The following is a 288,358-nucleotide window of genomic DNA, read 5'->3' as shown; positions in this document are numbered from 1 at the left end:
AGTTGAGGCTCAGAAGTGCAGGCTGCACAGTGAAAACATATGACCCAGTGTTATTGGGTTTCAGTAACGTCAGCTGATCCCCAGCTGTGTAGCTGGCAATGTGTCCTGCGACCGCCACGCTGACACAACAACTGAAATTGAAGGGAACCTGTCCCTTCCCCCCCCAGGCGTTTGTTACTGAAAGAGCCATCTTGTGCAGCAGTAATGCTGCACAAGGAAAAGGTAGCTATTTTAGTTAAGCTCCTTGCACATGCAGAACTTAACACTTATAAAATGTGTCCACTGATACCGTAAAACCGTCCCGGAGGTGGGACTTTCCTTCGTAATGTGACGCAGCACAGCCATCATTCCTACCCCCTTGGTGCCGTGCGCCGCCTCCTCAGCTTTGTTTGATTCTGTCCCGGAGCCTGCGCTGTTATGTTATCCCTTGGCCAGGCACACTTAGCGCTGCCCGTCTTCTGACATCATTTGGTGTCAGGCTGAATGCGCCTGTGCGGCCTCGCTGGCCGAGATCCCGCCTCGCAGTGTCTTCTGATTTAATCACACTGCAGGCCTGGGATCCATGGCCATGCGCAGTGCATATCTTCACCTCAGGCTCTGACTCATCTCCCTCCGCCTTCTTCAGACTGTGCGCCGTCAACTGATCCCTAATAGCATGCCTGTTGTGAATTTGGATTCTGGGCTCCCCCGGTGGCCGCTTGTGGAATTGGACTTGTCATCCTCTTTCCTGTTTCACCTGGTTTCATCAGTAGTGGGTGTCGCTATTTAAGCTCATTTCTCTGGTGGTTTCTTGCCGGTCAACAATGTTATCTGATGCCTCTCAGTGCTTGTTCCTGCTTCTAGACAACTACTAGATAAGTTGGACTTTTGTCCATGTTTTGTTTTGCCTATTTGTTCCAGTTCACAGCTGAAGTTTTGTTACTGTGTCTGGAAAGCTCTCGTTGATCAGGGATTGCTACTCTGGCGTTATGAGTTAATGCCAGAGTTTAAGGTAATCTCTGGATGGTGTTTTGTTAGTGTTTTTCTGCTGACCATGAAAGTATACTATCTGTCTTCTGCTATCTAGTAAGCGGACCTCAAATTTGCTAAGACTATTTTCCTGCTGCGTTTGTTGTTTCATCTGAACTCACCGTCATTATATGTGGGGGGCTACTGTCTTCTTTGGAATATTTCTCTAGAGGTGAGCCAGGTCTTATATTTCCTTCTGCTAGCTATTTAGGTCTTAGGCCAGAGCTGGGCATCTAGCGATAAATAGGAAATGCTACCTGGCTATTTCTAGTTGCGCGACAGGCTTAGTTCATGGTCAGTATAGTTCCATCTTCCGAGAGCTTGTCCCTCTATAGGCTTGCTATGATCTCTGCCTGCAGAGATCATGACAGTTTGACCGGCCCATAAAGTGTTAAAGACCCAGGTTGAGAAAGGAGAGTTATAAGAAGTCTGCTGGAATTTTTTTTTTTTTTTTTTTCCTCCAGTCTGCCTTGCTGCAGTCTTTTTTCTCTCTCTCCTCCTAATCTCTGTATGCTCTGTGTGCACCTGACAATAATGGATCTCCAGAGTGTAACTGCGGGTTTGAATAATCTCATCACGAAAGTACAAAATTTACAAGATTTTGTGGTACATGCTCCGGTATCTGAGCCGAGAATTCCTTTGCCGGAGTTCTTCACAGGGAATAGAGCTAGCTTCCAGAATTTCCAAAATAATTGTAAGCTTTATTTGTCCCTGAAGTCTCGTTCAGCTGGAGACCCTGCTCAGCAGGTTAGGATTGTGATTTCCTTGCTCAGGGGTGACCCTCAAGATTGGGCCTTCTCATTGCCAGCAGGGGATCCTGCGTTACGCGATGTGGATGCGTTTTTTCTGGCCTTGGGCTTGCTTTATGAGGAACCTCATTTGGAACTTCAGGCAGAAAAAACTTTGATGGCACTATCTCAGGGGCAAGACGAAGCTGAAGTTTTCTGCCAAAAATTCCGTAAATGGTCTGTGCTTACTCAGTGGAATGAGTGCGCCTTGGCGGCAACTTTCAGAGAAGGTCTCTCTGATGCCGTTAAGGATGTTATGGTGGGGTTCCCTTTGCCTGCAGGTCTGAATGAGTCCATGACAATGGCTATTCAGATTGATAGGCGTCTGCGGGAGCGCAAACCGGTGCACCATCTGGCGGTGTCTATGGAAAAGACGCCAGAAAGTATGCAGTGTGATAGAATTCTGTCCAGGAGCGAGCGACAGAATTTTAGACGGAAGAATGGATTGTGTTTCTATTGTGGGGATTCTACTCATGTTATATCAGCATGCTCTAGGCGTACAAAGAAGCTTGATAAGTCTGTTTCCATTGGCACCATTCAGTCTAAGTTTATTTTGTCTGTAACCCTGATTTGTTCTTTGTCATCCATTGCCACGGACGCCTATGTTGACTCTGGCGCCGCTCTGAGTCTTATGGATTGGTCCTTTGCCAATCGTTGTGGTTTTGATTTAGAGCCTTTGGAGACTCTTATTCCTCTGAAGGGGATTGACTCCACCCCATTGGCTAATAATAAACCACAATACTGGACACAAGTAACCATGCGTATCAATCCGGATCACCAGGAGATTATTCGTTTCCTGGTGCTGTATAATTTACATGACGATTTGGTACTGGGATTGCCATGGTTGCAGTCTCACAACCCAGTCTTGGACTGGAGAGCAATGTCTGTGTTGAGCTGGGGATGTAAGGGTATTCATGGGGACGTACCTTTGGTTTCTATTTCGTCGTCCATTCCCTCTGAAGTCCCTGAGTTCCTCTCTGATTATCAAGACGTCTTTGACGAACCCAAGCTTGGGTCGTTACCTCCGCACCGTGAGTGCGATTGTGCTATAGATTTGATACCGGGTTGTAAATATCCAAAGGGTCGTTTGTTTAATTTGTCTGTGCCGGAACATGCTGCTATGCGGGAATATATAAAGGAGTCTTTGGAAAAGGGACATATTCGTCCATCTTCTTCTCCCTTGGGAGCTGGGTTTTTCTTTGTCTCAAAAAAAGACGGCTCTTTGAGACCATGTATTGATTATCGGCTTCTGAATAAGATCACTGTTAAGTATCAATACCCATTGCCATTGCTTACTGATTTGTTTGCTCGTATAGAGGGTGCTAAGTGGTTCTCTAAAATTGATCTTCGTGGGGCGTATAATTTGGTGCGGATCAGGCAGGGGGATGAGTGGAAGACCGCATTTAATACGCCCGAGGGCCACTTTGAGTATTTGGTCATGCCTTTTGGTCTTTCTAATGCCCCTTCAGTTTTCCAGTCTTTTATGCATGATATTTTCCGCGATTTTCTGGATAAATTTATGATAATATATTTGGATGATATTCTGATTTTTTCTGATGACTGGGACTCTCATGTCCAGCAGGTCAGGAGAGTTTTTCAGGTTCTGCGGTCTAATTCTTTATGTGTGAAGGGGTCTAAGTGCGTTTTTGGGGTCCAGAAAATTTCCTTTTTGGGGTATATTTTTTCTCCCTCTTCCATTGAGATGGATCCCGTCAAGGTGCAAGCTATTTGTGACTGGACTCAGCCCTCCTCTCTTAAGGGTCTTCAGAGATTTTTGGGCTTTGCCAACTTTTACCGCCGATTTATTGCTGGTTTTTCGGATGTCGTTAAACCACTGACTGATTTGACCAGACAAGGCGCTGATGTTGCTAATTGGTCCCCTCATGCTGTAGAGGCCTTTCAGGAGCTTAAGCGCCGTTTTGCCTCTGCCCCTGTGTTGCGTCAGCCTGATGTGAATCTGCCTTTTCAGGTTGAGGTTGACGCTTCGGAGATCGGAGCTGGGGCAGTGTTGTCGCAGAAAGGTTCCGACTGCTCCGTCATTAGGCCTTGTGCCTTCTTTTCTCGCAAATTTTCGCCCGCAGAGCGGAATTATGATGTTGGGAATCGGGAGCTTTTGGCCATGAAGTGGGCGTTTGAGGAGTGGCGCCATTGGCTCGAGGGGGCTAGGCATCAGGTGGTGGTATTGACTGACCACAAAAATTTGATTTATCTTGAGACTGCCAGACGCCTGAATCCTAGACAGGCGCGCTGGTCTTTATTTTTTTCTCGCTTTAATTTTGTGGTGTCATACCTACCGGGTTCTAAGAATGTTAAGGCAGATGCCCTTTCTAGGAGTTTTGACCCGGACTCTCCTGGTAATTCTGAACCCACAGGTATCCTTAGGGAGGGAGTAATTTTGTCGGCCGTTTCTCCTGATCTGCGGCGGTCCTTGCAAGAGTTTCAGGCGGATAGACCGGATCGTTGTCCGCCTGATAGACTGTTTGTTCCGGATGATTGGACCAGCAGAGTCATCTCTGAGGTACATTCTTCTGCATTGGCAGGTCATCCCGGAATTTTTGGTACCAGGGATTTGGTGGCAAGATCCTTCTGGTGGCCTTCCCTGTCACGAGATGTGCGAGTCTTTGTGCAGTCATGTGACGTTTGTGCTCGGGCCAAGTCTTGTAGTTCTCGGGCTAGCGGACTGCTGTTGCCCTTGCCTATTCCTAAGAGGCCTTGGACACACATCTCGATGGATTTTATTTCAGATCTGCCTGTTTCCCAGAAGATGTCTGTCATCTGGGTGGTCTGTGACCGTTTCTCTAAAATGGTCCATTTGGTTCCTCTGCCCAAGTTGCCTTCTTCTTCTGAGTTGGTTCCTCTGTTTTTTCAGAATGTTGTCCGATTGCACGGTATTCCTGAGAATATTGTTTCTGACAGAGGTACCCAATTTGTGTCTAGATTTTGGCGGGCATTCTGTGCTAGGATGGGCATAGATTTGTCTTTTTCATCTGCTTTTCACCCTCAGACTAATGGCCAGACCGAGCGGACTAATCAGACCCTTGAGACATATCTGAGGTGTTTTGTCTCTGCTGACCAGGATGATTGGGTTGCTTTTTTGCCATTGGCAGAGTTCGCCCTCAATAATCGGGCCAGTTCTTCCACCTTGGTGTCCCCGTTTTTCTGTAATTCGGGGTTTCACCCTCGATTTTCCTCCGGTCAGGTGGAATCCTCGGATTGTCCTGGAGTGGATGCGGTGGTGGAGAGATTGCATCACATCTGGGGGCAGGTTATGGACAATTTGAAGTTGTCCCAGGAGAAGACTCAGCGTTTTGCCAACCGTCATCGTCGTGTTGGTTCTCGGCTTTGTGTTGGAGATTTAGTGTGGTTGTCTTCTCGTTTTGTCCCTATGAGGGTCTCTTCTCCTAAGTTTAAACCTCGGTTCATCGGCCCTTATAGAATATTGGAGATTCTTAATCCTGTTTCTTTCCGTTTGGACCTCCCTGCGTCCTTTTCCATTCATAACGTTTTTCATCGGTCGTTATTGCGCAGGTATGAGGTACCTGTTGTACCTTCAGTTGAGCCTCCTGCTCCGGTGTTGGTTGAGGGTGAGTTGGAGTACGTTGTGGAGAAAATTTTGGACTCTCGTGTTTCCAGACGGAAACTCCAGTATCTGGTCAACTGGAAGGGTTACGGCCAGGAGGATAATTCTTGGGTCAATGCATCTGATGTTCATGCTTCTGATCTTGTTCGTGCCTTCCATAGGGCTCATCCTGGTCGCCCTGGTGGATCTGGTGAGGGTTCGGTGCCCCCTCCTTGAGGGGGGGGTACTGTTGTGAATTTGGATTCTGGGCTCCCCCGGTGGCCGCTTGTGGAATTGGACTTGTCATCCTCTTTCCTGTTTCACCTGGTTTCATCAGTAGTGGGTGTCGCTATTTAAGCTCATTTCTCTGGTGGTTTCTTGCCGGTCAACAATGTTATCTGATGCCTCTCAGTGCTTGTTCCTGCTTCTAGACAACTACTAGATAAGTTGGACTTTTGTCCATGTTTTGTTTTGCCTATTTGTTCCAGTTCACAGCTGAAGTTTTGTTACTGTGTCTGGAAAGCTCTCGTTGATCAGGGATTGCTACTCTGGCGTTATGAGTTAATGCCAGAGTTTAAGGTAATCTCTGGATGGTGTTTTGTTAGTGTTTTTCTGCTGACCATGAAAGTATACTATCTGTCTTCTGCTATCTAGTAAGCGGACCTCAAATTTGCTAAGACTATTTTCCTGCTGCGTTTGTTGTTTCATCTGAACTCACCGTCATTATATGTGGGGGGCTACTGTCTTCTTTGGAATATTTCTCTAGAGGTGAGCCAGGTCTTATATTTCCTTCTGCTAGCTATTTAGGTCTTAGGCCAGAGCTGGGCATCTAGCGATAAATAGGAAATGCTACCTGGCTATTTCTAGTTGCGCGACAGGCTTAGTTCATGGTCAGTATAGTTCCATCTTCCGAGAGCTTGTCCCTCTATAGGCTTGCTATGATCTCTGCCTGCAGAGATCATGACACATGCCACGGCCGGGACGCCGCACAGTCTGAAGAAGCCGGAGGGAGGGGAGTGTGAGGCGAGGATATGCACTGCACATGCCCATGGATCCCAGGCCCGCATTGGGATTACATTAGACGACACTGCGAGGCGGGATCTCGGGCAGCGCGGCCGAGATCCCGGGACGGTCTTACGGTATCAGGGGAGACATTTTATAAGTGTTTAGTTCTGTGTTTGCAAGGAGCATAATTAAAAGAGCCACCTTTTCCTTTTGCATCCTTAGTGCTGCACAAGATGGCTCTTTCAGCTACAAACACCTTGGGGGGGTTAAAGGTTCCCTTTCGACTTGCTCCAATCAGGCTTCGGCCTACACTGTGTTCCTCTGCTCCTCCTGCTGTCCCTGGGCTCTAACACCGCCAGTTGGTGCCTGGAAGTGCTGTCCGCACAGTCAACAGTCGCTTCTCTGTTATTGGGGTTCAGTAACGTCAGCTGTTCCCCAGCTGTGTGTGCGGCAATACCTCCAATCTGCTCCTGCTGCTGACCCTGGGCTTTAACACCACCAGTTGGTGCCTGGAAGTGCTGTCCGCACAGTCTACAGTCGCTCCTCTGTTATTGGGGTTCAGTAACGTCATCTGCTCCCCAGCTGTTTGTGCGGCAATACCTCCAATCTGCTCCTCCTGCTGTCCCTGGGCTCTAACACCGCCAGTTGGTGCCTGGAAGTGCGGTCCGCATAGTCTACAGTCGCTCCTCTGTTACTGGGGTTCAGTAACGTCAGCTGTTCCCCAGCTGTGTGTGTGGCAATACCTCCAATCTGCTCCTCCTGCTGTCCCTGGGCTCTAACACCGCCAGTTGGTGCTTGGAAGTGCTGTCCGCACAGTCAACAGTCGCTCCTCTGTTATTGGGGTTCAGTAACGTCAGCTGCTCCCCTGCTGTGTGTGCGGCAATACCTCCAATCTGCTCCTCCTGCTGTCCCTGGGCTCTAACACCGCCAGTTGGTGCTTGGAAGTGCTGTCCGCACAGTCAACAGTCGCTCCTCTGTTATTGGGGTTCAGTAACGTCAGCTGTTCCCCAGCTGTGTGTGCGGCAATACCTCCAATCTGCTCCTCCTGCTGTCCCTGGGCTCTAACACCGCCAGTTGGTGCTTGGAAGTGCTGTCCACACAGTTAACACTTGCTGCCGTGTTATTGGGGTTCAGTAACGTCAGCTGTTCCCCAGCTGTGTGTGCGGCAATACCTCCAATCTGCTCCTCCTGCTGCCGCTGGGCTCTAACACCGCCAGTTGGTGCCTGGAAGTGCTGTCCGCACAGTCAACAGTCGCTCCTCTGTTATTGGGGTTCAGTAACATCAGCTGTTCCCCAGCTGTGTGTGCAACAATACCTCCAATCTGCTCCTCCTGCTGTCCCTGGGCTCTAACACCACCAGTTGGTGCCCGGAAGTGCTGTCCGCACAGTCAACAGTCGCTCCTCTGTTATTGGGGTTCAGTAACGTCAGCTGCTCCCCTGCTGTGTGTGCGGCATTACCTCCAGTCTGCTCCTCCTGCTGTCCCTGGGCTCTAACCCCGCCAGTTGGTGCTTGGAAGTGCTGTCCGCACAGTTAACACTTGCTGCCGTGTTATTGGGGTTCAGTAACGTCAGCTGTTCCCCAGCTGTGTGTGCGGCAATACCTCCAATCTGCTCCTCCTGCTGACCCTGGGCTCTAACACCGCCAGTTGGTGCCTGGAAGTGCTGTCCGCACAGTCAACAGTCACTCCTCTGTTATTGGGGTTCAGTAACGTCAGCTGCTCCCCTGCTGTTTATCCGGCAACGTGTCATGCTACTGCCACGCTGGCACACTAACAGACATTTACATGCCTCCAGTGCAGGCTTCAGCCTACACTCTGCTCCTCCTGCTGTCCCTGGGCTCCAACGCTGCTGGTTGCTGCCTGGAAGTGCTGTTTGCACAGAGCCAAACACCTCGCCAATGTGTTAGTGGGGTTCAGTAACGCCTGCTGCTCCCCTGCTGTGTATCCGGCAAGGTGTCATGCGCCTGCCACGCTGGCACAACTATAATTTAAGGGAACCTGTCCCCCCCTGCCCCAGGTGTTTGTTACTGAAAGAGCCACATTGTGCAGCAGTAATGCTGCACAAGGAAAAGGTGCCTGTTTTTGTAGTGCTCCTTGCACACGCTGAACCTAACACTTATGAAATGTGTCTCCTCACACCGTTAAACCGTCCCGGAGGTGGGACTTTCCTTTGTAATGTGACGCAGCACAGCCGTCATTCCTATCTCCTTGGCGCCGTGCGCCGCCTCCTCAGCGTTGTTTGATTCTGTCCCGGAGCCTGCGCTGTTATGTTATCCCTTGGCCAGGCACACTTAGCGCTGCCCGTCTTCTGACGGCATTTGGTGTCAGGATGGCTGCGCCTGTGTGGCCGCGCTGGCCAAGATCCCGCCTCGCAGTGTCTTCTGATTTAATCACACTGCGGGCCTGTGATCCATGGCCATGCGCAGTGCATATCTTCACCTCAGGCTCTCACTCATCTCCCTCCGCCCTCTTCAGACTGTGCGCCGTCAGCTGATCCCTAATAGCATGCCACGGCCGGGACGCCGCACAGTCTGAGGAAACCGGAGGGAGGGGAGTGAGAGGCGAGGATATGCACTGCGCATGCCCATGGATCCCAGGCCCGCAGTGATGACACTGCGAGGCGGGATCTCGGGCAGCGCGGCAGCACAGGCGCAGCCAGCCTGACACCAAATGATGTCAGAAGACGGGCAGCGCTAAGTGCGCCTGGCCAAGGGATAACATAACAGTGCAGGCTCCGGGACAGAATCAAACAACGCTGAGGAGGCGGCACACGGCACCAAGGGGGTAGGAATGACGGCTGTGCTGCGTCACATTACGAAGGAAAGTCCCACCTCTGGGACGGTTTTACGGTGTGAGGGGACACATTTCATAAGTGTCTAGTTCAGCATTTGCTGAAGAAGCATAATTAAAAGAGCCACCTTTTCCTTTTGCAGCATTAGTGCTGTACAAGATGGCTCTTTCAGCAACAAACGCCTGGGGGAGTAAAGTTTCCCTTCACCTTGCTCCAGTGCAGGCTTCGGCCTACACTCTGCTCCTCCTGCTGTCCCTGGGCTCTAACACCGCCAGTTGGTGCCCGGAAGTGCTGGCTGCACAGAGAAAAACACCCGCCAATGTGTCAGTGGGGTTCAGCAATGCCAGCTGTTCCCCCGCTGTGTAGCCGGCAACGTGTCCTGCAAACGCCACGCAGACACAACAGACCTAAAACTGCCTCCAGTGCAAGCTTCGGCCTACACTCTGCTCCCTCTCCTCCTGCTGTCCCTGGGCTCTAACACCGCCAGTTGGTGCCCGGAAGTGCTGGCTGCACAGAGAAAAACACCCGCCAATGTGTCAGTGCGGTTCAGCAACGCCAGCTGTTCCCCCGCTGTGTAGCCGGCAACGTGTCCTGCAAACGCCACGCAGACACAACAACTGAAATTGAAGGGAACCTGCCCCCCCCAGGCGTTTGTATGTATAACAGCCACCTTGTACAGCAGTAATGCTGCATTTGTACAAGGTGGCTCATTCAGTTATTGTCCTTGCACACGTCGAACTCAACACATATAAAATGTGTCCCCTGAGACCATTAAACCATCCCTGAGGTGTGACTTTCCTTTGTAATGACACGCAGCAGCTCCCTTGGTAGCGCTGCCCATCTTCTGACATCATTGGTTGGCTGGCTGCGCCTCTGCGGCCGCCCTGCCCGACACAACGCCCCTCGGTGTCTTATTTATTTTGACTGCGAGGGTGTGATTGATGGGCATGAGCAGTGCATATGTTCGCCTGTCACTCATCTCGTTCCACCTTCTTCAGACTGTGTGGCTTCATGGCCATTGCATGCGATAAGGGATCAGCTGACGCCGCACAGTCTGAAGCAGGTGTAAGGACACGAGTGAGAGGCGAACATATTTACTGCGCAAGGCCATTATTCCCAGCCCCGCAGTGTGAATTAATGAAAAGACACTGCAGGGCTGGGATTCATGGGCATCGCGAACCGCACCGGCCGACATGAAATGATGTCAGAAGACGGGCAGCGCTAACAGCGCAGGGCCAAGGGATAACACAACAGTGCAGACTCCTGTACAGCAAAATGCGACGCTCAGAAGGCCGCGACAAGCACCAAGGTGGTAGTTTTGACAGCTGTGCTGCGTCTCATTAAGAAGGGAACTCACGCCTCCAAGACAGTTTTGACTGTATAAGGGCTACATTTTATACGTGTTTCATTCAGCGTGTGCAAGGAACAAAACTACAAGAGCAACCTTTTACTTGTGCAGCATTACTGCTGCACAAGGTGGCTCTTCTAGTTTGTAACACCTGAGGGGGGGGTTAAAGGTTACCTTTAAAATTGGTTCAATTATGCTTCGGCCTACACTCTGCTCCTCCTGCAGACCCTGGGCTCTAACACCGCCAGTTGGTAGTGCTGGCTGCACAGAGAAAAACACCCGCCAATGTGTCAGTGGGGTTCAGCAATGCCAGCTGTTCCCCCGCTGTGTAGCCGGCAACATGTCCTGCAAACGCCACGCAGACACAATAGACCTAAACCTGCCTCCAGTGCAGGCTTCGGCCTACACTCTGCTCCCTCTCCTCCTGCTGTCCCTGGGCTCTAACACCGCCAGTTGGTGCCCGGAAGTGCTGGCTGCACAGAGAAAAACACCCGCCAATGTGTCAGTGGGGTTCAGCAACGCCAGCTGTTCCCCTGCTGTGTAGCCGGCAATGTGTCCTGCTAACGCCATGCAGACACAAAGCTGCCACCAGTGCAGGCTTCGGCCTACACCAGGGGTGTCAAACTGCATTCCTCAAGGGCTGCAAACAGGTCATGTTTTCAGGATTTCCTTGTATTGCACAGGTGATCATTTAATCACCTGCACAGAATGATTCCAGCACCTTGTGCAATGAGAAGGAAATATTGAAAACACGCATGGTTTGAGGCCCTCGAGGAATGCAGTTTGACACCCCTGGCCTACACTCTGCTCCTCTGCTCCTCCTGCTGACCCTGGGCTCTAACACCACCAGTTGGTGCCCGGAAGTGCTAGCTGCACAGAGAAAAACACCTGCCAATGTGTCAGAGGGGTTCAGCAACGCCAGCTGTTTCCCTACTGTGTAGCCGGCATTGTGTCCTGCAAACGCCACGCAGACACAAAGCTGCCTCCAGTGCAGGCTTCGGCCTACACTCTGCTCCCCCTGCTGACCATTTGCTCCAACACCGCTAGTTGGGGCTCTAGGAAGACAATCTTGAATAGGTCCCCATCCAGGTTCCAGTACCGTCAGCTGGTTCCAGGTAGAGCCTTTGGCTTAGGTGCCTCCTTCTGGGTATCCGAGTTCCACCAATGTCAGGTGGTCCTTGGTAGTGCTTTCAGGCACGGGTACCTCCTGCTTAGTAACCGTGTTCCAGTAATGTCAGCTGGTCCTCGGTAGTTTCATTGGCTCTTGGACCTTCGGCTACCCATCCGGGTTCCAGTACCGTCAGCTGGGTCTCGGCAGTGTCTTTTGCTCTTGTACCTACTGCTCCCCATCCTGGTTCCAGTACCATCAGCTGGTTCCGGGCAGAGCCTTTGGCTTAGGTGCCTCCTTCTGGGTATCCGAGTTCCACCAACGTCAGGTGGTCCTTGGTAGTGCTTTCTGGCATGGGTACCTCCTGCTTAGTAACCGGGTTCCAGTACCGTCAGCTGGTCCTCAGTAGTTCCATTGGCTCTTGGACCTTCGGCTACCCATCCGGGTTCCAGTACCATCAGCTGGTTCTCGGCAGTGTCTTTTGCTCTTGTACCTTCTGCTCCCCATCCTGGTTCCAGTACCGTCAGCTGGTTCCGGGCAGAGCCTTTGGCTTAGGTGCCTCCTTCTGGGTATCCGAGTTCCACCAACATCAGGTGGTCCTTGGTAGTGCTTTCTGGCATGGGTACCTCCTGCTTAGTTACCGGGTTCCAGTAACGTCAGCTGGTCCTCGGTAGTTCCATTGGCTCTTGGACCTTCGGGTAGCCATCCGAGTTCCAGTTCCATCAGCTGGGTCTCGGCAGTGTCTTTTGCTCTTGTACCTACTGCTCTCCATCCTGGTTCCAGTACCGTCAGCTGGTTCCGGGCAGAGCCTTTGGCTTAGGTGCCTCCTTCTGGGTATCCGAGTTCCACCAACGTCAGGTGGTCCTTGGTAGTGCTTTCTGGCATGGGTACCTCCTGCTTAGTAACCGGGTTCCAGTACCGTCAGCTGGTCCTCAGTAGTTCCATTGGCTCTTGGACCTTCGGCTACCCATCCGGGTTCCAGTACCATCAGCTGGTTCTCGGCAGTGTCTTTTGCTCTTGTACCTTCTGCTCCCCATCCTGGTTCCAGTACCGTCAGCTGGTTCCGGGCAGAGCCTTTGGCTTAGGTGCCTCCTTCTGGGTATCCGAGTTCCACCAACATCAGGTGGTCCTTGGTAGTGCTTTCTGGCATGGGTACCTCCTGCTTAGTTACCGGGTTCCAGTAACGTCAGCTGGTCCTCGGTAGTTCCATTGGCTCTTAGACCTTCGGGTAGCCATCCGAGTTCCAGTTCCATCAGCTGGTTCTCGGCATTTTCTCAGCCTTCTTGTACCTTCTGCTACATTTCCAAGTTCAAGACCCTAAAGACGACGACCCGGAAGACCACCCCTAAGATGACAACGACACCAGAGACGACAACCACTGAGATGACGACGACCCTGGAGACGATGACCCTGAAGACCACCCCGATGACGACGACAACGACGACGACGACCCCGGAGACGACGACCCTGGAGACGATAACATGGAAGACTGAGAAGCAGAAGAACAAGAGGCTGCAGAACAAAGAGCAGAAGAACATTAAGCATAACACTAAATATCAGAGCAAAAGATATTATCTAAATTATAAGCAGAAGAAGACTAAGCAGTGTATGGGGGTGAGACCGTTCCCCCTCGTGGTGCTCCTGGAAAATATCTGCTGCTGCAGGCCAAACTGAACGTGGACAAATGTAACTCTTTTGTGACAGGCAGAACGGAAGGTGTAATCTTCAAACTTTTATAGATAACAACTACAGGAATGCCTGTCACAAATAAGAATATGATGAAGAAGTAGAATATGAAGAAGAATAATAGTTGAATAAAAAGAATATGAAGAATGTAACAAAAAAAAATAATAGGTAGAAGATGAAGAAGATGAATAAGGTGAAGAAGAAGTTGATGTCAAAGATGCTGATGATGATGAAGAAGAAAGTGTGGGAGAAGTTAAAAAAAAGGTGAAGGACGTGGAAGTAGTGAAACATCAATATCTGACAAAATAAAAAAAATTCTTAACATAGTCAATATCTTTGTAACTCCGACCATCTTAAAAAAAAAAAAAAAAAATTCCTGCTATTGTATTTGATTGGGCTAAACCTCTATGCCTTTAATGTCTCTGCCACCTCCCCCAATACATCCTACATTATTCTTAGTTGTTTTCCTTCACGTAGAATGAACCTACAAGGAAAGAAAGGGTTTATTTTAATTCCGATATTTTCGTCCCATTGACTTGCATTGGTATCGGGTATCGGTATCGGCGAGATCCGATATTTTGCCGGTATCGGCCGATACTTTCCAATACCGATACTTTCCGATATCGGAAGGTATCGCTCAACACTACATGTCTAGTATTGACAGTAAATACATACCAATCAGTAAATTAAATGTGATTACATAATCGGTGTCATGGCCACTTTCGGATTCTTCAGTGGAGGACATGTTGGAAGAGCAGGCAGCAGACAAGTGATACACTAGGGAGAAAAAAATGTAACTTGGTAAAAGCAAAACAAAATGTAGAAAAAAAACATAAAAATTTGGACAACAATACTTACATTACATTCAGTAGTCCAAGCACACAGCAGGCAGGCACCAGACAACAGGAACCGCAGCACAGCACCAGGACAGCAGCACCTGGACCAAGACATCAGCACTGGAACCAAGAGAGCAGCACCACAACCAAGACAGCAGCACCTAATCTACAAGGAATGGGGGAAAAAATCTGTACAGGGTACAGAGTGCAAAGACAGAAAGACATTTTCAAAGCTTCTATACTTACAGAAATGACAGCACTGGGACTAAAGGTACCTTCACACTAAACGACTTTGCAACGATAACGATAGTGATCCGTGACGTTGCAGCGTCCTGGATAGCGATATCGTTGTGTTTGACACGCAGCAGCGATCTGGATCCTGCTGTGATATCGCTGGTCGTTGCTGAAAGTCCAGAACTTTATTTGGTCGTCAGATCGGCGTGTATCGTCATGTTTGACAGCAAAAGCAACGATGCCAGCAATATTTTACAATGGTAACCAGGGTAAATATCGGGTAACTAAGCGCAGGGCCGTGCTTAGTAACCCGATATTTACCCTGGTTACCATTGTAAATGTAAAAAAAACCCAGTACATACTCACCTTCTGATGTCCGTCAGGTCCCTGGCCTTCTGCTTCCCGCACTGACTGTGAGCGCCGGCCGGCCGTAAAGCACAGCACAGCGGTGACGTCACCGTTGTGCTCTGCTTTTACTTTACGGCCGTCCGGAGCTCACAGTCAGTGCAGGAAGCAGACGGCCAGGGACCTGACGGACATCAGAAGGTGAGTATGTACTGTTTTTTTTTTACATTTACAATGGTAACCAGGGTAAACATCGGGTTACTAAGCGTGGCCCTGCGCTTAGTAACCCGATGTTTACCCTGGTTACCCGGGGACTTCGGAATCGTTGGTCGCTGGAGAGCTGTCTGTGTGACAGCTCTCCAGCGACCACACAGTGATGCTGCAGCGATCGGCATCGTTGTCGATATCGCTGCAGCGTCGCTTAATGTGACGGTACCTTTAGACAGCAGCACCAGGAACAGGACGGCAGCACCAGGACCAGGACGGGGGGAACTGGGACCAAGATGGAGGCACTGGGACCAAGATGGAGGCACTGGGATCAAGAGAGAGGCACTGGGACCAAGACGGAGGCACTGGGACCAAGAAAGTTGTACTGCGACCAAGACAGCTGTACTGGGACCAAGAAGGCGGTACTGGGACCAAGACGGCAGAACTGGGTCCAAGACAGCAGTACCTAATCTACAAGGAATGGAAAAAAATCTGTATGGAGTACAGAGTGCAAAGACAGAAAGACATTTTCACATCTTCTATACTTACATATAGACGGTGTTAGGGTTGGCAGAACGCACCCAATATATATTTACTAGAAATAGTAGGTGCGTTCGCAACCCAGGATCCACCGTGCAGGAAGGAACCTGCTGCTAGATATGGCGGTACAAAATAGTAGTATGAACAAACTCTGTTACTTCACAGAGCCTGTTAGCAAAGAGAAAGCTGTGCCCAGTTTAGCTCACAGAGGAACACAGGTACTTAGTAGAGCAGGTAGTGGGCATGCAGTCAAATGCAAACACGCAGCTCCTCTCCGGTGGAGCCGGAATTCTATGGCTATGCGCCAGCCCTGAATCCACTCACATGAAACTCCTTGCCGGAGGTGCCAGCATTCTAGGGGCTTATTTCAGCCGGGTCCCTGAATACACACACACGAAACTCCTCACCGGAGGTGCCAGCATTCTAGGGGCTTACTTCAGCCGGGTCCCTGACTGCATACAAACACGACCACACTGGCGCTGAGCTCATACATAAATTGATACTAGCGCATGGCCGTGCGGTCATGAGAACCTTTTATAGCTGCAGCAACTTCAGGACCTTCCCAGAAGGACCAATGGAAGACTGCCACAGAACTTGATCAGGTACAGGGCCTTCCTGGAGGACCAATGGGAGTTGCTGCAGTACCTGAGCATGTGACCCTTGATCTCTATTGAGAGATCTTACCCTGAGCATGCTCAGTGTGTACAAAGCAGGACTTAGTCCCAGAAAAGCCTGCTCGCCGCAGACCAGTGCAGGTTGCAATAGCAGAGCCTGGAGAGGCAGCAGTAACCCTTTGCACAGTATCAGATTCAGTGAGACGCTGGGACCGATGTCTCCGCTGAGCAGGCTCCACTGCGGCTGATGCAGAATGGGAGACTGCAGCAGACATGGTTTGAGATTCCCCCTGTGCAGTGGTGGGAACTCAACTCCTAACAGACGGCGGCACTGGGACCAAGACGGCTGTACTGGGATGGCAGCAACAAACAGTCTAGGAGCAACAGAAAAAAAGTAAGTACAGAATGCAGTGAGAGACAGACTGACCTTTTCAAAGCTTCTATACCTACATCCAGAGTCTTCTGCCTTCATCTAATGTCCTGTGCCCACATCCAGAGTCTTCTGCCTTCTTCCAATGTTCTGTGGCCGCATCAAGAGTCTTGAGAGTAATGGACTTCCTGTATCCAGGCCCCCTTTTATACAGCTGGCAATTTTCAGGTGGTTACATCATTTCCAAGGCAAAATTAGAAGTACGCATGCGTATCGAACGCAAGTGTATGCATTTCCTTGCATAACAATCCGTTCTCATAGGCAGTAATGCATTTTTTGACGCAATCATCCGCAATCGTATGCATGCGCATGATTGAGCAATATTTGGCGCCTCAAAAAATTCAAAATGTGGCGTTCGCCGAATCCCGCCGCACACATCCAAACGATGCATGCGTACATGTCACTGCGTACACAATGTTAAAGATATGTACGCGTGATGCATGCGGATCGATGCCGATCATATGCTGCGCACACAGATGCACATGTGAACCCGGCCTTAATGAGGAGTTGGACTGTCACCCAGAACGGTTTAATCAGTGGATAGTCCCAAAAAATGTGAAATATAGACACTCTAGACAGGACGCAATGCCAGAAAAGGGAAGGAATAGATGGGTCAATTTTATGTAAAAATTCAGGCGTATGGTACCAGAGATGAAGGATTTTGTACTGATTTTCTTTCTATGAAATACAAGATGGAGTCTTGGCTTCTCTGATCCAAACATTTCTCCATTCTACCACGGTCAGTGTTTTACCCAGATATCCCTCCCATTTGAGCATATAAGAGTGTCTAGTTAGGAAATCTGTGTCTGGAGCCTGTAAAATATTGTAAATACTAGCTATTAAACCTATTGTTGTTGAAATATTCTTGCACAGTCTCTCAGTGGAGGTAGGAATGGAGGTCTAAAGACCGTGGAATAATGATGAGGCAAAATGCAAGAAAACGAAGGGAGAAATTTGTTTTCAGCTCATCACAGGAATGTAGAATTTGCGTTTTTTATAGTTAATTATGTCAGCAAAGTTAAACAGGCCAGATTGAGTCCATACCCCTGTAAATGAGTGAGTTAAACTTTCAGGGAAATTCAGATGGAAAAGGAATGAAGTAATGGCAGAATTTGTTGATGTCAGATTGAACTTTTTAGAGCAGACCCTCCATATATTTCTGGTATGCATCATTGGACCCAATAGGTCTATGGGGGATTGTCCCCATTCCATTTCAGGGATTTGGGGTTAGCTAGGGCTAACCATAATTTTTCAATCTCCATCCATTTCGTATAAGCAGGTTAAGGAGACCACGACGGGATCGTGAAGAGGTGCAATGCCCAATAATAATGAACCAAGTTAGTTGCTGCTAGATCGCCCATCTTTTTGTCAGCCAACATTACCGACTTTGGAATTCTATGACATCTTCCTGCCCATAACAAATTTAACCCCTTAGTGACAGAGAAAATTTGGTACTTAATGACCGAGCCAATTTTTACAATTCTGACCACAGTCACTTTATGAGGTTATAACTCTGGAAAGCTTTAACGGATCCCGCTGATTCTGAGATTGTTTTTTTCGTGACATATTGTACTTCATGTAAGTGGTAACATTTCTTCGATATTACTTGCGATTATTTATGAAAAATATGGAAATATGGTGAAAATTTTTTAAATTTAGCAATTTCAAACTCTGTATTTTTATGCCCTTAAATCAGAGAGATATGTCACACAAGATAGTTAATAAATAACATTTCCCACATGTCTACTTTACATCAGCACAATTTTGGAAACAAAATTTTTTTTTGTTAGGGAGTTATAAGGGTTTAAAGTTGACCAGCAATTTCTCATTTTTACAACACCATTTTTTTTAGGGACCACATCACATTTGAAGTCATTTTGAGGGGTCTATATGATAGAAAATAACCAAGTGTCACACCATTCTAAAAACTGCACCCCTCAAGGTGCTCAAAACCACATTCAAGAAGTTTATTAACCCTTTACGTGCTTCACAGGAACTGAAACAATGTGGAAGGAAAAAATGAACATTTAACTTTTTTTTGCAAACATTTTAATTCAGAACCATTTTTTTTATTTTCACAAGTGTAAAAACAGAAATTTAACCATAAATTGTGTTATGCAATTTCTCCTGAATACGCCAATACCCCATATGTGGGGGTAAACCACTGTTTGGGCGCACCGCAGAGCTTGGAAGAGAAGAAGCGCCGTTTGACTTTTTCAATGCAGAATTGGCTGGAATTGAGATCGGATGCCATGTCATGTTTAGAGAGCCCCTGATGTGCCTAAACAGTGGAAACCCCCCACAAGTGACACCATTTTTGAAACTAGACCCCTTAAGGAACTTAACTAGATGTGTGGTGAGCACTTTGAGCTCCCAAGTGCTTCAAAGAAGTTTATAAAGTAGAGCCGTGAAAATAAAAAATCGCATTTGTTTACACAAAAATGATCTTTTCGCCCACAAATTCTTTTTTTTTCACAAGGGTAACAGGAGAAATTAGACCACAAAAGTTGTTGTGCAATTTCCCCTGAGTACGTCAATACCCCATATTTGGGGGTAAACCACTGTTTGGGAGCACTGCAGAGCTTGGAAGAGAAGGAGTGCCGTTTTACTTTTTCAATGTAGAATTGGCTGGAATTGAGATCGGACGCCATGTCGCGTTTGGAGAGCCCCTGATGTCCCTAAACAGTGGAAACACTCCACAAGTGACACCATTTTCGAAACTAGACCCCTTAAGGAACTTATCTAGATGTGTGGTGAGCACTTTAGACCCCCAGGTGCTTCACGGAAGTTTATAACGTAGAGCCGTGAAAATAAAAAAATCGCATTTTTTCTACAAAAATGTTTTTTTTGCCCCAAAATTTTTATTTTGACAAGGGTAACAGGAGAAATTAGACCACAAAAGTTGTTGGGCAATTTCTCCTGAGTACTTCTATACCCAATATGTGGGGGTAAATCACTGTTTGGGCGCACTGCAGAGCTTGGAAGAGAAGGCCCCCTGATGTGCCTAAACAGTAGAAACCCCCCACAAGTGACCCCATTTTGGAAACTTAGGAACTTATCTAGATGTGTGGTGAGCACTTTAAACCCCCAAGTGCTTCACAGAAATTTATAACATAGAGCCGTGAAAATACAAAATCCTTTTTTTACCTCAAAAAAGATTTATTAGCCTGCAATTTTTTATTTTCTCAAGGGTAACAGGAGACATTGGACCCCAAAATCTGTTGACCAGTTCGTCCTGAGTACGCTGATACCCCATATGTGGAGGCACTGTTTGGGCACCCATCAGGGCTCGGAAGGGAAGGAGCGCCGCTTGGAATGCAGACTTTGATGGGATGGTCTGCGGGCGTCATGTTGCATTTGCAGAGCTCCTGATGTACCTAAACAGTAGAAACCCCCCACAAGTGACCCCATTTTGGAAACTAACCCCCCAAAGAGCTTATCTAGATGTGTGGTGAGCACTATGAACCGCCAACTGCTTCACAGAAGTTTATAATGTACAGCCATGAAAATAAAAAAAATCATATTTTTTCCACAAAAATGATCTTTTCACCCCCAAATATTTACTTTCTCAAGGGTAACAGGAGAAATTGGACCCCAAAATGTATTGTGCAATTTATAGATAGAATGGTCTGCGGGCGTTATGTTGCGTTTGCAGAGCCCCCAATGTACCTAAACAGTAGAAACCCCCCACAAGTGATCCCATTTTGGAAACTAGACCCCCCAAGGAACTTATCCAGATGTGTTGTGAGAACTTTGAATGCCCAAGTGCTTCACAGAAGTTTATAATGCAGAGTCGCGAAAATAAAAATAAAACAATTTCCACAAAAAAGATTTTTTTAGCCCCAAAATTTTTATTTTTACAAGGGTAACAAGAGAAATTGGACCCCAAAAGTTGTTGTCCAATTTGTCCTGAGTACACTGATATTGACATAAAACGCTGTGCCCATGCTGCGGAAAAAAACACGCGGAAACGCAGCGGTTTACATTCCGCAGCATGTCAATTCTTTCTGCGGATTCCGCAGCGGTTTTACACCTGCTCCATAATAGAAAACCGCAGGTGTAAAACCGCAGGGGAATCCGCGCAAAAACCGCGGTACATCCGCGATAAATCCGCAGGAAAAACGCAGCGTTTTGGCCCTGCGGATTTATCAAATCCGCTGCAGAACAATCCGCAGAGAACCATTCTACGTGTGCACATATCCTAACCCTACCCCTAACCCTACCCCTACCCCTAATCCTAACCCTACCCCTAACCCTAGCCCTACCCCTAACCCTAACCCTAATTGGAAAATAGAAATACATACATTTTTTTTCATTCTATTATTTTTTCCTTACTAAGGGGGTGATAAAGGGGGGGTTATTTACTATTTTTTTATTTTGATCACTGTGATAGGATCTCACAGTGACCAAAATAAAAGAAGAGGAAGAATCCGGCCGGCAGATCATGGCTGGCGCACTGCACATGCGCCCGCCATTTTCTTACCGGAGCAAGAAGCCGACGGCCAGGAGAGGACACAGGAGGATCCAGGGACACCGGTAAGTATAACAGGGTCTCAGAATCCCCCTATTTCTTTGTCCTCTGATGTGCGATCACATCAGAGGACAGAGAATTACACATCGCTTTTTTTTTGCGGTCGCCGGTAAACAGTTAATTACCGGCAATCGCAAAACAGGGGTCGGTAAAAACCGACCCCGATCATATTCTTTGGGGTCTCGGCTACCCCCGGCAGCCGAGACCCCAAAGATCTTCCGGGTGCCAGGCGGCGGGCGCACTGCGCATGCGCCTGACATTTTTTTCCCGGAAAAAGATGGCGGCGCCCATCGGGAGCCACGAGGAGCACCGGGGGAGATAGGTAAGTATCGGGGGGCTATCAGGGACCCCATTTCTCTGTCCTCCGATGTGCAATCACATCGGAGGACAGAGAAATTAAATGGCAAATCGCGTTTTTTTTTGTTGCAACCGCCGGTAAACGGTTAATTACCAGCGATCGCAACCGGGGGGTCGGTAAAAACCCCCCGGATCATGTTCTCTGGGGTCTCGGCTACCCCCGGCAACCGAGACCCCAGAGAAAATTCAACTCTGGGGGGCGCTATTCACTTTTTCCACAGCGCCGTTAATTAACGGCGCTGTGGTTTAAGTACCCTTAACTGCCGCCGTTAAAAGGCGTATCGGCGGTCGTTAAGGGGTTAAAGTGACTTCTTGAAAAGCATGTAAATCTCTGAGTCCGATGTGGGTAAAGTTTAAAAAAAATAGAACATTTTTGGAAGGATAGTCATTTTTATTTCTGAGATGCATCCAAATATTGAGAGAGGGAGTTATTTCCATTTCATCAATAAGGATCGCATTTCTGTATATAATGGAGGGAAATTGTTCTCGTATAAAGTAGGATACGAGGTTGTGAGATTAATTCCTAGATATTTGAGAGAGCTGGTGCGCCAGTGGTATTTAAAGTTACCCTGGAGGTGATCTAAATGGGAGTCATTTATGTTAAGTGGAAGGGCTTCAGTTTTACTTGTATTTGTTTTATACCCTGATAATTGGCCAAATTTTAATAGGAATGAATTGGCGCTAGGGAGCGATGTATGAGGCTACGTGAGTGTAAGGAGGATATCATCAGCAAAAAGGGATAATTTAAATTCTTCACCTTTAAACTAAGCTATTCTAATGTCTGATGATGCTCTAATGGCAGCAGCCAAAGGCTCAATGCAAAGGACAAAAAGTAGAGGGGAAGGCGAGCAACCCTGTCTGGTGCCATTTATTATCTTAATTGCCTTAGAGAAGCTATGAGGAAGACATATTGTAGCTGTGGGACTAGAGAATAATCCTTTTACAGCTTTTAAAAAAGGGCCTTCTATGCCATGTGTTCCAAGGGCCTTAGGCATTAAAGGCCAACTGAGGCGATAAAGCGCCTTCTCAGCATCTAAACTCAGGAGAACACTAGGTTCCCCAGATTTTTTTAACCATTTCTATAAGATCAACTGCCCTCCTGGTGTTGTCACCACCTTGTCTATAAGGGACAAATCCCACTTGATCTTTGTGGATCATATAAGGCAACCACTGATTCACACATTGCTAAATTTTTTGGGGAGAATCCCTTAACATCTGAATTAAGAAGGGTATAATTTGTACAGTCTAGTTTATCCTTGCCTGGTTTGAGAATCAATGTTATAACAGTGTAGCATAGAGTTAGGGATCGGGGCTCCCTTTAGAAAAGAATTGAAAAGGGAAATTAATATAGGGAGAAGTTCATCCTGAAAGATCTTGTACTATAAGGTGGAAAGACCATTAGGTCCCGGGGTATTCCCATTTGGAAGGTTATGGATTACATCCTTAATTTCCTCTTTAGTAATTACTAAATTTAATGATGCTATTGCTTCTGAGGAAAGAAAAGGTAATTGACAAGAGTCCAAGAAAGAACCAACAAGATTACTTCTGGTTAGTGGGTTAGATGAGAAAGTAGAAGTAAAGTTGTGAGAAATAGTAATGAAAAATGTCTGCAATTTCTTTAGGGTTATGTGTAATTTGATTATTTTTATTACATAAGGCATTAGGGGTAGTTTGTTTTGTATGATCTCTAAGTTGTTTAGCTAATAAAGTGTGAGGTTTATTGGTTTTCTCATAATATTTTTGTCGAGCATAGAGAAGAAGCATGTCCACTCGCTTCACAGCTAAGTTTTTTAACTAAGCCCCAATGTCTATAAGTCATGTAAGGGTTGTTCTGGAAGGGTTAGAGAGCATATTTGCTTCGAGAAGCTTTAATTCTGAGGTCAAAGCCTCATGTTTCAATTTATAGTCTTTCTTAAGTTTAGAGCTCATGGCTATACCTTGTCCGCTAAAGACTGCTTTGTGAGTTTCCCATAACGTTGCTTCTGATGAGACTGAACCTACATTAAGTTCAAAGTATTCTTTTAAATGAGGGTGAAGCTCCTCTCTGAGATGAGACTTTTCAATAATGTCTCATAAAGTCTCCAGTGGCATGATCGTGTATACAGTGTGGAGCTCTGCAGTGAAATTTCTATTGGGGCATGGTCTGACCATGTTATGAGACCCATTCCTGCACCTGCCAGTATGCAAAGCATAGGGGTGTTCCTGAAAAAGTAATCTATACATGTATGGGTACTATGACGTGGTGAATAAAAGGATAAAGACCTGGATGATTAATTCTCCATATGTCATATAAAAAGTATTTCCTAATGAGCTTACGAAATTCCTTAAAAATATAAATTTGGGATGGAGATGGTGGTTTACCAGACAAGGCAGATCTATCCATAGTTTCGGAGAACAATATTAGGGTTGAACAATTAATATAAATGTTCAATTCTCTAGTTGCCTACTCCTGGCCTAATGGATATTGATCATGTGCACTAAAGAAATACACCAGACACAGTCAGCTGTAACTCTCCTTGATCAATGTATGGCTCAGCTCCAAGAAGGGCTTTTATTAGTGAAAACACAATGTTATATATCTCCTGTAAGGGGGCTCGGTTAGCTCTAAAATGGGAGTGATCGGATGTATTCCATTGGTTAGTGGGTTGGGCATGAGCAAGTCCATGGGCGGATCCATGAGGTCATCAAGGTGGGTTGGTCCGTGAGGTCATCAGAGTGGGCGTCGCTGTGGGTGGATCCATGAGGTCATCAGTGTGGGCGTCGTCTTGGATACCAGACCGCATGGTCTGCTAAAACAGGAAATGGCAGCCATCTTCAGTGTCTTCATTGTTCATATACCAGAGCACACGGCTCTGGTAGAGGAGATGGCAGCCATCTTAAGTGTCTTACTTTGTCTGAGGAAAACTTATGTAAGGTTAAACAATACATGTTATAGGTTGCTTTCCTCAATTACCTTATGTGTTGAGGTTAATTAAGTATTTGATCTTATGGCTCTCCTCAACAGTCCCCCCTAAATACTTTATTAACCTTTTCTTTTATCTTGATCCCACCGTGGTTCCCTAACCCATCAATGTTAAGTGTTATTATGACATCAGAGGCTTCATGACAATATGGATGCTATAGACACCAGAGAATGTGTGACCGATTATGGGTATACTGAGGAGGTATATCGGAGCGTGTTACCAGTGTCCTCGGGACTTCCCAACCTGCTGGATCTATTACTCTCCAATCTCCCATCTCCCATCTCCATGGTTACTTGGAGTAAAATACACATGCGACTAACCCTGTTGTACACATCCTAGATCTGACCGTCTTGCCCGGGAGGGGGAATTGGAGTTTTCACCAGTTTGAGACAAGTTTTCCCTTGTGGAAAACCTCCCTTTGTAGCTGGACTTTGACAAGCAGGTCAGATCCTACTCTGTCCCTAACTGTCTAACAAGTTTACAATGTGAGAGATGGATCCAGGAGGCGCTCAGCAACCCTGACTGAAGTAGGAGTAGTCAGGAGCACTTGGTAGGGACCCTCAAATCTCGACTCCAGGAATGTCTTTCTGATGAACGTCTTTACCAGCATGTAGTCACCAGGTTAGAAAGTATGGGTACCGTCACTGGAATCTGGACCTGGAATGGATGATAAAACTTGTACATGTGTTATTGACAGTTCTTTAGTAACAACAATTACATATTTTACAAGAGTATCACTTCCTAAGGCTAGCTGTTGTGGAAAATATTGACCCAATCTTGGAGGCCCCCCAAAAAGAATCTCGTATGGTGTGAGTTTAGTGGGACCCCTTGGAGTGTTTCTGACTGAGTATAAGGCAATGGGCAAAATGTCTGTCCAAGGAAGTCTGACCTCCTGACTGGCTTTCAGTATTTTATTTTTCAAGGTGCCATTCAATCTTTCTACTTTCCCACTGCTCTGAGGGTGATATGGAGTATGTAAACCCAAATCCGCTCCCACCAGTGTCCATAGTTCCTTAGTCAGTGCTGCAGTGAACGCAGGTCCTTGGTCACTCTCAATTACCTCTGGGACCCCATATCTGCAGACTACTTCAGTCATCAGTCTCTTAACAGTCACTCTGGCAGTCATGTTGGTTACTGGATAGGCTTCGGGCCATCCTGAGAACATGTCAGTCACTTCCAGTACATACTCGTACTTCCCTACTTTTGGCATTTGAATGTGGTCAATCTGAATTTTCTGAAAGGGATAAAGTGGTTTAGCCAAATGTTTCTGAGTAACTTTCTGAGGTGGTGCTGGATTGCATGCTGCACACACAAGGCAGGACTTGAAATAATTTTGGGTGACAGTAGAGATCCCAGGTGCCATATAAATCTTCCAAATTAGGTCATTCATCTGATTCTTGCCTCTGTGGGTGATAACGTGTGCCCATTCTATTACTGAGGGGTACAGATTACGGGGTAGACCTTTGTGTTCACCCTCCAGACTCCATCTTCATCCTTTTTAGCTCCTCCTTCTTGCCATGACTTCTTTTCATCATCTGATGTCTTGTCTTGATGTAGATGGATGATCCTCATAAGAGAGCCTTTAGTCCCTTCTTCAGTGTCTTGTGACACGTACACCGCTGCTTTCTCTTTCCCGAATGGATGCACAGCATAGGTTTTTGCTGTTTTGTCAGCAAAGAAGTTCCCCCTTGCTTCTGGAGAATCCAATCTCCCGTGAGCTTTGATCTTGATTACTGCAACCTCCAAAGGTAGATCTAGAGCGACCACAAGTTCTTGCATGGTAGCAGCATGTTTTACAGGAGTTCCACTGGACGTTAGGTATCCTCTGGCTGCCCAGATACTGCCGAAGTCATGAGCCACTCCAAAAGCGTATCTTGAATCCGTGTAGATGTTGACCACCTTCTCCGTCGCTTCCTGACAAGCCAGTGTCAAAGCTTTAAGTTCCGCTTCTTGTGCAGACATGTGCGGTGGTAGCGATCCAGCTGAGATGATCTGGTCATGTGTAACCACGGCATATCCCGTATGGAATCTTCCTGTTTCATCTGCAAATCTGGAACCATCAGTGAAGAACGTCAGGTCAGCATGTGGGAGTGGGTCTTCAGACACGCTTTTCTGGGAGACTACTTCTTCATGCATTTGTTCAAGACAGTCATGATCCTCTGAGTGTGTAGAGGCATCTTCTCCGAGAGCATCAGTATCATCCACATCCCCCCTGGAAAGAGGAAGCAGCGTGGACAGTTTGAAGATGCTGCAGCGGACAAGAGTGACATTATCCGGAACCAAGAGCCAACATAGGAGTCTCATATGATGCTGTACCAACAGATGTTTAGGTTCCAACAATAGCAATTATGTCGTGTGGAGCCATTAAGAGAACTGGATGTCCTCAGATGATATCAGAAGTTTTGTCCAGAAGCATATGTGCAGCATGAACAGCTCCGAGGCAAGTCGGGGAAGCTTGAGACACAGAGTCCAGGCGGGCAGAGTAGTAGCCGATTGGTCTTGTTCTTCCCCCATGTTTTTGTGCTAGGACTCCGGAAGCATGTCCTGCTACTTCACTGACAAACAAGTAAAAAGGTAGTTGATAATTTGGGATTCCAAGAGCTGGTGCAGACTGTATGGCCTGTTTAAGAGCGTAGAAAGCTTCCACGGATTTAGTACATAGTGGAAACGCTGACGTCTTGAGGTCATCGTACAATGGCTGCATCAGCTTTGAGGCATCTGGAAACCTTTGGCAACAATAATAATTGATAGGTCAGCCAACTCATCCAAGGCCCTTGTCTTAGGTTCTTGGCAGAACTCAACACCAGAGTCCCATGTCTCGTCATGCTCCTGTAGAAAGGCATCGGCTGTTTTTCTGGATCTAGAACTTGGTTCAACAGAGTAGCAGCTTGCTGGGGTGTAAACTTGACATAGATGGTGGGCTCCTCAGACATGAGCATTGGCACTGTTGGCGGTGGCACCTGAAGCGGGAGTAGAGATGGCACCGGGAGTGCAGATGTAGTCCCTTGTGTATGAGGAGCCGGAGGAGGTAACAGTCCTGGAATGAAGGGCTCTATTTGGGCAGCTCCAGTATCATGGTGTGGGGTCCAGGTGATGCAGACAGTCTTAAAAGCTTTAACAGTCCTGTCCTCATTACTAATTAACCTGATTTCAGAGAGGCAGCAAATGCTTGGGGGGCTACACTTGTTTATTATAATTTCAACAATTTCCCTTGTACATGCATGAACAGGGAAACCGAAAATGCCAACACCAATGGCGGGAATTGTCAAGGTCTCAATGTGCTCACTAATATTTGCATACTCTAAAATGCGAGTTATTGCTGCACGAAGTTGTTGAGCACTAACGTCTGGATGAATAGGGTCATAAGTAGGGGTCACAGCATGTATGATCATTCTACATGGAAGATTATTTAAATAGTCTAGTGCCACCAATCAGTTCAAAAATGAAAAATAGCAAGGTAGGGCTGTAGTTAAGTAATTAATAAAATATAACCTTTAATCTTATCTATTTAAAATGAGCTATAATGTCTCATAAAATCCACGTAATACATAACAAACAACATATAGATACTCCTTAGTGCTTCATGGAAGATTACCAGCTTTAGTCACCGCTATGTCCCCAACAGCTATCTGACCACGTGACTCAACAATGATTCGACTGTCAGCTTGAATAGTCGCCCCTCCTGCTTCCACTATAGCTCTAGCTACACCTCCATTGTGCTCTAACCGAGAATTGGCAGCATTAACAATAGCGTCTGTCTCCATTGTTATGTCACCCTTTCCCACCACTAACAAGGGTCCCTCAGGAAGTTCTTTTTCAAAAATAGGTTGCCAACATTCCCTCCCCTTTGTGCTTCCTGTGCTATTGGTATCCCCCTCCCACATTGAGCCCCCCTTGTTACAGTCGCCAATGTCCCATACAGGTGTGCGCTTGGCTGCGAGACAGCCTGTGAGGTACTGGGCATAGGGTTATGTAGACTGCATGAGAGTGCTGTTGTGGAAGCATTGGGAGGAGAGGCCGCTGCTTGGAGCATCTCATGTGGGTGTGCGGCTAAATTGGCAGTGGAAGTGACAGTAGAAAGGGTAGGTGCTGGGGACGATCCAGGTGGGAGGACTGCTGGATTCACAACAGGAGTGATAGAGGAAAGGGTTGGTGCCCCATTGGAAACAACAGAGATAGGAAACATGGGTAAAGCCTTTTATTTCCTGAAGGAATATAGTATTGGCCATCAGTGGTCATTACTGGGTAACAAGGATTTAGCGAAGTGGTGTGTAGCCTTAGTCTGAGATATTCACCACCAGAACCAGCACATTCGCCATCCACAACATGGCTGCCGTCAGAATTGTATTTACCACCAACAAGATGGCTGCCGTCAGAATTGTATTTACCACCAACAAAATGGCTGCCGTCAGAATTGTATTTACCACCAACAAAATGGCTGCCGTCAGAATTATATTTACCACCAACAAGATGGCTGCCGTCAGAACTATATTTACCACCAACAAAATGGCTGCCGTCAGAATTGTATTTACCACCAACAAAATGGCTGCCGTCAGAATTGTATTTACCACCAACAAAATGGCTGCCATCAGAATTATATTTACCACCAACAAAATGGCTGCCATCAGAATTATATTTACCACCAACAAAATGGCTGCCGTCAGAATTGTATTTACCACCACTAACAAAATGGCTGCCGTTATTACATTTACCACATGGCTCTGGGCCACCATTTTGGCTGCTATCACATTTAACACATTCGCCATTAACAAAATGGCCGCCATTACATTTACCACATGGCTCTGGGCCACCATTTTGGCTGCTATCACATTTAACACATTCGCCATTAACAAAATGGTTTTGTAATACACAACTCAAAACTCTATTCTTTCTATTCCTTTTCTCTTCTACCCAATTTCCAATTTTTCTTTTTTTTTTTTTTTATTTACAGACTTTCAGAGACTCTTTCTCCTGCCCTAGCAATAGACAACAATCCATTATCTTCTAGGATACCTTTTCTTTCTTTCAAGACAAGCTTCCAGTCCAGGGGCTGCAACCTTCCCCCTTCTGGCATTCCACACAACTTCATAAGCTTTTTACATTGCTTAATATGACTCTTCCCTTCACGAGTCGCTACTAATGTGCATGAATCTAACTTGCCATCTGAATTTGGCTTAGTGCCTATACGGCAGAACTGCATTAATTTCTCCATCTTTCTATAGATATACAGTATATATATATCTATCTATCAAGATAACAAACACCAAACAAACAAGACAGGGGAGATGACTCAAACCTGAGATTCTAAAGGGAACTGAGTCTGCAGTACCCAGTTCCTATTGCTTCTTGTCACGTGGTCCCTGTCTGACTTCCGTGCTCCGTACTTTACAAACCAATTATTCCCTACTTTGTCAAATTGCTCCCTAACTTACCGGTCCCCGTGCAGAGTCAATTACTCGATGTCACGGGGCAAAAAAAGAAAAACTATAAATTTAATTGGCCCAAACTGAGCCAATTGCTCCAAGTTTCAATGAGCCGCTACACAATTTATTATGCCCGAACTGAGCCAATTGCTCCAAGATTTACCGGGCCCCCCTTAGGCCGAGTCAATCACTCAAGGTCCTAGTCTTACTTGTACAGAACTGAAAATCTTATCACAGGCGACAACCGTATACCACAGACAAAAATTATTTTATTTTTTTTCTACACTTGCTTTCTTTCCTTCTTTAAAAACAAAACCTGTTTTTCTCGTCCTACCACATGCTTTTCTTTCTCATCCTGTTCCAAACACAATGACTACCAGTCATATCCTTCTGTACAAACCTGTTTTTCACTTGCCTCTAGCCCTCTGTAAACACTTGCTTTGACTTTCTTTCTTTCCTAGTAACCTACTTTTGTCTGTCCTTACACAATACTTCTCTTCTTTTCTATTTGTCATCTCCCCTCTTCACAACATGTAACAGGCAGTAGGCAACTAAAACGTGACGGTTCTTGCAATTAAATGACCAGCAGCGGAGATACCCTTTCTGCCGTCTTACAGATACCAAGAAAACCGGACACGGTCAGGCAATCTGCACAGGATACCCCGAAGGACACAGGTAAAGACTACAGATTATAAAAAAATCAGCAGACTTACCGTGCTCTGTTAAGGAGGTGATCAGTCTCCATTGTTCGGGGTACTCAGTGCATCCAGCCGTTCCAGTCGCCGGTTTCCAGGGTTCAGGGCTCTCCTCTGCTGGCCCCAGGTTGGGCGGCCAAATATTAGGGTTGAACAATTAATATAAATGTTCAATTCTCTAGTTGCCTACTCCTGGCCTAATGGATATTGATCATGTGCACTAAAGAAATACACCAGACACAGTCAGCTGTAACTCTCCTTGATCAATGTATGGCTCAGCTCCAAGAAGGGCTTTTATTAGTGAAAACACAATGTTATATATCTCCTGTAAGGGGGCTCGGTTAGCTCTAAAATGGGAGTGATCGGATGTATTCCATTGGTTAGTGGGTTGGGCATGAGCAAGTCCATGGGCGGATCCATGAGGTCATCAAGGTGGGTTGGTCCGTGAGGTCATCAGAGTGGGCGTCGCTGTGGGTGGATCCATGAGGTCATCAGTGTGGGCGTCGTCTTGGATACCAGACCGCATGGTCTGCTAAAACAGGAAATGGCAGCCATCTTCAGTGTCTTCATTGTTCATATACCAGAGCACACGGCTCTGGTAGAGGAGATGGCAGCCATCTTAAGTGTCTTACTTTGTCTGAGGAAAACTTATGTAAGGTTAAACAATACATGTTATAGGTTGCTTTCCTCAATTACCTTATGTGTTGAGGTTAATTAAGTATTTGATCTTATGGCTCTCCTCAACAACATCATGTTAAAATCCCCTCCTAAGATTATGGCTGCAGGTGGGAGATGTGAAATCTTAAGCATAACTCGTTTAAGAAATTGGATTTGGGCTGTAGGAGCATATATGTTGCACAGTATAAGTGGAATTCCCCTCAGGGTGCCTTCCAATATTATGTATCTTCCATCTGGATCCAAATACGATACGATACGATACACTTTATTGATCCCGTGGGAAATTATGGTATCACAGCAGCACAACTTACATCATAAGAATCATAAAATGAATTACTTAATTGACATGACAGTTTGTTGACAGAAGGACATTATACATTAGAATAGGACATACACAACGAATAAACTGAAATGTAGAGAAATAAAGTAGACATTCACCTTGATGATTTAACCCTAATGTTATTGTTGTACATCCCCATAGCAGTTGGCACAAACGATTTCCTAAATTTTTCCTTCTTACACCTCAGAAGTATTAGCCGGTTACTGAAGGTGCTCTTCTGTCTCATGAATAGCTCATATAGTGGATGTGCATTATTGTTCAAATAAGAGGAGGTCACCTTTATTGGGCACGTTCTTGAAAAAAGAATGGCTGCACCAGCTTTTTTCCTATCTTGTGTGGCAGAGAAAATTGTGGGGAAATGATTGTGAGCAAAGATAAAGGAACCTAATTTATTAAAGAGAGTTTCCTGAAGGAACACTACATCTGCTTTTAAGGATCTAATTTCAGGTAACGTTAAACATTGCTTAACATTTGAGTTAATCCCTTTGCCGTTGATTGAGATGCATTTAACCCCTTCATGACCTTGGGATTTTTCGTTTTTCCGTGTTCGTATTTCAGTCCCCTCTTTCCCAGAGCCATAACTTTTTTACTTTTCCGTCAATTTGGCCGTGTGAGGGCTTATTTTTTGCGGGACGAGTTGTACTTTTGAACGACATCATTGGTTTTACCATGTCGTGTACTAGAAAACGGGAAAAAAATTCCAAGTGCGGTGAAATTGCAAAAAAAGTGCAATCCCACACTTGTTTTTTGCTTGGCTTTTTTGCTATGTTCACTAAATGCTAAAACTGACCAGCTATTATGATTCTCCAGGTCACTACGAGTTCATAGACACCTAACATGTCTAGGTTATTTTTTACCTAAGTGGTGAAAAAAAATTCCAAACTTTGCTAAGAAAAAAAAAATTGCGCCATTTTCCGATACTCGTAGCGTCTCTATTTTTCATGATCTGGGGTCGGTTGAGGGCTTATTTTTTGCGTGCCAAGCTGGCATTGATTCCAATTCGGTGCAGATACGTTCTTTTGATCGCCCGTTATTGCATTTTAATGCAATGTCGCGGCGACCAAAAAAACGTAATTCTGGCATTTTGATTTTTTTTCTCGTTATGCCGTTTAGCGATCAGGTTAATGCTTTTTTTTTATTGATAGATCGGGCGATTCTGAACGTGGCGATACCAAATATGTGTAGGTTTGATTTTTTTTTAATTGATTTATTTTGATTGGGGCGAAAGGGGGGTGATTTAAACTTTTATATCTTTTTTATTTTTTTCACATTTTTTTTAACTTTTTTTTAAAACTTTTGCCATGCTTCAATAGCCTCCATGGGAGGCTAGAAGCAGGCACAGCACAATCGGCTATGCTACATAGCAGCGATCTGCTGTTCGCTGCTATGTAGCAGAAAATCAGGTGTGCTGTGAGTGCCGACCACAGGGTGGTCTCAAGGACCTCTATGGTTACAATGGAGAAGCATCGCCGACGTCCGATCATGTGACGGGGGTCGGCGATGCGCTCATTTCCGGCCCCCCGGCCGGATGCGGTAGTTAAATGCCGCTGTCTGCGTTTGACAGCGGCATTTAACTAGTTAATAGCGGCGGGTGACTCGCTATTTCACCCACCACTATTGCGGGCACATGTCAGCTGTTCAAAACAGCTGACATGTCCCGGCTTTGATGCGGGCTCACCGCGGAGCCCTGCATCAAAGCAGGGGAGCTGACCTCGGACGTACTATCCCGTCCGAGGCCAGTAAGGGGTTAATCATGGTGGATATAAAAGGAGTAAGTATGCCAATGTAGACTCACCAATGTAGACCTCTACGCTCATCAGGAGGTAAGATAAGTTGATACTGCATGTAGATAGATAAGCACCCCCTCTGGCTGTTTCTGTGTTATTGTATCTGCCAAGCAGACATTTTTTCTTAAAAAGACAGGGTTTGACCCACACTGCACCATTGCGTGGATTGAGCTGGCATAGAGCCACTTTCTGCTTCCACTCATCATTATTGGCCCCTGGGATTGGTGTTAATCAGGGTTTCCCAGGGACAGTCTTCGTGGAGTGGGGGCGCCATATCCGCTGACAAGTAGAGTGTCAACCTCTGCTGTGCAGGCAGGATTTCAGCTCACGTACAGTTCAGAGGGGTCACTTATCACATTCTTTATTGTATATACAGCTTTGGAAAAAATTAAGAGACTACCACATCAAAATCCTGTCATGGGCAGCCAAATCTCCAGACCTGAACCACATTGAAAACCTCTGGAATATAATCAGGGCCGTATTTAGAGTTTCTGCTGCCCTAGGCACTTTTAGTGCTGCCTCCCCCATTGGTGAGTATGACACTATTGGCAGTGACTTTGGCAAGAATCGCTGTTGTGAAAATAGCCTTTTGCAGCAGATCGGGCAGTTTTTTCGCATCTGCTGCGTAACAGATCACTTACGGCAACACTGTGTTTGGCTTCATTCATTCAATATGGGATTTGTGGCACTTGCCATGATCTGGCAAATGCGGTACCATACCTCCCAACTCTTGAAGGGAAAGAGGTATAAATCGTAGTGCGCCGCGGCAAATTTTAGGCCACGCCTCTGACCACACCCATTTCACAACTAGTCACACCCATATCCAAGTCCCAACCACACCCATTTAGCACTGCTGATCACACTGTTTCATATACAATAATTATAACCAAAAAAATATGGCCACACAATGCTCCATACTGTATAATGGCCACACATGATGCTCCATACTGTATAATGACCCCACATGATGTTCAATACTGTATAATGGCCCCACATGATGCTCAATACTATAATGACCGCACATGATGCTCCATACTGTATAATGACCACACAGTGCTCCATACTGTATAATGACCACACATGATGCTCCATACTGTATAATGGCCACACATGATGCTCCATACTGTATAATGGCCACACAGTGCTCCATACTATATAATGACCCCACATGATGTTCAATACTGTATAATGGCCCCACATGATGCTCCATACTGTATAATGGCCACACATGATGCTCCATACTGTATAAAGGCCACACATGATGCTCCATACTGTATAATGACCCCACATGATGTTCAATACTGTATAATGACCCCATATGATGCTCAATAGTGTATAATGCCCCCCTCCCATCTTGTATGCATGGCTCATCTTCCTCCCATCCCATATGCATGGCTCATAATTCCCACCCCCCCTGTATGCATGGCTCATATCCCCCTATGCATGGCTCATAATTCCCCCCCACCTCCTGTATGCATGGCTCATAATTCCCCCCCCCTGTATGCATGGCTCATATCCACCCCCCCAGCCCTCCTGTATACATGGCTCATATCCCCCCCACCTCTTGTATGCATGACTCATATTCCCCCCTATGCATGGCTCATCTCTCCACACCCCCCTGTATGCATGGCTCATATCCCCCTATGCATGGCTCATAATTCCCCCCACCTCCTGTATGCATGGCTCATAATTCCCCCCCTGTATGCATGGCTCATATCCACCCCCCCCCCCGCTCCCCTGTATGCATGGCTCATATCCCCCTATGCATGGCTCATAATTCCCCCCCACCTCCTGTATGCATGGCTCATAATTCCCCCCCTGTATGCATGGCTCATATCCACCCCCCCTGTATGCATGGCTCATATGCATGACTCATATTCCCCCTATGCATGGCTCATCTCTCCACCCCCCCGTATGCATGGCTCATCACTCCACCACCCCCCTCCGCTCTCCGCTCCTTTTCCCATGGCACGGGCGGCTTACCATCCTCCTTCATCCCCCCTGTCCCTCATACTCACCTGTCAGCTGTCTCACACCGAGCGGGCGCGCCGACATCCCTCCGGCTCTGTCCCAACTCCCGGCGCACAGGCGCAGGCTCGCAGCACCTTCTTCCTGCGTGAGCGTTCACGTGATACCGCTCATTAAGGCTCATGAATATGCGCATATTCATGAGCCTTAATGAGCGGTACCACGTGACCGCTCACTCAGGACGCGCTACAGAAGCTGAGACCAGGCATCGCTGGAGCAGGGTGAGTATCGTCTTCAAGGAGGGTGGGGGGAGGCGGGGGGGCGGTGGACGGAGGGTGGGTGGGAGGCTGGGCCCGGGGGGGGGGGGGCAGGCGGGGGTTGGGGCGGTCGGGAGGTGAAAAAAAAAAAACAAAACAAAAAAACCTTGCTCACTTGCTCAGATGCCGCCCCCCGCATCGTCCCCGCCCTGGGCACGTGCCCTCGAGTGCCTAGTGGCAAATACGGCCCTGAATGTAATCAAGAGGATGATGGATAGTCACAAGCTATCAAAAAAGAACTGCTAACATTTTTGCACCAGAAGCTGTGTGCAAGACCGGAGGAAAGCATGCAAAGACGCATGAAAGCTGTGATTAAAAATCACAGTTATTCCGCAAAATATTGATTTCTGAACTCTTCCTGGGTTACAACATTAGTATAGTTGTTTCTAAATGATTATGAACTTGTTTTCTTTGTATTATTTGAGGTCTGAAAGCACTGTTTGTTTGTTTTTACTTTTGACCATTTCTCCTTTTCAGAAAAAAAATACTAAATTTATTGCTTGGGAATTCGGAGACATGTTGTCAGAAGTTTATAGACTAAAAGAACAATTTACATTTCACTCAAAAACTATACCTATGAAGACAAAAATCAGACAAACTGAACATTTTGCAGTGGTCTCTTATTTTTTGCCAGAGGTGTAGACTATCATGGTGAATCATCTTCCCATTGACTTTCTAAAAACAACTGCTTTCCCATTTATAGTTGGATCGCCCCCAGGCGCAGGGCAGCAGGGTACTCGGTACCGGGTCCCTCTGTCTTGGTTCTAGGGATGTCACGGTGGCCCAACCCGGTCCATGGCCCTGCTAAGGGGCGCCCAATTAAAGGTAGTAGTTTGTCAAGTGTTCGTGACGCCACCTGTGGTGTTCGGTCAGGTTGACCGACACTGCTTAGGGGTCCGCTGGGGTGATGTTATGGCAGCCTGATGGAATACCTTCCCACAGGTGAAGTATGTCCCCAGGGCTTCCCAGTAAGGTAGATGATGATGGTGTAGGTCGCAGTAAATAACGAGGACACAAAGGTTGCAATCTCTTTACCTTTTACTGTAGACTTCAGCATCCACAATCCAGAGCACTGCTAACAGGGCTGGCTGAGACCGGCCGGTCCGAAGGCACATCCAGAGTTCCCTTTGCAGGTGGAAATCAGTAGCCTTCCTACTAGCGCCTGTGTGTTGTAGTACTTAACAACCAAAGAGGACAAAAATATGCCCCTAAAATATAACTTTTATTTAATCAGGTAAAAATGACCTGTTAGGGTCAGGAGACAGTAATTAATTAACCATATAACTAAAAAGGATAGAGGTAATAGGTGAGGGGGTGCTCTCTCCCTGACTCACCCTACCTTACCGCGGAGGTTGGCACCCTAAGTTCGACATGGCGCCCCCACTCAACGACGGCTCTCCCTTAAGACCCTAGCGGGGACTTACCAAAGAAAACCACCACCAACACCAATAATAATAATACTCAATTAAAGTGCTAATGTGCTAACAAAGTGTTTAAATAACACCTGCGAGGTATATATTGATTTTGTCATATACCAGACGTTTTTGTTTCAGGATTCATTAATAAGAGTCCTGGTACTTAATAACTCGGGTGCAATTTGTGAGCGGGGATCGATAGTTTTTGTGCCTGGTATTTAAGATAGGTAATTAAAGTTGATACATCCTATCTAAAGCCAGTCTTAGGCTAATAATCTTATCAAATATACAGGTCCTTCTCAAAAAATTAGCATATAGTGTAAAATTTCATTATTTACCATAATGTAATGATTACAATTAAACTTTCATATATTATAGATTCATTATCCACCAACTGAAATTTGTCAGGTCTTTTATTGTTTTAATACTGATGATTTTGGCATACAACTCCTGATAACCCAAAAAACCTGTCTCAATAAATTAGCATATTTCACCCGTCCAATCAAATAAAAGTGTTTTTTAATAACAAACAAAAAAACCATCAAATAATAATGTTCAGTTATGCACTCAATACTTGGTCGGGAATCCTTTGGCAGAAATGACTGCTTCAATGCGGCGTGGCATGGAGGCAATCAGCCTGTGACACTGCTGAGATGTTATGGAGGCCCAGGATGCTTCAATAGCGGCCTTAAGCTCATCCAGAGTGTTGGGTCTTGCGTCTCTCAACTTTCTCTTCACAATATCCCACAGATTCTCTATGGGGTTCAGGTCAGGAGAGTTGGCAGGCCAATTGAGCACAGTAATACCATGGTCAGTAAACCATTTACCAGTGGTTTTGGCACTGTGAGCAGGTGCCAGGTCGTGCTGAAAAATGAAATCTTCATCTCCATAAAGCATTTCAGCATTTCCCCAGGTCAAGCCACTTTTGAACCATAAACAGCGGCAGAAGCGCCTGACCTGGGCTACAGAGAAGCAGCACTGGACTGTTGCTAAGTGGTCCCAAGTACTTTTTTCTGATGAAAGCAAATTTTGCATGTCATTCGGAAATCAAGGTGCCAGAGTCTGGAGGAAGACTGGGGAGAAGGAAATGCCAAAATGCCTGAAGTCCAGTGTCAAGTACCCACAGTCAGTGATGGTGTGGGGTGCCATGTCAGCTGCTGGTGTTGGTCAACTGTGTTTCATCAAGGGCAGGGTCAATGCAGCTAGCTATCAGGAGATTTTGGAGCACTTCATGCTTCCATCGGCTGAAATGCTTTATGGAGATGAAGATTTCATTTTTCAGCACGACCTGGCACCTGCTCACAGTGCCAAAACCACTGGTAAATGGTTTACTGACCATGGTATTACTGTGCTCAATTGGCCTGCCAACTCTCCTGACCTGAACCCCATAGAGAATCTGTGGGATATTGTGAAGAGAAAGTTGAGAGACGCAAGACCCAACACTCTGGATGAGCTTAAGGCCGCTATTGAAGCATCCTGGGCCTCCATAACATCTCAGCAGTGTCACAGGCTGATTGCCTCCATGCCACGCCGCACTGAAGCAGTCATTTCTGCCAAAGGATTCCCGACCAAGTATTGAGTGCATAACTGAACATTATTATTTGATGGTTTTTTTGTTTGTTATTAAAAAACACTTTTATTTGATTGGACGGGTGAAATATGCTAATTTATTGAGACAGATTTTTTGGGTTATCAGGAGTTGTATGCCAAAATCATCAGTATTAAAACAATAAAAGACCTGACAAATTTCAGTTGGTGGATAATGAATCTATAATATATGAAAGTTTAATTGTAATCATTACATTATGGTAAATAATGAAATTTTACACTATATGCTAATTTTTTGAGAAGGACCTGTAGATGTTAGACGATATGCAAGGAAAAATATTGCCAATATAGGGTAGTGGCACTTAAAATCTCAAAAGATAGATAGAGATATAGTCATAAATGTCAGAACACCATCTTATTCAGAAATGCTCGTGAATTACTTTTTATACATCACAATAGTTTGTATACCATAACGTGAGTATATAATAGCCAGCCAGTGATTCAATACATAATCACACTGCCCCATATAATAAGTCAAAATGTAGTCATAGCTGTAAAAGGCACACAAACTGCTCACAAGGACTCAATTAGAGATAACAATAAAAACCCAGTTATATGACACACTGCAGGGATTTTGGTGATCCATAGTTAGATCATGGTCATAGAAAAATAGTACAGATAGTACTTATCGGTTTGTTGCCCATCCCGACGCGTTTCCCCCCGGGGTATAGACCAGGGTTCATCAGGGGACCAGAAAAAGGGCTTGTTTCCCGAACCGGGGGCTGCTACAATGCGCTGCACCTCGTCCTGACCGCTTACTATGAAGGGTTACCTGATCCTCGCTATCCCGTTTAAATAACATCCGCCGCCATATTCAGCGTGTCCTCCTGCCGGAAATGACGTATCGCTAGTACAAGCAGTGAGGCGATCCTACGGTGGGAGGCGCTTGTCACGAGGGAAGCTTTTCCAGTAGCGTTCGGCATTGGAACGCTATGCGTACCACCTCGCGCAGGCGCATTGGATATATGATGTATCGTAAGTGTACAATCTTGCAGAGAAGGAAGCATAAGTATTCCTGCTTAAGAAAGTATTACAAGTTCTTTCTTAAAGACTCTACTGCATTGCGCAGTAGGGGGGAAGGTGCCCGTGACTGATTTTAAAACAGATTAATTATATTGAAGAATTAATTCGGATACCTTCCAAAAAACTTAGAGGAAACATTTAATAAGTCATATATACATTTTATACGGGATTTAATAAGGAGGATTGGCAACCCTTCATAAACGATCATATCAAAAAATATATATTTCTCTAACCACTAAAACAGTGGGGTCAACTCTGGAAGACCAATATGATAATGCTTCACTAATCAAGTGAAAGCTAATTACGTGGCCATTAGACCTATACGTTCTCAGTTTACTGTCACTATAGACCTTGTGAACACAACCAAAAATACTTCAAATAAAGCTGGTAAAATTGAGCTGCTCATTCAGACCTGAAGGAGACATGGAATCCAAAAGGTAAATCCACCTTGTCTCTCGTTGGAGTATTTTTCTATCCCAGTCACCCATCCTGACAGGTATAGGGATGGTCTCTATGACCTGGAACGAGAACGAATCAAGATCCCCCCCATGTTTTTCCACCATATGTCGTGCTAGCAGGGTCTCGCGTTTATGTTTAATGTCACCCACATGCTCGCCTATCCTCAGCTGTCTTTTTGTCTTCCCAACATAATTTAACGGGCAGCTGCATGTACAGAGATAGACTACTCCCATTGTTCTACAACTGGCAAAGTCTCTATTTTTAAAGGTACGTCCTGTGGCTACACTGTAAAAAGTATTTGAGTGATCAATTTACAGGTTTTGCAACCTCTGCATTTAAATGTACCTACATTTCTGCGCTCTAACCATGTGCCACCCATTTTTTGGGGGGCCAAGTGACTGGACCACATGTTCACGTATAGACTTCCCTCTTCTATAAGTGACCGAGGGAAACTTGGGGATAAACCCTACCAAATCCGGATCGGCTCTCAAAATTCCCCAATAACGTCTCAGGATCCCCATCACCTTCTGATTTTGATCATCAAAAGTTCCAATTAGTCTAGTTAAATTATCATTTTGCTCTTTTGATTTAACATTTAATAGGTGATTCCTGTTTGCTCCTCGTGCCGTCTCATATCCGGCGTTGATGACATGTTCTGGGTATCCCCTTTCTCTGAAACGTTGTTTTAGTTTACCTGCTTGATGTTCAAAGTCTAACAAAGAAGAGCAGTTTCTACGCATTCTAAAAAACTGCGCTTTAGGTATGCCTCTCTTTAGATTGGTGGGGTGATAGCTTTCCCATCTCAAGAGGCTATTAGTAGCTGTCTCTTTTCGATAGATAGAGCTACTCAATGTCCCCTCTCTGTTCTTCCAGAGTAGGACATCCAGAAAGGAGATCTTATCCCCTCCCACCTCACAGGTAAATCTTAAATTCAGATTATTTTCATTCAAATGGTCCACAAACCTTCTAAATGAAGCGGCCCCTCCTGACCACAGAACAAGGACGTCATCAATATAGCGCCCCCAGAAAATGATCTGGGGGCACCATGTGACATCCTCGTCTCTAAAGACCAATGTCTCCTCCCACCAGCCCAGGAGCAAATTTGCGTAAGTAGGGGCACAAGGGGTCCCCATCGCAGTGCCCCTGAGCTGGTGGAAGAACTCCCCATTAAACAGGAAGAAATTATGAGTCAGTACATATCGAAGTAATTCAACCAAAAAACTGTTATGTGGGAAGCAATGATTCCCTCGTGCCTTCAGATAATATTCTACCGCCTCCACGCCCTTGTCGTGTGGTATACTGCTATAAAGGGTTTCAACATCTATTGATGCCAAGATAGCATCTGACTCAAGTTGAATCCCCTCGATTTTAGTAAGCAGATCTGAGGTGTCTCTGATATACGAGGGTAAGGAATATACAAATGGGCGCAGAATTTGATCTAGGTAAACACTTGAATTTTGGCAGAGTGCATCGATGCCGGCCACAATTGGGCGTCCATTTACCTATTACCTCTATCCTTTTTAGTTATATGGTTAATTAATTACTGTCTCCTGACCCTAACAGGTCATTTTTACCTGATTAAATAAAAGTTATATTTTAGGGGCATATTTTTGTCCTCTTTGGCTGTTAAATAATTATATGCTCCGAATTTACTTTGGTTTGGTTTTTCTCGTGTTGTAGTACTTCCCTCATACCTCCCAACTTTTGAAGATGGGAAAGAGGGACAAAGTTTGTGGCGCGCTTCGCGCCTCTGACCACACCCATTCATAATCAGTCACACCCATATCCACGTCCCAACCACACCCATTTAGCACTGCTGATCACACTGTTTCATATACAATAATTATAAACAAAAAAATATGGCCACACAGTGCGCCATACTGTATAATGGCCACACATGATGCTCCATACTGTATGATGACCACACATGACGCTCCATACTGTATAATGAACACACATGACGCTCCATACTGTATAATGACCGCACGCACGTGATGCTGCATACTGTATAATGGCCACACAGTGCTCCATACTGTATAATGGCCACACAGTGCTCCATACTGTATAATGACCACACATGATGCTCCATACTGTATCGGCTCATCCTTAAAGGGCTTGTCGGATCTTATGCTACATGTCTACAGTCACTATGTTTGAATCCTCATATCGTGCGCACTGTGCACTGTGAAGATTCTCTGGTGCCGGCAACAGGTGATCTTGTGACCACAAGCATGCAATATATATATATATTCCCAGCCACATTTCAACTAGACTGTTTTGGGCCTTGTTCAATACAGTTGCATTCGCCATGCAAGTCTAGTCGGCATGTGACTGCATGTATGCAAATCACAAACTTGCAGCCAGACACCCGCCAAATAACCACAGCTCTGCGAGCAATGTGAGATGCACAAGTCTGCAGTCACATAGAATGACACAGAGTGAATGCACCAATGACACACACACACACACATGCACAGCCCCACTGTATAATGACAGACACACGCACAGCCCCACTGCATAATTACACACACACGCACAGCCCCACTGTATAATGACAGGCACACACGCACAGCCCCACTGTATAATGACAGGCACACAAGCACAGCCCCACTGTAAAGGAAAACCGGGAAGGCAGGACCGAACCTCAGGACCAGGAAGACGGACGTCAGACCGGAGAGGCTGGGGAGCCGAGACAGGTGAAGGCTGCAGGGAAAAAGAAATAAAGAAGAACAAAATAAGTACGGCGGGGTAACTGAAAAAAAGCAACAAACACAGGGGCGAAGCAGGCAGGACAAGGACAATAGGCTCAGACTACGCAGTACACAAAAGACAGAGCACAGGTAGAGCGAACTGACCAGATGCACAAGCGGAGGCTATATGACAATCAGGCATCGCAAAGCAGAAAGGTCAGCCTCTCATAGGAGAAGTATTACCCGGATTGGCTGTCACTGGAGAGCTCTGGGGGAGAAGGAATAGCAGAGGAACGCATGCGTCCTTTGATGATTCCAGAGCGCCTGCGCAAACACCGGATGCCCCTGACAGAGCGAGATATCGGAAGTGAAGAGACAATCTGAGGATGAGCGCACTGTGACCTGGAAGAGGAGTGGCGGGGATGCGCAGTGGCAGGAGGATGGGACATTGCACCGGAAGAGAAGCTGGTGCGCTGGAACCTGGAGGAGGAGCGGCGGCACGCAGTGACAGGAGCGGTAACAGCCCCACTGTATAATGACACTGTTATGGTTCTCAATGGCAAGAGAACATAGCCCAGCAAACATAAGAACTAGCTCTTGGAAGGATGGAAACTAAACTGACCATGAACTAAACCTGCCGCACAACTAACAGTAGCCGGGTAGCGTAGCCTGCGTTTTATCCCTAGACGCCCAGCGCCGGCCGGAGGACTAACTAATCCTGGCAGAGGAAAATATAGTCCTGGCTCACCTCTAGAGAAATTTCCCCGAAAGGCAGACAGAGGCCCCCACAAATATTGGCGGTGATTTTAGATGAAATGACAAACGTAGTATGAAAATAGGTTTAGCAAAATTGAGGTCCGCTTACTAGATAGCAGGAAGACAGAAAGGACACTTTCATGGTCAGCTGAAAACCCTATCAAAACACCATCCTGAAATTACTTTAAGACTCTAGTATTAACTCATAACATCAGAGTGGCAATTTCAGATCACAAGAGCTTTCCAGACACAGAAACGAAACTACAGCTGTGAACTGGAACAAAATGCAAAAACAAACAAGGACTAAAGTCCAACTTAGCTGGGAGTTGTCTAGCAGCAGGAACATGCACAGAAAAGCTTCTGATTACAATGTTGACCGGCATGGAAGTGACAGAGAAGCAAGGCTAAATAGCGACTCCCACATCCTGATGGAAACAGGTGAACAGAGAGGATGATGCACACCAGTTCAATTCCACCAGTGGCCACCGGGGGAGCCCAAAATCCAATTTCACAACAGTACCCCCCCCTCAAGGAGGGGGCACCGAACCCTCACCAGAACCACCAGGGCGATCAGGATGAGCCCTATGAAAGGCACGGACCAAATCGGAGGCATGAACATCAGAGGCAGTCACCCAAGAATTATCCTCCTGACCGTATCCCTTCCATTTGACCAGATACTGGAGTTTCCGTCTGGAAACACGGGAGTCCAAGATTTTTTCCACAACGTACTCCAACTCGCCCTCAACCAACACCGGAGCAGGAGGCTCAACGGAAGGCACAACCGGTACCTCATACCTGTGCAATAATGACCGATGAAAAACATTATGAATAGAAAAAGATGCAGGGAGGTCCAAACGGAAGGACACAGGGTTAAGAATCTCCAATACCTTGTACGGGCCGATGAACCGAGGCTTAAACTTGGGAGAAGAAACCCTCATAGGGACAAAACGAGAAGACAACCACACCAAGTCCCCAACACAAAGCCGAGGACCAACCCGACGCCGGCGGTTGGCAAAAAGCTGAGTCTTCTCCTGGGACAACTTCAAATTGTCCACTACCTGCCCCCAAATCTGATGCAACCTCTCCACCACAGCATCCACTCCAGGACAATCCGAAGACTCCACCTGACCAGAAGAAAATCGAGGATGAAACCCCGAATTACAGAAAAAGGGAGACACCAAGGTGGCAGAGCTGGCCCGATTATTGAGGGCAAACTCCGCTAAAGGCAAAAAAGCAACCCAATCATCCTGATCTGCAGACACAAAACACCTCAAATATGTCTCCAAGGTCTGATTCGTCCGCTCGGTCTGGCCATTAGTCTGAGGATGGAAAGCAGACGAGAAAGACAAATCTATGCCCATCCTAGCACAGAATGCCCGCCAAAATCTAGACACGAACTGGGTACCTCTGTCAGAAACGATATTCTCCGGAATACCATGCAAACGGACCACATTTTGAAAAAACAGAGGAACCAACTCGGAAGAAGAAGGCAACTTAGACAGGGGAACCAAATGGACCATCTTAGAGAAACGATCACACACCACCCAGATGACAGACATCTTCTGAGAAACAGGAAGATCCGAAATAAAATCCATCGAGATGTGCGTCCAGGGCCTCTTCGGGATAGGCAAGGGCAACAACAATCCACTAGCCCGAGAACAACAAGGCTTGGCCCGAGCACAAACGTCACAAGACTGCACGAAGCCTCGCACATCTCGAGACAGGGAAGGCCACCAGAAGGACCTTGCCACCAAATCCCTGGTACCAAAGATTCCAGGATGACCTGCCAACGCAGAAGAATGAACCTCAGAAATGACTTTACTGGTCCAATCATCAGGAACAAACAGTCTACCAGGTGGGCAACGATCAGGTCTATCCGCCTGAAACTCCTGCAAGGCCCGCCGCAGGTCTGGAGAAACGGCAGACAATATCACTCCATCCTTAAGGATACCTGTAGGTTCAGAATTACCAGGGGAGTCAGGCTCAAAACTCCTAAAAAGGGCATCCGCCTTAACATTCTTAGAACCCGGCAGGTAGGACACCACAAAATTAAACCGAGAGAAAAACAACGACCAGCGCGCCTGTCTAGGATTCAGGCGTCTGGCGGACTCAAGATAAATTAGATTTTTGTGGTCAGTCAATACCACCACCTGATGTCTAGCCCCCTCAAGCCAATGACGCCACTCCTCAAAAGCCCACTTCATGGCCAAAAGCTCCCGATTCCCAACATCATAATTCCGCTCGGCGGGCGAAAATTTACGCGAGAAAAAAGCACAAGGTCTCATCACGGAGCAATCGGAACTTCTCTGCGACAAAACCGCCCCAGCTCCGATTTCAGAAGCGTCGACCTCAACCTGAAAAGGAAGAGCAACATCAGGCTGACGCAACACAGGGGCGGAAGAAAAGCGGCGCTTAAGCTCCCGAAAGGCCTCCACAGCAGCAGGGGACCAATCAGCAACATCAGCACCCTTCTTAGTCAAATCAGTCAATGGTTTAACAACATCAGAAAAACCAGCAATAAATCGACGATAAAAGTTAGCAAAGCCCAAAAATTTCTGAAGACTCTTAAGAGAAGAGGGTTGCGTCCAATCACAAATAGCCTGAACCTTGACAGGATCCATCTCGATGGAAGAGGGGGAAAAAATATATCCCAAAAAGGAAATCTTTTGAACCCCAAAAACGCACTTAGAACCCTTCACACACAAGGAATTAGACCGCAAAACCTGAAAAACCCTCCTGACCTGCTGGACATGAGAGTCCCAGTCATCCGAAAAAATCAAAATATCATCCAGATACACAATCATAAATTTATCCAAATAATCACGGAAAATGTCATGCATAAAGGACTGAAAGACTGAAGGGGCATTTGAAAGACCAAAAGGCATCACCAAATACTCAAAGTGGCCCTCGGGCGTATTAAATGCGGTCTTCCACTCATCCCCCTGCTTAATTCGCACCAAATTATACGCCCCACGGAGATCTATCTTAGAGAACCACTTGGCCCCCTTTATGCGAGCAAACAAATCAGTCAGTAGTGGCAACGGATATTGATATTTAACCGTGATTTTATTCAAAAGCCGATAATCAATGCACGGCCTCAAAGAGCCATCTTTCTTAGCCACAAAGAAAAAACCGGCTCCTAAGGGAGATGACGAAGGACGAATATGTCCCTTTTCCAAGGACTCCTTTATATATTCTCGCATAGCCGCATGTTCAGGCACAGACAGATTAAATAAACGACCCTTAGGGTATTTACTACCCGGAATCAAATCTATGGCACAATCACACTCCCGGTGCGGAGGTAATGAACCAAGCTTAGGTTCTTCAAAAACGTCACGATATTCAGTCAAGAATTCAGGAATCTCAGAGGGAATAGATGATGAAATGGAAACCACAGGTACGTCCCCATGCGTCCCCTTACATCCCCAGCTTAACACAGACATAGCTTTCCAGTCAAGGACTGGGTTATGAGATTGCAGCCATGGCAATCCAAGCACCAACACATCATGTAGGTTATACAGCACAAGAAAGCGAATAATCTCCTGGTGATCCGGATTAATCCGCATAGTTACTTGTGTCCAGTATTGTGGTTTATTGCTAGCCAATGGGGTGGAGTCAATCCCCTTCAGGGGTATAGGAGTTTCAAGAGGCTCCAAATCATACCCACAGCGTTTGGCAAAGGACCAATCCATAAGACTCAAAGCGGCGCCAGAGTCGACATAGGCATCCGCGGTAATAGATGATAAAGAACAAATCAGGGTCACAGATAGAATAAACTTAGACTGTAAAGTGCCAATTGAAACAGACTTATCAAGCTTCTTAGTACGCTTAGAGCATGCTGATATAACATGAGTTGAATCACCGCAATAGAAGCACAACCCATTTTTTCGTCTAAAATTCTGCCGTTCACTTCTGGACAGAATTCTATCACATTGCATATTCTCCGGCGTCTTCTCAGTAGACACCGCCAAATGGTGCACAGGTTTGCGCTCCCGCAGACGCCTATCGATCTGGATAGCCATTGTCATGGACTCATTCAGACCCGCAGGCACAGGGAACCCCACCATAACATCCTTAATGGCATCAGAGAGACCCTCTCTGAAATTCGCCGCCAGGGCGCACTCATTCCACTGAGTAAGCACAGCCCATTTACGGAATTTCTGGCAGTATATTTCAGCTTTGTCTTGCCCCTGAGATAGGGACATCAAGGCCTTTTCCGCCTGAAGTTCTAACTGAGGTTCCTCATAAAGCAACCCCAAGGCCAGAAAAAACGCATCCACATTGAGCAACGCAGGATCCCCTGGAGCCAATGCAAAAGCCCAATCCTGAGGGTCGCCCCGGAGCAAGGAAATCACAATCCTGACCTGCTGAGCAGGATCTCCAGCAGAGCGAGATTTCAGGGACAAAAACAACTTGCAATTATTTTTGAAATTTTGAAAGCAAGATCTATTCCCCGAGAAAAATTCAGGCAAAGGAATTCTAGGTTCAGATATAGGAACATGAACAACAAAATCTTGTAAATTTTGAACTTTCGTGGTGAGATTATTCAAACCTGCAGCTAAACTCTGAATATCCATTTTAAACAGGTGAACACAGAGCCATTCCAGGATTAGAAGGAGAGAGAGAGAGAAAGGCTGCAATATAGGCAGACTTGCAAGAGATTCAATCACAAGCACACTCAGAACTGAAGGAAAAAAGAAAAAAAAAAAAAAAAAAAAAAAAAACTTCAGCAGACTTCTCTTTTCTCTCCTTTCTCTGTCAATTAATTTAACCCTTTTTTGGGCCGGTCAAACTGTTATGGTTCTCAATGGCAAGAGAACATAGCCCAGCAAACATAAGAACTAGCTCTTGGAAGGATGGAAACTAAACTGACCATGAACTAAACCTGCCGCACAACTAACAGTAGCCGGGTAGCGTAGCCTGCGTTTTATCCCTAGACGCCCAGCGCCGGCCGGAGGACTAACTAATCCTGGCAGAGGAAAATATAGTCCTGGCTCACCTCTAGAGAAATTTCCCCGAAAGGCAGACAGAGGCCCCCACAAATATTGGCGGTGATTTTAGATGAAATGACAAACGTAGTATGAAAATAGGTTTAGCAAAATTGAGGTCCGCTTACTAGATAGCAGGAAGACAGAAAGGACACTTTCATGGTCAGCTGAAAACCCTATCAAAACACCATCCTGAAATTACTTTAAGACTCTAGTATTAACTCATAACATCAGAGTGGCAATTTCAGATCACAAGAGCTTTCCAGACACAGAAACGAAACTACAGCTGTGAACTGGAACAAAATGCAAAAACAAACAAGGACTAAAGTCCAACTTAGCTGGGAGTTGTCTAGCAGCAGGAACATGCACAGAAAGGCTTCTGATTACAACGTTGACCTGCATGGAAGTGACAGAGAAGCAAGGCTAAATAGCGACTCCCACATCCTGATGGAAACAGGTGAACAGAGAGGATGATGCACACCAGTTCAATTCCACCAGTGGCCACCGGGGGAGCCCAAAATCCAATTTCACAACATGACACACACGCACAGCCCCACTGTATAATGACACACACGCACAGCCCCGCTGTATAATGACACACACGCACAGCCTTGCTGCATAATGACACACACGCACAGCCCCGCTACATAATGACACATACGCACAGCCCCGCTGCATAATGACACACACGCACAGCCCCGCTGTATAATGACATTTACACACGCACAGCCCCACTGTATAATACACACACAGCCACACTGTATAATGACAGGCACACGCTCAGCCCCACTGTATAATGACACATACACACAGCCCTACTGTATGACACACACACGCACAGCGCCACTGTAAAATGACACACACGTACAGCCCCACTGTATAATGACACACACACACACACAACCCCACTGTATAATGACATACAGGCACGCAGCTCACACACAGCTCACGCACACGCACACAGCCTACACACACGCAGCACACACACACAGCACACACACACACGCAGCTCACACACATGCAGCATCACACACACATGCAGCATCACACACACACACAGCATCACAAACGCAGCTCACAAACACATGCAGCTTTGACACAAATGCATCACACACGCAGCCATCACACACAGCATCACACACACACAGCTCTGACACAAATGCATCACACACGCAGCCATCACACAAACGCAGCCATCACAGACACACACGCAGCCATCACACACACGCAGCCATCACACACACACGCAGCCATCACACACACACGCAGCCATCAAACACACACGCAGCCATCACAGACACACGCAGCCATCACACACACACGCAGCCATCACACACACACGCAGCCATCACAGACACACACGCAGCCATCACACACACATGCAGCCATCACAGACACACGCAGCCATCACACCCACATGCAGCCATCACACACGCAGCCATCACACACACATGCAGCCATCACACACATATGCAGCCATCACACACACACGCAGCCATCACACACACACGCAGCCATCACACATACGCAGCCATCACACACACGCAGCCATCACATACACACCAGATACCTCATACACACACACACATGCAGCATCACACAGCTCACACACACACATCACACAATCTCCTCTGTGGTGCAGGGGCGGCTGATGTCCATGTGCAGCTCTTCAGTTTCTCCTGCTCACAGCTCTGCACTGTCCCAGCACCTCCCCCGTCTCTCCTTCTCTGCCGGGATAGCAGATAAGAGCAGGAGAAGCCAGAGCTCCGTGCACACACAGGAGGTATGCTGAGTCGCTGACCTTTCATCTTGATTGCTGCTGGCTCTCTCCCTCAGAGTGGCAGCGCCGCACAGGGGGCGGGGGGGGCGGGGTCGGTCGGAGGTGACCCAGCTTTTATAAAAAAAAAAAACAGCCACAAACCTTACTCAGGTGCCGCCCCCTGCATTGTCCCCGCCCTAGGCACGTAGTGCGGGACAACTAATGTCCCGCCCGGGATCCCGGGGCTGACTGTCAAAATCAGGACAGTCCCGCGGGATCCGGGACGGTTGGGAGGTATGCTTCATGTGTTATTATCACACATTACAGTAAAACCCCTTAAGGACCGGGCAATGTTTTGTTTTTGCGCTTCTGTTTTTTCCTTCCCAGGAGCCACAACATTTTACATTTTCAGGAATAGGGCTGTGTAACGCCGGGTTCACATTAGCGTTCTGGGGCTTTGCGGAGGGCTGCGTATGCCCTCCTCTAAGCCCTGCCTACTTCTTCATACTTCTGCATGCGTCCTGCGTACCTATCTTTAACATTGGGTACGCAGGACATGCGGATGTATGTGGATGTATGCAGATACGTTGTTTTGACAGGCTCGCCGTCCGCACAAAATGCAACTTCTTGCGTTCCCGTGCTGTCTGAGGGTGCATCAAAACAACGCATCCGCACACATCCGCATGTCCTGCATACCCAATGTTAAAGATAGGTACGCAGGACACATGCAGAAGTATGCAAAAGTAGGCGGGGCTTAGCGGAGGGCATACGCAGCACTCCGCAAAGCCCCAGAACGCTATTGTGAACTTAGCCTTAGATTTTTGCTTTTGCACCTGAAACGATGTTTATATTGAAGGCATTTTGGGATATATAAACGATGTTTTAATCACCTGTGAATACATTTTTTCTCTTGCTGTAATGGCGAAAGACTGTAGTTCTGACATTTTATTTTGCTTTCTAGTTAGGCCATTTACCGATCGGACTAATTTATTTTATACTTTGATAGATCTGACTTACACAAAAGCAGCAATATCACATATGTGTATTTTTTTATATTTCTGCATTTTTAATAAGGGAAAACAGGTGATTTTAACTTTTATTTTTGTCACTTTTCTTAAACTTTATTTTTAATTTTAACTGTATTTGTTAGTCCCCTTAGGGACTTGAACCTGCGATCATCTGATTGCTTGTGCTACATACAGCATTGCTATATATAGCCGAAATCACAATCTGCTATAAACAGCAGCCATAATCTGACTTTCACTGGAGTGCAGTAGTGACAGTCACAGGGATCCTCAGCGATCACGTCACAGGTGCACCGATGAGAAGATAGAACGGTGTGCCCCCTGCCGGCGAGCATTAAATGCAACTGCCACAGATTGACTGCGGCATTTATCAGGTTAACAGCAATGGGTGGATCTTCGCTCCACCCACCGCTGTTATAGGCATATGATGGCTGAACACAGCCATCATCTGCCAATAATGATGGGGTTCGGCGTGCGAGCCTGCATGAAAGGTGGGGAGCCGACTTATGACAGACATAGCAGCATAAGATGTTAGGGGTTGAGAATCATTTCTTAGATAAAGCGTGACTGTCGCTAACTGTGTTTTCTAGACTATATGACACACTTTTTAACAACAAAAATCTTGTAAATATTGTGTGCGTCTTGTAGACCAGAGGTAGAGGCCGATCATGTATGCTTATCATGTATCTGCAACTGCTGTAGCAGATTTCAGCTGATCGTGGGGGGTGCCAGGTGTTGGACCCCTCCGATCTCATACTGATGATCTATCTTATAGATAGGTCATCAATCCAAGTCCCAAATAACCCCTTTAAGGGAACTGGGAACGAAGTCACCACCAAGGTGGTGGGAGATTAGCGGGCTGAAATGAAGTGACAGGTTACCTTTAATACATACATGAACACTCACACACATACGGTATACACACAAACACACACACATACACAGTCACCTCAACACACAACATACATACACACACTCACCTCAATACACAACATATATACATACACTTAGAACAAAAGTAAAAATATGCACATAATAATACCAAGGCCGAGGGAGGCAAGGGCCTCGCTCCCCTAAATATATGCATAAATGCAAAAAGATTCATCAATTAGTGTACTACTCCCAAAATTATGACAACACAGAGCACCATGGAGTACAATAGAAACCAAGAGGTAGCGTAAAATCAAATAACCATTTCTTAGACAAAATTCCATACACACGCGCTGGGATTTGTACGCCGCTCATCTTTACCGGTGGCTATCAATTGAGGCAGTGTGCGCATGTTTGTTGACGTCATTGGGCGTACTTTCTGCCCGTATGCGCGCACCGCTTTTGACGGCCACGGCGAATTGAGTTTATTTCCGGCGTGTAACTTCCAGTGCGCGTGCGCCGCATGTACCGGTTTTTTGAGGCATTACTATTTAAACCCCACGGGATACTGCACTGTACATTCCCCTTCTTGAAGAAGCATACACACGAAACGCGAGTCAAGGGGTTTCAGCAAGAGGACCTATACTCTATTTAGGAATTATGGGTGAGTTATAAACAGCCTTAGGGGTACGTGTGATTTTCTTTCTGGGGGGGGGGTTTGCCCTGTGGGACTTACCTTTTGATATGCATTAGCAGCTCCCTTCACCTGTACCCATTATTAATGTGATGGTTATATATACTGATATTATTCAGGCTTTATGTTTATACACCCTTAGCGTTTTGATTATTTTGTATTATTTGGTCCACCTGCTGTACCAGCAGGTCTCTACACTTGTCCCTCTTTCTTTGTTCTATTATTTGGTTAGACTTTATATGTATGGAATTTTGTCTAATGAATGGTTATTTGATTTTACGCTACTGCAGCGCCCCAGAGTCCTGGTCGTTGCAGTATTGTCGCTCTTCCACAAGGGGGAGTGATGGTTTTTCTGATGGCACTAAAGCTGTTCACCTGACCAGGTATCACAGTCACACACTACACTTCACACTCCGGCCACCAGGGAGAGCAAAAGGTTCTATGTATTAGGCCACTCCTCACACTCTGGTAAAACTGGGAGTTGGATAGGAAGTTAGGGAGAAGCTGACTGGGTTTTGCCCAGGTAACATCTAGTGAGAGGAGACCGTTGATTGGGAAGACTCAGGGAGGTCCCTGTCAGGGGTGGGATCCTGACAGTGGCCTAGCACGAGACAGATCGTTACAGAGCCGCGCCTGCACCTCATTGCGGCGGCATCCTAAGAAAGGACACGAAGCAAAGTATATTGTGGAGAAGTGAGAAACGAGATCACAGCACAAAGGAGATAGAACCAGAAGGAGTCGTGCCCCAAGATCGGCAACATCCTTCTGAGGCGCGTAGCCGGCGGCCGGAACGCCGAGGAAGTAATAGGCTCTACGCATTACTTTGAACTACGGCAGGGCAGTTAACTCTAGGTTGGCTGTCTCACCTTTACACCTAATGAAGACAACGGAGGCAATTGTGGGAGAGGGGCGTCTCTAGGGTCCCTATAAAATAACTCCAGGCCTATCCATACGGGTGCATCCTATCCAAACCATCTGGGGGACGGAGAGAGAGAACAGAAACATACACGACAGTTGTGAGAACTATCCCGTGGTGCTCAGCAGTGAGGTACTACAACACACAGGCGCTAGTAGGAAGGCTACTGATTTCCACCTGCAAAGGGAACTCTGGATGTGCCTTCGGACTGGCCGGTCTCAGCCAGCCGTTAGCAGTGCTCTGGATTGCGGATGCCGAAGCCTTCAGTAAAAAGGTAAAGAGACTGCAATCCTGTGTCCTCGTCATTTACTGCGACCTACACCATCACCATCTACTCATCAAGGGAAGCCCTGGGGACATACGGACATACTTCACCTGTGGGAAGTTACACCATCTAGCTGCCATTCCATCACCCCAGCGGACCCCTAGCAGCGTCGGTCACCCTGACCGAATACCACAGGTGACGTCACGAACACTTGACAAACTCTCACCTACACCTTTAATTGGGCGCCCCTTAGCAGGGCCACGGACCGGGTCGGGCCACCGTGACACCCCCAGAACCGAGACCGAGGGACCCGGTACCGAGTACCCCGCTGCCCTGCGTTTGGGGGCCGCTCCACTACCTCTTGGTGTCTATTGTACTCCATGGTGCTCTGTGTTGTCATACATACATAAACACACAACATACATACATACACACACAACATACATAGACACACAACATCATCACAGCAAATTTTAGGCCACTACCACGACCACACCCATTTCACAACTAGTCACACCCATGTCCATGCCCCAACCGCACCCATTTAGCACTGCTGATCACACTGACTGGTAATGATGGCACAGTGGCTGGCATTATGGGCACAGTGGCTGGCAGTATGGGCACAGTGGCTGGTACTGTGGGCACACTGACTGGTACTGAGGAAAAGAAAGAATAGAGAATGAGAAAGAAAGAAAGAAAGAAAGAAAGAAAGAAAGAAAGAAAGAAAGAAAGAAAGAAAGAAAGAGGAGAGAGAAAGAAAGAACAGAGAAAGAAAGAACAGAGAAAGAAAGAACAGAGAGAGAAAGAAAGAAAGAAAGAAAAAGAAAGAGAGAGAAAGAAAGAAAGAAAGAAAGAAAGAAAGAAAGAAAGAAAGAAAGAAAGAAAGAAAGAAAGAAAGAACAGAGAGAGAAAGAAAGAGGGGAAAGAAAGAACAGAGAAAGAAAGAAAGAAAGAAAGAAAGAAAGAAAGAAAGAAAGAAAGAAAGAAAGAAAGAAAGAAAGAAAACAGAGAGAGAAAGAAACAGGGGAAAGAAAGAAAGAACAGAGAGAAAGAAAGAAAGAAAGAAAGAAAGAAAGAAAGAAAGAACAGAGAGAGAAAGAACGAACGAACAGAGCAAGAAAGAAAGAACAGAGAGAAAGGAAGAACAGAGAGAAAGAAAGAGGGGAAAGAAAGAGAACAGAGAAAGAGAGAAAGAAAGAACAGAGAGACAGAAAGAAAGAACAGAGAGAGAGAGAAAGAACAGAAAGAAGGAAAGAACAGAGAGAGAGAAAGAAAAAAAGAAAGAGAGAAAGAAAGAACAGAGAGAGAAAGAAACAGAGAAAGAAAGATTAGAGAAAGAAAGAACAGAGAAAGAAATAAAAAGAACAGAGAAAGAAATAAAAAGAAAGAGAAAGATTCTATTAAGATACTATAGCAGCCCGGCTCCCATTGTAATGCCCACCTGAGCCTCCCGATGCAGGACATATCATGATCAGCTCACATGGTCAGCATCCCTGATTCCAAGGCGATCCCGCTGTCGGAGGAGGACACGGTGATGAATCTGAAGCATTCCCTGAAGTGCCTCCGTGGTTCCGTCACAATCTCCTCCCGAAATTACCTAATTTCGAGTCAGCTTCCAGCACATCACTTCCAGTGGAACATAATGTGTGAGTTTTAAAGTGCTCCTCGGGGCTCCGCTGTGTACTCCTGTGTCCGCGGGAAAAGTAATCTCTCAAAATCGGGACTGTCACGCTGGATCCAGGACGGTTGGGAGGTATGAATGCTCCCCACCATACACCTTGTACACGCACGGCTCCACACATCTCATACACACACGGCTCCGCTCCATACACCTCGCACCAGGGCCGGACTGGCCATCGGGCAGTTCTGGCAAATGCCAGAAGGGCCGGTGGCAGTAGTGGGCCGCTCGAGTGTGCCGCTGTCGGCACACTCTCCCCGCTGTCGGCGCACTCCCGGCCCCGCATTCAACTATACCGGCGTCATAGACGCCGGTACAGTTGAATGCAATGATGGAGGAGAGAGCGTCTACAGACGCTCCCTCTCCCATCATTCCCCGCTCTGCCTGCCGCTGACACTGCGGGTGCGCGATGACGTCATATCATCGCGCACCTGCTGTGTGCCCGGGCGGGCAGACTGCGACTGCTGAGACCAGAGCCAGAGCAGCGCGGGGCAGGAGGAAAGGTGAGTAGACTGTTTTTTTTGTTTTTTTTTATCAATGAGTGATGACTGGATTGTGGAGCTTTTTTTTTGGGGGGGGGCTGTGCTGCATTATATTTTATGGGGCTGTGCTGCATTATATTCTATGGGCCTGTGCTGCATTCCATTCTATGGGCCTGTGCTGCATTCCATTCTATGGGCCTGTGCTGCATTCCATTCTATGGGCCTGTGCTGCATTATATTCTATGGGCCTCTGCTGCATTGTATTCTATGGGCCTGTGCTGCATTCCATTCTATGGGCCTGTGCTGCATTCCATTCTATGGGCCTGTGCTGCATTATATTCTATGGGCCTGTGCTGCATTATAATCTATGGGGCTGTGCTGCATTCCATTCTATGGGCCTGTGCTGCATTATATTCTATGGGCCTGTGCTGCATTATATTCTATGGGGCTGTGCTGCATTATATTCTATGGGGCTGTGCTGCATTCCATTCTATGGGCCTGTGCTGCATTCCATTCTATGGGCCTGTGCTGCATTATATTCTATGGGCCTGTGCTGCATTATATTCTATGGGGCTGTGCTGCATTCCATTCTATGGGCCTGTGCTGCATTATATTCTATGGGCCTGTTCTGCATTATATTCTATGGGGCTGTGCTGCATTATATTCTATGGGGCTGTGCTGCATTCCATTCTATGGGGCTGGCTGCATTCCATTCTATGGGCCTCTGCTGCATTATATTCTATGGGGCTGGCTGCATTCCATTCTATGGGCCTCTGCTGCATTATATTCTATGGGGCTGTGCTGCATTCCATTCTATGGGCCTGTGCTGCATTATATTCTATGGGCCTGTGCTGCATTATATTCTATGGGCCTGTGCTGCATTATATTCTATGGGGCTGTGCTGCATTCCATTCTATGGGCCTGTGCTGCATTATATTGTATGGGGGCTGTGCTGCATTACATTCTATGGGGCTGTGCTGCATTATATTGTATGGGGGCTGTGCTGCATTACATTCTATGGGGCTGTGCTGCATTATATTGTATGGTGGCTGGCTGCATTACATTCTATGGTGGCTGGCTGCATTACATTCTATGGGGGCTGTGCTGCATTACATTCTATGGGGGGCTGTGCTGCATTACATTCTATGGGGGCTGGCTGTATTACATTCTATGGGGGCTGGCTGTATTACATTCTATGGGCTGTGCTGCATTACATTCTATGGGGGCTGTGCAGCATTACATTCTATGGGGCTGTGCTGTATTATAGTCTATGGGGCTGGCTGTATTACATTCTATGGGGGCTGTGCTGTATTACATTCTATGGGGGCTGTGCAGCATTACATTCTATGGGGCTGTGCTGTATTATAGTCTATGGGGGCTGGCTGTATTACATTCTATGGGGGCTGGCTGCATTACATTCTAAGGGGGCTGTGCTGCATTACATTCTATGGGGGCTGGCTGTATTACATTCTATGGGGGCTGGCTGTATTACATTCTATGGGGCTGTGCTGCATTACATTCTATGGGGGCTGTGCTACATTACATTCTATGGGGGCTGTGCTGTATTATAGTCTATGGGGGCTGGCTGTATTACATTCTATGGGGGCTGTGCTGTATTACATTCTATGGGGGCTGAGCTGTAATGCTGGATACAGCTGTAATTATATGTTATATAGTCGTGTTACACTCCCCTCACTTCTTGTAGCCTACAAGTGTACAAAGATATTATACAGTCACCATGTAACAAGTGGGCCTGTGTGACTTCAAATGCCAGGGCTGAATTTTAGTCCCAGTCCGGCCCTGCCTCGCACACACATGGCTCCACTCAGTACACACATGGCTCCACTCCGTAAACCTCATACACACACGGTTCTGCTCCGCTCCGTACACATACGGCTCATTTCAGTACACTTCATACACACAGGGCTCTATTTCGTACGCTCCATACACACGCTGCTCCGCTCCTTACACCCCGTTCACACACATGGCTCCATACACTTCATACACACAGAGCTCCATTCCGTACACCTCGTACACACACAGCTCCGCTCCTTGCACCTTGTACACACACGGCTCCGCTCTGTACACTTTGTACACACGCGTCTCCGCTCTGCACACCCCATACACACGCGGCTCCGCTCCGTACCTCGTACACACACTGCTCCCCTCCGTACACCTAGTACACAGACGGCTCCACTCTGTACACCTCGTACACACGGCTCTGCTACATCCAGCCTGTAAACCCCTCCTGACCCCACACATAAACTTCCCCTCATCCAGCACCATGACAACCAGCACATCTCCTGCATACACTGAGGCCCCTGATCATGTGACTCCTGACTCCTCCCCTCCTGTGATTTCATCACAGGTCCTGTGCACACAAAACAGCCTAGCAACGTCATTGCTGGGATTTATTAGTTGTGAGGGGCTGCGGTGGGTCTCTCTGGGAGGGTGAGGAATGGATGGGGTCGGTGCATGGGGGGCATGGCGGCTTATCAGTGCAGTGCAGGAAAAGTAAACTCCCGGCCGGGACAGTGGGGCAGACTGTCAAAATCGGGACTGGCCCGCAGGATCCAGGACGGTTGGGAGGTGTGGAACATACACACACAAAATACATACTGTAGTGCAGCGGTGTCCACGCTGTGCAGTGATGAGGCAGTGACCCAATCAAGTTCAAAACAGAATGTGTTTAATGTCCTAAACTCTCACAGTGCACAGCGCGCTGTATCCTCCGGATCGCAGCCAGGAAAACAAAAGACAGTCTGGGACCAGTTGTTGTGAGCGTCCACACTGCCATGTACGCAGGGGTGCCAGACCCTTTGGCTCCTCTTGACCCTGTGTTGCCTCACACAGGGAGTGCTCTGCAGACAACTTCTCTGTCTGCTTGCAAGACCAAAAACTGACACACCCAACACCTTCTTCACCTTCTTGCAGGATTTCTTTTCCTTCACTCCACTCTGTGTCCATGGGCCACTTATAAGATCTGGGATGGGGGAAACAGACCAGACCCCACTACCTTCCTGCAGTCCGTTTCAAAAATAAAAGCCCGTACCGGTTTTCCTGAACAAACTCCTTGGTCAAAAATAACTTGACCAGGTTCAAACTTACTTTTAGTCTGCCTTGTGACTCACAGGCACACTGCTGTGACCACAAGACACTTCAGCGGATCTAATATGTTTCTTAGCGCATCCTGGGGGACACATAGCGACCCTCACATATGACTCTGGTCACTGCCTCACAATACATACACACACAACACATACACACACAACATACATACACAAACACAAAATACATACACGCACACACTCACCTCAACACACATACATACAAACACACACAACAGACATACATACACACACACACAAAATACATTATACACACACATTCACCTTAACACATTGTCTTCACGCTGCGGCTCCGGCACAGGCGTACTTTGTCTGCCCTGTTGAGGGCAGAGCAAAGTACTGCAGTGCGCAGGCGCCGGGAAAGGTCAGAGAGGCCCAGCGCTTGCGCACTGCAGTACTTTGCTCTGCTCTCAACTTGGCAGACAAAGTATGCCTGCGCCGGAGCCGCAGCATGAATACAAGAAGAGGACGTCATCGTAAGAAGATGGGAGGCCCCGGACCGAACCACGACGCCCATCGGACCAGTACCTGACCTGGACCGCCCCTGAGTGAGTATAATCTAACCTCTTTTTCTTATCTTTAAGGATACATCGGGGGCTTATCTACAGCATTACTCCCTGATTTTGGGAGTGACAGGTTCCCTTTAAATGAACCTTTATGTTAGTCCATATCACCTACTACTCTATGAGTAAAAGGAAAACACGAGGTTTCAATCGACCATGGACTCATTTATTCATGGATTTCATTACGGATCTCCCTTCGTCCTCTGGTTAAAATAAAAGGTTATCTAAGTTGTGGTGGATTTAGTAAAATGGCGCACTTTATTGAATTACCTGCTCTCCCTAATGCCAAGACACTGGCTTAGGTGTTTGTCACTGAGATTGTGAAGCTTCATGGGGTTCCCATTTTGTGTTAAATAACCAGGAGGACTGGTCTTATTTTTTTTACCACTGGCTGAGTTTGCTCTAAACAATCATTGTAACAAGCCCACTGGTAAGTCACCATATTTGGCATATATGGCTTTCATCCACAATTCTGAACCTTTAGTAAAGATGAATCTTTGGGGTTTCTTTTGGATGAACAATTCTCGTCTTCGCTCTCATCTGTGTGGGAAGGGGTTCAAAATAATTTAAAGATCATGGGGGACAAATGCAACCATATGCCTAATAAAAAACAATTGTCAGGTCCAGATCTGGGGGTGAATGAGGTGGTATGGCTGTCCACCAGAAAAATCATACCTAAAGTTCCTTCTTGGAAACTAGGTACTAGGTTTATTGGTCTTTATGAGGCGGTCGCCATAATTAACCCGGTAACTTTTCGTCTCAAGGTTCACCTGACTCTCAAGATCAATAATGTTTTCCACAGATCATTGCCCAAAAAATATGTTGCGCTTGTGGTACCTGACCGCCACCGTTTTTTTTTTTTTTGAAACATCATTTTTATTGATTTTTTTTAACATAACATAGGATAGGATAACGTAGCATAGGATATAGCATCAGCAATGACACTGTAAATTACCAAAAGTACATATACAAATCTTACTTGTCAGACAACAGGTCTGCATAACTTTTTAAAATAGTATATAGATACATAGATAGATGTCAGTCAATGCCTTGTAACACAAATTTTGGGGAAACAGTAAGGCTATGTGCACACGTAGGAAAAGAGGTGCACACGTAGGAAAAGAGGTGCAGAATTTTCTGCACAAAATCAGCATCTCCTGGCAGAATCCGCAGCTGTGGATTTGCCGCAGTTTTTATGCGGATTTTGTGCGGGTTTTATGCAGAATCGATGCGGATTTTCTGCGGTTTTTGCCACTGCGGATTTTTAACATGGAGGGGTGCAGAAACGCTGCAGATGCGCACAAAAGACGTGACATGCACTTCTTTGAAATCCGCAGCAATTCCGCACTGATTTTTCCGCACCATCTGCACAGCTTTTTTTTCCCCCATTGAATAACATTGTACTGTACATCACAGTGCAGATCTGCAGCGTTTCTGCGCGGAAAAACCCGCTGCGGATCCGCAGCAAATCCGCACCGTGTGCACATAGCCTTAGATAAAGAAAGGACAGACTGACTAAATAGAAGGGTATAAAAGGGAAGGAAGAAAATCTCTTTTACTGTATTTTGCATTGTCAAGAGTGTCGTATGTTTTATCTTTAAACCCTTCATGACCTTGGGATTTTCCGTTTTTCCGTGCTCCCCTCCTTCCCAGAGCCATAACTTTTTTATCTTTACGTCAATATGGCCATGTCAGGGCTTATTTTTTTTGCGGGACGAGTTTTACTTTGACATCATTGGTTTTACCATGTCGTGTACTAGAAAACTGGAAAAAAATTCCAAGTGCGGTGAAATAGCAAAAAAAAGTGCAATCCCACACTTGATTTTTGTTTGGCTATTTTACTAGGTTCACTAAATGGTAAAACTGACATGCTATTTTGATTCTCCAGGTTATTACGAGTTCATAGACACCAAACATGTCTAGGTTCTTTTTTATCTAGGTGGTGAAAAAGAATTCCAAACTTTGCTAAAAAAAAACAATAATTGCGCTATTTTCCGATACCCGTAGCGTCTCCATTTTTCGTTATCTGGGGTCGGGTGAGGGCTTATTTTTTGCGGGCCAAACTGACATTTTAATGATACCATTTTGGTGCAGATACGTTCTTTTTATTGTCTGTTATTGCATTTTAATGCAATATCGCGGTGACCAAAAAAACGTAATTCGGGCATTTCAAATTTTTTTCTTGCTACGCAATTTAGCAATCAGGTTAATCCTTTTCTGTTAATGAGAGATCGGGAGATTCTGAATGCGGCGATACCAAATATGTGTATATTTGATATATTTTTTTGTTTTATTTTAAATGGGGCGAATTGGGGGTAATTTAAACTTTTATATTTTTTTATTTTCTTCATATTTTTTTAAACATTTTATTTTTACTTTTCCCATGCTTCAATAGCCTCTATGGGAGGCTAGAAGCTGGCACAACTAGATCGGCTCAGCTACATAGGAGCGATCATCAGATCGCTCTTATGTAGCTGAATTACAGGCTTGCTATGTGCGCCGACCACAGGGTGGCGCTTACAGCAAGCCGGCATCAACAACCATAGAGGTCTCAATGAGACCTCAGGTTGTCATGCCAATGCATCGCTGACCCCCGATCATTTGACGGGGGCCGACGATGCGCTCATTTCCAGCCGGATGGCCGGAAGCGGTAGTTAAATGCTGCTGTCAGCGTTTGACAGCGGCATTTAACTAGTTAATAGCGGCTGGGGGATCGCGATTCTACCTGTCGCTATTGCGTGCACAAGTCATCAATTCAAAACAGCTGACATGTCCCGGCTTTGATGCGGGCTCACCGCCGGAGCCCGCATGAAAGCAGGGGATCTGACCTCGGACGTACTATCCATAGGTCAGAAAGGGGTTAATAGACATTATACATCTGGAATGGTTTCCAAGACCCCTAACATCCCACTCAGATCCTCCAGACAGTACCATTCCGTGTGCCGGAAGGGACTAAACATTCTCGATATTTTATGAGAGCTATAGTGGAAACCAATGAACGTTTTCCACCGCGGAAATACTTTCCCTGCAGATTTTTCGTTACTCCTTTCTGCCTCTATTAATTAAATTCCCAGTAAGTGTTTCATCTGGGCTATTATCATCACCATCGATGGGGTGTTTCGTTTAAGCCATTCGCCAAATAAACCACATAAGGCTACAACTGAGAACGTGTGGATGTTTTTAGGGATCTTTGCTTTAACTCCTGTGGGTTGTGTCTCTGGGGGTCTTTACTGGTGAAATAGCATAGTTAGTGGCGTTTGTGGGAGATGGATTCCCCAGCACAATCGAACCTGCTCCCCTACCTAATCCCAGTACTCTTTAAGTGCCCTGCATTCCCACCCCCCATGCCAGAGATTCGTTGAAGGCGTTCCGCACTTAGGGCACGCTGTAATCCTGTCGGGGAATCTAGGAGAGGATGGGATATTGAAACCATATAATGCTGTATGCATGAGCTTAAAATAGGTTTCCCTCCATCTTTTACATAAAATGGATTTTTTTTACCTGTTCCCACCCCTGTAGAATTGTCTATGCGATATCCTTATCCCCGGTCCATTTCTCCCAGGTCTTAAACAGCTTGTTCTGCTTTAGCTTCAGGAATTTATGTCTTAGGCTACTTTCACACTAGCGTCGTGCACTGCACGTCGCTATGCGTCGTTTTGCAGAAAAAACGCATCCTGCAAAAGTGCTTGCAGGATGCGTTTTTTCTCCATAGACTTTTATTAGCGACGCAGTGTGGCGCATTGCCACACGTCACAAGCGTCGTGCGACGGTTGCGTCGGACCGTCGCCACCAAAAAACGTTGCTTGTAACGTTTTTTGGTGCGTCGTCTGCAGCATTTCCGACCACGCATGCGCGGCCTGAACTCCGCCCCCGCCTTCCTGCACCTCACAATGGGGCAGCGGATGCGTTGGAAAACTGCAGTGCACGACGCTAGTGTGAAAGTAGCCTGAGGGTATATTTCCACATGCCAGATTACATCTGGATTAGCTGCGGATTGAACGCTGCGGATTGAACGCTGCATACAACCGCAGCGTTCGACCCGCAGCGTCCAGATGTTACAGCATAGTGGAGATTTTATGAAATCCCATCTCCACTATGCGTGCGAACACGCACCCAGCGGCCCTGCGTTTACGGACATGTGGCGCGTCTTTTTAGAATGAAGCATGTCTGTTTAACTTGCAGCGACCCTCCGTCTCCACAAGGTAAATCACAGGGCCCTATGCATAGGGTGCGGAGATTCCGGATGTTTGCAATGAACACATCATGAATCACCGTGCGATCAGAAGGGGGCGGCGCTTTGGGTGGAGCTGTATTTTCGCTCTGTCCAAAGTGCCATAAATCGGGACAGTGGACACGCACCCTCACAGTGTTGTATATTGAGGATATGCTCGCATTCTGAGTGTTCATACCCACTCTATTATCTAGAATATGTAGTTCCATTTCATTAAACAGCCTACGAAGTCTAGATAAGCAAAAAGAATGGACCTGCGTGACCTGTAGGAAGTGTCTGCTTTCTATATGGAATTTGTCCATGATTTCTTGTGGGCTCAACCATCATTTAACTTCTGTATGCATAATAGCCCCTGCTTTCTTCATGTGATCGCCTGTGTTCCTATCACTCTTTTGATTTCTGTTCTCTGGGGAATTTCCGGGTGACCAAATGGTGGCATACGTTTCGAGATCTGGAAGGGAAGGCTGAATGCCTTCCTTACTATCTTCCAGCATACGATCGTATCCCGAAGTAATGGGGAGGATGTTACATTTTGCGGGAGTTTGGCCTGTTTTGTATGTAAGAGGGCATTTAAATCCCACGGCACCGCCATCTGTCTTTCCAATTGGGTATTAGAGTACCAGTTAGTCTCCAGTAGTCAATCTATCACATGTCTAAAAAGACTTGCTATGTTGTAGGCTCTGACATTCGGAAAATTGATCCCACCTTCACTCCTAGTTAGAAACAGTTTTCCCAATGCGATTCTGGGCCTTTTACCCGCCCATATAAAGTGGGTAAAAGCTCTATTTATTTTGTTTATATCTAGGTGTTTGAGTATCAGTGGTAACATCTGTAGTGGGTATAGTAGTCTGGAAAAGCTGATCATTTTAATTAAATGGCATCTTCCCAGAAGAGATAGCGGTAAATATCTGCCCTCTCCGAAGTTCTTCTAGCATTTTTTCGATGAGAGGTGCGTAATTTTGTGAATATAGTTGTGCTGTGAGCCTGCCTATCTTAATTCCCAGGTAGGTGATATGTGTCTTTGCAATATGTAGTTCTAAACCTAGTTTCTTCCATTGTTCTGCAGGTGTTTTGTCCCCCACCGGTTATTATTGATGGCAATTTAGAATTTCAGGTAGCGAAAATTGTTGATTCCCATAAGGTTCGCTGTTCTGTTCAGTACCTGGTACATTGGAAGGGGTATGGTCCTGAGGAGAGGATATGGGTGGTGGCATCTGAGGTTAATGCCTTTAGGTTGATACGGTCCTTTCATTTTGCCCTTCCAGGTAAAACCGGCCCCAAGGTCCTGTGGCCCCTTGTAGAAGGGGGAGTACTGTCACAAGTGTGGCACATCCTCTGGAGTTAGATGCTCTTTATGTACTGTGGTCTTCCATTTAGCAAGTGTTACAGGTTCTACAGGATAATAAACTGTATGCCAAGTTGGAGAAGTGTGTATTCGCCATACAGGAGGTTCAGTTCTTAGGTTTCCTAGTGTCAGCTGCAGGTTTCTGCATAGATCCTGATAAGGTCCGAGCAGTCCTGGAATGGAACGTCCCAGAAAATCTAAAAGCATTACAACGCTTTTTGGGGTTTGCAAACTATTATCTGAAATTTATACAAAACTTCTCATGTATTGTAAAACCCCTTACTGACATGACTAAAAAATTTTTAAAAGTTATGACTCTGAGTAGAGGGGAGCAAAAAAAGAAAATGCGAAATCCAAAGGTCATGAAGGGGTTAAAACAAATACTCACTTCTGACCATTCCCCTGCTGCTCCATTCTTTTCATGGTGTCTTAAGATCCTCTGCACATCTCAGTACAGTGGGCGTCTTGTAATGACGTCATTGCACCTCCCGCACTGAGACATCAGAGCAGAAGGGGAATGATTGGACAGTGAGAATCAGCTGACATTCCCTCCTTCATCATTGCTTTCAACTGTATCGGCATCTAGGAAGCAGATATAATTGAAAGTGCGATGCCTGGAGGGGGACCCACCTGGCATTGAGGGCCAAATATTCTGAGAGAACCCGCCTGGTGTTGCGGGCCATATATACTCACCCTGCAGGCTAGATTTGGCCCGTGGGGCAGAGTTTGATATATGTGCATTAGAGGGGGCTTTATGATGAGCTACTGAACCACAAAGGGTCTATGTAATGTTCTTGCATCAGGGCCATCTTCTGTGTCCACCTCTGGTGAGGACGTAGGAGCCAATGCAGGCTGGAAGGAACAACACTTTTTACATGCACTTTTTAGTAAAGGATCTATACCAGTGCTCCTGCGTGGCCTTGCAGGGGGTGACCTGAGGTCTCTGGTGAAATCAGGACCATGGGCTGTCCATCAGGTTGGCTGAGCCGCTTTATAACCCTCCATCACTTCAGTTTGTATCAGCCGTAAAGACGTTGTAGCTCCTACAAGAATACTCTCCCATAAAGAAATGAAAGTGTGAAATGATGGGCGCACCCGATGTGTCCCGCAGCGTATGTCCAAATCTGGTGGCGACAATCGATTGTGGTGTGAGAACGCAAGCATGGCAGCCATGAGGAACGTGAGGCACTTTGCGCCAAGTTCAACATCTTATTTGTGCTTTGGTTACAGTCTCTGTTACTTTTTTTTTACATTTAAATCTGAACAGAAATATGGGCTTCAGTCGCCATTAAGTTCTGCTTTACTCAGGGCTCAGTCCATTCAGACTTGGTACAAAGTTTCTGCCATGTACCTGAGGCAATGTCTTCGTGCGTTCTCAGTGCATAGTCTCCTCACACAGTGCAGCAGTGACATGTCACGTAGTGTGGGGTTCCCACTGCCTGACGTGCCCGCAGCCCGTGAGGTAACTGCCCGAGGTGAGGTAACTGCCCGAGGTGAGGCAACTGCCCGAGGTGAGGCAACTGCCCGAGGTGAGGCAACTGCCCGAGGTGAGGCAACTGCCCGAGGTGAGGCAACTGCCCGAGGTGAGGCAACTGCCCGAGGTGAGGCAACTGCCCGAGGTGAGGCAACTGCCCGAGGTGAGGCAACTGCCCGAGGTGAGGCAACTGCCCGAGGTGAGGCAACTGCCCGAGGTGAGGCAACTGCCCGAGGTGAGGCAACTGCCCGAGGTGAGGTACCTGCCCGAGGTGAGGCAACTGCCCGAGGTGAGGCAACTGCCCGAGGTGAGGTAACTGCCCGAGGTGAGGTAAATGCCCGAGGTGAGGTAACTGCCCGAGGTGAGGTAACTGCCCGAGGTGAGGTAACTGCCCGAGGTGAGGTACCTGCCCGAGGTGAGGCAACTGCCCGAGGTGAGGTAACTGCCCGAGGTGAGGTAAATGCCCGAGGTGAGGCACGTCCCCAGTGTCCAGCGCTCTCCGCGGGGAGGAGTGTTCTCCGCTGTCGAGCGCAGCATCAGTCTCCGCTAAGCCTGGCAGCTCGCCTATTAATGGAAGTGGCGGCCACCGGCACGGCACATCAGTGCAGGACATGCCAGGCGACACACCAGGCTGCTGTCATGCTACACTGGAATGAGGAAGTGGAGTGGAGAGGGGTGGGACTGAGACCCGAGCTTCATCCTGCGGCGCCGCTCCGAGCAGCACATGGAGCAGCTGCAGGGGACTGGGAGAGCTGTCTACAGCCAACCCACGGCAGAGCAGGTAATGCGGCGTCCGCGCCAGGTGCCACGGTGCCCGCGCCAGGTGCCACAGTGCCCGCGCCTTGTCCACTGCGCAGCCGGGAGTCAGGTGTGTGTAGTGCACGGGCATACACCTGCCCTGGACCGTGCGGAAAGTGCACAACTCACTGCCAAGTTCATGGCAGTGCGGAGGCGAGAAGTGCAGGGACGTGGTCCCGGGTGCAGACACCATATATACACATATATATAATACATGTACACTCAGCACTTCATCATGAACTACAATGTTTGCTGTACAGCATCTTTACTGCTCTGTAGCTGCCTGCCTATTGATGCAATCTATCCCTCCTTCCATACTCACACACAATGACACAATATACATATACTCTATATATAGTGTGTAAATTAAAAATATATTACCACATATATTAAAATATTGACGCAAAGAATTTTTTCCAATACAGTTTTACTCTTCTATTCAACAAGTAGGATGAGCAAGTGTGCACTGTGTACAGCGGAACGGAGTCAGACAGCCTGGGAGTTTGGTACAAGTATAAGTAACCACACAGACAACATAGAGACTATACCACACAAATATATATATGTATATATTATATACATGGCTCAGTATATATATATATATATATATATATATATATATATATATATATATAATAGTCTCTTTATACACCAACATATTCCGCAGCGCTTTACAGACACTATCATCGCCGTCCCTGATGGGGCTCACAATCTAACTTCCCTATCAGTATGTCTTTGGAATGCGGGAGGAAACCCACACAAACATGGGGAGAACATATATACATATATATATATAGTTTTTACAGAATATATTACATTAGTGAGATTACAGTGTAACTTAGTACACTAACTTACATATGGGACACTGTATACTGATACTGTATAGGATATATACTGTGTGTATTATTTAAAGAAAGTTAAGTTTTATACTTCTCTTTTTTTCACTTTATCCTATTATTCGGCCCAATTTGTCAGTCAATTTAGTCTCATATTAGTTCAGCTCATGAGCATAGTGTACACAAATGCTAACATTTTACGTTTACAGTAAAATCAAACAAAATCCCGAATAAAACATTCATTGTCACACAGATCAGTTCTGGTATTTTGCACATAGGCACCTGGCATGTCATTTGCTTCTATACATATTAGGTAAATTAACCTTAGAGTGATTATTTCATACACTTCATGTACACGTTATTTTACCTACCAAACAAGCAACACATTATTACAAGCTGACATTACAGAAGGATGGGGTAGTAAATGTGTCTTAAAACTTTGTATTTAGACTTAGAATTCTGAATTTAATTGAATGAATGTTCAGTTCACGTGAATGAAGTTTCTGCGTAGATGGAAATAATGAGATGAGTCCTAGGGTTATATTGTAATTTTGATTTGCATATTGTTTCTCTCGCCATAAATTATTACATTACACTGTAAGTAAATGTAGTTAGTGTTTTTTTTTCCCAGTAAAACCTAACAATAATCTAATTATTTCAAGCATTGATCTATCGAGCGATGCCGATAAAAGTTTCTCTTGTTTTTACTAATCTTCCGATAAATGTGTGAACAGGAGAATATGCACAATGGGAACTTTTCTCCAATAAAGCTTTTTCCAAGATAGGCAATTGTTGATATATTTTAGGAGTAATGTTAGTTACAATTATTTTCAACCACATAAATATAATATAAAATAACATTTATAATCTCACAACATTTATTTGCTTACTATGCAGCTAAAACTTGTGGGCAGTTCTAACCCATAACAAGCGGTTTAGCATTTTGTATAAGAATCGATAGATGATCATAACCCTGAATTCCTTTTCATGTAATTTGTTATAATCCAGTTTATATTATCTATATTACTGTACTGTGTTCTTAATGCAAAACACATTAATATGATTACTAATGGAGAAATGGGGAACAAAATGCACAGGGTAGTTTAAGGAAGTTGTGAAACGACACAGGACAGATAAGAAAGTGGAATGAAATGAACTACAGAGAAACAAAGTACGGTACTCCTGTGGAAATACATAAGATGATTGCTATATTTACTGCTAAACCTAGGAATAAGGAATGTTGTGGATCAGTTCTCATAGAATATTATTTTGGAAGTCGTTAGTCTTGTTTGGGACATCAGTAAGGAAACCTGCTTGTAAAGAGAGTGCCTAAAGTGCTGGATAATTTCAGAAAGAGGAATACAGTCATGTTCGGGTGTTTGCAGCTGGCAGTCGTTCAGTAGGTCACTGGAGGGTATATTCAAGCTTTGACATATTTTGGGGTCAGCATCGTAACCTCTCATTATTTTCTTATTTTGTTTGTTTTTTGCCTGTTGAAGTGTAGTTTATAAAATGAAATGTGTTTTTTTTGTAGTTTTATGCATTTTCTAGGTATAAAGTTACTGACCATAAATTTCAATACTATCACACTAAACAAGCTACAAAACCATGTTGTGTATTGTAAAATAAGCTACCACTCCTTTATGATTGAAATAAACAGAAATAAAGCAATTTATTAACATTGGTATGCTGTTAAAAAAAGATCAAAAACAATGTATGTCAGAGGGTGTGGTGCCCCATCGGAATATTAAATCCCATATCTACTACCGGACTATCTTGTCTTGATTGCAAAGATAGTAAAGTCGTCCAAAAGTGTTTTATTTCAGTAAATTTTAATTTGAATCTAGTACGGAATTGAGTATAGATTTGTTTATATTAATTATGCTCTCATAAAATATATAAGAATCTATGGTAATAAAAATTAGAGTATATTTTGATGTTGTTTTCAGTACTATTATGTTAGAGCAGTGTTTCCCAAACTCCAGTCCTCACAGCCCCCAACACATCATGTTTTCAGGATTTCCGTAGTATTGCACAGGTGATGGAATTCTTATCAAGTCATCAGAAATTGCCTCATGTTCTCTCACCTGGGCAATACTAAGGAAATCCTGAAGACGTGATCTGTTGGGGGGCTGTGAGGACGAAGTTTGGGAAATACTGTGTTAGAGACTAAAGTTACAGTATGATGGTAATTGGTAGTATGGAGCTCTGCTAAAATAAAGACATGATGTATAATTGATGCCTGCTTAAAGAGAATTTTAAATAAAGCAGGTAGCTATATTTTATATTTTAAACTATGAATCATAGCCAGAGATTAAGTAGATGAAATGTACCAAAATTACAATGGCAATATGCTAAAATGTTAACGTTTCATGCAATTTTACACTTGCCCCAACAGTTTTTTTTTAAAAAAAGGAAAACAGGTGTATGACTGAAAGGAAATAAGAGAGGTTATTGGTATAAAATATTGACATTAGGTGCCATAAGCCAAAACATATATAAAATGTCTAATGAGTTATGCCAAATTTATTATGCCATGTACCGAATTCATGCTGTAAGTTTGGAGGTATTTATCGCCATTTTTACTAAGTTGAAAATCTATACATCATGCAATACTATTGTAAATCTCTCCAACAGAGTCACAAACATGATTTTTGTGTAGCATTGTAAGATGTACAGGTATGCAGAAGACGATTCAAAGATGTAGTAGTGTCTCAACAATAATATCACTAGTAGTAAGTCGAATGTATCTATACAGAAGTAGACTTTAACAGAAGACAGTCATTTTAAACACTTACCGTAAATCTCCCTATACATTTGTGTCGTGATATTAAAAAGAAATTTCAAAGCATTGTGAGATCATTTGCATGATGGATACCCCTAGCACCCGATGAACCCTGTAGAATTACTGTGGAATTAGTATGGACTTCTATAGTACTTCCCTTTGTTTTGGCAGGAAGAATAATGCTGCATGCTACATTATTACTCCTGCCATATCTTCTAGGACTGTCAATAAAGGCTTCAAACAGAATCTCCGATTCCAGTGTGAACATAGCCTTAACGAGTTATTTAAAAAAAAGTTATGCACTATCCACAGGATGACCGCCGGGACTAAAACCACGATTTTGGGATCTCTGATGGTCCCAGCAGTAGTACACTAAAAGACCAACAGGCTATCCTCCATTCTTTGGGTAGGTGATAACATATGTTTGTAATCAATCACCCATTAATATGACTTCAGTAAATCATACAGAGGATAGCTAATTAGATGAGAAAAAAAGCAACATGTGAGATCCTGAAATCATCCAGGAATATGTCCATATGAACGAAGATACATCTGTCCTGAATGATGGTATTTTACTGGAAACATTTTATATGCAGGCTATGCACACAGCTATGTACCATTTCATACTGTCCAAATACTTCACATTATCATATTTTCTTGTATATAATACAACTATGTATACATTCATGGAGTAATGAGTACAAGAAGAGTCCTTCTCTTTGTATGTTTCATCATTGTTAATATGGCTGTGCTCCTGTGGGTTGAGTTACATTATGTTACAGGGAAGGTGGGACAAAGTGTTGTACTAAAGCTCTGTAAGATTTGCCTACCAAACGATGAACACCAACAGTGTCCAACATACCCTACTAAATTGTATCGGGATCTCTTGGTTTCCTAGTGGTTTTCCATCATTTTAACGGGAGGCTGCATTAGTTTTTCTGCCAAATATTACAGAGCCAGTAATACAGACCTCTAAAGGTACTTCCGATTCTGATGTGAACAAGGTAAAACATGCTTAAAGGGAATCTGTCACCCCATTTTTCGCCTATAAGCTGCTGCGGCCACCATCATCAGGGGCTTATCTACAGCATTCTGTTATGCTGTAGATAAGCCCACAATGTAACCTGAAAGATAAGAAAAACAAGTAAGATTATACTCACCCAGGGGCGGTCCTGTGCGGTCCGGTCCGATGGGTGTTGCGGTCCGAGTCCAGCGCCTCACTTCTTCATGCGATGACGTCCTCTTCTTTGCTTCCTGTCGCGGCTCCTGCGCAGACTTACTTTATCTGCCCTATTGAGGGCAGAGCAAAGTACTGCAGTGCGCAGGCATCGGGCCTCTCTGACCTTTCCCGGCGCCTGCGCACTGCAGTACTTTGCTCTGCCGTCAACAGGGCAGATAAAATATGCCTGCGCGGGAGCCGCGACAGGAAGAAAAGAAGAGGACGTCATCACATAAAGATGGGAGGCGCTGGACCCGGACCGCGACGCTCAGCAGACCGGACCGCACCGGGACCGCCCCTGGGTGAGTATAATCTAACCTCTTTTTCTTGTCTTTTAGGAAGCATTGGGGCTTACTTATAGGCGAAAAATGGGGTCACAGATTCCCTTTAACAGCGCTTCATGATATCCATTGACTATATTGTTTTAAATGAATGTTTCAAAATGGCAGATTTGTTACAGAAATTCCTGCGAGTGTTCTGTATAACTTTATGGGGTTTGTAAAAATCCATACTCATAGTATAGAAACAGTCTCATTAGATAAGAGAACAGATTTCAGTTGCAGAGTGTTCTGTAACAGATATGCCGTGTGTGAACCCTCATAACATCATAAGGTACCTGTAGAAGACCGACACATTATATAAAAAAAATGACAGTTGCCACAACTCGGTTTTGCTGTTTCCTAATATGTAGGAATATATAATTTAGGGAAATAGTATGGGAAATGAATATTGACTATACATCTATTCGTAACTTTTACGATTGTATTAAAAAGCACATACCTTTATAATGCTGATTCCACATACCGGTCAACGCATTTTGAACTAATAATTCTTATTCCTGGCTTGTTAAACGATGAACAAGAACAGTTAGCTCATAATGCATTGGCCAATATGTTAAGTCTGTATTTTAGGGCTCGTTCAGTATTGTATGGACATGTGCTGTCAGCTTTAAAGTCGGATAGTACGCTTAACAACACTGACCAATATTATTCTATCAGGCTTTTCAGATAACAGTTTTTTTTGCATGGAACGAGTGTCCGTGTGAAAAGAAAACACAGCATTCACTATTCGTTTCTGTATTTAAGGTGGGACTCGCTTATTTAAGTTTATAGGAGCACAAATAATATCGGATCTTATAAACAATCATGATGGTTTACCCCTGCATCTATTTGTCATTATCAAATTTATCCTTCTATATTATTTCAAAACACTCTTTTTCAGTGATTACTTTGTATCTCTGTTCATACTGCACCCACACACACAAATGATACACAATTTGAAAGGTAAACTTGTCCCCTTCTGCATGAAAATAGCCAAACAAACCACACATCCAAGATGTTATCACAAAATACATTTTAAACATTCATTTTCATAAAATTGCAGTAAGGAAAAATGACCTGCAGGTGGCACCACACTACCCCAATGCATACTAATACAAAGCTGAAACAAATCCTAACATTTGCCTTGGGGGCTTTCCAGCTCGCCGAACTCCTTGCCCAGCCAATTTCAGGCAGGTACATATAAAATATTTGCTACATACAGTGGGGCAAAAAAGTATTTAGTCAGTCAGCAATAGTGCAAGTTCCACCACTTAAAAAGATGAGAGGCGTCTGTAATTTACATCATAGGTAGACCTCAACTATGGGAGACAAACTGAGAAAAAAAAATCCAGAAAATCACATTGTCTGTTTTTTTATCATTTTATTTGCATATTCTGGTGGAAAATAAGTATTTGGTCAGAAACAAACAATCAAGATTTCTGGCTCTCACAGACCTGTAACTTCTTCTTTAAGAGTCTCCTCTTTCCTCCACTCATTACCTGTAGTAATGGCTCCTGTTTAAACTTGTTATCAGTATAAAAAGACACCTGTGCACACCCTCAAACAGTCTGACTCCAAACTCCACTATGGTGAAGACCAAAGAGCTGTCAAAGGACACCAGAAACAAAATTGTAGCCCTGCACCAGGCTGGGAATACTGAATCTGCAATAGCCAACCAGCTTGGAGTGAAGAAATCAACAGTGGGAGCAATAATTAGAAAATGGAAGACATTCAAGACCACTGATAATCTCCCTCGATCTGGGGCTCCACGCAAAATCCCACCCCGTGGGGTCAGAATCATCACAAGAACGGTGAGCAAAAATCCCAGAACCACGCGGGGGGACCTAGTGAATGAACTGCAGAGAGCTGGGACCAATGTAACAAGGCCTACCATAAGTAACACACTACGCCACCATGGACTCAGATCATGCAGTGCCAGACGTGTCCCACTGCTTAAGCCAGTACATGTCCGGGCCCGTCTGAAGTTTGCTAGAGAGCATTTGGATGATCCAGAGGAGTTTTGGGAGAATGTCCTATGGTCTGATGAAACCAAACTGGAACTGTTTGGTAGAAACACAACTTGTCGTGTTTGGAGGAAAAAGAATACTGAGTTGCATCCATCAAACACCATACCTACTGTAAAGCATGGTGGTGGAAACATCATGCTTTGGGGCTGTTTCTCTGCAAAGGGGCCAGGACGACTGATCCGGGTACATGAAAGAATGAATGGGGCCATGTATCGTGAGATTTTGAGTGCAAACCTCCTTCCATCAGCAAGGGCATTGAAGATGAAATGTGGCTGGGTCTTTCAACATGACAATGATCCAAAGCACACCACCAGGGCAACGAAGGAGTGGCTTCGTAAGAAGCATTTCAAGGTCCTGGAGAGGCCTAGCCAGTCTCCAGATCTCAACCCTATAGAAAACCTTTGGAGGGAGTTGAAAGTCCGTGTTGCCAAGCGAAAAGCCAAAAACATCACTGCTCTAGAGGAGATCTGCATGGAGGAATGGGCCAACATACCAACAACAGTGTGTGGCAACCTTGTGAAGACTTACAGAAAACGTTTGACCTCTGTCATTGCCAACAAAGGATATATTACAAAGTATTGAGATGAAATTTTGTTTCTGACCAAATACTTATTTTCCACCATAATACGCAAATAAAATGATAAAAAAACAGACAATGTGATTTTCTGGATTTTTTTTTCTCAGATTGTCTCCCATAGTTGAGGTCTACCTATGATGTAAATTACAGACGCCTCTCATCTTTTTAAGTGGTGGAACTTGCACTATTGCTGACTGACTAAATACTTTTTTGCCCCACTGTATGTGGACGAAGAATAAAAGTAAAACTTAACCTGTTTAAGACTTCAGCTTTAAAGCTGAAGATATAAATGAATGCAGCCTAAAAGGTATCGGACAGGCCCAGAACCATCAGATTTTCCGTATTATTGGACAGTCATTGAAAAGTCTCTCTTCCTTCTAAGGTTGCAGCTTATTGGTGACCTGGAGTCACCTCTGGTTCCAAGTAAAAAAAACTGCAGCGTTGACATAACTCAGACTGTACATTGTTTCCCGATGGGAGAGATTGGTGGAAACAACATTGCAAAAATTGAAAAAAGAAAATCCAACCGTAGGGCAAAAAAATGGTAAAATAATCTGCAGATATTAGGTTTTTTTTTTTAAAGGGATATTCCCAATTATTATACAATGGTGTAAATACGCTCAGTTATGGGGTCAATTCTCCTTCATCATTTTTACTGTCAAAGTGGCACTGCTGTACAGGGAGCTGCTCCGTTCACATACATAAGGCTGTGTTGCACTTCCCTACACTGCAGATAGATGGCAGTGCTGCTGTGGAGGGGAAAAAAATGTTGCTGCCCTGTTCTTTTGCAAGATCCTGACAATCAGACCCCTTCTGATCAGTAAGTAAAATACCATTATGTTTAATGGTGGGGGATCTCCTTTAGGCTGGAGACACACACAGCGTATAAAAAATTGGTCCGTTTTACATGGACGAGAATCGCAGAAATGTTCCCTGAACAGTGATCCATATGTCATCCGTGTGCGAGGTGCGATTTTCTCGCATGTAAGCATCTGTGTGACATCCGTATGACACCCATATGGCGAGATTTTCTCGCCGGCTTGCAAAATGGACATATAATGGATCGATGGGCTCAAATATTTGTGAAAACATATATACAGTCTATATATATATATATATATATATATATATATATATATATATATATATGTCAGTGAGACACATACCTCTCCGTGTTCATCGTCTCATTAAATACATTTACATTTGACCAGCTTGATTTTCCTGAAATTGCCTGCGCCCCCGACACCCAATGTACGAAAATTTTGCACGGGCCAACTAGTTTTATAGAAGTAATATGCAAATGCTATTCCACAAATAGTATTAGTTTCTGGAGCTGTTAAAGAAAATCTATCAGAAGGTTTATGCTATGTAATCAGAAGACAGCATGAGGTGGGTGTTAAAACACGGAATTCAGCGATGTGTCAATTATCAGGCTGTGTGCTGTTAACTTACAGTGAAGTTTTATCACCAGGATATTATCACAGCCAGGTCTGATGCTCAAGCTACTGCTAGACTGACACCGCCCCCTCCTCTGATAAGCATCTCACTTCGAATAGACCTTGTACATGGAGAGCCTGGTGTGGGCAGGACTAGCTTTCTCAGCTCTGCTACACGCCAAGTCTAAAACCTCTGACTTTATTACAACTGCTGTACCCAGTAAGTTAAGTGATACATTGTTGGATTCAGCATCTCTTTCTCTACTTTATACTGTTCTCAGATAAGGCAGCAAAAACCTGATTCTCATTAATATCTTTGATAATGTACTGTATGTCAGGATTTCTTCTTTATAGAGAATAAAGTAAGTTATACCATAATTTTCCTTTATACTTTTATTTTTCTTCCTTTGTGCCTTTTTTTTTAAAGGCATTTATATAGTGTTCAGTGTTCACCAAATGTCTCTTTTTAGACCTATGTTCACAGTTTTGACAAGTAAGTCTAGAGTCATAAAATGCACCTTCTTTTGGTGCAGAATGTTGGTTTTAAATCTGTACCAGTCATGGGGCGGCACTTAGAAAAGTTCCTATTCTGTAGTTGCCACAAATATATGATGCCATATGTGACATTGTGCAAGATTTGGAGAAATTTACCATATGTTGGTTGGGCTACTAAATGCATTTAACGCTAGTGAAAAATGTCTTCATTATATTGAAATACAGAGAGGTACTGTAGTTTCTGTTCTTCAGGCTATATTAAGAGTAATAAATAAGTTTTCTGCTTTGTTGGTATTGATCTAGTGCATTTTGGGAGCTATTTGAAAGACAGGTTTAGCAATTCCTTTTACATGGCCATTGCATTCCTCCATTACTGAGAAATCAGCATTTGAATTGATATGTAAATGAGTCTGGAGATATTAAGTTTCTGTCACTTCAGTTCTTTTCCCGCCCAACACCGCTTCTTTGCTTGAAGTTACCTGGCATAGAAGCTGTCCATCAAGCAGGTGGCAGTAGTGGTTGGGGAATAGAGCTGTAGTGACAGAGTCTTCAGATCTACAGCCTCCTTTGCATAACAATGCAAATGTTGATTTCTCAACAATTGCGTACTAGACTGTTTAGGTAAAGGTATTGCTGGACTTGTCTTTGAAAGAACTATACACAAATACAGTGGGGAAAATAAGTATTTCATACACTGCCGATTTTGCAAGTTTTCCCACGTAGGATGCAGAGGTCTGTAATTTTTATCATAGATACACTTCAACTGTGAAAGACAGAATCTAAAAATAAAAAACAGAAAATCACATTGTATGATTTTTTTAAATAATTAAGTTGCATTTTGTTGCATGAAATAAGTATTTGATCAACTACCAACCAGCAAGAATTCTGGCTCCCACTGATCTGTTCGTTTTTCTTTAAGAAGCTCTCCAACTCTTAATTGCACCTGTTTGAACTCGTTACCTATATAAAAGACACTTGTCCACACACTCTATCAATTACACTCCAACTCAAAGAGCTGTCTAAGAACACGAGCAACAAAATTGTAGACCTGCACAAGGCTGGGATCTGCTACAGGAAAATAAACAAGCAGCTTGGTGAGAAGGCAACAACTGTTGGCACAATTATTAGAAAATGGAAGAAACACAAGATGATTGTCAGTCTTCCTCGGTCTCTGGCTCCATGCAAGATCTCGCCTTGTGGGGTAATAATGATTCTGAGAAAGGTCAGGAATCAGCCCAGAACTACATTACCGTTAGTAACACACTACGCTGTCAAGGATTGAAATCCTGCAGGGTACGCAAGGTCTCCCTGCTCACACCAGCACATGTCCATGCCCATCTAAAGGTCACCAGTGGCCATCTGGATGATCCAAAGAGGCATGAGAGAAGGTCATGTGATCAGATGAGACCAAAATAGTACTTTTGGTATCAAAGCCACTCTCCGTGTTTGGAGAAAGAAGAAGGATGAGTACAACCCCAAGAACACCATCCCAACTGTGAAGCATGGTGGGGGAAACCACATACTTTGGGGGTGCTTTGCTTTTCTGCAAAGGGGATAGGACGGCTGCACTATATTGAATATTGAATGGAGGATGAATGGGGTCATGTATCGTGAGATGTTGTCCAAGATCCAAGCTCACTGAAGATGGGTTGTGACTGGGTCTTTTCAGCATGATAATGCCCCAAAACACACAGGCAGAGCGACTGAGGAGTGGCTCTGTAAGAAGCATTTCAATGTCCTGGAATGGCCTAGCGAGTCTCCATACCTCAACGCAATAGAAAATCTTTAGAGTGAGCTGAAACTCAATGTTGCCCAGCGACAGCCCTGAAACCTGAAAGATCTAGAGAAGATCTGTATGGAGGAGTGGGCCTAAATCCCTGCTGCAATGTAAGTAAACTTGGTCAAGAACTACAGGAAACGTCTGACCTCTGTAATTGCAAATAAAGGTTTTTGCACCAAATGTTAAGTTCTGTTGTTCTACAGTATCAAATACTTATTTCATGCAATAAAATGCAAATTTATTATGTAAAAATCATACAGTGTGATTTTCTGGAAGATTCTGTCTTCCACAAAGCACTCCATGGCCCAGCACCATCCTACATCTCCTCCCTCGTATCAGTCTATCACCCTACCCATGCCCTCCATTCTGCTAATGACCTGAGGTTAACATCCTCAATAATCAGAACCTCCCACTCCCGTCTCCAAGACTTTTCACGTGCTGCGCCAATTCTTTGGAATCACTACCCAGGTTAACACGTTTAATCCCCAATCCCCACAGTTTTAAGCGTGCCCTAAAAACGCATTTCTTCAGACTGGCCTACCGCCTCAATGCATTAACCTAACTATCCTTGTGTTGCCCATTCAAAATTTTTACCATAACCAGGTTCCTCGTATCATGTTCTCACATGCTTTAGGCATTTAATAGCCCTCTGTGTCTGTACTGTTACATACTTAGGCTGATAACCGGTTCATGCTGCTTTACATGAACACCAGATTCTTACACTATGGCTGGTCCGAACAACGAAAGCAATTGTTGCCATCAACCTTTCATGTCTCCCCTTTTTCCTCATAGGCTGTAAGCTTGCAAGCAGGGCCCTCATTCCTCTTGGTATCTGTTTTGATCTATGAGTTTATTGTTATGCTGCAATGTCTATTGTCTGTACAAGTCCCCTTTAAAATGTAAAGTGCTGCAGAATATGTTGGCGCTTTAAAAATAAAATTATTATTATTATTATTATTATTATTATTATTAAATGTACCTACGATTAAAATTACAGGCCTCTCCATTCTTCGTAGGTGGGAAAACTTGCAAAATCATCATTGTATCAAATACTTATTTTCCCCAATGTATGAATAGTTTGGCAAGTGAAATCTTGCTGCCAGATTCCCTTTAAAGGGAACCTGTAACCCCCAAAATCTATGGTGAGGTAAGCTCACAGTCATCAGGGGCTTATCTACAGCATTCTGTAATGCTGTAGATAAGCCCCCAATGTTACATGAAAGAGGAGCAAAAGAGGTTATATTATACTCACCCAGGGGTGGTCCCGCTGCGGTCCGGTCCGATGGGTGTCTCAGGTCCGCTCTGGCGTCTCCTATCTTCATTCCATGACGTCCTCTTTTGGTCTTCACGCCGCGGCTCCGACGCAGGCATACTTTGTCTGCCCTGTTGAAGGCAGAGCAAAGTACTGCAGTGTGCAGGCGCCGGGCCTCTCTGACCTTTCCGGCGCAGTACTCAACAGGGCAGACAAAGTACGCCTGCGCTTTAGCCGCGGCGTGAAGACCAGAAGTGGACGTCATGGAATGAAGATGGGAGGCGCTGTACCGGACCTGAGACGCAAATCAGAGTGGGACCGCCCCTGGGTGAGTATAATCTAACGTCTTTTTCTCCTCTTTCGGGTAACATCGGCGGCTTATCTACAGCATTACAGAATGCTGTAGATAAGCCCCTGATGACGGTGAGCTTACCTCACCATCGATTTTGGGGGTGACAGGTTCCCTTTAATCCCTTAATGCAATACCATGTACGTGTGCATGATTTTGGGGGTGATTGCATATTAAGTGGGCTCAGGAGCCGAGCTGTCACCATATATTAAACAGTCAGTATATGTCTCTAACAACCATCGCTGGAGCTTAGTTCTGGTTGTTAAGTAAATAGTGTTCAGCATTAAAAAAATGTAATATATATATGTATACTGTATATATAAAAACGAGTGTATGTGTGTGTGTGTATCGACAATGATGTCAATGGTTGCCATGGTGACGATGATATCACAAAGGTTGCCATGGCGAAGATGATGTCATAATGGTTCCCATGGCGATGATGATGTCATAATAGGTTGCAATGGTGACGGTTGTGTCATAATGGATGCCATGGTGACGATGATGTCATAATAAGTTGCCATGGCGACGATTATGTCAGAATGGTTGCCATGGCGAAGATGTCAATAGGTATATGGGCACGGAACTAAAGGATAGAGGATGTGTGATGGGTATATGGGCACGGGACTATGGGATGGAGTATATGTATGATGGGTATATGGGCACGGGACTATGGGATGGAGGATGTGTGGTGGGTATATGGGCATGGGACTATGGGATGTAGGATATGTATGATGGGTATATGGGCATGGGACTATGTGATGGAGGATATGTATGATGGGTATATGGGCATTGGACTATGGGATAGAGGATGTGTATGATGGGTATATGGGCACGAGACTATGGGATGGAGGATATGTATGATGGGTATATGGGCATGGGACTATGGGATGGAGGATGTGTATGATGGGTATATGGGCATGGGACTGACTGTGGGATAGAGGATGTGTATGATGGGTATTTGGGCTCGAGACTATGGGATGGAGGATGTGTATGATGGGTATATAGGGACGGGACTATGGAATGGAGGTTATGTATGATGGGTATATGGGCATTGGACTATGGGATAGAGGATGTGTATGATGGGTATATGGGCACGAGACTATGGGATGGAGGATATGTATGATGGGTATATGGGCATGGGACTATGGGATGGAGGATGTGTATGATGGGTATATGGGCATGGGACTGACTGTGGGATAGAGGATGTGTATGATGGGTATTTGGGCTCGAGACTATGGGATGGAGGATGTGTATGATGGGTATATGGGCACGAGACTATGGGATGGAGGATATGTATGATGGGTATATGGGCATGGGACTATGGGATGGAGGATGTGTATGATGGGTATATGGGCATGGGACTGACTGTGGGATAGAGGATGTGTATGATGGGTATTTGGGCTCGAGACTATGGGATGGAGGATGTGTATGATGGGTATATAGGGACGGGACTATGGAATGGAGGTTATGTATGATGGGTATATGGGCACGGAACTATGGGATGGAGGATATGTATGTCGGGTATATGGGCACGGGACTATGGGATGGAGGATAATCATTATAATTTGTTATAACTAACCACAGTTAGTCACTATACCTGGGCAACGCCGCACTCTTCAGCTAATATCTATAATATAACGCTGGGAGCGTCACTCTGTCCGAAGCCTTTATAGACTGCGCAAGCGCCAGCGCAGTCTGGACCCCACAGAGTGACGCTTCCAGGAGATCACGGTATGTGTAAGCGCTCAACACACACCGCGATCTCCAACGGAGAAGCAGGGACGAGCCAGGAGGGTGAGTATGCAATACTTACCTGTCCCGTTCCACCGACGCGATTCCGGGCCATGAATGTCCCCCTGCTCCCGGAATCGGTGCCTGCGCAGTCCACGCTTTCCGGCGTGTCTGCATGTCTTCAAGAAAATGGCGCTGGAAAGCGCAGACGCCTGTGACGTTCAGTTCAGAGGGCGCGATGACGCGCTTAATGCGCGCCGCCCTCTGACTGAACAGTCACAGCCAGAGGACCCGGAAGACAGAGCGGTGGAACGGGGGACAGGTAAATATAGCAAGTGCCTATATTTAGGCACCTGACCCCCACAGCGCGCCGGTGTCCCCCCTGCTCAGACCCCCAGCACAGCCGCCCGCACTCTCAGCACCACCACACACAGCCGCCCGCACTCACCACCGCCACATACAGCCGCCCGCACTCACCACCGCCATGCACAGCCGCCCGCACTCACCACCGCCACGCACAGCCGCCCGCACTCACCACCGCCACGCACCGCCGCCCGCACTCACCACCGCCACGCACAGCCGCCCGCACTCACCACCGCCACGCACAGCCGCCCACACTCACCACCGCCACGCACAGCCGCCCACACTCACCACCGCCACGCACAGCCGCCCGCACTCACTACCGCCTCGCACAGCCGCCCGCACTCACCACAGCCACGCACAGCCGCCCGCACTCACCACCGCCACGCACAGCCGCCCGCACTCAGCACCGCCACGCACAGCCGCCCGCACTCAGCACAGCCTCCCGCACTCAGCACAGCCACCCACACTCAGCACAGCCGCCCGCACTCAGCACAGCCGCCCGCACTCACCACCGCCACGCACAGCCGCCCGCACTCACCACCGCCACGCACAGCCACCCGCACTCACCATCGCCACGCACAGCCGCCCGCACTCACCACAGCCACGCACAGCCGCCCGCACTGAGCACAGCCGCCCGCACTCAGCACAGCCGCCCGCACTCAGCACAGCCGCCCACACTCAGCACAGCCGCCCGCACTCACCACCGCCGCGCACAGCCGCCCGCACTCACCACCGCCACGCACAGCCGCCCGTACTCACCACCGCCACGCACAGCAGCCCGCACTCACCACCGCCACGCACAGCCGCCCGCACTCACCACCACCACGCACAGCCGCCCACCACCGCCACGCACAGCCGCCCGCACTCACAGCCACGCACAGCCGCCCGCACTCACCACAGCCACCCGCACTCAGCACAGCTGCCCACACTCAGCACAGCCGCCCGCACTCAGCACAGCCGCCCGCACTCAGCACAGCCGCACTCGGGCAGTAGAGCCGGAGAGAGAAAGATGGGAGCAACATATGGCAGAATGGAAACAGGAACAGGCAGAATGGGTGCAGCACATTACAACAGAATGGGGGCACAGGATGGGAGCAGCACATGACAGAATGGGGGCACAGGATGCGAGCAGCACATGACAGAATGATTGCGCACTATGGGAGCAGCACATGACAGGATGGGGCGCAGGATGGGATCAGCACATGACAGGATGGGGCACACACATGACAGGATGGGGGTGTAGGATGGAGCAGCATATGACAGGATGGGGGCGCAGGATGGGAGCACATGACAGGATGGGGATGCAGGATGGAGCAGCACATGACAGGATGGGGGCGCAGGATGGAGCAGCACATGACAGGATGGGGATGCAGGATGGAGCAGCACATGACAGGATGGGGATGCAGGATGGAGCAGCACATGACAGGATGGGGGCGCAGGATGGAGCAGCACATGACAGGATGGGAGAGCAAGATGAGAGCAGCACATACCAGGATGGAGGCCATATACCAATATAAATGCTCACCACCCGGGCGTAGAACGGGTTCAATAGCTAGTATACATATATATATGTATATATATATATATATATATACAGTACAGACCAAAAGTTTGGACACACCTTCTCATTTAAAGATGAAAATTGTACATTCACACTGAAGGCATCAAAACTACGAATTAACACACGTGGAATTATATACTTAACAAAAAAGTGTGAAACAACTGAAATTATGTCTTATAGTCTAGGTTCTTCAAAGTAGCCACCTTTTGCTTTGATGACTGCTTTGCACACTCTTGGCATTATCTTGATGAGCTTCAAGAGGTAGTCACGGGGAATGGTCTTCCAACAATCTTGAAGGAGTTCCCAGGCCCTTTTGCCTTCACTCTGCGGTCCAGCTCACCCCAAACCATCTAGATTGGGTTCAGGTCTGGTGACTGTGGAGGCCAGGTCATCTGGCGTAGCACTCCATCACTCTCCTTCTTGGTCAAATAGCCCTTACACAGCCTGGAGGTGTGTTTGAGGTCATTGTCAAATTCAAATTAGCCCTCACCTCCGCTAAACAGACCTATTTCACTAACCTTGTATCTTCACTATCCTACAACCCAAAACAACTGTTCAGCACATTCAACTCCCTCCTCCGCCCACCACTGCCACCCCCAACTCCCCTCATCTCCTCCGAGGACTTTGCCACCTACTTCAAAAACAAGATCGACCAAACAAGGCAAACCCTAACTGTTACACCACCCCAACCACTCCATATACCAGACCTCTGCCCTCCCCTAATAACCTCCCTCTTCAACATCACTGAAGGAGAGCTTACTCACCTCTTCTCCAAATCACACCTCACCACCTGTGCACTTGACCCCATCCCCTCCCACTTGCTCCCCAACCTCACTAACATGCTCATTCCAGCCCTAACACATCTCTTCAACCTATCGCTATCTTCTGGTACCTTCCCCTCTGCCTTCAAACATGCCACCATCACACCCATCCTCAATAAAACTAACCTTGACCCAACTGCTATACAAAGCTACCACCCCATATCACCGCTCCCGTTTGCTTCAAAACTCCTTGAGCAGCATGTCCATGCTCAAATTTCCTCCCACCTCTCATCTAACTCTATCCTTGACAACCTTCAATTTGGCTTCCGCCCCCACCACTCCACCGAAACTGCCCTGACAAAAATTACTAATGACTTACTCACAGCCAAAGCTAACAGACAGTTCTCCATCCTCCTCCTTCTTGACCTGTCCTCTGCTTTCGACACAGTCGATCACTGCCTACTGCTACAGATTCTTTCTTCCCTTGGCATCAAAGGCCTTGCCCTGTCCTGGATTGCCTCATACCTTTCCGACCGCACATTTAGCGTTTCCTACTCCCACACTACCTCCTCATCCCGCCCTCTCTCTGTTGGAGTCCCTCAAGGCTCTGTCCTAGGACCCCTACTTTTTTCCATCTATACTCTTGGCCTAGGGCAACTCATAAAGTCCCATGGCTTCCAGTACCACCTGTATGCGGACGACACTCAGATCTACCTCTCTGGCTCAGATGTCGCCTCTCTTCTGTCCAGAATCCCAGAGTTTCTGTCAGCCATATCCTCCTTCACCTCTCGCTTCCTAAAACTCAATGTAGACAAAACCGAACTCATCATCTTTCCCCCATCTCACGTATCCCCCCCACCTGATCTATCTATTATGGTAAACGGCATCACGTTCTCTCCCGCACCTGAAATCCGTTGCCTCGGAGTAACTCTCGACTCTGCCTTGTCCTTCAAACCGCACGTTCAAACTCTTGCCACCTCCTGTCGCCTCCAACTCAAAAATATTGCCAGAGAATCCGTCCCTTCCTCACCCCACAATCTACTAAGACTCTTGTGCATGCCCTCATCATCTCCCGCCTCGACTACTGCAACACCCTCCTCTGTGGCCTCCCCGCTAACTCTCTTGCACCACTCCAGTCTGTCCTCAACTCTGCTGCCCGGCTAATCCACCTCTCTCCTCGCTACTCCCCTGCTTCCCCCCTTTGCAAATCCCTCCACTGGCTCCCAATTCCCCAACGAATCCAGTTCAAACTACTAACACTGATCTACAAAGCCATCCACAACCTGTCCCCTCCCTATATCTCTGAACTAATCTCCCAATACCTTCCCTCACGTAACCTCCGATCCTCCCAAGACCACCTACTCTCCACCACACTTATTTGGTCCTCACACAACCGCCTCCAAGATTTCTCCCGAATATCCCCCATCCTCTGGAATTCCATGCCTCAACACATCCGACTATCCACCACCCTCGGATCCTTCAGACGGAACCTGAAAACCCATCTCTTCAAGAAAGCCTACAGCCTGCAATAACCATTCTGCCGCCTCGCCATCGCCAGAGCAGCCGCCTCTCCATTGCCAGAGCTGCTGCACCTCTGACCTTCTGTCTCTTCCCCACTATCCCATAGAATGTAAGTCCGCAAGGACAGGGTCCTCTCCCCTTTGTACCAGTCTGTCACTGTAAACTTGTTTACTGTAAATGATATTTATAACCCTGTATGTAACCCCTTTCTCATGTACAGCACCATGGAATTAATGGTGCTATATAAATAAATAATAATAATAATAATAATTGTCCCGATGAAAAATAAATGATGGTCCAACTAAACGCAAACCGGATGGAATAGCATGCTGCTGCAAGATGCTGTGGTAGCCATGCTGGTTCAGTATGCCTTCAATTTTGAATAAATCCCCAACAGTGTCACCAGTAAAGCAGCCCCACACCATCACACCTCCTCCTCCATGCTTCACGGTGGGAACCAGGCATTAGAGTCCATCCGTTCACCTTTTCTGCGTCGCACAAAGACACGGTGGTTGGAACCAAAGATCTCAAATTTGGACTTATCAGACCAAAGCACAGATTTCCACTGATCTAATGTCCATTCCTTGTGTTCTTTAGCCCAAACAAGTCTCTTCTGCTTGTACCCTGTCCTTAGCAGTGGTTTCCTAGCAGCTGTTTTACCATGAAGGCCTGCTGCACAAAGTCTCCTCTTAACAGTTGTAGAGATGTGTCTGCTGCTAGAACTCTATGTGGCATTGACCTGGTCTCTAATCTGAGCTGCTGTTAACCTGCGATTTCTGAGGCTGGTGACTCGGATAAACTTATCCTCAGAAGCAGAGGTGACTCTTGGTCTTCCTTTCCTGGGGCGGTCCTCATGTGAGCCAGTTTCTTTGTAGCGCTTGATGGTTTTTGCCACTGCACTTGGGGACACTTTCAAAGTTTTCCCAATTTTTTGGACTGACTGACCTTCATTTCTTGAAGTAATGATGGCCACTCCTTTTTCTTTACTTAGCTGCTTTTTTCTTGCCATAATACAAATTCTAACAGTCTATTCAGTAGGACTATCAGCTGTGTATCCACCAGACTTCTGCTCAACACAACTGATGGTCCCAACCCCATTTATAAGGCAAGAAATCCCACTTATTAAACCTGACAGGCACCAAGTGAAAACCATTTCCGGTAACTACCTCTTGAAGCTCATCAAGAGAATGCCAAGAGTGTGCAAAGCAGTCATTAAAGCAAAAGGTGGCTACTTTGAAGAACCTAGAATATAAGACATAATTTCAGTTGTTTCACACTTTTTTGTTAAGTATATACAGTGGGGCAAAAAAGTATTTAGTCAGTCAGCAATAGTGCAAGTTCCACCACTTAAAAAGATGAGAGGCGTCTGTAATTTACATCATAGGTAGACCTCAACTATGGGAGACAAACTGAGAAAAAAAAAATCCAGAAAATCACATTTTCTGTTTTTTTATCATTTTATTTGCATATTATGGTGGAAAATAAGTATTTGGTCAGAAAAAAACAATCAAGATTTCTGGCTCTCACAGACCTGTAACTTCTTTAAGAGTCTCCTCTTTCCTCCACTCATTACCTGTAGTAAGGGCACCTGTTTAAACTTGTTATCAGTATAAAAAGACACCTGTGCACACCCTCAAACAGTCTGACTCCAAACTCCACTATGGTGAAGACCAAAGAGCTGTCAAAGGACACCAGAAACAAAATTGTAGCCCTGCACCAGGCTGGGAAGACTGAATCTGCAATAGCCAACCAGCTTGGAGTGAAGAAATCCACAGTGGGAGCAATAATTAGAAAATGGAAGACATTCAAGACCACTGATAATCTCCCTCGATCTGGGGCTCCACGCAAAATCCCACCCCGTGGGGTCAGAATGATCACAAGAACGGTGAGCAAAAATCCCAGAACCACGCGGGGGGACCTAGTGAATGAACTGCAGAGAGCTGGGACCAATGTAACAAGGCCTACCATAAGTAACACACTACGCCACCATGGACTCAGATCCTGCAGTGCCAGACGTGTCCCACTGCTTAAGCCAGTACATGTCCGGGCCCGTCTGAAGTTTGCTAGAGAGCATTTGGATGATCCAGAGGAGTTTTGGGAGAATGTCCTATGGTCTGATGAAACCAAACTGGAACTGTTTGGTAGAAACACAACTTGTCGTGTTTGGAGGAAAAAGAATACTGAGTTGCATCCATCCAACACCATACCTACTGTAAAGCATGGTGGTGGAAACATCATGCTTTGGGGCTGTTTCTCTGCAAAGGGGCCAGGACGACTGATCCGGGTACATGAAAGAATGAATGGGGCCATGTATCGTGAGATTTTGAGTGCAAACCTCCTTCCATCAGCAAGGGCATTGAAGATGAAACGTGGCTGGGTCTTTCAACATGACAATGATCCAAAGCACACCGCCAGGGCAACGAAGGAGTGGCTTCGTAAGAAGCATTTCAAGGTCCTGGAGTGGCCTAGCCAGTCTCCAGATCTCAACCCTATAGAAAACCTTTGGAGGGAGTTGAAAGTCCGTGTTGCCAAGCGAAAAGCCAAAAACATCACTGCTCTAGAGGAGATCTGCATGGAGGAATGGGCCAACATACCAACAACAGTGTGTGGCAACCTTGTGAAGACTTACAGAAAACGTTTGACCTCTGTCATTGCCAACAAAGGATATATTACAAAGTATTGAGATGAAATTTTGTTTCTGACCAAATACTTATTTTCCACCATAATATGCAAATAAAATGATTAAAAAAAACAGAAAATGTGATTTTCTGGATTTTTTTCTCTCAGTTTGTCTCCCATAGTTGAGGTCTACCTATGATGTAAATTACAGACGCCTCTCATCTTTTTAAGTGGTGGAACTTGCACTATTGCTGACTGACTAAATACTTTTTTGCCCCACTGTAATTCCACATGTGTTAATTCATAGTTTTGATGCCTTCAGTGTGAATGTACAATTTTCATAGTCATGAAAATACAGAAAAATCTTTAAATGAGAAGGTGTGTCCAAACTTTTGGTCTGTACTGTATATATATATATAAATATTTGGTATATAAAAAAAATCCTAAGTACAAATCCACATTGAAGTAACTCGGATCACACTCCAAGACATAAAATGAAAATCACAAATCTGGGTGATAACTTAAGCAATAGAGAGTGAAAAAATGATACCTATATGAGTAAACACATATTTTATTGAAAATTAAATAAAATCCAGAGGAGTGTATATCAAAGTACAAGGTAACTCAAGGAAGGGATGAATATTAATGCAGAAATAGTACAATAGCAGCTTTAAGCAGTGGCTATGTATGTTTAATGCTAGTACAATAAGAAGCCGTTCTATATTAACAATATACCATGCAGTAATCACATAGTGCATGAAATAAAAAAAGATTAAAGTTTAGCTGCTTCCAAGTGATAGTACAGTTACGTTTATATATGACAGACAGACCACTGTAAATACAGTATCAAGTTACATACTACTACTGAGAGAGTTATTTGGGCCACTCCAGGGCTGGGTTTTATGAGCGGTCATAAGAGATGGGTGGGAATGACTTCTCACATATCCCATCCCCAGGGGCGATGTTTGGCAGATAAAATGGAGGCCAAACGTCTCATTCAGTGTCTGTGGCTGAAAATGGGGAGACCTTCAGCGGGTGTGTGTGTTAGGCCGGCGTCACACTCGGCGTAAGACAATACGGTCCGTATTTTACGGCCGTAATACGGCCGAAATACGGTGAAATGTTCCCAAAATAGTGATCCGTAGGCAGGGTGTGTCAGCGTATTTTGCGCATGGCATCCTCCGTATGTAATCCGTATGGCATCCGTACTGCGATATTTTCGCGCAGGCTTGCAAAACCGACATCTAATGGATTTATGTGCTCAAATGTTCATTAAAACATATATACAGTATATATATATATATATGTCATTGAGACACATATATATATATTCTGTATTTAGATTTCATTCAGCGCGATATCTGTGAACAGCCGGTAATTCAATTGCCGGCTTTTCATTTCTCCTGCACAAACCCGACAGGATATGAGACATGGTTTACATACAGTAAACCATCTCATATCCCCTTTTTTTTTGCATATTCCACACTACTAATGTTAGTAGTGTGTATGTGCAAAATTTCAGCGCTGTAGCTGCTAAAATAAAGGGTTAAATGGCGGAAAAAATTGGCGTGGGCTCCCGCGCAATTTTCTCCGCCAGAGCGGTAAAGCCAGTGACTGAGGGCAGATATTAATAGCCAGGAGAGGGTCCATGGTTATTGGCCCCCCCGTGGCTAAAAACATCTGCCCCCAGCCACCCCAGAAAAGGCACATCTGGAAGATGCGCCTATTCTGGCACTTGGCCACTCTCTTCCCACTCCCGTGTAGCGGTGGGATATGGGGTAATGAAGGGTTAATGCCACCTTGCTATTGTAAGGTGACATTAAGCCAGATTAATAATGGAGAGGCGTCAATTATGACACCTATCCATTATTAATCCAATTGTTGGAAAGGGTTAAAAAACACACACACACATGATTAAAAAGGATTTTAATGAAATAAACACAGCGGTTGTTGTAATAATTTATTGTTCTCTCAAATCCATTTGCAGTCCCTCGCTTGGCAACATAATAAACGCACAAGATACATACCTTCTGATGTACTGTCAGGTCCCACGAGGTAATCCATCTGAAGGGGTTAACTAATATTACAAGCAGGAGCCCTGCTATAATGCAGCTGTGCTCCGTGCTTGTAATTCCCCTGCGAATGAATGAAATGTAGGTCATTGACCTACATTTCATTCATTCGCGGTGATGCGCCCCCTGGTGGATGTCCTCATATGACCTGGAGCGTGGGAAAAAGTTCCCAGGCTGCAGTTCATGAGAACATCCACCAGAGGGCGCCTCACCGCGAATGAATGAAATGTAGGTCAATGACCTACATTTCATTCATTCGCAGGGGAATTACAAGCACTGAGCACACCGCTGCATTATAGCAGGGCTCCTGCTTGTAATATTAGTTAACCCCTTCAGATGGATTACATCGTTGGACCTGACAGTACATCAGAAGGTATGTATCTTGTGCGTTTATTATGTTGCCAAGCGAGGGACTGCAAATGGATTTGAGAGAGCAATAAATTATTACAACAACCGCTGTGTTTATTTCATTAAAATCCTTTTTAATCATGTGTGTGTGTGTTTTTTAACCCTTTCCAACAATTGGATTAATAATGGATAGGTGTCATAATTGACGCCTCTCCATTATTAATCTGGCTTAATGTCACCTTCCAATAGCAAGGTGGCATTAACCCTTCATTACCCCATATCCCACCGCTACAGGGAGTGGGAAGAGAGTGGCCAAGTGCCAGAATAGGCACATCTTCCAGATGTGCCTTTTCTGGGGTGGCTGGGGGCAGATGTTTGTAGCCACGGGGGGGCCAATAACCATGGACCCTCTCCTGGCTATTAATATCTGCCCTCAGTCACTGGCTTTACCGCTCTGGCGGAGAAAATTGCGCGGGAGCCCACGCCAATTTTTTCCGCCATTTAACCCTTTAGTTTAGCAGCTACAGCGCTGAAATTTTGCACATACACACTACTAACATTAGTAGTGTGGAATATGCAAAAAAAAGGGGGATATGAGATGGTTTACTGTATGTAAACCATGTCTCATATCCTGTCGGGTTTGTGCAGGAGAAATGAAAAGCCGGCAATTGAATTACCGACTTTTCACTAACAGTGCTGCGTATTTCTCGCAAGTCACACTGCTGGTCCGTGTGGAATCCGTATTTTTCTCGCCCCCATAGACTTTCATTGGCGATTTTTTTGCGCAGTACGCTGACAAACGCAGCATGCTGCGATTTTGTACGGCCGTAGAAAGCCGTATAATACTGAACCGTAATATACGGCTAATAGGAGCAGCCCCATTGAGAATAATTGTGCCGTATGTTATGCGAGTTTTACGGACGTAGTTTCTGCGCTCTTACGTCCGTAAAACTTGCCAGTGTGACGCCGGCCTTAAAGACACTGACTTGAGCAGGTGGACCCGCAGTACTATATGGAGGGAATATTTTTGGTTTGCTTTTCACCTTGTGCCGGAAAAGGCTGTTCGTTTGTTCTGGCTACACAGAGAGGTTTATGCAGTTTTAATAATCTTGCCTGGACATTTCAATAATACTGCTCCCTGTGCCTACCTCAACCGCAGCCAAGCGAGTGTAGACTCCTACAATATATATATATATATATATATATATATATATATATATATATCTCAATCACCTCTTTCTCCATTCAAAAGAAAGAAATGTAGAATTATGAAAAAAAAGCATTTGGTATCATCACGTTCATAAAGGTGCGATCTATCAAAATATAAAATTAATTAACCTCATTGGTAAACTTTGTAACAAAAAAAAAATTAAATCTCCGGAAAAGGAATTTTTTATGGTCACCACTCCAACCAAAAATGCATTAAAACAGATCAAAATGTCGTTTACAACCAAAAGTGGTATCAGTAAAGCTGTCGGTTTGTTACAAAAAAAATCCAGCCTTCACCCAGGTCAGTAGACAAAATTAAATATTAGGGGTATTGGAATATGGCAACACTAACTCCTCCAATTTTTTTTTTCAAGCTTTCAGAATCTGAAAAATCTGTACAAGTTTGTTGTTGCTATACTCATACTGACCTGGAGAACCATAATGCATAGTACTGTAACTTTTACCACAGAATGTATGCCATAGAAACAGAGCCTTATAAAACATGACAGAATTGCATTTTTTTTTTCAAAATTTCACATTTTTTCAGAACATTGAATAGTCAAATGAATGCTGTCATTCAAAACTATAACTTGTCTTACAAAAAAAACAACAAGTCGTCATACAGCTATATGGACGAATTAATAAAAAAGTTATGGTTCTTGAAAGAAGGAGAGAACAAAATACAAAATTTAAAAAATTGGCTAAGGGGATAAAAGGTAATGCATGCTAAAATGAAATTGTGCATCCATTTTTGTTAGAATGGTAATAGTTAATGGATTCGTATTGAAAACTTCTAAATGGTCTCTGTTACATTAAAAAACAAAAGGTAATATTTTGGCTCAACAAAATCACTAACTTATAGAACAAATAGAAGGCCTAGAAAGTGATCTTATCTTTTAGCTTCAGTGTGTGTACTACTTTCCTGTATTCTTGTCAAAGTATATGTACTTAAATGGGCTCTCCCATGTTTACCACCTTAACGACCACAGATACGTATAAAACCTATCGGCCGCTAAGGGGCCTTATTAGTTTTAAAACAGCAATTGGGAATAATAGTATAGCGCCCCCCTTCCCCCTTCCAGAGTCCAAAAATCTCCGGGGGTTCAGCTATTAGGGTAGCTGAGACTCTGGAGAACACGATTAGGGCTGGTTTTTCCAGTCCCTGATCACGTAAAAAAAAAGTATGCCATCTATTAAAATCATTCATCTCTCTTCTGACATGATATACATATCAGAGGAGAGAAAAATTACGTGCCCAGGGGCTTCCTGCTCCGTCCCCTGGCCCTCCGCATCCCTCCAAAGAGATGGCGAGCGCATGCGTAATGCTTCCGCCGAGATCTACCGGCCGGCACCCGGCAACAGCAGGGAATTTTCCTATCGGTTTCTGACTTGATCACTCTGATAGACCCTTTCACAGTGATCAAAAGTCAATAATTAATAAATCATCTCCCCTTGTGTCATTCCTTTAGTCAGATTATTTTTTTTTTATTTTAGAATTCTTCTTTCTTTCATTATTTGCTATTTTATGCGAGGACTGCCTGCCAAACACTAGCTATCCCCACATGTTTTTTTGGCTAACAGCCGCGAAACATGAATGGCGGGGATTCGAGCATGTGACACGAGCACCTACGATACTCGGTGCATAGTGCGCGCCCTTTGCCTTTACGTCAGTGCAGAAGACGCTGAAGATAGAGCGGCACCGGAACGAAGTCAGGTGAATATTGAAAGTGCCGGGGGCCTGAGCGACGGAGAGGTGAGTATGTGATTTTTTTTTTTATCGTAGCAGCAGCAAATGGGGCAAGTGTCTGTATGGAGCATCTTATGGGGCCATAACGTTTGTGCAACACTATATGGCGCAAGTGTCTGTATGGGGCCATAATCAGCATTTGTGCAGCATTATGTGGGGCAAGTGTCTGTATGGGGCCATAATCAACGTTTGTGCAGCACTATATGAGGCAAGTGTCTGTATGGGGCCATAATCAGCATTTGTGCAGCATTATATGGGGAAAGTGTCTGTATGGAGCATCTTATGGGGCCATAATCAACGTTTGTACAGTACTATATGGGGCAAGTGTCTGTATGGAGCATCTTATGGGGCCATAATCAACGTTTGTTCTGCACTATATGGGGGGCAAATATCTTTATGGAGCATCTTATGGGGCCATAATTAACGTTTGTGCAGCATTGTATGGGGCAAATGTCTGCATGGAGTATCTTATGGGGCCATAACGTTTGTGCAGCACTATATGGGGCAAATATCTTTATGGAGCATCTTATGGGGCCATAATCAACGTTTGTGGAGCATTATATGAGGCAAATATCTTTATGGAGCATCTTATGGTGCCATAATCAACATTTGTGCAGCATTATATTGGCAAATGTGTCTATGGAGCATCTTATGGGGCCATTATTAACCTTTATGCAGGATTATATGGGGCATATTTTAATATGGAGCATCTTATGGGGCCATCATAAACTTTATGGAGCATTGTATGGGGCTCCTGATTCAATATGGATATTCAAAAACACTTAACCTTCTGATGCATTAATTAATTTGACTTTTATTGGTATCTATTTTTACTTTTGACATTTACCGGTATCTGCTGCATTTCCCACCCTAGGCTTATACTTGAGTCATTAAGTTTTTCCAGTTTTTTAAGCAAAATTAGGGGGGTCGGCTTATACTCGGGTCGGCTTATACTCGAGTATATATGGTACATATGGGAAATGTTTATTAATTTTTTTTTGTACAGCATGACTAACTGGTGTAAGGATATAAAGATTGAAAGTTTGAAAATTATGAATTTTGTTTTTCAAAACATTTGCCAAAATTGCAATATTTTCACAAATTGTCATATCAAACAAATTTACCACTGTATTGAAGAACAATATGTCATGAAAAAAACAATCTTATACCGTAATCACTGGAATCTGTTGAAGCGTTCCAGAGTTATTACCTCATAAATTGTCACTGGTCAGATTTCTAAAATTAGGCCTGGTCATCAAGGTCAAAATTAGCTAACTAAGGGTTTAAATATTTTTTCCCTGTTGAGCAACATTTTTAATTGAATCATACTCCTGTGTTCTGACAAGTACAGGGCTCCCCGGTGTTCTTTTTATTTCTTTTTTAGAATGTCTTACCTAATGATGGTGAGAAAATGACTCTTGGATTGGGCTGATTCAGATTGGCAGGCCTGCGCAATAGAAGGAATTGCTACACTGCCCATACAAGAGGAAAGAAACAGTCTGACTAAGCTCCTGATTTTATGTACTTCTGACATAGTACAGATGAGGCTGGTTTCACACGTTCTGATATTTCCGGTACCAGAAAAACACGTACCGGAGATATCCGTGTCAGTGTGTCCATTTGTCAAATCCGTGTGTCCATGTGTACCATCCGTGTGGCATCCGTGTGCTGTCTGTGTGTCCGTGTCTAGAAATAATTTGTTTAAATTTTAACCCTATGACTTTAAATACGCACACGGACAGCACACGGTCGCCATCCGTGCGCAGTACGTGTTTACATGGACCCATTGACGACTTGACTTTCTCATTGTACAACTGACCACTTTAATTTAAATTGAAAAATTGTTATGTTTTGTGCAATCTGTCAAACTAAAATGTTTTTTTTTCCATGGGATTTCACCTTAATTTGCTTGTAAAGTATTGTTAAAAATTCTCCACTAAGGCTTTTTATGCTAATGCCAGTGGGCTTGTGTTGTTACTTTCTCTATTGATGGATATAGCTCGTTATCTGAAATCATTGTGAATTCCACTATGTAACCTCTTTTAATTTATCAAAATTCACATGACAACATGATGCTAAAATATTCATCTGTCAGGGTCGTACATAGAAATCATGGGCTCCATAAAAGAAGTTCTGTTTCCCCCCAAAAAAATGAAAAACAAAAGAAGAAAACCTTAATATTCAGTGGGGTCACAGAAGAGCATATCTCACAACTTTGCAGCCTTAACAAAGTCAATTTCCTCCTATATACAGTACAGACCAAAAGTTTGAACACACCTTCTCATTTAAAGATTTTTCTTTATTTTCATGACTATGAAAATTGTACATTCACACTGAAGGCATCAAAACTATGAATTAACACATGTGGAATTATATACTTAACAAAAAAGTGTGAAACAACTGAAATTATGTCTTACATTCTAGGTTCTTCAAAGTAGCCACCTTTTGCTTTGATGACTGCTTTGCATACTCTTGGCATTCTCTTGATGAGCTTCAAGAGGTAGTCACCGGGAATGGTCTTCCAACAATCTTGAAGGAGTTCCCAGGCCCTTTTGCCTTCACTCTGCGGTCCAGCTCACCCCAAACCATCTAGATTGGGTTCAGGTCTGGTGACTGTGGAGGCCAGGTCATCTGGCGTAGCACTGCATCACTCTCCTTCTTGGTCAAATAGCCCTTACACAGCCTGAAGGTGTGTTTGGGGTCATAATCCTGTTGAAAAATAAATGATGGTCCAACTAAACGCAAACCGGATGGAATAGCATGCCGCTGCAAGATGCTGTGGTAGCCATGCTGGTTCAGTATGCCTTCTATTTTGAATAAATCCCCAGCATTGTCACCAGCAAAGCACCCCCACACCATCACACCTCCTCCTCCATGCTTCACGGTGGGAACCAGGCATGTAGAGTCCATCCGTTCACCTTTTCTGCGTCACACAAAGACACGGTGGACTCATCAGACCAAAGCACAGATTTCCACTGGTCTAATGTCCATTCCTTGTGTTTTTTAGCCCAAACAAGTCTCTTCTGCTTATTGCCTGTCCTTAGCAGGTGGTTTCCTAGCAGCTATTTTACCATGAAGGCCTGCTGCACAAAGTCTCCTCTTAACAGTTGTTGTAGAGATGTGTCTGCTGCTAGAACTCTGTGTGGCATTGACCTGGTCTCTAATCTGAGCTGCTGTTAACCTGCGATTTCTGAGGCTGGTGACTCGGATAAACTTATCCTCAGAAGCAGAGGTGACTCTTGGTCTTCCTTTCCTGGGGCGGTCCTCATGTGAGCCAGTTTATTTGTAGCGCTTAATGGTTTTTGTCACTGCACTTGGGGACACTTTCAAAGTTTTCCCAATTTTTCGGACTGACTGACCTTCATTTCTTAAAGTAATGATGGCCACTCGTTTTTCTTTACTTAGCTGCTTTTTTCTTGCCATAATACAAATTCTATTCAGTAGGACTATCAGCTGTGTATCCATGAGACTTCTGCACAACACAACTGATGGTCCCATTTATAAGGCAAGAAATCCCACTTATTAAACCTGAGAGGGCACACCTGTGAAGTGAAAACCATTCCCGGTGACTACCTCTTGAAGCTCATCAAGAGAATGCCAAGAATATCCAAAGGAGTCATCAAAGCAAAAGGTGGCTACTTTGAAGAACCTAGGATATAAGACATAAGTTCAGTTGTTTCAAACTTTTTTGTTAAGTATATAATTCCACATGTGTTAATTCATAGTTTTGATGCCTTCAGTGTGAATGTACCATTTTCATAGTCATGAAAATACAGAAAAATCTTTAAATGAGAAGGTGTGTCCAAACTTTTGGTCTGTACTGTAGTTTCCATATAGTATTTTTTGCACCACATAGTCCTCCATACAGTGTAATTGCCAAATATAGCGCTTCATACAGCATAATGTAATGTAATGCTCTATACAGTATAATGGACCTACTTAGTATAATTAGCCCCACATAGTGCTCCATAGAGTAAAATGGGCCCCCACATATTCAGTGTAAAGGGCCCAACATAAAGCCCATTACAGTATAATGGGCCTCATATAATGATCCATACATAAAAAAAAAAATCCACTGCTCACCACTGCTCGGACTTCCTCATCGTTTTCTGACACATTGCACTGCTCGCCACAGAGGGAGCGCTGTAGTATTGTCATTGCGCCCTCTGCACTGAGATGATAGAGCTCAGACGCAGAGGGGGAACGATGGGAGAGGGAGCGCCAGCTGACAGCTCCCTCTCCCATCTTTGTTATCAACTGTTTTGGCATCCAGGATGCTGAAACAGTTGTACATACAATGCCGCCGCGTGGTGTACCTCCATTGTCGGTGCCCCACTGCTGTCTGGCTATCTATCTACCTATCTATCTATCTATCTATCTACCTATCTCTCTATCTATCTAGATCCAAATTGAAATTTGAAGCAGCACAAAAGTTAATAACCGTAGAAGGACTTCAAGACATCCACTCTCCAAGTTTTGAATATAATAATAAAAAAAAGGCAGCACTCAATCAAAATAATTATGCAAAAACAGTGGACTTATATTAGCCCATGTGGCAACATTTCGGTCCTAATGGAACATTTTAAATCCTATCTATCTATCTATCTATCTATCTATCTATCTATCTATCTATCTATCTACCTGTCTATCTATCTATCTATATTCAAAAATATACAGTAGCTACAGTACTAGTAGAGGCAAAAAAATATAAGTGGGTGCAAAGCCTCCCAGGCAAAACCAAACGTCAATTTGTGTCAAAAAGATGAAGGCAGCATGCCAAAGTCCAATATTGAGTGGTTTATTGACCCATGATAAAAAGGGGACGTTTCGTTCCAAATGCTTGGAACGAAACATCGAAATGTTATCATGGGTCAATAAACCACTGAATATTGGATTTTAGAGTGCTGCCTTCATCTTTTGAACATATCTATCTATCTATCTATCTATCTATCTATCTATAATCATAAGTAATCATGTATTACTTCAAAAAATATATAAATAACATTTAGCACAAGAAACATTTTTAATCTTTCAAGTACTGGTAAAGATCATTTTGCAACACCACACACAGGATAAAAAGCAGAGGAGGCAAATGAGCACAGGAAATGGTGTTTTCCTGTTTATTTTAAATACAGCTAGGTGTGAAACTTAGCGTCAAAGAAAGAATTAAAGAAAGTTAACAGAGGAATAGAATTGTCATTATACTCATTCCTTCTACCCCTTCCATGTATATGTTTTTAATTAATCTTAGGATCCCAACATCTTCATCTACTCCTTGACAGCTGTTGCTAAAGGTCCTGAAAAGGTTTGGTCTGACTAACAAACAGTGAAATAACTGTAGTAGAGAATTTTAAGGGATTCTGTCAGCTCATAATGACTGTTCAAACTATGTCCCTGCGCTCAGTGCTTCATGGCGGAGCTAGTTATATATATATACACCTTTCCACTTGCTTGTTTTTCCTCAATTTCCATACCCCCGTCATCTTCTTTGATTGACATCTCTTGTTTCACAAAGCCAGAGAAGATAAGAGATAAAAGGAAACCAAGCAGGTGGGAAGATGTATATAAATGATAGGCCACCATAAAGCACCGAGCGGCGGGACTTGGTTTGAACAGTCATCTTGTGCTGACAGTCTCTTTAAAGGGAATGCACATGTGAACAGTTTTGAGAGCCCTCCGGTAGACATGGTCCATCTATGCATTATGTGGATAGCCATCAAATAATGCTGTTTTCCTTGCAGTTACTGGATAACTTAGTAGTCACCTTAGTGTAATTATTACCGTACTTACAGATGATCTGTTTGCTGATTTCACAATACAGACATTTTTAAATAAGGTGTACTTACTTTGAATATGTATGTCAGAATAGCTGTATAATCATTTTGGGAGTTTTAACCGTAATTAGCAGGATTTCCCCACCAAACTATTTATATTCACATGTAACTATTTCTAAGACAAGTCCAGCTATACCTTTTGCTCAGACAGTTTGTACCTCTGTTGCCAATAAATCAGCATTTGAATTGAAGTGTAAATAAGAATGAGGTGCTTTTGGCAAGTGAAATCTCTTCCCAAGCCTCTGTCACACCATCCATTTTCCCCTCCCAGTGCTGCCTCCGCTTGTTTGACTGGCAGGTGCTTTGCTTGAAGTCAAACAGCAAAGGAGCTGTCAATCAAGCACAGGAAGGCAGCACTGGGAGAGGAATAGGGCCATGAACACATCTATTGTAGCCATGATGGATTCTAAGTGAAAGAGAAGACTGCAGCACTGCAGGTTAATCGAGGTTGAAATTGTGCATGTCTGGTGAATAGACCCCTTGGTGAAGCTGCAGTCCTGCATTTTTTCTTTTACTTGGAATTTTGTTGTTTCCCTGGATCGGGATACTTTCCTGCCTGCATCCAAACTGGATATGTAAGCTGGATCATAAGCATCTGCTTCACTCCATGTTTCTGCAAATGAATCTTCTGATATAGCAATATACTGATATAACTCACAGGGTTCTTGTTTTCAGCCAGAATTTCCTGGGCAATGTTAACACTAAGGCCGGGATCACACATGCGAGAAATACGGCGGAGTCTCGCATGTTAATACCTGGCATTGCCGCCGTCACTCAGGAGCGGAGCGTGCGGCCGCATAGCAATACGTGCAGCCGCACACTCCGCTCCTGAGTGACGGCAGCAATGCTGGGTATTAACATGCGAGACTCCGCCGTATTTCTCGCATGTGTGATCCCGGCCATAGACCAACATCCCCAAACTACTGGATAAAATGTTTTGTCAAAAATGATAATACATGTTTTTTTACAGCAATCATTGTCAGAGCTCCATTTATTGTCACAGTTTCTATGGAAAACTGAATTCATGATGTCACTGTTTGTGCGTTGAACATGTGGTGCAATTAGCACAGTTTACATCAAAACCGCAACTAATAGTACATGATATTTGTTTTTTTTAAAAGCACTAACTGCTACGTAGATGAGAACATTTATGCTGTGTAATATATCAAAGGATACTTTCTATATTTAGTAAGTGATCCAAATTGAATTGGTTATATCAGCTGCTAATTAATCGCTTCCTTGGTCACAGGTGATTTACTTCTGAGACTAGTGATTGGCTGCTGCAGTCACATGTGGTATATTGGCTCCATTGTTTGAAGCCAGTGTAACCGTATATCAGCAGGGAGCATCAGGGACCCAATCCTGAAATGGAGGATGAGGGTTTAGTTTTTAATTGGCACCATTGTTGAATACTCAGAACTACTTGATGCTTAGGTGTCAGTTGTATGTTATACAATAGAAAGGAAAGGAACCGCCTCACCTTCCTGCAGCTTCAATCTATCCAGCAGTATGTGATCAGCGCTACTGTGAGCGCACAGCAATGCAAAAGTGAAGGTTGATCCAGCTCACAGGATGCCAAATTTCAGTAAAACACCAATTTTCTTTATTCATAGTTGCTTTAAAAACAGGTAAGTGTCCAAAAATGTTAGACTCGGTATGTTTAAGATTGTGTGTGACGTTCAAAAAGTGTCTGGTTATAATATCCAATTTCCCCGTGTTCCTCCCACATTTCCATTATGGACACAGTTCCATTATCACATTTGTGGACACTTAACTGTTTTTAAAGCAACCCTGATTAAAGAAACTTGAAGTTTTATCAAAACTTGGCGTCATGTGAGCTGAATCAACCTTCACTCTGTCAGTTGCATGTTACCAGATATTTGTCTCTAAGGGTGTGTACTTTTTCCCCTGATGGGGTTGACCAATCATAAGCAGTAAACGTGATGTAGAGGAAAAAAAACATGCCTCTACATAAGCTTAAAGCAGGCTCTCTCTTTTGTGTGGCATATAGTGACAGACAGCTCTCATTTAGCAAAGCTGAGTGTAATTACAAACCTCCATCTTCTCATGGCGGTCAGTGTGGGGGGAAGTGGATCTGACTGCCATTCGATTAAACTTGAAAGTGTTTATAATCAGAATCCGCTCTATTGTATCTCCCTAGCCCCACACTGACTGCTGTGAGATGAAAGATGGAACGGTTTGTTCCATCTCCTATTGAAATGCATTAACAGCACCTTGCAATCACGTCACAGTTGCACCCACCTCCATGTGTTCAGCTGCATTTATGCTCTGGACATTAGGTCACTGCAGCATCTAAGGGAGTTAATGACTAGGATTGGAGTCATGCAATGTACAGAAAACACCCGCTTTACCAGTGCATGCTCAACTTTCAGCCTTTGCCATCCCAAAATATCTATGACTCTCACTACACAGCTATAGTACCATAAATACATGGCCCATGTCATGAATGGGTGAGACCACCAATCCCAGCAATTTAATGATTTAGATGTCGGGTCTTAGTTGACATAGGAGAACCTTGTTAAAAGGCATGTTCACTGCAGTTTAAAGCAGTAGGGAAAAATTTATAGCCAGCTAGAAAGTCTTCTCTCAGGCTTTCTTGACCTGTAACATAATGCTAATAGGGTGGTTTTAGTACAAAAAAAGGATTGTCATGATAAGGCAACCATTTTGATATAAACCTTTTATTCAGGGAACCTGGGGCAGTGAGAAAGTAGTACTGGATTGCAAACATTTTTTCTTATTATTTAAAAATTGCTACCACTGAGTGTATCTGTAACATATGTTAAAGATATGCTAACACTTACAGTTACCTGTCCAAATGTGCAGTGGTGTTGAATTGAGACAGCATTTTACTAGAAGTGCTCATTATTATTATGTCTATGTAGCAAAACATGTAAAGGTGCAAAAATGTGTAAAAAGTAGAAAAAAAATGTAGAAACTATTACAAAAAAGCAACAGAGATGAAACTTGCTATTTTGTTCAAAAATGTTTTAAATGTTTGAATAAGTTGTTTGGGGATCTGGCTCCAGACACTTGACTGTGTAGCCACCAGATGTGCACTCGAGACACATGAGAATAGCACCACCAAGGTCCTCAGCGCAAACCAAACTTTTTGCTTGCTTTATACCTAGCTACCCTCAAGTCTGTATTTCCCTCGTGTTTCCTTGTACTTGCAACTCAGTCTTCAGAACATTACGTGTTGCAACAGAGGGGCAAGTGTTTCCTACTATTTGTTCCAAAGCTGTGGAGCCATCTGTTAAGTTAAACAGGAAGGTCTGGTTTGTCTCTCTCTCCCGGGCTTTATTTGCTATTTTGGGAGATTCACTTCTCCCTAAGTAGAAGAAGGACAGTATGGTCTGATTATGGGACTCCTTATATGTTTAAGACAAGAGCTTCTGTTTTACCCATCTGCTACTGTTTGAGGTGTATTCATTATTAATAGAGCCAGCGACAGTTCCTGCTCAGATATGCAGCCTTGCTTGGGCAAATGAGACATTCTTCAGCAAATTGCTTTCGTTTTTGATTGCTGATTGTACGCGTGTCACCAAGCTGACTCAAGGTTCATCGATGCATGCTCAGTAAATTAAAAGGAACATAAGTATGGATCAGCCGAGAGAATGAATTCTGTGCCTACAATGACCCAAGGCCATTTAATTTTCTGCTTAATTTTGTTGCAGTCAGTTTGCATTTTGGGTTATTATGCAGTAGGAAATTAACAATAAATAACAAATTTGGTCCTCCTGTGCTACTAATGATATTTCTTCATACATCTTAGTAATTCTGTTTTTTTGATAAAAAAAAAAGGCTGAAGGACTGTTCCTGTCTGATTCCCGGGCAGGTACAGAAGGAAACAAGAGTAAAGGAAGAATAGTTTAATAATTATAGATTTTAGTTTACAATCCATTTAAATAAATATTAACAGTCTTTAAAATTTAATTTACAGATAATCAGAGAAACATGGAAACAGATGAGGCACAGGATATGACCCAAATGTCAGGTGAGGTCAATTTAAAATTATGAGGATACGTTCAAGCTAATCAACTTAATAGTATAAGATTTTTGTTGGTGCAATCATAATTGGCTGAGTTTATCAAACAAAGCAACTGTCCCTTATTAATCCATCGGTTGACCAATATAGAATTGTAACCTTGTAATCCACAGTAATCTTGGCAATATGTATTTTAGCTTTTCACTCCATGAAAAGGCTTTTAGTGTTTACATAGACTTTTCAATTAAAGAGGTTGTCCGTTACTTTTTCATTGATGACCTACTTTTTCAGATAGGGCACTCACTGTCTGATAGTTCAGGGCCCGACACCCCTGCTGATCAGCCGTTCTCATTGTTGGCGGTGGTCACTGGCCAGGAATTCTCGATTGCGTAGCTGCTCCATCTTTTGGCCGCGGCAAGGTACTACACATCCGCCTCCTATTGATTTCAGATTCAGCAGTTTCAGCTGACTCCAAGAACAACTGATCGGCAGGGGTGTCAGATTCGGACTGATCAAACATTGATGACCTATCCTAATGACACGTCATCAATGCAAACGTAGTGGACAACCTCTTTAATACACACACTTGAACTTCTTTCAAATCCTATATGAGGGTAAATGCGATGTAACTAAACAACATTGCAATAATTTATTGAGAACTTTGTCGGGTTTTTTTTGGCTTTAGAAGCCAAAACCAGAAGTGGGCTAAAAAATTGTAAGAACCAAAAGTTGATCTTTATACTTTCTCTGAATTTATGACCCACAAAAAGCTTCAAAAACAACATCAAAGTCCCTTGTTGAAACCTGTATGTGCAGGATTGGACTGGCCCACCTCACTTGCAGAGGTGTCAGTGGATTCACCTTTTCTCCAGAGGTGTAAGTCTCACTCCAATACCTAGCACCAGCACAGCAGGGGAAGGATTGAAAGTGTCACTATGGCTTCTGATTAGCTGACCAGTGCATAGCTGCGGTAGGCTATACCTCTCCTACAGAAGATTGAGCACTATAGATATTCCACACCTTTGACCCATTCCTTGATGACAGTGAGAATTCGGTGAAACATGTTGAAGAGACTTGCTGCATGTCTAAGTTTTATGTAATTAATATTTGCCACTCTATCTTTAGATGACACCTTGGGATGCCATCTATAATACTCTTGATAAGCAATGGCTAAATAATATAGTTGAAACTAAAACAATTTATCTGTAGGGCAAAAATTATTTTATTTATACCCCATCTAATGCATATATTTTATAAAAATACATAAAATTAATAATAAAGATTAAGTTTATGACCTGTTAGTGAGGGGGTCATATTTATTGGGGTTCTGCCCCTGTAGACAACTAAATTCTCATACAGGGTGTTAATCTGACCAATTCCCATTGTCCCTCGGTAAAGCATTTCATATCAGCATTGGGTCTGATGATGACTCCCTAATCAACATAAAACTTAGCACTCAACTTAAGATGCTGGAACAGAAGAATTTATTTTGCAATATACTCAAAACGTTTCGGTTCAACATGAACCTTCTTCAGTTACATATACAGAATTCATGTGATGAATGGGACCGGAAGTCAGTGGGCCACAAAAATTCTATGCTGGGGAACCACAGCCGAGGTATGCAGAGAGAAGTGCTTTAGGAGAGCGAGGTGTAGGCGTGCATGCCGCCAGGCGCGAGTAGCGGTAAACTCCATGTTGAACCGAAACGTTTAGAGTATACTGCAAAATAAATTCTTCTGTTCCAGCATCTTAAGTTGAGTGCTAAGTTTTATGTTGATTAAGTATATGGCGTGGGAGCCTAACTATAGCACCACTTCGTAGCTGTGCTCACAGTGTTGTTTCACATGATGATGACCCCCTGTCACTGCCATGTTAGTCTTCCTGTGGAGCTCAGCCACACGCTGGCTTCCATAGGAGAGCTGAGATTTACCTATGTACAGCAATACTGTGCTATAGCAGTGTATAGTATAACTGATCCAACTATTGTATGATCAAGCCTCTTAAGAGATAGAAAAATAACTAAAATAAAAAAATATGTTTATAAAAAGAAAAAATAAATATAATACTTTATATTATCTGCTATCTATTTATTATCCTGCAAAAAAACAAATGCTGATACTACATTGTTAACAGAAAAATTAAAAAGTTATGAGCCTCGGAATATGGCAAACCCAAAAAAATAGTAAAGCATAAAAAAAATACATAAATTGGGTATTGTCATTATCATATCGACCTGCAGTATAAAATAATTATGTTAAGCTGATTAGAATTGAGAATTGTTTAAGAAAAAAAATCCAGAATTACCATTTATTTTGGACATTCCATCTTTCAAGAAGTGTAATAAAAAATGATCAAAAGAGTTGTATGTTTCTGAAAATGATACTACTGAAAACTGCATCTTATGACGTCAAAAAATAAGCCCTATTACCGCTCATAGACAGAAAATTATAAATGTATGGCCCTCAGAATAAGGCAACACAAAAATAAATGTATTGTGTGTTTTTTATACAAAAGTAATAATAAAACTGCATTCATCTGGTGCTGACCCACAGAATAAAGCTAAAATTTAAAATGTCATAAAGCAATGGAAGAACTGCTGATTTTTTTTTTCTCTTCTTCCTATATCTTTATTTCAGATTTTTTTTTTCTTAAAATACCAGCTCAGGTTTAAATGTTTACAATATTGTTATTGAATTGTGTGATATCGCCATGCATATATCCAGTGGCGTAACTACAAAGTCATGGGCCCCGGTGCGAACTTTCAAATGTTTCAAATGTGCCAGAATATTTTCCACCCAAATTCACATTTTCCCTATTCATTTTCCACAATATAGCTTTGTTGCAATATTGTATAGTCTGACCTCAGTGGCCTAACTATCCGGTGCCCCATCCAGGTATATATTTGTCTCCTGTACTTCCGTTGTTCTGTAATGTATTAAAGAAATTAAACCATTATACTCATCAGGGGCTTACATAGTAGTCATGGCGATCCATATAAGAAGTATAATGCACCCCCATAGTCCTCCATATAATATTATGAGTGTTGTGGGCCGATGCGGCCCACCGCCAGACCACCTATCTGGCATTTGCTAGTATTTCCAGATGACCAGTCCGTTGATTGGAATGGAACTGTGGTCATTGAATGGAGCGGTGGTCTCTTGTGCGCTACCGCTGTACCAATGTCTATGAGACTGAAGGAGGTAACCAATCATTCTTCTCCATGGGCTGCCCTGTGTATGAGGACCCCTAGTCTAGAGATCAGTGGGAACATTGCGATCCCACATATGTCACTGTGTGGAGGGGAGATACAGGTTACCATGGGCCCACCTTATTGAAACATCCAAAAGAGAATGAGTTACAATAAGGGTATGTTTCCATGTTCAGGAAACTCAGCTCTTTGGACGCAGTGGATACCCCGCTCCACCCAAAGCGCCGCCCACTGTTGTATGCGCGGTGATTTCAGATGTGTTCATTGAACACATGCGGAACCACCGCATCGAATTCATAGACTGTGTTATTTATCTTGCGGAGATGAATAGACATGCTGCGGTCTGGAAAGACGCAACGCATGTCCGGTTACGCATGGCCGCCGGATGTGGCCCCGCACGCATAGTGGAGACGAGATTTAATAAAATCCCCTCCACTATGCTGTAACATGTGGACGCTGTGGATTGGATGGTGCGGTTGTACGCAGCGTCCAATCCGCAGCAAATCCTGATGTAATCCGGCATGTGTAAACATACTCTAAGTCATCCCCAGCCCAAGTGAGAAAGGTGGTGACGGTGGAAAAAGGAATCTAGAACTCATCACCTACCACAAGACATAGAGCAATAGGGTCAGCATGCGCCAGGACCACCAGAGTGTGGCACACAGGGGCTTCATAAACATGGCATGAGGGAACCAGGCACTGGACCTAGGGGCTGCACTGCACTGTGTGAGCATCAGATGGCGCCTTATCCGCTCTGTTCTCACCTGCCGAGTATGTGAGCATTACACATCCTGTGTGCTCATTACTGAGCCGCCTCACTTTACTTCCTGGTGGCACAGCTTTGTCGTCAGCTCAGCCCTGTCCCCTCTTACTCTGCCGTAACGACAGCTGCGGCGGCAACTTGTGAAACTTTCCTAAAGGTGTCCGGGGCAGGGGGAGGAGAGGCCGTCACTCACTCCCGGCCAGGTGCACGGTCTTCCGGCTCCAAGTGTTTGCTATGTCCGCTGGACAGGAACAGAAACCTTATAAGAGAAGTTGCTGTAAGCCTGGACTCTTCATGTGTTGGAGGGCAGGTCTGTTTGTTGCCGTGCGGGAGGAATCTCCTGCACGGCAACAGATTTTAACTTTTGCTGGTGTCGGCGTGCATCTGACCCACCGGGCCTCTGATTCCCCGGGCCCGGTCGCAGTGGCAACCGCTGTAACCGTGGTAGTTACCCCCCTGTCTATATCTAAAGAGCTGTCATAAAGGAAACCTGTCAAATCCTTTGTAGCATGTAAACTGTCCCCAGTGCGTTGTTAGATGCAATGTGCATCATTAACACGTTTTTTTCATTAAAAACGATGGTGTAATCATGTGGAAAAAGCACTTTATATAACTATATCGTACCTTCTCATTTAGTCATAGGGGTGTGCTGCATTGGATTCAGTCATGGTTGTTGCTGCCCACTGACATTTGATATGTCAGCCTTAATGATCAGCATGCAGGAGTAAGATGTGTCTTATTCATTAAGTCAAGTTCTGGAGTATATTCATGGCGTAACCTTTAAAGAAACTATTGGGCAGACTTCTACACTTGACCGGCCAATGCTCCATCCACTTTGTGAGGTCTTTTAATTGTATAAAAATGTTCCTACTCTGTTTTACTTCATAAATCTAGCAAACGATTATTGGTACCATAGTGTTATTTATCCACAGTCAAGATGGTATTTCACCAGAAAAACTTAAAACCCACTGTAATGTAAGAAAAATAGAAAATGTTCTGGGTTGCACTACTTTGCAGCATTTGCACCATGGCAGCTCAACACTCTGCAATCTACTCTTCTCTGTACTAGTGGGTAAATGAGGATAATGTGAGACCATCTGTCAGAAAATTAAAAAATTAAAAGGGTTATCTAGGAATACTAAAAAAAAATAGATAAAGGGCATGTCATTATAAATTCCTAAATGCTTTTAATTAGCAAATCGGTTTGTTACCTAAGGAGGTAATCACAATAGCGTTAAAATGGCTGCTGTCTTTTTACTCTTGACAGACGCCTGTCCTAGAATATTAATAGGACTGGTACCTGTGAGCATGTGCAATAGGGAGCTCCACTCTGTCTCTTTATGTGTAGGAAGATTCGCGTCCAGTGGATATTCAGATACAATACAGTACAGTGCCTTGCGAAAGTATTCGGCCCCCTGGAACTTTTCAGCCTTTTCCCACATATCATGCTTCAAACATAAAGATACCAAATGTAAATTTTTGGTGAAGAATCAATAACAGGTGGAACACAATTGTGAAGTTGAATGAAATGTATTGCTTATTTTAAATTTTTTGTGGAAATTCAAAAACTGAAAAGTGGGGCGTGCAATATTATTCATCCCCTTTACTTTCAGTGCAGCAAACTCACTCCAGAAGTTCACTGTGGATCTCTGAATGATCCAATGTTGTCCTAAATGCCTAATGATGATAAATATAATCCACCTGTGTGCAATCAAGTCTCCGTATAAATGCACCTGCTCTGTGATAGTCTCGGGTTTTGTTTGAGGCACAGAAAGCATCATGAAGATCAAGGAACACAACAGGCAGGTCTGTGATACTGTTGTGGAGAAGTTTAAAGCCGGATTTGGATACAAAATGATTTCCAAAACTTTAAACATCCCACGGAGCACTGTGCAAGCAATCATATTGAAATGGAAGGAGTATCATGCCCCTGCAAATCTACCAAGACCCGGCCATCCCTCTAAACTTTCATCTCAGACAAGGAGAAGACTGATCAGAGATGCAGCCAAGAGACCCATGTTCACTCTAGATGAACTGCAGAGATCTACAGCTGAGGTGGGAAAGTCTGTCCATAGGACAACAATCAGTCGTACATTGCACAGATGTGGCCTTTATGGAAGAGTGGCAAGAAGAAAGCCATTTCTCAAAGATATCCATTAAAAAGTGTTGTTTAAAGTTTGCAACAAGCCACCTGGGAGACACATCAAACATGTGGAAAAAGGTGCTCTGGTCAGATGAAACCAAAATCGACCTTTTTGCAAGAATGCCAAACGATATGTTTGGCATAAAATCAACACAGCTCATCACCCTGAAACCATCCCCATTGTCAAACATGGTGGTGGCAGCATCATGGTTTGGGCCTGCTTTTCTCTAGCAGGGACAGGGAAGATGGTTAAAATTTATGGGAAGATGGATGGAGCCAAAGACAGGACCATTCTTGAAGAAAACCTGTTGGAGTCTGCAAAAGACCTGAGACTGGGACAGAGATTTGTCTTCCAGCAAGACAATGATCCCAAACATAAAGCAAAATCTACAATGGATTGGTTGACAAATAAACGTATCCAGGTGTTAGAATGACCAAGTCAAAGTCCAGACTTCAATCCAATCTAGAATCTGTGGAAAGGGCTGAAAACTGCTGTTCACAAACGATCTTCATCAAACCTCACTGAGCTCGAGCTGTTTGCCAACGAAGAATGGGCAAGAATTTCAGTCTCTTGATGTACAAAACTGATAAGAGACATACCCCAAGTGACTTGCAGCTGTAATCGCAGCAAAAGGTGGCGCAACAAAGTATTAAGTTAAAGGGGCCGAATAATATTGCACGCCCCACTTTTCAGTTTTGGAATTTCCACAAAAATGTAAAATAAGCAATAACAACTTCTATCAACTTCACAATTGTGTTCCACTTGTTGATTCTTCACCAAAAATTTAAATTTGGTATCTTTTTGTTTGAAGCATGATGATATGTGGGAAAAGGCTGAAAAGTTCCAGGGGGCCGAATACTTTCACAAGGCGCTGTAGATACCAGTGGAGCTGAGGTAAGAAGAGTCTGCTCACACTGCTGTCCACTCTGACTTTCTGAATGACAATGAGTGGCATAGGAGTTCTCCAGGTCACAGCAGTACAATTTCCTACTGCATATAATCCCAGGCATTGGTCCTAACTGCAAGGACAGGTTTTTGTCAGTATAACAGGATGGCAGCTAGTTTAATTCTATAGTGATTAACCCCCTTGACTAAACTATTGTGATTTGCTAATTAAATGTAAAGCGATTATTTTATAATGACAATTTCCTTCAGTTATATTGTTTTCTTTCTATTCCCATAGAACACCTTTTAAACCCCTTCTCGACATTTGAAGTATATATACATCATGACTAAGTGCACGGTTTGTCAAAGCAGGGAACTTGGTGCCTTCGTCCCGGGGGATGGTGACACCCCTCCCGCAACTACAGTCGCTGTGATTGGCTCTTCATTTCTGAACAGCTAATCGCAGCTTTTCTCAGTGTTTCAGGCAATAAGATTGCCTAAAACACTGATGTCCAGCCTATGAATGGAGCTGTAAGATCCTCAATCATAGACTGGAACCAAGCAATTTTGGCAACACCAGGGCCAGCTCTGATTGATGCGATCGATGATGAGATGAATTGCAACAATCAGAGCACACAGAAACAGTGTGACCTGACAGTGACTGCCCTGTACTTCCTCATTATAGCTGCGGATTTGTTCTTGTTGGTCACTGTGTCACTAGGCCCTGTGGTGCCACAGAAGCCTGTGCATCGCTACTTCTGCTACTCCATCAGATCCTGCTGATCCTGTTGAAGAAGAAAGAAGACTTCCTGATACCTCCCTGATCCTTGCTTGATCTTTCCTAATTCACCTCAATCCCCCTCTCCCCTCTTTCCACTCCCCCCTTTTCACCTTCTCCCTCCTCACCCCCCCCCCCCCCCCCCCCCCATTTGCTGCCGATCACTGATCAGTACTTTATCGCTCAATTTTTGTCGGGACTTTTTTTTTCTTGATTTTTTTTTTTTTACCCACTTTTTGCACCACATCCATGTATGCGTCCTACAGCTGTTGAGCGCGTGTTGATGACTAATATCACCGACAGGCTTTTTGGTAAAAATAGAATGAAGTAAAAAATCATTTAGATTAGTTGATGGGATTAGATTAGGAACAGTAAACTATAACATAGTAAATCATCATCTACTAGAGTGTTTTTTACTGAATTAAGTTAGTGTCAGATAGTGAAGTGTAAAAAAAAAAAGTAATTTAGTTGATAGAAATAGATTAGGGTCAGTAAAAATATGTTGAAATAATTTTCGTCTACTACAGTACTATTGAATTGGGTTAGGGATTGTGTCAGAGAAAAAAAAAGAATCAGATCCATACGTCCCACAGCAGTCGAGCGCTAATTACTGACGCAAATCAGCGTGATCAGCCTTAGGTTGTTCAGTTGTTGGGGTTTTTTTTGTGAAAAGAGAATAAAAAAAAATTAGCTTAGGGACAGTAAAACATACTATAATAAACAATATTTTTTACTGAATTGAGTTAGTGTCAGCGTGGAAAAAAAGATTAATCCGTGCGTCCTACAGCTGTCGAGCGCTGACGCACATCAGTGATGGTCCTCCAGTTGTTGCTTCTTTTTCTAGCTTCAAAAAGAATAAAAGAAAAATTATCTTAGGGACAGTAAAAATATACTGTAGTAATCGGCAATTACTACAGTATTTTTTACTCAATTGAGTCAGGTTTAGTGTCGTTGCGGGCGCCCAGTAATTTGTTTTTTATTGACGTCCGTTTAGTAAGTTTGTTTTTTATTTTGCTAATTTTTATACTTTTCTTTCTATATTCTGTTCTTTTCTAAATCAAAAAAGAAGTTTACACCAAGCACTTACACACATACCTGAATAACATTTGGTACACAAACAACACATACGTTCCGAACCCTATATTCAGCAGAGGAGGCATATGCTTTTCTTGCCTCCGACACTGACCTTCCTTTATTTTTCCTCCACCTCTTCCTCCTCTTCCTCTAGTTATACCGAACTGCCATGCAGATGCCCCAGGACAGAAACTGAACCAGTGCCTGCCATTACTGACCCTGGTATGGACCTTAGCTCCCAAATATTGTGAGCCACAGATTCCTAATTTTGTACCACAAAATCAGAAATCCAATTTCACACAACCAGCCTCACTTTTTCAAAGTCTTTTTCTCTGAGGAATTTGGAAATCTCATGGTGTCGCAGACAAATTTGTACGTACCACAATTTTTATCCCAAAATCCGACTTCATCATTTGCCAGCTAGACTCCTGTAGACACAGTAGAAATTATGACGTTTTGGGACTTGGGTTATTTACATGGGATTAGTGAAGAAGCCAAAAATTCAGCAATATTGGAGTGTTGATGTTTTGTATTACACTTCAGTGTTCCACATCGCTATGGCACAGACACACCTTGAGGCCATCCACAAATGCTTTCATTACAGTGATAATGCATGGCGTCGTCCCTGAGATGACCCCAACTTTGCCCAACTTTTCAAAGTTTGGCCGGTCATTGAGCAGTTCAGCATCAATTTCCGGCCAGATACGGAATTAAACTCTACAAGCTGTGTGAGAGTACCTCTGTGTACACCGATAGGTTTAGAGCTTATGAAGGGAAGGAAACCGGTATTCAACCCCCTGAGTGCCCCCCCCCCAAGTGGAAAAATTGTGTGGGATTTAGTGCACCCACTGCTGGATTAAGGTTATCACCTCTATGTAGATAACTTTTATACCAGTCCCCACTCTTCAAGTCCCTCTCTGCGCGAACTGCCGCAGCCTGCGGTACTGTCCATAAAAATCAAAGAGGCCTCCCTAGGACACTAATTGTGCCTCTGATCAGTTTTTGCAACAACATGCTTGTTCTCAAGGACAAGAGGGATGTCCATTTCTTGTCCACAATACATGTAGAGGTACAAGGTACCTCTACACAGGTCTCCAAACCAGACTGTGTACTGGGGCACAATAAGAACATTGGGGGAGCTGATCTCTCTGATCAAGTCCTCCTGCAATAGACGTACATCGTACAGATGACAGTGTAAAACGCTTTCGTGCTATCACAATGTGCAGGTCAGATAGAGACTTTCCTTCAGTTCCAAAAAGTAGTGATCAAGGCCCTAATATTTGGCAGTCAGTGAGGAGTGGGCTCCAGTACTTCCAGAACTGAAAGAGTCCATGTTGTACCATGGCAACATTTCCCCAGTGAGGACCCTCAAACTGGAAAGAGAGGAAGGTGCAAAGTCTGTTACATAAGGGGGATACAAAAGGACACCATTTATCAGTGTGTCACCTGCTCTGACAAACCTGGCCTGTGTACGACAGGTGATTTTAGAGTCTACTACTCATCCATGGACTAATAAATTTATTTTTGACTTGCACAACTCACATATGCCAACTTTATGCACTCTACACTACTCACGTGTGCCAACCTCACGTACACTACATAAATCAAGTATGCCACATTAAAAAAAATCACATGTCAAGAAAACACTAGATCAATTTCAATATAGGGTCACTAGAGGGGGTTTCCACTGTTTAGGCACATCAGGGGCTCTCCAAATGTGACACGACGCTCACAGCCCATTCCAGCCATGTCTGCATTCCAAAAGTCACTCCTTCCCTTCCAAGCACTGCCGTGCACCCAGACAGCTTTTTTCCTCCACATATCGGGTATTGGTGTACTTAGGAGAACTTCCACAATAACTTATGGGGTCCAATTTCTCCTGTTACTTTTGTGAAAATAAATAAATTGGGGCTAAAAGATCATTTTTGTGGCAAAACGTCTGTGAAGCACGTGGAGTTTTAAAGTGCTCACCAGACGACTAGCTAAGTTCTTTGAGGGGTCTATATCAAAATGGGGTAGCTTGTGGGGATTTCCACTGTTTACGCACATCAGGGGCTCTCCAAACGCAACATGGCATCCGCTACCGATTCCAGAAAATTTTGCACTGAAAAAGTCAAATGGCCCTCCTTCCCTCTCGAGTCCGAGAACCGGACTGGGACCGCCCCTGGGTGAGTATAATATAACCTCTTTTTCTCATCTTTCGGGATACATCGGGGGCTTATCTACAGCATTACAGAATGCTGTAGATAAGCCCCTGATGCTGGTGGGCATAGCTCACCTTCGATTTTGGGGGTGACAGGTTCCCTTTAATTTTCATTTTGTATTGCATTTTATTCTTTTGGTAAAATGGTGTTGACACATAGAAACATATTCCTCTTCCTTGATTTTTAGGTTTAAAACAGTATTACGGTTCCTTTACCCAAAGTATAAGAAAGTCACAAGGGTAGAAGGAATGTTTTCATGGTTTTATTAAAAATAAATTAGCAAAGTGAGCAATTATTTCCCTATGTGAAAACTGTAAAATTCATAAAAGGAGAATTGAAAGTAGATTTTTTTGGCTAACAGCAGACTGCAATCAAGATACATTCTACACACCCCTGCTAAATTGCTAGGTTTTTGTCATGTAAAACAAATCATACAAAGATATCAGTTCATAATTTTTTGCACCTTTAATGTCACCAATGATATGCACAATTCAATTGAAAAATAAACTTAAATATTAGCGGAAAAGAAAAAAAAGAACTAAAATAATATGTCTGCATAATTATGCACACCACTAATTCACCACCACACATTAATACTTTTCACGTACCCTTTTGAATTTATAACAGCATTCAGTCTTATTGTCACCATGGCACATTTAGAATTGACAATCTTAGCCCACTCTTCCTCGCAGTAGCAATGCAAATCTGATTGCGAGGGCATTTCCTGTGTATAGTCCTCTTCAAGTCAGCCTACAGATTTCAATTGGATTAGGGTCTAGCTGTGGCCATTCCAAACATTTTACCTTGTTCTGAGAAGCCATTCTTTTGTTTATTTGGAAATATGCATAAAGTCAGTGTCATGCTGAAAGGTGAAATTCATCTACAGCTTTTTAACAGCCTGAAGGTTGTGTTGCAAAATTGATTGAAATTTGGAACTGTTCATAATTCTCTGCACCTGGACTAAATCCTCAGTTCCAGTTGCTGAAATACAGCCATAAATGTTAATGGTGCCTCCATTACTGTGTGCATAGCGTTCTATTTGTGATGTGCAGTATTAGCTTTGCAGGAGATTGTTGTCACATGCAGTACTTGCCAGAAATTCCTACATCTCCTGTACTGTTGCTGTAGGCCTCTTGGCTGTCTCCTGGATCAATTTTCTTCTTGTCTTTTCATCAATTTTTGAGGAACGTCCAGTTCCAGGCAATATCACTGTCTTGTCAAATTTAAGCCACTTCTTGATGACAATTTTCAAAAAGTCCCATGGTATGCATTGGATATTTTATTTGTACCCTTCTCCTGACTAATAACTTTCAGTAATGAGATTAATTTGCTGTGTTGTAAGTTGTATATAGACCATGGCTTTTGGTGTACTGTATTTTTCAGACTATAAGACACTCATTTTTCTCCTCCAAAATGTGGAGGAAGATGGGGGTGCATTTTATAGTCCGAATGTACCTGCTCTGGCTGAGGTTGGGGAGTTGCAGCGGTAGAGCAGCGGGTCACAGGAGCCGGCGGCTGCAGCTGACTCCTGTGTCCGCTGCTAAAAGAAATGAATATTCACTGCATTCCACGCCCATGGGCATGGAGCCCAGTGAATTTTAATTTCTCTTTAATAGCAGACACGCTGTTAGCTGCAGAAGCTGGCTTCCTGCAGCTGCTGGGCATTTGCGTGTGCGTGCTACTTAAGGGAATTAATATTCACTGCTCTCCACTCTCATTGGCTTGGAATGCAGTGAATATTCATTACTTTTAGTAGCGGGCACACGTGAATGCCCGGCAGCTGCAGGAAGCTGGCACCTGCGACTAACACTGTGTCCGCTATTAAAGAGCAATGAATATTCACTGCTCTCCAGGCAGATAGTGCTGGTGTGGAGAGCAGTGAGTATTCTGACTTCTGTCCTTGGCTTGTAATCAGCGCATGATGTCCCTGCCATGTGCTGCTTACAAGCACAGATCAGCTGCTGGCATCGGAACAAGAGGCTGCGAGGGAGCGCAGGGAAGGTAAGTATAATGGTTTATGTTTTTTTAAGTTTTTCTGATGGGGTCCATGCATACCAGGATAAGGATGGGGCCATGCATACCTGCACCGAGATGGGGGCCCTGCATACCAGGATAGGGATAAGGGTGCCCTGCTTACCAGGATAGGGATGAGTGTGCCATGCATATCAGAACAGGGATGAAGAGAACCATGCCTGCCATGATGGGGATTAGGGGGCCAAGCATACCAGGATAGGGATGAGGGGGCCATGCTTACCAGGATGGGTATTAAGGGGCCATTCATACCAGGATGGAGATTAGGGGGCCATGCATACCAGGGTAGGGATGAGGGGGCCATGCTTACCAGGCTGGGTATCGTGGCCATGCAAACCAGTATAGAGATGAGGAGGACATGCATACCAGGGTAGGAATGAGGGGGCCATGCATACCAGGGTAGGGATGAGGGGGCCATGCATGCCAGGATCGGGATGAGGGAGCCATGCATACCAGGATAGGGATGAGGGGGCCATGCTTACCAGGATGGGGATTGTGGCCATGCAAACCAGGATAGGCATGAGGAGGACATGCATACCAGGGTAGGGATGAGGGGCCCATGCATACCAGGGTAGGGATGAGGGGATCATGCATACCAGCATAGAGATGAGGGGGCCATGCTTACCAGGATGGGGATTGTGGCCATGCAAACCAAGATAGGGTTGAGGAGGCCATGCATACCAGGGTAGGGACGAGGGGGCCATGCATACAAGGATAGGGATGAGTAGGCCATGCATAAAAGGATAAGGATGAGGGGGTCATGCATGCCAGGATGGGGATTAAGGGGCCATTCATACCAGGATGGGGATTAGGGGGCCATGGATACCAGGGTAGGGATGAGGGGGCCATGCTTACCAGGATGGAGATCGTGGACATGCAAACCAGGATAGAGATGAGGAGGACATGTATACCAGGGTAGGGATGAGGGGGCCATGCATACCAGGATAGGGATGAGGGGGCCATGCATACCAGGATAGGGATGAGGGGGCCATGCTTACCAGGATGGGGATCGTGGCCATGCAAACCAGGATAGGGATGAGGAGGACATGCATACCAGGGTAGGGATGAGGGTGCCATGCATACCAGGGCAGGGATGAGGGGGTCATGCATGCCAGGATGGGGATGAGGGGACCATGTATACCAGGATAGGGGATATTAATACAGAATTGACCAAATTTTTTGCTTCAATTTTTTTTTATTTCCTTTAAAACCTAGGTGCGTCTTATAGTCCAAAAAATACGGTAAATTGCAACTAATACCAATAAGTGTTTTACTGGAAACACTCTAAATTATTGCAGCTGTGTAGTGACTACTATTAAGCATGAATTTAAACATGATTGGCTAATTCTGGACACAACTATATCTCCAATTATAATGATGCAGCCACATTATTTTATTTTATTTTTTTTTTACTTTTCCCATTAAAATTATTTAACCCCTTGGTGACGGAGCAAATTTTGACCTTAAGGAAGAGGCCAAATTTTTAAAATCTGACCAGTGTCACTTCATGTGGTAATAACTCTGGAATGCGTCAATGTATTCAAGCGATATGTTTTGCATTTATTTGTGAAAATTTCAGAAATATGGCGAACATTTTGTAAAATTAGAAATTTTAAAACTTTCAATTTGAATATCCTTAAGTCAGTTAGTCATACTGTACAAAATAATTAATAAATAATATTTCCCACATGTCTACTTTGCATCTGCATCATTTTTCAAACGTCATTTTATTCTGTTAGGATGTTGGAAGGGTTAGAAGTTGATTAACCCCTTAGTGACCACCAATGCGTCTTTTTACTGATCTGCAATATAAGAGACTAGCATCTCCCAACGGGTGACAATGACAATCCAGTAGCTGTCGGCTGTACACCATAGCTGACAGTTTGCTGCATCAGCCACTGTCAGTGTTGGTGCCAACAATAGTTGCTTAACCCCTTAAATGCTGCTGTCAATAAGGACTACAGCATCTAAAAGGTTAACAGGGTGTGGGGGCTCCCTTATTAACTGCCATCGGCGCCCTGAGATCTTGATCATGTGGTCCCAATTTTTGTGATGGAAATTCATGGCTAAATAATGGTCTTAGAGTCTGCCAGCTCTAGCAGCCTGTTCAAAAGTTATCAACATTCATATGGTAAAAATGCACTTCTTCATTCCTGTTATGCCACATTGCATTAATTCCTGAAAAGCACCTGAAGGATTAATAAACTACCTGAAAGCAATTTTGAATATGTTGAGGGGTGCTGTTTTTAAAATGGTATCACTTTTGGGGGATTCCATTATATAGCACCCCCAAAGTCACTTCAAAACTTAATAGGTCCCTAAAAAAAATTGGTTTTGTAAAATTTCTTGAAAAAATGAAAAATTACTCCTATATTATTAAACCTACTGAACGTGGCAGTACCCCATATGTGGATGTACACAAGTGTTTGAGAACACAAAAGGGGTCGGAATGGGAAGGAGCGCTACTAATTGTATTTGTCAAAGACATCTGTACATTTACCTATTCTATTTGTATTTACTGTGTGTAATCCATCTCTTCTGTGATTTTACAGCACGTGGCTGCTGAATTGCTGGCTTTTCTTCTATCTATCTATGTAATATATATACATATACCGCTCTGGCAAAAATTAAGAGACCACCACATCAAAACCCTGTCATGGGCAGCCCAATCTCCAGACCTGAACCCCATTGAAAACCTCTGGAATGTAATCAAGAGGATGATGTATAGTCACAAGCCATCAAACAAAAAAAACTGCTTACATTTTTGCACCAGAAGCAGTGTGAAAGACTGGTGAAAAGCATGCCAAGCTGTGATTAAGGGTATGTGCACACATTGTGGATTTTGTTGCGGTTTCGACGCTGCGGATCTGCAGCTGTTTTCCATGAGTTTACAGAACCATGTAAACCTACGGAAAGCAAAATCAGCAGTGCACATGCTGCGGAAAAAAGCATGCGGAAACGTAGCGTTGTTTATTCTGCAGCATGTCAATTTTTTGTGCGGATTCCGCAGCGGTTTACACCTGCTCCATAATAGGAATCCGCAGGTGTAAAACCACATGTGGAATCCGTACAAAATCCACCAAAAAATCGTGGTGAATCCATGGTAATTCCACAGGAAATCTGCAGTGCGGTTTGCCTGTGGATTTACTCAGTCTGGAAAAATCCGCAGAGTAATTCCTCAGCGTATGCACATACCCTAAAAATCATTGTTATTCCTCAAAATATTGATTTCTGAACTCTTCCTGAGTTAAACATCAGTATTGTTGTTTCTAAATGATTATGAACTTGTTTTCTTTGCATTATTTGAGGTCTGAAAGCACTGTTTTGTTTTGTTTTTTAATTTTGACCATTTCTCCTTTTCAGAAAAAAAATACAAAATTTATTGCTTGGAAATTCAGAGACATGTTGTCAGAATTTTATAGAATAAATTAACAATTTACATGTTACTAAAAAATATACCTATAAAGAGAAAAATCAGACAAACTGAACATTTTGCAGTGGTCTCTTAATTTTTGCCAGAGCTGTATATATATGTGTGTTACTGGCATTTATATATCTATGTATTCTATGTGTATATATCTATTCTATCTATTCTTTTCTAACCTGTCACTGTGACTTTATTGTACGCATCAATTGATTGTTTTTATTCTATCTATCTATCTATCTATCTATCTATCTATCTATCTATCTATCTATCTATCTATCTATCTACAGTTGTGCTCAAAAGTTTACATATCCTGGCAGAATTTTTGCTTTCTTGTCCTTTTTTTCACAGAATATGACTGATAACACCAAAACTTTTTCTCCACTCATGGTTAGTGGTTGGGTGAAGCCATTTATTGTCAAACTACTGTGTTTTCTCTTTTTAAATCATAATGACAACCCAAAACATCCAAATGACCCTGATCAAAAGATCACATACCCCATTTTTTAATACAGTATATTGCCCCCTCTAATATCAATGACAGCTTGAAGTCTTTTGTGCTAATTGTGGATGAGGTTCTTTATTTTCTCAGCTGGTAAAGCTGCCCACTCTTCTTGACAAAAAGCCTCCAGTCCCAGTAATTTCCTGGGCTGTCTAGCATGAACTGCACACTTGAGATCTCCCCAGACTGGCTCAATGATACGCAGGTCAGGAGACTGAGATAACCACTCCAGAACCTTCACTTTGTTCTGCTGTAGCCAATGACAGGTTGACTTGGCCTTGTCTCTTGGATCGTTGTCATGTTGGAATGTCCAAGTATGTCCCATGCGCAGCTGCCGAGCTGATGAGTGCAAATTTGCCTCCAGTATTTGCTGACAACGTGCTGCATTCACCTTTCATTCAACATTGACCAAATTTCCTGTGCCTTTATAGCTCACACATCCCCAAAACATTAGCAATCCACCTTTGTGCTTTACAGTAGGAATGGTGTTCCTTTCATCGTAGGTCTTGTTGACCTCTCTCCAAATGTAACATTTATGGTTGTGGCCAAATAGTTATATTTTGGTCTCATCACTCCAAATTACCTTGTTCCAGAAGTTTTGAGGCTTGTCTCTGTGCTGTTTTGCATATTGTAGGGGAGGTACTTTGTGGCATTTGCGCAGTAATTGCTTTCTTCTAGCGACTCGACCATGCAGCCCATTTTTCTTTAAGTGCCTCCTTATTGTGCATCCTGAAACAGCCACACTGCTAGTTTTCAGAGAGTCCTGTATTTCAGCTGATGCTATTTGTGGGTTTTTCTTTGCATCCCAATCAATTTTTCTGGCAGTTGTGGATGACATTGTATTTATTTATCTATCTACAGCTCTATCAAACATTAAGAGACCACCACATTAAAACCTTGTCATGCGCAGCCCAATCTCCAGACCTGAACCCCATTGAAAACCTCTGGAATGTAATCAAGGGGATGGTGGATAGTCACAAGCCATCAAACACAGATGAACTGCTTACATTTTTGCACCAGAAGTAGTGTGAAAGACTGGTGGAAAGCATGCCAAGACGCATGAAAGCTGTGATTAAAATGGTTATTCCACAAAATATTGATATACCGTATATACTCGAGTATAAGCCGAGATTTTCAGCCCACTTTTTTGGGCTCAAAGTCCCCCTCTCGGCTTATACTTGAGTCATACCCAGGGGTCGGCAGGGGACGGGGAGCGGGGGCTGTCTAATAATACTCACCTGCTCCTGGCACGGTCCCTGCAGGTCCCTGGCTTCCCGGCGCTGCAGTTTCTTCCTGTAGTGAGCGGTCACATGGTACCGCTCATTACAGTAATGAATATGCGGCTCCACCTCTCATAGGGGTAGTGCCGCATATTCATTACTGTAATGAGCGGTAACGGTGACCGATCACTACAGGAAGAAAATGCGGCGCCGGGAAGCCAGTCTCCTCTTAACAGTTGTTGTAAAGATGTGTCTGCTGCTAGAACTCTGTGTGGCAATGACAATCTGAGCTGCTGTTAACCTGCGATTTCTGAGGCTGGTGAGGATAAACTTATCCTCAGAAGCAGAGGTGACTCTTGATCTTCCTTTCCTGGGGCGGTCCTCATGTGAGCCAGTTTCTTTGAAGTGCTTGATGGTTTTTGCAACTGCACTTGGGGACATTTTCAAAGTTTTCCCAATTTTTCGGACTGACTGACCTTCATTTCTTAAAGTAACGATGGCCACTCATTTTTCTTTACTTAGCTGCTTTTTTATTGCCATAATACAAATTCTAACAGTCTATTCAGTAGGACTATCAGCTGTGTATCCACCAGGCGTCTGCTCAACACAACTAATGGTCCCAACCCCATTTATAAGGCAAGAAATCCCACTTATTAAACCTGACAGGGCACACCTGTGAAGTGAAAACCATTTACGGTCACTACCTCTTGAAGCTCATCAAGAGAATGCCATAATGTGCAAAGCACAAAAAAACAAAACAGGCTGACAGCACTCACTGTTGACTGGGGCGCTCGTTCCACATCCAGGGAACCGTCCTGGATATCGTCAGACCAAAATGTATATATTGAACAGCGCTCCATCCAGGTGTAAAAGTCTTCAATACAAACTTTATTTAAGCCATAGTAAAACAGCGACGTTTCGACCACAACATGGTCTTTATCAAGCATACACCAAGATACACAGGGCTGTCTTAAGTAGTGTAGGTGCCACATGGTGCACCAATCACCAGAGTGTGCAAAGCAGTCATCAAAGCAAAAGGTGGCTACTTTGGAAACCTAGAATATAAGACATAATTTCAGTCGTTTCACATTTTTTTGTTAAGTATATAATTCCACATGTGTTAATTCATAGTTTTGATGCGTTCAGTGTGAATTTACAATTTTCATAGTCATGAAAATACAGAAAAATCTACAATGTAGAACCTACAATGTAGAACCTACAATGTAGAATCTACAATGTAGAATGTACATTCTAGGTTTTTCAAGATTTGGGGCGCAGTTTACTGTTTCAGAGGCCGAAATAAAAAAAATCTTTTTTGAGTTTGACCTTTGCGTACTTCTCCAGAAGTTCCCAAACTATGTATAAATATCAATTAGAAGAAGGTGTGTCCAAACTTTTGGTCAGTACTGTATATTTTTGAATAAAATGTAAATTGTTCTTTTATTCTATAAACTTCTGACAACATGTCTCCGAATTTCCAAGCAATAAATTTTGTATGTTTTTCTGACAAATAAAAATGGTCAAAATAAAAAAAACAGTGCTTTCAGACCTCAAATAATGCAAAGAAAACAAGTTCATAATCATTTAGAAACAACAATACTAATGTTTATCTCAGGAAGAGTACCGTATATATTCGAGTATAAAGCGACCCGAGTATAAGCCGACCCCCCTAATTTTGCCACAAAAAACTGGGAAAACTTAATGACTCGAGTATAAGCCTAGGGTGGAAAATGCAGCAGCTACCGGTAAATTTCCCCCTAATAATACCACACTACATGCAGAACTCGTCAAGATGCAACCTTCCATACTCCTCCGCCTAAAGCTGGGGGCTGGGCACATTCTGCAAACCAACACTGTACCCTTGACAAAGGCTTCCACATTCCCTGGATGGTGAACTCTATAGTAGCCCTCACTGACCCTTTCCACCCCTTCATAGGGTCCATGCCACTTAGTGATGAACTTACTCTCCACTCTGGGTACCAACTCTCGCACCTGATTCCCAGGTTCAAACTGGTTCACTTGAGTGAACCAACTATGGCCCCTGAATTATGCCTCTTGTGCACGTAGAAGGCGCTCTTCCCAGCCCCTCACCTTTATACCCCGACACAGCCAACCCTTATGCCTACCATGATTATCAGCACCCAGCTGGAATTATATCCAATTTGGCTTTAGGACAATTCTTTTTGTGTTTTTTCATTTAAGACAAATTAAATGAAGATAATAATACGAAAGAATTTGTGATTGCAATCATTTTCAGGAAGAAACTGAGTATTATCTGACAGAATTGCAGGGGTGTCAATACTTTTGGCCACAACTGTATATATATATATATATATATATATATATATATATATATATATATATAATAGATAGATAGATAGAAAAAAAGCCGGTTATTCGTGTGCGCATACAGTAAAATCACTCTGACAGTTTAGAATAGAAAATGTAGAAAACATATACACATACAATATATATAACCCTATATACCTATATACTCGAGTCTAAGCCGAGATTTTCAGCCCATTTTTTTAGGCTCCAGTCATTGTCCCTGGGGGGTTGGTGGGGGAGGGGGAGCGGCGGCTGTGACATACTCACCTGCTCCTGGCGAGGTCCCTGCATCTCCAGTGGTCTCCGGGCGCGGCAGCTCTTCCAGCATTGAGTGGTCACATGGTACCGCTCATTACAGTAATGAATATGGACGTGACTCCACTCCCATAGGGGTGGAGCCGCATATTCATTACTGTAATGAGCGGAACTGGTGACCGCTCAATGCTGGAAGAGCTGCCGTGCCCGGAGAGTCCATCAGAGAAGCTTGCAGGGACTGCGCCGGGAGCAGGTGAGTATAATGGGGAGGGGAAGCATGGAGATATTCACCTCTCCTCGTTCCACCGCCGGGCATCGTCTTCCGTGTCATCTGTCTGTGACGCTCAGGTCAGAGGGTGCGATGACGTGGTTAGTGCCCGCCCTCTGCCTGAGCATCAGTGCGGAGGACGGGGAAGACACAGTGGCGCCTGGCGGTGGAACTGGGAAAGGTGACTATAGCAAGTGTCGGGGGCCTGAGCGACGAGAGGTGAGTATGTCATTTTTTTTTTTAATCACAGCATATGGGGCATAATAGTCTATGGAGCATCTTATGGGGCCATAATCAGCATTTGTGCAGCATTATATGGGGTAAATGTCTGTATGGAGCATCTTATGGGGCCATAATCAACATTTGTGGAGCATTATACGGGGCAAATTTGTCTATGGAGCATCTTATGGGGCCATAATCAGCATTTGTGCAGCATTATATGGGGCAAATGTGTCTATGGAGCATCTTATGGGGCCATAATCAGCATTTGTGCAGCATTATATGGGGAAAATGTCTGTATGGAGCATCTTATGGGGCCATAATCAGCATTTGTGCAGCATTATATGGGGCAAATGTCTGTATGGAGCATCTTATGGGGTCATAATCAACCATAATAATCCCAGTTTTTTGTGGCAAAATTAGGGGTCTCTGCTTATACTCGGGTCGGCTTATACTCGAGTATATACGGTATATATATATATATATATATATATATATATATATATTTTATTTCAAAAAATAAAGGGAACACTAAAATCCTACATCTTAGACATCACTGAATGAAATATTCCAGTTGTAAATCTTTATTCATTACATAGTGGAATGTGTTGTTGAGAACAATAAAAAATAAAGATGATCAACGTAAATCACTGCTAATATCCCACGGAGGTCTGGAGTTGGAATGAAGCTCAAAATCAAAGTGTAAAATGAAGTTACAGGCTCATCCAACGTCAGTGGAAATGCCTCAAGACAAGGAAATGATGCTCAGTAGTGTGTGTGGCCTCCACGTGCCTGTATGTCCTCCCTACAACGCCTGGGCATGCTCCTGATGAGGCGGAAGATGGTCTCCTGAGGGATCTCCTTCCAGATCTGGACTAAAGCATCCGCCAACTCCTGGACAGTCTATGGTGCAACGTGACGGTGGAGGGTCAAGACATGATGTCCCAGATATGTTCAATTAGATCCAGGTCTGGAGATCGGGCGGGCCAGTCCATAGCTTCAGTGCCTTCATCTTGCAGGAACTGCTGACACACTCCAGCCACATAAGGTCTGGCATTAGGAGGAACCCAGAGCCAACCGCTCCAGCATATGGTCTCACAAGGGGTCTGAGGATCTCATCTCGGTACCTAATGGCAGTCAGGCTACCTCTGGCGAGCACATGGAGGGCTGTGCAGCCCTCCAAGGAAATGCCATCCCACACCATGTCTGTCACATGTGCTCAGTGTGAACCTGCTTTCATCTGTGAAGAGCACTGGGTGCCAGTGGTGAATTTGCCAATCTTGGTGTTCTGTGGCAAATGCCAAACGTCCTACACGTTGTTGAGCTGTGAGCACAACCCCCATCTGTGGACGTCAGGCACTCAGACCATCCTCATGGAGTCAGTTATTAACCGTTTGTGCAGACACATGCACATTTGTGGCCTGCTGGAGGTCATTTTACAGGGCCCTGACAGTGCTCCTCCTGTTCCTCCTTGCACAAAGGCTGAAGTAGCGGTCCTGCTGCTGGGTTGTTGCCCTCCTACGGCCCCCTCCATGTCTCCTGTTGTACTGTCCTGTCTCCTGGTAGCGCCTCCAGTCTCTGGACACTACGCTGACAGACACAGCAAACCTTCTTGCCACAGCTCGCATTGATGTGCCATCCCAGATGAGCTGCACTACCTGAACCACTTGTGTGGGTTCTAGAGTCTGAGACATGCTACCACGAGTGTGAAAGCACAACCAACATTCAAAAGTGACCAAAACATCAGCCAGAAATCATTGACACTGAGATGTGATCTATGGTCCCCACCTGCAGAACCACTCCTTTATTGAGTGTGTCTTGATAATTGCCAATAATTTCCATCTGATGTCTATTCCATTTGCACAACAGCATTTGAAATTGATTGTCAAACAGTGTTGCTTTCTAAGTGGACAGTTTGATTTCACAGAAGTTTGATTTAGTTGGAGTTATATTCTGTTGTTTAAGTGTTCCCTTTATTTTTTTTTATGTGTGTGTGTATATATATATATATATATATATATATATATATATATATATGTATTTATATTGCAGAGCTAGATAGAAGATTAGCCGGTAATTCATTTGTCAGCTTCTGAAAAAGCAATGCAGGAGCTGACAGTATAGAAGAGATGGTTTACATACGGTAAATAGATGAAGAATAGGGAGCTGTATATCTGTCATTGACAAATGCAATTAGTATAGTGTGTGCAAATTAGGGGACATGTATGTAATTAATAATAGATATTTTATGGGAAAAAATGGTTTGGGGTCCCCCTATAATTTATATCTAGCAATAGCTATGCAGACAGCTGAGAGCTGATATTTGTAGCCTAGGAAAGGGCCATCAGCCGCCCAGAAAAGGCGCATCTGTAAGATGCCATGTAGCGGTGGCAAATGGGGTAATAGTTGGGGTGTTGATGTCATTTTTGTGACATCAAGCCCCGAGGTTAGTAATGAAGATGCGTCAATTAGACACCCCCATTACTAGCCTCATATAGTGAAATAGTTAATAAAGCACAGACACCCATTAAAAAAATCCTTTATTTGAAATAAACACACAGACTCATTTATTGTTCTTAACCCCTTCCCGACCTGTGACACAGCGTATGCATCATGAAAGTCGGTGCCAATCCGACCTGTGACGCATATGGTGTGTTACAGAATGATCGCGTCCCTGCACATCGGGTGAAAGGGTTAACTCCAATTTCACCCAACCTACAGGGACAGGGGGAGTGGTACTTCAGCCCAGGGGGGGTGGCTTCGCCCCCCGTGGCTACGATCGCTCTGATTGGCTGTTGAAAGTGAAACAGCCAATCAGAGCAATTTGTAATATTTCACCTTTGAAAAGTGGTGAAATATTACAATCCAGCCTTGGCCGATGCTGCAATATCATGGGCCATGGCTGGAAACCCTGATCTGCCCCCGGCCACCGCCACCGATCTCCTCCCCAGTCCTCCGTCCTGTGCTCCCCTCCGTCCTCCTGTCCGCTCTCCCCGTGCTCCGGTTTCCCCCCCCGTGCTCCGATTCCTCCCCTCCTCATACTTACCGAGCCTCCCGGTGTCCGTCCGTCTTCTCCATGGGCGCAGCCATCTTCCAAAATGGCGGGCGCATGCACAGTGCGCCCGCCGAATCTGCCGGCCGGCAGATTCATTCCAGTTACAGTTTCATCGCTGTGATAAAACCTATCACAGTGATCAAAATTAAAAAAAAGTAAATGAACCCCCCCCTTTATCACCCCCATAGGTAGGGACAATAATAAAATAAAGAAAATATTTTTTTTTCTCCACTAGGGTTAGGGTTAGGGCTAGGGTTAGGGCTAGGGTTACAATTAGGGTTAGGGCTAGGGTTAGGGCTAGGGTTAGAATTAGGGTTAGAACTAGGGTTAGAATCAGGCTATGTGCACACGGTGCGGATTTGGCTGCGGATCTGCAGCGGATTGGCCACTGCGGATTCGTAGCCGTTTTCCATCAGGTTTACAGTACCATGTAAACCTATGGAAAACCAAATCTGCTGTGCCCATGGTGCAGAAAATACCGCGTGGAAACGCTGTGTTGTATTTTCTGCAGCATGTCAATTCTTTGTGCAGATTCCGCAGCGTTTTACACCTGTTCTTCAATAGGAATCCGCATCTGAAATCCGCACAAAAAACACTGGAAATCCGCGGTAAATCTGAAGGTAAAATGCAGTGCCTTTTATCTGCGGATTTTTCAAAAATGGTGCGGAAAAATCTTACACGAATCTGCAACGTGAGCACATAGCCTTAGGGTTAGGGTTGGAATTAGAGTTAGAGTTGGAATTAGGGCTAGGGTTGGAAATAGGGTTAAGATTAGGCTTGTGGTTAGGGTTATCGTTAGGGTTAGGGGTGTGTTGGGGTTAGGGTTGTGGTTAGGGTTGGGATTAGGGTTAAGATTAGGGTTGGGATTAGGGTTAGGGGTGTGTTGGGGTTAGGGTTGTGGTTAAGGGTGTGTTGGGCTTAGGGTTGTGATTACGGTTATGGCTAGAGTTGGGATTAGGGTTAGGGGTGTGTTGGGGTTAGTGTTGGAGTTAGAATTGAGGGGTTTCCACTTTTTAGGCACATCAGGGGTCTCCAAACGCAACATGGCGCCACCATTGATTCCAGCCAATCTTGCGTTCAAAAAGTCAAATGGTGCTCCCTCCCTTCCGAGCCCCGACGTGCGCCCAAACAGTGGTTTGCCCCCACCTATGGGGTAACCGCATACTCAGGACAAACTGGGCAACAATTATTGGGGTCCAATTTCTCCTGTTACCCTTGTGAAAATAAAAAATTGCTTGCTAAAACATCATTTTTGAGGAAAGAAAAATGATTTTTTATTTTCACGGCTCTGCGTTGTAAACTTCTGTGAAGCACTTGGGGGTTCAAAGTGCTCACCACATATCTAGATAAGTTCCGTGGGGGGTCTAGTTTCCAAAGTGGGGTCACTTGTGCGGGGTTTCTACTGTTTAGGCACATCAAGGGCTCTGCAAACGCAACGGGACGCCCGCAGACCATTCCATCAAAGTCTGCATTTCAAAAGTCACTACTTCCCTTCCGAGCCCTGACGTGTGCCCAAACAGTGGTTTACCCCCACATATGGGGTATCAGCGTACTCAGGACAAACTGGGCAACAACTATTGGGGTCCAATTTCTCCTGTTACCCTTGTGAAAATAAAAAATTGCTTGCTAAAACATCATTTTTGAGGAAAGAAAAATGATTTTTTTTATTTTCACGGCTCTGCGTTGTAAACTTCTGTGAAGCACTTGGGGGTTCAAAGTGCTCACCACATATCTAGATAAGTTCCGTGGGGGGGTCTAGTTTCCAAAATGGGGTCACTTGTGCGGGGTTTCTACTGTTTAGGCACATCAAGGGCTCTGCAAACGCAACGGGACGCCCGCAGACCATTCCATCAAAGTCTGCATTTCAAAAGTCACTACTTCCCTTCCGAGCCCTGACGTGTGCCCAAACAGTGGTTTACCCACACATATGGGGTATCAGCGTACTCAGGACAAACTGGGCAACAACTATTGGGGTCCAATTTCTCCTGTTACCCTTGTGAAAATAAAAAATTGCTTGCTAAAACATCATTTTTGAGGAAAGAAAAATGATTTTTTTTATTTTCACGGCTCTGCGTTGTAAACTTCTGTGAAGCACTTGGAGGTTCAAAGTGCTCACCACATATCTAGATAAGTTCCGTGGGGGTTCTAGTTTCCAAAATGGGGTCACTTGTGAGGGGTTTCTACTGTTTAGGCACATCAGGGGCTCTGCAAAGGCAAAGTAACGCCCTCAGGCCATTCCATCAAATTCTGCATTTCAAAAGTCACTACTTCCCTTCCGAGCCCCGACATGTGCCCAAACAGTGGTTTACCCCCACATATGGGGTATGAGTGTACTCAGGATAAACTGGACAACAACTTTTAGGGTCCAATTTCTCCTGTTACTCTTGTGAAAATAAAAAATTGCGGGCTAAAAAATACTTTTTGAGGAAAGAAAAATGATTTTTTTTTTCACAGCTCTGCGTTATAAACTGCTGTGAAGCAGTTGGGGGTTTAAAGTGGTCACCGCACATCTAGATTAGTTCCATGGGAGGTCTGGTTTCTAAAATGGGGTCACATGTGGGGGAGCTCCAATGTTTAGGCACACAGGGGCTCTACATGGTGTCCGCTAACGATTGGAGCTGTTATGACCCCAATGGCGAGGGTCTCAGAGGAACGTGGAAGTCTGCAGAATACAAAAATCCAGCTCATAGGGCAGTGGTACTGGGTTGACCATATATCTACTCCTAACGCCAACACTAGAAGTAGCCGGGGATCATTCCTACGTTGATTCTAGATGACACGCGCCAGCCGGAGAATCTAGCTACCCCTAGTAGAGGAAAACAAAGACCTTTCTTGCCTCCAGAGAAGGGGACCCCAAAGCTGGATAGAAGCCCCCCACAAATAATGACGGTGAGGTAAGAGGAAATGACAAACACAGAAATGAACCAGGTTTAGCACAGAGAGGCCCGCTTACTGATAGCAGAATAAAGAAAGGTAACTTATATGGTCAACAAAAACCCTATCAAAATCCACACTGGAAATTCAAGAACCCCCGAACCGTCTAACGGTCCGGGGGGAGAACACCAGCCCCCTAGAGCTTCCAGCAAAGGTCAGGATATAGATTTGGAACAAGCTGGACAAAAATACAAAACCAAAACAAATAGCAAAAAGCAAAAGGCAGACTTAGCTGATATAACTGGAACCAGGATCAGTAGACAAGAGCACAGCAAACTAGCTCTGATAACTACGTTGCCAGGCATAGAACTGAAGGTCCAGGGAGCTTAAATAGCAACACCCCTAACTAACGACCCAGGTGCGGATAAAAGGAATGACAGAAAAACCAGAGTCAAAAAACTAGTAACCACTAGAGGGAGCAAAAAGCAAATTCACAACAGTACCCCCCCCTTAGTGAGGGGTCACCGAACCCTCACCACGACCACCAGGGCGATCAGGATGAGCGGCATGAAAGGCACGAACTAAATCGGCCGCATGAACATCAGAGGCGACCACCCAGGAATTATCCTCCTGACCATAGCCCTTCCACTTGACCAGGTACTGAAGCCTCCGCCTGGAGAGGCGAGAATCCAAGATCTTCTCCACCACGTACTCCAACTCGCCCTCAACCAACACCGGAGCAGGAGGCTCAGCAGAAGGAACTACAGGCACAATGTACCGCCGCAACAAGGACCTATGAAATACATTGTGAATAGCAAACGACACAGGAAGATCCAGACGAAAAGATACAGGATTAAGGATTTCCAATATCTTGTAAGGCCCAATAAAACGAGGTTTAAATTTGGGAGAGGAGACCTTCATAGGAACAAAGCGGGAAGAAAGCCACACCAAATCCCCAACGCGTAGTCGGGGACCCACACCGTGGCGGCGGTTGGCAAAGCGCTGAGCCTTCTCCTGTGACAACTTCAAGTTGTCCACCACATGATTCCAGATCTGCTGCAACCTATCCACCACAGAATCCACCCCAGGACAGTCAGAAGGCTCCACATGACCCGAAGAAAAGCGAGGATGGAAACCAGAGTTGCAGAAAAAAGGCGAAACCAAGGTGGCGGAACCTTCTGTACACCAAAGAGACACTTTGAGCCCTTGACAAACAAAGAATTTTCACGCAAAATTTTAAAGACCAACCTGACCTGCTCCACATGCGAATCCCAATTATCAGAAAAAACCAAAATATCATCCAGATAAACAATCAAAAATTTATCCAGATACTTCCGGAAAATGTCATGCATAAAGGACTGAAAAACTGAAGGCGCATTGGAGAGCCCAAAAGGCATCACCAAGTACTCAAAATGACCTTCGGGCGTATTGAATGCGGTTTTCCATTCATCACCTTGCTTAATGCGCACAAGGTTGTACGCACCACGAAGGTCTATCTTGGTGAACCACTTGGCACCCTTAATCCGGGCAAACAAGTCAGACAACAGCGGTAAAGGATACTGAAATTTGACAGTGATCTTATTCAAAAGCCGATAATCAATACAAGGTCTCAAAGATCCGTCCTTTTTTGCCACAAAAAAGAATCCCGCACCAAGAGGGGAAGAAGACGGACGAATATGTCCTTTTTCCAGAGACTCCTTGATATATGAACGCATAGCGGTATGTTCAGGTACCGACAGATTAAACAGTCTTCCTTTAGGAAATTTACTGCCTGGGATCAAATCTATAGCACAGTCACAGTCCCTATGAGGAGGCAGTGCACTGGACTCAGACTCACTGAAGACATCCTGATAATCAGACAAATACTCCGGAACTTCCGAAGGCGTAGAAGAAGCAATAGACACAGGCAGGGAATCCTCGTGAATACCACGACAGCCCCAACTTGAGACTGACATTGCCTTCCAGTCCAGGACTGGATTATGGGTCTGTAACCATGGCAGCCCTAAAACAACCAAATCATGCATCTTATGTAAAACCAGGAAACGTATCACCTCGCGGTGTTCAGGAGTCATGCACATGGTAACCTGAGTCCAATACTGCGGTTTATTTGCTGCCAATGGTGTAGCATCAATACCCCTAAGAGGAATAGGATTTTCTAATGGTTCAAGAATAAATCCACAGCGCTTAGCAAATGAGAGATCCATGAGACTCAGGGCAGCACCTGAATCTACAAACGCCATGACAGGATAAGATGACAGTGAGCAAATCAAAGTTACAGACAGAATAAATTTAGGTTGCAAATTACCAACGGTGACAGGACTAACAACCTTAGCTATACGTTTAGAGCATGCTGAGATAACATGTGTAGAATCACCACAGTAGTAGCACAAGCCATTCCGGCGTCTATGAATTTTCCGCTCATTTCTAGTCAGGATTCTATCACATTGCATTAAATCAGGTGTCTGTTCAGACAACACCATGAGGGAATTTGCGGTTTTGCGCTCCCGCAACCGCCGGTCAATTTGAATAGCCAGTGCCATAGTATCATTCAGACCTGTGGGAATGGGAAAACCCACCATAACATTCTTAATGGCTTCAGAAAGGCCATTTCTAAAATTAGCGGCCAGTGCACACTCGTTCCAATGTGTCAGCACGGACCATTTCCGAAATTTTTGGCAATACACTTCAGCCTCGTCCTGCCCCTGAGACATAGCCAGCAAGGCCTTTTCAGCCTGAATCTCAAGATTGGGTTCCTCATAAAGTAAACCGAGCGCCAGAAAAAACGCATCAAGATCAGCCAATGCCGGATCTCCTGGCGCCAGCGAAAAAGCCCAATCCTGAGGGTCGCCCCGTAAGAACGAAATAACAATTTTTACTTGCTGAGCAGAATCTCCAGATGAACAGGGTCTCAGGGACAAAAACAATTTACAATTATTCACGAAATTCCTAAACTTAAACCTGTCTCCGGAAAACAGTTCAGGAATCGGTATTTTAGGTTCTGACCTAGGATTTCTGATAACATAGTCTTGTATGCCCTGCACACGAGTAGCCAGCTGGTCCACACTTGTAATCAAGGTCTGGACATTCATGTCTGCAGCAAGCATAGCCACTCTGAGGTAAAGGGGAAGGAGAAAGAAAAAAAAAAAAAAAACTCAGAATCTTCTTTCTTATAATCCCTCTTCTGCAATGCATTAAACATTTAATACTGGCCTGGCAAACTGTTATGACCCCAATGGCGAGGGTCTCAGAGGAACGTGGAAGTCTGCAGAATACAAAAATCCAGCTCATAGGGCAGTGGTACTGGGTTGACCATATATCTACTCCTAACGCCAACACTAGAAGTAGCCGGGGATCATTCCTACGTTGATTCTAGATGACACGCGCCAGCCGGAGAATCTAGCTACCCCTAGTAGAGGAAAACAAAGACCTTTCTTGCCTCCAGAGAAGGGGACCCCAAAGCTGGATAGAAGCCCCCCACAAATAATGACGGTGAGGTAAGAGGAAATGACAAACACAGAAATGAACCAGGTTTAGCACAGAGAGGCCCGCTTACTGATAGCAGAATAAAGAAAGGTAACTTATATGGTCAACAAAAACCCTATCAAAATCCACACTGGAAATTCAAGAACCCCCGAACCGTCTAACGGTCCGGGGGGAGAACACCAGCCCCCTAGAGCTTCCAGCAAAGGTCAGGATATAGATTTGGAACAAGCTGGACAAAAATACAAAACCAAAACAAATAGCAAAAAGCAAAAGGCAGACTTAGCTGATATAACTGGAACCAGGATCAGTAGACAAGAGCACAGCAAACTAGCTCTGATAACTACGTTGCCAGGCATAGAACTGAAGGTCCAGGGAGCTTAAATAGCAACACCCCTAACTAACGACCCAGGTGCGGATAAAAGGAATGACAGAAAAACCAGAGTCAAAAAACTAGTAACCACTAGAGGGAGCAAAAAGCAAATTCACAACATGGAGCTAATTTTTCATTCAAAAAGTCAAATGGCCCTCCTTCCCTTCCGAGCCCTGCCGTGTGCCCAAACAGTGGTTTACCCCCACATGTGAGGATCAATGTACTCAGGAGAAATTGCCCAATAAATTTTAGGATCCATTTTATCCTGTTGCCCATGTGGAAATGAACAAATTGAGGCTAAAAAAATTTTTTTGTGAAAAAAAAGTACTTTTTCATTTTTATGGATCAATTTGTGAAGCACCTGGGGGTTCAAAGTTCTCACTATGCATCTAGATAAGTTCCTTGGGGGGTCTAGTTTCCAAAATGGGGTCACATGTGGGGGAGCTCCAATGTTTAGGCACACAGGGGCTCTCCAAACGCGACATGGTGTCCGCTAGCGATTGGAGCTAATTTTTCATTCAAAAGTCAAATGGCGCTCCTTCCCTTCCGAGCCTTGCCGTGTGCACAAACAGTGGTTTGTTACCACATATGAGGTATCGGTGTACTCAAGAGCAATTGCCCAACACATTTTAGGATCCATTTTATCCTGTTGCCCATGTGAAAATGAAAAAATTGAGGATAAAAGAATTTTTTTGTGAAAAAAAGTACTTTTTCATTTTGACGGATCAATTTGTGAAGCACCTGGGGGTTCTAAGTGCTCACTATGCATCTAGATAAGTTCCTTGGGGGGGGTCTAGTTTCCAAAATGGGGTCACTTGTGGGGGAGCTCCAATATTTAGGCACACAGGGGCTCTCCAAACGCAACATGGTGTCCGCTAAAGATTGGAGCCAATTTTTCATTGAAAAAGTCAAATGGCGCTCCTTCCCTTCCGAGCCCTGTCGTGCGCCCAAACAGTGGTTCCCCCCACATATGGGTTATCAGCGTACTCAGGACAAATTGTACAATAACTTTGGGGTCCAGTTTCTCTTTTTACCCTTGGGAAAATAAAAAAATTGTTGCTAAAAGATCATTTTTGTGACTAAAAAGTTAAATGTTCATTTTTTCCTTCCATGTTGCTTCTGCTGCTGTGAAGCACCTGAAGTGTTAATAAACTTCTGGAATGTGGTTTTGAGTACCTTGAGTGGTGCAGTTTTTAGAATGATGTCACTTTGGGGTATTTTCAGCCATATAGACCCCTCAAACTGACTTCAAATGTGAGGTGGTCCCTAAAAAAATGGTTTTGTAAATTTTGTTGTAAAAATGAGAAATCGCTGGTCAAATTTTAACCCTTATAACTTCCTAGCAAAAAAAAAAAATTGTTTCCAAAATTGTGCTGATGTAAAGTAGACATGTGGGTAATGTTATTTATTAACTATTTTGTTTCACATAACTCTCTTGTTTAACAGAATAAAAATTCAAAATTTGAAAATTGCGAAATTTTCAAAATTTTAGCCAAATTTCCATTTTTTTTCACAAATAAACGCAAAAATTATCGACCTAAATATACCACTAACATGAAGCCCAATATGTCACGAAAAAACAGTCTCAGAACCGCTAGGATCCGTTGAAGCGTTCCTGAGTTATTACCTCATAAAGGGACACTGGTCAGAATTGCAAAAAATGGCCAGGTCATTAAGGTCAAAATAGGCTGGGTCATGAAGGGGTTAATTAAACCATATTAACAACATCTGCTAATTTCCCGAAGCCCTCGATCTCCTGAAATAAATAAAAAATAATAAGCCAACAATATACCCATATCTGTCCGTCGATGTGTCCCACGCCATAATCCATATATGGGGGATATACAGTTTGCAACCAGGACGGTGGTAATGCGACCTTCCCGGCTGCAATCTACTGGTGAATGAATGAAATGCGGCTAGCGCAGACTCAGTGACTAGCAGTGCTGTCACAGAGTCTGCGCTCCCTCACAGCCTAAATTCAGATGAACTCTTGAGCATGGGAAAATGCCAGCTGATTTTCCCACGCTCAAGAGTTCAGAGTGGGTCAGGCTGTGAGGGAGTGCAGCATCAGTGACATCGCCTCTATTCACTGAAGCTGTTCTCGCAGCCGGCATGAACTGCTTTGATCTCATCCCTGGCATTTTCCCACGGTCCTGAAGTCACAACAGTTCTTGCTGGCTGTGAGAACAGTTTCAGTGAATAGAGGTGATGTCACTGATGCTGCTTTCCCTCACAGCCTGACCCGCACTGAACTTTTGAGCATTGGAAAATCAGCTGGCATTTTCCCACACTCAAGAGTTCTTCCGAGTTCAGGCTGTGATGGAGCGCAGACTCATTGACGTCAGCGTTTGTCTCTGAAGCAAGCACCGGCATCATCTTATTCATTCCCCAGTAGTTTTTAGCTGGGGCGGTCGCATTAGCACTGCTCCCGGTTGTAAACTGTATATACCCCAGATATGGATTATGGTGTGGGACTGAACGCTGGACAGGTATGAGTATATTGTTGGTTTGTTATTTTTTATTTCTTACAGGAGATCAAGGGCGACGCATGGATTAGCAGAACAATAAAGATGGCAAAACTGTGTGGTGTATGATTTCATTAAAGGGAATCTGTCACCTCATTTTGCCGCTATAAACTGCGGCCACCGCTCTTAGGGCTTATCTATAGCATTCTGTAATGCTGTAAGATAAGCCCCCGATGTAACCTAAAAGATAAGAAAAACAAGTTAGATTATACTCACACAGGAGCGGTCAGATGCGGTCCGAGTCCGATGGGTGTCGCAGGTCCGGGTCCGGTGCCTCCCATCTTTATGCGATGACGTCCTCTTCCTTGCTTCTTTTGCGGCTCCTGCGCAGGCGTACTGATTTTCCCTGTTGAGGGCAGGGTAAAGTACTGCAGTGCACAGGCGCCGGACCTTGCTGACCTTTCCCAGCGTCTGCGCACTGCAGTACTTTGCTCTGCCCTCAACAGGGCAATTAATTACGCCTGTGCTGGAGCCGCAACAGAAGCAAGGAAGAGGATGTCATTGCATGAAGATGGGAAGAGCCAGACGCGGACCTGCAACGCCCAATGGACCCGGACCACCCCTGGGTGAGTATAATCTAACTTATTTTTCTTATCTTTCAGGTTTCATCGGGGGCTTATCTACAGCCTTTAAGAATGCTATAGATAAGCCCCTAATGGCGGTGGCCGCAGTTTATAGGGGCAAAATGAGGTGACAGATTCCCTTTAAAAGACTTTATTCTTACGGTATGGTGTTTATTTAACCCTCTACCAACTATAGGATTAGTAATGGATAGGTATCTTATTGACACCTCTATTACTATGCAGCTTGATGTCACCTTACAATACAAAGGTGGCATCAACCCCCAACTATTACCCCATATGCCACCGCTACAGGGCAGTGGGAAGAGAGAGGCTAAGTGCCGGAATTGGCCTATCTTAGATATGCACCATCTCAGGGGTGGCTGGGGGCAGATGTCTGTAGCCAGGGGGGCCAATAACCAGGGTCCCTTCCTAGGCTTTGAATATCTGCCCCCAGTCGCTGTCTTTCCCGCTCAGTCGTAGAAAATTGCGCCGGAGCCCACGCCATTTTTTCCCCGAAAAGATTATTTTATGAAATACACACATGTCCCATAATTTGCACACACACTATACTATTTATATTGGTCACTCACCTCTTTATATCTAACTATTCTGTGTGGATTTACTGTATGTAATCCATGTCTTCTGTCCGCTTCTCCATTGATTTTACAGAAGCCGACAAATAAATTACCGGCTTTTCTTCTATCTATACCTCTATGTAGTATAAACACATATATATAAATATATATATATATTTGTGTCACTGATATATATATATATATATATATATATATATATATATATATATATATATATATATATATATATATATATATATATAAATATATATATATATATATATATATATATATATATATATATATATATACACTCACCGGCCACTTTATTAGGTACACCATGCTAGTAACGGGTTGGACCCCCTTTTGCCTTCAGAACTGCCTCAATTCTTCGTGGCATAGATTCAACAAGGTGCTGGAAGCATTCCTCAGAGATTTTGGTCCATATTGACATGATGGCATCACACAGTTGCCGCAGATTTGTCGGCTGCACATCCCAAAGATGCTCCATACAAGGCAGGATGGATCCATGCTTTCATGTTGTTTACGCCAAATTCTGACCCTACCATCCGAATGTCGCAGCAGAAATCGAGACTCATCAGACCAAGCAACGTTTTTCCAATCTTCTACTGTCCAATTTCAATGAGCTTGTACAAATTGTAGCCTCAGTTTCCTGTTCTTAGCTGAAAGGAGTGGTACCCGGTGTGGTCTTCTGCTGCTGTAGCCCATCTGCCTCAAAGTTCGACGCACTGTGCGTTCAGAGATGCTCTTAGGCCTACCTTGGTTGTAACGGGTGGCGATTTGAGTCACTGTTGCCTTTCTATCAGCTCGAACCAGCCTGCCCATTCTCCTCTGACCTCTGGCATCAACAAGGCATTTCCGCCCACAGAACTGCCGCTCACTGGATTTTTTTTCTTTTTCGGACCATTCTCTGTAAACCCTAGAGATGGTTGTGCGTGAAAATCCCAGTAGATCAGCAGTTTCTGAAATACTCAGACCAGCCCTTCTGGCACCAACAACCATGCCACGTTCAAAGGCACTCAAATCACCTTTCTTCCCCATACTGATGCTCGGTTTGAACTGCAGGAGATTGTCTTGACCATGTCTACATGCCTAAATGCACTGAGTTGCCGCCATGTGATTGGCTGATTAGAAATTAAGTGTTAACAAGAAGTTGGACAGGTGTACCTAATAAAGTGGCCAGTGAGTGTATATATATATATATATATATACACCCAGCATCGGACTGGAGCACCTTGGGCCCACCAGAGAAAATCATTCCTGGGGCCCACTATGTAGCTACATAGAAATACATACAAGACCACCAATTGTGCGGTAAAAAGCACTAATATCAGGGTATAATATAAGGTAGTTCACGTCTTAATTAAGTAGCAAGGGTTGGGGTAGCCCCCTCATAAAATATAACGCAGTCCGCTCTCATAGAATATAATGCAGCACCCCACAAAAGATAATGCAACCCCCTCAGGTATAACGCAGTCCCCACCATAGAATATAATGTAGCACCCTCATAGGGTATAATGCAGCCCCCTCATATAGTATAATGCAGCCACCACAGAATATAATGTAGTCAACTGAGAGAATGCAGCCCCACCACAGAATATAATGCAGCCCCCCATAGAGTATACTGTAGCCCCCTCACATAGTATGATGTAGCCCCCCATAATATAATGCAGTCCCCCCACAGAATATAATGTAGCCCCCTCATAAAGTATAATGCAGCCCCTCTCCACCTCCATCATTCTCTCCCACCACCTCCATCACTGCCCATTCCACCACCTGCATCATTGCCTCCTCCCTCACCATCATTGTCCAATTCATCACCTCCATCATCGCCTCCCCCCACCACCATCATTGCCCATCACCTCCATCATTGCCTCCCCCACCACCATCATTGCCCATCACCTCCATCATTGCCTCCCCCACCATCATTGCCCATTTCATCATCTCCATCACTGCCTCCCACCACCACCATTGCCCATCACCTCCATAATTGCCTCTCCCCCACCACCATGATTGCCCATCACCTCCAACATTGCCTCCCCCCACCACCATTGCCCATTTCATCACCTCCATCATTGCCTCCCCCACCACCATTGCCCATTTCATCACCTCCATCATTGCCTCCCCCACCATCATTGCCCATTTCATCACCTCCATCACTGCCTCCCACCACCACCATTGCCCATCACCTCCATAATTGCCTCTCCCCCACCACCATCATTGCCTCCCCCCACCACCATTGCCCATTTCATCACCTCCATCATTGCCTCCCCCACCACCATCATTGCCCATCACCTCCATCATTGCCTCCCCACCTCCATCATTGCCTCCCATACCATCATTACCTATCACCTCGATCATTGCCTCCCCTCACCCTCATTGCCCATCACCTCCATCATTCCCTCCCTCATCATTCTATTCTATTCTACATATGTAGTCTATCTTTTCTATTGTAACCTGTCAGTGTGTTTTTACATGAGCCGCATATGAATTGCTGGCTTTTCAAAGGACACTGGTGCGTAAAAATCGCACAGCACTCGCATGATGCGAGTGCTGTGCGATTTTTTTTTTTTTCTCGCACCCATTGACTTCAATTGCAGGATGCGATCCATCTTCTGATTACAATTGCAGCATGCTGCAATTTTTTTTCCAGCCTGATCGTGATCCGATCCGAGCTGGGAAAAAAGCACGCAGATGAGCACACAATCATAGATTAACATTGGTATGAATTCAATCCGATTTTTTATCGGATTGAGTTCGTCTGATTTCATCACAAGTGGGCATGAGCCCTAAATCTGATTCTACAGGTGGAAAATCGGATTGTACTCGCATGACACTCGTGCGACTCTCGGCAGGGAGACTCGGACTAATTTTTCATACGTTTCGTGTGACTCCAGCCTTAGGCAGAGGCTGAATATGTTTAGACGATTTAAAATTACCTTAGCTGAAGTAGGAATAGAATAGAATAGCATCACTTTATGCACTAAACACTAGATAGATCCAGTGCATAAGGAAAATGATTACTGGTCCACAGCAACATGGCTGTATTATTTAACTTTTTTTCTGGGAATACTGTGCAAAAATCGGACTGTCATTTAAATTCGGGAAACTTTTATCAATTAGAATATTTAGTGTATTTTAAAGGTCTAATTCAGTGCTGTAAAAATATTTGCCCTCTATCAGGTGTCTGTTTTTCTAAAAATTGTATCACACAGAATGCTTTCTGACTTTCAATATAATCATTATTATTTGTTAGTAAGGCTACTTTCACACTAGCGTTAACTGCAAACCGTCTCAAAACGTCTTTTTTCAGAAAAAACGCATCCTGCAAAAGTGTTTGCAGGATGCGTTTTTTCCCCATAGACTTGTATTGGCGACGTATTGCGACGGATTGGCATACGTCGTGTACGTCGTACGACGGATGCGTTGAAATTTGGTGACACGTCGTCGGCAAAAAACGTTGATTGTAACGTTTTTTGTCTCCGCCTAAAAAACGTGTCGCGACGCATCCTGCGGCATGCGTCGTTGGCTACAATGGAAGCCTATGAGCGACGGATGCGTCGGGACACGTCGTACGACGCAATGCAGCGCTGCAATACGTTTTTTTACACTGAGCATGCTCAGAAGCTGGATTTTGTTGCCAATTGGCCAGACACCCCCAAATCTATATAAACCTGGCCTGGGCTATGATATCCTATGCTATAGGATCCTATCCTATCCTAGGATCCTATCCTATCCTATCATATCCTATCCTATCACTATGATATCCAGGCGATTCGTCTCAAATATTACGTCATACCAAACTCGCAATCCTCACAAGAACACCTTCCATCGCTGCCACAAAACTAAAACCCACAAAGATGGGCTGTAAAAACAGTAACTATATAGTTTTCCATATTTTCCAGTAGCCAATCAAATTTGGGAGCCTCCCATTTTAAAAACGGATCCGTCGGAAAAACGGATGGTAAAAACGGATACAACGTATGCAACGCATCCAGTATTTTCGACGGAAACGTTTAGCGGATTTGCGACGGATCTGTCGAAATGCTGTATGCGTTGCACACATTTTTCACTTTTTTGACGCATCCGTTTTTTCGGCAAAAAAGACGTTTTGAGACGGTTTGCAGTTAACACTAGTGTGAAAGTAGCCTAATACATAAATTTTTTAGATATATATGTTATTAGTTGACAGTGGCTTCTTGCCATTAGACGCTTATTGTTTCCCTTTCCCAGATTGCAAACTTTCAGAAAATATTTAGAGACCATCGGAAGAACCATGTAGGATGAAATGTCTCACTTTCTCACGGCAGGAAGGGGAGCAGAAAAGGCAGGCAGTTGATACTATTAATCCCATTTTTACATCACATGAGGAAAGAGATTGCCTACTCAACAAGTATTTAGAATCAGAACATTTTATGCTACATCCAATGTACGGCTACTGCATCTTTATTGTGATCTTTGGCAATGACTAGGAATCCTTTAATCTCTTTAGAACAACCATAGCTGCATTTGGGTCTTGTGCTTACCACTTACCAAAGAGATCAGGCGGTAAAGTTCAATAAAAAAAGTTTGAGGGTTTGTTGTGGGGTCCGGACACTCCTCGAAACTTTTGATTGATCGGTCACGGCACTCATACTGCATTATTTGACAAGCATAGTTTTGTACCTTTTTGTGCCTGCAACTCGTCACAGCTCAGTCCAATTGACATGAATGAGACTAAGCTGCAATACCAGACACAGCCACTACCTAAAAGCCCCATTTGGCCAAACAAATTGAGGTCAGAATATCTCAGCTTTATAAGATCTTCTGTTTGGCTTTTTAACAATCCTTGGACTCGAGATATATATTAGTCTAACTAGTTTTTGTACATTTCATTGCGCACAGAGATCTTATCTGCTGCTTTAAGTAACTTGTCATAGCCAAAGGCTTATGCATATAGTGTTACCACTTAGAGAGGACTCTTACAAGTGACAATAATCCAGCACAGCCCACATTAACCTCATTTAGCTCTCATATCTCATCTTCTTATGAAACTAATATCTCACGGTAACTGTTGAAGTTGTGAAATGAAAAGAACAAAGTGAGATATATTTAACGGAACAATATCCGGCACTTCCAGGGAACCAGTGGCAGAGATGTTATCTGCAGTAGCTGGTAGACTGTGTTGTCACCAGGCATTTGTATCTCAGGAACATACATACAGTGGGGCAAAAAAGTATTTAGTCAGTCAGCAATAGTGCAAGTTCCACCACTTAAAAAGATGAGAGGCGTCTGTAATTTACATCATAGGTAGACCTCAACTATGGGAGACAAACTGAGAAATAAAAATCCAGAAAATCACATTGTCTGTTTTTTTATCATTTTATTTGCATATTATGGTGGAAAATAAGTATTTGGTCAGAAACAAACAATCAAGATTTCTGGCTCTCACAGACCTGTAACTTCTTCTTTAAGAGTCTCCTCTTTCCTCCACTCATTACCTGTAGTAATGGCACCTGTTTAAACTTGTTATCAGTATAAAAAGACACCTGTGCACACCCTCAAACAGTCTGACTCCAAACTCCACTATGGTGAAGACCAAAGAGCTGTCAAAGGACACCAGAAACAAAATTGTAGCCCTGCACCAGGCTGGGAAGACTGAATCTGCAATAGCCAACCAGCTTGGAGTGAAGAAATCAACAGTGGGAGCAATAATTAGAAAATAGAAGACATTCAAGACCACTGATAATCTCCCTCGATCTGGGGTTCCACGCAAAATCCCACCCCGTGGGGTCAGAATGATCACAAGAACGGTGAGCAAAAATCCCAGAACCACGCGGGGGGACCTAGTGAATGAATTGCAGAGAGCTGGGACCAATGTAACAAGGCCTACCATAAGTAACACACTACGCCACCATGGACTCAGATCCTGCAGTGCCAGACGTGTCCCACTGCTTAAGCCAGTACATGTCCGGGCCCGTCTGAAGTTTGCTAGAGAGCATTTGGATGATCCAGAGGAGTTTTGGGAGAATGTCCTATGGTCTGATGAAACCAAACTGGAACTGTTTGGAAGAAACACAACTTGTCGTGTTTGGAGGAAAAAGAATACTGAGTTGCATCCATCAAACACCATACCTACTGTAAAGCATGGTGGTGGAAACATCATGCTTTGGGGCTGTTTCTCTGCAAAGGGGCCAGGACGACTGATCCGGGTACATGAAAGAATGAATGGGGCCATGTATCGTGAGATTTTGAGTGCAAACCTCCTTCCATCAGCAAGGGCATTGAAGATGAAACGTGGCTGGGTCTTTCAACATGACAATGATCCAAAGCACACCGCCAGGGCAACGAAGGAGTGGCTTCGTAAGAAGCATTTCAAGGTCCTGGAGTGGCCTAGCCAGTCTCCAGATCTCAACCCTATAGAAAACCTTTGGAGGGAGTTGAAAGTCTGTGTTGCCAAGCGAATAGCCAAAAACATCACTGCTCTAGAGGAGATCTGCATGGAGGAATGGGCCAACATACCAACAACAGTGTGTGGCAACCTTGTGAAGACTTACAGAAAACGTTTGACCTCTGTCATTGCCAACAAAGGATATATTACAAAGTATTGAGATGAAATTTTGTTTCTGACCAAATACTTATTTTCCACCATAATATGCAAATAAAATGATAAAAAAACAGACAATGTGATTTTCTGGATTTTTTTTTCTCAGTTTGTCTCCCATAGTTGAGGTCTACCTATGATGTAAATTACAGACGCCTCTCATCTTTTTAAGTGGTGGAACTTGCACTATTGCTGACTGACTAAATACTTTTTTGCCCCACTGTATATGTGTAGGCTATGTGCACATGTTGCGGATTTACTGTGGATCCGCAGCATTTTTTTCCGTGCAGAAACGCTGCAGATCCACAAAGTGATTTACAGTACAATGGAAATCAATAGGCAAAAAAATGCTGTGCTAATGGTGTGGAAAATTCCGCATGGAAAACGCTGCGGATTGAAAGAAGGAGCATGTCCCTTCTTTTGTGCAGATCTGCAGCGTTTCTGTACCCTTCCATTACAGAAATCCGCAGAGGTAAAAAACACATAAAATCTGCAGCAAATCCGCAACAAAAATGCACAAAATCCTGCGTTTTCTGCTAGGAAATGCAGATTTTGTGCAGAAAATTCTGCACCCAAATCTGCAACGTGTGCACATAGCCGTAAAGTCATCAATGCCAAGAAGTAAATGTATCTTTGATTCTGTGTCTATGAATATACTACTATAGCTTTTTGTCCATGTTTGTGTTTTGTGCATTGTTAGTTTGTATTTCTGTGGTAAGTACGATAGTATTAAATCAGTGATTAGCTTTTATTTTTATAGGGAGTTTGTGAGCCTGTTTTTCATGCTTTATCTGTGAGCATAATTAAGTAGTAACAGAGACGCTTGTTCTTGCGCTATATTGTTTTATTTCTTGTAGCAGTTTTGTACAACTACGGTATCTGCTGTAGCCCCCACCAAACTGAGCAACCCTCATATGTGGGGGAAAACTACAGTCTGAGCGCATGGCAGGGCTTGACTTTATAAGCACAAACATGGATGTAATCAGGAGCAGATACCGTGTCGAGTTTGGAGAGATTCTGATGTGCCTAAACATTTGAAGCCCCCACAACTTTCCCCATTTTGGAAACTAGACTCTTGAATGAATTTTTCTACATGTGTGGTGAGCACCTTGATCTCCCAAGAACCTTCACAGAAATTTATAACGTAGACCCGTGAAAATAAAATAATCACATTTTTCCCACAAAAAATGTTTTATAGCCCCTCATTTTTAACAAGGGTAACAGGAGAAAATGGACCCCAAAACTTATTGTGCAATTTTTCCTGAATAGGCTGATACCCCATACAGTGGCATGTAAAAGTTTGGGCACCCCTGGTCAAAGTCATTGTTATGGTGAACAGTTAAGCAAGTTAAAAGAAGATAACATGATCTCTAAAAGGCCTAAAATTAAAGATGACACATTTCCTTTGTAAATTAAGCAAAAACCATATATATTTTCATCTTTTACAAAAAAGGAAAATGGAACAATACAAATGTTTTGGCACCCTGCATGGTTAGTAACTAAGGGCATCCCCTTTTGAAGGTATCACAGCTTGTAAACACTTTTTGTAGGCAGATTAGCGTCCTTCAATTCTTGTTTCAGCCATTCTTCCTTCAAAAATTCTTCCAGTTCTGTGAGATTCCTGAGTCATCTTGCATGCACTGCTATTTTGAGGTCTAGCCACAGATTTTCAATGATATTCAGGTCAGAGGACTGTGAGGGCCATTGTAAAACCGTCATCTTATGCCTTTTTAGGTAGTCTTTTGTGGATTTTGACGTGCTTAGGATCATTATCCATTTGTAGAAACTATCCTTTTTTCAACTTCAGCTTTGTTACAGATGGTGTTATGTTTGCATCAATTTGTTGAACTTTCATTAAATCCATTCTTTACCTGTGAAACGTTCCCTCTGCCATTGGCTGCAACACAATCCTAAAGCATGATTGATCCACCACCATGCTTAATTGTTGGCAAGATACTCCTTTCCTGAAATGCTGTGCCCTTTTCTCTCCACACATACCTTTGATTATTGTGGCCAAAGAGTTCTATTTAAACCTCATCTGTCTGGACTTGTTTCCAAAATGCATCAGGCTTGTTTAGGTGTTCTCTTCCATACTTCTGATGCTGAATTTTATGGTGAAGACGCAGTAGAGGTTTTTTCTGATGACTCTTCCATAAAGGCCATATTTGTGCAAGTGTCTATGAGCGGTAGAATAATTTACCACAACTCCAGAGTCTGCTAAATCTTTCTGAAGGTTTTTTGCAGTCAAACGTGGGTTCTGATTTGCCTCTCTTGCAATCCAACGAGCATCTCTCACTGAAGTTTTGCTTGGCCTTCCAGACCTTATCTTGACCTCCACTGTTCCTGTTAAATGCTATTTCTTCATTACATTTCGAATCGAGGAAAGGGGAACTTGAAAACACTATGCTATCTTATAGACTCCTTTTGCGTTGTGGCCCTCCCCCATTTTCATTTTCAGAGTTCTTGGCAGCTGATTAGATGAACCCATGGCTGCTGTTTTTTGGCACAAGATTAGAGGAGGCTGGGTTTTTTATAAGCTGGGAAATTTGCATCACCTGGCCTTTCCTAATAATGACAGTGTACAAGCCATAACCCTAGCAGGCTTATTAAGTGCCCAAACTTTTCCATTAGCCCATCTTCCTTATGTAATTTTTAAGATGTAAAAAATGCAAAGTAAATGTGTCATCTTTAACTTTAGGCCTTTTAGAGATCAGTTAATCTTCAACTTGCTTAACTTTTCACAATAACAGTAATTTTGACCAGGTGAGCCCAAACTTTTGCATGCCACTGTATGTAGGGAAAAACTATTGATTGAGCGCTTGGCAGGGCTCAGGAAGGAAAGGAGCACCATTTGACTTTTTGAACGCAAAAATGTCTGGAATCGAGAGCGTACAAAAGAAAGAGAAGAGAGACAGCACTACCGTAATGCTTGCACACTACACCACACAAATGTAATATGAAAAAATAGCAAACTTTATTTGGTACACCATAACAAAAACATAAAACATAAGTAAAATAATACAGGAGCCCCACTCATCAGCCCCCCATCATATACAATATACAAACAGGATGCCACAGAAGAGATAGATTACATACATGCAAATAAATAATTGTAATGTACATGAAAGCATACGTAATATGCAAAATATCCAATGTACCCAAGACAATATGGAGATATAGTAATAATAAGGTAAGGTGGGCAACCCCAAGATATGAATAAGCCACGATAGTAGTGTGGATAAGAAGGAGAAATATACCCAGATATTGAAAGTAGATTTCTCCAGGGTAAACCAGAGAGTCCAACCGAGTGGGGGACCAAGAAGATGGAAACCAGAGCGGGACGCCGCTAGAACGACCCAACGCGTATCGCCGTAACCTGTACGGCTTCGTCAAGGGAAGTGTGAGAGACAGCAAAATATACAAACAGGATGCCACAGGAGAGATAGATTACATACATGCCAAATAAATAATTGTAATGTACATGAAAGCATATGTAATATGCAAAATATCCAATGCACCCAAGACAATATGGAGATATAGTAATAATAAGAATCGAGAGCGGACGTCATATCCCATTTGGAGAGCCCCTGATGCGCCTGAACAGTGGAAACAGTTTTTCATTTTCACGAGGATAGCAGGAGAAAATGGAACCCAAAATGTGTTGTGCAATTTATATTGGGTACACCAATACTCCATATGTGGTCGCAAACTTTTGAGGCACAGTGCAAAGCTCTAAAGGAAAGAAGTGTCATTTGGAGTTCAAATTTTGCTGGGATGGTTTGAGATTGCCATGTCACATTGCAGAGCCCTTAAGTTGTCAGAATAGCAGAAATCCCCATAAGTGACCCCATTTTACAAACTACACTTCTCAATGAATTCATCCCACTTTTTTGGGCTGAAAGTCCCCCTCTCGACTTATACTCGAGTCATACCCAGGGGTCGGCAAGGGAGGGGGAGCGGGGGCTGTCTAATAATACTCTCCTGCTCCTGGCGCGGTCCCTGCAGGTCCCTGGCTTCCCGGCGCTGCAGTTTCTTCCTGTAGTGAGCGGTCACATGGTACCGCTCATTACAGTAATGAATATGCGGCTCCACCTCCCATAGGGTTGGTGCCGCATATTCATTACTGTAATGAGCGGTAACAGTGACTGCTCACTACAGGAAGAAAATGCTGCGCCGGGGAACAGAAGTGCAGTGACGGCGCCAGGAGCAGGTAAGTATGACGGGGGCAGTGTGCGATAGTCACCAGCTCCTCGTTCCACCGTCGGCGCCGCTGTGTCTTCCGCAGTGACGCTCAGGTCAGAGGGCGCGGTGACGCAATTAGTGCGCTCCGCCCTCTTCCTGAACGTCGGTGCAGAAGATGGGAAGACACAGCGGCGGTCAGCGGTGGAACGGGGAGCAGGTGACTATAGCAAGTGCCGGGGCCGGAGAGGCGAGTATGTAATTTTTTTATTTTTATAATCGCAGCAACAGCATATGGGGCAAATGTCTGTATGGAGCATCTTATGTGGCCATGTGCAGCATGATATGGGGTCATATATCTGTATAAGGCATCTTATGTGGCCATGTGCAGCATGGTATGAGGGCATATATCTGTATGAGGTATCTTATGTGGCCATGTGCAGCATGATATGGGGGCATATATCTGTATGGGGCATCTTATGTGGCCATGTGCACCATTATATGGGGCAAATATCTGTATGGGGCATCTGTATGGGGCCATGTGCAGCATTATATGGGGCCATGTGCAGCATGATATGGGGGCAAATATCTGTATGGGGCATCTTATGTGGCCATGTGTAGCATGATATGGGGCAAATATCTGTATGGGGCATCTTATGTCGCCATGTGCAGCATGATATGGGGGCATATATCTGTATGGGGCATCTTATGTGGCCATGTGCAGCATGATATGGGGGCAAATATCTGTATGGGGCATCTTATGTGGCCATGTGCAGCATGATATGGGGCAAATATCTGTATGGGGCATCTGTATGGGGCCATGTGCAGCATTATATGTGGCCATGTGCAGCATGATATGGGGGCAAATATCTGTATGGGGCATTTGTATGGGGCCATGTGCAGCATTATATGGGGGCAAATATCTGTATGGAGCATCTAATGAGGCCATTATTAACCTTTATGCAGGATTATATGGGGCATATTTTAATATGGAGAATCTTATGGAGCCCATCATAAACTGTATGGAGCATTATATGGGACTCCTGATTTAATATGGATATTCAAAAACACTTAACCTACTGATGTCTCAATTAATTTTACTTTTATTGGTATCTATTTTTATTTTTGAAATTTACCGGTGGCTGCTGCATTTCCCACCCTAGGCTTATACTCGAGTCATTAAGTTTTCCCAGTTTTTTTGTGGCAAAATTAGGGGGGTCGGCTTATACTCGGGTCAGCTTATACTCGAGTATATACGGTAAATTGTCACACAATTTCTGCTGAATGTAAAAATACTCCATTTGTGGTTGTACAGTACTGCTTAGCCACTTGGCAAGACTCAGGAGGGACGAGAATGAATTGTAGACTCCCTATACAGAGTATTTAAGTGCTAGAAGAGCAGAATACTACCTCAAGTGACTACATGTAGGAAATTATACCCCTTTGAGAATCTATCTACAGGTGTAGTGATGATTTGTAGATTGCAAGCTCGTACGGGCAGGGTCATCTTTATCTTTTCTTTAATTATTGTATTAACTTTAACGTTGTTACTTATGACTTGTATATGAACTGTTGAATAGTAATGTGCTGTGGAATATGTTGGCGGCAGAAGCAAGCAGCAGTAAGTGTTACTGAATGAAAATTGCAAATCTGCTATTGTTGTGCCCAGTATGTTGTAGTGCCATGTACTTTATAGTACGTTGTTGTTGTTCTTCTGGAGACATGCACCCTTAAATTAGGCAATCTCTCATCATTATAGAAATGCCAAAAATGTAGTTTAAGCACACTGTGGGGCTCAGAAGGGAGAGGGCATTTAGATTTGGGAGTGCAGAATTTGCTAAATTTCTTTTGGAGGAAGAGGAGCCATAGCGCTTTTTCAGAGCCTTTGTGCTACCAGTAACATGAAAGTTAGTCCCCACTCAGGTCCATCATCTGTTAACTGAAATTTAGGGAGATTTCTCTGTTAACAAATGATGGGGGTTTTTTTTGTATTGAGCTTTTATTGGGAGCATTTGACAAAACATTTTGAATCAAATGTATTCTGCGTTCTATGCTGAGCACTTACATAGCAGTTTCCATCTAAATCTCCAGATGACACGCCTGACCAGTACATTCACTGTAATGAGGCAGCAGAGTTACTCTGTACTTCATCTGGCCGCTTTTCAGGAGTGTCCTTTTCAGAATGGCACAAAACTGTGGCAGACTGTGCTTTATGCATGCCTAAAAAAGACAGACACCACCAGATCATAGGACAGACGGCGTCCACAGTGCCTCCATCTTCTCATTATAGGTAATCTTCCATCTGAATCGTGTATTTGAGAGATTTTTGCTGAACATCCAGTGTAAACACTCAGCATACAGCATAGGACAAATGAGAGCCGAGCCTTACTGCCATCTTTGGGAGGCAGAATGAACAAATCAACAGCAGGTGAAAAATTAATTTTATTTATTACGCTGTTCCTTGTGTGGTATAAGTAACGACTTTATTCTTTGGGTCGGTGCGATTACAGCGATACCATATTAATAGCATTGTTTTATGTTTGGCTGCTGTCACACACTAAAAGACGCTTTTTTTTGCAAATACAAGATTTTGCATTGCCGTATTCGAGAGCTATAATTTTTCCATATTTCCGTCTGCAGGGCGAGTTTATGTTTTTATTGATACCCTTTTTGGTTACATTTTTGATCGCTTTCTTTTCCGATTTTGTGAGGCAGAATGAACAAAACCAGCAATTCAGGAATTTTTTTTATGCTGTTCTGCCCACCATTAAATTGATAATTATTATTATTCTTTGGCTCATGATTACAGCGATATTACATTTATATCATTTTTGGAGGTTTTGGTGCTTTTACACAATAAAACTATTTTATAGAAAAAGTAATTATTTTTTGCATTGCTTAATTCTGAGAGCTATAACTTCTTTATTTTTCTGCGGATGAAGCTTGCTTTTTGCGGGACAAGATGTCGTTTTCAGGGCTACAATTTTTATTTACATTCACCTTTTTTATCACGATTTATTCAATTTTTTTTTGTTCAGCGGTATTAGGAAAAGGCATTGTTATTTTGACAACTTTATAGGCCGGGTCTTTACAGATGTGGTGATGCCAAATATGTGTACTTTTTTATTTCTTTTTTGCATAAAAATACTTATTGACTAGTTGGCCCGTGCCAAATTTTCGCACGTTGGTTGTCGGGGCTCAGGCAATTTCAGGAAAATCAAGCTGGTCAAATGTAAATGTATTTAATGAGATGATGAGCACAGAGAGGTATGTGTCTCACTGATATATATATATATATATATATATATATATATATATATATATATATATATATATACACTGTGTATATGTTTTCACGAATATTTGAGCACATGGATCCATTATATGTCCATTTTGCAAGCCGGTGAGAAAATCTCACCATACGGATGTCACACGGATGCTTACATGCGAGAAAATCGCATCTTCGCACTGCACACGGATGCCATACGGATCACTGTTCAGGGAACATTTCTGTGACTGTCGTCCGTGTAAAACGGACCGATTTTTTTTTTTTTTTAATACGTTTGTGTGTGACTCCAGCCTAAAGGAGATCCCCCAACATTAAACATAATGGTATTTTACTTACTGATCAGAAGGGGTCTTTTTGTCAGGACCTTGCAAAAGAACAGGGGCAGCAACATTTTTTTCCCCTCCACAGCAGCACTGCCATCTATCTGCAGTGTAGGGAAGTGCAACACAGCCCTATGTATGTGAACGGAGCAGCTCCCTGTACAGCAGTGCCACTTTGACAGTAAAAATGATGGAGAATTGACCCCATAACTGAGCGTATTTACACCATTGTATAATAATTGGGAATATCCCTTTAAAAAAAAAAAGTAATATCTGCAAATTATTTTACCTTTTTTCCCCCTGTGGTTGGATTTTTTTCAATTTTTGCTAGGTTGTTTCCACCAATCTCTCCCATCAGGAAACAATGTACAGTCTGAGTTATAGGAAAGATATATATCTTGGTACCGTGTTAGCCAGTTAGTCTTTGCCTGATGAAGAGACCTGTGTAGTCTCGAAAACCTGCAATTTGTTACCATCTTTTCAGTTAGCCATTAAAAGGTATCAACCACTGAGGACTCTCAATTCAGTCTGAGTTATGTCAACGCTGCAGTTTTTTACTTGGAACCAGAGGTGACTCCAAGTCACCAATAAGCTGCAACCTTAGAAGGAAGAGAGACTTTTCAATGACTGTCCAATAATACGGAAAATCTGATGGTTCAGAACCTGTCTGGTCCCTTTTAGGCTGCATTCATTTATATCTTCAGTTTTAAAGCTGAAGTCTTAAACAGGTAAAGTTTTACTTTTATTCTACTTCCACATACTGTATGTACCAAATATTTTATATGTACCTGCCTGAAATCGGCTGGGCAAGGCAAATGTTAGGATTTCTTTCAGCTTTGTGGTATTGTGCTTTGGGTTAGTGTGGTGCCACCTGCAGGTCATTTTTCCTTATTGCAGTTTTATGAAAATTAAAATGTATTTTCTGATAACATCGTGAATGTGTGGTTTGTTTGGCTATTTTCTTGCTGAAGGAGGCAAGTTTACCTTTCAAATGGTGTATCATTTGTGTGTGTGGGTGCAGTATGAACGGAGATACAAAGTAGTCACCGAAAAAGAGTGTTTTGAAATAATATAGAAGGATGGGTACAATATAGTTTTATTTTTTATTATGTGATTTTTTTTTTTAAAATACCGTATATACTCACATATAAGCCGAGATTTTCAGCCCATTTTTTTGGGCTGAAAGTCCCCCTCTCGGCTTATACTCGAGTCATACCCAGGGGTGACACAAATGTGATTTTTTTTTTAATGCAGCAACAGCAAATGGGGCAAGTGTCTATATGGAGCATCTTATGGGGCCATAACGTTTGTGCAGCACTATATGGGGCAAGTGTATGGGGCCATAACGTTTGTGCAGCACTATATGGGGCATGTCTGTATGGGGCATCTTATGGGGCCATAATCAACGTTTGTGCAGTACTATATGGGGCAAGTGTCTGTATGGAGCATCTTATGGGGCCATAATCAACGTTTGTGCAGAACTATATGGGGCAAATGTCTGTATCTTATGGGGCCATAACGTTTCTGAAGCACTATATGGGGCAAATATCTTTATGGGGCCATAATTAACGTTTGTGGAGCATTATATGGGGCAAGTGTCTGTATGGAGCATCTTATGGGGACATTATTAACCTTTATGCAGGATTATATGGGGCATATTTTAATATGGAGCATCTCAAGGGGCCATCATAATCTTTATGGAGCATTATATGGGGCTCCTGATTCAATATGGATATTGAATCTCAATTAATTTTACTTTTATTGGTATCTATTTTTACTTTTGGTATTTACGGTAGCTGCTGCATTTCCCACCCTAGGCTTATACTCGAGTCATTAAGTTTTCCCAGTTTTTTGTGGCAAAATTAGGGGGGTCGGCTTATACTCGGGTTGGCTTATACTCGAGTATATACGGTATATTTTTACTATTTATTTTTTCTTACTTATTTACTTCCCCTTATGGGACTTTCACTTTCAGCAGTCTGATCGCTGGTATAATGCATTGCAATGCACCTGCATTGCAATGCTTTATACATGTAACTGCTGCTTTGAGACAAGCCTCTTAGACCATGCTCTGTGCATGGTCTAAGGGGCTTGATGTAGCCTGGTGATCCGAATGTCGTCTTTACCACCTCAGGTTACCATCGCAACCATCGGGCCCTCACGTCATGGGGGCGCCAATCGGAGGGGAGAGGAAGTTCTCTCTCCCTGCCTTCTGAATGCTGCGATCGATAGCGATCACAGCATTTAGGGGTTAAATTGCCGGGAGCGGTGCAGGCACCACTCCTGGCAGTAAGATCTAGGTGTTAGCTGTGATGTTAACTGAACACCCAGCGCCAATCTCGCGCACACAACTCCTGTGCATGGGCGATCCAACCATGATGTAAGTAATCTTCAAATGTCAGTAAGGGTTTAAATAAACACTAAACAAAATGAACATATACAGTGCAGATCAAAAGTTTGGATACACCTTCTCATTTAAAGATGTTTCTCTATTTTCATGACTATGAAAATTGTAAATTCACACTGAAGGCACCAAAACTATGAATTAACACATGTGGAATTATATACTTAATAACAAAGTGTGAAACAACTGAAAATATGTCTTATATTTTAGGTTCTTCAAAGTAGCCACCTTTTGCTTTGATGACTGCTTTGCACACTCTTGGCATTCTCTTGATGAGCTTCAAGAGGTAGTCACCGGGAATGGTCTTCCAACAATCTTGAAGGAGTTCCCAAAGATGCTTAGCACTTGTTGGCCCTTTTGCCTTCACTCTGCGGTCCAGCTCACCCCAAACCATCTCGATTGGGGTCATCTGGCGTAGCACTCTCCTTCTTGGTCAAATATTCCTTACACAGCCTGGAGGTGTGTAAGGGGTCATTGTCCTGTTGAAAAATAAATGATGGTCCAACTAAACGCAAACCGGATGGAATAGCATGCCGCTGCAAGATGCTGTGGTAGTCATGCTGGTTCAATATGCCTTCAATTTTGAATAAATCCCCAACAGTGTCACCAGCAAAGCACCATCACACCTCCTCCTCCATGCTTCACTGTGGGAACCAGGCATGTAGAGTCCATCCGTTCACCTTTTCTGCGTCGCACAAAGACACGGTGGTTAGAACCAAAGATCTCAAATTTAGACTCATCAGAGCAAAGCACAGATTTCCACTGATCTAATGTCCATTCCTTGTGTTCTTTAGCCCAAACAAGTCTCTTCTGCTTGTTGCCTGTCCTTAGCAGTGGTTTCCTAACAGCTATCTTACCACGATGGCCTGCTGCACAAAGTCTCCTCTTAACAGTTTTTGTAGAGATGTGTCTGCTGCTAGAACTCTGCATGGCATTGACCTGGTCTCTAATCTGAGCTGCAATTTCTGAGGCTGGTGACTTGGATAAACTTATCCTCAGAAGCAGAGATGACTCTTGGTTTTCCTTTCCTGGGGCGGTCCTCATGTGAGCCAGTTTCTTTGTAGCGCTTGATGGTTTTTGCAACTGCACTTGGGGACACTTTCAAAGTTTTCCCAATTTTTCGCTGACTGACCTTCATTTCTTAAAGTAATGATGGCCACTCGTTTTTCTTTACTTAGCTGCTTTTTTCTTGCCATAATATAAATTCTAACAGTCTATTCAGCAGGACTATCAGCTGTGTATCCACCAGACTTCTGCTCAACACAACTGATGGTCCCAACCCCATAATTTCAGTTGTTTCACACTTTTTTGTTAAGTATATAATACCACATGTGTTAATTCATAGTTTTGATGCCTTTAGTGTGAATTTACAATTTTCATAGTCATGAAAATACAGAAAAATCTGTAAATGAGAAGTTGTGTCCAAACGTTTGGTCTCTACTGTACTTTGCTATGTAAAACAATTTGATGTGCATATGTTCACTTTTTTGAGATTCCTTTAACCAGTTCAGGGTTCTAAAGATGTGAAACTTTTAAAAGAAGTGACCTGACCATTCTTCAGAAGGCTTACACTTGGAAGCCACTCACATTTCTTTATTACCATTTTTAAAAAAAAGAGCTGCCAAGGACATAGCAAAAAAGTGACCGAAAAGATGCCAAAAATTACACTTTAGGACAAAGAACTCCAGCATTTCTTAATTGTTTTCTTCCTGAAAAGCTTACCAGGTTCACAAATATCTAAAAGACCGTCTTGTGCACATACCTTTACAATGTTAGGGGGTGTGTTAGGTTCTGCTTATGTAACAACCTAACAGACCATCATATTTGGGAGGCCCAGAGGCCATTACTCAGCCTAAGGTCATCATGGCAATGCGGTGTGGATGAGAATAAAAAGAGCTTTCCCTCTCTCAAATAAGCTTCTATATGCTGCTGTCACTATGGACAGTGGCATGTGAGAGGTCAAACTGCTGCGAATGAGACTAGCGACAATTGCAGGATGGTGTCAGCTATTATATACACATCATGGTTTATACACGTCATGGCGATCGCCCATGCATAGGAGTTGTGTGCGTGAGATTGGCGCTGGGTGATCAGCTAACATCACAGCTAACACCCAGATCTTACTGCCAGAAGTGGTGCCTGCATCGCTCCCGGCAATTTAACCCCTAAATGCTGTGATCGCTATCGATCGCAGCATTCAGAAGGCAGGGAGCGAGAGCTTCTGATGATTTTTCCAGATCTGCTTGTGAATATTCATCTCATCACATGTACTGTGGTTAACAGGAATGCATTGTCTGTAGCGTTCTATATACTGTATAGTGCCTTGGAAAAGTATTCATGCCACGTGAGCATTTTGTATTTAGCCCAGAAAGGTCTACTTTGTTATTATCTAAAGAGAGCACCTTCTTCCACATGCTGTGTCAACTACATGGATTTTTGCAAACTGCAAACAGGACTTCTTATGGCTTGATTTCAAACATGGCTTTCCTACCACACTTCCATAAAGGCCAGATTTGTGAGGTACACGACTTGTAGATGTCATGTAGACAAATTTTTTCAACTGTGCTGTGGATCTCCAGAGCTCCTCCAAAATGACCATGAACTTTGTGGCTGCTTCTTCTATTAGTGCTTTTCTTGCTTGTAATATGAGTTTAAGTGGACGGCCATGTCTTGGTAGGTTTGCAGTTGTGCCATACACCTTTTATTTTTGGATGAAAAAATAGTTTTAGGTTTGTAAATGTACTGTGAAAAAGTTCTCAGGGGTTTGAATACTTTTTAAGGCACTGTACACAGCAGATGTTGAGAAGGAGTTGATGCAACTTGGTATAATTCAATCAGCATGACTGAGTGATATTAGCAGCCTTGTCCTTGTTAACACTTTCTCCTGAGCTAACTAATGAGAACATGTTTAAAATGATGTAAGCTGATAATTTTGTTGCATGAAAGGGAATGTGTTACGTGAAAAAATGCTATTAACCTGCTGATATGGGGTCAATCACCCCCCCCCAAACGGAGTGCTAACAGGAGGAAAAAAGTTAATTTCCTCCCGACAGCGGGCTGGTGGGGGGGCTGGTAGGGGGATCTAAGTGTCAGGGTCAGAACGCTATTAACCTGCAGATTAACCCCATATCTGCAGGTTAATACTGTTTTTTTCATGTGACAAGTTCCGTTTAAGTTAACTCTCATGGCAAGCAACGGTGTTGCAATTTTTATGCAATTCATCTGATCACTATTCATAACAATCTAGAGTTAATGCAAATTGGTAGTATAAAAACTGAGGAAGCAAGCTTTGTGAAAACCTAAATTTCTGTAAGTCTGAAAAATGTTGGCCTTGACTGTATATTTAGGGCCAGACATGTTAACAGATCCCATTGTGTGAGATCAGAGAATCATTTCCTAACGACCAAAGTCTTTCTAAATCTAACAGCACTGGATCTGATTGTATCCTGGCTTTAAGTCTGATTTTAATTCATTGTCATGCTTTACCTTTTGATTTTCATACAGGAAATCAAAGCCCTGAAGTAAGTGATGGCTTAGAAGACAATGATGAACCAATGCCGATGCCTGAGGATCTTTCCACCAATGCAGCGTCTCAACAGACTGCTAAGACTGAGAAATCTATTGGTGAGATATTTATTTTGCAATTTACAAAATAATAAAATAAAGTTATTTATACAAAACAATGATGTGGTGATAAGTTAAATATGTCTTAAAGTAAAACACTTCTTAAACCGTTTAAAATATTATTCATGTACAAATGGAGTTGATTGTATATCAACCAATCTCAAACAATTTATGCACAGTGGCAAAAAAACATTATATTTATTAAAGTTTACATGATGTGTACTTTATCCATGGTTAAAGGAGTTGTCCATTTTATCTTTATTTTATCATGTGTTGAGTGTATGATTTTGTGTCAATTACCTATATATAAATATGCAAATTGCCTCTTCTGAGAAAAAGAGGACTTAAACTTAAACTCTATAGCGCCACCTGTTGGAAGTAGCGATCCTACAAGTCACAATCAACCCTTTAACGAGTCGTACAATATGACTTAGGATAAAAGCCAAATCATTATCTCAATTCGCAGACATGGTGTTTCGGGCTGTTGGCCCTCGTCAGTGCGAAGCATGAGAACTGATTTGGCTAGGTGAGAGGCTCTGGACTGGGGTCTAAGGGGTAACGTTTCTCCTTATGGAGAGTGACATACCAGCTGGCTTGTCAAAGTAAGGAGGCTTATTCGCCGTGCAATGCTCCTCTGGGAAATTAAATATGCAAATTGCCTCTTCTGAGAAAAAGAGGACTTAAACTCTATAGCGCCACCTGTTGGAAGTAGCGATCCTACAAGTCACAATCAACCCTTTAACGAATATATAAATATTACAGGTTCTCCTCCTTACAGACCGCACACCTCTAAATTTCTCAAAATGGCAGTTGATAGAGAAGTATGTGACCAGATCTATCCATCATTCTCTTATAATAGCATAAACACAGCATGGCAAAGGTATTTTTCACTTTGAGGATGCTCATGGATAGGTCTAGTCACATGTTCCTCAATCAGTGTGCCTATTTTAGAATAAGTTTGTCTGTTTAAGGAGGCAAAGAACCTGTAAGGCTATGTGCACACAACGGTTTTGACGCTGCGGATTCGCAGCTGTTTTCCGTGAGTTTATAGTACCATGTAAGCCTATGGAAAACAAAATCTGCAATGCACATGCTTTGGAAAAAAATGCGCGGAAACGCTGTATTGTTTATTCCGCAGCATGTTCATTCTTTGTGCGGATTCCACAGCGGTTTACACCTGCTCCATAATAGGAATCCGCAGGTGGAATCCGCATAAAATCCACGGCAAATCCACAGTAAATCCGCAGGTAAAACGCAGTGCTTTTTACCTGCTTATTTCTCAAAACAGGTGCGGAAATATCCGCAGAGGTTCCATCTATGTGTGCACATACCCTTATACTTATATATTTGTTAGTGCCACAAAACCATGTCCTCAACATATATATGTTAAAATCAAATTAAACTGATCAACCCCTTTAAGTTTGAATGCTCACCTGCCCATTTTAGATTCTTTTTGAGATGTACATAATCATCCTCATACAAAGCAAACTGTACACCACTTTGTATCCTAAGACCTTTCTCTTATAGCCAGCATCTTGTGCTACAGTTTGTACACAGTTGTCACGCACTGCGCCATGGTCCAAGCTTACCGTGTGAGGGGCATGGCTAAGCGACCAGCTGGTTTTCGCTACATCTCCTGATGGTGGAGTTAGGCATAAACTGCAGGTAGACACCAGGTAGTACTCCAAGGACAGCTCCGGAACTGTGGCAGCTGACCCCATGGGTTAGCATGGCAGACACTGACTCAGGGTCCAAGGCTGGACAGTATACTGATGTAGGTTCAGACAGTGCAGATCCTGGGACACTTGCCAGGACAGACACTGGTGCTGGTTCAGATAATGCAGATCCTGGAACATTTAACAGGACGGCACTGGTACTAGTTTAGGTTCCGCCGCAGTGACTGCAGGCTCAGGTACCACCGGAGCAGTTTTAGGCTCAGGTGCTGCCAAGTCAGTGATGAAGTCACTGCAGTTCAGCTTATTGAGTTCACAGCAGATTACCATGAGAATTTCTCACGGTGATCTGCAGTGAATTTCTTTTCTACCTAAGTTGATGTATTATGGAAATATTATGTAATACCCTTTTTTGCATGGCTCTGGCAACAGGGTGTCTTGTAATTCTGACCTCACTGTGGCACAGTGCCTTCACCCGAATCATGCAGAGAGCTGTCTAAAAACGCAGGAAATTCTTTCGCTTTTGCCAAGGGTCAACCTGAGAAATCTTGGCCCGAGTTTTGAACACACTCAAAAGTAATGAGATTAACATAACTTTAGAGGTCTATTTTTAGGGGGGTAAATGGCAAATTAGAAAAAGAACAGGGATTATAAGATAAACAGAGAGAACATATGAATAATTAAAAAGCAAAAAAATGCAAAACAACTGATTCTGTTATGAAGTGTAACTCTAATAGTGACAAATGGGACATATGTCAGTCCTTTTTCTTAAACTCCTATACTTGTGTCTCATATTTAATGAAGATGATGATGATCATGATGACACAATCACTGCAAGCAACGTTTAGCACACATCTATTGCATACATTTTTTATGGCAATATTTGCTGTATCTATCGTAGTTGATATCTGGAATGTGAGCAAGAGATAAAGCTTTTGTCTCCTACAAAGCATGAAATTTGCTTGTGATCCAGTTTGGGGTTTCTCCTACAACTAAGCATATTGAATTGTGCAGTCATGGTATTCCAAACACAGGAATATAGTGATTGTTAGATTTTCATTCAGTTCTTCCAGTAACATAGCTACCATGCTAGACCTGATTCCATTTGAGGAATGATTCGCTTTATAGTATGCCAACTTCATGCTTCATCTCTTGAGTAGATGTATTGGCTGTATAGCTGGAATTGAGCTTCTACTTTATTGTTATGTGTAATATATGTGTTTTAATGATGGAGAGATACAATAACAAACTTCTATTTTTCTTGATTTTAGATATTTTGAATTACAACACAGAATAAGACGCTATTAGATAACATTTTACATACAACTGGAGAAAATGGGGTAACACGAGTATTTAAGCATTTAACTGCATTTAATCTGCTAACAGAATAAAAAACTACACATATATAAAATATAAGTATTTCAGAGTAGAAAGATTTTTTTTTCTTTTATCACGAACTAGTAAGTTACTAGCAGAAGTAGACTTATGCTGTTTTTGATATGGATTGTAACTAGAGGAAGTCATCTTTATCTCCTGGCTACATCTACGGTATTTTATGATGACAAACTCCAGAGTTATCTAAGTATTTTTGCTGTGGCAAAACAAGAAACATGCTAAGGAGAATCATTTTGTGGAGGATAGAAGATTTATCTTCCTTTATGAGATAAGCATACTTAATTTTGTAAAGCAAATATAGGGTACAAGTCCCAAAAAGGATCATTGGGCAAAAAAGTGGCATTGTATAAACTCATAGACGCAGCTCACCTGTAATGGCTCATTCACACATCCATTTATGATATTCGTGGTGTGTCTGTGATTTTCATGGTTAGAACACATACTTATTATTGCCTATTGGGCTGTTCACATGTCCATATTTTTTTGCAGACCATTGCAGAGACATGTCGTTTTTTTACTGAAAACTACCAATACAAGACTATAGTTCCATGAAAATTATGTATGCCACACAGATGGTATTAGTGTCAGTCCGTGATCTGTCCACGATTACCATTATAAGGATAGTGGAAGCTTTGTAATTTATTTATCCAGATGTGAAAAACACTGATGGCAAAAACTGACAAGTACCAAACACTGATGAAACTTGGATCCAAAACGCTGATGACACGCTTACCATATTTTGCATTTGTCAACAAACGCAGATGTATGAATGAGATCTTAGGGAATGGTCACATGTCACAATGGTCACGTCACGTTTTTGCTACGTTTTTTGCCAAAAACTTTGCTTACAGAGAGGTACCACAGGCCTCAATGGAGTTTCACCCCTTCAAGCTCCTGTATGGCAGAAGAGTCCAGAGATCCCTTGGTCTGGTAAGAGAATCCTGGGAAGGGTAACTAAACACTCCTGAATTGTCCATCATCAAGTATGTCATGCGTCTCCTTGACCAAATGCAGTCAATGAAGCGGCTGGTGTATGAACAGACCACCCGTGAGCTGGTGTACGAAGTGGGTTACAAGGTCTGGTAGTCCCAATGACCCAGAACAAGTTTTGGCCAGCCTGGGACGGTTTAAACCTTATGCATCGTGCCTCAATTACTTGACATGTCATCACCATTGACTACACCAGTGAGAATTAGAAGGTCTTCCATGTCAACAGGATGAAAGCTCATCATGACAGGGAGGCCTGCATCCTTCCTGTGTGTAGCTTTCCCGACGAAGGCGAGAGGGAAGTACTGGTGGATTTGCTATCAGCAGCCTGGGATGGAGGGTCTATTGAGGACATGGAATTCAACTCACAGATCCACAGCTATCCGTGGACCAGAGTCGTGACTTTACTGCTGCAGTCTGTAAACAATCACGGCCAGGTCACCAGTCGAGAGAAAAATTAAAGGGGTTCAAAAGAAAAAAAAAATGTAGTGTCACCCCAGCTTCTTGAAAGTAGAGACAGAGGCTCTGCTGCATTATGTCACCTCTACATTCTACTGTCAGTCAAGAGAAGACAAGAGGGGTAAAAAACATAGGAGCAGAGGCTTGCAAGAGCACTGGTGGCATGTAAGTGCATTTGTAACCTATTTTTCCTCGTCATTTCTTCCCACTGGTGCTAGCCATGCTTTTTGATAGACATTGGAGATCAGAGGTGTTGTCATGTAGCAGAACCTCTGTCTCCACTGTCAGTAATGAAACTGGGGGTACTGCTGTTGGGGAGACGCGAAAAGGAGCCAAGGACTGCATGTGCAGTAATATGCCCAACAGTGCACTGGAGAGTCTAGTGTGCATATGAATATTTCAGAACAACGAAGCACTAGAGGTTTATGAAATACGCATCGTTGGACATGTTTCACCTTACCCTTTCATGTGCTACCCCTAGTTTCTGAAGGAAATTTTTACTAACAAGTTCCCTTTAAATAAAGCGGCTCTAAAAAAGAACTGAAATAAAATGAATGTTTTAAAAATTAAATTTACCATAAATATGTTAAAGGCCTAGCAGCAATAGCAGTATCTTGATACAAAGTCTAGTAGTACTGTACTGACTTGTCAAATACTTGTTGTGACTATAGTAAAGTTTAGCTGGTGTTACCAACTAGTCTTACCTTTTAACCCTTTTACCCAACTTTAGAGATAGAACAGTTGCCTGCCGACAGCATCATATTTCAACCGATTTGAACTTTAAGCGAAGCTAATCAGTAACATTTGGTTGGGCATCAAGTAAGATTAGAGGATAATCACAACCAACATGCAATATCAGCGTTTATAAGAAGCACGGTTGTGAGTGATCTTGCAACCTTTGCAGAAAAAGACAGATATTTTTTTCAACTGTACAAGATACCTCCGAGATTTTAAGGTTCCCAGTGGAGATTTTACTACAACACGTATCTAAACAATGTTGTCATCTAACCACATGTTTTGTGCTGAACTCATGGTTGTTGTTGTGTAGTCTTCACATAAAAGTGCTCCAGACATGTTCATGCATTTCAGTCTTCAGAACTAATGACTATGCCTGGTTATTAATAATAAGCTAATTTAAGGGGAATAAACATTGATCGCTAAAGAGTGTTTAGCACTGCTTCTTGTTTTCTGATAATACACATTTACATTAATATTTATTAATCTTACGTGTGTCTGCTTGTGCAGTGACTGGTATTTTTAGACACCCAATGTTCACATGAACTAGCTACACTTTTTGCAATTTGAACTGGAACGGACATAGAGGAAGTTGCTCCAGTGCCTTTGTGGCAGCTGACTTCTTCTGGCCCCCATAAAGCAGGAGATAAGGCTCGTTTCTCAAGGTTTTAAAAGGAACTATGAAGACCACAAAATATCAGTATCATACTCTCAGCCTACTTACAGTAATGGATTTCTAGGATGCCATTCCAGCTAAAGAGCACAAGAACAAGCATAATTCTTGTGCAATTAAAAAGTGTTGAACATTCCAAGCACCGTGGAAGACATCATGTAAAGTGTATTAGCTGTTATTGCCATAACATTCATGAAAATGTTACCCTATTTAGGGTATACTAGCATATTAGGAGATATATTATTTTTTCTTAAAAAAAAAAAAAAAAAATACATTTTTTCATTTTCCCTTAGGGTATGTGCACACGTTGCGGATTTTGCTGCGGATTCGCAGCAGTTTTCCATGAGTTTACAGTACCATGTAAACCTATGGAAAACAAAATCCGCAGTGCACATGCTGCGGAAAAAACCACGTGGAAACGTAGCATTGTTTATTCCGCAGCATGTCAATTCCTTGTGCAGATTCCGCAGTGTTTTACACCTGCTCCATAATAGGAATCCGCGGGTGTAAAACCACAGGTGAAATCTGCACAAAAACCACATAAAATCAGCAGTAAATCCGCAGTAAATCTGCAGGTAAAACGCAGTGCTTTTTACCTGCGGATTTCTCAAAACAGGTGTGGAAAAATCCGCAGAGGTTCCATCTACGTGTGCACATACCCTTAGGCCGGGGTTACACTTGCGTGTGCAATGCGAGAAACTCGCACGAGTCTTTCGCATCAATACCCGGCACTGCCGTCGGCACTACGAAGGGGAGTGTTCAGCTGCATGTATTTCTATGCAGCCGCACACTCCGGTCCCTAATGCCGGCGGCAGTGCCGGGTATTGATGCGAGAGACTCGTGCAATTTTCTCGCATTGCACACACAAGTGTGATCCCAGCCTAATACACGCACATTTTCCACCTTTTCCATGTTTTAATTTAACCTAAAGGGTTTTTTCATAAAATAAAAATAAATACATTTATCAACTATCAACGTGTGACTACTGTTTGAATGAATCAGTGGTGATAAATGCCCCATTCACTTCTGTTCACCCCTGGACCATTTTCCCTTGTGTTTTCATTTTTCGCTCCTCTTCTTCCCAGAGCCATAACTTTTTGTTTTCTGTCAAAATGGCCGAGTGAGGGCTTATTTTTTGTGGAATGAGTTGTACTTTTGAACAACACCATTTATTTTACCATCGTATCTCATATGTGCTCACAAACTACTGATTGGGCTACAATAGGTCTCAAATGGCAAGGTACTATTTGACTTTTGGAGGACAATTTTGGCTGGAATAAATTGGAGACACCATGTTACATTTGTGTAGCCGCTGACATTCCAAAACAGCATAACCCCTCAGAAGTGATCCCATTTTGGAAATTACACCTCATAAGGAATTTATTTAGGCCTTCAGTGACCATTTTGGACCTACAGGCGCTTCATAAAAGTTTATAACATTGGAACTTCAAGATTAAATTTTTCATTTTCACTAGGGTAACAGGAGGAGAAAACCGACCACATAACTTACAGTGCAATAACTCCTTGAGTGTGCTCAATGTTGACTGGAATAGATTGTGGACATCATGTCACATTTGAATAGTCTCAGATATCCCCACTTGTGACCCCATTTTGGAAACTGCACTTCTCAAGGAATTCATCTAGGGGTGCAGTGAGCATTTTGAACACGCAGGTGATTTACAGAAATGTAGACCTTTTGTTAGTGAAAATTAAAAATCATATTTTTCCACTAAAACGTTGCTTTAGTCCCAAATTTCAATTGTCATATGGGGTAATATTAGAATATGGACCCCACAATTTCTCTTGAGTATGGTCAGAAACTACTGTTTGGGCAAACTCCAAAGCTCAGAAGGGACGGCATGCTATTTTGGTGTGCTAAGTTTGCTGAAATGACTTGCAAATGGCCTGTCACATTGGCAAAGAATCTAGGGTGCCAGAACACCAGAATTCAATTGGTGTTATGGAGAGCATGTGGTCATCACAGGTGTTTCACATAATTTTTCCCATTGGGCCATGAAGATAAAATAATTACAATTTCACCCCTGAAATTGTTTTAGCTCCAGATTTTTTATTTTCACGGGAGACAGTAGATGAAAATGGACCCCACAGTTTATTAAGTAATTTTGCCCAATTGCGACAATATCACATTTCTCTGGAAACTACAGAAATGCTCAGAAGAGAAGGAGCACTATTTGACTTTTGGATCAAGGTGCCAGAAAATAAGAAGCCCTCCTCAAGTGACCCCATTTTGAAAATTACACCCCTCTAGGAATTGATATATGGATGTAAAGACTGTTTATACTCAACAGATGGATTACTCCAGAAATAAGCATGAATTGGTGTTGCAGAGTGAAAATTGAAAATATGGCAGCTTAGTGCTCAAATGCATTGTACCCAGCTTGCACTTCTGGATACATGCACCCTGTAAAGTGTTAACTGGTGTGAGGTAGTGAGAGCAATCATATGCGAGGGTCGTTAAGTGTCCCCCAGGATGGGCATAGAAGTATACTAAACCCACTGGAATGCATTGTAATTACAGGAATTACAGGCACAGCTGTGGTTACAATGCTAAATAAAAGAGAGTGTGGATTTGGTCAGGGTGGTAGTGGGGCAGATCTCTCCCTCCACTTCGGGTCTTGGGAGTGGCCCATGTCCATGATTCCCACTTAAACTTTCAGTTTAGGCTTGGGTGTGCCAGTGTTTTGTTTGCAACCATCAGATCAAGAGGCTGTATGCAGGACAGGTCTGTGTGAGAATGAACACAGGCCACAGAAGGCACCCACGAGTTATGCAGTCACCCACAGCAACGGATTTGATACGGACGATCCAGCTGCAAACCAAAGGATAAAATTTGAGTTATCTTTGTAAATTGTCAAAATAAAGACATTTAGGTTGGACTAACCTGGGTCACTGCCTCTCTATGGCACTGTTGTGAAAGCCGCTGCATTACACTGGATATAATAATGCCAAACATGTGGTCACTAACTGTGGTTTAGGCACACTAAGGGACTCAGAAGAAAGGGGGACATTTGGATGTGGGAGTGCAGACTTAGGTGGATTTTTTTAGATTAAGTTATGTCGCTTTTCCAGAGCCATTATTCTGCCAGCAACATGGAAACACACTTTATTTTCATTGGTAGCTGCAATATTTTTTTCTGGTTTGATTTGAAGCTTTTATTGGTAGTATTGTGGGTTGTGTAATATTTTGGATCACTTTTAAGGCTAGGTTCACATTTATACTGTAAACAGAGTATACTGTATATACTTATACCAAAACAACTTCACAAGATACATGCCCAAAGTAATATACTTAGAGTAAAACACAGTGTTACATCATATTATGGGCTAAGTCATGGAATATATAGGGTTAATCGCAGCTAACAATTGAAGAAACCAAGAAAAACACGTGATGAAGCAAACACCCAGAGTAGTATATTTATAAATATGCAAAAAGCTTTATTAAATAGCACCAAGAACAGGGAACTGGGAAGGCAGGGTTCATACCGTTAAACACATGTTGGAAACGCAGGGGTGCACAGCGGTGGGATGACAATACATTCAGGCATAAATAACACACCACCATAAAATTAATACTGGTGGTATAAGTATAACCATGTAGTGAATATATACCAAAGAAAATAGCAGTATAATTGGACACAGCTCCAGGCACCTATTTGTATAATACCGGCACAAAGTTACAGCTTTTCTCCATAGATAATTACCTGGACTGATGCAGAGTCACCCACCACAGCGTGCACCCACCCCGACGCGCGTTTCGGCGTGATGGCCTTTTTCAAGGGGTGATAGGAAATAGGGAAGTGCGAGTATAAAAAGAAACTAACCACCAATCGTACACCCCGATGTGGTCACGAGATCCCTCGCATCAATTCGAGTATATCTAGGCTCGCCACTCAAAAGGTGCACTCCATATTCAATTAGATGCCGGACGCATACAGAATGACGACACTGCACCATGTGATTACGTCGCGCCGTCAGCAGGAAATGACGCGTGCGCAACCACGGTAACCCGGATCACTTTTAAGGCTAGGTTCACATTTATACTGTAAACAGAGTATACTGTATATACTTATAGTCTATGCCGAGCACTGACAGTGGGTTTTCTAATAAAATCTTCATAATACGTGACCCAGACAGAATTACTGACAGAACCATTTACTGCAATTAGGCACATTGAGAATCATGTAACTCTGTATGGCTTCTGTTTTTTTTTTTAAAAGGTGCACACAACTTTGGTCAACTTCACTTTCTTTTTTGCAAGTATTAAAAAAAATGGGACACCACCAAAAAAAGAGTCTAGATATAGTCCAAAGTGACTTGGTCTGCCCCATTACAATAAAGGAATTTTGTCTGAATTATGTTTTTCAGAGATTTTGATGGAAACCCCAACATAAATACTAAGCATAGAACACATATAAAACTGAGCTTTAGTACAATTTTTGGAAGTTGGACTGTGCAGAATATTTATTTATTATACTGACTTATATGGCACCTTATTATTGTCCCTTGTAGGGTTCACAATCTAAATTCCCGATCAATATGTCTTTGGAGTGTAGAAAGAGATGAGAGTATCCATAGGAAACAAACACAAACATGGGGATGACATTGCAGATATTGTCCTTGGTGGGATTTGAACCCAGAACCCCAGCGCTCCAAGGAAGCAGTGCGAACCACTGAGCCACTGTGCTTTCCTTATAGGTTATTAGCTTTAATCTTTGTGGCAGTGTGTGTACAGCGGTACCAGATCTACCTGTGTTTCTTATGTTTTGTTACTTTCACAAACTAAAAACACTTTCTTTCCCCCCATTTTTTTTTTGCACTGATGTTTTGAGACCTATAACATTTTTTCATTTTTCCAGCCACGGAATTGTATGAAGACTTGTTTTTTGGAGTGTAACTTACTTTTTCTGTCTTTTTTTGGAGACAGAATGGGCAAAGAACAGCAGTTCAAGAGTTGAATTTATTTATTTATTTTTACGTTCCCTATGCGGTATAAAAGGTTATGCAATTTTATTCTTCGGGTCAGTACAATTATAGTGATACCAGATTTATGAAAGTTCATTCTATGTTTTGCTATTTTTACACATTATGAACTTCTGTTTTAGCAAAAAAACAAATCACTTTTTTTCATTGTCATTTTGGGGGGCTTGAGTTTTGCTGGACAAAATTATGTTTTCAGTAACACCATTTACATTTAAGCACAACTTTTTTTCCACCTTTTATTCATTGGTATGATGAAAAAATGTGTTTTTGCTGTTTTGTATTTATTTTTATTACAGTATACATTGTAGGGGTTATATATTGTGACAATTTTTTAAATACGGCTTTTCTGCACACAGCAATACTAAATATGTGTATCTTTCTGTTTACTTTTTTAGTGTTTCTTATTGACTTTATGTGGCTTTTTTATTTTGTTTGTGTATATATATATATATATATATATATATATATATATATATATATATACACAATTTTCTAAGCTTTTATTGCAGTTTTACTTTTCCCCACTATGGGAATTCAACTTTTATTACAAGCTATTAGACGTAACAGTTTCGCACTGACAGAACACCTGTTAGACCTAAAAGACCACCTTACCTGGCAGATGTGTAGGTCATTCTTTGAGGTCCAGTTGCCCAAACTACCATCAACACCACCACACAATTGTGTTCCAGGGATGCCAATAGAGGGTAAGAGGGAGCCCACTTAGAGGTCTAAACTGCCAGGGACAGTCCTGGATTCGGCCCCTACTGTTACTGCAGGGACTTGGCTGTCAGGTAAAGGGAAGGTGCCTCAATTTTGTTTTTGTATTAAAAATGATTGTTTATATAAACAATTATTTTTAATACAAAATTATTTTTTTAACTTTAATATCTTTTTTATTATTAATTATTTTTGCAGCCACTGGGCGCCGCCATTTTCCTTTGCAGGAGTGTAAGAGTCCCAGCACGACACTTACACTCTGCAAATACGGCAGCCCTGGGCATAGGAGGCTGCGGTCGGCGTCTGACCCCATACCTATCATTGTGCTGCTCCCTGCTGTGATCTGGCCACGCCCCCTGGGCTGTCTCCACATCACAGCAGAGGCAGGAGATCGGCGCCATCTTTCTTCAGTCCACAGTGTGTGAGCTCCACTGTGACTTGAGAGCTGTGCTGTTATAGGAGGGACAGCTCCATCTGTCTCCCCTTTCACACTGTCAGCAGGGGCTGTTCCCTGTCCTTTTCTATGCTGCCTGGTGTGTGGCTGTGATCTCTAGAATCACTAGAGAGGGTGAAGTGCTGCGGTCTGATGTCCTCAGGAGCTGCAGAGAGGTAACACGGGGGAGGGGGAGGCTCTCAGTGCTGCTCTGACCCTGCCTCTCACTGTAGCTCCTCATCAGGACATCAGACCATGTATCTATCAGTATACTGTGCTGGGCCATGTATCTAATCCTATCCTATGTGATACTGTCTACTGAGCCGTGTATCTAATCCTCTCCTGTGTGATATTGTTTGCTGAGCCGTGTATCTAATCCTATACTGTGTGATACTGTCTGCTGCTCCGTGCATCTAATCCTATCCTGTGTGATACTATGCTGAGCCGTGCATCTAATCCTGTCCTGTATGATACTGTCTGCTGCGCCGTGCATCTAATCCTATCCTGTGTGATACTATGCTGAGCCGTGCATCTAATCTTATCCTGTGTGATAATGTCTGCTGCGCCGTGTATCTAATCCTATCCTGTGTGATACTATGCTGAGCCGTGCATCTAATCCTATCCTGTGTGATACTATGCTGAGCCGTCCATCTAATCCTATACTGTGTGATACTGTCTGCTGAGCCGTGTATCTAATCCTATACTGTGAGATACTGTGCTGACCTGTGTATCTAAGGGCTGTCCCACACGTCCAGATAATTCCGGTACCGGAAAAAATCGGTACCGGAGTTATCCGTGTCCGTGTGCCCGTGAGCTCACGTAGACCATACGTGTGCCGCCCGTGTGGCGAGTGGGTACCACACGGAGCGTGCAGGAGACAGCGCTAAAGTTTAGCGCTGTCCCCTGCATCGTGCTGAAGCCGCGATTCATATCTTCTGTGCAGCAGCGTTTGCTGCATAGAAGATATGAATAATAGTGTTTAAATGAAAGATCTATGTGTCCGCCGCCCCCCCACCCCCTGTGCGCCCCCCCGCTGTTCAGAAAATACTCACCCGCATCCCTCGTTGGCTGTCGCTCCTTCCTGGTCTGGCCGTGGCTTCCACTGTATGCGGTCACGTGGGGCCGCTCATTTACAGTCATGAATAGGCGGCTCCACCTCCCATAGGGGCGGAGCCGACTATTCATGATTGTAAATGAGCGGCCCCACGTGACCGCATACAGTAGAAGCCGCGGCCAGACCAGGAAGCAGCGACAGCCAACGTGGGAGCGGGTGAGTATTTTCTGAACAGCGGGGGGGCGCACAGGGGGTGGGAGGGCGGCGGACAGGTAGATCTTTATTTTAAACACTATTATTCATATCTTCAATGCATGCGCGGTCGAAAATGGCGGACACGACGCACAAAAAAACGTTACATGTAACTTTTTTTGTGCCGACGGTCCGCCAAAGCACGATGCATCCGTCGCACGACCGATGCAATGTGTGGCCATACGTCGCAATGCGTCGCTAATGTAAGTCTATGGGGAAAAAACGCATCCTGCCGACAACTTTGCAGGATGCGTTTTTTCTTCAAAATGACGCATTGGGACATCCGTCAAAAGACACTAGTGCGAAAGTAGCCTAGCTCTGCAGTCACCAACAAAATGGCCGGTCACTGGGTTCCTGAATATCATCCTCTCTTATCCCTTAGCAAACACCCAGAAGGGGAGGAGAGGAGACATCACACACGTCAGCAGACTCCGCCCATAATTACTGCAGTGCTGTAATGTGAGCTAGTTGTACACTAGGTTTTTGTCAAATTTCAGCAGCTGCTCCCCCTAGTGTTTAAAAGTGGAAATTCCAAAACTTTTCAAATTATTTTGCATATTTTACTAAATTTTAAACAAATGATAATATTTTTTAAGAAAATGTGAACATTAATTCTTTACATGTTTTCAATTGCGGTAAAAAAAATTTTTTTGATGGCACCTTCCCTTTAAGTTGAGCTCCTGGCGGTGATTGCACGGTCTCCAGGACCTACTAGTACAGCCATTTGTGGGAACTCCATATTTATTAATGAGACATACACTTGCATCTTATATCAGGAAGGGTTTATAAAGTATCTGTTATCAGTAAGTGACTGCCTATTTTATTTATGAATGGGCAGCCATACACTATATTAATCAATTTTCAAAAGATTTCCTATTAAAAAAAAACAACAACAAATAGATACAATCTCCACATAAACTGTCTCTAATGCATCCTGCTTTCTAGTAAACGGTTTTGTCTCAACTTACCTGGGAGCCACACAAGGGCAATCTATATAAATAAAGCAGTTAGGGACTGCTTTGATATCTAGGTCTTTGCAGTGGTCCATAACAGAGTCCAACATTCGAGACGAATTTGCCATTGGCTCGTGCGCTCTGCATAGACATCAACTGAGATAACAGAGCTCTCAGTATGATAAAATGAGCTTTGCCAGAGGACAGCAGCCAACTACAGACTCATTTTGTATGCTCTACTGTTCATTTGCTGCAACTGAGTTAAAGCTTTCAGTATGAAGATGTAATCTTTGTCATCTCGGGCCTTGCCTATGCAGAGTGCCGCTGCCACTGACAAACTCATCTTGAATGCTGCACTGTAGCAACTGAGATAACAGAGGCTGCACAATTATCTTCCACAGCTCCCAGCATCTCATTCACTTGTAATTTTGTGAGAGGAGAGTGAGAGAGACCTACTGAAAGACCTGTCCAAAATGTAAAGAAGTGTCCCTAGTAAAAAAAATACACCAATGTTATAATAAAATAAGTTTTTGTATACTTTTCAAATTAGAGTTAGGACTAGAGTTTGGACAAAGGTTAGGGTTAGCAGTAGGATTATGAATAGTGCTAGGATTAGGGATACGGTTAGATTTAGAACTAGGGTAATACAATAATTCCTTAAAAACCACAAAAATATAAAAATACAAAGTAAAAAAAAATATAACAATGTATATGTGGCGCCCCCACTGCCGCAGGGCCGAGGGGTACCTGGTACCGTGCCTCTGAGTCTCTGCTTCTGGGGTTGTCACGGCGGCTAGGCCCCGGTCCGTGACCCTGCCGTGGGGCGCACAGTGAATGATCGGTGTGGATAGTGGTGGTGGTGCGGTGCAGTAAATAACGAGGACACCAGGTTGCAGTCTCTTTACCTTTTTACTGGAGATCTCTGAGTCCTCAGTCCAGAATATGGTTCACCAGGCTGCGCAAGTCCGGCCGGTCCAATGGCACCTACAGAGTTCACTTCACAGGTGGAAATCGGTGCCTTCCTTCTTAGCGCTATGTGTTGTAGTCCTTCCCTGCTGTGCTTACGGAAAGTACCCCACAACTGTTGTGTCTGTTTCTCGTGTTCCCTCACAACTCGATTAAATGATGTTCTTCTAATCCTCCGTCCCTCCCTGATGTTACGGTTGGAACGGCACCCGTTTGTCGGATAGGCCTGGAGTTCTTCCGGGACCCTAGAGACGCCCCTCTCCCGCAATTGCCTCCCAAGACTTCATAGGTGATTTAGGTGAGACAGCCCGCCTGAGACTGACTGTCCTGCCGCTGTTTAGAGTATTGCTTGAAGCTGGTTATTGTAATACTCCCTCGGCGTTCCGGCCACCGGTAGTGCGCCTCAGTAGGATGTTGCTCCGGTCTTACAGCACGACCCCTACTGGTATTCTCCTATCGCTTGATCTCGTTTCTCACTCAGCACAATCTATCTCGCTTCTAATCCTTTCTTGGGTCCCGCCGCTTCCCGGAGCTGGCGCAGACCCGTTACGTTCTTTTCAATGCCAAGCCTCTGTCAGGATCCCACCCCTGACAGAGACCCTACTGTCTCTTCCTCCACAACACCCTCTGCCACCAGGTGTTGCTTCGTCCAATCCAGTCAGCTTTCTGATCTAACTTCCTGCCTGACCCCCAGTTTACCCACTATGGTGGGGAGTGGCCTAATGAATAGCACCCTTAGCTCCCCCCGGAGGCCCAGCTGTGAAATGTATTGGTGTCTGTGATACCTGATCAGATGAACTCCTTCAGTGCCATCGGACGCACCGTAGCTCCCCATAGTGGCGGAGCCACAGTACTGCAACGACCAGGACTCTGGGGCGCTGCATATACAGCTATAATTTAAATGTTTTTAATGTCTTTCAGTTCACTGCTCAGGGGAAGCAAAGTACTTTTGCCTTGAACCATGCATTGTTAGCCCACAATATGACACTGGACTTAGGGTACTGTCTCACAGTGGCACTTTGGTCACTACGACGGTACGATCCGTGACGTTCCAGCGATATCCATACGATATCGCTGTGTCTGACACGCAGCAGCGATCAGGGACCCCGCTGAGAATCGTACGTCGTAGCAGATCGTTTGGAACTTTCTTTCGTCGCTGGATCTCCCGCTGTCATCGTTGGATCGGTGTGTGTGACACCGATCCAGCGATGCGTTCGCTTGTAACCAGGGTAAACATTGGGTTACTAAGCGCAGGGCCGCGCTTAGTAACCCGATGTTTACCCTGGTTACCATCGTAAATGTAAAAAAAAAAAAAAACAGTACATACTCACATTCCGGTGTCCGTCAGGTCCCTCGCCGTCTGCTTCCTGCACTGACTGTGAGTGCCGGCCGGAAAGCAGGGCACAGCGGTGATGTCACCGCTGTGCTCTGCTTTTACTTTACGGCCGGCACTCACAGCCAGTGTGGGAAGCAGACGGCAAGGGACCTGACGGACACCGGAATGTGAGTATGTACTGTTTTTTTTTTTTTACATTTACGATGGTAACCAGGGTAAACATCGAGTTACTAAGCGCGGCCCTGCGCTTAGTAACCCGATGTTTACCCTGGTTACCTGGGGACTTCGGCATCGTTGGTCGCTGGAGAGCTGTCTGTGTGACAGCTCCCCAGCGACCACACAATGACTTACCAACGATCACGGCCAGGTCGTATCGCTGGTCGTGATCGTTGGTAAATCGTTTAGTGTAACGGTACCCTAAACAATCGATGTTTGTGCTTTAAAACAGTGATTGGTAAGAGTATTGTAGCAAGTACCAATCAGTAACTGTTGTCTTATAGGGCAAACAGCACTTATTTAGTCAGAACAGCAGAAGGTTATGCTAACCTGCAAGATCTCACAGTCTGAATGCAAATGTAGCTATTGGGGGTTATTCGAATCTATACAGAATGCCCAAAAGATTGAACCTGACATTTACTAGAGATAGTTTAGAAACCGTTTTCTTTATTTTTATATAGAGATATTTAGGAAAGAGTTTAGTATATGGCATTTCTTAAAAAGAAAATAAAAGGCACCTGCATACTAGTGATAATTTCTCTTTAAGTTCTCTTCCTTTTTTTATGGTCTGGATTGCATTAATTTTAACTATGAAGAAGTAGCATGTTTGCTGAACAGGATCTAATGTTAAGGAAGCACTATTTTTGGATATTTAAAGAAATGGTGAAGAAAGTCATAAAAATAGTTGTATCGTAATTGTCCAAAATTGCATTGGTATAATTACAGTAATTATTAATACTAAAAGGAGTCTGTCACCAGGTTTTGGCTACCTCATCTGAGAGTAGCATAATGTAGAGAAAAAGACCCTGATTCGAGATGTATCACTTAGTTAACTAGGTGCAGCAGTTGTGATAAAATCAGAGTTTTTAGATGTAGCATGCAGCAGAGTTCGAAAGCTAACCCCGCCCACAGCCCTGATTAGCAGCTTTCTATGTACATTGTATATTGACAATAAGTTGCTAATCAGTGATGGGGGTATGCTTGGACCAGGATGCATGCGGGAGCTAGTCTAGTACTGGTAATCTCCAGCTGATAAAACACTCATTGTATTGAAACAATAGCACGCAGCCTAATAAGTGACACATCACTGAAGCCTGCTCACAAATTCCCTTTAAGCATGGACGAGAGGCCAAATACATTTGGCTTAGAAAATATACATTTGTGTATTGAAACAATAACCATTCTTTACATAATAACTGTAATATCTTTGAAATGTTGTGTATTTGTGTCTTATTTTTTGTCTTATTAATGTAATCTTTAATCATTTTCATAGTTTGTATATTCCTATACTAGTGTTAACTGTAAGTAAAGAGAATCTTTCATAGTGGTAACACCATAAGGCCATAAGGGCGATTTAGTAAAAAATAAGCTAGATTTTTTTGTAAAGAAAAAAAAAACTACAAAAAACAAAACCGTTAATGTAAAAGAATAAAGTGACACCCAGGGGGCATTTTAAAGGGGTGGTCCAAAACTAACTTTGATTTTAATCCTAAATGTCTGTCTATTTAATATAACCATCTATAAACCAAAACTGGATTAATAAACCTATACTGCATAATCAAAAAATAATTATTTTGATAAAGTTCCCAATGACAAGTATAAACTTATAAACTATTCAAAGTCAATAAATATAACAAAAAAAATATTTTTTATCAAAAATATACCATATTTTACAGACTATAAGATGCACACCGGACCATAAGACGCACCTAGGTTTTGGAGGAGGAAAAAAAAATTGAAGCAAAAAATGTGGTAATAACGCACAGTTATGGGGGAAGGGTGGATCTGCTGCTGACACTGTTATATGGGTAATGTCCACCAATTCTGTACTAATATCCATCATCCTGGTATATATATGTCCACATTCTGGTATATATGATCCTAATCCAGGTATGCATGGCCCCATCCCCATCCTGGTATCCATGGTCACCATACCCATCCTGGTATACATGGCCCTAAACCTAGCATCCATGGCTACCATCCCCATCCAGGTATCTATGGCCACCATCCCCATTCTGGTATACATAGCACCATCCCCATCCTAGTTTCCATGGCCATCATCGCCATCCTGGTATCCATGGCCCCTATCCCTATCCTGGTATACATGGCCACCATCCCCATCCTGTATTCATGGCCACCATCCCCTTCCTGGTATACATGGCCCCTTCATCCCCATCCTGATAAATATAGCCCCCATTCCCATGCTGGTAAACAAGGGCCTCATCATGGTGAACACATACAAAAAAATTATTCTACTCACCATCCTTCATCTACCTCACAGAGCTGCGTCCTGTGCTGATGTCAGCAGCTGATTTCAGCATGTAACAGCACATGACGTCACTGCGATGCATGCCCACATACCGAGGTCAGCTGCCGGATTATTCACTGCTCCCCTATGACTTTGGGTGTGGGGAGCAGTGAATATTCATTCTGTTTAATAGCGGACACACTGTTAGTTGCAGCTACCAGCTTCCTGCAATGGCTGGCCGATCACATGTGCCAGCTATTAAAGAGAATGAATATTCACTGCTCTCCACTCCCATGGGTGTGGAGGGCAGTTAATATTCACTTTAATAGAGAACACACATGATCGCCCAGCCCCTGCAGGAAGCCGGCGACTGTGGCTAACAGTGTGCCTGCTACTAAAGAGAAATTAATATTCACTGCTCCCCACACTCATAGTCACTCCCATGTCTCGGCATAATCTACATAGAGGAGGGAGGGACTATAGGCTTGGGGAGCAGTGAATATTCATTTTTTTTTAGCAGGGGCACAATGATAGCTGCCGCCGCCAGCTCCTGCCTCCTGTGACCCGCTTCTCCACCAATGCCGCCATCCAGAGCCAGACTATAAGATAATGTACATCCGGACTATAAGGGTATGTGCACACGTTGCGGATCTTGCTGTGGATCCGCAGCGGTTTTGACGCTGCGGAATCGCAGCTGTTTTCCCTGAGTTTACAGTACCATGTAAACCTATGGAAAACAAAATCCGCAGTGCACATGCTGCGGAAAAAAGCGCGCGGAAGCGTAGCATTGTTTATTCCGCATGATGTCAATTCTTTGTTCGGATTCCGCAGCGGTTTACACCTGCTCCATAATAGGAATCCGCAGGTGTAAAACCACAGGTGGAGTCCGCACAAAAACCACATAAAATCCGCAGTAAATCCGCAGTTAAAACGCAGTGCTTTTTACCTGCAGATTTCTCAAAACAGATGCGAAAAAATCCACAGAGGTTCGATCTACGTGTGCACATACCCTTAGACGCACCCACCGCTTACCTTCAAAGTTTTGGAGGAAAAAGTGTGTCTTATAGTCCGAAAAATAAGGTTTATCATTTTAATTACAAGAACAAAAAAATTAAAAAAAAAAAACAATAAAAACTCCCCATAAAAACGCCAAAAAGCGGACAGTGTGGCCAAAGATAAATCACATTATGGCACTCTGAACATGTTATTTGGAGAGGAGATGAGTGAGCTCCCCTTCAATGATCGTGGGGAGGTAAGTTATGGGGGAGGGACAGTGGTCTTTTATACATAGGGGTTGTTGTGGATGGGCAGTAAAGACTTGCCTTCTTTGGTCAACCTTAGTTTTGAAATTTGTTGCACACTCTTCTGCAGAGATAAGGGAGGTCAGAGGAGGCTGTGGAGGGTTGAGGAAAGAATTAAAAGTATTGAATAACTGTTTAGAGTTGTGGGATAAAGAAGATACAAGGTTTGTGAAATAGACCTGTTTAGAAGAAGTGAGGGCCGATTTGAATGTGAAAGTTGCTCTATTGAATGCAGGCTTCTTGCTAGTGTGTTTTCTTCCAGCACCACTCTGCATCCCCGACCACTCTCCGAATCTTTTTAGTGAGGTTATTGTGCCAGGGTTTTCTATTGATTTGTCACACTCTGTCATGCATGAGAGGGGTGACTGAGTCAATAGCTGATTCCAGTGTGGCGTTGTAGAAAACGGTGGCAATGTCTGTGTCGTGGAGTGTAAATATGGAGGATAACAGTAGAATAGAGTCGGAGAGCCTGTGAATGTCTAGGTGTTTCTGTGGTGGCATGCTAGCTTCTGAACGTGGGGGGCAGGTGAGGAGGACAGGGATGAGAAAGTGTGTAGATGGTGGTCAGATAGGGGGAGAGGTGAGGTTCTGAGGCTGCATAGGGAGCAGAGACGGGTTAAGATAATGTCTAATGTATTTCTGTCTGTGTGGGTGGCTGTGGAGGACCGCTGAGTAAGACCAAAGGATGAAGCAAGGGACAGGAGTTTGGAAGCTGCAAGATGGCAGGTATCAGTGGGAATGTTGAAGTTACCCATGATAATGGTGGAAATGTCAGCAGAGAGAAAGTGTAGAAGTCAGGTGGAGAACTAGTCAATAAAGGTAATGGCCAGGCATAAGGATGGGTATATGATGGCCACTTGAAAGTTGGAGGGAACGTAGATACAGATAGAATGCTCTTCAAAAGAAGGGTGGATGAAGGCAGGTAAAGTTGGGATTGGGTTGAAGGTGCAGTTGCTAGAAGACAATCTACTTCACCATATCAATTGCCAGGACGAGGAGTGTGGATGAAGTGAAGGCCACCGTAACACAACGGAGTGGGTGAGGCTGTGACAGTGAACCATTTTTCAGTGAGGCCCAGGAAGGATAGGTTATGAGATGTAAAGAAATCATGAATGACGTGGAGCTTATTACAGATGGAACAGGCGTTACAAAGGACTTCCAGAGAAAGGGCTCAGCAGAGTGGAGGTCAGAGTAATGGGTTTGATGTTGCAGAGATTGGGGGAGTAATAGGAAGGATAATTAATAGTGGTTATGAGCTGTGGAGGTCCTGGATTTGGGGATATGTGCCCAGCAGTGAGAAGTAGAGAGAAGGATAGGGAAGTTGAGAAAAGGAGAGTGCCCAGCTTGTTTTGTGTTTTAGTAGAAGGGTTAAGAAGGTGAGATAAACATTTGTTTTTAAAGTGCTAGGGTTTGGGCTTAGAAAAGTTGGGTAAGGGCTCCTTCTCACTTGCGAGAAATGCGTCCGAGTCTTGCAGGTTAAAACCCTGCTCTGGCACCGGAACTCCAGATCGTAGCGTGCAGCCGCATAGCAATACATGGAGATGCACGCTCCACTCTGGAGTGCCGGCGCCAGAGCAGGGTTTTAACCTGCAAGACTCGGACGTATTTCTCTCAAGTGAGAAGGAGCCCTAAGGATTAGTGGAGCAAAAACAGTAAGGGCATAGGTAAGCATGGGGAAATTGCAAGTGTGGGATGTTAAAGAGGTAAGCACAGTTAATAAACAGTTGTAGCTCCTATCTTCTAGTCACTTCTGGGACTTTTCTGGTATATTTCTAATGGATACAACAAATCTTTTACTGGTCTCAGCTGAATCTGGTTAACATAAAGCTATTTGTTCCTGATTTTTTTTTTTTTACTACTGGTGTCCTAAACCTTTTCAGCTAATTAATAGAATAGGAAGACTAGGAAGAACTGAAAAATGTCACTTCATGAAATGTGTCCATGTTCTCTGTTTCCCATTTTAAACTCTATGGCTTCCTTTTTGGTAAAGATCCAAGTGTAAAGATCATGAGATATGTGACCCAAGTTTTTGCAAACATACATATCATAAAATACTGAGCAGGCCAGACATCTACAAGTTATAGTCCATTTCTAACAGTGTTATTTATCACTGTCCTTAGAATTGTATGTATAAACCTCCCAACTTCATCACTTTTCTGTGTAAATTGATCTCCGCTTTCTGGTTTCTGAATGCCAGTATACAACCTTGTTGTTGTACAAGGTGAGTTAGAGATGAGTAAAGATAGAGAACCAAATACAAATATAATTGTAACTGTTTTCCTCCTTGAATAGTAAAATAAAAAAAATAAAAAAGTGTTTACAGTGTTTCGTAATTTGAAAAAAGACACTGGTTCATTGATTTCAACCTACAGCTCTGGCAAAAATTAAGAGACCACTGCAAAATTTTCAGTTTGTCTGATTTTTCTCTTTATAGATATTTTTTTGAGTAAAATGTACCGTATATACTCGAGTATAAGCCGACCCGTATAAGCCGAGACCCCTAACTTTGCCACAAAAATCTGGGAAAACTTAATGACTCGAGTATAAGCCTAGGGTGGAAAATACAGCAGCTACTGGTAAATTTCAAAAATAAAAATAGATACCAATAAAAGTAAAATTAATTGAGATATCAGTAGGTTAAGTGTTTTTGAATATCCATATTGAATCAGGAGCCCCATATAATGCTCCATAAAGTTTATGATAGGCCCCATAAGATGCTCCATATTACAATATGCCCCATATAATGCTGCACAAAGGTTAATAATGGCCTCACAAGATGCTCCATAGACACATTTGCCCCATACAGTGCTCCATAAAGGTTAATAAGGGCCCCGTAAGATGCTCCATTGAAACATTTGCCCCATATAATGCTGCACAAATGTTGATTATAGCCCCATAAGATGCTCCATAGAGATATTTGCCCCCTATAATGCTGCATAAATGTTGATTATGGCCCCATAAGATACTCCATAGAGATATTTCCCCCTTATAATGCTGCACAAATGCTGATTATGGCCCCATAAGATGCTACATAAAGATATTTGCCCCATATGCTGTTGCTGCGATTAAAAAAAAAAAAAAAGACATACTCACCTCTCGTAGCTCAGGCCCCCGGCACTTGGAATATTCACCTGTCCTCGTTCCACCACCGGGCGCTGCTGTGTCTTCCGCGTCCTCTGACGTTCAGGCAGAGGGCGGCGCGCACTAACCACGTCATCGCGCCCGCTAACCTGAGCATCACAGCAGAGGACGCGGAAGACACAGCGGCGCCCAGCAGTGGAACGGGGACAGGTGAATATTGCGCAATGCTGCTCACCCTCCCCATTTTACTCACCTGCTCCCGGCGCGGTCCCTGGCTTATACTCGAATATATACGGTAGATTGTTCTTTTGTTCTGTAAACTAAAAGTACTGGCATCATGTCTCCAAAGTTCCAAGCAATAAATTTTGTATTTATTTTCTGAAAATGAGAAATGGTCAAAACAACAAAAAATGCATTGCTTGTACACCTTAAATAATGCAAAAAAAGTTCATAATCATTTAGAAAAAAACAACACTAATGTTTTAACTCAGGAAGAGTTCAGAAATCAATATTTTGTGGAATAACCATGATTTTTAAGCTTTCATGTGTTTTGGCATGCTTTCCACCAGTTCTTCATGCTGCTTTTGGGTGACCTTTGGCCACTCCTGGTACAAAAATTTAAGCAGTTTCTCTTTGTTTGATGGCTTGTGATTATCCATCTTCCTCTTGATTACATCCCAGAGGTTTTCAGTGGGGTTGGGCTGGCCATGATAGGGATTTGATGTGGTGGTCCTTCATCCACACCTTGATTGTCCTAGTTGTGTGGCATGGCACATTGTCCTGCTGGAAAAACCAGTTCTCAGAGTTGGGGAACATTGCCTGAGAAGGAGAAATCAACTTTTTTTCCAGGATAACCTTGTATACGGCTTGATTGATACGTCCTTTGCAAAGATTAACCTGCACAATTTCAGCCTTGCTGAAGCATCCCCAGATCATCACCGATCCTCCACCAAATTTCACAGTGGGTGCAAGACACTGTGGCTTGTACGCCTCTCCAGGTCTCCATCGAACCATTAGACGACCAGTTGTTGGACAAAGCAGAAAATTAGACTCAACAAAGAAGATTACCTTATTCCAATCCTCTATGGTCCAATCCTTATCGTCTTTGGCAAACTTCAGCCTGGCTCTCCTTTGCTTCTCATTGAGGAAAGGCTTTTTTCTAGCTTTACATGACTTGAGTCCTGCCTCTAGGAACCTGTTACGAACTGTTCTTGCCGTGCACTTCACCCCAGCTGCCATTTGCCATTCATTTTGTAGGTCACTTGATGTCATCCTGCGGTTGCTGAGTGACATTTGAATAAGATGACGGTCGTTTTCGCCCTCTGCCGGTGTGTAGCTATGTTGTCCCCAATGTCTGCTGCTTGACCTTGTTGTAATGGACTGCCATCTTAGAAATTTTAAGGATGGAGGCAACATGACACTCACTGTGTCCCTCTGCTAGTAAAGCCAGAATTGAGCCCTTCTTTTACTCACTCAATACTTTTCTTTTCAACTCCTTTGGCATGGTTAAAAGTTATTTTGCCATTCCTATTACTTTTGGGATATTACTAGCACTTGTTTTGCCGTCCAGCTTGTCCTATTGCAAGAGGATTGTGAACACCACAGCAGTGTTTTTTTTTAACTTTCCTTCACTAAATGAGATTTGGTTCAGGTGATCACGTAATCAGAAGCACGTTAAGTAGAATAAGGTGTACTCTGGTTAGAATTCAACTGACACTGTAATGGAATGGCTGTTGTAGAGAAGCTGATTTTTATAAAACTGTACAGTGGTCTCTTAATTTTTTGCCAGAGCTGTATAATCCAAACCTGTGTTGATCCAAAGAAAGGCAAAAACACAATAAAGAAGATGCAAATTGCCCCATATTAGGTTAAAAACTCTTCCCTGACTCCATTTACACTGTGTGCAAAATTATTAGTGAAGTTAGTATTTTAACCCCTTTACCCCTCCCCCAAGGTGTTTTGCATGTTAACGACCAGGTCAATTTTTTGGCTTTTAACCATTTCGCGCCACAGCCTGTTTTCGCCTTCGTGATAGGGCCATTTTTTACAATTCTGACCACTGTCAATTTATGAGGTTATAACTCTACAAAGCTTCAACGTATCCAAATGATTCTGAGACTGTTTTTTTGTGACATATTGTTCTTCATGATAGGGTTAACATTTCTTCAATATAACTTGCCTTAATTTATTAAAAAAATGGAAATTTGGTGAAAAATGTTGCAATTTTTAAACTTTAAATTCTTATGCTCTTAAGTCAGAGAGATGTGTTACACAAAATAGTTACTGTATTTTTCGGACTATGAGACACTTTTTCCTCCAAAAATGTGAAGGAAAATGGGGGGTGCATCTTATAGTCCAGATGTACTGGCTCTGGCAGTGGTGGGAAGGTGGGGGGAGCGGCATCATCGGAGCAGCGGGTCACAGCTGCTGCGGCTAACTCCTGTGCCCTCTGCTAAAGAGAAATGAATATTCACTGCATTCCCGGCGCTCCCTCACAGCATCTTGTACCGATGCCAGCAGCTGCTTTATGCTTGTAAGCAGCGCATGGCAGTGATGTCGTGCGCTGCTTGCAAGCCATAGGACAGCTGCTGGAATACTCACTGCTCTGCACACCAGAACTGTGTGCGCAGAGAGCAGTGAGTATTCATTGCTCTTCAGTAGCATGTACAGTGTCAGCCAGAGCCTTCCTGCAGCTGCTGGGCGGTCACGTGTGCCGCTTAGTGATGAGCAAGTGTACTCGTTCCTCAGGCTTTCCCGAGCACGCTCGGGTGACCTCCGAGTATTTGTTATTGCTCGGAGATATAGTTTTCATCGCCTCAGTTGCATGATTTATGGCTTCCAGATACACTGAATACATGTGAGGAATGCCTGTTTGTTAGGGAATTCCCACATGTATTCAGCGTATCTGAAAGCCGTGAACCATGCAACTGAGGCAATGAAAACTATATCTCCGAGCAATAACAAATACGTGTAGGTCACCCGAGCGTGCTCGGGAAAACCCGAGCAATGAATGTACTCGCTCATCACTAGTGCCGCTACTTAAGAGAAATTAATATTCACTTCTCTGGGCATGGAGAGAGGTGAATATTCAATTATTTTAAGTAGTGGCACACATGACCGGCTGGCAACTGCAGGAAGGCTACGGCTGACACTGTGTGCTCTACTGAAGAGCAATGAATACTCACTGCTCTCTGCGCACACAGTCCTGGCGTGCAGAGCAGTGAGTTTTCCAGCAGCTGCCCTTTGGCTTGCAAGCAGAGCATGATGTCGCTGCCATGTGCTGCTTACAAGCATAAAGCAACTGCTGGTGTCGGAACAAGATGATGCGAGGGAGCACCGGGAATGTAAGTGTAATGTTTTTTTTAATGTTTCGGATGGGGCCATACATACCGCGATGGGGATGGAGGCCAATCATACCAGAATAGGGATGAAGCCATGCATACTAGGAAGAGATAGGGGCCCTGCATACAAGCATAGAGATGGGGCCATGCATACTAGGACAAGATGCGGGCTCTGCATACCAGGATAGGGATGGGGCCATGCCTACTAGGACCAGATGGGGGCTCTGCATACCAGGTTAGGGATGGGCCATGCATACTGGGATGAAATGAGGCCCTACATACCAGGATAGGGTTGAGGGGGCCATGCATACCAGCGTAGGAATGAGGGGGCCATGTCTATCAGGATAGGGCTGAGGAGACTATATATACCAGGATAGGGGATATTAAGTACAAATTAATTATTTGCTTCAATTTTTTTTTCCCTAAATTTCTCCTCTAAAACCTATGTGCATTGTCATTCATTGCCCACTCTTCCTTGCAGTAGCGTTACAAATATGTCAGATTACAAGTGCATCTCCTGTATACAGGCTTCTTCAGGTTAGCCCACAGATTTTCAATTGGATTCAGGTCTGGGCTCTGGCTAGGCCATCATTCCAAAACTGTGATTTCCTGATTAAGCCATTCTTTTGTTTATTTGGAGTTATACTTAGGATTAATGTCCTCCTGAAAGATTAAGTTAATCTTCAGCTTTTTAACAGAGGCCTGAAGGTTATGTTGCATTGACTGAAATATGGAACTGTTCGTAATTCTCTCCACTTTGAGTAAAAGTCCCAGTTGCCAAAAAACAGGCAAAAAGCACAATGTTGCCTCCACCATGATTGATTGTGAGCATAGTGTTCTTTTTGTGATGTGCAGTATTGGCTTTGCAGGAGATTGTTGTCACATGCAGTACTTGTCAGAAATTTCTACAGCTCCCATAACCCCTTCACTACCTTGCGATTTTCCATTTTTGCACTTTTATTTTTTGCTCCCCTTCTTCACAAAGCTTTTTTTATTTTTCTGTCAATAATGCCGTATGATGGCTTGTTTTTTTCCAGGTCGAGTTGTACTTTTGAATAACACCATTGATTTTACCATATAGTGTACTGGAAAATGGGAAAAAAATTCCAAGTGCAGTGAAATTGCAAAAATGTGCAATTACAAACATTTATTTTACCTTTTTACTGGCTTCAATAGTCCCCTTAGAAGACCTGCAGCTGCACTCATCTGATCGCAGTAGGAAAAATCATGATGTCCTATGAATGCTGGCTACTAGCTGTTGTTCATAGAAGATTCACAGTGACAGGTTTGGGGTCTTCTGCAGACCCCTGACTGTCATGATAACCCATCGAAGATCATGTGACAGGGGCGCTGATGGGTAGGACTTGTGACGCGCTTCCGGACAGTGCGTGTTAAATGGTGTTAAATGCTACTGTCCGTGATTAATAGCGACATCTAACTGTTTAACAGCTGTGGGTAGATCCAAGATCCACCCGCGGCTTTTAGAGGCACATGACAGCTGATCAGATGTGCGAGGAAAGATGCTGGCTCAGGGTCGGAGCCCGCATCACAAGCAGGGACACGATCTAGGACATACTTATATGTCCAAGGTCGTGAAGGGGTTAATGGGGCTATAGGCCTCTTGGCAACCACCTGGACAAATGTTCTTCCTGTCTTTACGTCAATTTTTGAGGGATATTCAGTTCTAGGTAATACCAATGTTGTGTCAAATTTAAGATACTTCGTGATGGCCGTCTTCAGAATGTCCAATTCTATACCCAATGCATTGTACATTTTTTGTTGCACCCTTCTCCTGACTGATAGCTTTCAATAATGAGATCCCTTTGCTGTGTCATAAGCTGATTACGAACCATGGCTTTTGCTGTAAAATGCAACAAAGAAAATGTCAGGAAAACCCTACTAGAACAGAGAAACTTTATATACGTTTTATCGGAATCGCTTTAAAATGAGAGCAACTGTGTACTGAATACTATTTAAGATGAATTTAAACATGATTGGGTATGTAGTTCTGTTCAGAATTAACCAATTATAAGAGGGCGTTCACACTTTTGCAGTCAAAATATTTAAGTTATGTTATTTTTATGTTTCCCCTCAAAATGATTTCAGTTTGTTTCACAATGGATTTGTATGGCGTATAGGTATTTTTTTTATTTTATAAAAACCTGATATTTTAACCTGACATATAGGGGTGTGTTGACTTTTTATATCCACTGCATGTTCCCAACCATTCCTACCCCAGTAACCATCGCTTATAAATTATGTGTAGAAGAGAAAAAAAATACAAAAAAATAAACTAAATAAATAGTAAGGGAAAAAACATAAACAGTATACAGTATATGTAGTTACTGTTCATGCTGTTCATATCTGGATTAATAATTTATATTCCCCATCCAGTGTCTCAGAATAATTTTCCTAGTAATAAAGTAAGTATGGGCCAGTGAGGTTTTATGATCACTTCCCATTTTCCAATTTACCTCACATCACATGGGAGGCTGGGATTAAGTGAATTGCCTCATTATAATTCTCGTTTTTATAAATTCCATTTGAGAAATCAATTACTTTGTCCACCGTTGGCCTTAACTTTGGGTAGTTCCACATAAAATGGATAAGATCGCCTTGTTATTTTACCTTTGTATTGAAAGTGTTTAACCCTCATCCTTTTCCACTAATTACCCAGGTTAGAGGCCATACATATTATAGAATTAGCAAATCCCCAGATAATTTTTGAAGGGTTTTACACTATCACTTTTAATCCTCTTCTCCTCTGATTTTTTACTGTGAACCCGTTCACGCCTTTGTCAATTTTCGGTTTGCATTTTAGTTTTTTGCAAAGTCATAACTTTTTTATTTTTCCATTGATAAAGCCATATGAAGACTTGTTGTTTTTTTTTAAACGAGTTATTTTTGGGTAGTTTTGTTTTTTTCAGCATTCATTGTGCCATAAAAATGACCTACCTATATGCCGTACATCTTCAGATAGGTTGTATTATGTCAAAACAATCTTTTTTATTATGCTACTGGATGACAAAAATCTTGAAATCAGTGTTTAAAAATTATTGTTTTTTGTTGCTGTTTTCTGAGACCCTTAAAACCATGTGCACACGTTCAGTATTTGATTAATTTTTTTTACCTACGTATTTATAGGCCAAAACCAGGAGTTGAACAATCAGAGGAAACTTATAATAGAAACATGTCAACCTTTTCTGTATTTATCGCCCACTCCTGGTTTTGGCTTACAAATACTAATGTAAAAAACTCACCAAATATTCAATGTGTGCACTTTGCCTAACTGGTAATTCTGGCATCTCTATTTATTTTACTTTACAAAGTTTACTGTATAAATAATTATTTAACTAGGTTAAATCACTTTAAATTTTGAAAGATTGAACTTTATGGATGTGGCGATAGTGAATATTATTTTATCTGCATACACTCCTAGAGCATTGAAATATGTGAATATGATTATTATATTCCTCCTGTTCTTACTTTTGCCCAGCTAAATGGATACAGAGGAGCCAGATAAGTTGATTTCGGAATAAGAAAAAGCAAACAACTGAAAGCAGACATCCTATAGAAAGCCACCAGAGCTATTCCTTGTGTGTGCTTCCTGTTCTGTCACTTCTCCATAACTCTGCATTTCTGTTGGGCAGTCTAAGCGACTTCAGCTTCCTCTTTTTCCCATATCCTATATTTCATTATTTGTGCTTGTTCCTCTTCATCTGTTTATACAATAGGCCAGTGATGTAGAAACCCAGTTACAGGACAACATGCAAACCACAGTGTTTCATAGTTTCTTTTTTTCTTGGCAGGGGAAGGGAAGCAAGGCATGCTATGAAAGATAGGGCTCTTCATTTCTTATTCCCATTTGTCTGTTTTTTACTCCATAATTTGTTTAACTGAATTAGAATGAATATTTGCCTGTTTGGCTATCGTTCAGGCAGATGGGTCTCTTATTAAGTTCCCCCAAAGATCTAATTGTACAGTGTGCAGCAGAGTACAACTACAATATGAGGACCTGCTACCATTCTGTTGAAACACATGTACCACAGCTTGGGAATTCGGAATCTAGACACTTTTAGGCCTCCTGACAGATTATATGAAGCTATGCCATTTCATGCCATTTATACACCAGCAGAGCCGCTGAACCCGATGATTTGCTGCAGCGGTGTTGTGCGTTGTAGTCATGTGATTGCTGCTGGAGCAGGTCACTGCTGAGAGGCAGCAAAGGACCTGAAAAAGGCGAATATTGGTGTTTTTGTTACTTTCTATGTTTTTAAGCATATGCCCAAATAGAAATTTATCCCTAGCAACCTCTATAAGTGGTTTCAAATGTTTGACAGGAGATCCGATCTTCACGGCGCTCCATTTGGAACTATTAAGCCGGGAAATGTATTTTTTTTATGTAGGTAGCATGTGTACATATCCAGTGTGACATTTAGCTCTGTACCTATGCAACCACTATGCTTTTTAAAGTAAGTAACCCAGTTGGCATCAGGTCCATGTTCGCACTGTGAGGATCCCATAATGGTAGTTTCTTTATTTTACTTCTATGCTATCTCATTGAAATCAAGCTAAAATGATTTTGGAAAAACACATTAACTATTGCAGACTAAGGATAAATAGTATTGAGTAAAAGTAGAAGTCGCTTATCTTTCACTGCATATGGCAGGGAGCAAACGTTTGTCTCACATGCAGAGGCATGAGAAGGATTAAGCAGCAACAGAAAACAATTTTCCCCTATTCCCTGCATTTAACCAGAAATATATACTTCTCTTTCACGGTTCTTGTTCCGACATAACTATTGTGAAAATAGGAATATATTAGGACAGAGTGAGGAAGTGGAAACTATACAAGCAAGGAGAGTGCTGGCTTTTGCAAGAATTGAGTAACTGTGTTTATCATGCAAGTGGCCTTAACTGCTGCTTATTTTCTTTGTGTACTTCTATTGGATTGCTAGTAATGAATACTATGTTGAAAAGCTATAAATATATAATACAATGGTAACGTAGTAAAATAAATAGTTACATAGTAGAGTTTGAATAACATACATGTCCATCAAATTCAGCTGAGGGATGGGAGAGGATGTAGGGAAGAGGTATATGTAGGTAGGTATGAACCAATGACTCTCCTAGTTTTACTCCCCCTAGAAAATGATGCACACGTATTATTAGCACCCAGAGTATCTTCAACAATATAAAGTGGGGGAAATAAGTATTTGATCCCTTTCTGATTTTATAAGTTTGCCCACTGACAAAGACATGAACAGTCTATAATTTTAAGGGTAGGTTAATTTTAACATTGAGAGATAGACTATCAAAAATAAAATCCAGAAAATCACATTGTATAAATTAAATACATTTATTTGCATTTTGCAGTGTGAAATAAGTATTTGATCTCCTACCAACCATTAAGAGTTCTGGCTCCTACAGACCAGTTAGTTGACCTAATCAACTCATTACCTGCATTAAAGATGGCTCTCTTACAGTCACCTTTATAAAAGACTCCTGTCCACAGACTCAATCAATCATAATCTAACCTCTACAACATGGGCAAGACCAAAGAGCTTTATAAGGATGTCAGGGACAAAATCATAGACCTGCACAAAGCTGGAATGGGCTACAAAACCATAAGCAAGACACTGGGTTAGAAGGAGACAACTATTGGTGCAATAGTAAGAAAATGGAAGAAATACAAAATGACTGTCAATCGACATCGATCTGGGGCACTACGTAAAATCTCACCTCGTGGGGTATCCTTGATCATGAGGAAAGTGAGAGATCAGCCTAAAACTACACGGGGGGAACTTGTTAATAATCTCAAGGCAGCTGGGACCACAGTCACCAAGAAAACCATTGCTAACACATTACGCCGTAAAGGTTTAAAATCCTGCAGTGCCCGCAAGGTCCCCCTGCTCAAGAAGGCACATGTGCAGACCCGTCTGAAGTTTTCCAGTGAACACCTGGATGATTCTGTGAGAGATTGGGAGAAGGTGCTATGGTCAGATGAGGCAAAAATTGAGGTCTTTGGCATTAACTCAACTCGCCGTGTTTGGTGGAAGAGAAATGCTGCCTATAACCCAAAGAACACTGTCCCGACTGTCAAGCATGGGGGTGGAAACATTATGTTTTGGGGGATGTTTCTCTGCTAAGGGCACAGGACTACTTCACCGCATCAGTGGGAGAATGGATGGAGCCATGTACCATAAAATCTTGAGTGACAACCTCCTTCCTCTCCGCCAGGACATTAGGAATAAGTCATGGCTTAGTCTTCCAGCAAGACAATGACCCAAAACTTACAGCCAAGGCAACAAAGGAGTGGCTCAAAAAGCAGCACATTAAGGTCATGGAGTGGCCTAGCTAGTCTCAAACCTTAATCCCATAAAAAATGTATGGAATGAGTTGAAGCTCCGAGTTGCCAAGTGACAGCCTCAAAATCTTAATGATTTAGAGATGATCTGCAATAAGGAGTGGACCAAAATTTCTCCTGACATGTGCGCAAACCTCACCTACTGCTGTGCTTGACAACAAGGGTTTTGCCACCAAGTAATAAGTCTTGTTTACCAGTGGGATCAAATATTTCTTACTGCAAAATGCAAATAAATGTATATAGTTCATGCAATCTGATTTTCTAGATTTTATTTTTGATATTTTATCTCTCAATGTTAAAATTAAGCTACCCTTAAAATTATAGACTGTTCATGTCTTTTGTCAGTTGGCAAACTTATAAAATCGGCAAGGAATCAAATACTTATTTCCCCCACTATACAACATAGCATGGTGTCATCTGCAAAAATAGAGGCAACAATATTAATCCCATCTTCTGTATTAAAAATAAACAGTGTGCACAGTTATTAGGCAAGTGAATATTTTGATCATATCATCATTTTTACAAATTTTGCAACTCTAAGGCCGGGGTCACACTAGCGAGTTTTACGGACGTATGAGAGGCGCAAAAACTACGCATTGCACACGGACCAATGATTCTCTAGGGGGCAGCTCTTATCTGCCGTATATTTCTCAGCCATATTTTACAGGCGTAGAAAATCGCAGCGTGCTGCGTTTGTCAGCGTATTGCGCAAAAAAATCCGCCAATTAAAGTCTATGGGGGCGAGACAAATACGGATTACACACGGACCAACAGTGTGACTTGCAAGAAATACGCAGTGGTGTTCTATCGAAAAGCCGGTAATTCAGTGCAGTGTACAGTATAATCACACTGACAGGTTAGAATAGAATAGATCAAATAAATGTCTACACATAGTATAGGGAGATATATATATATATATATATATATATATGTCAGTGAGACATATATATATATATATATATTTATATTTATATTTAATGCAGCGCTAGATAGCAAAAGCCGGCAATTGAATTACCGGCTTTTCTGCTATCTCCTTCCCAAACCCGACAGGATATGAGACATGGTTTACATACAGTAAACCATTTTATATCTCTTTTTTTGCATATTCCTCACTACTAATGTTAGTAGTGTGTGTGTGTGTATGTGCAAACTTTGGGGGCTCTAGCTGTTAAAATAAAGGGTTAAATTGCAGAAAAAAACTGGCGTGGGCTCCCGTTCAATTTTCTCCGACAGAGTGGGAAAGCCAGTGACTGAGGGCAGATATTAATAGCCTAGAGAGGGACCATGGTTATTGGCCCCCCGGCTAAAAACATCTGCCCCCAGCCACCCCAGAAAAGGCACATCTGTAAGATGCGCCTATTCTGGCACTTAGCCTCTCTCTTTCCACTCCCCTGTAGTGGTGGGATATGGGGTAATAAAGGGTTAATGCCACCTTGCTATTGTAAGGTGACATTAAGCCTGGTTAATAATGGAGAGGCGTCAATAAGACACCTATCCAGTATTAATGCAATAGTAGTAAATGGTGAATAAAACACACACACATTAGGAAAAAAGTATTTTATTGAAATAAAGACACAGGGTGTTTTAATAGTTTATTATACTCTCAATCCAACTGGAGACCCTTGTTCTGTAAAAAAGGAAAAATAAAAAAGCAACAATATCCCATACCTTTCCGGCGCTCAGTCACGTCCCACGATGTAAATCCATCTGAAGGGGTTAAATAATTTTACAAGCAGAAGCCTGCTAATGCAGCTGTGCTCCTGTCTGTAAAATCTGGGGAATGAATGGGAAGCAGGGGAACATAGCTATCTAGACTTGCTGCGCCCCCTGCTGGCATAAACTCATATGAACTCGAGCGTGAGAAAGTATTCAGAAAAATTCCCACGCACGAAAAAAAAGGGATATGAAATGGTTTACTGTATGTAAACCATGTCTCATATCCTCAACAACTAAAGCGAACTGCCTAACATACGATCACAAAGTGATCCCTTCCATATATAAATATGAACCCAATAGAGAACAGGGAAGGTACAAATATGTAAAAAGGTATAAATTTATTAAACCAACATGTATCAAAACATATACATATCAAATAGAACAGATTATAAATATATATACAATTATATGTCAATACCCTATAGATAGGGGAGGAATAAGGTAAGATGTATATAAGAAGAAAACCGATAGGGCTCACCACTCAGATAAGGTGTATATCACAATAACTGCCTGGAGGGTAAAAGGCTGCCAGATTATAGTATATCCACTAGGGGTTCACATAGATTACTCTAATCATAATGGGTCAAATGCCACTGAGTTCCAGAGTAGCGGAACTTTAAAGATAGATGTAAAAAGTGACCCAGATTGTGATACTGATGGTAACAATGTCCTATAGAGACACCAGACCTGAGTACCAGCCAGGCTAATAGTTTATACAAGAGCTGCGTGGTGTCTATAGTGCAAATATTTTGTGTAGAAGTACAGCACGCCACAATAAGCTCATATATTACCTGCAGTCATTGTGTATCCCTGAGTGGTGGTCCCGTAGCGCACCTCGACGCGCGTTTCACTGCCCCCGCAGTTTCGTCAGGAGGTCTTGAAATAAAGACACAGGGTGTTTTAATAGTTTATTATACTCTCAATCCAACTGGAGATCCTCGTTCTGTAAAAAAGGAAAAATAAAAAAGCAGCAATATCCCATACCTTTCCGGCGCTCAGTCACGTCCCACGATGTAAATCCATCTGAAGGGGTTAAATAATTTTACAAGCAGAAGCCTGCTAATGCAGCTGTGCTCCTGTCTGTAAAATCTGGGGAATGAATGGGAAGCAGGGGAACATAGCTATCTAGACTTGCGGTGCTGCGCCCCCTGCTGGCATAAACTCATATGAACTCGAGCGTGAGAAAGTATTCAGACAAATTCCCACGCACGAAAAAAAAGGGATATGAAATGGTTTACTGTATGTAAACCATGTCTCATATCCTGTCGGGTTTGGGAAGGAGATAGCAAAAGCCGGCAATTCAATTGCCGGCTTTTCTGCTATCTAGCGCTGTATGAAATATAAATATATATATATATATATATATATGTGTGTGTCTCACTGACATACATATATAGACTGTATATATGTTTTCATGAATATTTGAGCCCATGGATCCATTGTATGTCCGTTTTGCAAGCCGGCGAGAAAATCTCGCTGTACGGATGACATACGGAGGTTTACATGCGCAAAATACGCTGCCACACCCTGCCTACGGATGACATACGGATCACTATTTTGGGAACATTTCTGCATATTACGCATGTAAAATACGGACCGTATTTCCCTACGCTGAGTGTGACCCCGGCCTAAGATGTATAAACTTGAATGCTTATTAGAAACAGCAGATCAGGCAATGTGTATTTGTGTAGTGAAGGGAAGGTGTGGCCTAAGGACATCAAGACCCTTTATGAAGGTGTGCAGAATTATTAGGCAGCTAAGGCAAGATGAGCTAAAAAAAAGATTTAACTGACTCTGAAAAGTCAAAAATTGTAAAAAGTCTGCAGCAGTCTTTAAGTTTCTAAGATATTGGGGTGAGATCACAGAATCATCAAAAGATTTATTGTTTTTGTTGCAAATAGTCAACAGGGTCACAAAAAACATGTTAAGAAAAGAGACATTAACTGCCAAAGATTTGAGAAGAATCAAATGCAGTTATTTTCCAGAACTGCAACCTTCCAGCAGTGAGCAGTCGTACAAAATGTTCAGTGCTCAGAGAAGTGGCCAAGGTCAGGTTGGCTGAATCCTGACTACCACTGAACAAGACACACAATGTGAAACATCATGATTGTGCCAAGAAATATCTGAATAAGACAGATTTTTCAACGGTTTTATCTACTGATGAGATAAGAGTGATGGAACAGCTGGATGGGCTCATGGCTGGATCAGTAACGTCCACAGACCTCCATTTCGACGTAGATGCCAGCAAGGTGGAGGTTGTGTACTGCTATGGGCTGGTATTATTAAAGATGAGCTAGTTGAACCTTTTCAGGTTGAATATGGACTGAAAATCAACTCCCAAACAGTTTATAGAAGACATTTTCTCCAAGCAGTAGGACAATAAAAAAGTCTGCATCTTTCAAGAAAACAATGATTTTTATGTAGGACTTGGCTAGCTAGTAAAGGACTTAAAGGTGAAATAATAATGATCTGGCCAAAATCTCCACCTGAACTAAGCCCTATTGGCAACTTGTTGGCCCTTCTTAAGTGGGAGATTTACAATGAAGGAAAACAGCACACCTCACACCTCTCTGACCAGTGTTTGGGAGGCTGTGGTTGGTGCTGCCAAAAAGTTGACCATCAACAAATTAGGAATCTGACGTACTCCATGAATGAAAGGCTTATGAGTGTTATTGAAAAAAAGGGTGGCTATGTTAGTGACTGATATATTTTTTTTAATGTCAGAAATGTATATTTGTACATTTTGATACAGGAAAGATATATATATATATATATATATATATATATATATATATATATATATATATATATATATATATATATATATATATATATATATATAATATACATCTTTGTACCGTGTTAGCCAGTAGATAGAAAAATATTTAAGATTGGGAATCAACCACTGAGGACTCTCAATTTTAAATATTTGTACATTATAGTTACATAGTTATTAAGGTTGAAGGAAGACTTCAAGTCCATCTAGTTCAACCCATAGCCTAACCTAACATGCCCTAACATGTTGATCCAGAGGAAGGCAAAAAAAAAACATGTGACAAAGAGTAAGCTCCACATTGGGGAAAAAAATTCCTTCCCGACTCCACCTACGGCAATCAGACTAGTTCCCTGGATCAACGCCCTATCAAGGAATCTAGTGTATATACCCTGTAACATTATACTTTTCCAGAAAGGCATCCAGTCCCCTCTTAAATTTAAGTAACGAATCACTCATCACAACATCATTATGAGTTGTTGGTTATTATTCCCACAACACATCCAACTATCAACCACATTCGGATCCTTCAGACGGAACCTGAAGACCCACCTCTTCAGGAATGCCTACAGCCTGCACTGACCCTGCTGCCTCCTCACCACTACCGCCTCACCAACACCGGAGCTCCTGCAACCCTCAACCTATTGTCTCCTTCCCCACCATCCTGTAGAATGTAAGGCCGCAAGGGCAGGGTCTTCGCCCTTCTGTATCAGTCTGTAATTGTTAGCTTGCTTACTGTAAGTGATATCTGTAATTTGTATGTAACCCCTTCTCATGTACAGCACCATGGAATCAATGGTGCTATGTAAATAAATAATAATAATAGTAACAGATAAAAATAAACAATTGAGATGGGAAAATTTACGTGTTCAAGTAGTTGAATTATAATTCTGCACAATAATAGTTGCCCAATAATACTGCATAAAGAGCTATTCTAATAAAGACAAAACCTCACTTTTACATTATTCATGTTTATTAATCTTTTGGGTTGACTAGCAGCACTATAGTTGTTCAATAATAAAATTTATCATGAAACATAAAAAGTTGCCTAATAATTATGCACGCAGTGTTAAATTAGTTGAATAATACCGGACCTAGCACTGAACCTTGGGTACACAACTTATAACTATAGATCATTGAGAGTAGCAGCCATTTAACACAACTCTCCGGGATCTTTCAGCTTGTTTTCTATCCAATTACAAACCTTACTTTCTAATCGTATATACTTTAATCTATCCAATTGGCATCTATTGGCACATTGTTACATGCCTTTACAAAGTCCCCCCCAAAAAATGGAGGCCGATCAGTGATTTGCATCAGTGATCAGTGCTTGGGGGCTGTAGGACGCATGAACGAATGTGGTGAAAAAAGGAGATAAAAAAAATACCAGAAAAAAAAGTTCGTACCAAAATACGGACACTAATCAGTGATGTGCATATGTCTGATCAGCAGCTCAATGGCTGTGGAACGCACACATGAAGGGAGGTGGAAATGGACAGGTACAAAAAAAGTCCTGGAAAACAGTGAGCATGAGTGCTGATCTGTGATTTGTGGAAATCACACACTGAGATGGTGCAAAGGAGGAGGGGAGAAAAATAGACAGAGACAAAAAAAAGTCCTGGAAAACAGCGAGCACAAGTGCTGATCAGTGATTTGTGTCAATGATTAGCGCTCATCGGCTGTAGGACTCACACATGGAGTGGTGCAAAGGAGGAGGGAAGAAAAAAGAGACAGACAAAAAAAATCATGGAAAACAGTGAGCACAAGTGTGGATCAGTGATTTGTGTCAATGATTAGCGCTCATCGGCTGTAGGACTCACACATGGAGTGGTGCAAAGGAGGAGGGAAGAAAAAAGAGACAGACAAAAAAAAATCATGGAAAAAAGTGAGCATAAGTGTGGATCAGTGATTTCTGTCAATGATCCTGCAGGACAGACACACGTAGATGCTGCAAAGGGGGGAGTAAAAATAGATGGAGAAAAAGTTGTGGAAAACAATGAGCATTTGGGCAGACCAGTGATTTGCATTTCTGATCAGTGCTCAGCAGCTGCAGGACACACAAAAGACACGAGTGATAAAGTACTGATCAGCACTTGGTGGCAGAAGAAGGAAGTGTGGAGGGAGCGTAAGGTGGAAAAAGGAGGTGAAAGGGAGGGGAGTGGTGGATTAGGAAAGCTCAGGAATGTCTTCTTTCTTCTTCAGCAGTAGCAGGAACACCAGCAGTGATGGCACAGGCTTGAACAGCCAATTACAGCGATCATAGTTACAGGCGAGCGTCAGGTACCCTGCTGTGAGAATCAGCAGACAGCTTAATACCCTACTCACTAGGGTTGAGCGACCTTAGCTTTTTTAGGATCGAGGTGGGTTTTGTGAAACCCGACCTTCTCGGATGTCGGATCGTATGGAATCGGCCGATTCTACTGTACAGTCGGGTTCCGGACCCGGAACACGAAACCCAATGTATGTCAATGAAATAATTTTTTTTATTCTCTCTCTCTCTCTCTCTCTCTCTCTCTCTCTCTCTCTCTCTCTCTCTCTCTCTCTCTCTCTCTCTCTCTCCTCTCTCCTCTCTCCAAGGCATATGTTATTTTTTGACTCCGGAAATTACTACGTCCGAAAACGTAACAGCACTATGATGCCGCAGGAGCCGGAACCTATGTCATCACGCTGCCCACAATTAATTGGCTCAAAAAAATGGCGGGGAAGGCGTCATTCGAAACGCAACTTTGGCGCCAAGTTCGCGTTCCACGTGGCCGACCCACACTGGGATCGGATCGGGTTTCATGAGACGCCGACTTTGCCAAAAGTCGGCGACTTATGAAAATGAACGACCCGTTTCGCTCAACCCTAGTGCTCACATCTCCCCCAGACTTTTGTTCAATGGAATGTGATGCTGATTGGCTGCAGTGCTCACGTGGCATAAAAAATGTCACTGCTGCAGACTCGGTGGTCGACATCTCTGGAATGGCAGCAGTGTTTTTTACTTTAAGGGTATATGTCCACGTTCAGGATTGCATCAGGATTTGGTCAGGATTTTTCATCAGTATTTGTAAGCCAAAACCAAGAGTGGCACAATTAGAGGAAAAGTATAATAGAAACATACAAGCACCAGTTCTGCATTTATCACCCACTCCCGGTTTTGGCTTACAAATACTGATGTAAAATACTGACCAAATCCTGATGCAATCCTGAACGTGGACACATACCCTAAAAGAGGGAATACAACATTTGAGAAGTGGTTTTCCAATTAGCAGACAACTCCTTTAACAGTGCAGCCCTCTGGGAATGGAATCCCTTTAATATTGCAGTAAAATGTGTCAAGTGTAAATAATGATTATTTAAAATAGTTTGTATTTTTCCATTTTAGATACAGATCTATAAAAAAGCATTGGACAAATGTATCTTTTATTGTGCCTTATGCACCATAGTAATCAGAATGTATATTTTAAGGAGCAGTGCCAACTGTAAGAAGAAAACTTTTTACTAAATAATTGTGCGCCCATAGTTGTATGTGTTCATTCAGACTCTGTCCTATGTCTATTGGCTATTAAGTAGAGAAGATTTACTGTGACAATTCTATTCTTTTCCGTACTGTAGCTTTGTGTGGCAATGTGAAATCATTCTGCACATACAGTACTCCACATTTAGTTTGTAAATTAGTTTGTAAATTCAGGATTACGGTAATTAAAAAGTATCGTGTGTTTCGAGGAAATCTTGGTTCATCAGCCCTCTGGGTGTGGTCATGGTGAATGTTTGTCCCATGGGAGATAGCTTATCATCACCTCACTTAGGTTCCCTGCCCAGCTAGGATCTTGCAGGATAAAAGTCTGGAAGAATCATCACTTTTCTGTCATGGTAGTGTTTAGAAAACACCAATGTGAAAGTATTTACATTTTACTGCCCCATAACACAGGATAGATTGAATACAAATGAATAAAATCTGCAGCATATGTAATCAAAAACTAATGTAATACATTATATTTCAAAACAATAATGCAATTAAATGTGACAGTTTTCCAGATGACTGCAAAAGGCCTCCTGGTGTTGGCTGTATATAGAGATCATTATAGATTTTTGTAGAATTTATACAATTTAAGTGTAACTGCACTTTCAGAAAACATAGAGACATATTAGAAGTTTTGATAAGAACTCCACCAATTGCCAAAACGGATGTACTGTAGAAGAAGCGCTCTGCCAAGAGCTGCTCTCCATTGAGACTGTAGAACAGCGTTTCCCAAACTCCAGTCCTCACGGACCCCAACAGGTCTTGTTTTCAGGATTTCCTTAAAATTGCACAGGTGATGGAAGTATCAGGAGTTCTCTCACTTGTGCAGCACTATGGAAATCCTGAAAACATGACCTGTTGGGGTCCGTGAGGACTGGAGTTCGGAAAATACTGATGTAGACGAACACAGACTTCCTATGGAGCCCAAGTTTAGGCCTCATTCAGACCTCCGCTATTCTTAAACAAGTGCTGTCCGTGGTTTTCACAGATAGCACTTGGACCTATGATAGTCTATGGGGCCATTCATATGTCCATTTTTTGTGGATTCAACAGTCCGCGCAAAATCAGAGATTTGTTCAATTTTGATCCCAGTGTTGAATCATAATCAGTAATGTATGAAGAAATCAGACTACCCTCAGATAACACCACGGACTGTCAGAATGGAGAAAGTAAACACATTTTTTTATTTGTTTCCTCGTATGAAAAAAGCAGGTTACACTTGGACCACACTGATCAAACTCTGATCAAAATCATTGTTTTTTTCTAATACGTGAAAAATACTGACAGCTGACTGAAGCCTTGGAGTATGTACACACGCCGCGGATTACTCTGCTGATTTTTCCGGACTGGTTTTGGTAGATCTGCAGGTAAACCGCACTGCGGATTTGCTGCAGAATTACCGCAGATTTACCACAATTTTTTTGCGGATCTTGTGTGGATTCCGCCTGCAGTTTTACACCTGCGGATTCCTATTATGGAGCAGGTGTAAACCGCTGCGGAATTCGCACAAAGAATTGACATGCTGCGGAATAAACAACGCTACGTTTCCGCGCATTTTTTTCCGCAGCATGTGCACTGCGGATTTTCTTTTCCATAGGTTTACATGGTACTGTAAACTCGGGTAACTGCTGCAAATCTGCTGCAGCTGTCAATCCACTGCGGATCCGCAGTAAAACCCACAACGCATGCACAGACCCTTAGGCCAGCGTCACACTAGCGTATTGCATCCGATGCGATATGCTAATGACCCTCGCCTCCTGCTCTGCTGCGAGCAGGAGCCGAGTGTCATGCGTCTGTGCTCTGAGCTTCTCGCACAGAGTGGATAGAATCACAGCTGCGGAGGAGGCGGAGAAACTAATTTCTCCATCTCCTCCATTGCCAGGGTCCGCGTTTAGCGCACAGCACTCGGATGATATCCGAGTGATGTGCGCTGTCTCACTCGCACCCATAGGCTTATATGGGTGCGAGTGAGCCGAGAGTCGGCCGAGTGTCCGTGACTATCGCAGCATGCTGCGATTGTCTCAGACAGAGGAAAACGGCCGCCAAAAAATCGGCTGCTGGGATCTGCCCCATAGTGTAACATTGGTCCAAGTGCAATGGGATTTTTTTATCGCGTTGCACTCGTCCGTTTAAGTCACCAGTGTGACGCCGGCCTTTGTCTCAGAGGATAGCAGCGCTAATGGGAAGTGCACCTGCTACTTCCTTTTATTAATCAGCTTCTCCTCCAATCAAAACTTCTGATATATCTGTAATATCTCAAAGGTTTCCTGAAAGTGCAGACTTTAAGATGCTAAAGTTGTATTATGTAAGCAATGGAATCAGCTATGTTATGTTCACACTGAATTTCTTCACTTGGATTTTGGAGCAGATTCTGCTCCAAAATCCACATAAAAATCAGCTTTAGATACTCTTTGAATAAACTCCCTTTTACGTTAAGTGGGAAAACACGCCTATAGTACACAAGGTGCAACATTATCAGTTTTTCTTCTTGAAAAAAATGCAGATTCTGCTCCAAAATCCACATAAAAATCAGCTTTAGATACTCTTTGAATAAACTCCCTTTTACGTTAAGTGGGAAAACACGCCTATAGTACACAAGGTGCAACATTATCAGTTTTTCTTCTTGAAAAAAATGTTTCAAATTTGACTTCTAAATCAATGTTGCCAGAAAAAAACGCCTCATACCCTAATGTAAAAAATGCACAAAAAAAAACTTTTCAGCCTGAAAGATTTACATCAGAAAATATTGTGTGAACATACCATAAGGCTAAGTTCTGACACTGCGTATTTGGTGTATTTTTTGGATGTTGAAAGATTTCTGCACTAATTAGCTAAATTAGGTTACTTGTGCTTTTTTCTTTGCCTTTTTGAGTGCATCTGACTGTGGTCCGATTTTCATTGACTGACTGCATGGAGGAGAGATGTAGAACTTTTTTCTCTCCACCTTAGGCCAGTCTCACACGTCCAGATAATTCTGGTACCGGAAAAATCGGTACCGGAGTTATCCGTGTCCGTGAGCTCACGTGGCACATCAGTGTGGCACACGTGCGGCAGCCGTGTGCCGCCCGTGTGCCGACTGAGGACCACACGGACCGTGCAGGAGAGACAGCGCTACAGTTAAGCGCTGTCCCCAGCGTGGTGCTGAAGCCGCCATTCTTCCCTTCTCTCCAGCAGCGTTCGCTGGAGAGAAGGAATGAAAAATCAATGTTTTTTTTAATTATTTTTGTCTTTAAAATCAAGTTCCTTGTTACCTCCCCCCTCCCACCCCCTGTGCGCCCGCCCGCTGGAAATAAAATACTCACCCAGCTCCCTCGATGCTTCCTCTCAGCGCCGCAGCTTGTCCTGTATGAGCGGTCATGTGGTACCGCTCATTACAGTGATGAATATATGGTTCCACCCCTATGGGAGGTGGAGCCGCATATTCATCACTGTAATGAGCGGCACCACGTGACCGCTCATACAGGACAAGCTGCGGCGCTGAGAGGAAGCATCGAGGGAGCTGGGTGAGTATTTTATTTCCAGCGGGCGGGCGCACAGGGGGTGGGAGGGGGGAGATGACAAGGATCTTTATTTTAACCACAAAAAAACATAAAAAAAACAATGATTTTTCATTCCTTCTCCAGCGAACGCTGCTGGGAAGAAGGAATGAATTCCGGCTTCAGCACCCAAAGCAGGGGACAGCGCTTACTGTAGCGCTGTCTCATGCACAGTCCGTGTGGTACTCAGTCGGCACACGGACAGCATCCGTGTGTGGTACGTGTTTACACGGACCCATTGACTTTAATGGGTCCGTGTGATACGTGCGCTCCCACGAACACTGACATGTCTCCGTGTTTTTCAAACGGACACACGGTCCGTGAAAATACGCTGACATGTGCAGAGACACATTGATTTTAATGTGTCTACATGAGTCAGTGTCTCCGGTACGTGAGAAAACTGTCACCACACGTACCGGAGCCACTGACGTGTGAAACAGGCCTTAAGAAAATTGGATCCCACTCTGATCAAACTCTGATTAGCATGATTGGTTTGAGGCAGGAGAGACGGGTCACTCAAAAAAGACTTCACAAAATTTTTTATGTTGAAGTAGACACATGATGTCCTAGTGATTTCAGAGCAGAATAAAATATATATTTTAATTTTGGCACTCTGTTCTGGAGATATTAGCAATCTCGGTTTTTTGAGTGTGTTTTATTTCTGTTGTTGCTCCCTGGATATAATTGGTCAGCATTAGTGATGAGCGAGTATACTCGTTGCTCGTGTGGTCTCCGAGTATTTTGGCGTCCTCGGAGATTTAGTTTTCCTCACCTCAGCTGTATAATTTGTGACTGCTAGACAGGTTGAATACATGTGGGAATTTCCTAACAAATTCAGCCTGTCTAGCAGTAGCAAATCATGCAGCTGAGGCGACGAAAACTAAATCTTTGAGCATGCGAAAATACTCTGGGGACACTCGAGCATGCTTGGGAAAACCTGAACAACGAGTATACTCGCTCATCACTAGTCAGCATCATACATAGAGCAGAAGTACAAGCCCCTATAAAATTGACAATTGACTGATAACACCCACTTGGACATTTAAAAAAGTACCCTCATCACGTGCCAAATGCTGGGATTGCTGGAATCTCTGCAACGGAAAGCAAAAAAAAAATTATATCTCCAGTTCAACATGAAGAATTTGGTGAAAGATTGTCTTGAAACAGTTGTGACTAGTGATAAGTAGAGATGAATGAATATTTCAATATTCGGTTTGGCTCACGATCTCGGAATTTGCAACATTCGCCGATTTAATAGTCTATTTAATCGCCGAATATAGCCGAACATACACAGCACAAAAGCCAGTGTTTCCCGCGCTGTCACAAAGCTGTGGGAAACACCGGCGTAGGGCTTCTGACCGGCGGTGAAATCATCCCCGCTGGTCAGAGAGCCTCGGTTCCCACGCTGTCAAAAGAGCGCTCAACTGTGATCGGCGGTATAAAGTTTACCTCTGGTCACTGGTGTCTGATGGTGGAACTATAGCTCCCATAAGCTGACACCTGCAACCGCTAATAACAGTGAGAGCAGGAACTGTGGATGGGAGTAATCCTCAGCCGCTCCTGCACTTTAAATAAACAATTTAAAAGAAAAAACCTGCATGGGTTCTCCTGTATTTTTGATAACCAGCCAGGCAAAACTCACAGCTGGGTGCTGCAACTCTCAGCTGTCAGCTTCAGCAAGGCTGGTTATGAAGAGTAGAGGTGTCTCCACACCGTATTTTTTAATTATTTAAATAAATAATTTAAAAAACAACATGAGGTCCCCCATGAAGTCATAAGTATGGTTTAATTAAGACTATTAAAGGGAGTCTGTGTCTTTCTTTCAATTAAATTACTTTTTTCTGGGTGTCTGTGTTTTCATGCAATGTGACTATGGGGTTAGTAATGGTGGCATCTTTTTGACGCCTCTCCATTAATAACCTCGGGACTTGATGTCACCTGACAATACAAAGGTGACATCAACCGCCTCCAACTATCGCCCCACGTGCCACTGCTACAGGGCAAGTGGGAAGAGCGAGGCTAAGTACCAGAATTGGCACATCTTAGAGATGCGCCTTTTTAAGGCTGGCTGAGAGCTGATGTTTTTAGCCTGGGGGATCCAGTATCCATGGCTCCTTCCTAGGCTATTAATATCACCCCACAGCTGTCAGCTGTCTACATAACCTTTGCTAGTTATTAATTATAGGGGGATTCTACATCATTTTTTTTTAGAGTCCCCCATGTTAATAGCCAGTAAAGGCTATATATACAGCTGTGAGCTGATATTAATAGCCTTAGAAGCTCCGTGGGTATAACCCCCTTCCTAGGCTATAAACATCAGCCCCCAGCTGTCGGCTTTCCCTCTGCTAGTTACGAAAATTATGCGGGAGCCCATGTCATTTGAAAAAAATATTATAATCTTTTATTAAATACATGTACAGTAAGCTGCACACACACTGTACTAATTGTATTTGTCACTGACGTCTATATATCTGTCTATTCTATTTGAATTTACTGCATGTAATCCATCGCTTCTATCCTGTTGGCTCCTGCTGTGATTTTACAGTACACGGCAGATGATTCTATTTTCTTCAAAGTAGCCACCTTTTGCTTTGATGACTGCTTTGCACACTCTTGGCATTCTCTTGATGAGCTTCAAGAGGTAGTCACCGGGAATGGTTTTCACTTCACAGGTGTGCCCTGTTAGGTTTAATAAGGGATTTCTTGCCTTATAAATGGTGTTGGGACCATCAGTTGTGTTGTGCAGAAGTCTGGTGGATACACAGCTGATAGTCCTACTGAATAGACTGTTAGAATTTGTGTTATGGCAAGAAAAAAAAGCAGCTAAGTAAAGAAAAACGAGTGGCCATCATTACTTTAAGAAATGAAGGTCAGTCCTAAAAATTGGGAAAACTTTGAAAGTGTCCCCAAGTGCAGTGGCAAAAACCATCAAGAGCTGCAAAGAAACTGGCTCACATGAGGACCGCCACAGGAAAGGAAGACTAAGAGTCACCTCTGCTTCTGAGGATAAGTGTATCCCAGTCACCAGCCTCAGAAATCGCAGGTTAACAGCGGCTCAGATTAGAGACCAGGTCAATGCCACACAGAGTTCTAGCAGCAGACACATCTCTACAACAACTGTTAAGAGGAGACTTTGTGCAGCAGGCCTTCATGGTAAAATAGCTGCTAGGAAACCACTGCTAAGGACAGGCAACAAGTAGAAGAGGCTTGTTTGGGCTAAAGAACACAATGGACATTAGACCAGTGGAAATCTGTGCTTTCGTCTGATGAGTCCAAATTTGAGATCTTTGGTTCCAACCACTGTGTCTTTGTGCGACGCAGAAGAGGTGAACGGATGTACTCTACATGCCTGGTTCCCACCGTGAAGCATGAAGGAGGAGGTGTGATGGTGTAGGGGTGCTTTTCTGGTGACACTGTTGGGGATTTATTCAAAATTGAAGGCATACTGAACCAGCATGGCTACCACAGCATCTTGCAACGGCATGCTATACCATCCGATTTGCGTTTAGTTGGACCATCATTTATTTTTCAACAGGACAATGACCCCAAACACACCTCCATGTTGTGTAAGGGCTATTTGACCAAGAAGGAGAGTGATGGGGTGCTACGCCAGATGATTTGGCCTCCACAGTCACCAGACCTGAACCCAATTGAGATGGTTTGGGGTGAGCTGGACCGCAGAGTGAAGGCAAAAGGGCCAACAAGTGCTAAGCATCTCTGGGAACTCCTTCAAGATTGTTGGAAGACCATTCCCAGTGACTACCTCTTGAAGCTCATCAAGAGAATGCCAATGCAAAGCAGTCATCAAAGAAAAAGGTGGCTACTTTAAAGAACCTAGAATATTAGACATAATTTGAGTTGTTTCACACTTTTTTGTTAAGTATATAATTCCACATGTGTTAATTCATAGTTTTGATGACTTCAGTGTGAATGTACAATTTTCATAGTCATGAAAATACAGAAAAATCTTTAAATGAGAAGGTGTGTCAAAACTTTTGGTCTGTACTGTATGTGCATAAACACTTAATGGGATGTGCAATAGTAGTGGGAGTCAGTGGGTCAAAGGAAAGTGATTGCAAAAGAGTATCTGTAGTGGAAAGCTACTTACAGTGTATTTGCGGGACCCTGGCTCCTGGATAGCGTCCTCCCCAACGTGCATTTCGGCGCTATTGCCTTCATCAGGGAGTGACATAAGAGGGATCCAGAGGGTATTTAAATAGCAAGAGGCCAATAGGAAAGAAGGGGTGTGATAGAAGGTACCAATGTAAGTGAAGGGCGGGTGGTGATACAAAAGAAGGTATACTTAAAATCGCGTCATCGCAGGCATACAGGTCACATGATCAATGAGGTGATACTGTGGGCGGGATGGAGCCGAAGCGTACGTGACAACGGAGATATCCGGACAGATTGGAGGAAGTATAGAGCGGCGCGTGTACCTTAGGACTCCTGGAGGTAACCATGGCACCCGCGTCACGCAGGGAGAGGCGTGAAGGAAAATTCATGACCTCACCTCATGCACTGAGACGCGACTGACCAAGGTCAGCTACAAGGGGACACTGAAGCGCACACGCACCACTACCTCCAATATAGAGAGAGTAAAGCCAGGGAAATGAATTGGAAGGGAATGAGAAAATTACCATATTTTTCTGACCATAAGACGCACTTTTTTTCCTCCAAATTTGGGAGGAAAGTGTGGGTGCGTCTTATGGTAGGGATGTAGCATGTGGGGAGGGGGGCAGCAGTGAGTGGGATAGCACTGTTATCCCACTTCAGGAGGCAGAAAAATGTCCCCACTGCCGGGAATCAGTGCTGGGGAAACCATGTGGTCCCGATGATTAAGTGCAGTGAATACTCATTAGCTACTCCCCGCCCACCTATCAGCTGAGTGGTGAGCGGAGCAGCAAATGAATACTGCACTTAAGCAGGGACACACATGGTTTCCTCAGCGCTGATTCCTGCAGCAGCTGGGGAGATCCGTGTGTCCGGGGGAGGAGGAGGCAGCAGCAGCAGGGTCCTGGGGAGAGGAGATCGCTGGTACCTTCCTGGGCTGGAGCTGAGTGCTGTGCAGTGTGCACAAGGAGGACCTGTGATGATGTCAGAAGTGGGCGGGCTGGAACATCACATGGCAGCACAGAACCCTCCCTCTTCTTGACATCATCACAGGTCATTTAGACTCCAACACTAGAATCTGCTGGCTTCCATTACCTGTGCTGTGGAAAGGCAACAAGAGGGAGGGCTCTGTGTGTGCAGTCATGGGATGCTTTTACCTCACCACAGGCTGGCTGCCACAATTAAGAGGTTAGTCTTTCCAAAACACAATAAAGCACTCTGCCACTCCTTTAGTGAACTATAACTACCAGCATGTCATAGGATCTGCAGGACATGGTGGGAGTTATAGTTCTCCCATGGGATTTTAAAGCAGCACTCCAGTGTTATTTTGCAGTGCTGGAGTGGTGCTTTCAATATAAGCCCTGTGCCCCCATTCTTATACTCACCCTCCAGCATCTTCATATAGTACTTCACAGACACCACACTGGTCCCACAGCTTCCAACATAATAACATACTATTATATATAATAACACTACATATATTAGTATGTTATTAAATATTTTACCACATTTTTTTGCTTCAATTATTTTTTTCCCTATTTTCCACCTCTAAAACCTGGGTGCGCCTTATAGTCCGGTGCGTCTTATAGTCCTAAAAATATGGTATATAGCACGGGGGAATACTAGAAAAAATTCTATTGTATTAATACTAATGTGGGGGGTAAAAATGTGTATAATAATGAGAAAATAATAAAGAGAAAAGATGAAGAAAAATAAAATAAAATTGATGGTGTATGGGGCAACGTACCAATGTGTGCACAAAGAGTGAGAAATAAATAACGTGATGTACCATAATAAATTCATATTCATGCATGTGTAAAATGAGTAATAAGCATATGTATTAGTTAATTAGATAAGGCCATTATAGGAACAAGTGATAATAAATGTAAAATAAAGAATAATAAATGAAAATAATAAATAGACAATGAAATGAATCAAAAATATGATTAATTAATTAGTCAATTAATCTGATAATCTTCTTTCTTCATCACCCAAGATCGAATTGAAAGTTTGTGCCATGTAGTCCAGAAGGAGGAGCCGGCCAGAAAGGTCAAATTCATCAGTTACTACGTATGGCAGCGATCATACTAAAAAAACGAAAAAATAATAAGCAATTAATATTCGCACTTTATTGAAAGGTACCGTAAGAGAAGTGTGAATAAAAATATACATAAAATGTAAGAATAAAAATAAAATAAACAATACACAGACGTGTGTTGTTAAAATAGATACAAAAAGCCTCTAAAATTGCTAAAATGGGAAACAAATGAAGATTAATTAAAACAATCAGAGAAAAGGGGCATAGCTGTTATTCTCATTGAGGCCTAGAGGTTGGATAGTGTTGAGAGTCCATATCCGTTTTGTTTCTCGTTGGGCAAGTCTGCGACTCACCTTGCCACCTCTAATATCAGAGGTATCTTCATCTATACCACGTACTTTGAAAAGAGTTGGGTCACAGCTGTGGTGGATCTTAAAGTGTCTGGGAATTGTTTTGAGAACGTTAATATTGTCCTCGCTACGAGTCGCAGAAATACCTAAAACATGTTCGCGTACGCGAACCTTTAACTGTCTTGTAGTCATACCTATATATATCTTTTGGCATGGACATGTGGCAAAATAGATTACGGCTTTAGTGGTACAAGTGATTGATTGTTTAATTTGGAATGTCTGAGTGCCATCGGAGTTAGTAAATGAATTATTGTATTCCACGTTTGGGCACGCTACGCAGTTCCCACAAGGATGGCAGCCTGGGTTGGAGCTAGGAAAATTGTCCAAGAAGGTAGATGGAGGGGTTGTTTTATAATGACTCCTAACAAGAAAATCTCTAAGATTCCTTGCACGGCGGAAGGTCAACTGTGGTATGTAAAAAGGAATTAACTGAAGTAGCCTTACGAAAAATGTCTGTTCTAGCAGCAGACACATCTCTACAACAACTGTTAAGAGGAAAGACTTTGTGCAGCAGGCCTTCATGGTAAAATAGCTGCTAGGAAACCACTGCTAAGGACAGGCAACAAGCAGAAGAGACTTGTTTGGGCTAAAGAACACAAGGATTGACATTAGACCAGTGGAACTCTGTGCTTTGGTCTGATGAGTCCAAATTTGAGATCTTTGGTTCCAACCACCGTGTCTTTGTGCGAAGCAGAAAAGGTGAACGGATGGACTCTACATGCCTGGTTCCCACCATGAAGCATGGAAGAGGAGGTGTGATGGTGTGGGGGTGCTTTGCTGGTGACACTGTTGGGGATTTATTCAAAATTGAAGGCATACTGAACCAGCATGGCTACCACGGCATCTTGCAGCGGCATGCTATTCCATCTAGTTTGCGTTTAGTTGGACCATCATTTATTTTTCAACAGGACAATGACCCCAAACACACCTCCAGGCTGTGTAAGGGCTATTTGACCAAGAAGGAGAGTGATGGGGTGCTATGCCAAATGACCTGGCCTCCACAGTCACCAGACCTGAACCCAATCAAGATGGTTGGGGTGAGCTGGACCGCAGAGTGAAGGCAAAAGGGCCAACAAGTGCTAAGCATCTCTGGGAACTCCTTCAAGATTGTTGGAAGACCATTCCCAGTGACTGCCTCTTGAAGCTCATCAACAGAATGCCAAGAGTGTGCAAAGCAGTCAAAGCAAAAGGTGGCTACTTTGAAGAACCTAGAATATAAGACATAATTTCAGTTGTTTCACGCTTTTTTGTTAAAGTATAAAATTCCACATGTGTTAATTCATAGTTTTGATGCCTTCAGTGTGAATGTACAATCTTCATAGTTCATAGTCATGAAAATACAGAAACATCTTTAAATGAGGTGTGTCCAATATATATATATATATATATATATATATATATATATATACAGTATATATATATATATATATATATATATATATATATATATATACATATATGTGTGTGTGTGTGTATGTTTATCACTGACATCTATATATATGTATGTATCCTATGTGTATATATCTATTCAATCTATTCTATTCTAACCTGTCGGGCTGTGATTATACTGTAAGCAGCACATGAATTGCCGGCTTCTGTCTATCTATCAAGCTATCATCTACTTTAGAATACTTTAATTTCTTTATTTACTTTAGTGGCAACACAATTATTTTCCTGCACTTTTACTGAATGTTACTTACTTTTTCCGATTTTAAGAAAAATGCTCGTGTTACTGATCACGAATTCGAATGTACCATATTTGTGCCGAATTTGTGTTTGGTGATCGTTATCCACACAACTTCGCTCATCTCTAGTGATGAGCGAACATGCATGGATAAGTTGTTATCCAAGCATGTTCATGTGCTAACCGAGTGACTTCGATGTGTTTGAAAAATTTGTTTGAGTCTCCATGGCTGCATGTCTCACAGCTGATCGACAGCCGCACCACATGCAGGGATTATCTGTTTGTTAGGCAATCCCTGCATGTGTTGCGGCTGTCGAACAGCCTCGAGAAATGCAGGTGTGGGGACCTGGACATATTATTCGAACATGCGGAAGTCACTCGGTTAACACACAAGCATGCTCCAATAACACCTTATCCATGCACGTTCGCTCATCACTAGTTGAGACCTGTCAGTCAGACGCAGAAGGCAGGCAGTGGATAGCTAATACGGAGAGAAGCAGCAGAGTTGCAAGTGCAATTTCCCACCCTGCTGCACATGAGACTCGTTAGCTTACAATTTCATTGATGTCTTTCTCTAAAGCTATATTCCCACAATGAGTATTTGGTGAGATTTTGATGTTGCAGATTTTTTTATATTCAAATTTTCTGCATCCAATTCACGTCTATGGGAAAAATCTGCAAACAAAAAAATCAGCAAATTAAATGCATCATATTTGAAAGAGAACTTGACATGTTGCAGATTTAAAAAAAGTATGGCAGTTCAATTTCCTCAGTGTTAAAAAATCACAGTTGTTATGAGATGTACGTAAATCTCATCCATTTTGCTGGAAGTGAAATAAACTCTGTTTTTCTGCACATGCAAATATGCAATCGACAAAAGGCACAATATACAGTCAGGGCTCATAAGCAGAGCAGGCAAAATCATCAGCGGGTGCCAGCTATATATCGTTGCTGACACCCTGCAATAACAACTGTGGTGCTAGCTCCTTTTAACCCGTCTGATGCCACTGTGAATAGTGACAGCGGCTTTGATCTGCTTAGTAGAGGAAGGTGGCTCCCTCTTTCCTCCGATCATCACATATCGATCACATTGTGCCCATAGTCTTCATGATGACCCAAGGCCAAATAATGACCTCGGGGTCATCCAAGTACGGTGGTCTGTAATGTCCTGCCTTGAGCAGGACCAGACACACCTCCTGTCTGTGTGTGATTGACAGATCTAATAACCTGCAAAGCAAATGCAATGCTATGTATTAGTACAGCGTTCTGAGCAGAAAAAGTTGATGTCGCATGTCGGGACTAAGTAAAAAATAAGTCAAAATTTGTAAAAATCTAAAAAATAAAAGCAAAAGTGCAAAGAAAAATGTATTGCAAGTAAAGATTGCTGTGATCATAATGGCACTTTTACCGCAAAATAAAATAAACCCATTTATGCATTGCTGCTTTTGGTCAATCTGCCACCCAAAAATTGAAAAAAGTGAACCAAAAATGTTATGTAGTTCAAAATGGTACTAACAAAATCTTCAACAAATCATGCACAAAACAAGCCCAGAGGCAGCTTTTTCAGCAGAAAAATAAAAAGTTATATCTTTCAGAATATGGCGATGGAATAAAATAATTTTTCTGTACATCAGTATTTTACCGTACAAATTGTAAAAATACTTTAGAACACTGGTGTTTTTGTAATTGTACTGACCCAACATACAGTAGTTATCTCAGGTTTTCACGTGGTAAAGACAAAAAGAAAAAAATCCTGAATTGCTTTTTATTTGTTCATTGTGTTTCTCTAAATTTGGAATACAAAGCAAATAAAAAATGTTATGTACTCTGAAATGGCACCACTAAAAACTTCATATCATCCTGCCAAAAATCTACGGTAGGCCCTTCTGTAATTTTTTCATTTGTCAACAGAAAAATTTTAGTTGTCCATGGTCCCAGTAGTTGTCCATGGTCCCAGTTGAAGTATAAAATAAAGGAGGCCCAGAAAGCCTTCAGAATTAAACTTGAAAAGAAACTGTCCCACAATAATACCAGGGAGGTTTGGTCAGGAATGAAATTACTGACTGGGCTTAAGGTAAGGTCTGATCACGGGGGAGGAAATCTGGACAAGGCTAATGAGATGAACGAGTATTTCAATAGATTTAGCAGTACATGTGTACTGCCAACTGGAAGTGGAGGGGAATTGGGTGCAACATCGATATTGGATATCCTCAAAAAAGATGTTTTAGCAAGCAATTTTTTATTTTCACAAGAATAACAGGAGAAATTGGACCCCAATATTTGTTGCCCAGTTTGTTGTGAGTATGCTGGTACCCCATAAGTGGGGGTAAACCACTGTTTGTGCGCACGTCAGGGCTCAGAAGGGAAGTAGTGACATTTGAAATGCAGACTTTGATGGAATGGTCTGTGGGCATCATGTTGCATTTGCAGAGCCCCTGATGTGCCTAAACAGTAGAAACACCCCACAAGTGACCCCATTTTGGAAACTAGACCCCCCAAGGAACTCATCTAGATGTGTGGTGAGCACTTTGAACCCCCAAGTGCTTCACAGAAGTTTATAACGCAGAGCCGTGAAAATTAAAAATAATTGTTCTTTCCTCAAAAATTATGTTTTAGCAAGTAATTTTTTATTTTTGCAAGGGTAACAGGGGAAATTGGACCCCAATAATTGTTGCCCAGTTTGTCCTGAGTACGCTGGTACCCGATATGTGGGGGTAAACCACTGTTTGGGCGCACATCGGGGCTTGGAAGGGAGGGAGCACCATTTGACTTTTTGAACGCAAGATTGGCTGGAATCAATGGTGGTGCCATGTTGCGTTTGGAGACCCCTGATGTGCCCAAACAGTGGAAACCCCTCAATTCTAACTTCAACACTAACCCCAACACACCCCTAACCCTAATCCCAACTGTAGCCCTAACCCTAATCACAACCCTAACCCCAACACACCCCTAACCACAACCCTAACCCCAACACACCCGTAACCCTAATCCCAACCCTAATCCTAACCCTAATCCCAACCCTAATCCCAACCCTAACCACAACTGTAACCCCAACACACTCCTAACCCTATCCGTAACCCTAACCACAAGCCTAATCTTAACCCTATTTCCAACCCTAGCCCTAATTCCAACCCTAACTCTAATTCCAACCCTAACCCTAAGGCTATGTGCCCACGTTGCGGATTCGTGTGAGATTTTTCCACACGATTTTTGAAAAATCTGCAGGTAAAAGGCACTGTGTTTTACCTGCAGATTTACAGCAGATTTCCAGTGTTTTTTTGTGCGGATTTCACCTGCGGATTCCTATTGAGGAACAGGTGTAAAACGCTGGGGAATCCGCACAAAGAATTGACATGCTGCGGAAAATACAACGCAGCGTTTCCGCATGGAATTTTCCGCACCATGGGCACAGCTGATTTGGTTTTCCATAGGTGTACATGGTACTGTAAACCTGATGGAAAACTGCTACGAATTCGCAGCGGCCAATCCGCTGCGGATCCGCGGCCAATCCGCTGCGGATCCGCGGCCAATCCGCTGCGGATCCGTGGCCAATCCGCTGCGGATCTGCAGCCAAATCCGCACTGTGTGCACATGCCCTAACCCTACCCCTAACCCTAACCCTACCCCTAGTTCTAACCCTAGTTCTAACCCTACCCCTAATCCTAGTTCTAACCCTAGTTCTAACCCTAACCCTAGTGGAAAAAGAAAAAAAAATATTTTCTTTTTTTTATTATTGTCCCTACCTATGGGGGTGATAAAGGGGGGAGGGTCATTTACTATTTTTTTTTATTTTGATCACTGTGATAGGTTTTATCACAGTGATCAAATTATACCTGGAACGAATCTGCCAGCCGGCAGATTCGGCGCGCGCACTGCGCATGCGCCCGCCATTTTGGAAGATGGCGGCGCCCATGGAGAAGACGGATGGACCCTGGGAGCCTCGGTAAGTATAAGGGGGTGGAGATCGGGGCACGGGGGGGGGCGTCGGAGCACGGGGGGGGGGGCATAGGAGCACGGGGGGAGCGGACAGAAGGACGGGGGAGCGGAGCACAAGACGGAGGGGAGCGGACCACAGATCGGTGGCTTGGGGGGGGCGATCGGTGGGGTGAGGGGGGTCACATCAGTGTTTCCAGCCATGGCCGATGATATTGCAGCATCGGCCATGGCTGGATTGTAATATTTCACCAGTTTTTAGGTGAAATATTACAAATCGCTCTGATTGGCAGTTTCACTTTCAACAGCCAATCAGAGCGATCGTAGCCACGGGGGGGTGAAGCCACCCCCCCTGGGCTGAAGTACCACTCCCCCTGTCCCTGCAGATCGGGTGAAATTAGAGTTAACCCTTTCACCCGATCTGCAGGGACGCGATCATTCCATGACGCCACATAGGCATCATGGGTCGGATTGGCACAGGTTTTCATGACGCCTACGTGGCGTCATAGGTCAGGAAGGGGTTAATGTGTGCAGCAAAATGTTAGAAATGTTCTACCAGTCTGTGGTGGCAAGTGCCATCTTTTTTGCAATCATATGCTGGAGTAATAGTGTGCGGGCCTCTGATGCTAATAAGCTGAATAAGCTTATCAAAAAGGCAAGCTCTGCTGTCGGCTGCAATCTGGACTCTCTTGAAGAGGTAGTGGAGAGAAGAACTCTGAGAAAGTGTAGGGCAATTATGAACAATAATGCACATCCACTATATGAGCTATTCATGATACAGAGGAGCACCTTCAGTAACCGGCTAATACTTCTGAGGTGTAAGAAGGAAAAATTTAGGAAATCGTTTGTGCCAACTGCTATGGGGATGTACAACAATAACATTAGGGTTAAATCATAAAGGGGATTGTCTACTTTATTTCTTCTACTTTTCAGTTCACCCGCTGTGTATGTCCTATTCTAATGTATAATGTCCTTCTGTCAACAAACTGTCATGTCAATTAAGTAATTCATTTTATGATTCTTATGATGTAAGTTGTGCTGCTGTGATGATACCATAATTTCCCACGGGATCAATAAAGTGTATCGTATCGTATCGTAGTACGGTATATATAATAAATTTCAACAAAATTCAGGCTCGGAAAGCCAAATGACCCCCTATTCTGAGCCCCTCAGTGTGCCTAAATCACCCCTAATGTCAACATGTATGGCACTGCTACTGACGGGAGTATACACTACGGGGTTCTCCTGGTCTAATTATTAATTATCCTCTGAATACTTCTTCAATATGAGATCTTTGGCGGTCCAATACCAGTACACCCACCTATCAACTGAAAACTGCTCCAGCAGTGGCTGGACCTAAGTGATGTATGAGTGGAACACAGCAACCTCATACATTTTTTAGTAGATGAGTGTGGAGCTTTATATCCTATTGAAGTGAATGTTCTGCAGTATTCACTTAGCGGCCACCAAACAATGTACAGTGTTGCTGTATGTAGCTTGTACATCACTTAGGCTATACGTATTACTGCTACGTCACCATAGCCAACCATTCACAAAATGCTGGCAGAAAGTGCGTTCTTTCAGCCTCCATGTGGCCGGCATACACTTATGTAACTATATAAAAGCGCAGCAGATTGCACTTTCCTATACATGGGGACACTGAAATAGATGTATACCATGCATTATGTGGGTCTTGATGGTAGATGGATGCTTCGGGATCCATTCTAAAAGTTTAGACTGATGGACACATACACCTAGCGGATTTCAGCTGTTTTGGAAACATGGGGTTCTGCAAATGATGCTCACAAATGAACTTCTTGAGAGGTGAAGTTTCCAAAATGGGGTCAGTTGTGGGGGAGTTTCTCCTGTTCTGTTACCTCAGGGGCTCTGCAAGTGTCACCCACAAACTGTTACTGCTAAATTTGTGCTCCAAAAGCCAAATAGTGATACTTCCCTTCTGAGCCCTGCTGTGTGCACAAATAGTAGTTTCCGATCACACATGTGGTATTCCTTCATTTAGAAGAAATGCTTTATAAATCTTGGAGTCCATAAGTGTTAAAAATGTCATTTTCCATTTTCTCGTACCAATGTTAAAAAAAATTATGTGAAGCACCTGCTGGTTCAATATGCTCATCACATCCCTAGATGAATTCCTTGAGAGGCATGGTTTTCAAAATGCAGTCATTTGTGGGAGTTACTACTTTTCTGGCAATACAAAGCCTCTACAAATGCAGCATTGTGCCCAAAAACCATACAAGCAAAGTCTGCCTTCTAAAACGGGACTTCTTTTTTTTTTGTTCTCAACAGTATGCGTGAACAGTGTTTTTCCCCCACATATGGACATCGGAAAGCTAAAGAGAAATTGCACTACAAATTGGGTAGTCCATTTTCTCCTGGTAATCTTGTGAAAATGAAAAATTTGGGGGCTAAATTAATATTTTAGGGGGGAAAATGTAATTTCCTTGAGAGGTATAGTTTCCAAAATAGGGTCACTTGTGGGAGGTTTCTGCTGTTTTGGGGGCTCTTTAAACGCGACATGGCATCCTCAGTCTACTGGGACATAGGTTCACCTTGCAGCAGGACAACGACCTTAATCATACTGCCAGAGCTACAATGGATGGTTTAGATCATAGCATACTCATGTGTTTACATGGCCCAGTTGCAGTCCAGACCTAAATCCAATTGAGAATCTGTGGCAGTGCTTGAAAATTACTCACAGACGCTCCATGCAATCTCACTCAGCTAGTGTGCGAAGAAGAATGGGCAAATATTTCAGTCTTTAATAGTGCAAAGCAGGTAGACTTGCACCAGTAATTACAGTGAATGGTGGTGCTACAAATGATTAATTCGGGGGCTGAAAACAAATGCACGTCACAATTTTCATATTTCTACTTTTTTAATGTTTATAAAACCATGTATCATTTCCTTTACACTTCACAACTACTTGTTACTTTCTGTTGGTATATTACGGTACATAAAATCCCAATAAAATCCATATAAATTTGTGGGAGTAATGTGAAAAAATGTGGAAAAGTTCACAGGGTATGAATACTTTTTCAAGACACAAAAAAATGTTATGTAGTCCAAGGTGGTACCAATAAAAGTAAATAAAAAAAATACACATTTGTGGTATCGCTGCATCTGTAAACGTCCAATCTGTCAAAATATAACATTAATTACAGACAGTACCAGGGTTAAGAACTAAATATGTGCTATAGGTTTATTTGGATACGTATGCAAGATCGAACAGGGTCAGGATAAAAAAATAATATCTCACCAATGACAGCCCTGGCTGCTAGCTGCCCGCAATATGGTCCTCTTTGAAAGGACCATTGGGCTCACTGCGTCTCCTGGCCTTTTCTCTATAGACCAGGACTTGCAGCTGCATTCAAGGCCTCAGAGGTTACTGCGCGTTATAAGATTGCGGGGTCAATTTTGCGGCCTTATGACACAAAGTGACCTCAGTGCCAGGAAATGCTAGATGCCGACCATGACCATGACTGGATGGTGACCAGCTTGCCGTCGGGTTCTCTTCTTTCTGTCATTGGGCACGCTGCACCTCCGGCCTTTCAGTAGGACTTACCAGCCACATTGAGGCCTCTGAGATTACTGTGCATCATAAGAGGTCTTTATGACCTGCAGTGACCTCTGGATCTTACATGTAGCCAGAAGTCATGATTCAATGGGGGAAAGACAAAGGCTGGAGAGGTATTCATTTTTTTTTCTAACCAATACTCACCTCGCCATCCTGATCCTCTTCTTTCCGCCATTGTAAGACTCATCACCAGCCTCTTCACTATAAGCCAGGACTTCTAGCTGTGCCCATGCCGGAGCTTACTTTGCATCATAAGGTTGTGATGACGACACAACCTTTTGATACACAATAAACTCCAGCCTGGAAGCGGCCAGAGCCTGGTATATATTAAATAGGCTGTAAAAACGATGCGCGATGGCGGAAAGAAGAAGACTGGACAGAGTTCAGTTGCGAGGGACAGTGGGTATGGAAAGTATTCAGACCCCTTTAAATTTTTCACTCTTTGTTTTATTGCAGCCATTTGGTAAATTCAAAAAAGTTCATTTTTTCTCGTTAACGTACACTCTGCACCTCATCTTGACTGAAAAAAAACAGAAATGTAGAAATGTTTGCAAATTTATTACAAAAGAAAAGTTGAAATATCACAGTCATAAGTATTCAGACCCTTTGCTCAGACACTCATATTTAAGTCACATGCTGTCCATTTCCTTGTGATCCTCCTTGAGATGGTTCTACTTCTTCATTGGAGTCCAGCTGTGTTTAATGAAACTGATAGGACTTGATTTGGAAAGGCACGCACCTGTCTATATAAGACCTCACAGCTCACAGTGCATTTCAGACCAAATGAGAATCATGAGATCAAAAGGAACTGGCCAAGGAGCTCAGAGACAGAATTCTGGCAAGGCAGAGATCTGGCCAAGGTTACAACAGAATTTCTGCAGTACTCAAGTTTCCTAAGAACACAGTGGCCTCCATAATCCTTTAATGGAAGAAGTTTGGGACCACCAGAAGTCTTCCTAGACCTGGCCGTCCAGGCAATCTGAGCAATCGTGGGAGAAGAGCCTTGATGAGAGAGGTAAAAAAAGAACCCCAAGATCACTGTGGCTGAGCTCCAGAGATGCAGTAGGGAGATGGGAGAAAGTTCCACAAAGTCAACTATCACTGCAGCCCTCCCCCAGTCGGGCCTTTATGGCAGTAACCCGACAGAGGCATCTCCTCAGTGCAAACCATATGAAAGCCCTCATAGAGTTTGCTAAAAAAACACATGAAGGACTCCCAGACTATGAGAAATAGGATTCTCTGGTCTGATGAGACGAAGATAGACCTTTTTGGTGATAATTCTAAGCGGTTTGTGTGGAGAAAACCAGGCACTGCTCATCAGCTGCCCAATACAATCCCAACAGTGAAACGTGGTGGCAGCGTCATGCTATGGGGGTGTTTGTCAGCTGCAGGGACAGGATGACTGGTTGCCATTGAAGGAAACATGAATGCGGCCAAGTACAGAGATATCCTGGATGAAAACCTCTTAAAGAGTGCTCTGGACCTCAGACTTGGCCGAATGTTCACCTTCCAACAAGACAATGACCCTAAGCACACAGCTAAAACAACAACGGAGTGGCTTCAGAACAACTCTGTGACCATTCTTGACTGGCCTAGCCAGAGCCCAGACCTAAACCCAATTGAGCATCTCTGGAGAGACCTTAAAATGGCTGTCCACCAATGTTCACCATCCAACCTGACAGAACTGGAGAGGATGTGCAAGGAATAATGGCAGAAATCCAAGTGTGCAAAACTTGTTGCATCATTCCCAAGAATACTCATGGTCGTACTAAATCAAGAGTGCTTCTACTCAATATTCTACTCAATATTGAGCAAAGGGTCTGAATACTTATGACCATACAATATTTCAGTTTTTATTTTTTAATAAATTTGCAAAAATTTCTACATTTCTGGTTTTTTTTTCCAGTCAAGATGGGGTGCAGAGTGCACATTAATGAGAACAAAAATGAACTTTTATGAATTTACCAAATGGTTGCAATGAAGCAGAGTGAAACATTTAAAGGGGTCTGAAACTTTTCCGTACGCACTGTATGTTAGTTTTTTCTTTTTTTTGCACTTGTGACATTTATAACTGGGGTTCGTACGTAAGTTGAGGACTCTAATTGACCCAATCTATAAGCGTTGTAATGCATCAGCACAAAAAAGGCAATAAGAACCAGATAAAGCGTCATATCTACTCCAAAATGATATCGATAAAAACTTCAACTCAGGGTGTTAAAATAAGCTCCCACAGCTCCATTGATTGAAAATTTAAGGTGTTGTCTAGGAAAATGACAACGCAAGTTAATTTTTTTTTTTATGAACTTCCACATTTTTTTTTAGACCCTTCATTAAAAAAGATAGTATGCATGTTTGATATCACTATAATTGTACTGACCTGGAGAATCCGACATCCAGGCCAATTGTACCTTATAAAAAATGCTATAAATGCAAACCTTTGAAAAACAATTGCAAAATTATGTTGTTTTTTTTTATTTCTTTGCATTTTCCAGCACATCATATAATAAAATGTATGCAGTCATTCAAAAGTACAACTGTAAAATAACAAGCAATCATATTGCTATTTCAACAAAAAAAAGTTATGCCTCTTGAAAAAAGGGGAAGAAGTATTTAAAGCGCAAAAATTGAAAATCGATCAGTCAAGTAAGGGTTAAAAACACTAACTTTTAAAGAGGATCTGTAACTAGGACAAAAATAGCCTGTATTTGCTCTTATTTTAATTCTGCTGTTCCCGAGTTTCCTGCTTTTTTTTTCTCTTTAATCCGGCATACGGTTCCAGAGATATGTGAATTTTTATTTACTGTTGAACTTTATGGTCTCTGCCAAGGGGGTTGACAGGATACTCTGAGGGCGCGTCTTCAGGCTGCTATGCACTATTACCCTGGGAGCAAAGCCCTCTTGTTAAAAACCATAAAAACACCTATATCTCTGGAACCATATGTCAGAGTTAAAAAAAGAAAAAAAAAAAAAAAGAACATTAGGGGAGCATTAGGAATAAAGTAAGAGCAAACACTGATCTCTTTTGACCTGAGGTTATTCATGCCATTTAAATCAAGGGAGGGGGAGAGATGGATCACTTTTGAAAGATTTATGGGGAGCTTCAAGCAAGGAGAGGAAATAATAGCACATCTGATGTTTGTTTTAGTAAATAATTGTATTTTTGATATCATGTTTTTCTTATTACTCTACTTTGTTCAGTTCTTCTTCCATTGTTTCCTCCTAATCATTGAATAAATTGACAAAAAAAGAGCTACTAGTTGGGACTGTGTCCCCTTACAGCGTTCAATCGGTGCTGATACTGTTTTAGATGACCTAGGCACATACCCCTTTAGCAAGACGAATGGTAAGACCTAGTTGTCTTTTTCTTCATATCAGCTTGGAGGAATAACAGAGAGGAACAGAAGCACAGTGCCGTGTTATAAAAAACAGATGATCCAAAACTGTTATTTTATGTGGCGTACAAGTCTTTACTAAAAAACGTCATGAGTGAGTGGGGTGAGCGTCCGACAGGCTGACATATTATGAATAGTGTAAATTGCTACATGTGCGTGCACAACCACGTTCTGTATACAAGGTTCCGGCATTATCTTATTTTTAATTGCTATCCATGTTATTACCCTTGTATAATATAAAACTTTTCTTAGTTTTAAGGTATTACTTATCCTTCTTTATCATGAATCTATGTTGAAATTACATACCAAAAAAGTAAGAATATTCTTTAAAATTATGTCAAAATATATTTGTGTAGTAATTGTAGGCTTGAACAAACTTCCTTGTGTTTTAAGTGAAATCTAAATGGTGAGATGCATTTTTTCTATGTTGTGACAAAAGACTGATGATATGTGTTTCCCTGGTTACCTAGCCGAGCTTTGTCCTGATTAGAAAGAACTATGTTTTCATAATATATTAGAATAAGCAGATTTGTGTCTTCCCAACCTCGATATTTTAAGGGCATTTTAACTGTGACAAACAGTATCACCACTTCAATGAAGTATTGACGGTGGCGTGTTCAACCCAGCATCCTGTTTGCCTTCTTTATTGCAGCTGTACGTGAGGCTGAGCGGTTTAGGGATTTACACGCTATCATTTTCAAATCATTTTCCCGTAAGTATATTTTCATCTTACCATGGCGTGGTTAACATTCTGTAAGCATGCAGTATTTCCTGCACAGTGAGTGTGTGTGCACTTTGCAGTAAGGTTTTGCATGCGCTGCCGTATATATATTTATTTATTCTGAATTTAGCTTGGTATTGATTTTTGTTATTATGTATGGATAGGTGTTATCATGCTGCTTTTAACTGTTTACTCCTTTTGCATGTATAATAAAAACATGTCTGTGAAGCAAACAAACAAAAACTGTTAATGTGAAGCATTGTTGTACTGTATCTCAATAGAAAACCATTAAAGAGAGGCTATTGATCTAATTTTTGTTCCAGAAATCAATAGTACACTTGAAAATAAGAAACTTTGTAATATATTTTATCAGAGAAATCTGCTCTTTTCACCGCGAAGACTGAATAATCATTTTCAAAATTCCCAATTCACAGGTAAAATCAGTATTCAGTGAAGACAGATTGTTACATTACTGAGAGAGGAGATGGCGGTTACTACTAAGATTTTATGTACAGGAGAGGGCGGAGCCAGAGGCAGAGCTCCTCCCTCCTCCTACCCCTTTTTCTACTTAGAATCTTATCAGCACCTTCTGCCATTTCAGTATTGTAACAGTCTGTCTTCACTGAATACAGATTTTACCAGCGAATTGGGAATTTTGAAAATGAATGAATAGTCCTGGCGGAGAATGAAGCAGATTACTCTCTTGTGATATATTACAATATTTCTTATCTTGATGAGCACTGTTGATATATGAAATAAAAATTAAAATGACAGTTACTCTTTAAAGGAGTCATCTATGGGGAAACGTTTATTTTAAGAAAGGCTCAGACTAAACAATAAAAGAAGTAAAATGCACCCTCACCAATCCTCTGCAACTCAATCCCAATCCTACTTCCTGGTCTCTTCTCGAGAATGGTCTAAAAAGCTAGGTTCACAAAACTGTATAAAAAATCGTCCGTTTCATCTAGAAAACTTGGACAATTTCTATTCTTATTTGTCATCGGTATGCAATCCGTTTTTTTCCAGCATAATAATTTACAAGACCATTTACAGTTTACGAGGTTAAAGAATACTGTGGTTCAGTATGGCATTCCATCTTTTTTTGAATGGGTGAGTCTCATCAACTAGGGCATGCTGCGATTTTTTCACACTTAGATTCGGTCAGTGAAAAAAAGAAATAAATTGTTCATCTGCATTGCCTCATTGAATGAATAATATTGGTCCAAGTGCTGTACGTTTTTTCATGAACCGCACTCAGACTGAAAATAAAGTCATGTGAACCGACCCCAATGCCCACTCAGCCAATCACGCACTAATAAAATTACTTCTTTTATATAATATTTAAAGTGAACCTGTCATCAAATTTATTGTGCCCAAACCGTGTTAAATGCTGCAGAGTCTCAGAGTAAACATACTTAGAATAGCCAGCCAGGGAGTTTAGGGGAGACTTGGCTTCTCTAATGAGGTACATAGCCGTTTTCTCCCCAGCCCATTCCAGTTGATTGAAAGATCTCTCCCGTGTTAGAAGTGGTTTGGACAGAATGAATCTGTTGACAGTTTCCCTTAAACTCCCTTGTCATATTTGCATTGAAACAAATCATTTGTGTTGTGCAGTCATTTGAAATTAAATACATTTTGTAATATAATAATGTTTCATATAATTATTTTATATGAAAAGCTGTTTCATTTTATCAATGTAATTATTATATTGAAAATAATACATGTAAATGTTGACTTGGAAAATGCTTCTAAGCAGTAGTGAGTTTTTTTGCACCTGTTTTTGTCTCATTTAGCTGGCAATATAAAAGTAGAGACCCATAGTGATGAGGAGAACGGACGTACCTGTGAAATGATTGGAGAAGACTGTGCAGAAGATTTACGAATGATTGATGTTGCTGGGGAGAAAATGAATGGCTCACTGAACGGACAAGGCACCAAAGCCTTAACAGGAGTTGGAGGTATTCGACTTCCTAACGGAAAACTAAAATGTGATATCTGTGGGATAATATGCATCGGCCCAAATGTGCTCATGGTACACAAAAGAAGCCACACTGGTAAGGCCTGGCATAGTTCTTTCATTAAAGGCCGAAAAAGTAATGCGTCATGGCATGCTACAAGTGTAGTGATCATGTGGCTTCATAAAAGATAGTTGGCCTCTAACACAATGTAAACTTTACGGTTCCAAACTAGCTGTGACATCAGCATTGACAATATATTATTCAGCTACTGTACCTCCTGAAAACACTCATATTGTCTGTGAGGCATCAGAGTGGCATAGCTTCTTTTCTTATTTATTACATAGTGTCTGTGAAGTATCATAACAGCAGTGCTTCTTGTAGTATTCACTGCAGTTTTGTATTTTATACAATAGTTATACCTACATCCTTCATATAAATCACACTTTAAAACTAGAGCCAAAAAAAATAAAGTAAAAACAGTTTATTTGTTGTGAAAATACAAAAGCACACAAGCGCTACCTGACCATGCAGCAGAAAACCACCACTAGAATCCCCTCAGCTGCTAAGGTCAATAAGGGGTAGGTGTCACCCTTATAAAAAAATAGACAATTGTTAAATAGACTGACTGCGCTTCCGGGGAGAATATCACAGAGCAAACTAAGTGGGTCCAATAAACAAAGGATATATAGAGACTGGTAGCCGTCCAATAAGACAAATACTAGCCCCAGATGGCACTTCAAGAGAGAATAGAAAAAAAATAAAGCTAAGTAGATTCGATGAACAAAAAATGTATATAGTAATCTAGTAGCCATCCAGTAAACAAATAAATAAATAGATAACTAGCCCCAGATGGTGACAACACTATTAGCACACAGATCCCCTTTATAATAAGACAGGTAGTGAAGCCCTCACCGTTCAGTGGAGAGAGTGTCCTTTGTGAGCTGGCAGATCTGCAGACATATTGCTGTGAATTGCAGATAGCAGTAGAGCAGGACAGCAAATTAATCAGACAGAGCCAGGTTAGGCTACTTTCACACTTCCGTCTTTTTAGATCCGTCACAATGCATTGTTTTGGGAAAAAAACGCATCCTGCAGATGTGCCCGCAGGATGCGTTTTTTTCCCATAGACTTGTATTGCCGACGGATTTCGACATATGGACACACGGACACATGTCACGTCCGTCGTGCACTGGATGCGTCAGTATTTGGCGGACCGTCGCAGCGAAAAAACATTCAAGGGAACGTTTTTTCGTACGTCATGTCCTGCATTTTAAACTGTGCATGCCCGGCTGTAACTCCACCCCTTCCTCCCTGGGAGTTTACTATGGGCAGCGGACGCGTTGAAACACTGCTTCTGCCCACGTCGTGCAGAAAATCACCACTGTCCGTGGGTACGTGGTGCCGACGCTTTGTGACGGCCCCGTACAGACGGAGTGTGAAAGAAGCCTTAAGCTCCAGCCGCCAGCTTTTCCCTGGATGTCTGTGAAAGTGAAAGTAACACCAGCAAGCTATAGTCAGAATAGACGCGTGCACAGCCGTTGGAGAGGTGCCAGAGTAGGTTCCAATACCATGAATAATAGCAAAAAACTTGGCACTCAGACTTAACTTAATCAGATACAGTGATTTAATGGTGTCCACGGTAAGTAAGAGAAGAAACGTTTCGGTCCTATAGCCTGACCTTCATCAGTCACTACAGTGTTAAAATAAATAATCCATAATTAACAATAAACGGACAATAAATCATAATGAATATAATGGTGGATTTTCTCACCGCATATAAAGCAAAAATAACAAAAAGAAAGTATATACAAAGCATATAAATGTCAACAGATTAGAAGTTAGTGATAAATATGAACAACTGATAGTCAGAAATATTCAGGACAGAGTATATGGCCGGAGGACATGTAACGGGAAAAAGAGAGGCAAGTAACGTACCAATATTTGATCGTGAACGGAAGTTAGTGGACCCGAAGGATTGTGGGTTTTTATTAAGGTCTAGAGGTAAACGGAGATCGAGTGACATAGCCATAAAGCAGCACTGTATATGTGGAAGGATAAATAGAGCTGAATGTGCTGGAGCGTACCATATATATAGGGGGACACAGCCAGTGTCTCAGGGGGATGGCCAAATCCGGCGGTATTGCCTATAGGTAAAGTACGTATAACGATAGTTATAAATAACTGAGGGCAGCCGTTGATAGTGGGGAATAGCTCCCTGGTACTAACCTTCCGTGGAATGGAGCCTGCGTTTCCTGGTCAGTGAAGAACGTGGTATCCACCGCAAGTCAGTGTGACCAGGAAGTGTTGCAGGAAGTGCTAGATAAGAACAAGGGGCGGGAGTTCCTGTGGCTATGAGCCTATCAGTGCGGACCAGGAGTGGTCTAAGGCAGGAGAACAAGGCTGTACCTATCAAGGGCTAATCCAGTGCGTTCCAGGTGTCGGGAGGAGTGCATATCATTAAATCTTGTGAATACTAAGGCTACTTTCACACTAGCGTCGTACTCGGCCCGTCGCAGTGCGTCGGGCCGACGTACCGACGCTAGCAGTGAATGCGCCGCACAACGGGGGCTGCGGATGCTGTTTTTCCACGCATCCGCTGCCCTATTGTGAGGTGCGGGGAGGTGGGGGCGGAGTTCCGGCCGCGCATGCGCAATCGGAAATGGCGGTCCGTCGGCAGCAAAAAACGTTACATGTAACGTTTTTTGCAGCCGACGGTCCGCCACAACACGGCGCAACCGTCGCACGACGGTTGCGACGTGTGGCAAAGCGTCACAATGCGACGCTAATGCAAATCAATGGTGACAAAACGCATCCTGCAAGCACTTTTGCAGGATGCGTTTTGTCAACCAAACGACGCATAGCGACGTGCAGTGCACGACGCTAGTGTGAAAGAGGCCTTAGCTAGGCGTGTCCAGGAAAAAGACATTCGAGTAAGGTGAAGTGTTCATGAAACGAGTGATGCACCTCCAACTTTTAGTATAGGCGACTCTGGGAAGTAGAAGAACAGTATTAGCATATGGTCAAACAGCACTTGGTGCACAGTCAGCATTAATAACAAATAAAGTAATATAGGCAATATGAACAATCCTGGCGTGATTGCATCCTACAGGGAGTGAAGACATCATATAGAGAAATAATGGAAATATTGATAATTATATGGGAAAATGATATGGAAAAATATAGGAAAAATATACACAGCGCAGATCGGTCGCCTGTATTCCAAATATGAAGACCGGAGATGCCCTATGGTGTAGGTTTTTCTGTGATACAGACAATTGTACAGTAGTAAGGCAGTAGGACATTACAGAAAAGACAAAAGATCGTAATCGCGATTTAACCCTTTAGGTGGTAAAGTGGACAGGGTGTGAATCCAGAATGCCTCACGACGTTTCAATTGTCGTATGCGATCACCACCCCTGCGTGGTTGAGGCACCTGCTCTATAACTTGAAATTTGAGTTGGGAAATGGTATGTCCTGTAGTAATAAAATGATAGGGGATAGGGAGGAGCATGTTCTTGCACCTAATGGTAGATTTATGTTTTGAAATGTGATCCTTTATGCATTGGGTTGTTTCGCCTACGTATAATAAACCACATGGGCATTTAATCACATAATTGGCAAAGGAGGTATCACAGGTAAAGAAGCCCCTAACCTTAAAAGTTTTGCCTGTATGTGGGTGGTGGATCACCTCACCTTTTTGTACGTTGTTGCTTTTTGTAACTACAGGACAGCACAAGAGCCAGGAAACTTACCAACATGTTTCAAAGGCAGAGCTGCCTCCTTCCTCAGGGTCCCTGAGGAGCTAATAGTGTGTGCTAATAGTGTTGTCACCATCTGGGGCTAGTTATCTATTTATTTATTTGTTTACTGGACAGCTGCTAGATTACTATATAAATTTTTTGTTCATCGAACCTACTTAGCTTTTTTTTTTTTCTATTCTCTCTTGGAGTCTTGGAGTGCCATCTGGGGCTAGTATTTGTCTTATTGGACGGCTACCAGTCTCTATATATTCTTTGTTTATTGGACCCACTTAGTTTGCTCTGTGACATTCTTCCCTGAAGCGCGGTCAGTCTATTTAACAATAGTTTATTTATTGTGTTGCATCCCAAAGCTGCCTCCAAAGTTTGTGGTTGTGAAAGGGATAGTCAAAAGTGTAGGAGATTTTAATAGCCTGATAGACTATTAACATACATTTAAAAGTTAATTAGGATCAATCCTGTGGTCTAATCTTAAAGCAGTTGTCTGTCCATAGACTATAGGTTTGCAGTCACTGTATGTGACCGCAGACTTGTTAATCCTCACATTGAGCATATTGCGTGCTGTGAGGATACTCGTCGTCGCTGGGAGCAGACAGTCATGTAACCGCAAGTTTGCAATTTGCATTCGTAAAGCATCATTCCAAATAGATGTGTCCGGCCTCGCTCAATACACTTGCATTGAGCAAGGCCTTGTACATCTAGTTATCACATGACTGCATGTATTCAAATCGCAAACTTGTGATCATGTGATCATGTCAACAGCTTGATACTGATTAATAGGCCATTGATAAAACTTTTTCACCACTTAATTTTTCTATTTCCAAGTAATACCCCTCATTATGTTAAAAATAATTGCATTTAAAAAAAAAAAAAATAATAATAATAATAATTGCATTTAAACTAAATAGGATAGTATAAGAAATGCACATTGATCTCCTTGTAGCATTCTTTTACAACATTGTTCATGCCACTTCTGTTTTGGAGCCGAGTATACACTGTGTAACCATTGTGGGCCTTACATATATTTCAGCACTTACCAAAATCACTTTCATGTGTAATAAACAAAATTCTGCTTCATAAATATACATGTATTCATATATTTAAAATAAAAAAGATGCTCTTGGGTGTGCCTATAATCCACGATAAATACTTGTATAGAAAATATGTTAGAATAAATAGAATTAAGCTGGGTGCTGACTGCGATTGGATCTGCTCGTGTTCATAAACTCAAAAGGTATACACATCAAAGTGGCTTAGTCTGCACGGATGCTTATACGTAGCGAACCTTTGCAAAAGAAAACAGTGTTCTGCAAAGTCTTCTCTAAGAGCGTACAGTCTGCTGTGCTTTCCTATACAGTTAAATAATAATAATTTTTATTTCTATAGCACCAACATATTCTGAGCACTTTTCAAATAAAAGAGGATATACAGTATACAGAAAAAAAAAACATTTCAGAGTAATACATAACTCAATAATTACGAAGAGGAGTGAGGGTCCTGCTCACAAGCTTACAATATATAAGGAATGACACAAAAGGTAAAAAGTGCTTGTAGTGTAAGGTTCAGTAATCATTATGATAAAAAAGGATATTCAAGTAAAGCTGCATTAACCAATCATCAGCCATTATGTGTATATGTTGAGTGCATGGTGGGTGAAACAGATGATAGAAAAGACAAGATTCTAATTGAAAATTAGAAAAGGAGAATATGGAATAATTTAGTTAGTGAGTTGAGGTGATATACTTGTCTAAGTAGAGGTCTTTTAGAGTACAGTTAAAACTTTGTGCACTGGGAATTATCAGATTGTGCATTCCAAAGAACTGTGCAGCACAGTAGAAGTCTTGTAGATGGGAGATTTAGATGTTAGTCTTTGATCATTAGCAGCACAGAGATCTTGGATAGGGTGGTATATAGAAATAAGGGCGATTGTGGCCAGTGCAGAACTGTGGAGAGCTCTGTGCGTGAGAGTAATGCATATAAATTGTACTCTAGTGGAAGGGCAAATAATGTAATGACCGGCACGGAGTGCTGGCAGTTTGCTTGAGACCAATGGAGCTGAGCATAGTGAAGAGGAGTTGTTGATCCATAGTGACAAATGCTGCAGAAAGAACCTGGAGAATCAGAAGGGAGTAATGATCATTACATTTACTGTAGCTGATAGTAGATCATTAAAGACGTAAGTACGTAAGGTCAGTTTCTGTAGAGTGTAAAAAGTGGTATCCAGATTTTAAAGTGTCAAGAAGAGAGTTATCAGGAGTTTAGAGATGAAGGCGAGATCAGAGAAGGTTCTTTAGTTAGCAGAGCAATTCTCGTCAAGACATGTTTTTTTTTTTAAAGGGGTTATGATGGCTTGTTTAAAGGGAATCTGTCACCCCAAAAATGGCCTATAAACTAAGGCCACCGGCATCAGGGGCTTATCTACAGCATTCTATAATGCTGTAGATAAGCCCCCGATGTATCCTGAAAGATAAGAAAAACAGGTTATATTATACTCTCCCAGGGGCAGTCCCGCTGCGGTCCGGTCCGATGGGCGTCGCGGTCCGGGTCTGGCGCCTCCCATCTTCATACAATGTCGTCCTGTTCTTGTCTGCTTGCTGCAGCTCCTGCGCAGGCGTACTTTGTCTGCCCTGTTGACGGCAAAGCACTGCAGTGCGCAGGCGCCGGGAAAGTTCAGAGAGGTCCGGCGCCTGCGCACTGCAGTACTTTGCTCTGCCCTCAACAGGGCAGACAAAGTACACCTGCCCAGGAGCCGCGGCAAGAGGACAAGAAGAGGACGTGATCGTATGAAGATGGGAGGCGTCGGACCTGAACCGCGACGCCCGTCAGACCCGGACCGCAGGGGGACCACCCCTGGGTGAGTATAATATAACCTGTTTTTCTTATCTTTCAGGACACATCGGGGGCTTATCTACAGCATTACAGAATGCTGTAGATAAGCCCCTGATGGCGGTGGCCTTAGTTTATAGGCCATTTTTGGGGTGACAGATTCCCTTTAAAGGAGAAGTGAATGATCCCAGATGAAAGCGAGAAGTTAACATTTTAGTTAAGTGGGTAGTGACAGCCAGGGAGAGGGGATAAAGAAGGTGTGATGGAGTAGGGTCACCAGTGTGGACGATTGAGCGAGGAGACTGGTAACTTCTTCTGCCGTGACCAGTTTAAAGACAGGAAGAGAAATTGATGTAGTGCAGTAGAGATGAGGATACATGCTTTTCAGAATGGGAAAAAAAATTCCTGTGGCCTTATTGTCAGTGCTGATGGTGGTGATATGCTCCTTCAGGAAAGAGTACATTTTTCAAAGAATAGTTTTGGACTGTTAGTGAGGTGAAGAGAGTGATTAAGTAGGCTTGTTTGGCCAGATAAATGGCAAATTTAACAGTTGACATCTGTGCCTGATGTTTTGAATGTAGGAGGTGCCATTTCAGGTGCATATCAGCCATACAGAAGTAAGTGACAGCTTATAGGAACATTAAAGTATACTTCTGACATATACTTTAGGCTAAGTGCATGAAAATGCAATGTGCACTTAGCCTTTTATAACTGAACAAAAAAACCTTCAATTTAATTACATATTGCGAAGCCTGGAAGAGTCCTTTACCTCAAAAACTATCTCAGACTTACTAGGCAATAGCCACTGCATCTAGCAGTCCCAGAGAAACAACAGTTGTGCCCACAGGTCGGTATCAGAGTCTGAGAGGATAACAGATCAGAAAAATGTCAGGATCAAGCTGGATTGGAATGAGTATATCACCAGAAATAAAAGAATTTATTGTAGAGAATTTGCAGTTTCCATTGATCAAGTTAGAGCAGCTGTAGCTAAAGCAATACATGGAGGGTACGATCCAGCAAAGAAGAGGTTATCAATTTCACATATAAAACATAGCATTTAATAGGTCATTTAATAGAAGCTCCAAATATAGCATTTAGATACAGAGAAGACAGGCTAACGGAGCGCCAGGCTGGCGGTCAGGGGAGATGTTGATTGAGAAAGGTCCGATGCAGCTCCTGCCGGGTGCCTCAGGAGAGGAATAAACAGTGAGTTGCAAGATACTCCGGTCACATGGGAGTACTGCCACCTGATGAAGACGGAGCTGTTCCGTCGAAACGCGTTGTGGATTTCAATAAACAAAGAAACTTTTAATCCTTTCATCTGTGTCCTGTGCGCTCCCATGTGACCGAAGTATCTTGCAACTCACCAAATATAGCATTGTCAGTACTGCAGATAAGATATTAATCGCAGGATCTACGTGTTTCGACTTGCGTCTTATTCATGCGCTGACTTTCTGGTTGGCAATCAGTGTCTTATATATTTAAGAGTGATTTAAGGGCATTTCCCTAGACAATATAATTAATTAGTCAGAAGGTGTCATTAGTGTGAAGGTTAAAATAAAAGAACGTACCTGGAATAAAAACAGCAAAATGACAAAAATAAATCAGAAATAGACATACTCAGTATTGTAAGATGAAATCTTGTCTTAAATTAAGACAATAGGGTGAGCGGGTTTCTAACATGAATATACAATAAACCACTATGAGGAGAGGACCATGAACGCAAGTTGACATTGACATTACTACACCGACACCACCACAGATCAGCTAACAACTGAGGGAAAGCCATAACTAATATTTTAACACTAGTAATTGCAGCTACAGAGAACATTTATAGACCAAATTCACATTTTAAGGGGTGGTGTTTCAAAAAGGCACATAACTACTTCACTACACTATTTTACCACTGTTTTTACAAAGTTGCTACATATTTTCTTTCAAAATACTTTGATTAGATAAACTGCTACACAAATAAGAAAGAAAGATCATATGGCTGTGCAGTACAGTGTATAATCAGGAGTCCTAAAATATCTATAGGGAAGGTGTGGGGAATTCCACTCAAGAGAATCATCTATGCTTAAACACTAGTAATTCATACATGTTTAAACACTGGAGAATCATGTATGTTGAAACACAAACCCATCTGCATCTCTGTTGCATGCTATTATTTGTAGTGTGGTAGCCATCGTTGCGTGTATTTGTTTTTGCATGGTTGCATACAAAGTATTCTGAATAACTATTCAGTATATTGTGTTCTTTTCAGTTGTCTGACCTATTATGAAATGTATGCTTTCTTGTTATCATACTTTCTAGGAACTTTCTCATGGTACAATTATTGGTGGCTGCACTGAGAATGGGTGTATTATGAGGAAGAGCAGTCCAAAAACAGTACTGACTTTAGACCTCCATAGAACAAAAGATGTAAGAGTTTGACCATCACCAAGGGTCTTTGTCAGCAAAAGATCTATACTTGACAAATGGGTTATCACAACAACCGAGTTTCTGCAAAAGAATCTCGTGCTTGTCATTGCTGGTCTGCTATGAACGCCGTCCCGTAGCTGTCGTTCATTGAAGATGATGATTTCTACGACATATAGCAGGGCTGGTTGTCATGTATCTGAGTTCAGTGGTATCTAAATTTGAAATCGTGTAACTGCATCCTTTGTGCTCCAACTGCAGTTTTTCACCTTTTTGATAAATGGGTATTGTCAGAAAGTGCTTGTAAATACAAGTAATTTTGCAGTTTACAGATTATTACAATTTTCAGCCGTTCTTCAGATATTAACACTTTTCTTTTCTCCCAGTTTATTGACTTGAAGACCGACCACCTCTGCTTTACAATAGAACTTATGCAATTCTTACATGCTCTTTTCTGCTGAGCTTGTATGCATTGTTTTAAAACATGCCGGGATCGCTGGAGCTCATTGCGTTGTTACCTACTGATCCCGGACATTGCGTTGTTACCTCCTAATCCCGGACATTGCGTTGTTACCTCCTAATCCTGGACATTGCGTTGTTACCTCCTAATCCTGGACATTGCGTTGTTACCTCCTAATCCGCTTCAGAGGAATGCTCACGAGCTAGACTTTAGCGGTCATCGGTCTTCTAGCCAACGAGCTTTAAACTAAGGTAAAGGGTTAATATCTCAAGAACTTTAAGATTTAAGAAGCAGTAAATTGCACAAGTGCTTGTTTTTACAAGCACTACCTGACAATATCCATCTATGACAATGGGAATAATCTTTAAATTGCCCTTCAAACATTGAGGACAAAGCTTGCAAAAAAACAAGTATTGCTTGCAATGATACTACTTTTGTATAAATAGTAGCCCCTTATAAGTAGTAGCCCACTATAAATAGTAGCCCCCTAGAAGGGGATTTATTATCTGACTCTTTAATTATTTTATTTCTTACCTCTGTTATATTGCAAAATGCATTAGTTTTCAAGTAAAGTACATAAGCAAATAAAGGCCAGTTAACAAGATTAAATAATATGTATGTATTATATAAATAATAAAATTACAGAAGATTAATGCAATGAATTCTTATCATGATCAAGTCCATCTAATTGACAACAGATGGACATGCTTCTCAATTTGTTTTAGTATCTAAGTTATAAAATAATTCTGGATTAAAAAAGTTATTGGACGCATGATAATGATAAAAACTGAAGTTTTATGTACTGCTAACCACTTGTAAAATCCCAAGTTTCCTTCTAGGACCTTCAAGTTACACTTCTTTTTGATCTCATTAATGTTGATTAATTCTTCAGATCTGATAAATATGAATAAAAAGGAGACTGGATGCAAATGTTTCCCAAGTAGATTATCAACATAATCATCTAACCGTAGACAACAGGACTAGACAGGGCTTTTATATTACATATATAAAAATTTTCTAAAGTTTTGGTAGGCAAAGAAAATATGTGTAATGTTACAGGAAATGTTTATTTTACTTCTTATAAAATCAATGGATAGTCATTTCTGCCAGCCTTTCACTATGCCACGCATAGCTATATGTTCCCAGAAATCTGCTTTTATTGTCATTCCAATAACAATGTTGTATGACAGTGACAGTAGTAGTATTGTATTACTAAACACTAAACCAAATTTAAACATTGATGCCTTACAATTAAATAAGACATCTTAATTAGTATCTAGTTAGAATTATATTTTTGTTATGTTTATATCATGTTATGTTAGGTAAAGTTATTAGTCTCATGGACCTGATGGCCTGATCCAAGAAATTATTTGTTGAGAGATCGAGAACCTGGCAGCTTTACAGATTACTAATCAATATAAGTTTGGTGTAAACTTGCCCAACATATAGAGAAGTTAACACTTGTTGAACATGTATAGAAAAAGATGATTACTGCCCAGACTTTTTAGACCCCCAAGGTCTGATGCAATTAGCTGTATTATGGCTCATGCTAGTTAAGGCTCTTAGTTATATAGTGTGTAAGGTTGCATCTGGACGAGTCCTGCATGGAGTGTATGTGTCACCAAGGTGCTGGCCTCGTGATATGAAACCTGGAAAGCCTTCTCCAGCACAGATAGTGCTGAAAGGTTTGTTGTCATGCGTCTGTTTTCGAATCCTTGAGCCTGTGCCTTGTGGTCTGCTTCTCTGTCCGCCGAGCCACACCAGATACACCTTTTTCTGGGTGTTTAGTTTCTGTTATATTTGCTTCAGTCTTTTTAGGGTAACATATGCTTTCATTAGCTCATTTGTCTGCCATCTCACCTTTCAAATCCTGCTTCTATACTTACCCCTGCTGGTATTTCCTGCTGATGATAGTCTCAATGGATGTCCAGCCATAATGCTGTAGTTTAAGCCAGTCAGTGAAAGACAAGCTAGGGTTTATCTCTTTGCAGTTTTTGTTCTTTTCCCTGCTTCTATCTTCTGCTTCTTTTTAGGAAGTAGGCAACATATTTTCTAACATTTTGTACTTAATCCTTTATTTTGTATTTCATTGTTTGTTTTACTCACTCTTGGATCTCTTTCTATTTCAGCACACTTTCCCTTCTGTAGGTAATTTACACTTTGCTCTGCCCTCCGGTTCTTTAGGAGAAATGTAAAATGCTTTACGGCTTTTCAGGCAGCAAAGGTCTGAGTTGCCATCATATAGTCTGTGGTTAGGGCTATTTCAGCTCACGTATTAACCACTATGGACTTCGGGGTCAAGATCTTTCATCTGCACAGGAACCGGCAGGGTCAGTTGCAGTTTGTAGTGTGTTACCTATTTTCCCAAGTGAGTTGCTAGACAATCTTAACATTTGTTTAATGGTACAGCATGGGTCCAGGTTTCAGGAATGGCTGGTACAGATAGGTTGGACCAGTCATTCCTATGCCCCAATCTAACAGGTGCAGCTGTTTTAAAAAGGCATGTGAGATGCTCACAAGTATCTTTGTGTAGAGGTGGAAACACCTCTAAGAATTGTGTCTGTGAGTGAAAACTGGTAAAATCTTTTGATGTTGGTCTCTCTGACAGGACCTGAGAGACTGAGACTTTACTGTACTGTTAAACAGGTGAAACCGTACTGATATTACATGAACTGCCTATTTTCTTCTATTTGGTTCTGTTTACCTTTATGCTAAAGGAAAAGCTTCTTTGTTTTTTTTTTTCATTTTGGGCTGAAAGTTTATGAAGTTTAATAAATTTTCCTTTTTGAGCCAAGAAACCGCGTGCCTGTGTGATCGCTACCAACTGTCAAAGAGCTGATTCCCTACAATTGGTGCTTGGATTGTGAGAAGTGAATCCCAAGGATTCAATGACTGTATGTCCTGAAAGAAGGCAGCTGCAGTGCTGCAAGCATTGTTGGACAAATTGGAGGCACTTGTTAAACAGCTGGTCCAAGCCAATATCCAGCAGCAGCAACAGCAGACCCAGCTGGAGACCAACAAACTCTTGGTGCAGCAATTTTAGCTGCAGCTACAACTATGGAAAATGATAAGAGGGGCATTGCAAAGATGATGACGTTATTCAAGAGGGTGGCAGACCAGGAGAAATAGCCTCTGGTGCAGTAGGTGGAGGTTCTGGCAGAGGAACCACAGAAGGCATATTATGATTTGACCCTATAGGACACCTCCTGCACTTGGTGCAAAAATGACTGCAGCTTGAGTCTTGTTCCCCAGTACAGATGATGGAGCAAGTTGTGATGGTCTAGTGGACAGGTATCTGGCGGTCAAAAATTCCCTGGGTTATCAAGGGGGTTTAAGGTCACCTTATTGGGGTTTCCAAAGGAGGCTGACGCCCAAAAGAATGAGACTAAAATTTCACCTTAGGGGCCTCCAAAGTTCCAGGAGGGTTCAGAGCCGGGTTCAATGGGTACATCTCGGGATGTTATCTGTTGGAGGTGTCTTGCCCCTGGTCATATAGCTGCCCATTGTCCCATGACCTCCAAGCCCATGTACTCCAGGCTAGGTTGGTGCTGCTCCCATTTTGCCTACCCTGCATGTAGTGCTGCAGTTCATCCTGGCGAGGGGCCTCAAGCATGCCAAGTGTTGGCAAATGGGGTACAAGTGACTGGATTCCTGGATACTGAGAGTTTGGTAACCGTGGTAAGGGCCATGCTTCTACATCTGACAGTCACCGGGAAGGTGGTGGGCATCAGGTGTATCCATGGAGACACCAAGAACTTTTCTGTAGCCTGGTTCGACATAGACACAGACTCTGGATCCATGTCCTATGAAGTGGGAGTGGTCAAGGACTTAGTACAACTAGTGATTACCGGAGGAGACTTTCCTTTATTTTGAGACATTTGTGGGAATTGGTGTTATTGGGTGATTCCGCTGGCAACCAGGTGCCATTTATAGAAACCTCGTCAGAGTCCGCGGCCTGCAAGTTTCCATTTTCTGGGCTCATTGGCAATGGTGATGAGGAAGCATGCCCTGTAGGCAATGTCCCTCTGCTGGAGTTGTTCAAAGGAAATGTTGAAACTGCCCAACACAGGGATGTAATGCTAAATGGTGTTCTTCAGGAGCTGGGTGCTGATAATCATGGTAGGCATAAGGGTTGGCTGTGTCGGGGTATAAAGGTGAGGGGCTGGGAAGAGCGCCTTCTACGTGCACAAGAGGCATAATTCAGGGGCCATAGTTGGTTCAGTCAAGTGAACCAGTTTGAACCTTGGAATCAGGTGCGAGAGTTGGTACCCAGAGTGGAGAGTAAGTTCATCACTAAGTGGCATGGGCCCTATGAAGGGGTGGAAAGGGTCAGTGAGGGCTACTATAGAGTTCACCATCCAGGGAATGTGGAAGCCTTTGTCAAGGGTACAGTGTTGGTTTGCAGAATGTGCCCAGCCCCCAGCTTTAGGCGGAGGAGTATGGAAGGTTGCATCTTGACGAGTTCTGCATGTAGTGTGTCCTTCTTTGGTATATTCCATAAAGGACCATGTTTATTCTGCATGTAATGTACAGTCATGGCCCAAAGTATTCACACCCCTGCAATTCTGTCAGATAATACTCAGTTTCTTCCTGAAAATGATTGCAAACACAAATTCTTTGGTATTATTATCTTCATTTAATTTGTCTTAAATGAAAAAAACACAAAAAGAATTGTCCTAAAGCCAAATTGGATATAATTCCACACCAAACATAAAAATGGGGGTGGACAAAAGTATTGGCACTGTTCGAAAAATCATGTGATGCTTCTCTAATTTGTGTAATTAACAGCACCTGTAACTTGCCTGTGGCACCTAACAGGTGTTGGCAATAACTAAATCACACTTGCAGCCAATTGACATGGATTAAAGTCGAATCAACCTCTGTCCTGTGTCCTTGTGTGTACCACATTGAGCATGGAGAAAAGAAAGAAGACCAATGAACTGTCTGAGGACTTGAGAAACCAAATTGTGAGGAAGCATGAGCAATCTCAAGGCTACAAGTCCATCTCCAAAGACCTGAATGTTCCTGTGTCTACCGTGCGCAGTGTCATCAAGAAGTTTAAAGCCCATGGCACTGTGGCTAACCTCCCTAGATGTGGACGGAAAAGAAAAATTGACAAGAGATTTCAACGCAAGATTGTGCGGATGTTGGATAAAGAACCTCGACTAACATCCAAACAAGTTCAAGCTACCCTGAAGTCCGAGGGTACAGCAGTGTCAACCCTTACTATCCGTTGGCATCTGAGTGAAAAGGGACTGTATGGTAGGAGACCCAGGAAGACCCCACTTCTGACCCCGAGACATAAAAAAGCCAGGCTGGAGTTTGCCAAAACTTACCTGAAAAAATATCAGGGACCTGGAGCAGTTTGCCAAAGAAGAATAGTCTAAAATTCCAGCAGAGCATTGTAAGAAACTCATTGATGGTTACCGGAAGCGGTTGGTCGCAGTTATTTTGGCTAAAAGTTGTGCAACCAAGTATTAGGCTGAGGGTGCCAATACTTTTGTCTGGCCCATTTTTGGCGTTTTGTGTGAAATGATCAATTTTAGCTTTTTGCTTCATTCTCTTTTGTGTTTTTTCATTTAAAACAAATTAAATGAAGATAATAATACCAAATAATTTCTGTTTGCAATCATTTTCAGGAAGAAACTGAGTATTATCTGACAGAATTGCAGGGGTGTGAATACTTTTGGCTAGGGTTGAGCGACTTTTGCTTTTTTAGGATCGAGTCGGGTCTCGTGAAACCCGACTGTCTCGAAAGTCGGATCGTGTGAAATCGGCCGATTATTGTGAAAAGTCGGGGGCCAACCGAAACACGAAACCCAATGCAGGTCAATGGGGAGATTTTTTTTTTTTCTCTCTCTCTCTCTCTCTCTCTCTCTCTCTCTCTCTCCTCCGTCCCTGCAAAGTTTGTGTTTCACTTTGCAAATCGCTATATCTCAAACGTTAAGATGGCGGTTTTACCCCCTGTGACGCCGCACAAAGCAAGCCGGAACCTATGTCATCACGCTGCCCACACTCCTTCACACAGGAATGCTGTAGATAAGCCCCCGATGTATCCTGAAAGATAAGAAAAAGAGGTTAGATTATACTCACCCAGGGGCGTTCCCGCTGAGGTGGGCGTCGCGGTCCGGGGCCTCCCATCTTCTTGCAATGGTGTCCTCTTCTTGTCTTCACGCTGCGGCTTCGGCTTGAGGGCAGAGCAAAGTACTGCAGTGCGCAGGTGCCGGGCCTCTCTGACCTTTCCCGGCACCTGCGCACTGCAGTACTTTGCTCTGCCCTTAACAGGGCAGACAAAGTACGCCTGCGCCAGAGCCGCAGCATGAAGACAAGAAGAGGACGTCATCGTAAGAAGATGGGAGGCCCCGGACCGGATCGCAACTCCTATCGGACTGGACCGCAGCGGGACCGCCCCTGGGTGAGTATAATCTAACCTCTTTTTTCTTATCTTTCATGATACATTTAGGGCTTATCTACAGCATTCCAGAATGCTGTAGATAAGCCCCTAATGCTGGTGGGCTTAGCTCATCGTCGATTTTGGGGGTGACAGGTTCCCTTTAAGGAGATACTCTAGAAGAATTTGAGGCCTAAATGAAGCTCTATGGAAAATTACAAAAAATGTTTTTTCTTTTTAAATTCTACTTTTCAAACTTTACTTGACAGCTGGGTATTAATGCTTTGATCTATTCTATTGTTGACCATGATAGATATGCCAAAGGGAGTCCAAATCCTGGAGCATCATCTCCACTTGTTCCTCAACTCTACTTTGGTGTGACGTAGACAGTACCCTTTTATAGCAGATTCATTAACTAGTTCAGGACCAGACCATTTAAACCCATTCCTGACCAGGCACATTTTTTCTTGTTTAGATATATAAAAAAAAAATAAAATTGCATCTTTTTTATTATAGATGGAGCTTAATTTTTATGTTATTTTCATACTCACTGTTATTTTTTGCTGATTTCAGGCAATATCGGTGGGAAAAGTGTCTGATTTTCACATTTTTAAGACCACAAAGGACCACTAAAATACATACTAAAATTTGTAATTTTGCAAAATATGTGACTTCTCTAAAAAGTCGCAAAAACAGTTAAACATAGGAAAAAGACATTTTTTTCTTGGTGCAATATTCATGAACTGTGTGCACAATTTTGAATAATTTAGTGAAAAAAAAATGGCAATGAATACCTGAAGACAAAAAAGAAGAAAGACAAAAAAATTATGCAAATGATGAATTGGGCCTAAGTGTTCTCCATTTCATCCAGTGAAAAGCAAAGTTAAAATTTCCTTTCTGATCGAAAGTGACATTCAGAATGAATTAACAAAAACTTATCAAAGGCTAAGTTCACTCTAGGCTTTTTGCTGCCTGTTTTTTATACTTTTTTATGCTAATTTTCAGCTGCATTTTTCAGTACCAGCAAAGCCTATGAGACTTCAGAAATCTCATCCCCACACATTGATTTTTTTGTCTTTGGCATTTTGTGCTTTGCATGGTGTTTTGGACATAGAACATGTTACTTCTTTCAGCGTTTTTTCAGTGTTTTTCACTCATTGCAAGCAAAGGGTGATAAAAAAGGAAGAACGACAGTATATGAAATCCATTTATTTTGGGGATTTTTCCAGGTTTACCATCTTGTTTTGGTCACCTACGATGGCCATTTGGATTAGTACAGTTTACAGTGTGAGATTGAACAATGTTTGTGGCTGACTGTGGTGTGAGATTGCACAATACGTGAGCAACTCAATGGCAGACCAAAGTGTGAAAGTTAACTAGTGGAATAGTTACAATTATCACACTCCAAAGCGATGCAAAAAGGGGGGTGTTTAATATACATACAGTAGTCACAAACGTTTCGGTCTGCAATGGACCTTCATCAGTGTGCTAAATATAGCGTGAATGGTATATATAGTAGAACCCCGGTAGGAATTAATTGATTCGCATCAAAATGTAAGTTTTACTGGAAAAATTGCACTGAAAACAGTTTTGAATGGTAGGTCAGTCCGGCTAGCGGGAGAGGAAGAGGCACGAGAGCCACGCGGTATCCGCGGTGAGTAATTCTACTACATAGAGGCGATCTGATCATTGCCTCTATGTTGCACAGCCGATCAGGTTGTGGGAGCTTCTAGTCTCCCATGGAGACTAATGAAGCATGCCAAAAGTGAAAAAAACTGTTTTTAAAAATATAAAAAAATATATAACCCCCCTTTCACCCCATTCAAAAGAAAACAATTTAAAAAATCAAACATACACATATTTGATATCACCGAGTTCAGAATTGCCCGATCTATCAATACAAAAAAAAAAAAAAAGGATTAACCTGATCGCTAAACAGCATAGCGAGAAAAAAAGTAAACAGGCCAGAATTACCTTTCTTTGGTTGCAGCGACATTGCATTAAAATGCAATAACGGATGATCAAAAGATCGTATCTGCATCAAAATGGTATCATTAAAAACATCAGCTCGGCACACAAAAAATAAGCCCTCACCCAACCAGAGATAACGAAAAGTGGAGACACTACATGTACTGGAAAATGGTGCAATTTTTTTTTTTATAACAAAGTTTAGAATTTTTTTTTCACCACTTAGATAAAAAAGAACCTAGACATGTTTGGTGTCTATAAACTCATAATGATCTGGAGAATCATATCGGCAGGTCAGTTTTAGCATTTAGCGAAACTAGTAAAAAAGCCAAACAAAAAACAAGTGTGGGATTTCACTTTTTTTGCTATTTCGCCGCACTTGGAATTTTTTTATTTTCTTCTAGTACACGGCATGGTAAAACCAATGGTGTCATTCAAAAATACCCGCAAAAAACAAGCCCTCACATGGCCATTTTGACAAAGGAGAGGAGAGCAAAAAATGAAAATGCAAAACCAAAAATACCTCTGGTCATCAAGGGGTTAAGTCACCAACTGTTCCTGGTAAAACCAGTTCCTGAAGTGGCTAATCAGCTGATTTTCTGCAATTTTTTTGTCATTTCCAGAGATTTTATATGGAAAAGCTTGGTACAATATACACTGCTCAAAAAATAAACAACAGAATATAACTCCAAGTAAATCAAACTTCTGTGAAATCAAACTGTCCACTTAGGAAGCAACACTGTTTGACAATCAATTTCACATGCTGTTGTGCAAATGGAATAGACAATAGATGGAAATTATTGGCAATTATCAAGACATACTCAATAAAGGAGTGGTTCTGCGGATGGAGACCACATCTCAGTGCCAATGCTTTCTGGCTCATGTTTTGGTCACTTTTGAATGTTGGTTGTGCTTTCACACTCGTGGTAGCATGAGACGTACTCTACAACCCACACAAGTGGCTCAGGTAGTGCAGCTCATCCAGGATGTTACATCAATGCTAGCTGTGGCAAGGTTTGCTGTGTCTGTCAGCGTAGTGTCCAGAGGCTGGAGGTGCTACCAGGAGACAGGCCAGTACACCAGGAGACGTGGAGGTGGTCGTAGGAGGGCAACAACCCAGCAGCAGGACCGCTACCTCAGCCTTTGTGCAAGGAGGAACATGAGGAGCACTGCCAGAGCCCTGCAAAATGACCTCCAGCAGGCCACAAATGTGCGTGTGTCTGCACAAACGATTAGAAACCGACTCCATGAGGATAGTCTGAGTGCTCGACGTCCACAGATGGGGGTTGTGCTCAACAGCATGGAGGACTCTTGGCACTTGGCACAGAACACCAGGACTGGCAAATTCGCCACTGGCGCCCTGTGCTCTTCACAAATGAAAGCAGGGTCACACTGAGCACATGTGACAGATGTGACAGAGTCTGTAGATGTCATGGAGAGCAATCTGCTGCCTGCAACATCCTTCAGCATGACCGGTTTGGCAGTGGGTCAGTAATGGTGTGGGGTTGCATTTCTTTGGAGGGACACACAGCCCTACATGTGCTCGCAAGAGGTAGCCTGACTGCCATTAGGTACCGAGATGAGATCCTCAGACCCAGACCCCTTGTGGGACCATATGCTGGTGCGGTTGGCCCTGGGTTCCTCCTAATGCACGACAATGCCTGACCTCATGTGGCTGTAGTGTGATGAAGGCATTGAAACTATGGACTGGCCTGCCCATTCCCCTGACCTGAATCCGATTGAACACATCTGGGACATCATGTCTCGCACCATCCACCAACGTCACGTTGCACCACAGACTGTAGAGGAGTTGGATGCTTTAGTCCAGGTCTGGGAGGAGATCCCTCAGGAGACCATCCGCCGCCTCATCAGGAGCATGCCCAGGCATTGTAGGAAGGTCATACAGGCACATGGAGGCCACACACACTACTGGTAATATTTCCATGTCTTGAGGTATTTCCACTGAAGTTGGATCAGCCTGTAACTTCATTTTTCACTTTGATTTTGAGCATCATTCCAACTCCAGACCTCCATGGGATATTAGTTGTGATTTACATTGAGCATTTTTAGATTTTATTGTTTCAACACATTCCACTATGTAATGAATAAAGATTTACAACTGGAATATTTCATTCAGTGATATCTAGGATGTGGGATTTCAGTGTTACCTTTATTTTTTTGAACAGTGTAGTTTATCGAGTTATTTTATACATCCAAAAGGGATTGTCTAGCTTGAAAAATCTGTGTAGCTTAGCCTAAAATAAAAATATATAAAATTTACTTTTAGAACTGAATTAAAAACGATTTCTCGATCTCAGTTATCATCGAGTACCGGAAACTTTACTTTTGCTTTGACAGCATGTGATCAGTGCTGCTTGTCAAGGGAGCTGGGTGACAGGACTATTTCAGTAATAAAGCCACCCCCTCTCAGCACACATTTGGACCCTGTAAGCACCAAGATCATATAAATCCTCCTAGACACACACACTTCATTGACAGTTCTAGACGTTTGGAAGTGCTTCTTATTTTTCCATGCTATTTAGTTCTACACCAATTATTGTACCATGATCATTAACTCAAAAGAAAAATTAAATGAATTACATAATAGAGTGACTTCAAACATTTTTTTGGGAAGGTGGCACATTAAAAACTTTTTGCCCGTAGAATACATGCAATGCCACAATACTGTAGGTATAGAATGTGTAGCTCAAACTGATGGAACTTGTAAGAGGAAGACTGTAGTAGTGCTAATTCACTGCTGATACTCCTTGGGAAGGCTTTCACTTTTCTAAACATACAGTCATGGGCTATGAGTTTTGTGAGCTCTTGAGACTATTAATTCAAAACCCCATGATAATATCCTGCAAGGATAATGGATAATGTCCCTCAGCGTAGTGTTGCCTGCTCATTTTTATTTCACCCTCTCATTCTCCTCCCTGATTTGGCCGCTTAGGGACAGACAGGTAATGGAGAAGAAATTGAAAGGGAAAATACATGGGAAAATGTAAATGAAAAGAAGTTATTATAACTGCTATAATGAAGTGCCTTTCATTTAAATATAAGAATGTAACGCTGAAATGAACTTGTGATCCTGAAATGCATTTTTAATGAGTTCCCTTTTTATTTTTGCTGCTTCAGTAGCATATTTTAAAGACCCTTTGAAAAAAAAAAGCTACATTAAAAAAAAAAAAAAACACCAAATGCCACAACATACAAAATTGGATATTGGTTTATTCCAAAACTGCTGATCAGGAAGAGTGGCTCTTCAACACAAAAATGTTGCAGTCACTTTATTTAAATGAGGTTGAATTTGCATTGTGATGTGCCATTCTGATTTAGAAAAAAAAATTAGATTTTCAGATCAAATTGACCCAGCCAGTGAAGCGTTAAGGAACTGGCAGGTCTAGTCTAAAAGCCTCATGTTCTATCAAACCTGCAGACGACGGAAGTCATACAGTGCTAGTGAGAAAACAACTTTCTTGTTGAAATTTTCCTCTTGTAACTGTGTAACATTTTTGTTCTCACATAAGTACATACAGTACATGATAGATATAGATAATAAATAGATGATAGATCAATTGTGCCATATATTGTAGATCTTTATTATTCTACCATATTATAACTAATTGTTCTGTATATAATTTTGTTTTTATTGTTTTTCTTATCCCAGGAGAACGGCCTTTTCAGTGCAACCAATGTGGTGCCTCATTTACCCAGAAAGGCAATCTCCTCCGCCACATCAAATTACACTCTGGTGAAAAGCCCTTTAAGTGTCACTTGTGTAACTATGCATGCAGACGCAGAGATGCACTCACTGGTCATCTCAGGACGCATTCTGGTAAGTGAGCCTGATAGTTAAAGGAGGGATGAGACAGCAGGTAACAACATTTGTATAGTTATATGAAGGTCAATTGCCGAAAAGCAGAGGACTCCATTCCACAAAAATTAAATGATTAACTTAGTATAGTTGCAGTATCTTGTCCATAAATATAGTAGGAAGAACACCTCCAAAGTACAAATGGCTGCTCTTACTGTTCAAACTAAAAGGAAAGGAAGTAGAGATGAGCAATAAACTTTGAGTGGACTAGAATGCTACTCGAATTTTACAAAAATCCATGCTCTCCAAACTGTGTCTTTTTTTGTAATTTGCTTCTGTGCTAATTCAACGAAATGGCGACTTGGTTGCTATTTCTCCAAACTGTAAACGGCCATCAGAATGTTAAAAAATAAAATCCTTGTTCTCACCTTAACTGTTCACCTCTTTGACCCTTCAGTGTCATCCATCCGCTCCTTGCAGCATCTTCAGATTGCCATCATTCATGCTGAAATCCCTGGGCCTCTCGCTCTGGGCTCAGACTTCTGGAGCATGCAAAATGTTACATCATCATGATGTTAAGGCATGCACCATGACCTTGCTCACACATATGTAGAGCAGTGGCGGCAATCTGAAGATGTGGTGATCGTGAGCAGTGGAAGCTGCAGGAGGGGTGAGTGGTAAGGTGAGTATAAGGATTTTTCTTATTTTTCACACATTGAGTTTGATATGCTTTGGGGTCTGGAGAGAGACCCCAGCACATAATAAAGAATATTAAATTTGCAAAGAATTCTTAGTGAATCAAATTTCGTGGGAAAATCACGCAAACAGGTGAATTAGACTTTTGCTTGATCCACTCATCTTTAAAAGAACAATTCACCTGTACAAGAAAAGTTGTATTGTTTGGGTAGAGACTTAATAGATATGGAAAGGAAAAGCTGCATGAAGTCTTATTTTAGTAATATACCCTGCTAAATGCAAAAGAAGTCATCAGCCCCAAAGAGACTACTGTAATTTGATAAACAACACGATGAACATGAAAAGAGGAACGAGAGACATCCTATATGAACAGTTATGGCTTTAAACATAATTAATTCAGTAAAGTTAAACTCTTTGAATAAAGCATTATCCAGATCTGAAGTGTTCGAGACATTCAAAACATTCAAAAGACCTTGGAGAAATATCTTCAGGAATATTAACAGTCCGCTTAAAATAAAAAAATAATTCTATCCTAAAATATTTTTAATTTACCTTTTTTTAATCAGAAAAGTATTATGGTATTTAATTTTTGATTATTTGAGTGTTCCTCTCATAAGTAAGTACCCATATTTTCTGCACAATGTACACTGTTTTTGCATGGGTTATGTGGTATATAACAGCACTGAACGCAGTATTTTACGTATTTTTTATTTGCAGTGGGTAAACCACATAAATGTGGCTATTGCGGCCGCAGTTACAAACAGCGCAGCTCTTTGGAAGAACATAAAGAGAGATGCCATAACTATTTGCAAAGCATGGGCCTGCAGAATAACATTTACTCAGGTAATTTACTTTCCAAACTGTGTCATTACAGTTAGACTGGAAATAACGCCAAGTATGATCTCAGGGAATGAAAGTGATGCATTGACATTTTATCAGTAATGTTGTAAATGCAACAATCAATATGTCACAACTGTAAAACTGCGAGACTATGTTCACACCTTGTGTTTCTGCACGTTCAGGGTATCAGTCTAGAAATGCATCATAAATTCAAAATATGTCAAAGGGTCTAATGGCCCCAACATATGTCAAAATATTGTCCTTTTGGTTTACATTTAGACATTATGCAATAGCATTACATTTTCCACTGCATTGTATTCAATTTAGGGTGATCTCTGGGGAAATAACTAATCCGTGCAAGATCTCTTCTACCTCGGCTTTGCCTGCTTTCTTTTCAGGTTTTCTTGAATCCCAATGCCTCTAAGCCATGCGTATAATCGAGCTATGCTCATGTGTTGTCACCAAACATAGCAGTATCCTGCAACATAGAATTGGAATATTTACATGTATTAGATATCACCATTTGTAGGCAGCTTTTAGTAGCAGTGTCCTAGAATTTATACTTCTGCTACTATCTGCAAAGGCTGATATATTCAAAAAATACATTTCTGCAGGTTACATTTCCTCATGATAGATATAAGAGTGTGTGATCTCATGAAACAGTTTCTTTTCCATTCTCTATGTAGAACTGATGAATACCACTGAAACTTGGCAGATGCATGTCTTAAAGTATCAGAATCTGTACTTTGTCAAGTAGGCTTTCCTTGTTTTAGTGTTACTCTCTCTACGGTTTGCATGAGTAGATGAAAACACTTCTATGACATTTTATCCTAACGTCTGTTTCTAACAAACACACAGTAAAGTCTACCTGTTGTGCCTCTATTTTTGCTTTTGTGTTCTCCAATAAGTATTTTTAATGGGAAATTTCTGATCCTAGTTGCAACCCTTAACATCCACAATGATGAGGTATCCCAGATTAATAATTCTTACCCATCTCGATCGTTTATTTGCAGCTCCTTAAATATTTCATGTCACTGACTTGTGCCACTTTACTTAAAGTGGTTTTCCCCTCTCAACTCTTTATCACTAAACTGTCGTGTCCATTCTAAATGGATTTAAATCATCTGTTACTTACTCTCTCCTTGTCTAGGACTGGACTCCCTTCTATTCTAGTGATTGTGTACAGGCTGCAGTGGTAACATTATGTTTCAACGCTACAGCCAATCACTGGACTCAGCGGTTCATGCCATCTACATCGACAGAGCCCAGGCATTGGCTGCAGCGCTATTGATTTCATGTCACCTCTGCAGCCTGCACACAATCACAATGGCAATGGAGTGAACCTTAAGAGGATACGTAACCGTTGATTTGATTATGTTTAAGTTGGCCACGACACATTAGTAAAAAAAAAAAAAAGGTTCAAAAAGGAAAACCACTTTAAGAGTTATATTTTTTGACATCCTGTATTTCCTTTTATTGTAGCAATAAAAGAAGAAAGCAATCATACTGAACTGGCAGAAGACCTATCTAAGCTTGGGTCTGAAAGATCTCTTGTTTTGGACAGACTTGCAAGTAATGTTGCCAAACGTAAGAGCTGTATGCCTCAGAAATTTGTTGGTAAGAGTTTGTAGCCTCCATTTGTTTTAATGTAATACCCAAACCACACACCTAGTTATTTGATTTGTTAATTTAGATGAAAATGAATCAGAAGTTAAAACCTTTTTTCTAAAAAATATAAAAAAATTGATTAAAGTATCAAAAACGTTCAAGGTGTTTCTGGCATGGCCCTTTAATCTGTTTTTTTTTAGGTTTATCTTTTTTTTCTATATTAAATCACTAAACTTTGTCAGCAACCTTGCACGTTATCTTTTAAGCATAATAACAGTGTGAATATACAATGAATAGCAAATGAAATTAGGTATATATAACCCCTTCCCGGTATAGGATTTGATAGTACTACCTACATTGAGTCCTCATATATGGAGTCCGCTCAGGATCTGAACCTGCACCATATCTAGCAGATGGCAGCTATGTCACCAGCACCAATCTCTGCTGTGTAACCATTCTATCCATTTAAATATTGCCTTTTAAAATAAGCTATTTCTGGCTACTCTTGACTCCCCACCACACCATGGCTGCCATCTTAGCACTGATTGTGGTGAGGCTTCAAAGAATAATGTCATTTTGTCTAGCTACCACAATACAGACAGATCAAGCAATTAAATGATTGTAGGTTCACATTCCTTCAAAGTACTAAAAAAAAGTTTAAGAATCCAAAAAAGGTTTTAAATGTAAAAAAAAAAAATATACATATACATAAAAGCTTGAATCATGTCTGTTTTCCAAGATTAAAAATAGACATTTTAAAAATGCCACACTCATACAAGTTTGATCCATTAAAAAATCTAAGTAATTTACACATACAGTAAACACTTTAAAAATAATTTTCCTTATTTTGTTTTTCCACAAATCAAAATGCCAGAATTATGTTTTTTTAGTTGTCACACCTCAACAGAATGCAACAAAAAGTGATCATAGCGTGATATGTAATGTACCCCAAAATTGTGTGCATAGAAATGTTAGCTTGTAACAGAAAAAACAAGTCCTGCAATAGGAAGATTATAGATCTCAGAAGATAGCAACACAAACAGTTTTTTTTACATGTTTATAATTTTTTTTAGTCAAATAAATAAAAAAAACAAGTTTGGTATTACTGAAATCGTAAAACCCTGTAGAATTATCATGTTGCCAGGTCATTTTTAGCACATAATGAACATTGTAAAAACAAAACCTGATAACAATGGTGAAACTAGATAAAAAATAAAGTCTATTTTTTCAAATCTACCGTATGTACTCGAGTATAAGCCGAGATTTCCAGCCCTTTTTTTAGGCTAAAAGTGCTCCTCTCGGCTTATACTCGAGTCACTGTCCCAGGGGGTCGGCGGGGGAGGGGGATCGGCAGCTGTCACATCATACTCACCTGCTCCCGGCGCGGTCTCTACACGTCCCTGCTTTTCAGATGGTCTCCGGAGCCCGTAGCTCTTCCTGTGTTCAGCGGTCATGTGGTACTGCTCATTAAAGTAATGAATATGGACGTGACTCCACTCCCATAGGCGTGGAGCGCAAATTCATTACTTTAATGAGCAGTACCATGTGACCGCTAAGCACAAGAACAAGCTGCCGGTGCGAGTCGGAGACCATCGAAGAAGCAGGGACTTGCAGAGACCGCAAGGTGAGCATGACGGGGGAGGGTGAGCCATGTGATATTCACCTGTCCCCGTTCCACCGCTGGGCTCTGTCTTCCGCGTCCTCTGGCTGTGAAGTTCACATCAGAGGGCGCAATGACGTGTTTACTATGCGCCCTCTGCCTGAACAGTCACAGCCAGAGGACCCGATAGACACATCGGCGCCCGGTGGTGAAACGGGGACAGGTGAATATCGCAAGTGCTTGGGGCCTGAGCCAGTGGCGACACCGGCACCTTGCCCCCATAGCTCACTGGTGTCCCCGCCTGCTCACGACATCGGCACCTAGCCCCCAGCGACGAAAGGTGAGTATGTCATTTTTTTTTCAATCGCAGCAGCAGCATGTGAGGCATATTATTCTATGGAGCATCTTATGGGGCCATCAACCTTTGTGCAACATTATGTGGGGCATAATATTCAATGGAGCATCTTATGGGGCCATGAACCTTTGTGCAGCATTATATAGGGCATAATATTCTATGGAACATCTTATGGGGCCATCAACCTTTGTGCAGCATTATATGGGGCATAATATTCTATGGAGCATCTTATGGGGCCATCATTAACCTTTTAGGCAGCATTATATGGGGAATATTTTAATATGGAGCATCTAATGGGGCCCATCATGAACTTTATGGAGCATTATATGGGGCTCCTGATTCAATATGGATATTCAAAAACACTTAACCTACTGATGTCTCAATTAATTTTACTTTTATTGGTATCTATTTTTATTTTTGAATTTTACCAGTAGCCTCGAGTCAATAAGTTTTCCCAGTATTTTATTGCAAGATTAGGAGTCTCGGCTTATACTCGAGTATATAAGGTATTTCTTTAACCCCTTAACGACCGCCGATACGCCTTTTAACGGCGGCCGCTAAGGGTACTTAAACCACAGCGCCGTTAATTAACGGCGCTGTGGAAAAAGTGAATAGCGCCCCCCAGAGTCGGATTTTCTCTGGGGTCTCGGTTACCGGGGGTAGCCGAGACCCCAGAGAACATGATTCGGGGGGGTTTTACCGACCCCCGAGTTGCGATCGCCGGTAATGAACCGTTTACCGGCGATCGCAAAAAAAAACCAAAAACGCGCTTTCCCATTTAATTTCTCTGTCCTCCGATGTGATCGCACATCGGAGGACAGAGAAATGGGGTCCCCGGTCGCCCCCGATGCCCCCCCCGATACTCACCTGTCTCCCCCGGTGCTCCTCGTGGCTCCCCATGGGCGCCGCCATCTTAAAAATGGCGGGCGCACGCGCAGTGCGCCCGCCGTCCGGCACCTGGGAGATCTTTGGGGTCTCGGCTGCTGGGGGTAGCCGAGACCCCAAAGAACATGATCGGGGTCGGTTTTTACCGACCCCTGTTTTGCGATCGCCGGTAATTAACTGTTTACCGGCGACCGCAAAAAAAAAAAAAGTGATGTGTAATTCTCTGTCCTCTGATGTGATCGCACATCAGAGGACAGAGAAATAGGGGGATTCGGGGACCCTATCATACTTACCGGTGTCCCTGGGTCCTCCTGTGTCTTCTCCTGGCCGCCGGCTTCTTCCTATGAAAAGAAAATGGCGGGCGCATGCGCAGTGCGCCCGCTCTCTGCTGCCATCTGCCGGCCGGCAGGAGAGAAGAGTTGGGGCTAAAATTAGGGTTAGGGTTAGGGCTAGGGTTAGGGCTAGGGTTAGGGTTAGGGCTAAATTTAGGGTTAAGGTTGGAGCTAAATTTAGGGTTAGGGTTGGGGCTAAATTTAGGGTTAGGGCTGGGGCTAAATTTAGGGTTATGGTTAGGGTTGGGGCTAAAGTTAGGACTAGGGTTGCGGCTAAAGTTAGGGTTAGGGTTGGGATTAGGGTTTGGATTAGGGTTGGCATTAGGGTTACGTTTGGGATTACGGTTAGGTTTGGGATTAGGGTTAAGGGTAGGGTTGGGATTAGGGGTGTATTGGGATTAGGGTTAGGTTTGAGGTTAGGGTTGAGATTAGCATTAGGGGTGTATTGGGATTAGGGTTAGGTTTGAGGTTAGGGTTGAGATTAGGATTAGGGGTGTGTTGGATTTAGGGTTCTGATTAGGGTTATGGTTGTTTTGAGGTTAGGGTTGCGATTATCCTTAGGGTTGTGATTAGGATTATGGATCGGGTTGGCATTAGGGTTAGGCCTCTTTCACACTTCAGTCTTTTGGCGTCAGTCTGAAACCGCCATTTTCATCAAATAGCGGATCCGCCTTTTTTTTGGCGGTTCCGCTATTTTCCCATAGACATGCATTAGCGACGGATTGTGGCGGATGGTCGTCCGTTCCATCCGCCATGTGACGGATCCGTCGAGATTTGGCGGACGTCATCTAGACATTGACGGCCATTGTAACGTTTTTTGTCTGCGCCGAAATGGCGGTTCGCGACGGATCCGTCGCGTTCGTCATTCCATAGAATGGCCGCCTATGGGCGACGGATCCGTCGTTACCATCATTTCGGCGGATCCGTCGCCCCAATCCGCTTTTTCAATTGCGCATGCTCCAAAAAGTAGATACTTTTCCCAGGCAACCCCCAAGTAACAAATCCGTCAAAAAAACGGATCCGTTAGAACCGTTTTCTCAACAATTGTGACGGATCCGTCACTATGTCGGAGCTGACTGACGCCAAACAACTGAAGTGTGAAAGAAGCCTTAGGGGTGTGTTGGGGTTAGGGTTGGAGTTAGATTTGGGGGGTTTCCACTGTTTAGGTACATCAGGGGGTCTCTAAACGCCACAGCCAATTTTGCGCTCAAAAAGTCAAATGGTGCTCCCTCCCTTCCGAGCTCTGCCGTGCACCCAAACAGTGGTTTACCCCCACATATGGGGCATCAGCGTACTCGGGATGAATTGGACAACAACTTTTGGGGTCCAATTTCTCCTGTTACCCTTGTGAAAATAAAAACTTGGGGGCTAAAATATCTTTTTTGTGGAAAAAAAAAATATTATTGCATTATAAACGTCTGTGAAGCACTTGGGCATTCAAAGTTCTCACCACACATCTAGATAAGTTCCTTGGGGGCTCTAGTTTCCAAAATGGGGTCACTTGTGGGGGGTTTCTACTATTTAGGTACATCAGGGTCTCTGCAAATGCAACATAATGCCCGCAGACCATTCTATCAAAGTCTGCATTCCAAAATGGGGTTCCTTCCCTTCCGAGCTCTGCCATGCGCTCAAACAGTGGTCCCCACCACACATGGGTTATCAGTGTACTCAGGACAAATTGGACAACAACTCTTGGGGTCTAATTTTTCTTGTTCCCTTGTGAAAATAAAAACTTGGGGGCTAAAAAATATTTTTTGTGGAAAAAAAAATATTTTTTATTTTCACGGCTCTGCATTATAAACTTCTGTGAAGCAGTTGGGCATTCAAAGTTCTCACCACACATCTAGATAAGTTCCTTGGGGGGTCTAGTTTCCAAAATGGGGTCACTTGTGGGGGGTTTCTACTGTTTAGGTACATCAAGGGCTCTGCAAACGCAACATAACGCCCGCAGACCATTCTATCAAAGTCTGCATTCCAAAACGGCGCTCCTTCCCTTCCGAGCTCTGCCATGCACCCAAACAGTGGTTTACCCCAACATATGGGGTATCAGCCTACTCAGCATAAATTGCACAATACATTTTGGGGTCCAATTTCTCCTGTTACCCTTGAGAAAATAAAAAATTGCAGTCTAAAAAATCATTTTTGAGGAAAAAAAAGGATTTTTTATTTTCACGGCTCTACTTTATAAATTTCTGTGAAGAACTTGGGGGTTTAAAGTGCTCACCACACATCTAGATAAGTTCCTTAAGTGGTCTAGTTTCCAAAATGGGGTCACTTGTGGGGGGTTTCTACTGTTTAGGCACATCAGGAGCTCTCCAAATGCGACATGGTGTCCGATCTCAATTCCAGCCAATTCTACATTGAAAAAGTAAAACGGCACTCCTTCTCTTCCAAGCTCTGCAGTGCGCCCAAACAGTGGTTTACCCCCACATATGGGGTATCGCCATACTCAGGAGAAATTGCACAACAACTTTTGTGGTCTAATTTCTCCTGTTACCCTTGTCAAAATAAAAATTTGGGGGCAAAAAGATAATTTTAGAAAAAAAAATGTGACTTTTTATTTTCACGGCTCTACGCTATAAACTTCCGTGAAGCACCTGGGGGTTTAAAGTGCTCACCACACATCTAGATAAGTTCCTTAAGGGGTCTAGTTTCCAAAATGGTGTCACTTGTGGGGGGATTCCACTGTTTAGGCACATCAGGGGCTCTCCAAACGCGACATGGCGTCCGATCTCAATTCCAGCCAATTCTTCATCGAAAAAGTAAAACGGCACTCCTTCTCTTCCAAGCTCTGCAGTGCGCCCAAACAGTGGTTTACCCCCACATATAGGGTATCAACATACTCAGGAGAAATTGCACAACTTTTGTGGTCTAATTTCTCCTGTTACCCTTGTGAAAATAAGAATTTGTGGGCGAAAAGATCAATTTTGTGTAAACAAATGCGATTTTTTATTTTCACGGCTCTACTTTATAAACTTCTGTGAAGCACTTGGGGGCTCAAAGTGCTCACCACACATCTAGATAAGTTCCTTAAGGGGTCTAGTTTCCAAAATGGGGTCACTTGTGGGGGGTTTCCACTGTTTAGGCACATCAGGGGCTCTCTAAACGTGACATGGCATCCGATCTCAATTCCAGCCAATTCTGCATTGAAAAAGTCAAACGGCGCTCCTTCTCTTCCAAGCTCTGCGGTGCGCCCAAACAGTGGTTTACCCCCACATATGGGGTATCGGCGTATTCAGGACACAACAACATTTATAGTTAAATTTCTGTTTTTACACTTGTGAAAATAAAAAAAAAAGGTTCTGAAGCAAAATGTTTGCAATAAAAAGTTAAATGTTCATTTTTGCCTTCCATATTGTTTCAGTTCCTGTGAAGCAGGGTTAAAGGGTTAATAAACTTCTTGAATGTGGTTTTGAGCACCTTGAGGGGTGCAGTTTTTAGAATGGTGTCACACTTGGTTATTTTCTATCATATTGACCCCTCAAAATGACTTCAAATGTGATGTGGTCCCTAAAAAAAAAATGGTGTTGTAAAAATGAGAAATTGCTGGTCAACTTTTAACCCTTATAACTCCCTAACAAAAAAAAAATTTGGTTCCAAAATTGTGCTGATGTAAAGTAGACATGTGGGAAATGTTATTTATTAACTGGATTTTTATGCCCTTACATCAGAGAGATATGTCACAAAAAATAAAGTTTGAAAATTGCTAACTTTTAAATTTTTTTGCCATATTTCCATTTTTTTCATAAATAATCGCAAGTAATATCGAAGAAATGTTACCACTAACATGAAGTACAATATGTCACGAAAAAACAATCTCAGAATCAGCAGGATCCGTTGAAGCGTTCCAGAGTTATAACCTCATAAAGTGACAGTGGTCAGAATTGTAAAAATTGGCCTGGTCATTAAGTACCAAATTGGCTCTGTCACTAAGGGGTTAAGCTGCACTTTGCCTTTATCACCATTTCATTTACAGATGACCGTGTATTCACTAATCACATGGTAGTAGACAGATTGTCACTCCTCTTTGGCTCTTGTCTACATTAAGGTGATCTGATAGATCTATAGATTGTTTGATCAAGTCTCACATTAATGCCTGACATGCACAGAAGAACAGAGGAAGGCATTTCAAAAGACTTTGTCTTGTTTTTAGGCTATTTACACAACAGTGATTTTTTTACCCTGGAAATGTTGCCGCAAAATCCACCATGGTACACACCACTTCAGATCTCATTATGAAAATGGCATGGGAGAAAAATAACAAAATCAGCTGCAGTTACCCCTTGCCATGCTGCTTCTAATGGCCCTGGCCCTCCTTGGCATGGCTCCACCAGTGACATCACAACTACAGATTCTGACCACAGTCTCCGCTAATGTTTGCTTGCTCCACTTTTCTGTATTCTGTCAACTGAAACCTTCCTTACAAAGTGCAGTTTTTGCATGCAGAACGTAGATGAGATAAAAAAGCAACTTCTATTTAAGCTTTATTTTAACAAGATCATAGCTAAGTTTTATATTTGTGACATATAACAAAAATATATTACTTTAACTTCTTGTTCAAAGACAAAATTAAAGTCAGACTAGTAGTTTCAATGTAAAAGACAAGATCAGATCCTGTGCTGTGAGCTCAGGGCAGTCCGGTTGCATCCTGTGCTAAATGTGCTCTTCTTTCTAATCTTGAAAAAATCTGCAACTTTCAACGTGATGCAAAAGCGCAGTCCTGTGACCACAACCTTATGGCTTCAGACGTCAATAATTATTATTATTATTATTATTATTTATTGTTATAGCTCCATTTATTCCATGGCGCTTTACATGTGAGGAGGGGTATACATAATAAAAACAAGTACAATAATCTTAAACAATACAAGTCATAACTGGTACAGAAGAAGAGAGGACCCTGCCCGCGAAGGCTCACAATCTACAAGGGATGGGTGAGAATACAGTAGGTGAGGATAGAGCTGGTCATGCAGCGGTTTGGTTGATCGGTGGTTACTGCAGGTTGTAGGCTTGTCGGAAGAGGTGGGTCTTCAGGCTCTTTTTGAAGGTTTCGATGGTAGGCGAGAGTCTGATGTGTTGTGGTAGAGGGTTCCAGACTAGGGGTGATACGCGAGAGAAATCTTGTATACGATTGTGGTAAGAGGAGATAAGAGGGGAGTAGAGAAGGAGATCTTGTGAGGATCGGCGGTTGCGTGTAGGTAAGTACCGGGAGACGAGGTCACAGATGTATGGAGGAGACAGGTTGTGGATGGCTTTGTACGTCATGGTTAGGGTTTTGTAGTGGAGTCTCTGGGCAATGGGGAGCCAGTGAAGGGAATAACAGAGGGGAGAGGCCGGGGAATAGCGGGGGGACAGGTGGATTAGTCGGGCAGCAGAGTTTAGAATAGATTGGAGGGGTGCGAGAGTGTTAGGCTATGTGCACACTTTACGGCATGCTCTGCGGGTTCTCCCGCAGCGGAATTGATAAATCTGCAGGGCAAAACCGCTGCGGTTATCCCTGCAGATTTATTGCGGTTTGTTTTGCGATTTCCGCTGCGGGTTTACTCCTATACTATTGATGCTGCATATGCAGCAATATGCAGCATCAATAGTAATGTTAAAAATAATAAAAATTGGTTATACTCACCCTCTGATGTCCGGATCTCCTCGGCGCTGCACGCGGCGCTCCGGTTCCAAAGATGCTGTGCCGAGAAGGACCTTTGTGATGTCACGGTCATGTGACCGCGACGTCACGGTCATGTGACCGCGACGTCACCGCAGGTCCTGCTCGCACAGTAACCCAGCGACCGGACGGCCGCGTGCAGCGCTGAGAGGTGAGTATAGCATCATTTTTTATTTTAATCCGTTTTTTTTTTACACTATTTATGCTTCCCAGGGCCTGGAGGAGAGTCTCCTCTCCTCCACCCCGGGTAGCAACCGCACATTATCCGCTTACCTCCCGCATCGTGGGCACAGCCCCATGCGGGAAGTAAGCGGATCAATGCATTTCTATGGGTGCAGAATCGCTGCGATTCTGCACAAAGAAGTGACATGCTGCGGGTTGTAAACCGCTGCGTTTCTGCGCAGTTTTTCCCGCAGCATGTGCACTGCGGTTTGCGGTTTCCATAGGGTTTACATGTTAATGTAAACGCTATGGAAACTGCTGCAGACCCGCAGCATCAAAATCGCCGCGGATCCGCGGTAAAACCCGCAAAGTATGAACATGGCCTTAGAGGGGAGGCCACAGAGCAGGATGTTGCAGTAGTCAAGGCGAGAGATGATGAGGGCATGGACTAGGGTTTTTGCAGATTCTTGGTTGAGGAATGTACGGATTCGTGAAACATTTTTGAGTTGAAGTCGGCAGGAAGTGGAAAGGGCTTGGATTTGTGGTTTGAAGGAGAGATCAGCGTCAAGGATTACCCCGAGGCAGCGAGCTTGTGGGACTGGGGAAAGTGGGCAGCCATGTACTGTAATGGATAGGTTCGTTGGGGGGGTCGCGTGAGATGGGGGAAAGATGATGAATTCTGTTTTGTCCATGTTAAGTTTCAGAAATCTAGCGGAGAAGAAGGATGAAATAGTGGACAGACATTGAGGGATTCTGGTTAGAAGGGAGGTGATATCTGGTGCAGATCTGGTCAATAATTTTTCTTGTACACTAAAAACGGCCCGAGTTTCCTCATCCCCATCCTTGTATGCATGGCTCTTCATCTCCATCCTTGTGTGCATGGCTTTTCATCCCCATCCTTGTATGCATGGCTCCTTATTCCCATCCTTGTATGCATGGCTCCTACAACCTACTTACCTTCCCTGCACGCCCTCGCAGCATCTTTTTCCGGTGCCAGCAGCTCCTGCGTCCGAGCGATCACATGTCACTGCTCATTAAGGTAACGAATATTCACCTCTCTCCACACCTATAGGTGCGCGCTATAAGAGAAATGAATGTTCATTGCCAGCGAAGTGAATAGTCATTTCTTCTTAGCAGCGGGCACAGGCTTTAGCCGCAGCAGCCGGCTTCTGCCTCTTGTCACCTGCTGCTCCCCCTCCCCCGCCATCTTCTGGGACAATGACTCATGTATAAGCCAAGAGGGTATTTTCAGCACAAAAAATGTGCTGCAAGATTCGGCTTATACACAAGTATATGCGGTAAATCCACCACTTGGTGCACAAAACACAGGCTCTCATATAGCTCCATTGACAAAAAATGTCACAGTCACTCTAATTGTATTGACATGGAGAATCATGTTGTAAGGTCATTTGTAGCGCACAATGAATGTCTTAAATTACACCTCACCTCACTTGTCCCACAAAAAAAAAATATCCCTCATATGGCTATGGAGATGTAAACATAGAAAGTTATGGCTCTTTAAAGATGGAGAGTTAAAAACAAGAATGCAAAAATGAAAATTAGCCATATCCTTAATCAGTTAAAAAGGCCCAAATTAAATGAATAAAGTACAAATACAATACAGGTGAAAAACACCACATACTAAGCACTACCCTTCAACAGGCGCAAAACTTTGTGAGAACCCAGCCTAATACCGAGCCTAATCTAGGAGTAAGGCCATTTTTACTGCAATTTTTAGGTCTGCATTTTGCCTGAGAATTTTTAAGACAAAACTAGTCCTTTAGGCTACTTTCACACTAGCGTCGGCCCGACGTACCGACGCATACTGTGCAAGCGCCGCACAATGGGGGCAGCGGATGCTGTTTTTCCACGCATCCGCTGCCCCATTGTGAGGTGTGGGGAGGTGGGGGCGCGGTCGGAAATGGCGGACCGTCGGCACAAAAAAAGTTACATGTAACGTTCTTTGCTGCCGGCGGTCCGCCACAACACGACGCAACCGTCGCACGACGGTTGCCACGTGTGTCAATACGTCGCAATGCGTCGCTAATGTTAGTCTATGGGGAAAAAACGCATCCTGCAGACGACTTTGCAGGATGCGTTTTTTTTGCCAAAACGATGCATTGCGACGTATGCAAAAAAACGCTAGTGTGAAAGTAGCCTTAAATAGATACAAAAATTGACACGTGTCATGTATAAGTAGCCTAATTCTGCATTCACATATGTTTTTTTTTCACTGATTTTCTAACATGAAGGCATAACTACTGTGATTTTATCACTGGCAAAAAAAAAAGTTGCAGCTGCAACGTGTGAACAAACGCAGCCTCATGCCCTGTGCATAACAATTGTAAAGCCTTCCTTGCCTACAGAACAAGATTCGGTCTGTTCTCCTCTTTTCAAAAAAGCTTGTTTACAAGACTGTATTTTCGGACAATGAGGTTTTTTTTTCATTGACCAAATCTGTGTGAAAAAAAAATAATTGCAGCATGCACTAATGTCATCTGTAGTCAGATGAGACTCACCCTTTCAAGTCTATGGGTGTATGAAATATCTGCTATACGGACCACAGTATAACAGCGGATTTTCACGAATACATTACAATTCTGTAACATGGGAAATTGTAAATGTTCCTGTAAATGATTAATAGCTGCCACTGTAAAAAAACGGATTGTACTGTATATTGATGATAATTGAGAAAAAAGTCGCCCCACGTTCTGGATGAAACTCTGAACACTGGTGTGAACTCACCCTTATATGAAGCTCCACGTCAACATATAATTCTAATAAGTAGAATGAACACAAAGCTTAAAAAACAAAGGAAACTTTCTCAAAAATATATTTTGTCACATGCGTGAACTTTTGAAAGAAAAAAGATCCAAGAGCAGAGATGTAAAGATTATACCTAGATATACGTAAAGCTACTCCCTAGCCTTTCTAGCTGTGCTCAGTTAGCGGTTTACACTCAGCCTTAGTAACCACATAACCAGCCCAGTATTTTCCAGAACACACGAGCCCAAGTGTTTCCTGTCTTGTCTAATTTTACTGGTCTGGTTATGTGTAGTACAGCCCCTCTGCCGAACAAGCACAGTTTAGGAAGCCACACAAGTAATTTAAGTCATATTCTCCCTTCTAACACATTGTCTTAAAGCAAACTGGAAAAACGATATTGTTTGTTCTTTTAAAAAGATGTTAATACTATAACAGTATTAGTCACATAGTAACGCAACTGGACGGAGGACTGTTGTGGGTGCAGCTTTTGGTGCACTCTTTTTGTAGCTGTAGAAGAATCTTGAAGGGGGAAGAAGTATAAAGAATGACTAAACATGGACACAGACCTGCTGGTATTGATACTGTTTGAGGCACGGCTTTTATTGCTATTTTTAGAGCCAGAAGAGAATCCAGCAGGAAAGAAAAGTATAACTCCCTCCTTTGTATTTCCCATTCCTTTTCAATACACTTCTGGCTTTGGCTTAGAAAAACAGCTTGTAAATCGGCCACTCAACCTGAATCAATATCAGAATGTGTCATTCCAGATTTAGTTTTTTGTTTTTTGAACTATTTATGGTCAAAGAGGTGATGCTTGAGTTAAACATTAATGGCCTCTCTTTGTTTGGAGCCTGTGATATTCGAGAGCATAATATCTGGATGGGCTACCATAGCTCTACTTGACATTACAGCTTATCCTATTCATTTGAATGGGGCTCACAGAGATAAGGAGCAGGACCAGGTACAGTCACCTGTAGAGACGAGCTGCTGTGCCTGTGTAAGCAATAAAGAGGACATGGAGCAATGACTTCTTCACTTTGCTGATCTCAGGAAGTTGGACCTCCACCTATCAAACCTGATAGGTCATCAATATTAAAGGGAAACTTGCACCTAAACAAAAAGCAGCATAATGTAGAAACAGACACCCTGATTCTAGTGATGTCACTTACTAAACTGCTTGCTGTAGTTTTGATAACTTCTTTGTTTTATGAGCAGAAGATTATCACTAGATGACTAGTAGACATGTTGCAATTTAGTCCTCCATATCCATGGGCTCTGTATAACCCCATCCTCACCACTGATTGGTAGCGTTCTGCCTATGTAAAGTATACTTAGAAAGCTGCCAATCAGTGGTGGGGGTGAGGATGTAGTAAGCAATATAGTAAGTGATATATGTGCTATATTAATGATGTAACTTATATATTACAGCGAGCAATACATTGCTAGAATCAGGGTATTTGCCCCTACATCATGCTGGTTTTTTTCATTTATTTAAGAAAGATATATGATAGGTTTTATGTATGAAGAACTTGTTTTTTGTGTATATATATTTATACAGGGTGGTCCAAAAGTGGGTGGACAGTATGTGTAATAGGGTTATGAAGGGGAGATTTATCAAACATGGTGTAAAGTGAAATTGACTCAGTTGCCCTTAGCAACCAGATTCCACTTTCATTCTTCACAGACTCTTTGGAAAATGAAAGATGGAATCTGATTGGTTGCAAAGGGCAACTGAGTCAATTTCACTTTACACCATGTTTGATAAATCTCCCACTTCATAACCCTATTACACATACTGTCCACCTACTTTTGGACCACCCCACCCTGTGTGTGTATATATATATATATATATATATATATATATATATATATATATATATATATATATAACATTTTCATATTAAACCACATGACACAAGTACAGTTGCTCTTCAATTATGTATTAGAAATTTTGTGAGCATTATGAAAAAAAACTTGAAGGTGCTGTACTCCTAAGTTTTGAAAAATCACATTAAATATAATATATATACATAACTAGTTCTGTGCTCTTTTCTTTAGGTGAGAAACACCTGTCAGACCTACCATATGATCCCAACAGCAATTTTGAGAAGGAGCATGAAATTATGCAGACACACGTTATGGATCAGGCCATCAATAATGCAATTACATATTTAGGTGCTGAATCCTTGCGCCCACTGGTTCAGACACCACCAGGTGGCCCTGACGTGGTGCCAGTTATTAACCCAATGTATGCCCTACATAAACCTCACGCAGATGTTGCGGTTCACACCAACCAGGCAGCACATGAAAGTGCAGTGGAGAACCTGCTGTTACTCTCCCAAGTTAAATCCATTGCTTCAGAGAAAGTTTCTCCAAGTAACAGCTGTCAAGATTCCACAGATACCGAGAGCAACAATGAGGAAAGGGGAGGACTTATATATCTGACCAGTCACATACCGCCCCATACTAGAAATGGAATGTCTATAAAAGAAAACAAGCAATTTGATGTGTATAGAGCTGCCAATGACAATTCTCAAGATGCTTTCAAAGTCCTCAGTGGTAACGGAGAGGCAATAAAAGTCCACAAGTGCGAGCACTGTCGAGTTCTCTTCTTGGATCACGTGATGTACACAATCCACATGGGCTGTCATGGTTTTCGTGATCCATTTGAATGCAACATGTGTGGATACCAGAGCCAAGATAGATATGAGTTTTCATCACATATTACCCGAGGTGAACACCGTTTCAATATGGGTTGATCTAACCTCCTCTCTGCCGTATATTTAATGTTCCTCAGAAAAAAAGCACAAACATTTTTCAAGGTGAAAATTTTGAAGACGCATCTATGAACCCAACGATGCATACCAAGAGCTCCCATTTACTACAGTTATCAATATGACTACTTTTCATTAGGACAGCATGCTTTTTATAAGATTTTTATTGTTACAGTGACATGATGCCTCATTTTTAAGCATCATACTTTTGGAAATCTTTTGAAAAGTGTTTGTATTAAGAAGCCTAGAACCTGCATACATGTGTATTGCTACCATCTGTCCGTTGTACGCTTCTATAGTAATATATATGGAACTTCAGAGTTACTGGGCATTTCTAAGCAGCATAAAGAGTCCTTCTTGATATTTTTGCAAATGTTGGTCTTCAAACAAATTCTGGAAGTATATGATTAATGCTAAGTTTTATGCTATAGCATAGCGGCATGGATACTGTTCATGACAATAGTTCCCATGTTAATTTTAGGTTAATTGTTATGGAGCATAATATACATTTAAAGTGAAATACAATATATTACAGTATCTATAGGGTTATTGATGAATGCATTTCTTTATAAAACTGACAGTATCATACTACATAATTGTATAATATTGGCTTATTTATAGCTTCTGGTGTCAACATTATTTTTGAGGGGTTTTATTGCCATTTCTTTTGCTTCTAAAATTATACTGATCAGCAGTGGAGTTTTATAACTACAGTCTTGTACATATTCACAAAAAATCCTTACATTGTTTTTGAACATGAGGAGTTTGGACATCCATTAGGGTATGTTTTGGATATATTTCAACACTTAACCAACTTAAACAAATAATTATTTTACCAAGATTAATAAAACAACATATGGGATATGAAAATTACACTTCCATCTAAATAATAAACGTTACAATTACATGTTATTCAGAGGCTCTGTTCACATTTGCATGTGAAACCATGACACATTGCTGAATTTGTAAAAAAAAATTTGTAGTCATGAAAATTATGAACTTATCCTAAACTCTGTGAAGAAGTTTAGCTAATATTGATGCAAGGAAAAGTGAAAATGTTATATCACAACCAAACATTGTATTTTGACTTTTAAAAACAAAAACTGTAGCATGATTGTTTGCTATGTACAGCTGTTCCACTTTACGTCACCGCTGTGCTCTGCTTTCACTTTACGGCCGGCACTCAGTCAGTGCGGGAAGCAGACGGCTAGTGACCTGACGGACACCGGAATGTGAGTATGTACGTTTTTTTTTTTTTTACATTTACGATGGTAACCAGGGTAAACATCGGGTTACTAAGCGCGGCCCTGCGCTTAGTAACCCGATGGTTACCCGGGGACTTTGGCATCGTTGGTCGCTGGAGAGCTGTCTGTGTGACAGCTCCCCAGCGACCGCACAACGACTTACCAACGATCACGGCCAGGTCGTATCGCTGGTCGTGATCGTTGGTAAATCGTTTTGTGTAATGGTACCCTTAGACAAATATATCTAGAATTGTCAATCATTGCCCACTCTTCCTTGCAGTAGCCATCCAAATCTGTTATACTGAGAGGACATGTCTTGTTTACAGCTTCATTCAGGTCACCCACAGATTTTCAATTGATATTCAGGACTGGGATCTGGCTGTGCCATTCCAAAATTTTGCTCTTTTTTGCCATTATTTTGTTGATTTGGAGGTATTCTTTGTCTCTCTGTTTTGCTGGAAGGTGAAATTCCTCTTCATCTTCAGAGTTTTAGCAGAGGTCTGAAGGTTTTGTTGCAGAATTGATTGATATTCCCAACTGTTCATAATTTCCTCCACCTTGAATTATGATTGAGGGAATTCTAGAAGTTCTAGCTGCTGAGAAACAGCCCCAAAGCATAATGCTGCCTCCACCATGCTTCACTATAGGTATGGTGTTCTTTTGGCGATGCACTGTGTTGGCTTTGCACATAACATAATTTTTGGAACTATGGAATTTTAGAATTATAGATTCATAGTTTTTAGGGTTGAAGGTAAACTTAAATCCATTCCATCAATTTCAACCTATAGCCTAACATGTTGATCCAGCGGAAGGCAAAAACCTCATGAGGCAGATGCTAATATCCTCCATATTAGAGGAAAAATTCCCTTCTGACTCCACATGCAGCAATCAGAATAGTTCCTTAGATCAACAACCCATCACAAAATCTAGTACTTATTAACCTGTAATACTATATTTATAAAGGCAGGCATCCAGGTCCTCCTTTAACTTTTGTAGTACTTCAACCATTACAACATTATGTGGCAGAGTTCCATAATCTCACTGCTCTTACAGTAAAGAATCATCACCTGTGTTTATGAATAAACCTTCTAGCTTCTAGATGTAGAGGATGCTCCCTTGTCACCATCACAGGCCTAGGTGTAAAAAGATAATTAGAAAGATCTCTGAACTGTCCTCTCAAACATTTGTACATTGTAATAAGATTTCTCATAAGCCGTTGTTTTTGCAAACTGAATAACCCCTGGTTCAGTAGCCTGTATTAGTATTGCAGTTACCCATTCCCTTAATAACCTTGGTCACTGTACTCTGCACCCACTGAAGTTCAGCTATATCTTACTTAAACACTGAAGCCCAAAATTGTACACAGTATTCTAAATGTAGTCGCACTATTGATTGAATAGAGGCAAAACTATGTTCTTGCCATGAGCATCTGTGTGCTTTTTCATAAATACAATTATTTTGTTTGCCTTGGCAGCAGTTGCCTGACAAAGAGTTTTTAGGACCAAAAATTTCAACCTTTGCCTCATCTGGCACGTTTTTCAACATGCTTTTAGGAAGCCTTGATGTAGGTTTTGGCAAAACATAGTTGGTCTTGGATGTTTTTCTTTGTAAAAAAAAAAAAAAGACTCCTGTCTTGCCAGGCTACCCTACATGCCAGACATATGAAGAACATGTCTGCCAATATGAAGACTATGGGATATTGTTGTCACATGTGGTACCCAACCAGTACTTGCTATATATTCACTTAACTCCTTTAATATTGCTGTAGGCCTCTTGGTGTGTGTATTGACTACTACTATTTAACAGGAGTTTAAGTGTGAATAGCTAATTCTGAACACAACCATATTGTATACTCAAAAACGTGAAAAAAAATTCAAAGTGCAGTAAAATTGCAAAAAAAAGTGCAATTCCACAATTATTTTTTTTACCATGTTCGCTAAATGCTAAAACTGACATGCCGTTATAATTCCCCAGGTCATTCTGAGTTTGCAGATAACAACATGTATAGGTTTTTTTTATTTAAGTGGTGAAAAAAAATCCAAAGTTTGCAAAAAAAAGTGTTGCCTTTCTCAGAGACCCGTAGCGTCTCTGTTTTTTGGGATCTGGGCTGGATGAGGGCTTATTTCTTGCGTGACAAGCTGATGTTTTTATCTATACTAATTTGGGATAGATACAATGTTTTGATCGCTTTTTTATTGCACTTTATTGCAATGTTCTGGCGACCAAAAAACGTAATTCTGGAGTTTTGATTTTTTTTTCGTTACACTGTTTACCGATCGGATTAACTCTTTTTATATATTGATAGATGGGATATTTCTGAACGTGGCGATACCAAATATGTGTATTAGATTGTGATTTAAACTTTTATATTTTTTACTTTTTTTTTACTTTTTTTTACTTTTCACATGCTTCAATAGTCTTCATGGCAGACTAGAAGCTGCGATCATCCGATCACCTGTGCTACACAGAGCAGGGCTGAAGCCCTGCTGGGTGTAGCTAAAATGATCACCTGCTATGAGCGTTGGCGACCCGGCAGCGCTCATAGCATTCCAGAAATGACAACCACAGGAGTCTCCTGCAGACTCCGAGTTGTCATTCCAACCCATGGGCGGGGTTAGTAACGTGCTTTCAATGCAGCCATGTTTAATGCCGCTGTTGAAGATTGACAGCGGCATTAAACATGTTAATAGTCACAGGTGGTCGCAATTTTACCCACGGCTGTTAGAGACACGTGACAGCTGATCAGACAATCTGCTATGTGCAGGAAAACATGCTGGCTCAGTGCCGCAGCCTGCATGGAATGCAGGAACATGATCTATGACATACCTATACGTCATAGGTCGTGAAGGGGATTAATAAAGCACTTTTTTTTAAGATGTGAGTGCCAGCTGTTTGGACTGTTATTAGATTATTTTGTGGTGCACAAGGACAGCAAATGATTTTCAGGATTTTATTTGCCTTGGCAACAGTTACCTCGCGCTGGTCCACTCTTTACTGTCCACCCTATACCTAAGTCTTCAAGTCTTCTTCAGAGAACATTTTACCCAGTGTTTTTGCATTTAGTGCATAATTGTTCATTTTATTTTCTCTGCCCAAGTGCATGACTTTACAGTTATCTAAATTAAAATTAAATTGCTATTTCTCATCACAAACCTCCAGCCTACATAAATCCCTCTGTAATATTAAAGTATCCCCCATGTTAATTACCTTGCAGAGTTTAGTAAAATTAGCAAATATTGATATTTTTACTTTGTATGCCCACTACAAGGTCATTAATAAATAGGTTAAAAAGAAAAAGGGTCTAATAATGACTGCTGTGGGACTCCACTTTTAACTGTGACCCAATAAGAGCATGTTCCATTAATTAATACACTGTTTCCTATCATGCAGCCAGTTGTTAACCCAATGACACATATTTTCCCAATATCTCATCTTTCTCATTTAATATACCAACCGTTCCAGATATACAACCTACCCGCTCCATTCTGGAACTTATCTCCGCATACAAGCTTATTTGATTAGTTTGCCAGGACTCGCGATGAGCGAATATACTCGTTGCTCAGGTGGTCTCTGAGTATTTGTGACTGCTCGGAGATTTAGTTTTTGTTGACTCAGCTGCATGATTAACGGCTGCTAGCCAGCCTGAGTACATGTGGGGATTGCCTGGTTGTTAGGGAATCCCCACATGTAATCAAGTTATCTAACAGCGGTAAATCATGCAGCTGCAGCGAAGAAAACTAAATCTCCAAGCAGTCACAAATACTTGGAGAACTAAGTGTGCTCGGGAAAACCCGAGCAACGAGTATACACGCTCATCACTAGCCAGGACCAATCCCTCATAAACCCATTCTGAGTCATCTATGAAAGCAAGTGCAAAATGAAGTGTTTTCATTGTCATTGCAGCAATTGTGCTATCTTATTCTAATTTGCACTATAAAGGTATCACTCCGAGAATACTTTTGTCGTCATTGGGCATAAGAGTATTCACATTAATTTGCACTAGAAAATAACAGAAGCATATATCACATAACATTGCAATCTGAAGAAAACTGGATCTATAATTTGTGGGGGAAAAAAGAGGGGAGAAGAGCGCTATATAAAATGCAGTTTGTTTAGATTGAGTATGTGAGGGCAGGACCATACCAGTAGTAATGGGCGGTGTTCTCACCTGAGGCTTGGTGCAATACTAGGCATAACTAGAATGCACTTCATGGATGATCTGTTCAGTGAGGGTGTATCAAGCTTCAAACAAAGTCGCCAGCAGCCATAGCCAGTCCAGGCAGTTCCAAATTTGCCTCTTATAATAATGTTCAAAACAATGGGAAAAATGGTAACCCAAAATAGCTGAGGAAATCTAGAGCAGATGAATGGTGTTGGAGCATTTGTTTGATCAAAAATATGGGTTTCAACACTCTAGCAGTGTTGTCGTTGCAGTCATTATGCTTTCCTTTTTCTAAATGCCGAATTAAGACCTTTTGCAGTCTTGAAATAAATGTTATTTTTAATCAGATAAAGCATCCTGCATCACCACAGTCAGCTGATGACTTTTATACATTAATTCATTTCAACATTTTTTCCATCCGAATTTGTGCAAGAATTAGATTTGCATATACAATAAAGCAGGTATATACATACATTTCCAAGTGTTAAAATATTTTCTGCATATCATACTTAAATAATGGAGCAAGTCAAGTTCCTTGCCTGACACTGTGTTTTGATGTATTGTCTTCTTCAACATGCTTTGGAAGAACCTAAGATGGAGGAACCCTGCATCAGGCAAGGAATTAGGAGACTAGTTAAAAATAAAAAACACAAACATTCCTTACAGACCAGACACATCTTTGCTGTACTAAAGGATTATTCCCATTATATTAAATTGATATAGATAGCAAGCATGAAAATAAGTAAGTTTGCCCTTGAAATGCTTTGTCTATGTGCTTTCATTCTCCTGCTATAACAGGTTTTGTCTTACATTGTCTAGAGCTCATTATTAAGCAGACCAAACATCAGGGGATAGCCAACATGTCCAGTAGCTACATTTAAGGCTGGGATCTGACAGTTAACTCCTGAGTTCCCAGTCACCTCTCTCCAGCCTGTTAATTTTTGCAGGGCAATTTGACAGTGCTGCTCACCTCCCCCTCCTAGTCAGATCCTGATCTAGAGCTGTTGTTATCAGTCCTTCAAAATCACAAGCCAGTGGCCCCCAAACCATGGGTTGCTTCATTGCTCACTTTCTCTATGAGCAGGTGAGCCCTGTGCCTGCTTACAGACACTGTTATTTCTACATGTAAATGTACACATAACAGTGCAGACTTTAGAACAAGCACTGCCAGTCACATTAGCACATTCAGTTCAGAAAGACCATACTGTTCAATCAGAACTGTCACTTGAGGTGTGCCTGCTCCCCAGAAAAAAGAAAATCAAGAGGCTAGGGAGTCTTGCACTCATGAAGAGAAGCCTTTAAGTACAAATGTATTAAAAAAGGATGACATTTTGACATACAGTATGTTTGGTATATGTCAGTATTCACATGCCCCAACTTGTTGAAGAGTCCAGCTAAGCTTTTTAATGTAACTAAAGTTGTCTGGTTGTTATATACAGTGCCTACAAGTAGTATTCAACCCCCTGCAGATTTAGCAGGTTTAATAAGATGCAAATAAGTTAGAGCCTTCAAACTTCAAACAAGAGCAGGATTTATTAACAGATGCATAAATCTTACAAACCAAAAAGTTTTGTTGCTCAGTTAAATTTTTATAAATTTTAAACATAAAAGTGTGGGTCAATTATTATTCAACCCCTAGGTTTAATATTTTGTGGAATAACCTTTGTTTGCAATTACAGCTAATAATCGTCTTTTCTAAGACCTGATCAGGCTGGCACAGGTCTCTGGAGTTATCTTGGCCCACTCCTCCATGCAGATCTTCTCCAAGTTATCTAGGTTCTTTGGGTGTCTCATGTGGACTTTAATCTTGAGCTCCTTCCACAAGTTTTCAATTGGGTTAAGGTCAGGAGACTGACTAGGCCACTGCAACACCTTGATTTTTTGCCTCTTGAACCAGGCCTTGGTTTTCTTGGCTGTGTGCTTTGGGTCGTTGTCTTGTTGGAAGATGAAATGACGACCCATCTTAAGATCCTTGATGGAGGAGCGGAGGTTCTTGGCCAAAATCTCCAGGTAGGCCGTGCTATCCATCTTCCCATGGATGCGGACCAGATGGCCAGGCCCCTTGGCTGAGAAACAGCCCCACAGCATGATGCTGCCAACACCATGCTTGACTGTAGGGATGGTATTCTTGGGGTCGTATGCAGTGCCATCCAGTCTCCAAACGTCACGTGTGTGGTTAGCACCAAAGATCTCGATCTTGGTCTCATCAGACCAGAGAACCTTGAACCAGTCAGTCTCAGAGTCCTCCAAGTGATCATGAGCAAACTGTAGACGAGCCTTGACATGACGCTTTGAAAGTAAAGGTACCTTACGGGCTCGTCTGGAACGGAGGCCATTGCGGTGGAGTACGTTACTTATGGTATTGACTGAAACCAATGTCCCCACTGCCATGAGATCTTCCCGGAGCTCCTTCCTTGTTGTCCTTGGGTTAGCCTTGACTCTTCGGACAAGCCTGGCCTCGGCACGGGAGGAAACTTTCAAAGGCTGTCCAGGCTGTGGAAGGCTAACAGTAGTTCCATAAGCCTTCCACTTCCGGATGATGCTTCCAACAGTGGAGACAGGTAGGCCCAACTCCTTGGAAAGGGTTTTGTACCCCTTGCTAACCTTGTGACCCTCCACGATCTTGTCTCTGATGGCCTTGGAATGCTCCTTTGTCTTTCCCATGTTGAGCATGTATGAGTGCTGTTCACAAGTTTGGGGAGGGTCTTGAATTGTCAGAAAAGGCTGGAAAAAGAGATAATTAAGCTAAACATGTGAAGCTCATTGTTCTTTGTGCCTGAACTACTTCTTAATACTTTAGGGGAACCAAACAGAATTCTGGGGGGTTAAGGGGTTGAATAATAAATGACCCTCTGAAAAAACTTTTCACAATTTAAAAAAAAATAAACAAAGAAATAACATTCTTTTTTGCTGCAGTGCATTTCACACTTCCAGGCTGATCTACAGTCCAAATGTCACAATGCCAAGTTAATTCCAAATGTGTAAACCTGCTAAATCTGCAGGGAGTTGAATACTACTTGTAGGCACTGTATATGTATATATATATATATATATATATATATATATATATATATATATGTTTTAAACCGTGCATCACTGAAGTATGCAAATGTATAGGCGCTAGTGTTTTACTTTATTTAAAAGCCAAAGTGTTTGTCATTATTTCAAAATTGGTTTTCCGTGTGCCAGAGCTATTTATTATAGATTTGTGTTAAGCACTATGTCGCAGAAGATAAGAGTAATTTACATTTTACTAGATTGTAAGTTAAAATGTGGACTATGATTTAATACTACATTATTAAAGAGAAACTGTCACCATGAAATTAGAGCATGGAGACATGAGTAGATTGTTATCGAGCAGGAGGAGCTGAGTAGATTAATATGTGCATTTGTAAGAAAAGATTCAGTATAACCTGGGTTTTAATCATTTCAACCTCTGCTGTTTTTGTAATTTTTGGCCCAGTGGGCGGTCCAATCAGTGACTGACAGCTATCTCTGTATGCACACTTATACATGGAAGGCGGTCAGTCACTAATAGGAACGGTCACTAAATGATTAAAACCTAGGTTATGCTGACATTTTTTCTCACAGAATTATATACCATTCTGTTCAGCTCCTCCTGCTCTATAACATGGTGTCTGCAGATGAGATGGCATTTCATGGTGATAAGATCCCTTTAAATTGACCATACAGACTAGACTGTACACTTATGAAAGCCTTTAGGCATAATGCTGGGAGAGCAGGCAGTGACAGTGGAACTATATGCGGTCACTCTCCCCTGTACTCCTGTCTCCCAACAAGATAAGCTGGCTTGCAGTACAGTGTGTGCTACCATTTTTATGAGATCCCGTTGGCACAGCAGGAGAATCATTCATGACTTTTCAAAATGTCAATAACTCAAAGGAAAGAATTGCCCAAATCAACAAAAATTATGAATTCCCAAGTTGTTACTCACATCGAATTCTTTGTTTTTTTCAACAAATATGACTTATGTCCGCTTGTGACACATACTTTGTAAAGCAGAATTTTAGAATTCCCTAAACTGCTCAATTTCAGACATGAAATCTGCATGAACTTAGATCTGCTCCAACTCTCCTACTACACCCATAAGCCGATAATTTGGAGTTGAACCTTTGTATATATGCATCTTTGTGCACTCAGTTGTGACCCATATCACAATATTAGACAAAATGACTCCTGACTGTAAATGCAGGTGTTTCCATGACTCCATGCAGTGTATGGTTGAGGTAGACATTAGCGATGAGCGAGTATACTCGTTGCTCGGGTTTTCCCGAGCATGCTCGGGTGGTCTCCAAATATTTGTTAGTGTTCGGAGATTTAGTTTTCATCGCCTCAGATGATTGATTTACAGCTATTAGCCAGGCTGAGTACATGTGGGGGTTACCTGGTTGCTAGGGAATCCTCACACGTAATCAAACTGTCTGTCAGCTGTAAATCATTCAGCTGTGGCGATGAAAACTAAATCTCCGAGCAGTCACAAATACTCAGAGACCACCTGAGCGTGCTCGGGAAAACCCGAGCAATGAGTACACTCGCTCATCACTAGTACACATGCATCAGCAGCACCTGTAGCTATGTCTATAAAGGGCAACTGTCTGACATTTGTACAGGAGCACATGTGCTCTGCATTTCCTCTGTGACCACGTATCTTACTGGTGTATGTCGCTGTTTTCTTGCTCAAGTAAACGTGAGCATAAAATAAATTGCTTTCAAAGCTGTCCTACATTCAATCCACATTTTTCATGTTATATTTCACCACTTTCTATTTCAACGTGCATGTCTCTTACCATAAATTATCTGACCGAAAAATTCAGAATTATTGAAGCCAAGACTAATATATCAGTGATGTTAGCTGTTTTCATGTATTGTGACCTCCTATAGTCATGCACACATTTCTAAGAATGAAGTCAGACCTATAACATACTGTAGGTTGTAAGATGTTACAATCTTCACTTCTGAAAATGCTGGAAAGGAAGCTGTTTCTAAAAGATTATTTATTTGCTGCATATCAGATATTTGTACAACTTTTATAGACATTATTTATGTATATATACAAAATGAGTCACTATTGTTGACTAAATTGTTTACAGGGGATGTCTGTGATTAGAACAGAGTATATTCTTTTTTTTCTAAAAACAGCAGAACTTTAGTCCAAGGACTGCCACAGCTCCACTGCAGTTCCAGACATACCTCTTGAGCAAGAATGAAGTTGTTTCTAGAAAACAAAATACTCTCCTTTTCTAATCCTCTTAGCCCCTACAAAGGAATCTGTCAACAGGACTACCCCCTCCCCCAAACTACATAAATGAGCATGTAGCGGTTTCAAAGACAAGTCCATCAATACCTTTACATGGCCAGTCCATTCCTCTGTTACTGAGAAATCAGCATTTTAATTGATATGCAAATGAGACTGTATATAAGATGCCTCTGTCACTCCAGCTCTATTCCCCATCCAGTGCCTCCTTGTCATGTCTGACTGATGGCTCCTTTGCATGAAGTTACACAACTCTTAACTGTCAGTCAAGCAGGAGGATTCAGCGCTGGGCAATGAGTAAAGCTGGAGTATTGATGCTTCAGATCTACCATAGCCTTTAGGTTTCATTTGTATATCATTTAAGATGCTGATATCTGAATAACAGAGAATGGACTGGCCATGTAAAGTTATTGCATGGACTTGTCTTTGAAATAGCTGCTTGCACGTAGAAATCGTTTTGGTGGAGAAATTCTGCTGACAGATTCACTTTAACGTGCAGTTTGGAATTAACACTTTCACTGCTGTGATGTATTTAGAACTCGTTGCTACATCAAAGTGTACAAACAGTGTCGACTTTTTTTAATGTATGTGATCACCTTTCTATTTTATACCTTTTAAAATATCTAAATAAATTTATTATTTGTCCCAGAAATTGCGTCCGTTTCATGAGCCACTATTACTTTCGCATACATTGTATTAACATTCTTGATAAATAAGTAGCTATGAACATTAATTAGATGTTTGTACATTACAGCTTTAGTATTTTAAATAAATAAAATCAAGTTTATAAGGGTCAGTGGCTTTAAAAGTTTGTTTCACCATTTTCCAAAGCCTGCTATACATTGCAATGGTAAGATTGACAAATAAACACATACTCAAAATTTTAAATAGCCGACAACAAAGACTGATGCAATTTTTGTGGAATTATGAGTACGACAAGTAACTATTGTGGCCTAGTAAATGATCAATGGCTTGGGATCACAGAAGCTTTAGCCAGGGAATGGATATGAAATATGGGTATGTCCAGTTTTTACTAGTTTTAGCTTAAGCTGTGTTTTTATTTAAATGTTGAAAAACCCTCTTAATTCTAATGCATTATATGGCTCAGTCCAAGTGGAATTTTAAATAGAACCCAAAACTGCCAGTTCCTGTTCACACATATAACAACCAAACCACAGCTATAAAGCTGCTTTGGGCAGTCCAACAGTTTACCACTGATCAATATACAGCAGGAAACTGTGTGATGGGAGCACTTTGATGTCAGGAAGCCTAATAAAGACGGACATTTTCAGTGTTTTTTAACGTAACTAACAATGCAAAGGTACAACAGAAATGGTTATGATTAACGGCATTATTGGAAATCCTAGCAAAAGTTTAAAAAGTCAGATAATAATAATATTGGATAAAAAGGTCATAGAAGCCCAATATCTTGTTTTTGTATCATTCATGATGAAATGTCACCTTAAGTGGAACATATAATGTGTTATATATATATTGAACTGTGACGCTAATCAAGAGAGACACTATTTGAGTCAAAACTGCTATGCGGTGGGTGCACTGTAGCCAACGCCTTTTCTCTTGGGAGTGAAATGAGTATAGGCTTAGCAGTTATGAATGTGTCCCCAATCAGCCGACCAGCAGAGTGGGTGTACATCTTAATGGCTGAGTAAGACAGCTTAATCAGTAAAAAGCAAGCTGCTTTGGATGAGGCCAAACAGATGGCAAAACGGGAAGCAGATGTGACTGCAGCTTCTCCCCAAGCATAACTGGGAACCAGCCACTTGGTTAGGAAATTTGCATAGCAAGGGATAATTTTAAAACCTGTGAGGTCTGAATGGATATGACATTTTCACTTCTTCTTTCCTCTACTTTTAACCTTCAGGCTCAATACAGGCAAGACTTCCATACAGACTAAATAGACTTGTACAGTAATTTAAAGAAATCTTGTGAGTTTTAAGCATTTCCCCATTGTGTCACATGTGACATTTTAAACTTGCCTCCTGATCAGCTGAATGTCTGTTCATGAGTTCAGCTGATGTATTTCCAAGTGTATACTGTATTTACAGTGTATCTGCAGTGTTAGTTTATAGCATATCTTCCCATCCCTGTCTAGTTGTGAGAATCAGTATATGAGATATACCTTTTTAGGGTTCATAACCATCACCATAAAAAAATCTATCCAGTTGTTCCTAAGAAGTCTGATGAGTATCATGCACGTGTCATGCGATTTTCATGTGAGCACAATCTGATTTTTATAATCTAGCATCCAATTGACATCCGAATGACATGCGAATGCAATCCGTGTGCAATGCGATTCTAACATGATGGTAAATCATAAGAAATTGAAAGAATTGGAGCACTCAACCAGATCCTTCTTGATGTGCAATTTTATTCCATGGTAAAACATGATATCAAACCATATTAAAGTGTGAAGTGCAGGTAACAGGGGACCCGTAGAAGTGCTAAGCAAGCGCGAAATGGCCTAAGTCCGTCAGGCTCTCTCATCTGCATAGCTCCCATTTTTTTAACTATGTTGGTAATAAAATAATGTTTTAATATACTTACCTCATTTCCTGCGGATGCTAGATTTTTCCATTTTGCTGCTACCACTATATACAATGGTTACGGAAAGTATTCTGACCCCTTTAATAATAATAATCTTATTTTATATAGCGCTAACATATTCCGCACTGCTTTACAGACATTATCATCGCTGTCCCCGATGGGGCTCACAATCTAAATTCCCTATCTGTATGTTTTTGGAATGTGGGAAGAAACCAGAGTACTCCTTGCAGATGTTGTCCTTGGTGGAATTTGAACCCAGGACTCCAGCGCTGCATGGCTGCAGTGCTAACCACTTTAAATTTTTCACTCTTTGTTTCATTGCAGCCATTTAGTAAATTCAAAAGAGTTCATTTTTTTCTCATTAATGTACATTATGCACCCCATTTTGACTGAAAAAAACGTAGACATTTTTGCAAAATTATTAAAAACGAAAAACTGGACTATCACATGGTGTCATAAGTATTCAGACCCTTTGCTCAGTACTGAGTAGAGGCACCCATTTGAGCTAGTACAGCCATGAGTCTTCTTGGGAATGATGCAACAAGTTTTCCACACCTGGATTTGGGGATGCTCTGCCATTCTTCCTTGCAGAGCCTCTCCAGTTCCGTCAGGTTGGATGGTGGACAGCCATTATCAGGTCTCTCCAGAGATGCTCAATTGGATTTAGGTCCGGGCTCTGGCTGGGCCAGTCAAGAATGGTCACAGAGTTGTTCTATAGCCACTACTTTGTTATTTTAGCTGTGTGCTTAGGGTCATTGTCTTGTTGGAAGGTGAACCTTCGGCCAAGTCTGAGGTTCAGAGCACTCTGGAAGAGGTTTTCATCCAGGATATCTCTGTACTTGGCCGCATTCATGTTTCTTTCAATGACAACCAGTCGTCTTGTCCCTGCAGCTGAAAAACACCCCCATAGCATGATGCTGCCACCACCATGTTTCACTGTTGAGATTGTATTGGGCAGGTATTGAGCAGTGCCTGGTTTTCTCCACACATACCGCTTAGAATTATTTATTATTATTATTATTATACTTTTTTATAGCACAATTTATTCCATGGCACTTTACATGTGAAAAGGGGGCAAATATTGACAAAAACAATAAACATGAGCAAAAAAACAAGGCACTAACAGGTACAGAAGGATGGAGGACCCTGCCCACAGTCTGCAGGGGATGGGTGAAGATACACTAGGAGAGGGTAGAGCTGGTTGTGCGGTGGTTCAGTAGGTTGAGGATCACTGCAGGCTGTAGGCTTGTCGGAAGAGGTGAGTCTTCAGGTTCTTTTTGAAGCTTTCTATGGTAGGCGAGAGTCTGATGTGTTGGGGTAGAGAGTTCCAGGGTATGGGGGAAGCAAAGGTTGCGTGTAGGTAAGTACCGGGAGACACATGTTCAGAGTTAAACAAAAGGGCAGGGAGGGGTTAGATTAACCGCTCCGAGGTATGCATGGTAAACACCAGAGAAGTAAAATACATTATATGTCCAAAGTGAAGGGTGAGCAGTGCACACCAGAGAAAACTAAATGCAGATCACATAGACATTCAGGAGCCGGGGAAAGTAGAAACATTCAGTGCATACCAGAGAAAACTAAATGCAGTTCACATAGACATTCAGGAGCTGGGGAAAGTAGGAACATTTAATGCATACCTGTGGGAAGAGGAAAACAGCTTGTTTAGATGGTACAGATGGTGATGATGATGATGATGACGATAAAACTCTAGGAGTGATGAGTGGCCAAATGCATTCTAGAATTCAGTCTAATTCAAAGTAATTAGAAATATGTAATTTGAAAGATGGAATTTAAAAGATACATGGATCAGACTAGAGTCTGGATCAGACGCCTGGATCCTGAATTATCACCAGAAAGGTCTATCTTCGTCTCATAAGACCAGAGAATCTTATTTCTCATAGTCTGGGAGTCCTTCATGTGGTGTTTAGCAAACTCTATGCGAATGTTCATATGTCTTGTACTGAGGAGAGGCTTCTGTAGGGCCATTCTGCCATAAAGGCCCAATTGGTGGAGGGCTGCAGTGATAGTTGACTTTGTGGAACTTTCTCCCATCTCCCTACTGCATCTCGAGCTCAGCCACGGTGATCTTGGGGTTCTTTACCTCTCTCACCAAGGCTCTTCTCCCACGAGTGATCAGTCTGGATGGACGGCCAGATCTAGGAAGACTTCTGGTGGTCCCAAACTTCTTCCATTTAAGGATTATGGAGGCCTCTGTACTTTTAGGAGCCTTAAGTACTGCAGAAATCATTTTGTAACCTTGGCCAGATTTCTGCCTTGCCACTATTCTGTCTCTGAGCTCCTTGGCCAGTTCCTTTGACCTTATGATTCTCATTTGGTCTGACATGCACTGTGAGCTGTGAGGACTTATATAGACAGGTGTGTGCCTTTCCAAATCAAGTCCTATCAGTTTCATTAAACACAGCTGGACTCCATTGAAGGAGTAGAACTATCTCAAGGAGGATCACAAGGAAATGGACAGCATGTGACTTAAATATGAGTGTCTGAGCAAAGGGTCTGAATACTTATGACCATGTGATATTTTGGTTTTTCTTTTTTAATAAATTTGCAAAAATGTCTACATTAGTTTTTTTTCAGTCAAGATGGGGTGCAGAGTGTACATTAATGAGAAAAAAATTAACACACTGAGTATGGTATCCCACTGTGAATTCCCCCCAGAGTTTCACAACAAACATAGTGTAGTACCTGTCAGTATGATGCCCCCACTCAGTATGAATGACTCCACACCCCCACACAGAATGAGGGCCGCACAGTCCCCCACACAGAATGAGGGCACCCCAACCCACCATGCAGAATGAGGGCCCTCACAGCTACCTACACGTAATGAAAGACCCCAGAGTCCCCCAACAGAATGAAGGACCACACTCAGTATGGGGGCTTCCACTTAGTATGGGAGTTCCTCCTTTTGTATAAAACCCTCCACAACCCTCTACTCAGACTGATGGTAACCACACACCCCCACTCAGTATAATGGCCCCCACAGCCCCTTACACTATATATTTGACCCCACAATTCTCCACTCAGTATTATGGCCCCCACAACACATCACACAGTATTGGGGTCGCCACTGCCCCCACAAAAGATGAGGACACATACACACAATGAGGACCCAAACAACACCCCCCCCCCCACAACACACACAGTATTAGGATCCCAACTAAGTATGGTGGCCCTCACAGTCTCCAACACAATATGTTGGCTCTCACAGTCCACCATAACCCCTCACACAGTATTATGGCCCCATAGCCCCTTCTTCAGTATACCAGCCCCTAACATCCTTACATTCAGCAAAATGATGCGTACCAGCTCCACTTAGTGTTATGGCCTCCACCAGCCCCCTCCTCAGTATTCTGGCCCAGAGCAGCCACCCAGTTAGTACTATGGCCCCTACCAGTCGCCCACTCAGTATTATGGCCCCCACCAACAACTCACTCATTATTACTGCCCCACCAACCACGAAACAATATAATTGACCCCCACCAGCCCCAATCATTATGATTGGCCCCCACCAGCCTCCCACGTACCGATTCTGTCTACAGGTTTCTTACCTCAGTTAGCCTAACTGTTTTACTCTAACGCCCATCATTTGTATTCTGGTTTTACCCAATCTAGACATCCAGGAAAATAAACAAGACTAGATTAAGGGATCAAAATCTTGGGGATAACTGAGTACCTCATCCAAAACTTTAAGCAAACTGTGAAGTATGGCCCTTTGACATTACATGGCTTTCTCTGTTAATATCAATCTTTGGTCTCTGAAAAACAATTATATAGCATGTGGCACTGCAGTCAATCTCTGAACTCAGCGGTATTGTGCCATATAACATTGAGGCCAGTGACTGGCTTCTGTGGTCAAATGGGGCTATGACAACTGAAACCAATGGAAACAGAAGATCAGCGGTGAGAATTACAGTAGGGACTGTAGTGCTGCAACAGCGGAGATGAAATCGGTGAGTATATTTTATTTACTTAATTTAGCAGTATTGCTGCTTGTTGGCAGCTTTTAATTAACCTGGACAATTATTGTAACCAAGTACCAATTTAATAATGACTACTTTTTATGAGTTTCCTATAAACATTAAAAGCACTTTCCACTCACAGAAAATGATAGCATATTGCTAGGACATGCCATAACTTTCTGTTCGTGAACATCTGACTTATGTAACCTCCACCAGCTCCATTAATGAAGTGTCTGCAATGCCGGTTTTGGGCTGCAACCACTTCAAACTTTATGTTTTCACAACTTAGTTTTTGGTTTTGCACAACTTTATTCCTAAAAACAGTGAAGAGCTGCAGTGGGGAGTCCTTCAAGTTCAGAATTTTCAGTGGTCCAGTAGTTCTACCCTCCACCAACCAGAAAAGGATGACATGTTCTCGAGATATGCCCTCACCGTCTGTGATAGGAAACCTTACACCAAATCCATCCACGATTTAAAAAAAAGTTTATTCCAGAGTAAACTTGTTTTAATAGGAAGCTTTTAGAAGAGCACACTCTGTAGACTAAGTTATTTTTATTGAGAAGACCTTATATACTGGATATAGCTACGGTATATACTGTGCATTCTTAAGCTTGCACATGAAATCTGTTTAAAAGCAGTTGCATTCTTGTATTTGGGGCTTCCAAAAAAGATTCACTGAAACTGAAAACTATCAGCAACTGTACCCCTCCCTGACAAATTCTGAGGCTGCATTGCTCAACATCCCAACCGTTGGGAACAAAATTAAGGAAACCAAAAAGTTTCCTAATAAGAATTCTTCCGGCAGTTGCAAAACAGTTTCAGTTTCCCAAGGCGAAATGGAGACACTCCACATTCACTACTGCTGGCAATTACAGAAATAATCATTGATTTTTGTAGTTGTGCTAGATACTGTCCACTCTATTTAAAAATGTTAGCCACACAAAACTATTGGGGACATGATCTTGTGGCACTTGCAAATATATACACTGGCTTGTGAAAGTATTCACCCCCTTTGGCTTTTTACGTATTTTGTTACAACTGTGATTAAAAATACCTTTCCCACGTGCAGTGTTTCTTACTTGGAGAAGGCTGATAAGCTGTTCTGGTCATATTCTTATCCATCAGCAACTATTTTGTGCAGACTGAGATAAAGGCTAACCTAAGAAGTAAGGAAGAGAACCTGTAATACTTACACAGTTTATCATTAGTGATTAACAAGTGTGAACGGCTATGTCCAGTAGTCGATCAAACATCCTGGCGCTGGAGGCACTCGGTACTCGATTGAGTATCTGGGTACTCAGGCGCCATGCTCGATTCCCCGCAGCTGCCAATCACAGTAATGCTCTAGCCATGTTGAATACAGGCATTACCGTGATTGGCTTGCCGCATCACGTCATTGGGTATATATATATGACCCGGTGACGCGATGCTCGCCACACTGTAGTCAGAAAGAAACTAGGGAGAGTCACTGCAGAAGGGAAAGTGAGCGCTATAGCCCTTGCTGAAGGAAACTAAAATCAACAGTCCTTATCAGGACTTCATCTATTGTATTCAATACCACTGTGATCTTTACTAGGGAAAACTGGTGAAGAAAGGATAGTGCATTAAAGGCGCTGCTGAAGAAAAAATCCTTATCAGGACTCCATCTGTTGTATTCAATACCTCTGTGAGCTGTACTATTAAGGCTACGTTCACATTTGCGGTCGGCGCCGCAGCATCGCCGCATGCGTCATGCGCCCCTATATTTAACATGGGGGCGCATGGACATGCGTCGCACTTGCGTTTTGCGCCGCATGTGTCCCTGCGGCGCCCACATCCGGGCGCAGAGGACGCAGCAAGTTGCATTTTTGCTGCGTCCAAAATCAATGAAAAAAAGGACGCATGCGGCGCAAAACGCAGCGTTGTGCATGCGTTTTGCTGCGGTTTTGTTTGCGTTGTGCGTTGCGGCGCCGATGCTGCGGTGCACAACGCAAATGTGAACGTAGCCTCAGTGAAGAGATAGTGCATTACTGGCATTGCTGAAGAAAATTTTTTTTGTAGCAGGGCTCCATCTACTCTATTCGAGTCCCTATTAATACTGCAGTTAGCTGCATACATAATTTAATATGTGCAAAGCATGCAGTAAGGGACAGGAATGTGGACATGCTGCTGATCGTGCACGGAGTGGCTGAGGCCATGAGACAGGTGAAACTATGCCTGCTGCAGGAGCACAACAAACATGCTCATCCACAAGATCTAGCTTTCTGTCCCACTTTGCAAGGTAGAGCGGGACACCACTCTTAGACCGGCGTCACACTCAGCGTATGTAAATACGGTCCGTTTTTTACGGCCGTAATACGCAGAAATGTTCCCAATAGTGACCGTATGTCATCCGTAGGCAGGGTGTGTCAGCGTATTTTGCTCATGGCATCCTCCGTATGTAATCCGTATGGTATCCGTACTGCGATATTTTCTCGCAGGCTTGCAAAACTGACATCTAATGGATTTATGTGCTCAAATGTTAGTTAAAACATATTGTAACAAAACACTCCGGGATCGCCTTTGCTGGGGTCAAAGGTCACGTGGTTTGTGCATTAAACTCTGAGGCGACAGCAGGTTTCCAAGTAGACTGACCTCAGGTCAGGTTTATTAAAGTGAAAGCAAATACAGAAAACAAAACATAAAAATAAATCCTTGCCTGTCCGGCGCTTACTATACAAATACGTTCCTATCTAACAACTGGGGGGGCTTCTCCCTCCCAGCTAACATTACACAGGTCACGAGCACAGCTCTCACTCACGGTTGTCTCACACAGACAGGCATTCTGTGTGCCTCAGGCTGACACCTGAAACCTCCAGCTGGTCAGCCTTTATTCCTGCACTTATTAACCCCTCGGTATTCTGAAGATACTGAGCGGCCTAATTCACATAGGACAAATACCTGGGCGAGATATACCTGCCCCCGACTACCAGACCGACATGACTCTTACATATCCTCCCCCCCTGCTCAGACCACTCAGGTCGAGCAAGAATACTCTCGAAACAGTGTACTCGGGACAGGGCATCAGCGTTCCCCATCTGCACCCCGGGGCGGTGCTCCACCGTGAACGAGTAAGCCTGCAGAGCAAGGAACCACCGGGTTACCCGACTATTACGGTCCTTGTGGAGATGCATCCACTTGAGAGGGGCATGGTCCGTGACCAGCCTAAACTTCCTACCTGCCAGGTAATATTTGAGGGAGTCGAGAGCCCATTTGATGGCTAGGCACTCTTTTTCAATCACGGCATACCTCTGCTCATGTACATTCAGTTTCCGACTGAGGTAGAGGACCGGGTGTTCGACTCCGTCCCTTACCTGGGAAAGTACAGCTCCGATACCAGTATCAGAAGCATCCGTTTGCACCACAAACTCGCTGCTGAAATCAGGAGTCACTAGTACGGGCTGAGAGCACAAAGCCCATTTCAGACTGTGGAAGGCCTCTTCAGCCGCTGAGGTCCATTTTACCATGACGGAATCCCTCCCTTTGGTAAGATCCGTCAAGGGGGTAGCCATGGCCGCAAAGTTGGGTATGAACCGGCGATAATAGCCGGCAATGCCCAGGAAAGCTTGAACTTGTTTCTTGTTCACTGGTTGCGGCCAGCCCTGAATTGCCTGTATTTTGTCGATCTGGGGTTTAACCACTCCTCTGCCAATCACGTAGCCCAAGTATCGGGCTTCTTCAAGGCCGATGTGACATTTCTTAGGATTCGCCGTTAAGCCTGCGTCTCTCAGGTCATCAATCACCGCCTGTACCTTCTGGAGGTGAGCTTCCCAGTCCACGCTGTAAATTATGATGTCGTCTAGGTAGGCAGAGGCGTACTGCCTGTGGGGCCTCAAGACTCGATCCATCAATCTCTGGAACGTTGCTGGGGCTCCGTGAAGTCCAAACGGCATGTAGATATACTGGAACAGTCCTTCCGGTGTAGCAAATGCCGTCTTCCTGGGATCTGCCAGTACCCCTTTGTTAGATCCAGGGTCGTAATATATCGGGCTTTACCCAGCCGATCGATCAACTCATCGTCCCGGGGCATAGGGTAGGCATCAAATTTAGAAACCGCATTCAGTTTCCGAAAGTCATTGCAAAACCGTATAGAGCCATCTGGCTTAGGTATCAACACGATTGGACTGGACCAGGCGCTGTGCGACTCTTCAATGACTCCTAAGTCCAACATGGCCTTCACCTCCCGGGAGACGGCTTCACGGCGTGCTTCCGGAATCCGGTACGGCTTCACATGAACTGTGACACCAGGCTCTGTGACAATCTCATGTTTCACTAGCCTAGTCTGGCCAGGTTTTTCCGAGAAAAACTGTTGGTTCTGTAACAAAAACTGCTTAACCTCAGATTTTTGTCGTTCAGAGAGAGTCTCGGCAATCTGCACCTCCGGTATGGTAGGTGAGCAAACTGGACGGGGCAGATCCGCTGTTAGGGCAGCGCGGTCTTTCCAGGGTTTTATCAGATTCACATGATAAATCTGCTCTGGTTTTCTCTTACCAGAAACTTTATAGTTCACTTCTCCAACTCGTTCCATGACCTCAAAGGGGCCCTGCCATTTTGCCAGATATTTACTATCCACCGTAGGGATTAGGACCAACACCCTATCCCCGGGTGCTAACGTACGGACCTTGGCGCCTCTATCATAACTTTGCCTCTGGGCTCCCTGGGCCTGTAACATATGTTCCCTAACAAGAGGCATGACAGCAGCAATCCGGTCCTGCATTTGCGTTACATGGTCTATCACCGTTTTAAAGGGAGTGACTTGACCTTCCCAGGTTTCTTTTGCGACGTCCAACAGTCCACGGGGACGACGGGCATATAATAGCTCGAAAGGCGAGAATCCTGTGGAAGACTGGGGAACTTCCCTAATGGCAAACAGCAAATAGGGTAATAAGTAATCCCAGTTCTTCCCATCTTTGTCTATCGCCTTCCGGAGCATCTGTTTTAAGGTTTTATTGAACCGCTCAACCAGGCCATCTGTTTGAGGGTGATAGACAGACGTACGCAACTGGTCTATTTGTAAGAGCCTGCAGAGCTCCTTCATCACCCTGGACATAAAGGGAGTCCCCTGGTCGGTGAGTATCTGTTTTGGAATTCCCACCCAACTAAACACTTGTACCAACTCTTTGGCGATCGTTTTGGTAGCAGTGTTACGCAAAGGGATGGCTTCGGGATAACGAGTGGCATAGTCCATGATGACGAGGATATGTTGGTGCCCACGTGCGGACCGGGGAAGGGGCCCAACCAGATCCATCCCAATTCTCTCAAAAGGGACCCCAATGATAGGGAGGGGTACCAAAGGGCTACAGAACCGAGGTTTAGGTGCCGAGATTTGGCACTCTGGACAGGACTCACAATAGTTACGCACATTATTGTGTATTCCGGGCCACACAAAACAATGCAATATCCTTTCTGTGGTTTTTTGTACCCCCAGATGTCCCCCCATTATATGTCCGTGGGCCTGGTCCAGTACCTTCCGCCGATAAGGTTTGGGTACCACTAACTGT

General features: G+C 42.9%; 1 protein-coding gene across 10 annotated transcripts; it reads left to right on the top strand.

Annotated features, from left to right (window-relative positions):
* Positions 1 to 67,210: 67,210 nt before the first annotated feature.
* IKZF1 (IKAROS family zinc finger 1) lies at positions 67,211 to 270,489 on the top strand. 10 transcript variants are annotated; one of them, XM_077269374.1, is made up of 9 exons: positions 67,211 to 67,341; positions 104,531 to 104,584; positions 159,624 to 159,743; positions 224,275 to 224,334; positions 226,137 to 226,397; positions 247,793 to 247,960; positions 249,353 to 249,478; positions 250,958 to 251,092; positions 264,901 to 270,489. In XM_077269374.1, the coding sequence occupies exons 2-9, from the start codon at positions 104,545 to 104,547 to the stop codon at positions 265,599 to 265,601; spliced, it is 1,611 nt and encodes a 536-aa protein (XP_077125489.1). In that variant the 5' UTR covers positions 67,211 to 67,341; positions 104,531 to 104,544; the 3' UTR covers positions 265,602 to 270,489. The 10 variants fall into 10 exon arrangements, with proteins under 10 accessions (XP_077125489.1, XP_077125487.1, XP_077125490.1 ...); XM_077269372.1 differs by having other exon boundaries at positions 67,211 to 67,359; XM_077269375.1 differs by having other exon boundaries at positions 67,305 to 67,377.
* The last annotated feature ends 17,869 nt before the right edge of the window (positions 270,490 to 288,358 follow it).

Source organism: Ranitomeya variabilis, chromosome 6 (genome assembly GCF_051348905.1).
Source record: "Ranitomeya variabilis isolate aRanVar5 chromosome 6, aRanVar5.hap1, whole genome shotgun sequence".
Lineage (NCBI taxonomy): Eukaryota > Metazoa > Chordata > Amphibia > Anura > Dendrobatidae > Ranitomeya > Ranitomeya variabilis.
The sequence above is the reverse complement of the archived record's forward strand: the minus strand, read 5'-3'. Positions and strand labels throughout refer to the sequence as shown.

Excerpts from the sequence above, each read along its gene's own strand:
- IKZF1 (XM_077269365.1), top strand. The coding sequence starts at position 67,497 with ATGGAAGTGGCGGCCACCGGCACGGCACATCAGTGCAGGACATGCCAG. Across the intron at positions 67,708-104,530 it reads GCCAACCCACGGCAGAGCAG|ATAATCAGAGAAACATGGAA; the intron begins GTAATGCGGCGT and ends TTTAATTTACAG. Across the intron at positions 224,335-226,136 it reads CATTTTCAAATCATTTTCCC|CTGGCAATATAAAAGTAGAG; the intron begins GTAAGTATATTT and ends TGTCTCATTTAG.